The sequence below is a fragment of the Epinephelus lanceolatus genome, chromosome 20 (genome assembly GCF_041903045.1).
Source record: "Epinephelus lanceolatus isolate andai-2023 chromosome 20, ASM4190304v1, whole genome shotgun sequence".
NCBI classification, from domain to species: domain Eukaryota; kingdom Metazoa; phylum Chordata; class Actinopteri; order Perciformes; family Serranidae; genus Epinephelus; species Epinephelus lanceolatus.
This window is the reverse complement of record NC_135753.1, coordinates 13,243,761-13,470,847: the sequence shown is the minus strand read 5'-3', so window position 1 is coordinate 13,470,847 and position 227,087 is coordinate 13,243,761. Positions and strand designations below refer to the sequence as shown.

At 41.0% G+C, this 227,087-nt stretch overlaps 9 protein-coding genes across 17 annotated transcripts; 7 read left to right on the top strand and 2 right to left on the bottom strand.

Moving 5' to 3' along the window:
* Positions 1 to 4,340: 4,340 nt before the first annotated feature.
* LOC117264539 (patched domain-containing protein 3-like) lies at positions 4,341 to 12,409 on the bottom strand. Its single transcript, XM_033638571.2, has 4 exons — positions 11,604 to 12,409; positions 9,315 to 9,436; positions 6,470 to 6,615; positions 4,341 to 6,193 (listed from the first exon to the last, which is right to left on the bottom strand). Exons 1-4 carry the CDS (start codon positions 12,321 to 12,323, stop codon positions 4,620 to 4,622), a joined length of 2,562 nt encoding a protein of 853 aa, XP_033494462.2. The 5' UTR covers positions 12,324 to 12,409; the 3' UTR covers positions 4,341 to 4,619.
* A 17,999-nt stretch (positions 12,410 to 30,408) lies between these two features.
* thnsl1 (threonine synthase like 1) lies at positions 30,409 to 35,463 on the bottom strand. The gene is made up of 3 exons (XM_033638399.2): positions 35,302 to 35,463; positions 33,764 to 35,155; positions 30,409 to 31,973 (listed from the first exon to the last, which is right to left on the bottom strand). Exons 2-3 carry the CDS (start codon positions 35,123 to 35,125, stop codon positions 31,170 to 31,172), a joined length of 2,166 nt encoding a protein of 721 aa, XP_033494290.1. The 5' UTR covers positions 35,126 to 35,155; positions 35,302 to 35,463; the 3' UTR covers positions 30,409 to 31,169.
* Positions 35,464 to 36,157: 694 nt separating this feature from the next.
* Positions 36,158 to 39,364, top strand: enkur (enkurin, TRPC channel interacting protein). The gene is made up of 5 exons (XM_078162725.1): positions 36,158 to 36,293; positions 36,712 to 36,853; positions 36,936 to 37,159; positions 37,337 to 37,483; positions 37,791 to 39,364. The coding sequence occupies exons 1-5, from the start codon at positions 36,210 to 36,212 to the stop codon at positions 37,962 to 37,964; spliced, it is 771 nt and encodes a 256-aa protein (XP_078018851.1). The 5' UTR covers positions 36,158 to 36,209; the 3' UTR covers positions 37,965 to 39,364.
* Positions 39,365 to 39,649: 285 nt separating this feature from the next.
* Positions 39,650 to 53,907, top strand: prtfdc1a (phosphoribosyl transferase domain containing 1a). The gene is made up of 10 exons (XM_033638409.2): positions 39,650 to 39,762; positions 39,890 to 39,988; positions 40,517 to 40,623; positions 40,712 to 40,892; positions 45,004 to 45,069; positions 49,791 to 49,808; positions 50,324 to 50,406; positions 50,804 to 50,850; positions 52,142 to 52,218; positions 53,743 to 53,907. The coding sequence occupies exons 2-10, from the start codon at positions 39,956 to 39,958 to the stop codon at positions 53,788 to 53,790; spliced, it is 660 nt and encodes a 219-aa protein (XP_033494300.1). The 5' UTR covers positions 39,650 to 39,762; positions 39,890 to 39,955; the 3' UTR covers positions 53,791 to 53,907.
* An 8,313-nt stretch (positions 53,908 to 62,220) lies between these two features.
* On the top strand, positions 62,221 to 174,749 carry arhgap21a (Rho GTPase activating protein 21a). 5 transcript variants are annotated; one of them, XM_033638308.2, is made up of 26 exons: positions 62,221 to 62,624; positions 63,444 to 63,695; positions 121,564 to 121,752; positions 126,991 to 127,012; positions 141,694 to 141,786; positions 144,378 to 144,456; positions 144,841 to 144,895; positions 147,573 to 147,596; positions 150,195 to 152,190; positions 159,510 to 159,656; positions 159,762 to 159,864; positions 159,972 to 160,008; positions 162,176 to 162,295; positions 162,640 to 162,939; positions 165,044 to 165,108; positions 165,234 to 165,382; positions 165,531 to 165,673; positions 166,160 to 166,318; positions 166,739 to 166,817; positions 167,099 to 167,172; positions 167,419 to 167,508; positions 167,594 to 167,719; positions 167,818 to 167,859; positions 168,385 to 168,490; positions 170,413 to 170,444; positions 171,873 to 174,749. In XM_033638308.2, the coding sequence occupies exons 2-26, from the start codon at positions 63,618 to 63,620 to the stop codon at positions 173,535 to 173,537; spliced, it is 5,973 nt and encodes a 1,990-aa protein (XP_033494199.2). In that variant the 5' UTR covers positions 62,221 to 62,624; positions 63,444 to 63,617; the 3' UTR covers positions 173,538 to 174,749. The 5 variants fall into 5 exon arrangements, with proteins under 5 accessions (XP_033494199.2, XP_033494198.2, XP_033494194.2 ...); XM_033638307.2 differs by lacking the exons at positions 62,221 to 62,624; positions 63,444 to 63,695 and adding an exon at positions 73,972 to 74,108; XM_033638303.2 differs by lacking the exons at positions 62,221 to 62,624; positions 63,444 to 63,695 and adding an exon at positions 115,015 to 115,457.
* A 1,945-nt stretch (positions 174,750 to 176,694) lies between these two features.
* apodb (apolipoprotein Db) lies at positions 176,695 to 182,590 on the top strand. Of its 4 annotated transcripts, XM_033639178.2 has the most exons (6): positions 176,708 to 176,802; positions 177,094 to 177,162; positions 179,000 to 179,144; positions 179,226 to 179,347; positions 181,134 to 181,219; positions 181,922 to 182,590. In XM_033639178.2, the coding sequence occupies exons 2-6, from the start codon at positions 177,107 to 177,109 to the stop codon at positions 182,152 to 182,154; spliced, it is 642 nt and encodes a 213-aa protein (XP_033495069.1). In that variant the 5' UTR covers positions 176,708 to 176,802; positions 177,094 to 177,106; the 3' UTR covers positions 182,155 to 182,590. The 4 variants fall into 4 exon arrangements, with proteins under 4 accessions (XP_033495070.1, XP_033495071.1, XP_033495069.1 ...); XM_033639179.2 differs by lacking the exon at positions 177,094 to 177,162 and having other exon boundaries at positions 176,695 to 176,802; XM_033639180.2 differs by lacking the exon at positions 177,094 to 177,162 and having other exon boundaries at positions 176,700 to 176,802; positions 179,029 to 179,144.
* Positions 182,591 to 183,127: 537 nt separating this feature from the next.
* On the top strand, positions 183,128 to 186,250 carry otos (otospiralin). Its single transcript, XM_033638652.2, has 4 exons — positions 183,128 to 183,255; positions 183,417 to 183,480; positions 183,915 to 183,938; positions 185,794 to 186,250. Exons 2-4 carry the CDS (start codon positions 183,423 to 183,425, stop codon positions 185,979 to 185,981), a joined length of 270 nt encoding a protein of 89 aa, XP_033494543.2. The 5' UTR covers positions 183,128 to 183,255; positions 183,417 to 183,422; the 3' UTR covers positions 185,982 to 186,250.
* Positions 186,251 to 186,958: 708 nt separating this feature from the next.
* On the top strand, positions 186,959 to 196,883 carry cops9 (COP9 signalosome subunit 9). The gene is made up of 3 exons (XM_033638496.2): positions 186,959 to 187,158; positions 192,136 to 192,208; positions 196,678 to 196,883. Exons 1-3 carry the CDS (start codon positions 187,096 to 187,098, stop codon positions 196,713 to 196,715), a joined length of 174 nt encoding a protein of 57 aa, XP_033494387.1. The 5' UTR covers positions 186,959 to 187,095; the 3' UTR covers positions 196,716 to 196,883.
* Positions 196,884 to 199,769: 2,886 nt separating this feature from the next.
* and1 (actinodin1) lies at positions 199,770 to 209,995 on the top strand. Of its 2 annotated transcripts, none has more exons than XM_033638226.2 (7): positions 199,770 to 199,976; positions 200,505 to 200,596; positions 204,415 to 204,459; positions 204,837 to 204,982; positions 207,250 to 207,663; positions 208,047 to 208,298; positions 208,410 to 209,995. In XM_033638226.2, exons 2-7 carry the CDS (start codon positions 200,524 to 200,526, stop codon positions 209,538 to 209,540), a joined length of 2,061 nt encoding a protein of 686 aa, XP_033494117.1. In that variant the 5' UTR covers positions 199,770 to 199,976; positions 200,505 to 200,523; the 3' UTR covers positions 209,541 to 209,995. The 2 variants fall into 2 exon arrangements, with proteins under 2 accessions (XP_033494117.1, XP_033494116.1); XM_033638225.2 differs by having other exon boundaries at positions 200,493 to 200,596.
* The last annotated feature ends 17,092 nt before the right edge of the window (positions 209,996 to 227,087 follow it).

The following is a 227,087-nucleotide window of genomic DNA, read 5'->3' as shown; positions in this document are numbered from 1 at the left end:
TATTTATTTTTAATTTGTTTTGGTGTTTCTTAAGGTATTTGGGGACAAATAGGTTATCAATGGGATTAATCATGATATGTGTTTTTTCATATATAAATACCTCCATGATAGCTATGGGCGATATTCACATCATCCTATATAAACTTTATGTCATGTATAATTTTTGCATTACACAATTTGGCCAAAAATAGGGGAAACAAACAGGAAATAAAGGTAGGGGTATATTAGGGAACTCTGGGGCTTTTTTGTTGCAAGATATGTGATGGAGGACAGCACATACACAGATCTGGGGACACCCCTGCTAATACATGGGGACCAGACCCCTTAAATTCAATTAAATCCCCTCAAAACTTGGTTTCAAATCTTCTGTGAGATATAGAAAATATATTCATGAGGATAAAAAAGCAGAAACAACATATATAGGTGTTATTGGTTTAGAGTTTAACACACAAACTCAAACTAAGTAAATGTGATTAATTAGGATTGTTTGGTTGTGGTTTGGTCACATTTCATTAACAGTGGTCAAACCACACATCAACTGTCATCAGATTCTAATTTAAATCCTGATTGGTGCATTTAAATACATGACATCACCTTTTTCCAACTGAGCCCCCGCCCACTGCAAGTCAGTGTGGAGAGCCCTGGTATTTAAGACAAAAGTGTGCTGCCTGCTTTGTGGCAACAGTTTGGGCGAGCCTGTCCTGTTTCAGCATACATAGAACAAACACAGTAGCAGTGGAAGTATCACCCTAGGCGCCAGAATGAAATGGTGGCATTGTACGTTTCTGCAAATCCCACATACATTACATTTTGTATGTTTCATACTTATCATATCAACATTTCTAAAGTGATGTAGTTCTGCTTACATGTATATGAGCTGAGTTTGTTATAGGGAGGAGAAGGGGATGGTGGATGTTAGAGAACAACAAACATCAAAACTGGTTGTTTTTGGCAACACATCGCACAATTTCCTGCAGTGGTTATGCCACAAAAAGCATGTTGTTGTTTTAAGATTATTTTTGGGGCATTTTTGCCTTTAATGGATAAGACAGTTTAGTGTGAAAGGGGGACAGAGAGAGGGGATGACATGCAGCAAGGGGCTGCAGGCTGGAATTGAACTTGGGCTGCTGCAGCAAAGACGGAGCTTTTGTACATGGGGTGCCTGCTCTATCCACTAAGCCACCAACACCCTGAAAAGCATGTATTTTAAGTCAACACATGATCTTTTCCTAACCCAAATCACTTGCTTTTATGGCTTAACCTAACCACACGTGACAGCCCCGCCATCTAGCTTCATGTGCTGCTCTGTCCGGTAGTTGCATGAGTCTAGGCAGCTCATCAGAGCAACTACTACACCTGAGAAGTGTGAGGGCCCAAAAGCAAATCCCTGCAGCCAGGCTCCACAATCTTATGAAAAGCCTTCCCAGAAAACAGCAAAATAAACTATAACATACCAAATAGATGATTCTTCGTAATGCCTAACCATACAACTGTTTTCTTTTTAGTCTTAGATAAAACTGGGACTTCATTTCTTAGAACCAACAGGGCCTTTCTGTGGGAATGCAGTCATGCCTCCCCTGAAACCTACACGTTTCTAATCAATAAATTCATTTATGGTTGATGCAAGCTGCTGCTCCTTCACGTGTTAGCCAAGCAACTACACAGAGGGATAAGGGGTTTATTATGCAACAAAAAGGGGGGGTTCTGATCTCTTTCTTTACTTTGTCATCGATCTATCAGTCTTTCTCTTTCTTATTAGTTTAAGCTCCAAGGTTGCTGTCTCTCTCTCTATCTCTCTCCTGGGTGTAGGGGCATGTCACATCACGCTGTGTGGGCCAGAGGCATCTCGTCCTGGATACCAGGGCGAGGAAGACAGGCGTGACGGAGGGTGACAGAGCTGAGAGTCGACCTGCACGATGCATGGGCCACCAGGGATGCTGGGAGCTGGAACCTGAAGGCCTCGTGGATTTCTTGACCAACCTACAGCACGTATAGCTGCATCCAAGAGCCTGCTTGCTTGACTTGTCTTGAAATCCTGATACTGACACTGTACAGAAAATAACTGGGAAAACTTGATCCTGTATAACCTTACGGCCAGTATATAGAGACGCCTCACTGTAGAGCTGTGCATCAGTAGAAACCCCCAAATCAGTGCCTGTTTGTTTGTATCCTTTTAGCATCTGGGTTCATTACTTGCCAAAGATGCCTGCATGAATTCAAGGTACCAACTTCTCTTTCAACTTCAGTCATCCTCAGTCTTTCTCTGACCCTAACAGAAACATTTCTTTCTCTTCTAGTTTTGATGTTCCTGCTACCAAAATGCTTGGTGTTGTAGCGATGATGACAGTGACGAAGGTGTACCTAGCACCTTCTTTTGAGGTGTGAACCATCTGCATAGGCGGTGGGTTCTTGATGTTAATGTGTTGCCAGTTGGAGACGTACGATATGTCCTCAACACCAATTCCTGGAATTGAGAAATTGTGGTGCATCTTAATTACATGCAGTTTTGAATAATGAGACATCTGAAAAGTACGACAACCTCAAGTGAAAATATTTTTTTTCTGCCCCTGATGACAGGTTTGATAGTTTAGACTATGCAGGTGGTGTTTCACGCTGTTATAGTCTAGTTGAGAGTTAGCAGCACATTAATATGCCCTACTTATTACAAATTTTGATCCGAATTGCTTAATGAGAGGCATTGTATTTTAATCACCACAGTAATGGTAATAAAATGTTATTGGCCTTGCTGCATTGAATTTAAATATGCCACATATTCATTTACTGCTAAAATGAGTATATTGGAACAGCTGGTTATAAGTGTCAGTGTCTACTAGGGCTGCTCCCTGAAAGTCAGAGATTGAAATCATCAGTCAGCGATCCCTCAGTCAACTGAGATTCTTTTTTGTTTGTTTGTTTTGTCAGTGTGCACTTCTGGGGATGTTCCCCAGATTTTGCTGCAGAGTAAAAATTTCTCACTTTCATGCTTCTTTCTAGTGCAGGCAGCTGCAAACTCAGACCATCAAGTATAAAAATGACCTGGATGCAGTGTTGGAGGCGGGGCCCTGTTCATTCCTATGAAAGTTGCTAAGTGGTGCATAAAGAAAAAAAGAAAAAAGAAAAAAGAAAAAACATTTGTGCGACTCTTTTAGACTTTCAAAATGTTATCAGGACTAATGGATCAAATCCCGACAGTAAAATGACTGGGTTGTGATGCTCAAAATATGTATTCACTGATCTCCATTATCTTCACATTGTAAGTCTATAGGGAAAAGTCTTTGGGGGCCAATGGCATTACTTGACGGATCCGGAAGTTGTAAGTTTATAGTTTGGCCTTTACAAAAATTGCCTTTAAAGCCTGTCACACCTCGTAGGGGCCTGACCCAGACCCAGGGTGAATCTAAGTGAGAAAGAGGCAGCTACCCAGGGGAAGAGAGGCTTTGCCCAGTCATTGCCATGCCATTGTTCCAATGGCCTAAAATTCTGAAGCCCCATTAGTCCAAAAAATGTCTGCCTGAAAGCTCATTTCCTTGACAGTCCATTATTACAATAACAAATGCCAATTGCTCTAAGGTCCCATTTCTTCAAAAATACAGAGCTGCAGTTAGTTTTGGTTTCCTTGTGGCATTTGAGGCACAGATCCAGGGTGTTTTTCCCTGACCCATCCCTGCTTTTCCAGCAACTTTTGTGCCACCAAATGCAGGTGTTTTAAGCCATATCATGATCCTTTCCTGACCATAACCAAGGGGTTTTGGTGCCTAAACCTAACCACACATTCACCACAGCATTGTTGATAAATGTAACATATCCCTGGTTTCCAGAAATGTACAATCTGAACATTTATTCTGGTTGTGTAACTGCAGGGAGTGTGTGAGAAACAGAACTGCAACTAGCATTGTAACGAGCTGTCGGACATTTGGTCCAGTGGGATGTTTTTCAGACCAACAGGGCTTTGGAATTTTAGTGCTGTTGAAACAATGGTCAGTCCCCACCTGGTCAGGCTCAGAGATATTTTTCTTTCTTCTGCTCAGAAGTGGTGAATTTACAGCAACGTAAACCAACAGAGGAACCTTATACAATTTAGTCTCTGGCATTTGTTTGATATCTAGTATCAGCACAGATGTTGCACAAATCCCAGATTAACTTGGCTTGCTCACTATATTACGTGAATGTCACCGTCACTGTAATTGTCGTGCCGAAACCCACTCAAACCCTCAAACTCTATATGGAAAAAAAGGAACAACTAATTGAATATTCATATTGAACAGCCAAATCTGATGACTGATATAGCTCTGAGCTGGGTACAGTCCATTGTCCTCACAGAAACAACACATAACAAACAATTCAGGGTGAAACAGAAGGCTTTATTGTCACGTATAAAATACAGATTGCTATATGATTAAATTCCATTGCATTGGATGCAAAATTACTATTTACAAAACCAGTGAAAATTGTTAATTGTTAAACTCATCCATTAAAAAAACAACAACAAAACAAATAACTTACAAAATATAACTTATACATGTTCTTTCCAGAAAATGAAAACATTTTTATGAATGGATCTACAAGTAAATGTACCTATCTAATATGTCTAACTACCTACACATGCAGTGTAACTGTGGTCATAGTTTGCTGATACTCAAAATTTTGTCTTTACGTTCATCTTTCTGTGAGTTACTGCATGTTGCTAATGTCAGAACTACCGGAATGAAACTGAGGCCGTGAAGCATCCCGATAAACATGACAAGAAAGAAGATCTTAAAAAATGTTCTGAATGTGTGAAATTCAGACGTTGCCAACACCACCACACCTAAAATGGTGGACAGGGCCCCTTGAAGTATGGGATAGCCTAAACTGGAGAGAGCGTCCACAGCTTTGTCGTCAGGACTCGTTTTCTTGCTGGAGGCGAAGACGTAGGAAACGTGAGCTGAGAAATCAACTGTGAAGCCGATGCAGACGGTAAAAGCGATCATGGATATGGAATCGAGACTGACGTCCCAAAGCGCCATGAAACCAGTAACCCCTACAGTCACTGAGCCAATCGAACAAGTCACCCACAATGCACAGAGGGGGTCTGGAATCAGCAGGAGAGAGACAACCAACATCACAGCTGTGATCACGCCAACGTTTTTAACCGTGCTACTCACTACGACGCCATACTGGTCGTAGAAGATGAATTTCTGATTGTAGACTAACATAGATGCTGTGCTACATTTGCCTGCAGTGGTTTTGAGACCTTTAAGCATGTCAATTTCCATGTTGGCATTAGTGATATCGACGGTCTGAATGAAGAAGCGGGATGCATACACAGCATCTCCAGTGAGGTTCACGTCTTGCTTGAAAAAAGGAAATACATCAAAAAATTGAGATAGATTTTTGAGAAAAACATCTTTATGATTAAGGTTTAAATGTGTTTCTTGTCCATATGACAAATAAGAATCCAGCCAGGATGAATAGACATCCTCATCTACAAACTCGAGCTTCTTAAAGTCCTCTATGCATTCCTGAAGTTGGTGCCTCTTAGTTTTATCCCAGTATGGGTATTCCTCACTTACAATTACCATCACAGATGGACCATAACCTGAAAAATACTCCCTATCCTTCATAATAAACCTGGTAACGTGGGAATTATCAGCTGCCAGATCATAAAGCTCAATCCCCTGTTGTATGTGAAAGCACCCATAAATACTTGCGGCTAAATACACCACATAAAGGAAGATTACAACTCCTTTGACACAGGGTTTGATCAAAAATGGGCCGTAGTAATCCTTAAAGAAATTACTCGTTGCTTGTTTTTTCTCTGCTCCAGTGTTCTTATCATAGTCGCCTCCCACGCAGCAGATGTTATATATCTCAGAATGATGATCAGAATTGTCTGATGGTATTTTCATGCAGGTCAGCCAGTGCCTGTTGCTGGCTTCCCGCTTCCCGTTTAGAGCCAGGAAGGCTCCAAAGAAGGTGATTGTGTAGATGTAGGAAAATATGATGGAGGTGCTGGTGTAGAGGCAGAACGACTGCACGGCTGGGAAGTCCGACATGACGCCGATAGAGAATTTGAGGACATCGGTCAGGGCGGTGATGGTGATGGACATGATGGCTTCTTTGTAAGCGTGAGCCATCCGCTTCGGCACTGAGTCTTTCACGTGGGTGTGCTGCCAGTCGGACACCATTATGAACATGTTGTTAAGACCGATTCCTGGAAAAATGATCATCACTTTAAACATTTTACAGGATTTTACAGTAAAACATAAAATGCTCATTAAACATGATGGAGTGCTGCAGTTTAATCTACCTGAGACCACATGAAGCGGTTCAAATACTGCTCAATTTAATGCCTTGCAAAACACCACAGAGGTATTTTTTACATTCACTTTTATGTAAATGCATTATATTACTTGATGGATGTTGCATGCCAAACTACAAGCTAAAACTACAGTCTGGAACAAAACAGGACAAGGCAGCTTTTCCTCACCGAGTATCAGGAAAGGAGAGTTTGCGACTGTAATAACAAATGGCACTCCGATGTAAAGCAGCAAGCCAAAAGAGGAGAGGACAGCCAGGCCAGAGGAGAAGACGCCAAAGACGGCCACCCACACCTTGTTCCTCACATTGTCCAATCTGTCACGGAGGTAGAGATAGGATGTTATTGGTGTAGAAAGCAAAATCATTTAACTATTCAGTAAAAATATACTGTAAGTGAGGTCCATTTATACAAATGTTATCTTGATAACTTCAACCTGAGCAGCCTCAGAACTAACCTGCTTAATGTCGGAGATTTGTGAAATAAATTCATTAAATAAATTCATTTTTAGCAAGTACTAAAAAGGTTTTGACGAGTAACTTAATACCAAGGTAAGAAGATGGTGTTCCACTGCCCTCTTTGGTTGAAACCTTTGAGTATGTAACACCTTTACCACACCAAACACTGATGTCAGCGGGTACATACGAGGCAATGTTTTATGTGGTGTCCTCATATGGTTTGTTCTCATGCATGTGCACGTTTCACACTATAATGCTGACTGGTAGCAACCAGTGTTTTATGTGAGCTCAAAGTTCAGTTTACACACATTAAAATGAGCTAGTTCACATTCATAGTTAACAATTTGAATTTTGAACTGGATTCACCCTCCCAACAAATGAACTTACACAGCTGTCATCTGTTTTTTCTTTTTCTTTTTCTTTAAATAAAATAGAATCTTGTGATCATCATTCACATATATTTCCAAAGACTGATTGGGTGCCTCAACTCGAAGTCTCGTTTCAAATTTGTTGCAAATATGGCTGACATTCGCACTTTGTTTTTCAGACACATTTTGCGTGAATATGAGAGATTTTTTCCGTTGGAATCTGTAACTTACTAATCTGTTCATAAAAGTCCTTCAAATATTCATACAACTGGCTTCAGTAGGAGGCTACCCGCGTCGTGTCAATGCCATAAATACTCAGGTGCTGTAAAACCAGCATCGTTCACTGTTGTGAGTGTACAATATGAAAATATAATATAACACTGATGCATTCTATTCATCATTCACCAAAAATATAGGCATGTTCAATAAATTCTATCTTTTAGCGCATCCATGCACAACATTAGCAACGCACCAAGACACGCAGCAATGTGTTAGCAAAGGAAGGGAAGGAGAATGCTGTCTCAAACTGCGTACTTCTGTACTTACACTTACTATTTTGAGTGCATAAGTGTGTTCACACTGAGAAATATGGAAAAATGCAGTGCACTATGGGTACCCGGATGGTGCACTCAATGGTCACCATCTTGGCTACATAGTGGAAGGGGAGGGACCACTTTTCAAACAGGATATGGCGGCAGAGGACTGTGCGACCGCGAATGTTGCTGCATTGTACAAATACATGTGTTTTTTGCACTAAGCAGCACTATACTGTTGTCGGGTATAAGCCGGCAGTATGTTTATTGGGTTAATTTAGCAGTCTGTAATGATTAAGTACCGCGAACGATAACGCGAATGCTAATGCTAGTTTGCTAACTAGCTAATTTGCTGTCATCATTTCCGGTGAGTGCACAACGGCTGTGTTTGGTTTGAGACAACACTACCCTGTCGAAATTTGCGCACTACACCAATAAGTACATAGTGAACATAGAATACTACGTGGAAGTGTACTAACAGAAGTATGTGATTTGAGACAGCACTAAACTGCTAGCTAGCAAACATGGACGTCAACAGTGCAGGTTTCAACCTTTCAAGAAAAATCTGATTTTCAAATGTTTTATGAAGAAGTAAATACATTCAACGTATCTATTAGCCCTGAGGGATTCTCACAATTCATTTTTCTGCCTAACATGTAAGGTAAACAGGACCTTAAGTTGCTCTTTAAAGCTGGGCTTTTGCACCTTTAGATAAATAGCTGCCATTGTGAACACATGATAAATATGTTGTAAAGGCCTCTGAGGCAAACTGTAATTTGTAATATGAATAAAATTGAGTTGAACTGAATTAATAAATAGCCCACAGGATAATGCTAAATGCTAACACCTGCAGTAGCACAAGAAAAGAAGAGTCATGAAATTAAAAAAAAAATTAAAAAGTCAATTACAAAGATATATATCCTTATTTTTAAATTTGCTAACATTAGCTAACATTAGCCACTATATGCTACTGGTCATTCCAGACTAATTAAAGCTGTAGCAGCAAAACCTCTGAGTCTGCTGAACTGAGACAGGGTGCATTAATTTGCTGCTGAATTCAACCTTTCATTTGTAATACGATGACTGTGCTATTTCTTCTTTCAAAAGTTACATAGTCTCGCTTTAAAACCAGTGATAAAGTTTTGAAAGTAGGCATACAACAATAACAACAAGACTTCTGGGGAAATTAATATAGTAGGCTAGCCTACGTATACCGGGCCCTCAATCAAGTTTGATGGAGAGAAAAAAAACTACCTTCAGTATATCAAGCTTCATGTTCAGCTCTATAATTTTTGATTATTTTTTAAATTATCAGGTACTTTTTTCCATTTCCTGTACAGTCCCAATCTACTGTAGCTGTTACAGACGTTGCCTGTATAAAATTCCTAACCTGAGCTGTACCTCACAGAAACTAAGCTAAATCTTTAAATACACATTGAAATAACTAAAAAAATATAACTTAATATGAATGAAAACAAAACCTTTTTGAATTGTAGCTTTGGACACAGCGATGCTGAAATTGTTAGGATAACTCCATGTAACCTGCATGTGGCTTTCCTGTACCAGTCACTTTGATAAACACCAGCTCTGTGTGTTTCGGACTTGGCCCGCGGTCAGGAAATCGTTCACTGTGAGACAGTCTCTGATCACTCCTTACCTCAGGCAGGATATCACTGAGAAGGTGATAGCACAGGCATAAGTGATGAGGAATAAAGGAAAGCCATCTGTGGTGTGACTGTCAATCTCCTCCTGCCTGGATTTGGAGGTGTAGTAAGACACCTACAATGGAGTACAGCAGAGAGACGCCAACGTGAAGTCAGACAAAAAGTGTTTACACATGGATGTCACGACAGCAATAAAACCAATGTGACAGCTTGGATTTCAGGACAAAGCAAGTGTGTCTGCAACATTGCCAATAGCATTATCTGAAAAGGAGGTGTAAAGATACAGTGAGAGCAGACAGGCTGTGGCTAATATGTTCAGAAAAAGCATCTATATGCTTATTTTTTCCATATTGACAGAACTTATTTTAGATTAATATCTAAGTGCAGCAGCATGTTCAGCTAAGAGATGAAATCCACCTTTATTACAGTGATGGTTATCCTCCATTTTGTCGTCTTAAATGTGTTCAAGGAGTTATTTTATAATTACGTGTCACAATTTCTGATTGTTTCTGTTTTTTCTAATGCAAATATTTTTAGACTTAACATTTTTGAATCTACATAAAATAAAATGTAATCATTTTTTCTCCACCAGAATTATATGCATGATGGCACAAGAAAGTTTTAAAATCTTTACTCTTGTAAGCAACACAGCCTATTAAATCTAAATATAGCCTATCAACATTACTGATAGGTCTAAATAAGCATTCATTAACATGTTTTATTGTGGCTACTCTGCAGTAGGCTATTTATGATTATTTGGTACTTTAATGTTACAGCGTTGGTGGTGAAAAAACAAATCTGTTCATGCACTATTAATGTATCTATTTTTCACCAAGAATTTTCCTTTTTGGGATTTGGAATTCATAGCAAGCCTCACTGGGAAGACTCAAGACTAGCCACTGCTATTGAGATTCAAAAAAATTACAGGAAAAGGCACTAGGCCATATACGTATGATGCACACATTATAGCTGACAAAATGTTGAAACTTTTTTTTTTTTTTTTTTGGTGTCTAGGCTACATATTTTTACAATTGGAAAAATGTAAGAATAATTTTAGCCTACAACAATGATAACTAAAAATTAAAATGTTTAAAAGTAATTGTTCAGGGCACTCAGTGGCTCAGTGCTGTGAGCCGGCATCACATGTACAAAGGCAGTGTTCTTGCTGCCATGAAACGATTCCAGCCCACGGCCCTTGGCTGCATGTCATTCCTCCCCCCCCCGCCCCCCCCCCCACACCATTTCATGCTTAAGTCTGTCCTATCAAAAAAGCCACAAAAAGTTGTCCATCATTTCCACATTTTTTTAGTCAGTGCCAAAGGGAGCCACTGGAGAGGGGCTAAAGAGCTGCAGGTTCTCTACTCCTGCATTAGACAATCACTTAGGAAGATCAATTTAGCAGAAAATGTAAGTGGACAGTTAAAAGGATAAAGAATCAAAAGAATCAGAACATTTTGATTTTTGAGTTTTTCATATGGGTGCAGAGCATAAAAGTTAGTAGATTAGTTAAAAAAGAAAAGTTTAATTAGGCAGCTAGTTTTCATCTGTAGTCATCCCTGGCAGAGTGCAAAGCTGGCAGCCCAAAATCAGCCTAAAATCAGAGCATTCAGTCAAAACAGCTCTTCAGAAGTCTTGTTTGTGGTCCAGGAAGACAATTTTTCCATTATGATATTAATATACATCACTGTCAAAAAAGAAGCTTTTGATTGAAAAAAATAAAATAAAATCTTTGCACAATGATCTATAAAATATTTTCAAAAAATAAGAGTAGTAACAAAATGCTTTAAAAATTGAATGTACTTTTCATAGATGGTCTTGATTGACCATCTACGACTGACTGAAAAGCTGAAAATACTCAATTGGTACACGTCAAAGCCTCATGGGAGCACGGGTGGATTATGGGACAATGGATCTTGGAGCACAGACATGCAAAAGGCTCCAGCACCTCTCTTACGTAGGAGCAAGATACACAGACTTTGTGGGGGTTTTGTCTCTTGTTGTTGTCATGTCTTTTTGGTCATTTTGTGCCTCTTTGCAGCGATTTTGTGTCCCTTTGAGGTAACTGTGACCTTTATTGTAATTTTGTGTTTCTTTGCAGTTGTTCTATGTCACTTTGAGGTAATTTTGTATCTTTTTTTGATCATTTTATGAGGTAGTTTTGTGTCTCTTCATTAATTCAGTCATTGTTACTTAAAGCAAAAAGGCTCAGCAATTATCACACACAGCAGTGGCAAATACATGAAGTTTTTCAGAAAGACTAATGAAAGCAGTTTGATACTTACGTCAATGTGTTTGCTGCCCGTCTCATCTGATAGCAGTCTCTTAAATCCTCTTAGCCATAACTTTGAGGCATCAGCTGTGCTTTCCTTGTTATCTAAGTAGTAGAAGAGTTTTACAGCCTGAGCACTTACGACTGAGCTGTTGGCATCTGTGATAACCCCACCGAGCACAGAGCCTAGGAACACTGAGCTGGATCTGTGGGTATATACGGGGAAGGTGATGTTGGTTTGATCAGTTTCATTAGAGCTAATAATTTCCAGGACGATGTTTGAGATGCATTCTCCATTGGCTTTTGCGCACACCTCGCTGAATCCAAGGCTCCCATTGTTCACAGTGATATTAAGGATCTTATTGTTGAGTCTGATGATGTCCTCAAAGGCTGGATTTGTTAGTATATTTGAGCCGTTAGTCGACACAGCAATGAGGGATGCAAAGTTGCCCTTGTCGTACAGCCTGTCCTCTGAAAACATGGAGTCATTGTAAGGGAAGTTCTCCCTGACAAAAGCTCTCGTTGCCTTCGAGGGTCCTTTTGTGGGTGTGTACTGCCGTTCAAAGTCATTGTCCTCCCTGTCTTTGAGAAAAGTGAAGCCTCCACCGAGCGCCACTGAGAGTATAAGGGGAATCACAAAAAAATAAAAAGGACAGGAGCCTACAAGTGATCCAAGTTTCTCAAAAACCCCTGACAGAGGCTTTGCCAGGCAGTCAGTGCGTCTGCAGCCCATCTTGCACAGTTGGACAGTGTGCACACATGTAGAGGGATGGCATCCTTTTAAAGGCTGCACACACCTGTTTTGGAAAGTTGGAGGAAGTCTCTTTGGTCAATGAAGCCTTGAAAATACCAGGAAACTAAAACAATGGGGAAAAGTATGTGGTGTTACTGGAAATCTCGTGCCTCTTGGTGATAATCAACTCTTCAAACAGACAAATGATAAGACCTGATAAAAATGTGACTTGCAAAATCACAGGCAAGGAAAATGTATTTTATTACTTTATGATGTAAGTGTGCCATTACTAAGTAACTACATAAGTGCATTCTGCCACATCATTGGTATTCCTTATGAAAACATCAGGCAGCTACATGTGAATACTGAAATAAAAACTAGGTAATAAAGAAGGATCTTGTTGCACGTGCTTGTTTCTTATGTTGGAGATTAAAGTTCAACTATACTGCGTGTTGTAAATGTCAGTAACTGTGCAGCAAAACAGTAGCTGTGTTCGAAATCGCTCCCTATCATGGATATAGTGCACTATATAGTGTGTTCGCCATTTTGTAGTGTTGTTCGAATTCTCCGTGGTTAATTTCATTCACTATCCACCTTATTTTTCACGGAAACACGGAGGCAAAACAGAACGCAGCCAACCAGCTGTGTAAATGGGAATCGCCTTGTTGTTTACCTTGCTGAGTTTAGCTATATATATATATATATATATATATGTATAACATTTTTCACGTCACTATATCACCGTTTAGACTAATCTGATGTTTGTAAAGTCTATAAACACAATGACTGAACAAACAGTATTTTCTCTGTGTGTAATTAATAACATGGTTATCGTAGATTAGCTGGGCTAACCGTTAGCTGTTAGCCGTTAGTCGTGTCTGTAATAACTCACTAAACTCACAAAGTGGCCCGTGAAAAAAATATTTTCTCCAGCGGATGTCTTAACATGATTGAGCTAACTGGAGTAGTTTCATGTCGTATCCGACAACGGGAGGCTTTTAACGGATGACGATCCTGATGTTAGCTTTGCTGCTAGTGTTAACGTTAGCTGTCCCTGTCAGCTGCAGCCACTGATGCTTTCTAGACATCGTGATTTCCCAAAACTGAATAAATACCACACATAGCAACACAAAACTGCTTTGCTAGCTCAATCATGTTGTAACGGCTGGATGGTTGATGCGTACATGCTGATTCAGGTGCTATCAGAGCCGATCCGCGGCATCACTATGGCTTAATGATCAACTCAGTCAATTAAAACAACCCGTCCTGTGTTAGGAGTGTATGTCGCTGACAGAAAGAAAGAAAGAAAAGGGAAAAAAAGATAGAAAAGCAGCGTACACCTCACATATTTATTTCTCACAGGTGTGCACACGTTTGGCTGGCATGCAGAAGCACCGTCTGTGTGTCTGTATGTCGAGGGTACGAGCCGCAGCTTCAGCTGCTCACGTAGAGAGGCTTTGTAGCCCGGTGTGTTTTTTCGCTGATTCGGTTCTGCAGGTTCTCTGCTGGTACACTGGAGACGGGGATCAAGCAGTTTGTCTCACTCGGGATAGATTGTGCTTTTTTGGTTCATAGTTTATGATTGACGTGCGATTTATTCACGTTTAGAGGGAATAAATTTCCGTTATAATGTAAACGTGGGCACAGTTATCTAACGTTATGCAAAATACACAGACTAGCTAACTAACTAACTAACTAACTGATTGACTAACATAAACAACTGAAAATTGAAAAAAAATTAGCTTGCACCGTTAGCTCCGATAAGGGAAAGCATGAGGGAAAGCGGCTGACCGGAAGTCACGCACAAAAAAACGGAAGTTGATCACTATTTACTTCCGTGTTCGAAAATAAGGTGGATATAGTGGACTATAAAATACCCACAATGCACAGCAAATGTAAGTGAACAAACGATGTACCCTATATTTTACTCCCGTATACCACAATGCAATGTGGGCTATTGTTAGCTCACGAGCTAACAATAGCCACTTAGCTCGCACGAGCCAGGTAGCTTGTAGCTCGTGCACTATCGTGGGCTATTACAGCTCGCAATGCAGCCACACAACCGTAGCTGACAAAACCAAACGTCCACGCCATTGACATTTCAACAATTTATTGACAAAAAGTACAACCACCATACAGTTCGATCATCCTCAAAGCGCCCGGTTTGTTTACATGATGCTCGGCGCGTCCATTTGCGTCACAGGAGTATGCGGCGCAGCTACTGACACAACGACGTTCAGAAAATTTCAGTTAGTGTCCGAAATCTCGTTCAGTCTTTCCCCATGTAGTGCACTATATAGTAAACACGAAATAGGGAATAGTGAGTGAGTGAGTGGACGGTTTTGAACACAGCTACTTACCCTCCACAGGGTCTGCCCATTGGTCCGACAGCCCATTGATCCGACCATATTAAACTCATTGTTCCGAAGTCCCGTTGTTCCGAAATCATCATGATGCCCTGTGGTTAAAGTCTGGTTAGGTTTGGGCACAAAAAACACTTGGTTAGGGTTAGGAAAAGATCGTGGTGTGGGTTAAAATGAAAAAGAAAGTGACAAACACATAAGCCGTGAGCCTGCTTCACCTCAAGCCTTTCCCAGCTGACCCAGAGCCGGTCGCGGTGCACCATCAAGGCAGAAATACGCCCGCCATGAGCCATTCAGCACCATGGAGAGCTCCCCACACAACCCCAACCCCAGAGTTAATAACAGGAGGTTATGGTGTTTCACTCTCTTCTCTCTGTGGCACTTATATCTCGACCAGTAGCCTACTTTTGTTGCGTTGCTGATCCTCTATGGTACACAAATACAGTATAGCCTAGTATAATCACATATTGGAACAACAGGTCGTCGGACTAATGAGAGGTCGGAACAATGAGAGGTCGGAACAATGCTATGGCACCCTCTCCACAATGAGAGCTGGAGCTTCCTCGAATTAGGAAATACATTAACAGCTTAATAACTGACCGATAAACCTATTTCCTACACAAACTGTGACTCAGCAGTGAAAAGTAACTATGGCCAGTCTGTCAAGCTTGGATAAAGAGTTTGAGACGAGGTGTATATTTTGAAAAAATAACACTCCATAGATGTAAGTCTGCAGAAATCTTTTCTACCAGTGTAGACTTTCCAAAAACCAAAAAGCACAAGGGCAAAACTGCGAGGAATAAATTAATCAGTGTGGTTATGTGTTGAGATGTAAGCTGCAATCGTTAGCATGTCAGGCTAACGTTCAGATGTAAGCTGCAATCGTTAGCATGTCAGGCTAACTACAGTAACAACTGAGTCTTACTTCCAAGGCCAAAAGAACATCATTGGTTTGCTGGGTTACAAGTTATGTTTTTTTTGTTGTTGTTGTTTTTTACACAACTAGCACATCCACTGTGCAGTATTTCATCATTGTGTACTAGCGATGTCATCTGATAGTTACCCTCTGATAGGAAGCATGACCCTGGCAGAAGGAGTAAATTCAGTGAAAGTGGACCCACGTTACTACACTTTGATTTCACCTAAGTAAATGAAAAATAGTAACATGTGGATTGTTGAATTTAAAATGCCATAATGTTGTTTTGTCAACTAAATTTTTTTGCAAAGCAGCCTAACACATGACTCATTTATCAAAATGCTTTGAAGGTCCAGTTTGTAGGATTTAGGGAGATATATTAGCAGAAATGTAATATTCAATTACGTTTACATCACTTTAGAATCACGTGAAAATAAGAATTGTGTTTTCCTTACCTTAGAATGAACCGCTTATATCCATATGGAGCGAGTCCCTGTCCACAAAGTCTGTCGTGTTGTTTTTACTGTAGCCCAGAATGGACAAACCAGACACTGGCTCCTGTTTTTGCGTCAGCCACCATAGTTCTCCTACACGCTTGGCAAGTTTAAGTTCTGTAATCTCACCACTAGATGCCACTAAATCCTACACACTGGACCTTTAATTCCTCTGTATGTGTTATTGAACCTCATATTATTCATTACACTGAAGTGAAAATGTCTACTGAAAAACCAAGCCAATCATAATTTCTCTCGTAAAGCTAACATTTTTTTTCATGCTATTTTGACAATGTTAAATTTAGTACAGTCAATCGAGTTGATTACTTAGACATCCTATGTTACTGTTTGGAAGCTAGAACCAGCCACGCTGTAATTCCAACTTTTGTAAGGAATTTGTTTGTTCAAATACACAGTTAATACTGTAACGTCAGGATCACTGTAGACTAGTTATTACATTGCTTGCCTTAAACTGAGTTCAGCATCGTTAACAAAATTGTGTCACTCTAATCCAAGTTTCCAATGCTAATCATAGCCTACCTTTGAATATTGTACAAAATGATTCGGGAATTGAACCTCTTTAAATAATTTATAAAGGGCTTTTATAATGCAAATCAATTGTACCAGGCTGGACATGCAGTCTGTCAAAAGATGTAACCCCTCCATACTGCCCTACCATCAAGTATTGTATTTTGTATATACTTCAGATCATGCCTAATAACCTTCTTGAATATGGAGAATTTTCCTCTTCTTTCTGACTAAACTAAAAGGCCAAACTAATTCTAATTAGCCAAAAGTGATGGTTCTACTCTGCAGTACCAGAACAATGCTATTTTTTTATGTTCATGTCACCCACATAGATTACAAACTGACCTTTTGCCCGGGACGTGCACCTTTAGCCACAATCATGAGCACGTCATCATTTATAGCCATCAAGTAGGCCTACATATTTACAGTAAGAGCTCTTTCACAATAGCTTTAAAATGAGTAAGCTGGAGACATTATTAGGTCAGCAGGAGACATTAGCCAGATTCCCATCCAAAGGAGGTTCAAATATTAACCACATTTTCGCTAACTCATTCATTGCACTGATCGATACACCAAGAAGTCCACCTTAGCAATGTGTATAAACCTGTCCGTGATATTTTGAGGGTTTTTTCAGCATTTTTGTTCCGTTTTTTTTTATGTTTTTTTTTGTTGTTGTTGTTTTTTTGAGTTTTCATTTGATGGCATTTTGTATGCAGTACACAATGGCAATGAATATATTGCTGAACATAGGACAGATGCACTATACCAATGAATATAAATGTGAGGATAACCTGCCCTTTCCCCACCCAGCCACCCAGCCCAACCCTCCCAATCGTCCTACTTATACTGTTGACTCCAAATCTTTAGGGGACATAATAAGATAAATGATTATGTGTTTTTAAACTCATTCAGTGGTACTTGTAAACTCTCTAAGAAGGGGGTCCAGGTTTTCTTAATTTTTGCAAGGCGCCTTTTAGAGTGTATCTGATTCTCTGAAATACATAGAGTCTCTAATCCATCTCCTGAAGTTAGGAGGCGCTTGTTCCTACCAAGAGGGAAAAATTAAGCGGGATTCATACTTTTGCGTCTGCGTCAAATTGATGCCGTACCTACAGCGTAGGCTCTGCATCGACTCAGACACCGTACCCTACGCTGTAGCCTGACGTGCACCTCCCCAGAAATGTAACTACACGTCAGTGCAACGCCGATTTCGTGAGAGAATCTAGGCTCTGGTTGATGATCTATCGAACACAGTTAAAGTTGCCCCCTTTTATCAAGTTGTAATTATTATTGCTGGGAATTATAGAGAACAATCTGGCAATAAAGTTACAATCGTCATAATTTTGGGCGTAGACACTGACCAAAGTGACAAGACTGGCAATTAAGTGGGCCGAGACAATGATTAATCTTGGTTTAGCATTGAAACAGGAGTGGTATACCTGATCAACCCAGCTTTTTCAAGGTAGCTGACATCGTCTTTGAGGTGCGTTTCCAGTTAATGTCTGACTGACTTGGCCTTGGAGTACACCGCTGTTTACCTGGCAGCCTCAGGTTACACTCCTTGTTTTGGTAGTGGTGAATCTGCACAATGAATGGCCATGGAGGTTTGTCCTGTCATTTGCAGTTGCTGGTAACTCTATAGGCCCTGTTGACTGAGAATAGGAAAAGCCTCTGCAACGAATACCTCTCTCAGGAATACCTCCATGAAAGCAAATGGCTGCGAACCCTGAATTCTGTCAGATAAGCCAATTATACATATGTTGTTGCACCTCGATCTATTTTCAAGATCATCCATCTTGAGTTTAAGAGCAGCAATTTAATCTGACAGGGATATGCAAGTCGATTCGAGTATTGCCAGTCCAGTCTTGTCCCCATATCGTTGAGGGCTATTTCCATGTGCTAAATTGTCTGGTCGCGTCCGTGATAGTTGCTCGGTCAGCAGAGACTTGGACAGACAGTTTGGCTAGGTTTGGCTTTGGTTAGCGGTGCGTTGCTAGTAGCATTAGCATGTTGCCCACTTTGGTTAGCTTCTGTCCTGTCATCCTAATTATTATATGTAGACTGTTCCTCTGAAGGTTTGTTTTGTCTTTGAGTAGTTTCCTCGTGTTTACCAGCCTTCTGCACAGCTTTGGATGGGTTGTCTTTGGCAATAAGCACTTTGACTCAAAGTTAGGCAGGATTTCAACAGAGCTCTTCCGGTGTGTGACCTACTCTGACATTGGCCTAACTGGAAGACTTGTTTTTTAAAGCAAATAAAAAATGCTCACAAAAAAGGTGGATGAAAATGCACCTTGTTTTCAGCAACCTCATTAAGCTATTGTATTGTAGCTAGTGATGACTGATAAAATCTACCAGCGTCACTTGGCGTCTAAGGAAGATCAGTGATGCCAGCTGCTTTTGTCTACCTGACTGAAAGCAGGGATGTATTGTTTTAACAGCAACTGTGAATTTTGAGCAGCAAATCTGCTACTATTTTAATTGTAAACTACATACATGCTGTAAGAGACAGAAGCTTGACAGGCGTAGCAATAAGGGGTCAGGGCCTTGGCTAACGGTCGATTACAGGAATATCTTGGGGATTCAGCAACATCCGGCCTGCATGTCTCAACCCTGCCCTCAACACAGGGTCTGAGAGGGTCAGTTTTACACCTCCGAGCCAGTCGGCCTTCCCTGGCAGTTAACCTCTGTCAGTCAGCTGTCAATCTGAGCCCCGGCAAGTCCTCAGAGACGGGGCTCATATCTCATTTCACACAGATCCAGCTCGGGGTCATTGATTTCTCATTCTCCGAGTGAGAAATGGATTCTCTTTCCTTCATCACAGAGAGGGGAAGATCCTGGCAGACGGTCGCCAGGAGCTTGATGGAGGCATCAGTTAAATGTAATCTGTTTCAGGACCCTTCAGTTATTTTGTTCACCTTGAAATGAATCACTGCTTTTTGTCTGTGTGCTTATCAAAGACTGTTAACAGCAGATAGGCACCGACGGGTATTGTTCAGCCTCGGAGTTCACATCAAAATGCAAATGACTTCAATCCAATAACAATCATCTTCTGGTGGCAAGCTCCCGTTGACACCTTCATTAGCTCTCTTTTCTCTCCTCCTCTTTCTCACACTTTCACACGGAGGTATGTTGGGTGCGAATCAATGTCTTAGGTAATTAGCAGGGAAGCCTCGGGTGAACATGATGTTGAGATGTGTTGGCTGATTGTTTGGCTCCCGCTTCCAGGAAGAAACCATTGATCACAGAGAAAAACACTTCACTGTGCAGAATAAAAATCTAAAGAGAAGTCACTACACATAAACACATATGACATGCGCACACTGTTTTCACTGTGTGAGATAAGATTACTTTGACTTGGTAAGAAAATGAAGCATCCTCCAGCCATTTCATAGAGAAAGGTCACGTCCCCATGTGTAGGACGTTCTAATGTTTCACAGTCAACCATGTTTAAATATAGGCTACTTTATGTCACATGAATCCGCAACAAATGAGTTCAGATTATTTAAGATGCAGGGAGGAAATGAACACAAAGAATGACAACATTTTTTTTTTTTTTACAGAGGACAATATCCTCGAATTTTTGTGTTTTTAATGACAAAAAAGTCACTTCTTATTTTAGTCCAACCAAAACACACAGCCCACATAGTATATGAGCTAATTTTGTCATCAGGAGTTGGGGGAGATGGTGGATGACATGTCACCTAGGCAAGATATCGGCAAAGCTGCAGACCGCTGTTCGAGACCAACAAACAACAAAACTGGGTGTTTTTGAGCGAGTCATTGCTGTGTTTCCAGCTGCTTTTAGAAACCAGTAGGGAAAATGCCACCAAAAAGTGATTGTTTTTGTATCAAGACATCACTGCATTGCTCCTAACACACATTAACCACAGTATGGTTGAAATGTTAAATTTTGAAGTATCCACCACATAATAACATTCAAATGTTACATATCTGTGGTTTGCAGAAACATATAATACCAAAATTTTGGTTATTGGGTAGAAACATACACACATTTTTCACATTGTGTCGAAATTGCAAGTGTACTCACCTCACATCCTCAAGGGGACATTAGGGGTGGTTTAGTTAGTGACCTACTTTTGGTAGCTCCTCCCACATCTACATCTATATGTCAGGGGCAGCAGGACCACACTTTCTCCTCTCTGTCTTCAAACATTCCATGCTGCCTGAGTGTTTGCCATGTGTCTTTGAGACTTAAGTAACATTTCCTTTTATATTATGATGTGTACACAATTGGACTGAAGTTAAGGATGACATTTGATTAATATGATCAAGTACACGTCCAGCTAATTATTATTCAACATTTATTGTATTTCAATGTGAAACAATTTAAAGACTAGATTTATGATTCAATGATTTATCTGCAAATATTATAATGTATTTCTCTCTTCATTTAGAGCCATGGCAAACATTATGATAAGCATCTAATCAGCATCTGTCATCATTTCTGAACAACAATAAGTGACAATAGAATGCAATAGTTGTCTCCTGATTGTCTGTGGCTCCAGTTAGATACTTCTATCTTAAACAGTGTCCACTTTATGTGCGTAATTATTTAATCTCCTTCTGCATCTAAAAAACACTTTTTGGTCTTTGTTTGTTTATGAATAGAGGATGCAGAGGTTTTTTTTTGTTTTTGTTTTTTTAATCATTAAAATGTCCAAATGGGTTGAAAGTGATATAATCAACAGCTTATCTGATGACAATACAGCAATCTAAGGTGCAATACTTTATCTTTTAATAACACTAAGAATGCATTAATTGCATTATTATATTCAAGGTTATAACATCTTATACCATCAGCTACAAATGTTACACCATTGGAGTTGTTATTGTAATAAACATCATAGCTAAACAGAAATGTAAGTAAATCCATTTTGGACAAACTGAGCATTACACTGCAGCATACTGCTTCATGCACAATGTGTTTGTTCAACCCTTTTGCATTATGACTGAGTGTGTGTATAACTGTATTAATACAGTGACAAATTACATATTTCTCTTTTGTTTGATTTTTCAAAATGTCCCCAACTCAGTTGTTGCAAATTCCCGATACACTGCAGTCCCTGTCATCACAGACCACTCTGCTGCCCTCAGGAGGGTGTACACCAACATCTGAGCTGGTCCAGGACACAATCCCTCACTGGCTTCCCACTTGAATACTCACAATCCCAAGGCAAAGGTGCTGCTGCCAGCAATTTAACTCAGGTTTTTGCAGTGGTGGGCGAGTGTTTTACCTCCACTTCAGAAACGATGTTTGGTGCCAGTGTTTCATGCCAACATTTATAAATGTGACGATTTTTGGTGCCAAGACGAACAAAGATTCTGAGTTTCCCCCACGGGTTTTATTCTTGGCAGGAGGGGGAAAGCCTCTGAAATAGAATTTATTCAAACCATCATGGGACAGAACAATTCCACTGAAACCAATGCTAATGACTCTCTTTAAGGACGAGTTGATCCAATTCACTTCCTCAATGGGGACATTCAGAAAAGTCACTTACAAAACAAATTATTGTGCAATTAAAAAAGTTTAACAAACTCTTTTACATAACTGCAACAAGGTAGGGCCCTCAATCATGCCAACAGAGGATAATATGACCACCTGACTACCTATTTTCTAGCAAAACATGACATCAACCTAATATAACCCACAAGGTTTTTTAGGGATTGACTTTAAAATCTTCTGAATTACTTCCAGATTACATTTACATTCTTCAGGCAGAGGTCTGCTTGTCCCAGGGTCCAGGCTGAAGACCAAAGGGGACAGAGCTTTTGCCACCAGGGCCCCAAGGCTCTGGAATGACCTGCTTGAGGAAATAAGGCTCTCTGAGTCGTTGGCTTATTTTAAGTCTCTCCTAAAAACATACTGCTATCGGAAAACATATCCTGACTTTATCTGAGCTGTCTATTTTATGTGAGCTGTCTTATTGATGCTATTTCCAATTTATTATCTTGATTTTAGTGTTAACCTTTCTTATTTTATCTTTTACTGGATTACATTTTATGGCATATTATTTGTTTTATTCTCCTTGTGTTTTAATTGTGCTTAGTTTAGGTGCTATACAAATAAAGCTTATTACTTTACTGTCGGATCACAGTTGTGGTAAATGCAATCTGCAACCAGTGCAGTACAGATCCATGCGGGCATTGGCTATCATGTCTTCTGTGTTCTTCTGAGAATTTAAGCAACCTGGGGTGTTCTACTGTTCATCAAAATTAAAAATACACATGATGCATCCTGAAATGGGTTATTCCAATTTCCTCAGATTCAGTAGGCCCATATATGAAGGTATATAAAGATACATCATGCGCAATGGTTGGTTACAGTTTGCAGACACATTTAAACTTGGACCTTCCTCCCTACACTGCTTGTACATAGAGTGCAAGTTACTATAGGAACATTACATTTGTTGTAATACAAAAGACGATACTTTAGCAAGCTAACCGCTAACCGCTGGCACCTACCTGTCTGACAGAAAACAGGCCAACTCCACATTGTTCTTCTTCCTCTTCTTCAGTGCTCGCCAGCAAAAGTGAACATGACAGCCAACACCAGATTCACCCTCCTGTTGGAATGAGCTTTGTTTGCTTTGTGTTTTGCCTCACCGTATTCACGCGTTGTGTCCACTAATTTTGTAGCTTTCTCTTGGATGCACGCAACTTATGGTCTGGTTGCTAACTTTTTATAAAGTCCCAACCTCACCCGTGCACTGTTATGGACTGGGAGTTGCACACCACTAAATGTCTTGACCACAGCAAAATAAAATAAGAAAATAAAGGCAGAGGGCAGATAAATACACCACCACACACTTCTAGTGAGTCATAAGTGATGACTGAGGAGGACACATTGTTTTTAGGAAGATCCTACACAAAATCTATTAAATTCACCCCACCCCAGGACGTAGTCTAAGCATTACAGCAAAGATTTAGGAACAACCAAAGCTGAATTTGGGAACCTTGGACTTAGGTCCTAAAATCTTGGCTACACCCCTGCACCCATATACAATGAAATGCAAATCTCTGGACATGCAATTTTTTAAAATTTACAATTTCTATAGACGAAACTTCTTTCGAACACTTGCACTGTATAAGATTGTGGATACAAGCGGACAAATTGAGTTGCCTCAGTAAGGTGGCTGGGCTCAGCCTTAAAGATAGTGTGAGGAGCTCAGATATCCAGAGTGAGCTCGGAGTAGAGCCGCTGCTTCTTTGTGTGGAAAGGGGCCAGTTGAGGTGGTTTGGGCATCTGATCAGGATGCTTCCTTGGCGCATCCCATTAGAGGTTTTCCAGGTTTGTCCAACTGGTAAGGGACCCATAGACCCAGATCACAGCAGAGGGTTTTCATATCTCATCTGGCCTGAGAGCTTCGGGATGACCCAGGAGGAGCTGGAAAGCGTTACTGGAGAGTGGGACGTCTGGAGTACCTTGCTCAGCCTGCTGTCCCGGCCACACAGCCATGGGTAAGCTGATAACAAAGGATAGATGAATGGACAATATTCATTTTTTTAGTGTTGAGGAGTTATTTACTTATGTGTAGCGGTGCTGACGTGAATTGCAATTTACTGAAATTAGTTTCCAACTTTCAGTCAGTACAAGGAGAAGAAAATATGGTGGCTGCAAACCCCTTCAAAATGTTGTAGGAGACCCTGTAATAACCAAGACGACAAAGATAAAAGTAGCTCTTAAGCTGGTGTGCCCATATTTTGTTATTGAGTATATCTTAAACAAATTAAGGCCCGCAAAACTGATATTAAGGCAAACTATTTCAAGTTATAACCCTGTGAAGACAACATTTGTAGACCAAATTCACTGATGCCTGTGCCAAATTCTGTTTATCATAATCTAAGTATTACATTAGGGATTTCAAAAGAAAAGAAACTATAGAGTCAGGGATCTTAGGAGCAGACGCTCAAATCAATCTGGTTCACCGGATCCTCTCTCCAAACTCCTCCAATGCGTTAATTTCCTCCTCTCTCCTTTCTATTTCCCTCCACTGTGAAAGAGCAGTTTCCATTATGCCACAGGTTCACATTAAGGAGATGGGAACAGGCTGGTACCTGCAATTATCCTTGCTCACCCAGCCGTGGGCCTCTAGGTGCTGAGCAACAGCTGGCTCTCTCTTTCCCTTCAACCACTCACACACGCACACACACACACACACACACACACACACACACACACATGCACCTGCACACTACCCTCCTCCCCCTCCAGACACTTTACCCACCCATTCCTCACATTCACCTGCCAAGCAGCTTGATTAATAAGGCCAATGCTCACAGCGGAGCAAAGCACAGACACAGAGGAGAGGAAGGCTGCAAGAACAGAGTCGGTACAAAGAAGCCTCCAGTATATGAGCGTGTGCTGTGTAATATATTCATGCACAGTAAAATAAAAAAAAAGGTGATCCGTCATCCTGTAAGCATGGAAACACACTTAAGTACAGTGTGAGGGGTGACTGTAAAATATTGCACTGATTCAAAAGAATAAGTCGTAATTTATCTTGATGTCCCTCAGCGCCTTTTTCCTTCTGTCTCACCACAACAACACCACAGCTCAGGTCTGTCAAGAGCAATGGATCACTTCAAACCACAGAGACGGGATTCTCCCTGTTGCTCTCTCATTTTCACACAAACACTGTCAGGTAAGCCGACAGGCTGCTGGAGATGGGGCGCTCATTTCTCACACGCACGTCTGTAGTTTTTGACTCTTTGGGAAGAAAGCAATATGCAGCATACTCCTGTTGTGTTTGTTATCTCTACATCAGTGGTTACCAACTGGTCCAGCCACAGGGTCCAGATTTCTCTTTAGTCATTAGTTCAAGGCCCACACAGTTCAATATTCAGCGTCATACTTGCAGTTAGCCATGTCTTTGAGTTTGTTTGCTGTCTCAGTCAAGTAGCTTTCAGTTAATCATTCACCCTACAGCAGGAAACCACACTTGAAAAATGAAAGCTCTGTGCTGGAAATTCACTGAACTTAAAAAAAAAGTGTGTTTCTTACAAACTTAACAAGTTTGCAAGTCACTTGAGGACCATTCAGAATGGATCCGTGACCTACTTTTGGACCACAAGCCACCAGTTGGGAACCACTGCTCTAGATGTCAATGCAGAAATTGTTTACTTTTGTTCTTTTTTGCCTTTTGATATTTCATTTCTTTTTGTGTGTAACTTTTTGTGTGAGTTGTAGGCACCTCTGTTCAGATTCTTGTGTGTGCTTTTGACCTGGCACTTTTTTTCTCATGGTTTGGCCTCTTATTCCAATTAAAGCCTTTTTGGCTTGTGATCCCTTAAAACAGACAAAGTCTAACTCTTCATAATGTCTACTATTTGTGACAAGTTAAACCAAAAGGGAAGTTTATTTACCGTCAATCTACTACACTATATGTGCAATATTAGTTTTTTACCTAGTACACTTATTTATCGTCTGTTATCTAAGTGTGAGGATTGGGTGGTTGAATGTATAGAGGATGTGGTGTTAACTGTCAGCATCGTACAGGAGTAGCACTTCTAATTGTTGTACTTTTTAATAACACTATGACAATAAAAGGCACTCTGATTTTGATTGTGAATATTTTTTTTATCAGTCAAACTTAATTTTTATTGTGTCTTTCATCCAGGTTAGTTTAAAATGCTTTAAAAGATAACTGACAAGCTGATACAAAGACAGTACAGATGTTAACAGTGAAACCTTGCACACAAGAAATAAAAATGCTGGAAATAATAAATAATAATAATAATAAAAGTAGTATGTAGTAGTAATATTTTTAATTTTAATAAAATCAATAAAACCAACAAAACAGAGGAGTAGATTTTTTTTAACTGTTAATTAATAAAAGACAATAACAAATAAAAGCAAAACATTTTAAAGGAAAATAAATGAAACAAAACTACCTGGTATTTCATAAGAAAATTTTAAGTTTTAGATGAACGATACGATACAATACAATATGATGCGATACAATGCCATACCACACCATATGTCCCCGTAGGGATATTGTCTTGACTCAGGAGCTCTTATACATTTTGAATTTTGTGTAGAGAAATATGTATCTTTCTTTTTTCCTGCATATCAGGCAGAATTGTCTCCACACTCCATTTCCATCTTCAGTTTGACATTGTGTCCACTCTAACTGATTCCCGTGTGGAAGAATTTGATATTCCCTAACCAATCATTTTAGACCAACATATCCGCCTGAATCTTACAGCATTTTAACTCAAAACACACCTGTGCAGCCGCCATGCCAAAATACTGGTTTAAGAGTTTGGCGGAATAAAAACAAACTACGATGTTGGGTGATGTCGGCACAGCTTGACAACACTTAACAACAGCTTGACAGTGGCATTGGTCCCCGTGTGGCACTTGTTGGAGTGATCGCTTTTTCAACCGCTGTTTCAACCATGTCATGATGCCAAACAAATCAGTCAACTCCTTGGAGTGGGTGAAGTAAAGGTCTGGACCTAGGCAATGTCTTTTTTATGCCTCTGTGCTGGCGACAGCTGTGGCCCGAGGCAATACCTTTTTTTGGGTTGTCTGTCTGGCCTGCTGTCTGTTCCTTCAAGATTTTGGTGGTCAAAGGTCACTGTGACCTAACAGAGCACATCTTTGGCCATTACTCAAGAATTTATACACTAACTATGACAAAATTTCACAGAAATGTCTAATATAACAAAAATTATGAAGTGATGACATTTTATATCCCAAAGGTCAAACGTCAGCTTCACTGTGACATCATACTGTTCTGCAAAAACACCTTTCTGGCCATTACTCAGTGTCTATAATAACTCAGGAACAGAAGGGGAGACATTTGGTCAGATGCTGAACTGGTGACACTAATCTTGGGTGTCCATTTTGAAACTGTGCTGATGGTATAGATCTTCTGTGCTCCCAGGTTGGGAACCACTGTCTTAGACAATAGTGCACCTCACACAGTGTATCAAACTTTATACATCACGTCTGTTTCTTTTCTGCCACAAAATCCTAAAAGCAAACAGGCCACTTCTTTTACAGTTGAAAAGAAGAAGAAGTGAAGAAAACATTTTTTCTCCCAGTCCTGGCAAAGCCTCGCAGAGACAGTGATCCAGATCAGAGGGCATGCTAGCAAAGTGCTTTGTCAAATCTGGCCTGACTTTCCATCTATTTTAACAACTGCAGTCATAAGCAATCCTGGAGATCTATGAAACTTATCTTCCGCCCTCTTCTCCCCGCTCCTGCTGAGGCAGCACCTGGATTTAAATGACTCGAATGATAGCCACAGAGACCGGAGTCATTTCGGGCTCCTCTGTTATGGATGGTGTGACGTCGGAGGGTGGAAAATTACCCTCGGGCCCACTCCGCCCCTGCTCTATATAACAGGATGTTGCTTCTGACAGATGTCTGGCAAAAAAGAGCAATGTGGTTTTGTTTGACAGTAACAGAAAGCTTGTATCATATTACCAATGTCCATATAACCATTCTCTGATACACCAAAGTCACAAGCTGTAATTTTATTATTTAAATGATTTGGGTTTGTAACTACTTTCCCATTCACTCCTTTCCAAAATGATTGTCTTTATGGAATAATATATATTGTACAAGAGGACATGACCTTGGTGCCCTTAATTCTTGTTAAATCCAGCGCACAAGCTGTTGTATTTAAATAAATAAGAGGAAAATAACTTCAGAAAAGCAGAACATCAACTAATTGGGACATCTCTCAATCAGTCTGTCAAAATATAATATCTTTAACCCTTTGAAATCTGAGCAAATTGCATTGATTTCTTTTAAAAACATGGGAAGAAGGCAATGAACAACAAAAAAATATTAGCAAGAAATTAGTAAAAAGAGACAATTAAAAACAAGAAAATTAGTGAAAAATGAAATTAAAGTTTAAAACAAATAAGGAAATGACCTGGAAAGAGTGCTTAAAATTAGAATATTTCTGAAACATAATTTTAAAATGTAAAAACAATAATTATATAGTTTTCCCCAGCTTTTTTCCCTTTTCCCCCTATTTTTAAATTTTTTTTTTTAAATTAATTTTCTAAATCTACTTACTTTTTTTTGTACTTTACGGGACATGTCTTTCCAAGTTGCTAATTGCTTTTTTTCCCCATGTTTTTGAAAGAAATCGCACCAGGGTTCAAAGGTTTCAATACTCGCAAAAGGCATCTGAAAACAGCACAAAAACTGATGTCACTCCAGGTTTCAAGGGGTAAATATAACACAAAATTATTGTCAGAAAGGTAATATCCATTTATGACATTATAGCGAAAACACGGTTCACTGTGTTGGTCAAACAGTATCAGAAATGAATCAGTCACAGGTGTTACTATGCCCTTCCTTGTTGGTGAAGTCAGAAGGAAACATGAGCTGAGTCAAAAAAAGTTTTTTTTTTGTGGAAGAAAAAAAAAAGTTTTTTTTCTTCTTCCTTTACCTCTGGAGGCACAGCCCGGAATTTTTCGACTAACGGAAGTTCAGGGGCCTCGGCGATCGCTCACGCCCTTCACTTCCGGCGGTGCCCCCAGGAAATCGCTGTGTTGTTTACAAATACTTCGGGTAGAAAACCAGCAGAGTTTAGCTATATATCACATTTTTCACGTCACTATATCACCGTGTAGACTAATCTGATGTTTGTAAAGTCTATAAACACAATGATTGAACAAACGTTGCTATTTCTGTGTGCAAGTTTTGTAATTAGTAACATGGTTATTAGCTGGGCTAACCGTTAGCTGTTAACATTAGCCATTAGCAGTGTTTGTAATAACCATAGACTGTATAAAAATAAGGTAATAACTCAATAAACGGTCCGTGAATAAAATATTTTTGCCAGCGGATATCTTAGTTACAACATGATTGAGCTAGCAAAGCAGTTTTGTGTTGCTATGTGTGGTATTTATTCAGTTATGGGAAATCACGATGTCTAGAAAGCATCAGTGGCTGCGGCCGACAGGGACAGTTAGCAAAGCTAACATCAGGACGTCATCTGTTAAAAGCCTCCCGTTGTCGGATACGACATGAAACTACCCCAGTTAGCTCAATCATGTTGTAACTAAGACATCCACTGGAAAAAATATTTTTTTTCACATTGACGAGACGCCGTTTTGGGTGGAGCAGTCGCTATGGGCGCGGAGCTTGCTGTTTCTGTAGGTACACATTTCCTGGGGACACCTGCATGTGTTGGCCACGCCCCCTCCATTGTGATTGGCTAAAGTGCAGCATCGTTCAAACTCAAAGCCCCCCCCCCTAGTCGTCTTTCACACAGGGCTGCCGACAGATTCTACAATGTAGATTGCAGAATCTGTCTTGAGAGATTAGGTGAAAGGCAACATCAGGCTTGACTTGAACACATGCACGTTCACATCAGACATAGATTTGAACTGAATAGATCGATTCTTAGATTCTAACTAATAATTGAGCCAGCTATTTAAGTCAGTATCGGCCTTAGATCTGATATCAGTATCGGTGCATCTATTGTTTTAATACAGTCTTTTTAAAGACTTTATGGTCCTGAGTGTTAAAGCTAAGAAATGTGAAGGAGAAAGGGACAGATGTGGTTCAAAAGGTTTTATATTAATAAAGCCTTTCTGCCTTCTGTGAAGTGGTTAATGAGACAGTGGACACTGATTGGACGAGAGTACCAGCTCAGGAGCTTCACCTGGCAATTAGTGGACTGTGGAAACCAATTCATTAGCTGCATTTTAATGCCACACTGTGAGATCCACCATGTTGCTTCAGCGCTCCTCACATCAGCCGAAGAAAGTTTAAGTCATAAAAAAAGAAAAGATTAGGTAAATAAAACATTTTAATATAATTAAAAATATTTTTCATGTCCATATTTATTACAGTGTATACAGTAACTGTCCTGAACAAAGACACAACAGAGCTTGACAGATATCATTAAGGAAATATACTGCACATAAGTATTGTCACACTGTAATGCATAAGAATACAATTAACTGGAAGGAGATGATTATCTCGCTGACTGCAGATATTGATTTCACATCACTATTTACTAGTTTACTTGACCTTCTGACTTTGCCAGTGATTAATTCTCCTCACAGTGACAGGGTTACTGCAACACTTGCACCAGTGTTCCCACACAGCCACAGCAGTGGCTAAGAGGTAGACACCCCCATCTAGTGGGCCAGGGCTCTGAGAATGATGTAAAGAAATGTTGCATAATCAATAGGCTTTAAATTGAGCTTAGGGCTCTATTACAGTGTAATCAGAGTGAAATTATTGTTCATTTTTCTCAATCTTGCAGGCTGAAGACTTTTAAATTATGTCTTCTAAAATCAATTTCATGATCACACCTGCTCATAAGTGGTGATTTTTCTTCAATTTTGCGTCATTGATTTTTTTTTTCTGTTTTAATTTCTTTCTTTTTTGCCAGATTTGATCTTTCATGTCCTTTTATTTGTTAAATTTGCTTTAAAAACATTACAAATTAATTGGGAAAAAACAATATACAACCAGGATACGTAAAGACTTTTTGAAAATAATTAATTCTGATTTAAATCAACATTAATTTAAGGTGAAACAATCCTACATAACTTTCAAGAAGGAGTCCTGTATCATGCTCTCCACCTCGTCCACCAACACGCCGTAATCTGCCTGACAAACAGCATGTTTCCTCCTGCCACTCTCCTTCAGGCACTTCATCATGTCTCTGTGGATTTCAGGTCTGGATGCAGTAGATCCGAGCTTCTTCAGCTGCTCGACGGGATCCTCGGGAATATTCTGGATTTGCAAAGCTTTGAACACAGCAGGTGCAAATTTCCCGTAGTGAGCGGTGGAACAAAGCACCACGGGACACGCACCGTCCTGCAGCCTATCAGCCACCACTTTCGCCACGGCGGTGTGTGTGTCCATGAGGTAGCCCGTTTGTGTGTGAACGCTCTGGATGGCGGCCAAGCAGTCGTCTTCAGAGCACCAGCCAGCCAGCACTTCCTGCTGAATCCTGCCAAGAAGAGGCTCAGGAACCTGAAAGTGCCGCTGCCTGTCTAAGCGTGTGAACAGCTCCTTGACCAGACGGCCGTCTCCATCTGAGACGTGGAAGATAAACCTCTCAAGGTTGGAGGACTTGAGGATATCTATAGCCGGGGAGTGGGAGAGCACCAGAGGCCGTCCCCGGAGATCGTACTCGCCTGTGGTGATAAAGTCCGTGATGATGCGGTTGTGGTTGGACGCACAGATGACTTTTCTTATCGGGATGCCCATTTGCTTGGCGTACACGGCTGACATGGCGTTGCCGAAGTTACCAGAAGGGATGCAAACATCAACAGGCTCCCCGAACTTGATAACACCGTCCCTGCACAGATCCAGATAGGCTGAGGAATGATAAACCACCTGCAAGACAGGGAGAAGTTAACAAAACTGTCACACTGCATGTTCCAAATAAAGTGAGCTGCTGCCTCACAAAAAAATTTATAGTGTAACTTTGCAAACTATGTTTAATCTGCACAAATGAGGGAAAATCAAGTGGTAGAAAAAAACACAACAGATGACAAATCAATTAAAAACACCACAATATAAAAGTATATGAGACATTTTTTATCTGCCAGTGTCAAAATATATTAAGTTCTGAAATGTTACAGATGGTGCAATGGTCTAATAAAGCTGTGACATTTTAAAGAGATGCTGTGTCTGACTCAACATGTAAGTTAATTCCCTTGTTGCAGCCTAAATCACTGTTAACTGAAAATCTTTGGGTTTTGGCATTTTGGTCAGAATAAACAAACATTTTGAAGACATCACTGTTACCTCTTGGAAAGTTTGTGCATTATGCCTCGTGCATTTGGACATTTCATAGTCTAACTATTTTTTAGCCCAACTATATTTTTTCATGTCACAGTAGGAAAAACACAGGTGTTAATATTACAATGAATGACGGCAGAATTCCATTTAGCTGTTTCAGTTTCAGGCTCCTGGTATCATGCATGCTGGCACACTGTCACACTTTAATAGAATGCAGCCATAATTAATGTTATTACTAACTACGGTTGCAGTGTGTGTTCCAAACTTAACATGTTTGTGAGTCACTGGTGATCCATTCAGAATGGACCCTCAACCCACTTTTGGACCTCGACCCATCAGCTGGAAACCACTGGATTAGCAAGTGTACAAGGTGTGATAACCATCGATGAAACCAGTATGCAACTCTATAGTGACACCTGAGCTTCCCCTGCCATTAAAGGGTAACTTCCGTATTTTCCAACTTGGACTCTATGTTCCCATGTTTTTGAGTCAAAATGACCAATGGGAACACAATTTTTTTAATTGGTTCAATATTGAGGAAGACTGCTGCAGCCAGCAGCCACGAAACAGGCTGCAATGTAACCACTTGGGGCATTTGGGCACTGTCAACTTATGTTCACTTGAAGTGATTGTTTTTACCACTAACAGGCTCAGATTGTTACTCTAAGTGTCTGATCGCTTATGGAACAGATCCCTAAAGAGATGGACCCTTTGTTAAAGAGTAAGATCCTTTATATTCAACCAGAAACAACCCTGACATCACCATCACCAAACCCACCAGACTCCAATTAAAAAAAAACAGTAATTTTAGCTTGTACAGAGTCAGTGTATTTTTACATCTTAGTGGGCGATTTAAGGGTTTATTTAATCCAAACCAGGATTGGCAATTGTTGGAACAGTGAAAAGAAGAACCAAGATGTTTTTTGTGAGTTTTATTTTATTTCTGTCAGCTTTGAATGAAGTGTGTTTTACTGTGATTAAATGACTGAATGAACTGAATGAATGTTTATTTAAATGGAATCTGGTGAGTTTGGCAATGGCAATTTCGAGCCGTTTCTGGTTAAACAAAATGATCTTACTCTTTAACAAAAAGGTCTGTCTTTGTATAGATGCTTTACATAAGTGGCCAGATACTTAAAATAACAATCTCAACCCTTCAGAGGCAAAAACGAGCACATTTAATGGACGTAAATTGATGGTGTGATACTGAACCAATTTCAGATATTGTTGTTCTAATTAGTCACTTAGACATGAAAACATTGGAAAAAGGGTCCAGGTTGAAACATACCAAACCTACCCTTTAAGTCAAAATCTTTGTTATGGACAAGCCCTATAACAGAAAGTGTTTTTTTTCATGGAGTCGTACTCAGTTATAAACCCACCTGTGGCAACAGCCGGGCCCAGTTGATGGAGTTGGCGGTGCTGAGGACTGTGCCATACTCCACAGCGAGGTGTCCGGTCAGCCCAGACTCTCCAAACATCCTCTTTATGGTTCTCTGACAGAAATCAAAGTCTGTCAGGATGCTCACGGCCCTGGCGTTGCCCTCCCTGAAGCTCGTCATCTGAAGCTTCTGAATCTCACTCACGCCGTCCTCTGGGAAGAACACCAGCACCCCTGTCCTGTGTTTGTCAACGCCACTGAGCCTGCTGAAGCCACTGAGCACTGCACTTCCTGTGTCCCCAGAGGTGGCCACCAGAATGAGGTAGTTGCACATCTGTGGGAGGCAGTAAGCAAAGAGCTGGGGCATCAGCTGCAAGGCGAGGTCCTTAAATGAGGCGGTGGGGCCGTGAAAAAGCTCCTGAACATACTGATTGTGGACAAGAGGTTTCACAGGTGCTACTGCCTCACTAGAAAAGTTAGATCCATATGCTTTGAATATCATCGTTCTGAGATCCAAAGCAGAGACGTCCAACGGGTGTATGCACTTTTCAAGTAAAACTAATGCTCGTTCTGGGTACGACATGTCAACTAGTCTCAGCCATTCACGAGCATCGAGGTTTGGGAAGCCATTTTTGGGAACATAGAGGCCTCCATCTGTGGCCAGACCCTCAACTACCACATCACTGAAGTATGCTTTTTGATTGGACGATGCTACGCTGTCACTCCTGGTTGACACATATGTTTCTGCAGCATGGTTCTGATACCTCTCCAGAGCCTTCAGCACCTTGTCTGCCACTTCCTCCACTGTGTCCCCTTTTCCACACAGCACCCGCACATCAAGCCACTTCTCATAAAACTGTTTCCTGTAACACAGAATGTCTTTCATGGACACCCCTGCCTCCTGGCCCACTATCCTGTTCACCTTCATCCTAGCAAGTCTCTGTATGATGTCCTCGCTGTCCACGTCCAGGTAGATCACCAGCCCGGACTCTCTTATGTGCTGCATCGCTGCAGCGTGAAGAGGGTTAGAGCCTGTCAGGGAGACAACGCACCCAGAGGCAGAGAAGTTACACAAAGCCTGGCCTTCTTCCTCCAGGAAACACTCACCACCAACTGCTGCCAGCTTGGCAGCCACAGGCATCCTCCATGTCGTCTCCAAGACATCATCATCAACGTCAATGACAGGTAGCCCCAGTCTGTGGGCCACTATCCTCCCCACTGTGGTCTTCCCTGCTCCAGGAGCACCCATGAGCAGGATGTTTGTGTCCCCCAGCAGGGAGGCTTTGGTGGAGAGGCATGATTTGGACGTTGGAAAGAGGCTGAGGTAGCATCTGACAGCTCTCAATGCATTCAGGAAACCCATTGAGGAGTCAAATGACAGCAGGCTTTTGTCCTGTGAAAAATAAGGACATTTAAAATAAAGTAACACATTTGTCACCTCATGTTTGGACACTACCCCCTGACACTGCTTTAACTTTGCACGTGTTAGCCAGGACAGTTGATCTGTCATCATATAAGCTGAATGAACACGACACTCACGTGAAATGGCGTCTTTCCGTACTTCAAACCGGATTATTCATGTTTTAATGGACTCTGTGGTATCTATATGGTTTGTTTTAACGGTAAAGCACCATGCAGCTGCACTACAACACACATGACCGGAGGATCACTGCACTGTGAAGTAGTCACAAACAACTACGGCCAGCCTGGAGGGACAAAAGTGATGTATCCTCAATGAGAAGTCGATTTCCTGTTGCAAAAAATATACAGTAATTCAACTATTTTATTTTCTATGAAGTCTAACCGGGGGCTTACAAATTGAACGATATATGAACGTGAATCACTTTAACTACCATAGGTTTTTTGCATCGCGGAACGTGCTAGAAGCTAGAGTCACCTTTGTGCTGCATTCAGATGCTCCTCGGAATGTTGTATTCCGCTGAGCCGAATTCTAAAGTAGACTCACTTTCATGTAAGGAAAATGCAATTTTATGCTAATTATGATAAGGCGAGACATGGAAACAGAATCAGAATCAATTAAAAAAATATTCTGACCCTTTTTTGTGGTTAAGACTGATTTTTTATAAATTTGTAATTCAGCGGCACAGAGATTGTGTGCGCCGTAGCATTTGAAAAAAATAAAGGTTTTAATTGGATAACTAAAAAAAGATGTATACGAATCCTTTATCAAAACCATGACACTGTTCGTGAACTTTAGCTTTACTTACATGTGAATCTAAATTTACAGCTTTACAACTGTCATGTAACGCAACATTTGCTCCCTCCGTTGCCTAGCAACTAGCCGGCTGCGTGTTGTGAAACAAATTACTCTAACCCCAGAATTTAGTCCATGTTAGCTTGGCCAAGTTAGCTAGCCAGTTTTTTAGTTAGTTAGGTGAACTTTCACCGTGTCTTTTTAATCCTTCGCCTGCTTAAAGTCCGTCAAAATGTCGGAAGTTGTGTATCCACCAGAAAGCGTTTACAACCTTCTTACAAAGGAGGAGGTTCATGCTCAAAAGCCGCAAAGGTACCTACTCTACTCTAAACCTTATGTTAAATCAACCTAGCTTCACGTAGCTAAGCTAGTTAGCAGAAACAAGTTAGCTAGACTACAGGCTGTAACTAAGGAGTTGTTCATGTTCAAAGATTAAAAAGACCTGTAGTTGGGTGGAGAAGTTAGGCCCTTAATTTTGACAAACCAGATGGAAATTAGCTAAGATATTTATTGTTACCTGGCTAACATTTGACCTATATCAGAAATAAGCTAAAATGAATGAGTAATAAGAAGCATTTATCATTATGTTTGCCTGTTGCAAAGTTTGTCTTAATTGTATACACATTTTATTTATTTTGGCATGTAAATAAAAGAAAGTATACTAATCTGAATTTTACTGTCAGCCTGTTTTATTGTGTTTAAAGAATGTATTCTTGTGCTGCACCTGAAGGTACATGTCCAAGTACAGGCCAACAGTTATTCTTGAGGAAAAGTCAAACAAGGGTGCAATGAGGACAATGGGACCGGCAAAAGTAGAGGTGCCCTCCCCGGAGAAGTACCTCAAGAAGCACTCAAAGGAGCCTAAATTACCTGAAAGTGGGTTCTCCTACTGACTAATTCACCAGTGAGTGGTTGCATCTTTGATCTGTTGTTCATTCAAATTTATGTGCTGTTTCAGAGACACAGTGTTCGAAAGAGGTCCAAAACACCTGCACTATGAAGAGACCGCCTGTTCCTGCGAGGACAGAGATCCCACCTATGGGTATTCACACCAAGAGAGACTTCATAAAGACAGCTACAGTGGTGCCAATGAAGCCCCAGCCTGTCTGTGTGGACACCAGCAAAGGACATAAGCAGCCTCTTGAGAATTCAGGACTTGTCCCCAAATACATCAAGAAAAAGGTATTTTTCTACAACACTTGACACTTTAATCAGCTATGGCAGTCGGATAAGTTTAGAAAAAAAAAATAGAATATTACATGACAGTTAGCACATAGAAAAAACGTAATTACACTCCCCTTTTTAATCCATCTTGCCACTGTGAAAGTATTATCTAAAGTTTCCAGTTCCTATTTGCAGCATTACGGAGAGGTACCAGAGTACCTGCAGCAGCGCAATGAACAAGAGCGGAGAGCACAGGAAGAGTATGACGAGTTTGTGAAAGAACAGCGGGAGCAGGGAGTCATGAAACACCTGTCTGACGAGGAGCGACGAGCCGTCCTGGAGGTACTTAAACACATGGCTGCATGATGCCACTTCTCTTCAAAAAAACAGCAGGGAATCATACAACTGGAGGAAATTAATCTGATGATTTCATGCCTTTGATGTTTTTAGGAAAATACTTTTTTCAGTCCTAATAAATCAGGATAAAATGGCCTACTGTATGTGTTTCCCCCATGCAGATTTTTGTCACAACTAGCTGAATTAATACCATATGTCTAAGCTACATTAAGTGTTGAATACTAACAGTCACATTATCAGGCTGATTTTATTGTGACAGTTGTGTGTTTGACCATGTGGGTTCACTATGCAGGGCCTGAGGAAGAACTTGCATCAGCTGCACCGTGAGTACCAGGGCCTCTCTCTCGTCACAGACAGCCTGTCCAAAAAGTCCCACAAGGAACGTCTGGAAGTGGCAATAAAGCAGCTGGAGAACGACATCAACCTCTTCGAGAGGTTTAAGACCATCTACATCTCCAATAACTAAGATATTAAAAAACATTAAATTAGATGTACTGTACTGTCTTGAGACCAACACCCTTACTTCACATATCACGTGGGCTTGAGTAAAATAAAATTCTGTATGTGTATATTCTCATGATCTGTCACATGAAACATGGAAAATAGATGAAACTCCACTGCGAGTTAATGAATCATTTAGAATTACCCTCTGGGGAGTGTGTAAATTCACAGCAAATTCAAAAGCAGTCTGGCCAGTCAGTGAGAGAATTCACAATGGACTATTGCCATCGTTACATGTACCACTAACAGGGCAAATCATGTTTTTAAAGTGATGTACTCTTGGTGAAATATAATGTAATTTTGAAGGAAATTTTGTAATTTAAAGCTACAGTTTTTAACTTTATGAATCAAAATGAATCATTGTGATGAAATAAAAATCAAGATTCAGTAAGGAAGTTTACTTCAGCTGGTGGGTGGTGCTCACTTTTCGGCTCAACTGTAGTTTGACATGGCGACCAGGTAGCAAAAATTCTCATTTTACAGCTAAACAGTACCCTAAAAGATGTTTGTGAAGACATTTAAGGCAATAAATGGGCAATGCAGTAACGGAATCTTGATTCATATTTGATCAGCGTTGCCTAGTTTGACAGTTTGTTGGCAGTTCATGACCTGATTGACAGCTGTGTTAGTGCTTGTGTCCACATAATTGTTTTACTTTGGCCGAAAAGCTGTGGCAGAAAGCACTCCCAGTGTCTTGTTTGATGATGTTATGTGAACAGAGGGTTGACTACACAGCTAACAAGCTTATACAAGTACTTGTGCTTTAGATATCACTAAATCAGTGTGGTGTAAAGCACAACACACACCAGCAACATTCAGTGTCTGATCTGCGCCCACAAATGAGCTTTTCTGTTGTAATGGTTTTTGTCCAATATATATAGCTCGAATAAATGCGGCCAGAACTAGCTTCTCCTCCATCTTGGTTTTTAGGGTGATGAGTACTGTCCCAGGTGATTGATTTCCTGAAAGGGAGCATCATAGATGACACCGATGGCATTCTAAAAAGAGACTGCGCAAAAAAAAAGACGCTGGGTGTGGCACTTTTTTTTCTAGTCAGCTGCATGCGGGCGCATAAGTCGGACTTAATTGGGAATAATTGAAAGAAGAGCTTGAAAAAAAAAAAGCTATGTGGACATAGGCCCTTTAAGACTCCTGTGCTCTGATTGGTTGTTTTCATTCAGGCCTTTTCTTTCAGTCTTGCAGATACCATTAAAGGCACTAAGAGGTGCTTCTGAGAGCAGTAATTTAATTTTTTCACATATTTTGTCTTACTGTGTATGACAGTTTCAGCCAATATGACAAAAGTTATTTTCATAAAAGTCACCAACTGTAGCTTTAACGCCTCTTTATATTATAGAAATATTACATTTTGAGCTGCATATAATGGCAAACAGCTGTTTCTTTTAAATGTGATTTCTTGTAGAACAAAAGACTAAATAGTTGGCTGTGTAGTCTGTAAGAGTGTCCTTAAAAATAGTTGAATTCTGACTGAATAAAATGTCCTGCATAGAAACTGAAGCAAATATTTGTTATCAGTTGTTTTCATTGTCCTGCAGCAGCTCGTGAAGCCAGCATCACATGCATCTGATTATCCCTGTAATTCTCTACGACTAAAACAACGCTGTCTTTTTATGCAAATGACTAAAGCGTGATCCCACAGCCCATGAGGCTGGACAGGACAGGACGTCCCCAGATATCTTTTGACACTCTTTTGTTTTCCTCCTTGGTTTGTGAATGGTGGCTGGAAAGAAGGCAACAGAACTGTGAGTATGTTTCTCTTGTTTCTGTTATTGCTTTTTCTTGTACCATATCATTACAAGGAAAGATGGAAAGCCTTCTTTATTTGATCCAGTGTATGTGCAGTGAACTATGTCTGTGTTTCCTCTGAAGGTCACTGCTACCTGTGTCCTATCCTGAGTCTTTGTCCCAGTGAAGACAATTTTCACACCACTACAAATGGACAGCACAGGCATGAAAAGAGGAATTGTGGTATGTTCAACACAAACACATGATTCAGCCAGATTATCTCGTGCTGTATTCAGAAATGTAGGTCACATTATTGTCAACAGAGAGAGATTATTTATGTGTGTAATTATTTGCTCAGCTGCTGTAAGAAGATAACATGTTTGCTTTTCTCTGAATGAATCCCTTGAAGTCATTATTTGATTAATTCAACAGTAAGCAGCTTTTAAAGAGCTTTCAGGGTTTGTGTTCATTCATGAACACAGAAGAATATGATTAAGATAAAGTCAGTAATTGTAGTTATAATGCTTCGCTGTGTGAGCTTAAAGGGTACAGATGCTGAGGGATAACAATGCTTGTTAAACTAGAGTACAAAGCTGTGAAGTTCTGTCGGCAGCTGCTTTGAATTTAAGTTTTTAAGACTCCCGGCTTTTAAAATGCCTCCACATGACTTCCTATTGCGCTATCTCAAAATTATGCAAAGAAATACCATATTTTATTTCTGTTTGACCAAATAATATACTTACACATCTAACAATAAGATGTCTGTCCCAGATTAAAGATGACTGGCCAGGATACAGCCTGGACCTGTTCACCTACCCTGAACACTACCACGAAGACATAGAGAGTGTCTACATACCACATGGTGTCATCATGAACAGGTAAAAATTTGCATAAACATACCTGCAAAGTGACTTTTTAAAAAATAATTTCCTAGTAATTTGTCTTGATGTGATTTTTCTCGTGCAGGGTAGAGCGTCTGGCCGGCTACGTCATGGATGACTTTGGGGACAGCATAATGGTGCTGTGTGTCTTGAAGGGAGGCTACAAGTTCTGTGCAGACCTGGTGGAGTTCATCAAGGTTCTCGGCCGCAACTCCAACAAGTACCTGGAGACCCGGGTGGAGTTTATCCGTCTGAAGAGCTACCAGGTATGTGAACTGCAGTGTACAAAAATACTACTACATTACAGCAAGGTATGTGAGTATGGAAGCCAATAACAGCCATGCTTGCACTTATTTTTGATCTACTTGTATTTTATTTTAGTTTTTTTTATTGGATTGTTATTTAGTTTCACAAAGAAAGACAAATGAAAGTTCAATATACAGTTGTGCAAAGCTTTTTCTGTCCACTCAGCCACCACCCTCTGCAGCCCCCCTGCTCCCCATGTCGCGAGTAAATAAATAAATAATATTTAACGATCGTAAAGGAGTAAAATAATGAATTAATTTTAAAAAATCAAAGAGCGACATGGTTTGATTGACATTAACCAGTAAGGAAGTTGTGTCACATCACATTACAATTTGCGCTGCAAAGCTAAACATTGCCTTATATTTATATAAACAACAAATGCAATAGAGCACTGCATTTTCTTTTCTTTATTTTATTTGACAGGGATTATTCAATTAACATTGTTCCCAGTTAGGCTTTTACATGTAGGCCTACAATGTTAATAAAAATGAACAGTTTTTAACATCATAAAACCACAACACACCAAAAGCACGGAAGGCACAATAAAATACATAACCACAATCCACATACTACAATACTCACACCAGTACATATACCACAATACACATCACATCATTCACAACATATACTACAATACACATACCACTACACTCCATTACAAACAGCACAACATATACCACATTACAGCTACTACTCATGATAACAGGTCATTTTAGGTCAAATAGAAATGCTGAGTTGTCAAGATGACAACATCATTTTTCACGAGAAAACAAAAGGATAGTTGTGGAGAACTTTAAAATTAGTGTCTGGTTCATTTGATCACACCTGATTTTATCATTGTCATGACTGTGGGGGAGGATTCATAACTGAACCTTGATTTAAGTTGAGTCCAATGCATTAATAATAGATACTCCTTGATCTAACATTTTCAGCTAAAATCAATCGCTACAGTTGTCAAGACGCCATCTATGCATGCGGCTATGGCACTCCTGCTCTCTGATAAACATCATAAGTAATAAGAGGAAACGACATTTTGTTTTCTTGTGATAACGACTTGATTATTTCATTATCTCGTGAAAACAAAGCTTGTTTTCTCCTGATAACAAAATAATTAACTCATGATCTCAAGATTATGACATGAAAAAAATAATTGAAGGCACAGCTGTTCTCTGCTTCTTTAATTGAGTGCATTTTCTTTCTTTCTTTTTTTTTCTTAGAGGTTATTGCGGATAGATGTCAAGCACCTGACCTGAGTTATGACTGATCACTTAAACCTTTATTTCAGTGGCACTAGCCATGACCTGCAATGTCCCTTGTTCAAGTCTAGCCAGGAGCCCTTTTTTTCAAGTTATTCCCCATCTTTGTTTTCTCTAATGAAGGCAAAATATTGCCCCCAAAAAGACAATAAAATACAGTTACATAGTGCTGAAATTATGGAATAAATGGAACATTTAGTGAGTTGATTATTTGATTACTCAGTCGACAGAAAATGAACTAACAAAACTGATCATTTTGAGAACTAATTAAAAGCCATTTATTGAGTGAAAATGCCAAATATTTACTGGTTTCGCTTCTCAAGTGAGAGGATCTTCTGCCTTTTATGACTGTTAACATGATAAAGTGAACATCTTTGGGTTTTGGACTGTTGGATGGGCAAAACAAGCCATTTTCAAGCCATTTTAAGAATTATTTTTGTACATTTTAGACAACACAACTGGCAGATAACCTAATAATCGAAATAATCCTTGGTTACAGTCCTTACATGCATGTACCAAAGACACTTTCCCATCTTTACATCTCACATCTGACTAAATATTGCATCTGACTTTGGCTCAGCCACCAGCAGATGTCACTGTTGTTCGTGTTTCATGAGGACAGAGCAACATTAGGGCAGGACACCTCAAGGACGATTGATTGTGGAGCCGCTGCAGAGCTCAGCTCATGAAAATACCACACTGCTAATTGGTGCTGTTGCTGCTGCCAAGAGAAACAGCTTATGACACTGTCTAACACCTGGAATGCATAAACCCTGGAATTAACTCTGGGAGTGATGTAGTAATGTTTACAGTGATGTCGCTTTGCACTTGTCACCACAATCCATTATTATTCTTTAGTGTACTTTGGCACAGAGTGCATCCAAAATGATGTGATTTACATTTCTCTGCATGTGGTTGCATTTTGTCTTTTCTCTCCCTTCAGCACAGGGGAGGATTTTAAGAACTGGCTTTTACAGAGGTTTAAGGAGCTATATGGACAGCATAAACTGAATTATTGTTATTGCCTTGCTGGATCGCTTCAGCCACAGTGAGGTCATATTGTAATGTCACAAATTAGATTTTTTACCACGCAATAGGACAAAAAGAACAAAATATACCTGCAGGGAGTTGACAAGACTAGGTCATAATTCAATTCATTTCAAAACAACGTTAATAAGCCCTGTAAAGACAATTGTATGCAGCAGCATGCCACCCAGATGAACAGATATAAACACAGAACGAAGATAGAATAAGAAAAAAAAAGAAAAAAAATACAAACATGGAAATAATGAAAGGCTATAAGTTTCTTTCTTTCTTTCTTTCTTTCTTTCTTTCTTTCTCGAGATCCCTGTTAGCATCAGCATCCTGTATTCTTCCTGGAGTCCACAAACATACAATGATACACAACTTACACACACTATAACCACATAAAAACAACAAACAAAACAGCTCATTTCATTGAATTAACATTCTAGTATGGAAAACTCAACCAGAAATCCTCAAAAATTCATTTGCTAACTTTATTTTTTTAGTCTTCATACTAAGAAATAGTGACTCTAAATGGGTAAAATCCTTGTCTGAATGGCCTTAAATTACACATTTATCCATCCTGTGCTTTCACACAATTAATTCCAAGAAAATAGGAACTTCTCATTCTCTGCTAAGTGGGATATCTGCTTTCACCCTGGTTTACATTTTATCTCTTACATTGTTTTTTTATAGTTTACACACACAATTCAAGCTTAAAACTATATGTGAAACTGGTAATAAGTACATTACCACAATATAAGATAAGATAAGATAAGATAACTTTATTTGCCATTTGCACACCTGGACACAGTCTGAGTACACAGGAATTCTTGTGCAAAAAACAGTCATGTCAGAAATAGTCAGGTAATAAATAGTAAAAGATAAAGTGCACAAAAAAGGTATAAAAAAGTATGATAAATATAAGAATATAAGCTCCACCTGCAGGGCATTCAGATGTTTGTTTGTTTTTTCAAATTTTAGGTGTTGCACATTTCCAGTTTTTATTGCATGTAACATGAGGTAGATGAGTTTGTGTATTTAGTTAGTCCTTATTTGCTTTTACCATCAGTCTCACTGTGGCAGGGAAAAGTTTTACATAAATCAATAAATCAAAATAAAGTATAAAAGTAATGAGGCTGTACAAAAGAATAAAAACACTAAAATAATCATTAAAACACTAAAACAGTCCCAAAACATAATAATTACATTCTGATGTCAACAAACAACATGGCAGAGTCACCATTACGACACTAGAGGACAGTGTCTGAGTGATGACGCTGTTAGTCAGTCTCACAGGTCATGATGGAGTTATGTGACCTGCCCCCAGGGCCAGGATTTTGTCCATGTCACTGCTCCTCTTATCCAAGTGATGCATCTGTAGCCGACCAAATCTAACTTCAAAGCCTTCAAAGCCATCCTTCAAAGCTTTGCCTCGCTGTGCTTCCCACAGGGATGGAGAGAGCCTGTCTTTGTTTATGTTGAGGGTAATATTTTGCACTCTAAAGTCTTGTAAAATAAATTTTGTGTGGCATTTTTGCTGCAGACAGTTCTTTCTTACGTATTTTGCAGTAGAGCCAAATTATTGAGAAACACTCCAGTTACGTGTCCATGAGAAAACATACAGTGTGCTATTTCATTCCCAGTCTGACAGCATTTATTGTCATTTCTGGCCGCTGGAAAGAATAAATCTTGATTTCAGCACAGAGTGAACAACTTGAGACATACTTTATTTAGAATAACTGCATAATACGAATCATCTTTCCATTTTTGTGTTCTCTGCCCCCAGAATGACCAATCGACAGAGGAGCTGCACATCATAGGAAGCCGAGATCTGTCTTTCCTACGTGGAAAGGTGTGTGTAATCAAGTTTCCTACGTAGCTGTGGATATTATGCGTTCAGTGGGGCAGTGCTCTTTGTCAGTATTTTGATTTCTGTTAAAGGGACAGTTCACGCCCCAAATCAGATCAGCAGTTTTATGTAGGAACTAATTTCTTTCTGCGGAACTACACCCGCCAACCATATCAAAGCATGGAAGGAAGTGTGCATCTACTCACTGACAAGAGGCTTGTGCTCATGACAGTGTGAGATGCAAACATAAATGGCGTCTTCCTCAGCTTAGCTGTAATGTTAGGGTGCCATGCCACAGTTCCGACGACCCAAAACTCCAAAGCCCCATTAACGCGGAAAATGACTTTGGATCGAACGCTCATTACTCCAACGGCCCTTATCCCAAAAACAAAGCCCCATTGCTTCGAGGTCCTGTTTCTCAGAAAAAACACACTCCTGCAGTTAGTGTCAAAAGGATCTTTTCCCAACCATATCCAAGTGGTTTGTGCCTAAACATAACCACACCTTCACCACAGCGTTGCTGACTCATGTAACGTACCTGTTGTTACAGAAACGTACAATGGAACCATTTTTTAACTGTTTTGAGTGTGTATTTTTGTAGTAACAGGAGTTAAAAGCAATGAGCATTCCCAAAAGACCACAAAGAGATGCAAAGGCAATGCAAAGAGACACAAATTAAGAACTAAATCACTACAGACAGGCAAAATGACCAAAAAAGACTTCAAATTACCTCAAAGAAACACAAAATACCTTAATAAACACAAAATGGCCTCAAAGAGTCCCACACGACTACAGAAAGACACAAAACAAACAACAAGGAGAAACAAAATGACCACAGAGACACACAAAACCACAACTACAAAGAGATATGAAATGCAAGAAATGTGCTTTCGTTCAGTGGGACATTTTTAGACCAACAGGGCTGCGGAATTTTGGGCCGTCGGAACATTAGGCAGTCCCCAAGGTTAGCTAGCTCAGTGGTGCTAGGTGAGCTAGCAGTAGATGCACGCTTCCTTCTGTGCGGTGACTCACTTGGCGGGTGTAGTTCAGTAGAAAGAAAATAGTTCCTACAATAAACTGATCACCATGAGCCGAGTGGCAACTAGTCCTGTTATATTGGAGAGAAGGTAGACACACCTCTGCAACATCTCTTCAACATTTGGCAACTCACACCAAAACAATCTAGACTGATATAACCACAGGTATTAGGAAAAATATTCTGATTTTGGGGTGGACTGTTCCTATAAGTGAAACAGCCTCGGCCTCAAGAGGGAGCTGTCAGTCAACTGTCAGGTACACACAGGTGAACAATAGAGACTTTCTTTCTGAGAATACATTGAATCTTTTAGCTAAAATAACAAAACACAATCACATTTCTCATCCTCAATCAATAAGTAACAGTGTTTCAGATATATTGTCATTGCCCCAAACTTGCCCTTGGACCAGGACACACCCCTGCACCTCAGTTTTTTAAGCCTTCTCCTCACAGCCGTCCTCTTCATGCACGCCTCCTGAGTGTCACTTTGTTAAAGTGGTTTGCCCTTCACCAGCCGCACCATGAATCAGACGTTTCAGGAAAACGAATGTTCCCACAAGGCAGATTTACTGACTGTTCATCCCTGTTGAGCTCTGGCACAGAGGACTGACGAGTCTGCAGAGGACAGGGGATCAAGAGGAATGATTCTCTGAGATAGGCATGAGACAGAGATTTCACTTACTCAGCTGAATGAGTGCGCAAATATGCCCAGACATGTTAGCTTTAAAGAGACTGATGCTGAACACTGTTAACTGAGATGTCAGCATGTGCTGTAGCTAAGACGCATTTTCAGCGTGGGTAAAAAGGTCAGTGGGAGTTAAACCAGAAAAGCTGGTCGCCACCTTGCACAGAACACATGAATCACTCCACTTTGTCTGTGCTACAAAAGTCAGTGCTCTTGTTACATCCTTCACCTTGGTGAAAATATTAAACCTCCCACAAAGTCTCTTACAGCATATAATCAAAAACTAATCATGAGTCATCTGTCTTTGTTGCACTGAAACGTTGTTGAGTCACAGCTCCAGGTAGATAATAAGTGTGGTGCTGCTGACACTGCTCCTTCTAAACCTATTAATTTGTGCAATGATCAGGGTAACTTAATGACAGCATATAAAAAGTAAATGTTATGTTGAAGAGTGGGGTGGCATGAGCAAGCTCTCTGGTTTCAGTGAATTGAATCCTGGCCAGCAGCATTGACCGGCACTGCTGAAAGTTTCTCATGCAATTGTTACTCACAGTGGATTCCTAACACTCAGATGTCTTAATCCCAAGTGTTAATATGGTAATCTGAGTAGTTTAAATTTAGCACAGCGTTAAATGGAGCTGTTGGAGCATGGATGAAATACCTGTTTTTGCTGAGGAAGAGATGATTTGTTGCTGCTTGAGGCTGATGGAAGTCATAGCACCCCTTTGTGTTCACAAAGAAATAGAAAACATTTTAAATCATTGTCCAAGATTTATGTTTATGAATGTCAGTCTGTAATATTCCATTCAATCTGTTGTCCAAACTGAAATTTCTCAACAACTATCAAATGCTCATGTCCAGGTAATTTTGTATAGACATTCATAGTCCCCAGATGATGAATCCTAATGCTAACTTTTCATCCAGCACATGGGTGCTCAAAGGTTTGATGCCAATTTATGGAGCCAGCATATTGTCGAGGGATGAATAGTGCAATTGCAAGTTGTCCAGTGAAAACGCTAAATTTAGCTAAGAGCACTAGCCCAGATGACAGAACTTTACTTCGGCACCACTCATGAGTTGCCACAAATGAGCAACAAGTTGTCCTTCCTAATAAAACCTGAAAGACGCTCATTAGGGGGGTGCAGTTTCATGCATTCTCCTAGTAGTGTATTAAATATAAGCTATTGAAAGTGAAAGTATTAAAATGGGCCGCAAATGATTCACATTTAATGAATGCATTTCATGTCATGTATGGACGCCACATAAAATGTTTTTGGGGGCTACCATTGGCGGATTTTGGCAACAATGATCTTGCGCCACCATGAGGTTAACATTTATGTTAGGTTATGAGTAAAATGTCACAACTATTGGATGAATTGCCATGAATTTTCGTTCATGTTCCCAGCCTCAGGATGAACCGTAATAACTTTGATAATCCCCTGACTTTTCCTCTAGTGCCATCATCAGGTTGAAATGATCATTACACTGCTAAATAGTAGCATGCATGACATAAACATAAGCACTTGGTTTGCTGTAGACTCTTAGGGGTGAATTTACAAAGAATATATTGCAGTAGCTGATAGCACCATAAAGTGCACATCACTTGCAACAGCTGTCTGCCCCGTTGTAAGGTCCAGTTCACAAAAGTTACTCCACTTAGATATTGCAGATGACTGTAGTTTGCCCCTTTTCTTTGCGTCTGACTGCAGTTATCCATGTGGAAAATGTTGCTTTTGCACCAAGATCACGATCAGGCAAAACAAAGGCAGAGGGAAAACTGAAATTTTTGGGCCGCTAGCTACACGTCCTGACTGATGGGGTGCAAAGACGTTCCTCATAACTTCAGGCAAGGAATTTAATTGTGAGATTTGGGATTTATCATCCCAGTCTGTCAGTGTGCCTCAGTAAACACCAACTCTCTGAAGAGGGGGCTATGAAGTCTGATCTTTGTGTATTGGATGGCTCATTTGCATAGACAGGGGCCAATTTTGCACCAGAAGCATGGATATTACCTTGTTTAAATACATGCAATAGCACAGGAGCACCAAGACGCCATTTGCTTGGCAGCACAGTTAGGTTTCATCCTTTGCAGTTGCTTTGAGAATTACACGGTGTCTTTTGTCTTTTTTGTGCAGGTTTTGCAGCCGCAAAATTCTTTTGTGAATCTGCCCGTCACTCTTCCAACTAATGAACCATTTACAATCTTAAATTGTTACCTGACCCTGGGAGAAGATAAAGAGAAAATAAACACCGTGGCCAGTGTTTTGAATTGGCCCTCTTCGGCTCTCTGTACTTTTAGAGGTTTTTAGTCAGTGCATACTTTCAGTAGCAATGATTGATTATCAACAAAGTTTTTGCCAGAGTCAGGACTGATCGACTGAGATCCAGGGATCTAAGGAGGACTATAAATTCCCAAACAATGGTGCTAAACACAGTCAAATAACTGCCAGTGCACAGTTATTGTCCACCTGGCTGTATAGTACCTTTACAGATTGCAGCATCCATCAACACAGGTTAGTTATGTTGAAGTTTTCATGTTTGTTAACACTTCCCTGTTGACTTTCTCTGAGTGTTGTATAACAGTGTTCAGGTGTAGACCCAGAGAACATTGGCCAGGCGCCTGCATTCTCTCCGATCACTCTCCCCAAACCATAGATACTCTCCACTGGTCTCACAAAGAGCCCCATACACCCGGCCAAGGGAACAAGGAGTCATTTGAAACCCTGCAGCAGGGAAAGTGTGCAACACCCGGACACTTTAGAAGTGACTTTTGCTCACTGTAGACACAGATGTTCATTACTGTTGAGGAGAGAATGAGTTGTTCTGTGTTTTTGTGGAGGCGCCGATGTTGCTGCCAACATTGTTGCTATAGATACCGTCTGTAAGAAATGTAGATCTCACAGACACAATCTTGCCTTTGTTTTCACTTTGCTTGAACTGTGCTAAAATTCAAAGGTGATGCTTTACTAATGGTTGTCTTCTCTTTTTTTACACGTTACCAAGAGTGTGCTCATTGTCGAGGTGAGTGTCCTCAGTGTTGCCTCTTTAGTAAACTAAATTAATTCTATCAAGCATGACCTTTATATTTACACCTTGTTTGATGCCTTTGTTAATGTCTTGTTGCACCTTATTTGGTGTCTTGTTGTCTTAGAAGCCATTGTGCTTTTTTGTTTTGGTCTACAAAAGGACAAAAAGAAAAAACTCCCCTCTCTTCGAGATCATGTTTCAGTTGTAAATGTTTCTGGACAAAGGCAAAAACACATAAGCACGATATTACAATATGTGTTTACTGCAAGAATCAGTTTTGAATGGGAGGCATCTTAAAATTATGTCACTGAAAATTTCCAATTTCCCAGTAGTAGTACATACCCAGTAGTTCTTTATTCATTGCATAGTTAATCAAGGTAGAAGTTCTTCATCCTAAGATCTGCATATTTGGCTGCCATTTTTTCCCCCTTCAAAGCATTCTGAACTCAAATGTCCCTCATCCCTCCCTCTTCATCTCTCCCTCTTCCTTTGCTCTTCCCTTCCCTCAGGCCATAGTTGACACAGGAAAGACCATGAAGGCCCTTCTGAAGCATGTGGAGACCTTTGAACCCAAGATGGTCAAGGTCGCAGGGTGAGCTAGATTTTCAGTCATCTGTGTTTGTCCTCGCCAGGGGAAATGCCAAGCCTGTGACGAACACAAGAAGAAGATATCGCCTGTCAGCGGTCACTATCTGGTGTCCGTGGGCTGTTTCTATGCACTCCAAGATCACAGACACAAGATAAACATCTTTCCTGGCACATGGTCCATGTTGAAAGTTTATCTCTTCTTGTACTGTATGTGTAACACGTTTGAAGTGTTCGCATGTTGCATGGATGTAAGTTCTGTCTTTGGATTGGGATGCATATTTGTTACAGTGTAAGACTATTATAATTCTTTAAAAAAATACTAGATATACGTCCTAGGTCATGGTAAGTTATTGTAGCACTGAAGCATTTTCAAAATGATGTCTATATTTCATGTGTTCCAGGCTGCTGGTGAAGAGGGTCCCTAACATGGCTGAGAGTCTGACAGACTGTAAGTACCTCTGTTTTTTAGAGTCATCTGTTGCTCTCATATTATTACAGTTCTATGTCTGAGCTCAATAATCATTTATTGTACCCCATCTGATAGGTTTTCCATTCAGTTGCAATTAAACAAATACATATTTCTTTCATTCTTTCTCAGAGCAGTTGCATAGTTAGTGTGGTTCTACACTTTGTAATGTAAGTAGTAGCAGTAATGTGTTCATCATCAAGAATATTGTCTGATCTGATAAGCCTCCTTGATTAAATCCTACTGACAAAAAATAAGATTCATCTGCAAAGTGTCTTTCCTTGTGGATTGTGTTGCGGGCGGTCAGGGAGAAACCATTTGGTGATTTGGACACCCAGTAAGGAGATGTACTAGGCAGAACCAACAGGGACAGCCCAGTCACTAGAGGGAAATGTTGACATTGTATGTTTCTGCAAACCACAGATATGTTACATTTCTGTGTTTCAAATGTATCATTTTAATTGTTTTAAGTAGCTTGGTTCTGATTACATGTATATTTGCTAACAGACGGCTGCCAAGCTACAGACCACTGCAGACTCTTTTTCGAGACCAACAAACAGAACCGTGTTTTTTTAGCAGGACATTTACGGCATTTCCAGTCATGTTTACACCATCACAAGTGCCAAGCTGTGGACCACTGTTTGAGAGCCACAAACAACAAAATCAGGTGTATCTTATCCAGATATCGGCATTGTTCCCAGTCGTGACTGTGTCACCAAAAGCATGTGTTTTAAGCCTAAACCTGATCTTTTCCTAACCATAACCAAGTGTGGTTTTTGTGACTAAACATAACCACAGATTAACACAGCACTGTTGAAACACAAAGAAACAGAGTGTCAATATACCCAATTTGTAATATTAATTATTCTGGCAATTTGGTTGACATAGAAGAGACGTCATGGTGAAAGGCAGCAAGCAGCATCCACCACAGCTGAGTGGTGAAGCTAGAGCAGAAGTGCTTTAAGCTGCAGTTGTTACACTGGTGGCTACACCCTCCTGTAGCTTCAAAAAACCCTCCATTGAACTCCATTTAGAAAGTACCTACTTTAAGGGTGTTCTGATCAACTAATGATTTAGGGACATGAAGCAGTATGTAAACACAGTGCACCTGATTCGATCTCAGCTTGAGACCTTTGTTGCATGTCATGTGAAATTTATGGTCTTAAAAAACACAAAATGTATGTTTTCTTATGTCATTCAACCTCAAATTAATTTCAGAATTTACACACACCATGTTACTCTTTAACATTCATACCTGTGTTTCCTCTGATAGATGTTGGATTTGAAATCCCCAACCGCTTCGTTGTCGGTTATGCCTTGGATTACAATGAATACTTCCGTGACCTGAATGTGAGTCCTGACTCTGCTGACACTGCTGCACATGGCACATGACCTTTTGAAGAGCTAAGAGAAAAAGATGAAAGAGACAGGAGGGGTGGGGGGGTTAAAGTCAGTAAATCAAAGAGATGCGCTTCTCTGCCTGAAACCTAAACTCACCAAACAGGTATCCTTCCTGCCTGAGGAGACTTAACATGTAGGCAAAGCAGCTAAAATCACCTTTCATCAGGTCAAATGCCTAAAATAATACTATTCCCGTCAGCCTCTGCTGTACTTTGTGTTTAGCATTAATAAGCATTTTTTTAAAAACCTTTTATTTAATTCTTAATTTTCAACAGAACAATCCCTGACAGAGGACCTCAGATATACAAAAAATAAAAAATGAAATTAAAAAATTTAAATAATATAATTAAATAACAATAATAACAACAATAAATAAAACAAATAAACAAAAATATATATAAAAAATAAATATGTACATTTTATATTTAATTATGTATAATAATATATAATAAATAAAATATAACAAATAATTTAAAAAAAATAAAAAATACTTGTTAGCAAATGTTAACATGTTAAAACACTTAAAATGCTCAACATTACCTGCTAAACATTAGCATTTTAGCATTGTTGTTAGCATTTAGCTCGAATTTTAGGCCTCATAATTACCTAATTGGACATGGTGACCACCTAATGTAGTCTGAATCTGGCATAGCTATACATCAACTCGTTCTTTTTCCTTTGTTGCTTTTATATTTCTCTGTGCAAAGAAGTTTAACCCCTTTTGCATCTAAAAATCATGTCTGGTATTTCTACTAGTCTTTACTTCTTTCTCCTCTGACCCCTTCACTGCTACATTTGACCCATCTTACACCTCTACCAGCTTTGAGTCAGTTGGTGCAAAGTATCTATGTTTTTGTTGTTGCACCTCCGACATCTTATTTCAAGCCAGATTTCACAGTGTGAAATTAGTAAGTGCAAACTTATGTGAACTTTGTCATTTTGATATTTGTAAAGACTTGGCCTCAAATTTACCTCTGACTCATGTGAAACACTAAGCCAAGGTCGACTCCCAGAGCTTTGTATGCGTGTGTGTATTCACATGGGTGTGTGTCCTGTGTGTACTGTACGTACTGTATGATCATGTGTGTGTGTGTGTGTCTGTTGCACATGTTTGAGGGGGTTGGTTTTCATTACGAAAGAGTTAAAGCTTCCCCCTTCTTATCTGTCCTTATCCTACAGCAGAAATATGAGTTGAACCCCTGGGACGCCCAAAGTTAGATTAATGAATGTGTCATATCTTTGCAGATTACCCTCCTGGCTTTCGCATGATTGCGAGCTTCATCTTTCCGTACTGTATGTGGCATATTGAGGCTCTAAAAACATGCTGGAATTTCCCATAGGGCAGCGTGATCTTAAACAAATATTTTGCCATCACCAGATTTTGGACAAGATTGAAACATACTGAAAAGTAAAAATCTTACATCAAAGTCACACATGCTAATTTTGTCTTTCTGCCACATCTTTCTCTTTCAGCATATCTGTGTCATCAGCAAGACTGGAAAGATGAAGTACAAGGTTTGAGAAGTTATGCACAGTTTTACATTAGCAGCTAAAGTCTGCCTGACTGTAAATTTGTAGACGAATCCTAACTTTTGAGGTCTTTATATAATGTTTTATAAAATAAAAAAAATAATGTGATGTCTGCCTCCTCCTCCCTTTCATATTTTGTTTTGATGCACACGGGAACAAAGAAACAGATAAATAAAAGAATGAAATGCTGACCAACAGGAGAGGACTGTTGGTGACAGATGGAGAGAGCTTATGGACGTTGGCATCCCCGGTGCCCGGATAACGCCCACTCTGACTCATGGAAAACGCTCAGTGGGCGCAGCAGGCAGGCCGAACGGCGTCTCACCATACTGTGTCTATTTGTTCCTAACTTTAATCAAGTCTTACTGGAAATCACAGCCAAATACATGAGTTTAACTGAGCATTTTGGGAAAAAATTAAACTTTGAGTGTCTGTTTATTATGAATAACTACTTCTACATGCAATCTGATGCACATTCCTAGACTTTGGGGCAAACAAACTAAAGGGAGACAAAACTTTTTCAATGTCAGATTTATATGAAACACATTAGTTCTTTCATCTGATCAAAAATGTCTTCATTCAACTGAATTGCACATGAACTGTTGTCTTTGTAACGCTGCAATCAAACTCTGAACCCTTGATCTCAGGGGGGGAATTGCTCGCTCTATAGACTTTAAAAAACCTACACTAACACACACACACACACACACAGAGGTATTTTGTATGTTCTGTTGCCATTGTTGGGGTGACTAAGAGAGTCAATTGTGCATGTCGACAGACAGACCAGAGCATGCTTCACCTCACGCAGCGTGCACTTGACGAGTGTTATCATGTGGCTATGCACTCTTGATTCTTAATTATCTGAAACTCCAAACAGCCGTCACATAACAGGAACGCATGCACACACTCAGGTTTCATGCTAAGTGTAAAGATCTAGTGCAGTAACAGCCCAGTCGCCATAAGAAGATGTTGGCATCTTACATTTCTGCAAACCAAAAATGTTACATTTGTATGTTTTATATGTATCATAACATTTCTGAAGTGATGCAGTGTATGAGCTGACTTTGTCATCAGGAGGTAGAGGGGATAGTGGATAGTGTGACACTAAAGCAAGACCTGCCAAGCTCCAGGCAACTGTTTGAGACCAACCAACAACAAACCTGGTTATTTTTAGCAAGTCATCGCAGCGTTTCTAGCGGCTTTTTAGGCATCAAACGTGGGTGTTCTTAACAACCTGAGGCTCTTTTTCCAGCACTGTTTTAGGCACCATACATAGATTTGTTTTGGGACCCGTTTCTGTTTTTTTGTGGCTTTTTAGCCCCAAAAAATAAGTGCAGGTTTGGCTCCTTTTCCAATGGCTTTTTTAGATACCAAATGTGGGTGCTTTTTAGGGACTTGTTGCTGTTTTTCCTACTGGATAGTGCCACAAAAAATCAGTTGTTAAACCTAATCTCACATCAACCACAATGTTGTTGTCGTCTCATACTTCCACCTGAGATAGCAGCAACCAACTTATGACCAGACCTGGTCCTCTGGTCGAAGTCTTGTCAGTGTGCTTTCTTCATACAGCTAACTGTCCCTTGGGAGAATGCCATTGAGGAGGTGTTTGAACGCAAGAGATTGCGCTGCGCTGACCTCATAACTGAAGCGGCGCCTAGAGGCTGGAAAGCTGAGGTGCGACCGATAGAGGTGGGCTGCAGAGGCTTTGTCGCCAGATCCACCACTAGGCTCCTCAAGGAAATTGGGATTAATGGTCAGGTCCAGAGGGAAGTGGTCAAGGATGTGGCCAATATAGCTGAGAGGTGCAGTCATTGGCTATAGCTGAAGAGAAAGGATCCCGTCTGGGCCCCTGGGTGACCACGGAGGAGCCAACCTTCTGACACACACCCAGGCCTGATCGCAAGTTTTTTTTTCCTAGGATGGCGAAGGCAAGACCCACCCTACTCTGCCTTAGTCTGCCTCCGATTGACTTACCCTGACATTCTTACACTAACCCTAACCAATCTCGTTCCTCATGCCTAAACCTAACCAATCCAGCCAAAAAAGGCAGTTACTACTGGCCAATCAGAGGGAGAGTAGGGTGAGCCATGCCTTCGCCATCCTAGTTAAGAAAATTGCGTGGCCTGATCAGCCTGTGGTGGGCGTGCCTTAACGGAGGGTGTCTTGTGATAAAGGCTGAAACACCCGATGATGTTGAGGTGCACAACTGATGATGTGTCAGGGGTTGGCTTTGCTGGGTGGTCACAGTCAAAACACCTATGCTCTGGCATGTAGCATGCTGAAACTCCAGGGATGGTAACACCAAGTCCTAACTGATGAATCATGCGTTTCAATGTATCAGCTATTCAGTAATGTACAAGTGTAACATATCATGTCTGCTTTTTAGAAACGTGCAATGGCAAAATGTTTTCTGGTGGTTGGTTTGGCAATAATTAGCGTTCATCTCTCCACCCCAAGACCCCTAACTGCTCTATGTACAGGACACCAAGGTTGGCAGTGACTAATGACTGCTAACCTTTAACAAAAAATATTGTCATAACTTTTGTATAATTCAGGTATCAGATTATACAAACTGTTTTTCTCACATTTCCCAAACATGTCTTGAAGCCAAAGGTAATGGTCCAGCTCCAGCGACAAGGCCTGTTCAAGTTAAATGACCTGAGAAATGAGTTGCTATTTGGATAACATGGGTAGCTGCAAACAAAAGAGAGTTCTGGGAGGTTCGGAGCACTTAGATTCTATGTTGTGCTTTCAAAATGCTCTCAGGTTTCACGTCTGTAGTCGTAAACAACACCTTCACTAATTCCTTTGGAGGAACCCTAAATGAAGCCAGGCTTTATTACTTGTCCATGACCCCTGAGGTGCAGAGGAGCGAGATAAGCAAGAGGTAAGAAACTCGACAAATTACACAGTTTTTTGGTTGGGTGCTATCTGTGCAGGCTCGGCCACAAAGACCCCCATTGTACCTCCGGCTGCAACTCTGTGTGTCCTTATCACAAAACATCAGCACTTGGCGGTCGTGGTTAACTTATCCCAGCACTGATGCCCCCCACACAGCCCTGAGAACCCAGAGGCCATTGTCTTTCACCTTGATGCGGGGCTTGGTGAAAGCGAGATGGGACAAAAAGCCCTGCAGGTTTCACATGCTGCGGCTTTGTAGTACTCCGTCAGGGGAACTGAGGATGGGGCCGACCGCAGAAAGTAGGCTACAGGTAAACTGGGCTCAGCACAAAAGAAACAAAACGGGAATTGTACATTTGAATGGCCGCACATTCATGCATTTGACATATGAAGCCTGTGGTTAGAGGCACAGCAATGGGATTTTATTTCACATGACCAGTACAAGAGACAGACCATGTTAACTTCCTAAACTTCCTATTTTATTGTTCTGACTTTCAAGAAATAGGTTGACATATTAGGAAATGAGCTAATATCAATGGCTAAGATATGGGAAGATAAATACCATTCTTTTATGTTAAATATAAAGCTACAGGTAGGAGACAGCTAGCTTAGCTTAGCATGAAGACAGGAGGCAGAGGGAAACTGCTAGCATGGCACAATGACTTCCTGTGGTCCTACACTTTGATTTTTGTACAGATTACACAAACAACGTTATTAAATGAGCTTTAGAGGTGTTCTTAGGTGGATTTTTGTTACATTTGGACAGAGCCAGGTTAGCTGTTTCCCCCTGTTTCCAGTTTTTATGCTTGGGTAAGCTAACGGTCTTCTGGATGTAGCTTCATATTCGAAGGAATTTGGGACATACTTACCCAGGCTATGTCCAAGAGTAACAAACCCCACTCCCCAACACTTGTTTGTTTAATCAGCACAAAAATCAAAGTGTAGAAATTACAATTTGTAATTTTACATGTGACTGTGTGCCAAACTATTTCTTTGCTGGTTGTAGTAGTGACATTAGGCTTTGAAGCCGATTTTTGTAGTGGCCAAACAGTGGAATTACAACTTCCAAGCATGTGACATGATGCCAGTAGGCCCCAAAAGACTTTTTGCCATAGACTTAAAATAAAGAGACGTCTGTTAATCAGTGGATACATTTTTTTGAGCATCATAACCCTCTCGAAATGACTCGTTGCATCATTAGGATTTGATCCATTCAGTCTGATAACATTTAGAAATGGTGCAAGGTGAAAGGGTAAATCATTTTATCCCAACTCAAGTTAGTGGAGTTCTAAACTGGAATTAGCAGGCTCGGGCGCACCTGCTTTAGGGGCCACACAGTGCGGAAGCAATGACGATCATCCGGGTAATTTTATACACGGCATTTGAACTTTTTTGGCTTCATGCGTCACTGAGCAACTTTCGTATGAATCAACACTGTATCCAGTTCTCTCTATACATCTGTGAGTCCTACACTTTGGGTTTTAGAGGTGCTGGTTATATCATGGACAAGATAGCTGTTTCCCCCTGCTTCCAGTCTCTTTCCAGTCAGGCTAAGCTGTTCTGTGGCTCATGTTAAAGACACAAACATGAGACTAATATTTCATGTAGGAACTACCTTCTTTCTACTGGACTACACCTGCCAGCTGTATCACTGCGCAGGAGGAAGTGTCCATCTAATGCTAACTCACCTAGCACCTCTGAGCTAGCAAACATTAGCGCTCAGCTGAAGAGGTCACCATTAATGTTTTGTCTCTATCTCAAACAATCATGACCATGAGCCTCTTGTACATGAGTAGATAGACGTTTCCTTCTGCACTGATATCTCCAACACTGAGCAAATCACACCAAAACAATCTAGATTAATAAGTAGCACTACAGGTAAGAGGTAAAACGTGTATTTTGATTTTAGGTGAACTGTTCCTTTAAGATCAGACTGCTTCAGTGTCAAAGCTGAATACATTTTATGTGTGCTTCTGCTCCAGTTGTAATAAATGACCCAGCCTTAATTTAAGATCTAGAACATTTATTTATTGCACTTTATCTAGCAGATGCTAAATGATTACATTCTCAGTTTGGAACTTAATAAAGACTGCTATTCTGGAGCATCTTAGTACACAAATAGAAAGAACATCCTCTCCAGTGTTCATTGTGTTCCAATTAGGGGCTGGCTGGCTCGAGGGCTTGATAGATTGACTGCTACTGGGTTTCATCCAGTCATCAAACTCAGTGCCAGATCCACTTATACAACCTGGAGTGGGAGAGTGGTCCTCTTAAACTCTCAACTACACTTTAAAGAACTCTATATGAATGAAATGTACGTTGTCATGCCCGACGGGTGTTTTGCATGAAGGAGTGTTTTGAATTAGTTTCACACACGGAGCATGCTGTGCTGCAGAGTCATTTCCACCTGTCCTAATCCTAACGCTGCTGGGCTTTGAACTTGGGCTTCATGTGATGCCTTAATCCAGCCAAACATTTTGCTGCCACGAGAGAGTGTGTAATCTCTCTGCTGCTGAATGTTTGAGTCACTCTGACTTTGCAACTGCACATTTGGCATAACAGAATTAGCAATGAATGTTCATAGAAATACCCAGACAAAATCTAACAGAAATTATTATAGTGGGAAAAAAGTTACAAGCATGCCTCAGGGAGCAGTTGCATACGGAAGGTAACACAACAGCACCGTAAAGGGATAGTATTGATAGTCTGTGCATTATCTTCAGTAGATTTCAGTCATTAGCCCCACAGTTTGGAGAAGCAGGCAGAAGTCCAACACAGAAGCTAAGCAATGTAACAGCTTTAGTTCCCCATCTGTACTCTCACCAAAGCTACCAGACTCCATTGAGAAAAACAGTCAATTTAGCTCAGTGAACAAGGGAGCTGCTGGTCTACTGCTGCTTTGATCAGTTAGTTTGTTTCTGTTCCTGTGTGACTTTGGTGAATCTGAACGTACCCTCTTAAATGCCAAAGTCGCACAATGACACAAACAAACAAACTGATCAAGGCCGTTGTGGCCCAGCAGCTCCTGTGTTCAGTGATGATAAATCATTGTTTTTCTCAGTGGAGTCTGGCTTTGAGGAGCGCAATATAACGGCTTAATCCAGTTGAAATCACTGTCATACATTAAGGTAAAGCAGTGAGAATACCATCAACAGAGTGTACACTTAAACTTAAAGTTTTTGGGTGGTCAAAATACTTTTTTTTTTCCGGACCCCTCCACATCAGATTGCTTAGCTTCCATGTCAGACATCAGCCTGCTTCTCCAAAATGTGGGCGTGCCGACTGACATCTACTGCTTGTAATAAGCCATCTATGGATAAGTAACCCAGACAACCCCACTTAAAAAAATCTGAACTGTCCCTTTAAACTATACAGTAGCCATACATTCAGTCATTAGGGCTCCTCAGTGAGCTTTGTTTACTGCTCATTGATCTGAAATCCTCTCTCCTCCTCTCCCTTGCCATTCATAAAAACAACACTGCACTGCATGTGTGTCTCGGCTGTTCTGCACAGAGGAGAATGCACTGTTGTAGTAACTCGAGTGCTGGGCCAAGTGCTTTTTTGGGAAAGTACCACAATCACTGTTGGCTCTTCTACTGCTGCACCAGTAAAACATTTTTATAGTTTGCTTGTGAATTTTTATACACGTATGTAATCCAGAGAGATTCAGGTTGTGAGTTGTTTTTGTGGGAAAACATACTTACATGTGTTACATTAGCTATTGCTTGCCTGGGAAAACTTAAGTTGTCATAATGACTTTAGTTTCTGATGCACAATCACGCTTTATGACAAATCAATAAGATCTTTTTGCTGCATTAATAATGTAGTATGTTTATTAGACAAATTGCATTAAATTAATAGGAGCCTCATGTCTACATCACATAATGCAGAGTCCCACTTACATCAGTTTAAGTTCTCCATTGTCTCAATGAGGGTGCACCAGCTCTTAGACAATAGCTCCTCTCTGAAAGCAGGGAAACCTCGCCACAGTGTGGGTCAAAAGACTCCTATTGTCCCATCTTCTATTGTGCTGCTGGAGTAGCCTGCAAACAGAACACTGTCAGCCTTTGTCTTTGTGCGGATCAGCTGTGCAGCCCTTTTTTTCATGCACCATGTAGTCCCATGTGGCTGCCATGCCCTACATGTCACCATAATAAAGTTAAGGACACTGCTGTTACAGTTGATAATGGATAGGCAAATATGTTTCGCCAGTTGAACGTTAGGAAATTGGAGAGTTCAGCATATGTGTTGGGCCTCGGGGCTTTTCCTCAGCCCTCACAATGATGTCCCTGTGATTTCATTTGCTCACTTTAAAGGTCTGAAAGGCTCAATGACAGAGTGTGGGAACAAAGTGTTTATCAGCTCATGGCGAGCTGATTATTGAAATGCATTGTGTGGGTGAAAAGTGTGGATTCATGGATAATGATCATGTTGCATTAGTAAGAGGAAGTATTAAGATATTTTAAGATAAATATAAAAATATTCTGTTACAATAGTCCCACATCCAACATTTTATTTACTTTAAGTAAACGTACAGAAGTAATAAATGCTAAATATTCAAAGTATCAAAAGTGAAAGTAGTAATTTGAGGAATGGCCCCTTATAGAGGGTTATATTATTACTGAAAAATAGAAAGTATAATGTCTCCCTCTCGATTGTAGCAGACTAGAAATACAAAACAGCAAGAGGCTACTTTCCAACCTTTTGTAATTTTTTGCTGCAGAGACATTGTAGTTTATTATTTGTGACTATAAAAAATGTATTTCCTCTTATTCTAAAAGGCAAAAATTACATTTAATGGATTATATCACAGCTGTAGCTACAGTTAATACATAATACAAGTTATAGGTGTATTGGATAAAACTGCAACACTAATATGACATGGACTGCACAAAAACTTTCAATCAGAGCTGGAGGAAGTACTTAGATTGCTTACATAAGTAAAAGCACCAATACTACAATTTAAAAATTCTCTATTACAAGAAAAATTCTTGCCTTTAATTGTGTTTACTTGAGTAAAAGTACATAATAGAGCAGGGAAATAGAAGCATCAAAAGAATAATCCATTTCAGAGGTTCATATTGTCATATACTATATAATGTGGTCTATATATTGTAAAATATTGTGTGGAGCTAATTTTTATTACTTTATATAGTGTTGGGCATGTTCATCTTGACCTATAGGTCATTTACAAGATGGTGATGTGCTTCATTTAAAAACTTCTAATTTTAGAAGTAATTATTGCAATGAAAATAATAAATGTAGTTGAGTAGCACCAAATGTAAAAAGCCAAGTAAATGACTGAATATAACATAAAAACAAAGTTCCTTCATAGTGGTATTCAGGCAGGGACCAGAATGGACCAGCTTCCACTCTTTATTGAAATTGTTATGTAACAACGCCTCCAATTGGCCCGCTTCAAAATTCCAAATTTAATCCACCCCTCTGATTGGACAGTGCTTGGAAAAGGGGCAAGCGGAGGGGCGGGGCTTAGCAGAGTCGGGAGATTCGTCAATCTGTGTACAGATTGTCGCGCCGCCAACCGGGGACCACGTAGGAGTACATGTTACTTTTTTTGTTTGCTATTTTGACTATTTTAACATCGAATTAAAGCTCGGAAATGATGGGAAATGAATGAACACCACATGTTTATTTTTCACGGGGTCTCCCTGACGAAGAAATGCACACTGAAGGGCGTTTACCGTGTTTTTTCCAGTGTGTTTTTCCTAACAGGTAGTGAGCCTCAGCGGTCAGTCAGTGTGGCTCTAAACGGAGACTGAATATCCCGCTTTGTAATCTCTTGACAGCCTTTTTAACTCATCTTTGGCTCGACCGAGGCTTTTAACCAACAACCTACACCCCCTACAAACATGGACAATGTGTTGCTTTTGTCATTTCGGAGTAGTTTGCTGAATTTGTAACAGGTAGGTTTTTGGTGTTCACTATTATAACCACAGCAACAACCTGTCGTCTTCCCTTGTTAGCTTGTCCACAGCGACCCGTAGTAACAGCAGTAAGGGTGATTTCTGGCTAAAAACGAGTGGAAAAACGAAGAAAATAGGTCGTTTTGGTGTATGTGTGCCATGTCGTAAGAGAGAGAGTATTTAGCATCCAGTGCTGGCTGTTTATATTTAGCGTATGGCTTAATACATGATGGCTGGTGTGGCGCTTTTAACACCGCAATCCTTATAATGTGCACTTTCCCCCCACAGAGTGCCATGAATTCCGCTTTTATTTGACATGCACGTCTCATTTCTTTTCCTCCATGGGTGCAAATGATATTACAGAGGTGTCAGACATTTTTAATCAAGGCTTGCAGAGAAGCTCGACTATCCACCTGACATTAAACGCCACATTTAAGCAAACGCACGCTCCATTAATTGAATAGGAGTGTTGTGCATGTTTGCCATTAATTGGAATTCATATAAACCCTAAAGTCATGCTGTACTATCTGAAAAATCACAATGATATCCTTCCGTATTGATCTCAGTTTGCTTTATTGTCAAAGCTACTGTGATACCAGCATAGTGACCTTTAGATAAACAGCATTCTTCATTAAGAGTGAGGAAGGTTAAGATGTTAGGCTGTCCTTGGTTGACCAGGCTCATCATAAATTTATGGAGCTTTGATGTGACATTAAATGGCTGTAGTATTTTCAAGAATGCATTCCAGGTTATCTTCTTGGCTGCATGGGACAGTGTGGACATCATTTGCCTAACTAACTTGTGCACTCCTGTGTTCAGATTTCAGCCACTGATGGACATGAAGAAGGAGGACGGTGTGGATTAGGATCTTTTTCCTCTTCCTTTTTCTTTTTTTTTTCTTTCTTCTTGTGTTTTTCTGTTTTTTTGGCTTCATCCTCCTCACCTCAATGTGGTCTCTAAAGGACATCTTCCTCCTCTGTGGTTTGAAATGAAATGATGGCAGCACGTTGGAGTGATTCACCCCAGGACAATGAAGAGCGTAAACACACAGCCGTGACTGCGTCTTGCGAGGTAAGACTTTGGATAGAGATGTGTCTGGGTCCCAGGCTGCTACTGTTCACTGTGCTTGTACAGCTCTTGCATGGTGGCTTTTGATTCGTTAGCTACTGTGGCGTAGTCACAAGTATTTGCAGATGTATCAAATAAGAAGACTGTGTGTGTGTGACCCTTGGCAGTGTGACAGAGATAATTTTTAATCCTGATTTACCAGATTCCTCTTGGAACATCTATTTTTGATACAATGAAAGCTTTATACTACCACTGGAGTGGAAAACAACATGCATGTGGATTCAGTGGATATAACTTTCACCTGAAGTATCCATGAAAACCACCAGACTACTTAGTGGCTGTAACTTCATCAGCGCTGCTTCAAAGGTGTCCTCACTTTTTAGAAACCTTGTGACATGCCACAGAAGTTGCAAAGTGTGTCATGCACTCGGAGGGAAACAGAGCAGAGTGTGAGCTAAGTGTTGCAGCGCGCAGCACATCACATCTGCCAGTGTTCGGGGTGACTAAGTTCATTTCTGTCTCACTCTGACAACTGTTTAAGTGCACAAAGAGACTTGCTGTGCTAATCTTACTGGGTCTTTTGTGGGTCTGCATGCCAAACTCTGGTAAATGGCACACTGTGGGGCTCATCCCTTTTCCCTCGTATGCTCGGTAGCTTCAATGGTTACATCATTCTAATCATCATCATAGTCCAGCTCGGCTTGATGCATGTCATAACAGCATTGCAGCTGTGGCATGTTTTGGATTAATCCATCATCAGAAAATGGCAACAGTCCCCTGTGTGTATGTGTGTGTGTGGCTGTAATCCTCTTACTATGTCGGAACTAGCTGAGGATGGACGACATAAATCGCTGGGAATGGGGTAAAGCAGCAACCTAAAAGTCGGGACAGCTGATGGAGTAAAGGAGGAGCAGATATTTATTTAAAAACGTCTTACAGTGCAGAGCATTTGCTGTATCAGAAGTAGTTTCTGGCAGTTTGGCTTCTTTTTCTTCGTCTAATGTTTTGTGTACTGTCAGACTGAGAAATCTGAGAATCCGTGAGATAAATACACGTAAGTTAGTTATCATAAAAACCGCTTTCTTTCTTCTCCGCTAGCTGCTTCAAGTGTCATTGCGGTGTGGTTTTCCTCATCTTTTTCTGCGATCTAATAAATGTTTCCTGTAACATCACTTAACTCACCCTCGCTGAGTGAAACTACAACCACCGCAGCCTCCCAAATGCCCAGCTGCTGAGCAGAAGCATCAAAAATACATCAATAAACAAGCTGCCTCTCCACTTCATAGTCTCTGATACTCTCAAGCTTTGGTCAGCGTCAATCAATTAATGCCTCTCACACACTTGAAGACTGTGAAAAGACTTTTATAAGATTTGTAAGTCGGACACCTTCTCACATCTAAAGACAATGTGAGTTTTAAGTCACACACTGTAAGAGTTTGCAAAGACTGAGGATCTTGCAGGGTCACTATTTGCAAGACTACATCTTGATTCCTCTTGAAATTTTGTTTTGTGGCTTTAAAGGTTGAAAAACGCACAAGAAAGACGAGGATGCTGTGTGCAGAGGTGTGCTCTGCAGGTGCATGGCTGCTCACTGAATCACCAGGACACCCTGATAAAAGTGAAATTTGACTCCATCAGTTTTTTAATAACCTGAGGACCAGAACGGTTTTTGGCACAAACACTGCACCGCTGCAGAGGAGGTGACTCACCTGTGAGTCAGTACCGGTGTTTATCCTGATTGTTTGCAGCCCGGGGCTTGACACAGGAGCAAGGCAGGTCTTTTTATCTACCTGATGCCTCCTACAACACAAACACAAATCTCACCCAACTTTCAAGCTTCACTGCCTATGAACTGCCTTCCCCCCTGGGGTCTAATGAGAGCTGAGATCCCCAAGGCGGGATGAACCTCCCTCTCCCCTCACCCCCACTCACTCCACTGCATCATCTCGACTCGCTAATGAGGGAGATTGCAAGGGGCGTTTTCTCTAAGACTACCCCCCTAACACACACACACACACACACACACACATACATACAGTCACCCACCCCACCCTGCTACTGCCAAGCGATGGTAGCAACGCTGGGGTAATTTAGGCACAGCTGTCCTGATCATTAGGGGAAAACACCCCACGTGTGTAACGTCTGCTTCTCTCTCTCTTGGCCTCATTCACATTCCCTTCCTTATTTAATCTGCTGACACACTGATACTGGCAGAGTTGTCATGGAGCAGCTGAGGCTCAGCTCTAAACATCCTAGAGCAGTGGCACTCAAACTTTTTTCAGTGATGCACCCGTTTGAAATGTTTTTTTAAGCCAAGTACCTCCTGACCAGCGCAAAACATTTTTGGTAGGAAAAAAAGTGTGTAGAAGAGGTACAATACAGAGCTGCGCCATTAGCGTCTGATCTACGAAACAACCTTGTGACTAAAAATTGTTAGAAGCCATCACTAAATTCATGGCAGACCATTTTTTTTGTTATTATACGGCAAAGCCAAGATGGCTTTGTAGTTTCATTAAACTGCATATTTTTGATAAATTGCACTTCCATTTTAGTGATATCATTATTTTAGGAATCATGTATGACTGATATTTAAATTAACATTTAAAAAAAAACTCACATACCCCCTGCAGTACTCCAAAGTACCCCTTGGGGTATGAGCACCCCCATTTAAGAAACACTTTTGTAGAGGAAGACGACAAAGTGACTTTTTTGTTGTTAGAAACTATGCGAAATAATGAAAATTTATGTAAAGTCCAAGCTGAAACTGGGAATCATATGGCATTTTTGATAGAAAAATTACTTGAACGACTATCAAAATAGCCGCTGATTATTTTTCTGTCAATCGATTGATTGACTAGCCTAATTGTTTCCTGTCTAGCTAGCTCTAGAAATTTTCCAATACCATTTTTTCCTTCCTAAATCTGACTCTGTCACTTTAACTTGTGTATTGGCCGATTCCAGGTTTCCGATCCCATATCATTAGGCTACTTAAAAAAAAAAACAAACCTGTATGTGTTTGAAATGACTACTTTCATTGTATGCTATGGCTCAGGTACCCCATAAACAGAAGGGACTTTCCAGTGTAAAATATTTGCCATATTGCTGCGATTTTGCTAACAGCAAACGTTACAGTTTTTATCGGAAATCAGTCTTTCTTCGCTGTTCTGAAACAGTAGCGGCAAGTGGCTAACTCTTTGTGTAGGCTACTATTTTAAAGTGGCAAAGAAATGATTTCTAGGAAAACTGCTTTTTTCTCTGGGTGTGAAACTATATAATGTAAAGCATTTCTGATACTGGTATCGGTATTAAAACAATTCTAGTTAGCTTAGGGGTTGACTTTATGGCTGCCATGTTTGGACATTTATATTTTGAATATCATAAAGCACCTGCTTCTCCAGTGAGATCTCTCTGCCGCTGTTGTGTTTACTATTACAATGGCATGTTAGCTATTGTGACGTAATGGAAGCTGAAACGAGTAGTCCATTGGTAAATTGAAAAGAAAAAAAAGATTTGACAGCTTATTTTGATCAATGATCAATCATTTAATTCATTTTTTGTTAGTATAAGTGGCAAATTGATCTAATTTCCAGCTCCAATGTGAGGGCTTTCTCGATTTTCTATGAATGTAAACTGGATATCTTCAGATTTTTGACAGTTGGTCAAAAAAAAGAAGACAATTGATAGACCAAACCATTCATAGATTCATCAAACAAAAAAATAATGAGGAGATGAATTGATTAGAAAAATAGTCATTGGTTGTAGCTCTAAATGGTAGTCAGTGTATGCCTGTACAAGCATTTGATACTTTACTTTTGCTGGTTATCTTTCTGTCTCTATCCCTCTCTTTTCACTCAACATCAGTTTTACATTTTCAATTTTAGTTAGCAAAAAGTAATATTATTTTTTGTCGCCAAGGTATATAGAAAATAAGAATGGTGCATAAAGGAAAGTGGAGCAATAAAGCAAAACAAACACAATGGTCAGGCTCTCTCTCCATGTATTGATCACATCCCTCATTCATGTCGGGGTGGATGAGACCAATGGTGGTGCTGCGAGTGCTAGTGATGCTCTCCGCTTTGCTCTAAATATAGCCCCTCCCAACTCCATAAACCCTTGCTCTTTTTTTCCCTCTCCCCCTTCCACATGCTTGTCTTTCACCCGTCCTCTATTCCCGCGTGTTTTTAGTGATGCTATATTTAACCCGTGGAAAGATGAATGCTGGTGAGGGAAAAATGAAATCACTGTACCGGAATCGGCGTTCGTTTTCTCCTCAGTGCTGTTACAAGCAGTGGATATGTGGCTGTTGGTCAGGACAGTGTCATTTTAGGGGTCTGGGAATGCGACAGTGGTCAGTTTTAGCCATGTGAGAGGCTGTTTTTTCTCTGTGGAAACTAGGAAGACTCTCTTTTCCACATACATACCCAGATGGTAACAACTTAAATTTCCAGTGTCACATCCCAGCCCTAATTAAACTCCCTATGATCTCACTTTTTTTGAAAGTCTGATGGGTTTATTTTAGACATTGCAAGGAAAAAAGAAAAGAGAGAGGAGATTACAGTGTCTCCTAAAGGAAATGCCCCATGCTTTCATCAGTGTTTAGAGCTGTGGCAGTTCATCAATCAAAGCAGCGGCAAAACGATTTTGATTTGCATTCATTTGAAAAGCAAATGTGTCTCATGCAGCACATCAGGATTCTTTCCCATTGAGCAAACAAGACACTGACCTGGACATGAACCGGCTTCTGTCTTAGGTCATACACTCACAGAGAGAAAGTGTCCTGGGAATAACCAGGAGCACGCTCTCTGAAGGGTTTCCCCGCAGTTTGGAAACACCAGATCCGTCTTACGGTCACCATCATCATACTGCAACTGGCGTGTTTATTTTGGCGTCTCCTTATCGGAAACAAACTTCCCCAGCTATTGTCGCTATTTTTTCCTGGAAGAGATAAAAAAGGGAAATCTGTACGCGTGCTGTGTCGCACTCAAGGTCATCCAAAGTATGTGTGCATGTGCTGGGCGGCCCCCTTATCTTTTTACCTCTTGTGGAGAGATGACGTTTGTGCTCAGCATGGCTCCTCTTCATGTCATCCTTCAGTGTGCTAAAAGCCCGCACAGTCACACTAGATGCCATTATTCCGCTGACCACAGGCATGGATGGATGATTGATGGATGGAGGGAGGAAGGGAGGGAGCAGAAAGAAGGCAGGGGTCACAAAGCAGATAAAAGTTTACCAATGGGAAGAAATACCCCCCTTTTCAGTTGGGTTGGGTTCACCTTTGAACCCGTATTAGTTTTGGTACCTAGAATTTGTACCGTTACCCACCAGTACCTTTTTTTGCTACCTTGCTTTATCTGTAATAATTATTTTTCATGTCATGCCAATTGGCTCAATATCAGTCTCTCCTGCCAAGATGCCCCCTGTCCGTCTGTAAGACAAAGGAAGGGCAGGAAGAAGATGGTGAGAGTTTGTTAGGGGGAGGGTTGCAGACGCAGGCAGACAGGCAGAACAAAACCAGTCTAATGCTCAGTGAGGCTGAGACGCTATCCATTACACATGCCCAAGGCATCTCCGTCAAAACACTCGCCCCCCTATCTGGCTCTATCACTGGCTCCAAGACATGACATACACTAGTCAGGAGCGTGTGTGTGAAGAGCATTTAGAGCTCACTTTATCTGCGGAGCTCATTTCTTAAGGCGGTGTCATATTTTACACCGTAGGCTCTATAAACCACAGAATTATGCAATGCACTGTGTAGCTGGTGGTAGATAATAGATGTATAGAGTAGACTGCCGCCATGAAGCTTTTTCACACAAGACAGACCATAGATTTCACATGACAGTGCAAGTACACTGAGATTTAAGTGTCTTTCATCCATTTCCAGTAAGAAATTTTTTCCTAGGACTCTTGGCGGCACTTTTACTTTTTTGTTTTGTATGTAAAACCGCATATAACCACGTGTGTATGAGCAGTATTTGTTTTTAATCGACTCTTATGTAACAGGGTGTTATCAGGACATATCTTAACGCGCTTGTATTAGTGTGGGCTTTTGAGGTCTTGGCAGGAAACCACATTATTTCCTGTCAGCGTCAGCAGTGGAAATGAACAAGGGCACCCTGATGAAGGAATGATTTCATGAATGGATGACAGAGAAGCCACCGAATGGCAGAGCCACTCTGGCTCTGGGGGCTCTCTGATTGGCTGGGGAAGCTTCTGGAGCTCAAGACTGAACAAGTCGTCTGTGACAGTAAATATAATTCCCCCAAATTGACCGCAACGGCCTAATTGTAGGCTAGCAGTTATTGCTAGAGAAACCACTGGTTTATGTCATATAAGAAAAGGCCAACATGCTGTCAGTTAAAATGGGCGAATATTGAAAACATTATTTTAGACAGATTTGGGGGTTAGAAATGTAATATTTTCAGACCTAACAAGACGAAATGAAACAATGAAACAGTGATTTTCCACAACAATTTAATGTCTTTGAATTTTGGACTGTTAGTTGGACACAACAAGCTATTTAAAGACATACCATTTTTGAATTTTTATAGACTAAACAATTATTCAAAGAGGAATTAATCAGCAGATTACTCAGTAGTGATCTTTCGTTTAAGTTCTAAAAATCGCAGGTTGGACCCCATCAACGGCTGATGGACACTAAACTCCACCTGCAGTCTTAATAAATTGGACGAGACTGCAGTGGAAAAAACTGCTGACTAAAAAGTAATAACTCTCTTTCATCTATATTTAATAACTCATCTGTCAACCATCTCAGTAAGCCTCAGGTCCCCACATGACTGTCATGAAGTTATATTCCTGACGTCCACGTCTGTTTTCTGTCAGTGAAATGACCTCAGCATCCTTAAAGCATGCATGCACTCCCTGTTGTTTTGAACACCAGGAAGGGTTTGGGACTGTGTGTGTGTGTATCCAGAGAGCGCCACAAGATCCATAACTCACAATTGATTGGATTATATTAGCTTCAGCGTGGGGGTAGGGCACATGCTTTTACTCTTTGCTGTCCTCCTGCTGCTGGCTTTTGATTGGGGGGTGGGGGGGAGTTGCAGCTCATACACGTGTTGCTGCATGATGTCACAGCGGTTTGCTGCTGAGATGTTGTTCACTGACAGTTGTACGATATTAGATTTGTAATTATTCCAAAACAAACTGTAGCTTTTTTTTTTATCTTTAATAAAGATGCAAGTCCTCTTCCACTGCATCCATGGGCGGATTATGGGACAACGGGTCCCTGGGCAGAAATATGCAAAAGGCCCCACCACCTCTCGTACATTGGAGCAATACACAAGCTTTGTAATGATTTTGCCTCTCTTTTTTTTGTAGTTGTTATGCATCTTTTTTGGTTTTGTGTCTCTTTGTAGTTGTTTTGTGTCTCTCTAAATCTGTTTTGTGTCTCTTTGAGGTACTTTTGTGTCTTTTTGGAGTTGTTTTTTCGTCTGTGAGGTGTCTAGTTGAGTTAATTTTATGTCTGTTTGAGGTAATCTTGTGTCTTTTTGTGGTTGTTTCGTGTCTCTCTGAGGTTATTTTGCGTCTCTTTGAGGTAATTTTGTGTCATTTTGTGGTTGCTGTATGTCTCTTTGAGGCGATTGTGTCTCTTTGAGGTAATTTTGTGTCTCTTGGCAGTTTTTTTGCATCTCCTTGCGGTCTTTTTGTGTCTTTTATGTCATTTTTAGTCTCTTCCTGGTTGCTTTGGTCTCTCTGGGGTAATTCTGTGTCTTTGAGGTAATTTTATGTCTCTGTGGCTGTTTTGTGTCTCTTTAAGGTAATGGTGTCTCTTTGAGGTTATTTTGTGTCTCTTTCTGGTTGTTTTGCCCCCTTAGTAGTTTTTTGTGTCTCTATGCAGTTCCTTTGCATCTCCTTGTGGTCGTTTGAGTCTCTTCCTGGTCAGTACATGTTAATTTGAGTGGCATTTTGCAGGTGAAGGCCAAGGGTGAGTCCTGACATTTTGAGCCCCTGGGCTTGTGCCTGGTAGGCCTGTTCAGTGATCCATCCATGCCTGCATTGTTAATATCTAAAAGATTTACTCAAAACATTTTTGTAAGCTTTTCCATCTAATTCAAAAGGTAGTTTATTATTTTGGAACGTTTCCCTGCATTAAGGCGACTTGTTAGATTCGCCTGACCTAGATAATTTTGTGAAGAAGATTTGCTTGTATTAATCCCTTTGACTTCTTACGCATGTGCAATGTTTTGTTTTAAGTGTAAGATGGAAAACAGGGACTCTGATGTGTTTCACTATGCCAAGAGGAAGCTGGCAATCTGGAGACAGCTGGGCGGTTTGGGCTGACATCACATTTTAATTTTAGTCTTGGATTGCAGAGAATTTGTTTTGGTCGTGTCTTACATGTTTTACCCCCTATGTGATGAAAGCAAAAACAAGTTTTTGGTTTGTTCTGCTGAGTTTGCCTCATTTTTTATTTTCGGTTTGATAATAAGCATCTTCTTCCAGTGAATCATTCGCACTGGGGGTCTGGCCTCCCAAGTTAAGCAAAGCAAAGAGGTTGTGTGTTGATCATTGTGAACGCTAGGCGGGTTAAGAGTTATGGGGGGCAAACAGAGGAGAGCAGTGAGTGATCACCTCCCCAACCGGTCTGTTGATGGTGTGCAGTGGGGCCCAGGGTTGCCATGTCTGGTCACTGAGTGTGGCCTGTGGGACTTGGCTGACCTTTCTGACCAGACTGTGTGTGTAGCCTCATGACCTAACACACAGTCTTGTGTCTCTATTATCACTCAAGTTGTCTTTACCCTTGTATTTGTGATATATCTATCTCTGAATGAAAGCATGTTGCTGCACCTGTGCAATTACCAAAGTTGTCACAGTGGTGTCTTGTGTTTTAGACTTCCTCTTCCACAATAGATATTGAGCTTTTGTGGTCAGTTGATATCCTGAGGGCCGTGTAAATGAGGAAAAGAGAAAAAAAAGTCTGAGACTGGGTCGACACTTAGTTCTAAAGGATTATTAAAAATGTATGAATATCTTAAACCCCACCTCAGGCTTCTCCTTGCTCCTAAGTGGTTGTGGCGTTTTTCATTTGAAGTGAGCTTTAGAGTATCTCACTGATGAAGCCGCCTCACAGCTAATGTCACAATCACAACCATCTGGACGTCATACAGCATCAAAGGGTGGAAGGAACATAAACAACCCCAGACAGCTATTTACTGGCATCCAGTAGTTTTCTTAATTTTCTCTTCGTGCATTTCCGGCATATTTTCCTCCCTCAAAAGCACGATTTCTTTGACATCCCACAGTGACAGGAAGTATTTAACTTAAGTTAATTTGCTTAAGAGAGCCGACTTGAGTTTTTGCTTTGCAGTGGTGGTGGGGGCTGCGGCACTCCTCTTGCCTTTTGTCAGGGAGTCTACCCCCTGCAAAGTATTTTTTTTTTTTTTTGCAGAGTAATGAAATAAATAACTCAGGTGGGATAGAGTCCCGCATTGCTGGCAAAGTGCAGAATCAGTCAGGTTTGCAACGGTTGCATAGTCACCTTCTCTGTGGGTTTTAACAGGATCACACAGACAACTTAAACCCTCTTGAGGTGTTATGAGCCTTAGGTGTATTTTCACTTTAATGAGAGACAGCAGGGGAAGGTGCACGCTGAGTCAATGACAGAGACCTTTCCTTAGCTGTGGCCAGAGAGAAGAGAAGGAAATGATTTTGTCCCTGGTCGTGTCCTGCATTGCGGCCTGACGTTTGATGAATTAGAGAGAGCCTCTGTTGCTCTGATTCTCAGGCTGCCTCAGCCTGGTACGACTGCAGAGACGAGCACAGGGAGGCACAGCCAGCTGGGAAGAGACACCATCACAGGAAGAGAGTCAAAAAGAGGGAGGGTTACCAAAATGCAGTGGCTGATGACAAGAAAAAGTGCAGCCTGCTCCGTCGTCTTTTAGGCTTCTCCTCCACTGGTCAGTCTGCATTCTGCTGCATAACCATGGTGATGCCTCTCCTGCACGGCGATACTCAGGTGGACTTCTTTGCTCCGGACTGCTGATAACTCCTTCCTGCTGCGTCCCTCTCTCAGACACATCTATAATAATCCCCTGAGTTTTTGGCATGACTCATTAACATATTGCTAATGAAGCGCGGAGGTGGCGTCGGCCACGGCGGATAGGATGCCTGCTGGGTTTGCAGATGGGCACGGAGATGCACCCTTCGCCTTCTGCTGGTGATTCCCTCCCGCCTCCTTGCACCCTCCTCTCCGTCAAGGTGGCATCGAGGAGCGTTGCAGCCAGCAGGGTGCCGCTGGGAACAGCAGGGTTCGGTACACACAGCTGAGGGGCAGGTGTCTGGGCAGCTTGGGTATTGTCCGTAAAACGTAAAATGGCTCATCTGAAAGTTCTTGACTGTATGCTTAACAACAACTGGAGCCTGATCTGCAATCTTTACTGCGCCTGGAGCAATCAGGTCAGTTTTGTTTTTGTTTTGTAGGCATTTGACTTGTAGGATCGACAAGGCCAAGATGGAATTTATTCTTTCTTTTTTAATATAAATCTTTGTCTTTTTTATTGATAGTGACAGTAGAGCTAGATGGGTAACATGGCGAGAGGGATAAGGGGGTGATATGCAACAAAGACCCTGGCCGAAATCATACTGGGGACTTTGGGATTGCTTTATATAGTACACATCCTAACTACTAGGCCGCCGCAACGCCCCATTAGTTTCTAATGATATGGCAAACTGGCAGCTATTTAGGCATCACACTAGTAACCCTCTGGCTGCAAGACAGTGTCTTCCGCAATGGTGTGTCCCACAACATTGGAACTAGCTGGCCCTTGTCCGCTGTTTTTCAGCTGGTTCAGCATGTTTAATCAGCGTCAGAGACAGTGGAGCCCATTGGTGATAGAAGTCACTGATTGGTAGCTCAGCTCAGTGCAAGAGAAAAGAAACAGAAGTGAGGAAAGCACACAAATGACCAAGGCCAAGAGTGTGAGAGATGGAAACAAACTTGTTAGGTAAGCTCTTAAGCAGAAATGCTTCATAATCGTTTGTGTTATTGTTGATTAGTGTGCGGTAAATATCCTTTGCTCTTTTTAATTTTAACATTGGGTTTTGTCGTTAATTTTGACAGCAGGGCTGGAAATTGGCACCAGAAACCAGCAAAATGCTGGTAGAATATACAAGTGGCCAGTAGATTTGCTTCACTCACCAGCCAAAAAAACAATGGCTATCTATTGAGTGGCTGGTGAGTTTTGGAATCAACCAGCCATCGTGACAGGTGGACAAAAAAGTTAATATCCAACTCTGGCTGACAGGCTAACTAGCATCTTGATTCCATACTGTCCATCTTCTGGTTTCCATTTTTGAATGATGAATGCAGACTACTGCCCCCTGCTGCTATGGAGAATGCAGAATGTGTGTGCTATGTCGCTGTTGGCTGTATTCTTTGAGGTGTGTTCAGGTGCAACTCTTTGGCAATGCAACAGTTGGCCTTCATTGCTGCCAGTTCGTTGGTGTTGGTTTGGTGTGTCTGTGCCTTTGTGATATGGCCAAAAATTTCTATCACGGTATATCATGGCAAAGGTTCGTATCATGATACAGTAAATGTTCTGTAAATTCAATTGAGAAATGGTTTGAAATAACCATACCATCCGTAATCACATTTATTATTTTTTTAATAATTATTTTCCTCTTTTATTTGGAACTTCCATACAAATGAAAAAAACAAAACAACTGCCCCACCGGTGGACACATTTCAACTGTAATATACCGTCATATCGCCCAAACCCAGTCACCCTTCCTTTTAATGAGCTTGTCTTCCTCGCTTTCCACTGTTGCTCTCTGGAGTCCTCCAGGAAAGGCATCCCTGACATCCCGTGTATTAATAGCCAGAATTCATTCAGGAGTGCAGCGTGGAACTGGAGACTCAGGAGTGCTTGGCATGGTGACCCCTGGGTGTCCCAGCTCTTGCATAGAGAGTGCCTCGTGCAGCTGCAGGTGGCTCAATACTACACTTGATTTTATCTTAACAAGTTATTTAACAAGTCATTCTTGCACTTGTATCAGTCTTTCTCTTAGCTTTGCATTTTTTGTAGTAAATGACATGAAGACATTTCACACTCTTTTGCAATTAAAACATCTCGCAATAAGTGGAACAGCATTAACATTTTTCCTCCCATTGGCAGTTGAGAAACTGCAAATTTTGGATGCAGTCTCAGATCAAAGGCTGGCTGTTAAAGTCCAGTAGAAGATGCTCTCTTCTAAGAGGATGGGATGTTAAGTGCAAGGGTGCAAAGGTTGTCTATGTTCAGAGGATGATGTGTTTGCCTGTGAATCTGAGTATATGAATGTGGACGTTCTCTCTATCATACAGTGCTCTTTGTGGTGCTATCATGTATGTGTCCATTTGTCTCTATATGCTCAGAAGTCAACTTGGCCCCCTTACTAACACTTCATGTCTCATGTACATGCCTTTTCGGCTGTTTCACTGGAAACTCACACAGACAGCTCATTGTGTCATGCATTTTTGTCCCTCTCTCCCCTTTTTCATTTTGCTGTGGAATGCCTGATGTGAGGAGTAAAGAAGTCTTGCCGTGTCAAGCAATGCAGCCGAGCTGCTCTCTGGTATGCCCCTTCCCCTAATTTAATTTTAGCAGTGCTGAAAATTGTTTGCGTCCCAAGCCGAACTGATAGGCCTCTGTTTCCAGAGAGCCTCTGCTGTCCGAGGCGCTGAAAACGGCCTTTGTGCGCCAGTAGCACAGCACAGAGGCCTCATGAAATATTTACAGGCTAACACCTGGTGTGAGACCGAGAGGGAGAGCGGCCAGGGAACCGACAACACTGCCACCAATAACAGCAAGGCCTCGGCTCTATTAATATGTTGGTCTGCCAAAAATATTTGGATTGTTATCATTTGATCTTCAGCATACTAATGAACAATAGCATGCATTTAAGTCTCAGTGAAAAAAAAGAATGAAAAACAGTCACAAAACTATTTAGAGCTGAAACAGTTTGTCAGTTAATGGGTTTGTTGCTCAATAGAAATATAATCAATCAATCTTTCTTTTTTGTTTTTTCAGAAAGAAAACATTCTCTGGTTCTAACTTGTCAAATGAGAGGACTTTTTTAAATTGGGTATCTTTAGGTGTCAGACTTTTGGTAGTTGTGATGGTCAGTCTTTGACATGTCAGACCTATCGATAATGAAAATAATTGTTAGAGGTTGTTATATTTTGCGCCGACAGGTGTTATAAAAACACATCCAGATTTTGGACCAATGCATCCCTCACTGCCAATCCCATCAAATCAAACTATTGGATTACACCAGCCCATTTTACGCAGAGATCCCGCAATACTGTTGCAATGAAGACCCTTCATTACCCCGACTCTGCATTTTTACACAGAACCAAGCAACACCTGTATAATGCTGCCGCAGTGTGTAATTTTTGATAGCATGCTGTATTTGGGAAGCAAAAGAGGCATGATGGGCACGACATGAAACACAAAAGCCATGGCTAGTGTGACACACAGTGTAACTAGAGTTGTTCCGGTATTGATACCAGTGTCGATACAGACACTGCTTAAATTGCTGGATCGGGTATCTACACGGTGTTCCAAATGTCAGCAATGTGGCGATATTTTACATTGGGAAGTCCGACCAGTAAATGCAATGTGTGTAGTATGCAAATCTTTAGTTTCGAGGGGTGGCACTAGTGTTGCCAATTTCAACACTGACATCATGTTTTACAAAGCTGTCAAACTTTTTGTGGCATTGGCTGATACCAAAGTTCAGCAGTCCGACAGTACTTTCTAAACAGTGACAATGGAATGGAATAACATTGTAATAATAATTATTTACTGTTTCTGTTATATGGCAGTTGATCTCGTCCTCTGCTCAGAGGGTAAGGAGCTCCTGAACCTCTTTATCAACCCAATTTCAGGACATTTTTGGTTGCTATTCTTCTTCTTTGTGTTAGCTGCTAACTGCTGCTAGCTGCTTTTTTAATATCCCGGCGGTGGGTGGCACGCATAAGATGTCGTCAAAATGTCACACCCACCCTGTTCTGCCAGCTCACACTTCTTACACAGACGTTTATTCAGCTGTGTTACTACCTCTGCTGCTGGCTAAAAGGCGAGTCAACTCTGTCCCCCCATCCTGTGTTTGTACATTTTATACAGAACATCAGGGTGTAATAACGGTGCAAAATTCTAGCCTTGAACAGGCTGTTAAAAAGGGCTGCTGTAAAATGTTGCTTTCTGCATTACTTCCTGCTCAGATTATATCTGAAAATATGATAGTACATGTAAGATGTAAGATAATGTTCCATTAGACTTTTAAATGGTTGCATACTCAAGCTACATCATTTCAAAGCGCCCATTATGGCAGATGTTCTTCTAAAACAAACAAACAAAGATAGCAGTAATCCATTGCTGGTTGTTGTGAGAGCCCTTGGACATGTCTGAGTCTCCTCACTTTGTTCTGAGGACTAGTTTTAACATGGCACTGGGGGGTTAAACAGGAGAGTCTGTGTGTCAGAGGGCGCACTGTCACGACCATACTCTGTCAAAAACCTCAAAGAGCAACCAGGATTAATAATTCATAGATGAGGAAACCAATTATACAGGGCTTTGCTCGCATCTAGTTGGGGGGGACCCTGGGGACCATAATTGGCCCACCTGCTCTCTAGCTCTGAAGGGCTGGGCTGAGGTTGCTGGCTGGATGTGAGGGTGACATGCGTGTCCTCTCTTTGTTTGGGTGCTCCCTGCTCTGAGCTCTTTATGTGGGGGGATGGCTTCCTCAGCGGTGCATTGGAAGCAACCTCAAACTGACATCCCTGAAGTGATGGACCACACCCAACTCAGCAGACGGGGCTTCCCATGTGCCCCACTATGCTGTTTGTGGACAAAGAGACAAGGCCAACAAGATATAACAAAAATTCAGATGATTTAATAGGAGGGCAATATCTGGTAATTATTTTTCTTGTATTTTATTATATTGAATTATGTATCCTTTGATCAGTTTGGAAGTTTTGATGGGCATTTTTTCACTATTTTCTAACAATCCAGAGGCTAAACGACGAATAAATTAATCGTAAAAGTAATTCAGAGATTGATCAATAAATAAGTTAATCCTTACTTTCAACCCCAATGGTTTTGTCTATAAAAAGTCAGAGAATAGTAAAAATATTTGGTTCTTAACGACTAATTTTCCTGATGTTTGAACAGATGGATAAACTTGGATGAGTCAACTATTCTAAAAGTAAGGAAACACTCAAAAAACTCAAGATTTTGCACAGTTTAAACAATAAGTTTGAAAAGTGTCCAGAAAAATTTTGTGTTTAGCAGCCATTGACAGTTCTAAAAGTGGGATAATGGGAAGCAAAACAAGTGCTAAAATATCTTGTCGATAAATAGAAAAAAAAACAGAATAAAAGCAGAAAACTGATCTGCAACAAATTTGATAAGCAATTAATTGTCTTTTTTGCAATAATGCCAAAACATTCACGAGTTTTGGACTCACAACAAGTAATATGAATATGTCCTTTTAGGCTCTGGGAAATTGTGATAAATAGGTTTTATACTATGTCATTGTCCAGACTGGATAATAGTCTATTTTCTAGCTGTGAATTTGATCAGTAAGTAAAATAAATATTTGTTGCAGCCCTAAGCCAAACTAAACTAGTAAACTAACAAATGCTAAAAACACACTCGCGTAAAAAGCCACCCCTGGACTCTTTGTACTGTTGTATCCAACCTTTCTTTGGACGCTGATTTGGGTCTCTGATGTGCATCAGCCCACTTTTTTTCTAGTCTCTGTCTGTCCCTTTCTCTCCTCTCTCCTTCCATCTCCATTTCTTTTTTGTGGAGAGGAATTCCAGGCTGTTGGCCCGCACAATCGCCCTCCTATTAGCATATGAAAGCAGCCGAGGGGGCAGTGAGTGAGGCGGGAAAAAGGGAGGGAAGGGTAGTCATAAAACTTCCAAATCAGTCCCAAGAAGACAACTTTTAACCAGTCTCATGGTAGCACATGTGCCTATGTGGCACATATTTCCCTCAGGGAAGTCCTTTATACTGTAATGCTAAAAGAACAGAGTTAATTTGCTCATTCTCTTTCACCCCCATGGTTTTATTCATGGACATTGTTCTGTGTTGAACTGTTCCGCCTGACAGTTGCAGCATGTCAATGATAACTGACAAGCTTATCTTTTCAGCCACGGGCAACAACTCTTGTCTTCAACCTAAGATGTGATATTGCCTGCTCCTTATACACTTGTCTCAGGCATAAAATCAATCAATCTGAAGGATTTGCCTCGCTCCTTTGAGATCTTAATGTGGTCCCAAATGAAGCCGCATGGCATTGTAAGGTGGGTAAATGTGAGAATGCGGTCTATATTTGAAAATGACAAATGTTTGCCGGTCGTATTTTGGTGCATTACTTCCATCAGTTGGAAAGAAGACTGACCTGGTTATTCTGCTGAGTTTCAGCAGTTCATACTCAGCTCTGTCCTATTCTGTGTGGTCAGTGTTGTATTTTATTGTAGCAGAACACACAATCTAGAGGCACTTTATCAGACAAGTTTTCATAGCAGGCATATCATGATACCAGAAATGTAGTAGTTGATACCAATACCACCAAATTCCATGCCCAATTTGATATTGTGGTTAAAAAACAAATAAAAAGCAAGAAATCCCATGCGCTTAAACATACAATCCATTATTAAAAACATTTAAATCAAAATCAATTTAAATTTTATTCTTAATCCTTGATGATCCGCCTCGAACGCAAAGTACTCGTCTTTGTGGATCCATGAGATTTTGTGGGCCAGGAAACATGTATTAATATACAGCCTGCACTGCAGTATATTAACATATTTCTCCTCCACTGTTGTTCTGCACTTGTACATATAATATGTTAAAGTTGGTCTTTGTGGTAAACTGTTTGTCCCCCCTCCACTGGGGTTGGATGACTTGGTAAAAAGTGACAGTGATGAGCACAGCCTTTTACCCTAAGTTGAACATTTTTTAACTCTCAGCATGTGCAGCACTGAGCTCAGAGCAGATGCTTCAGGCTTCTTTTCTTTTTGACAAGTCGAGGTGGAGCTGTCACTGTAGCTGTAGTTGTCACTATCTTCCACATGCTGTCATTGTTTTTCTGTGCTAGTCGGCCTTCTTCTTCTTCCTTTGGCATGTAACGGCGGACTAGAACACTTGTGGCAGTAAGTGCTGCCCATCAGGTCTGAAAAATATTGCTTTCTCGTTACCTGTGGTACCTACAAGTGGCAACTTCCGGGGCTGAAAATAGAAGCCAACAAAAAACTGCAGTTCCTTGAATGGCCAGTTGAGGCTGTCTCAAAAAGTCAGCCCCCACAGACCCCTATGTTAAAATGCTCAACTTAACGGCAAAAATAAACATGTTTACAGCCTGGTACGAAAAACAGTTTTGGTCTCTATAGCTAATCTCCCCCTTATGACAACTGAGTGTTTATACAAGTCACCAGTTTACATTTTATTAAGGCTTGGCAACGGCTGAAATGCTGAACTTGAGGCTTCAAAACGGGAGTCCACAAACCAATGGGTGACGTCACGGTAGCTACATCCATGATATTTACAGTCTATGGGTAGCTACAGTGCTGGAGAAAAATGAGTACCCTAAAGTTTTCAAAGTTTGGCATTGACTTGGCAGAGATAGTTCAGAATAGATTGCTGCTACACTGCACCTGATCATTTCTGTAGAAGCATCACTGTTTTGAAAAAGCTTTGTTTCCTCTATCCTCATTGCAATGCTTCTTCAGTTTTATTTGTTGTAGAGAACCATTAAGGCATTGCTTTCAAGTGTGAAGCCTCCCTCTAGAGGAGGAGATGCATTTTGAAATATGTGCAGCTAACTGGTGGACAAACTGTACGGCATGTGTGTTGTGTTAGGATGCACTGAGGCATTAAACTATGAAGCAATACCTCCCACTGAGCCAGGCTAATGTTTACACACACAGAGGACAGTTTTAAGCCCCGTGACAAAGATTATCTTGTGATACCTGAACCTCTGATTTGCACCTCTTAGCATCGTGATGGGATCATGTTGCAAGCACCAATAAGGCATACGCTTTGATTTTGTAATTTATGCTTTTACAATGATTTCGAGCAGCTGAGTTATGGAAGATGTGTGTGGCATCAAGAGTGCTAACATAAACATGTTAATCCAAAATAAAACTAAATTAATGTCAAGTGTGAAGTAGAAAAACGTCAAAAAGAGTCACAGTGAATTATTAAAATTGTCAGAATGCCAAAGATTGTGCTAAATCAACTTGTAGTTTTTACTCCACTTCAAAAGTAGGTCACATTTGATACCCCAGCATCAAGAAATGTAAGATATCCCTCCCGTGGCTACTCTTGCTGTGTCATTGTCCCTCTGTGCAGCTGCAGACTATGGGGTTTTCTTCAGTGTAGACTCGGGGCATGTCTGCCTGTGGTCGTAAATTTGAGCCGTACTGTAGTCCTCAGCAGTTTGGCTGAGTTTGTAGTGAAAAGCGGCGTGAACAGAATGCTGATTCACCTCATGCTGCCACAGTAACCCCCCTCACTTCCCCTCCCCACGCCTGCACACAGACACATAATCCCTGCGACATATGTGCACAGAGCTGCAGTAAACATACAGGGATGCTGTTTGTAAAGGTGTGTGTGGCAGAATTGCAGAACAGAATAGAAAGTGTCTCTAGAGGCTTGGCTCAGCAATACTAAGAAACACTGTCAGTGTAACCTTGGTAACACAGATAAGGATGGCGCTTTTCTGCTGTAATAATTCAAGTGTTCTTCTCAGCCGGAGGAGAGAAAAGGAGAGAAGACAGCGGAAGACGTGAATAAGAAGTAGCTGGATGCTGCTGAGTCTGCTTGGCCCGGATGATTAAAAACCGGCTTGGAGAAGATGCAGCTCTCTTTGGTGCAATGCAGACAGGGCTGGGAGGAGCCTCGCCAGTGGGTGGAGCTCTCCGTGCATGCATGTGTGCGTGCAGGAGGGCGTGTGTGAGTGTGTTTATTCAAAGGTGTTGTTTGTTTTCATCTATAAGTGATTAAACATTTTGCCCAACCCCCCCCCCCCCAGGCTCCCTCTCCCTCTTGAGGTGAGGTTGTAAATATTGCCGGCACGCTTGAAGAGAATGGGGTTGCTATGGTGATTTTTTTTTTCCTTTACATGTGTGTGTTTTGAATGCCAGAACCTGCCACTGTGGTGCATGGTACATCTAAACTTGATCAGCCTACTAAGAGCAGTTGCGTCATGTAAGACAGTTGGAGGGTGGAGCAGGGGGGATGAATAATCCCTCTGCAGAGCTCTGACAGAGAATCCATAGATCACTGGTGTGTGTCGGTCACCCTCTCTATACTCTTCTCTGCTACTGCTATCACAGCTTGTCCTTCATAGTGTCATTGAGCTAACACGGACTGATAACTAACTTCAGGAGAGTAGTTTGCAGGCAATATGGTGTTAAATATTTAAAAAAACTCAAATCAGGCATCATGCCCTTCCAGCTCTTCTATAAAATGGTGAGCCCGGCATATTTTTCTGTTTTCCTCACACAGCCCTGAGGCATCCCAGCAAAAGAGGCGTTAATTGGCTGCCTGCTCAGTGCCAGAGCACGCTATTGGCCAGGCGATACAGGCTTTACAGCGATCCAGACAGCAATAATGATGCCCTCTGTCCAGTGTCAGTCAGTGTGCGCCGTCCGCTTTGTTCCGATGCCGACGAGACAGCGCTGCATTAGCATTCAGATCACCTCCACACCTATGGTCCTCCGACAGAGATAGGCTGAGCCCTGATTTACTAATCAACAGTGATGAATTGCAAGCAAAACCAATCTGACAGTGTCACAGCAGAGGTCACCAGAGGAAGATGGTGCCAAATTTGCTATTTTGTGCAAATCTGAATACCTCTCCGCCCGCTCTAGGAAAGCTATTTCGCTGCCATTGTCTGTCTTTATTACACAAATGACATCCATCTGTTTCTGCCTCGCTGTTTTCCTTTGGCTTTCTATTTTTTAAAGGGGCCTGTGTGTGCATGCCAGAGAGAATGGCTCACTCAGTCGACTTGAGTGTTTACTGTGGTGATGGAGAATGCAATGGACACTCCCTCTCCTCTCCTGTTAAATGGGGCCTGAGGATGATTAGAAAACAGTCTGATAAAGGCAGAAAAAAAGAAAGAGCGGTGCCAAGGAAAAGAGACACGGGGCTAAAGCTTGAGATCCTAAAGTTGAGGTTTTAATGTGCTGTGAGGTGCAGTGAGAAGGAGCAACAATAAAGGATAGGAGATGGAGGAAAAGAGGAAGAGATGAGGAGTATGAGGTTTTTATTGTTTCCAGCTGGGCCTGGGTGTGGTCATCATGGCCTGGAGACCTGCTGTGTTCAGTTCTGCTCCGAGTCCTTCTTCACAGTCTCCAACCCATCTGCCAAATGGCTTCTCTGTGTGTTGTTTTGTGTCTGCATATGGTCCTGCACGTGTTTGAGTTAATGGTGATTTAATCGTGTTGTTGTGTGATATTATTATTTCGAGCCGAAGTATTTACACCTCGGGGATTTATGTGCAAATTGGAGCAGGTTGATGTGGTGTAGGATACAAATCAGCTGCTGCAGGAACCAAACTAGTGCTGTTTCCATTGCAGGGTGAAATATTGAAATAGTAGGAAACCCTGCAAGTGGAGTATGTGCGTCCAGGCCGTAAATCTAATTGGACGGCTGCTCTGTTTTTTTATTGTTTGCTGTGACTACCATCAGTTTTTGACATGTTTTATTCTCTGTTGAGGGTCAGCCGAGGTAGTGACAGTGGTGTGACTTTGTCAGCACTTCCTGTCCAGGCTGGCATACATCCACATTGTCAGCGCTTTCTCCTCTTTCTATGATTGGGAGACAAACTGCTAATACATCTTTTTGTCTTGTTGATTATGAGAGAGCTTCCATGCCAGGAAAAAATGCCTCTTTTTTTGTGTGTTTCAGTCCCCCCCCCCCCCCCCCAAAGCACCAAACACCTGCAAATTAATCAGTGCTTAAAAGTTAATTTGCGAGGAGACATTCCCTGTTATTTTGTTGCGCCACAGTTTGAATATGATTCAACACAGTGTACAAATGGGATGGAAAAAGCAACAAATACGTGCAGAACAGCCAAACATCCAAACAGTTACGGGAAGAAAACAGGCTGCCAGATGGACTTTGAAAAGGCTCCATTAGTGAAAATGCCAGTTAACATGGATTGAATTGGCTTATATTAGCCAAACTAAATTATGAAGCATGGATCTAATTACATAACATGATGCTACACTTAAAACAGTTGCTTTTGTGATCACATTGATGGATAGAGTGTAACAAAGGGGGGTGGGGGTGGTCATTTTTTTTCTCCTCCTGACAGGATTTAGTTTTGGCATGTATGAAAGATAATGAAAGTGTCACTGACAGACATGTTGCCACAGCGCTTATAAAAAAGGCCGCTTTAAAACCAAAGTATTCGGCCTTCACCGCACAATCCTCCCCTGGCAGCCTGTCGGTGTAGTCCTCGGCCGTGTGGTTTTTCCTCCTCTCTCATCGCTTCATTATTCAATTAAGCAGTAAAACACATGTTAAGCTTAACATTAACCGCATAGAGGATCCCCTAGTGGGACCAGAGCAGTTAAGATCAACCGTGGGCTCTTGTATCATGCTCCATCGGCAGCCATGAGATTCTCTGCCTGGTTTTCATTTGGATAAAGGTGATGCTGCACGACAGGCGCACCTAGTAAATACCTTCTGGTTTGGAGGGTGAGACTGCGGAGAGCCAGGTTGCCAGGTCTGGGGTGGATGAGGCGCAGATGGGTTGGTAGACGAGCCAGTAAGAGACATTTTAGCATAAGTGGAGGAGACGTTTGGTTTCTACTAGCTGTGATTATTGCAGAGCAGGCCTATTCAACTGGCGGCCCACTGGTTGATCAAGCCAGACTGGCCGGCCCACTGGTTCTGTTTCCAAATAAATTAAATTTATAATCTGAAGAAGAAAGAATCATGCAAATATAGGACATTTTGCCAGAATAAATCCCTCAAAGCAGCGGAGTGCTTCTGCACACTTGGCCTAATTGCCCTTGAACACAGCAACCCGCCAGCAGGGTTGAAAGACGTGTTCTTTAAAATATTGCCAAAATTACATCATTTGTCAAAGTCAGAAACTGTAATAACAAAAGTGTGTGACAAGCACTTCCTTCAGTAAATGTGACCAAATCTACGCTTGAAATTATTTCATGCAAATAGTGCTGTCACGCAATATTGCAATTTCTTGATGTTGACAAATCAACCACAGTTACAGACATTTTAACTTCCATGGATATTCTGTATCATAGCAACCAGATGCAACCAAAGAGTTTCAGCTGATAAAATGCTGCGCCCCTTATTGCACCTCATTGCCCCTTTGTGTTCCACATTTAACAAGAACAAGTTTTTAATTTGTTTTAAAACTGTTTCGTCTTAAAGCAGCAATAATAGCCTAAAAATAAAGCTTATTGAAAAGTCACAAAAATCAGGAGAAATGAAATAATTTGCAAAAACCACAAAAAAATGGCAGTTTTACGGCGTATCATGCTGTTGACCCTTAATCACCATGGGGGAAATTCCATCATTGTGACAGGCCTACATCAAAATCATTTTATTCTACACGTCCCATTTAAGATTCAGCCATAAATAAACCATTTGCACTAACCAGATCCTGTAAAAAACATTAAATTCTGCGCTTCTCAGCACAGCTGGGAAACCATGAATGACTCGGCTGAGACCAGAAAGACGAAACAAAAAATTCAGTGAATCTTCGCCTGAACTGCAGGCTGTTTACAAAGACGAGGTCAAGAGAGGTTTATGTGGAGGCTGCAAACATGTGAATGAACAGTAAATGTAAGTTGCAATGCAAGTTTTAAAAACTTGGTTCAGTTTCAGTTTATTCACATAGCGGCGATGTGAAATGCAACACCCTAATAAGCTATCTAAAGCTTGAGAATAGGGGCCCAGACACGAAGCAGATGGTTTTAAAAATGTTTACCAACATGTCTAGATCTAAGAAGTGAAAGTGCATGTATTATACAGTACCATTTACAACCTATAAAACTCTTAAGACTAACCAAGAACCTAAAAACTAAACTACCCTAACGCTAACTACTAAATGGTCCCAAGACATTTATTCCATCAGTCTGAACATCATTTATATAAGATACAGTGTGGTGGCGTGTTGTGTTAAGTGTTCATACATAATAAGAATAATAGTTCAGGGAAATGTCCGGGCCCCCTGGCCCTTAGCTTTCTGTAAATGTGGCCCCCTGAGCAATATAGAATAGTCCTGCTGTAGAGGTTGATGGCTACAATCCTTAACACTATATCTATATTAACCTGTGTGTGTGTGTGTGTGTGTGTGTGTGTGTGTGTGTGTGTGTGTGTAGAGGTTAATAGGGTCAAGAAACAGCAGGATGTAGAGCTGTGATTCAGGTGCAGAGATGCTCTCATGCAGCCATCCTGTCAGTCCCAGTGGGGGCATCCATCACCCCAGCTCCAGGGCTTTTTTTTCTCTGATTTGATTGATTGCTAACGACTGGCAGTAATGGACATGTGGCTGCACACACATGTGATGCAGTACACACGAATGCGTGCATGCAAACACATGAGTGTACATGAGTATCATGCACATTGTAGAAATTCACACTTCTCTTAGACACACTTATTCCGGGCCTTTCCACAGTCTCCACATTCCACTGGCCGTATCTCACCGAAAGGCCCCAACTGCTTTTAATCAGCCGGGTCACGAGGCGCTCCAGATGGGCCTCAGCGTTGGGTGGGACTGCTGCAGACGTGGTGGTGGAGGAGGAGGAGGAGGAGGAGGGGGGGCCCTGAGCTCGTAATAGTCAACATATTTGTGCCCCCCTCTCCTCAATCCTCAACATCCCCTCCCCTCCCGTCCTGTATTGCATCACCCTCCTCAGAGACCCGTGCTGGACAGCTTGAGCTGCCGCATTGAGTGCATGCATTTCCAAGGGCTCTCACTTTTCCAGCGTTTTTACTAGCTAACATTTTCCATCGTCGGACTGCATGCTCTGAGTGTTTTGAAAAGAGCACTGTGTGCTTTTGGAGAGCGCCATCGCAGGATGTGCTTTTACAGTCTGAGGAAAGATGTAGGTGTACATTGCAGTTTGTTTTTTTCCCCTCAGATGTCTGTAATACTGAGTTCATTGAGTACAGAATGTCTTGATCGTGGACATGTGGGCCATAAGACAAAGCTCCATAAGACAAATTATGTTCAGAATGTGCATGGAGTCTTGTAGCCCAGTGTGTATCCGCCTAATCAGGGCAGAAAAAAGGCCTCATAGATGTGCCAGCATCATTTTTGGCCAGCACACGCTGTATATAGTTAACACAGGGACAGAGGGGGAAGTTGAAGAAGAGGAAGGAGATATTCTCAAGGATTCCTTAACGTGAAAGTGCATCCAGTCGAAAAGATCAGCAGTTCAAAGCTGGTCTATGATGGCATGAATCCTGTTGGCAGGTGTAATATTCACTTTCTTTGCCAAAACACCACACAGCATGCACATAAACACGCAGAGTAATTTAATCCCTCTAGTTGTTTAACTGCCACAATAGCTGGTCTTTGTCAGCATGTCATTATACAGTCTCGTGCTTTGATTCGCTCCGTGTTCAGTCTTGCTTTGACAGTGTTTACGACCGTTACCTGGATACTGTAGTACTAATCTCCCCTTTCCTCCTCTCCCCTTGTCACCTCTCCCACTTACTGCCGAGGTCTCGCGTTACAGGGGCTGACGTCGCCTCGTTCCCAGCTCCGGCCTGTTGGGTTACTACTCACAGGGGCGCACGCCCTGGTTGAAGGTCACAACACATCCGCACTGCAGGAAACGTCTGGGATAGTCTCGCATATTCTGAGTGGAACGGGATCTAACATAGCACTAAGCTGTTCCTCAAAGTTCATCCTCAGCAGAGTGGTTCCTGTCCCCATACTGAGATTGGGGTTTGGTGCCAAAATGTGACACGACCACTTGACCCGTGTTGCTCAATTGGCAGGCAGAGGGACATGAGAGAAAGAAGTGGCTACAAGAACAAGGGAGGGACTTGCCAATTTTATAGGCAAAGAGAAAGAATCTGTCAGATCTTTGAGACTGTCCCCCCAGGAAAAATAACAGAATCAATTGTCTTAGCAAGTGCCCCGAAACAACATATGTTAACAATCGAATAACAAAGTTCTCGAGCAGATTAAATAACAAGAAAGAAGCAAAGGAGGAAATCAAGTGAGGTTATTATAGAGTGTCAAAGTCTGCATAGGGAGGAGGTCTGGGTGAATGGATAGGTCAACAAAACGGCGGACTAAAATTTAGGAGGCTACCATTTGTGTCTTGTTTGTTGAAAATGAAATGCAAAAATAACCATTTGCTAAAATAGTGACTCCTATTGAAATTGTCTGTCAAAAATGTATCGCAGTATGATTTTTTTCTGCATATCATGCAGCCCTTGTTACCATGATAATGGATGTCCCCTAATGTTAACAAAGTAGTTAATTTAACCCAAACCATGATAGATGCTCAAGTCACTTTTGTGCCTGATCCGAAAATCAAATTCTAACCATGGGTTTGTCACATCATACATTTAAGGGCTGCACAATATGAGAAAAATATGCAATATGTGATAACATTGTTGAATATTGCAATAACGATCTTACCTGCGATGAAAATACAGATATAATACCTGGCTCAGACTTGCACAGTATCTTTACATGTGCCACATTGTCTCTCCTGTATCCAAAATATTGCCAGACTCATGGCCAACATGCTACTGTATTTTTAGGCTCTGACATTCACACTTAAGTCTGCATTTATTGTGTCACACTTTCCTCTTTCAACCATGGAGAGTAGAACGGCAGCACTAGTCTAATAACCCTCACTCACATGCGGCAGACCAATCGGATGATGTAGAACAGCGAAGGCTCTGTCTGACTGGCCAGAGAGTTAACAGCATGGCACGTATCAGACAATAATTAGACATAGCGCCTACAGACAAAATGTAATTTTACACATTGTTACTTTATTCAGAGTGCTGTATCGCAGTCTTTGGCAAAGTGTTTATCACACAAGTTGATATCAATATATAGAACAATATATTGTGCAGCTCTAATGCGTTATATACCCTCATTTGTAATGGTTTTGGAAGGCACTGACAAAGAATGTCATCCGGCTGTCACATCAGAAAACTAATTTTGTGGTGTTCTAAAGATCATGGACAAACAACATGTTTTGCTTTGTAATTTTTGAGGACTTGTTTTTTGCCTTTTGGTTGCAAACCTCTCAGCAGCATTAGGTTTTGCAGGCAGTTCAGAGCAGTGAAGGCCTCATGCAGCAGAGCGTGGATAGAGAGATACAGAGTGACCTCTGCCACTATTCCTGACTCGATGGTGGAACATTCCTGTCAATGGGATTGACTGAGTGAGGTTTGCTTAGTTTAGCTGCTGATCTCAGCTCTCCTAAAAGGATTAGTGTTGTTGCGCCTACAGGGTAGACGTTGGGCATCCCTTTGACGGCTGCTACTGTAGCTTAAAGTTGTCTGTGGCTGCCAGGCTGTCCTGCACTCACCTGTACTCTTGTACACATAGTCAATTTGTCCTTGCCAATTTAGACTGCAAAGGTGCTAAACTAATGAGCTCTGGATTTAACTAACCCTCCCTGCTGCTATCTATCTCCTCACACTTTGTCTCTGCTAGCCTTTTAATCATGATTTGTTGCCCTGTCAACAATCCCCAGCCCTCTTGGCAGGTTGATGGCCACTTCAGAGATGTTTCACCTACCACTGATAGGACATAAACAACCTGTTTGAATGCTTCAGTTGATTTTCTTCACGGCTAACATTGCCTTTTCATCGGCAGGGGAGTCACACAGGTTGAAGGCAGGAAGCTCTTTGCTGTGATGTAATGCTGGTTTTTATGGGAGGATACATTTATAGCTGGACAGAAAAAGTCCTGTCTCTTTGATGTTCGGGATAGACCCAGTGAGTCTTCAAAGTCATTGGAAAGCAGGCATGATATAAAAAACATATTTCTGGTTTGAGTTTGTTACAAATTTATAGCATTTCTTTTTTTTCTTTTTGCCAAATGGCCTAAGTAGTAGCAGAAATACTGCAGGTTTCTAAAATAAAAAGGGTGTTTGTTGAGCCTGTGGACTCACACACATACACACACACCTGGTCTGAGACAGTACAACATTCACTTAAAGAGGCAGTGGCTTCATCTGTTCAAGTGTCCATTAAGGGAAAGTGTCTTGTCTGGTGTCACTCACACGTAACCTCTCACCTTTGGCCCTGACCTTGAAACCTAATTCCATTTTACTTGCCCATGAAAGCTCAGTGTTTGTGTGTGTGTGTGCATGTGCATTTGATTGTTTTCCTAGCACTGTTTTGTGGTTCCCATTACTATGTAGAGCAGCAATTCTTAGTCTGTTAGTCAGTTATCCGATCAGCTAAAACTTAATCAGCAACTGTTTTTGTAATTAGTTAATCGTTTGTCATTTTTCAAGCAAAAGTGCCAAAATTTCAGATTGATAGATAACCTTTTGCAATGTTGCTTTAAGTTTTACAATAAAAACAAATATAACACAAACACAAGATAACATGAACAGTAAAACAAGTAAATTTCACATCGACAAAACCGACACATTAAGAAAAGCAGGAGTGTTAATTATATAAAGCGCCGTTCAGTGAAAGCTTAAATTGTTTTGGGGTCAGAAATTTGTCCACTTTAAGGGAATCCTGAAGTTTATTCCACCTCTGCGGGGCACAATAGGTGAAAGTAGTTTTCCCCAGCCCTGTGTTCACATACAGGATCTCCAAAGTAATACAATCTTAAGAACAAATATGGTATCTCATATTTTTAAGTCTTAAAAACGGCGATAAAGAAGATGGTAGCTTATCAAGATAGCTTTGTAGATAATACCAAAAAAAGACAGTGTTGTTCTCTTCAAGTGGTCAGTGATGGCAACCTTACCTTCTCATAGAGGAACAATGATGGGTCCTAGAAATTTCACCTGTAGTTAGTCTACAAGAACTATGATAGATGGCATTAGGGGCTTGAGGATATGGGCGTGCATGTATATTACATTCGCATAGTCGAAACGTTGCCTGAACAACCAAATTTGACATTTACAGATTTGCAAATGAGAGGCTTTGCTGCTTTTCTTGGCCTTACAGTATAGTAAATTTGATGTTTTTAGACATTTGATGAAGTCACTTTAGGCTCTAGGATACTGTAACAGCATTTTCTCTGTGTTTACTAATGTTTTGCAAACCGAAGGATTAATCAAGAAAATAAGATAATTCTTTCTTAGTCCCACAGTAGGGCTGCACGGTATATGCGGTAGACGGTAGAAATGATATAAATTTGGCCCACGGTAGAGATTTGCGCTCTATCGTCCTATCGTCGATGACGTCATCGCACCTGCCTCAGTGTGAAAATGGCTGCGAGCACAGAGACAGCGGAGCAAGAGGAGCTGGTTCACGTCCGTGATTTAGCGTAGCACGTGCAACATGTGTTGCTGGAGAACTTGTGAGTGAGTGAGTTAATGTCTTATGAACAGCCCCGGACTTCTCAGACTCTTTTAGCGACTTACCGCTCAGAGTGAACTCATTCAGTGTCTCCCCTGGCAGCAGCACAGCGTCTCTCCCTCTCGTCTCTCGCCGTGCGCACACGGGAGTTGGTTTTCGGCAAGAGAGTTTGTCATAAACCTTTGGTAATGTAAACCTGTGTGACGCTAGGGGCTCCACAAAAAACTCCATATGTGAATGTGTGATAGTTGTGGTATCATAGCAGCCTGTCACAGGTCACAGCGTGATGATTAGAGGAGAAATGGCAGAGCATAAAAGTCCAGGTGGAAAAAACACAACTCAGTCATTTAGGATTTTGCTAAAAGAAGGAAATTACCTTTTGATATAGATCCCAGGGGACATTTTGCACCATAGAGTACTGGGTTTTAATTTTGAGTTTTGAGATCTGCATTCTGCACAATAAATGCTCTAAAAAATACATTATATCTTTGCTTTTGTTGTTGTTGTTGGTTTTTTTAATCAATTTAGCTTTGCTAAGGGACTACAAAACCCATTCAGAAACACTTCTATTATAACTTTTACACTTAAATTTATACCGCGATATATACCGTTACTGTGAAGGGATTCGATTTATACCGTGATATAAATTTTAGGTCATACCGCCCAGCCCTATCCCACAGTGGGTAAATTTGCATCATTACAGCAGCGGGGGTCGTGCAAAACAAAAAGCATGGGTAAAAATCACAAAGCAATATAATAAGTAAACAGTAATATAGCAAAATATAATAAATTGACAGGCTGAATGCACATTATTGCACGTGGGAAGTATAGATATTGCCCAGTTTAGTATGTACTGTTTAACTAAGTGGTAACAAACATGGTTAATTGCGTCTCCATAGTATGTTTTGGTGCCATACACAAGTCCTCTCTCTGTCCCCAGAAGAAACCGTCGTCTCCCTGCCAACAGATTAGAAACAGATTTATTGCTTAATCAGTTGCTGTAGCTCAGCACCACCACCACTGACGACTTCTCCTGCATAACACACACACATACAAGAGGATGTCAGTGGTGTTTGCTCCACCAACACTTGTAGTATAAAAAAACAACTGTATTGTCAGACTAGCACATTTCTGCTTTGGGCCTTCATCTGCGTCATCATTAAACATATAACAAAGAACATTTAAGTAAGGTGGGTATGATACAAAGAAAAATATATAGAAGACAAGCAGTAATACATGAGCCAGTGGATGTATGGCCATAGAGACACGGTTGTTTGGTCATGTGGCTTCAGGCCGGTCACTGTACCAAACTGGCAGAGAGGCAAGGGGTGTGCCCAATAATTTTGTTTGCTGGTGAAGCCATCTGGCCCTCAATCTGGGCTCGCAGTACCACCAGCAGCCTTTTTCTCTTTCCCTCTTACAGTAAGACATAAGCTCACACATGTGCTACATCCCAGCACAAACAGTCACTGCTGAGTCACTGTTGTAAGCGTGTGATCATTCTGTAATGTGAGGAAGTTATTTTTTTTATTCTTGTTAATAAGGATTTAAATATGACGTTTTGGCCTCCTGCCTCCAGGTCTGCAGTTTGTGTTTGATAGTAGCTGATTCTTCAGGGGACTGACTGTGTTTATTTATATATATTATACATCATATGCAGGTACTGCATGTGGTGTGCTTTATTCTTAATGGCTGCTGCAAGGCGAGTTTACCTTCAAGAGATAAAGCAACGTAAAAATAATTAATGACCATAGAGTATTTAACACTTTGGTGCCTGCAGTGCTTCAAATTATTTAGGATGTTGATATAAGAAATTTTGTTCCCAGCACTGCTGAGATAATAATTCTCAGCACAGTTGTGCAGCAGTGCGTGCAATGTTTCCCCCCTTGACACTGTTCATCTCCAGCTGTTTTGCTGTCAAGTGTCTGTGTGATTGGTTGACACAGCCTCATACATTTTTCATATTTAGACTTTGCACAATAACCTAAAGTCATTTCAGAGTCTCTATATATACAAACCATGCAAATACACCAGCATGACAACATGAATACACAAAACAAGAACTCATTCATTTCAGATGAGTTCTGGAAGATGAAGCGTGACAGAGAACGTCTGGTGGAGGGACGTCAGCGACTTGCCAACAGGAGAAAGTTAAACGGTGGTTTTCTTATTGCAAAGGTCAGCCATGTGGTGTAACAACGTTTTATTTAAGGGCATCTTATTTTCTTCTGCTGTAAAATACCATATAAGCGTACTCTGACAGTCTATAACAAAATGCAGTTACCAGTTGCTGGAAGTCTCGACTATTAGGAATATACAGTACGATCTAACCAATACAAATGTACTGTATCAAAGGCCAGAACTGAAGTCCACCTGTTTTTACTACTGTGTAATTTTTGGCTGCCCTCGATGTCAGACAACTACCTGATGTAACTGCACCCAGCTGAGCAACAGTCTGCGCTGGTTGAGTGAGAAGAAGTTTTTTACATTTACATAACTGTACATACCGTGCCTTTCATACAGACCACAGGGTTTAGAACATCATCTACTGGTGTTAAGCTGCAGGATGTACCCGAGGGCAGCACATGATGAAATTTTAAAATCCTTTACAGTCACACTCTGGCATTTAGCTGCTGAGTTAATCCAAAGTGACTAACAGTAAGCTAGTAAGTAAGAGTTGGCTAAATGTCATGTTTAAGGACACATGACAATTTATGGACTTGTTGACGCAAGGATTTAACTAAAGGTGTGGTTTCTTTGGAGTTTGTTGTGCTTTTTGACATATTTGTGGGGGTTTTGTAATTATGAAAGTATAAAAACTCATATTAACGTAGATGAAAATATAAAGCCCTGACTACCTACTTAGAAAAAGCAACAGGGTTTGTATGAATGCTGGAAATCCTTGAAAATACTTGTATTTTGTGGTGTTCTCAAGGTTTTGTTTTTGGCTTTAGAAGGCCTAAAATGCTTGTAATTGCACTACTTTCATAATAAGTAACTATCTAACTGAATAGTTTACTTTTTAAATAAATAAAATAAGTTAGAGAGAGCCACATTGTGTTTGCCTTTACATAAAATGAAGACGAGTCCACTTGAACCTTGCCTGCGACTCCACATATGTGTGATCTGTCTTCTTTGATGAGTGCCCTTTGATGGAACATTGGGAGGCAAACAGACAATAACATAATGGGCTAGAAAACAAAAAATAAATGGTTGAAACAAGAACCAAATCCTTGAGCAGCCTTCCGTAAAATATGCGAAAAGGACCTGCAGCTTTTCACTATGGGGCGGTCTGCGCTTTCCTAAATAAATCGTAGTGGGGAATTCTTAATTAGGCTAATGTCACACTGAAGATGGCTACAAGTTTCTTTAGCTGGCACATTCACAGGCTAATAAATAATAGTTGACTTTCATGAGGAAAAGAGGTCAATAGAGGGCAGAAGATTAGAAACACCATTTGCACAACAACCCTATGACCTCAGTGCTAAACATATCAAGCATTCCTATATTAATTTATTTGTGGTCCACTGCCACATCAGTATCCACCTCCACATTTAGATATTCTAGTTTGGGAGCTGCATCTCTGGCTTTCTCTCATGGCAGAGCATACTCTGGGCACAGACAGAGCCACAGAGCACCGCAGTGAACGTCAAACTTAACTGTTAGTTAATTTTATAGTTAAAGTGTTGTCTATCATTTTTCCAACTTACTTTAGATGAAGCAGGCTGCATTTCCATGGAAAGCGTGCACTCCGAATGTGTTAATCAAACACTTTGTTTCTCAGATATCCACCCTGCGACTCAAACTTCTGTTGAAAACCAACTGTTGAAAAAATAAAGTCATGAAAAGTTTGCCTGCGCTGCGTTTACAGACCTGCAAAAACCTCTGAATTCAGAGAGGAGACAAAGAATGACCACAAAGGTACAAACAACTCTGCGACAGTGTCAAAAAACGATGATCATTATAGGCATCATAAGTGTAAACTTGGCTGAACAGATGTATTGGATTGTTCTAGACTGTACAGGTGTACCTAATGAAGTGGCCACTGAGTGTACGTACTGTATATAAGTATGCAATTTACCACAGCTGTAAGGGGCTTGAAAAGCTTGCAAATGCACTGTGAAAAGTGCTTGAATTTTACTTTGGAAAACATGTAGGAATGTTGAGGCGAGATAAGATGTCCCCTTGATGCAACTCTGATGTTGTGTCAGCTCTCGTGCGGTTAAGTGAAGGGTGCGTTTGACGGTAAAATTAATGAGTAAAAAACACTTATTATTCAGTTCCTATAAACGCTTACTCATCAGTCAACATGGAATAATTTAACCTAGATTAAAACATACAGTCAGACAGTTAAACACACACACACTCACACAGAGCACTGATTCCTCAGCCCTGAGGCTTCAGGGTCTCAGCCCCCCTGGACAAACATGGGAGGAAAACATTCCAGTGAATAATGGCTGAGCTGCTCCACTCTGCGGGGAGAGAGGTGGAGAGCTAAATAGTCTTTTCTTCAGCTCATCTGGCCCAGGTCCTCATTACATAACTAGGTTTTGTTGGACAGACACGCAGAGAACAGGCTTAAGAAAAGCAGGGACCGTTGTAGCTGCAAAGAGCCTCTGATGTCAACTGTTAAAGGAGATGCTGCTTGGGTAAACAGTCAGCACTGAAAGAATGCTTTGATCCAATTTGATATTTGTGCGATCAGCTCTATTGAATGAAACAAGACTGGCTGTAGGATGTCTGTCTATACATCACATGTGTCTGGCTACTTGTTAACAGGCAGACAGACATCAAACAGCAGGCAGCCCATGAACTATTCACCACCAAGTGACGTTAGCGCTCAGCTGAAAGACGACATTCTTCTCTGCTCAGCTAATACAGAACATTACTGTTCGGTCACACCTGCCCCGCCCTGTATAAATCCCATGTCTGTCTGTATGTCTGCAGCAGGTCACATGAACTCTCTTGAACCCCGCTGTGAACGGCAGTCCTGGCTGAGGTTAGCAGCAGCTACGCATCATCCAAACCATTTTTCAACTGAGTCAAGCATCTCTTGGGGCTATCACATCGTCTGTATTCCGTTTATTTCACCCTGATTCTACGACCTTATCTCACTCACTAGTCCTGGCGCCCCTTCATTTCTGAGGAAACTGACCCTCAGCTTCCAATTCTTGATTCACGTCAGTTTTCCCAGCATCTTATGTCAAGTTCTTATCCCCATCTTTGTTCCCACTGGTAAGCCCAGTCCTGTAACCCCAGGCTGCAGCCCCAGGCCCTGCACTGACTTCACTGAGAAGTACCAGCTGACATTAGACAGCAGCTCAGACAGCTCAGATATAAAAAAACCCTCTCTGATTACAGTCGTGCTGATCCACAGAATTACTTGGGCCATAAATCAGACCTGCGTCCTCTCTGAGATGCTGCCAAATGAACTCAGAAGGAACGCCTTGCCCCGCAGCAGCACGAAAGCTGCTGACTGACATCTCAGTAAGTGTTTTTTTCCATATAGCAGAAATTAAACCATGTGATCCTATGTTGGGAAGCTTGTCAGGTTTTCCTAGGTTGTGACATTTAAGTTTTTAACCCTTAAAAAATGGACGTCCCATAGATGGCCGCAGGAGTTCGTTGTTTGCGTGACCCTGTTCTAATCGATCTAAAAGACGAACCATTATAACTAGAGCATTCATTCTTTTTGCAACAGAAAACTAAGGCTTCTGTGTTCTGTGTCGTAATGTTGTATGCTCATGATGACGTTATTATGCAGCATTACATGTGGTGTGATACAGTGTGAAAATGTGCGGTGGCTCCAAAGGAATGTATGATAAATCTGCCACAGTGCCTTTGCACTCTGCTCATAAACATGATCATTTCTCCATGATTAAATAGTGCATATAGTTCAAATAAGTTTTGTAATTTTAAGGAATATTTTGTTTATGTTTGTACATGTAGAAATCTTTTGGATCAGTATGTTTTGAGTGCGTATTTTGTAAAATCTGATGAAAAAAATTTTTTTAAGACGTAATTTAAATACTTTTAGCAGGTATTATGGTTTATTGACTTGCGTAACCTTTTAGCTTTGGTTGTTAAGATTTTAAGATATTAAGCATTCGAAGATACTCCAGGAAATGACATCACAATAAGCAAAACTACCAATTTAGGCACTGGCAGACTGTTTCTATGGGAACGTTCAAAGGGTTAAGTAAGTAAGTAGAGCTGATTATTTCTATTATAATTTCCATTAGAGGTAGATTATTTGATCATTTAGCCAATGGCAATATCAGAGAACAGTTAAAATTATGCCCATCCAAATTTCCTAGGGTTGAAATCGATGTCTTCAACAGTCAAAACCTGAAGACATGTAGCACACAACAATATAGAATAAAGTAAAGCAGCAAATTTTTAGACTGGAGAAGCTTCAACTGACTAATTGTTTCAGTTGTACTGCTTTTTATTTTTTCCTGTAACACTTTGGCTCATCAGTTGAACTGGATCTTATCCATACACCGACTGCGGTTTTGCACCAGTGTGGTCCATTTGATGAGATGCAACATGATGTCACTAAGTGAGTTTCTGGGCGTGCATGTCAGCGTCTTAATTGATGAAGCCGCTGCGGCTAAGCCTGGAGGTTTGATGAAGTGCTGCAAAGGGTGTCTGCAAAAGGGGGCGAGCTCAGAAGACACACCCACAAAGTGAAGGATGGAAGGAAGCGGAGAGGGGAGGAGGGTAGATCTACAGTACTGTATGTGCTCCAGCTCAGTCCATGTGTAGGAAAGCACCATGGTGTTTTCCAAGGACCATCATTCCTTTCTCAGACACTACAGGCATCCACAGCGACTCTTGAACTCTTCCTCTCACTTTTTCTGTCTGTTTCTCTCATTTTCTCTCTCCCCATTCTCCCTCACACTCCTCCTCTTGCTTGAATCATAATAATAGCGGTGTAATTTACAGCTCTTGGTCAGCCCGGGGCTCTGTGTGTGTGTGTGTGTGTGTGTGTGTGTGTTGTTTAAAGGGCGTGTCCCACAGCCCTCATCAGTGTTGGCTCCAGTGTAGAGTGCCTCTCTTCATAACCAATACCAGATCTGTCTCATACCAAAACTGTTACAGTCCACTGAATGCCTTTACAAAAACGCATTGGCATCAGTATTTATGATAATTTAAATGTGCTCTAGCATATGAATATAGCATATGAATGTCTTTAGTGGACAGAATGAGGGCTGGACTATATAACAATATTATATTGATAGTGAGATTTGATATTGGATATCATCTTAGATTTAAGACATTGTTAATGTTGTCTTTTCCTGGTTTTAAAGGCTGCATTACAGTAAAGTGATGTAATTTTCTGAACTCACTGGACTGTTCTAGCTCTATTGTTAGTCGTTATATCCACAATACTGATGCTATTGTGAAAATCTCGTTGTGTAGGCCCATATATTTTGTGAAAGCACCTACTGTATAGTCAGCTGTACAATATTGTTGCAATATCGATATAGAGGTATTTGATCAAAAATATGGTGATATTTGACTTTCTCCATATCACCCTAGACAGAATATTAGCAACGTTTCCATTAAAACTGGAGCGCTAAAATCCCATGGCATCTGTAGGAGAACTGTAGGGTCAGAAAACAGTAACAAATGACATTATATTATCCCAGAATCAAAAGTGATGCCTTCATAATGCTCATTGTGTCAAGCAAATGGTGAACAACCCAAATATTTGCAATAATACATGCATGTAAAACACAGCAAATCCTCATACTTGAGAAGATGTAGTAAGCAAAGCAAAACATTTAAGCTTCAGAAAAATTTAAACATCAGGTTTTAAACTTGACCTGTGCATCTATGTATTATGTGTTAACGCAGTATTTCTCACAGTGGTAGATAAAGATTAGACTACATTAATATTAAAAGGGCTGTACACACCAAGAATGATAATTGTAAAGACCTCAAAGCTCGTTTGTTTAGTCAGACGGGGCAATCTTTTGAACCTCAATGATGAGTCCCTCCTCAATGTCTTCAACATGGCAGAAGACATTGATGAGTCCCTCCTCAATGTCTTCTGCCATGTTGAACTTGATGCTCTGTTAGTTCGCATGGATTTTGATTGGCTGTCAGTGTCGTGTGATCAAAACCTTTCCAATAACTCTAGCATTGTAAAGTCCAAAAGTCAAAATTTGTTGAAAAAAGTTTTCATGACGTAGCCTGGTAAGACCATCCTGATTACAAGAGCTCAGCATTCTGTTTAGTTCTCTGTATCAGTCTGACTCCCAACACTTTCAGTGGGCAAGAATACTCACCTTGACAGACAAACTCCTTTAGCCAATCAGCATAACAAAACACCGGGGAACATCTTCTCAATCACCAATGAAGCCAACTGATAAATAAAGCTTTTACCAAATGCAGTCGGACTACAACGTAGTCCCTGATTGGCGTCTTACATTGTGAACTCTGGTGAATCTCTTTATCCAAATTGAGGATTTTGTTCAAGGATTTTGTCCTTCCATTAGAGTGATGACATCAGAAGATTTGACAACAGACTTTCCAAGCTTCTTTTGAAAACCTCAGTAGAAGACTGAGAAGATGAAAAGTCACATTAAAGATCCAAAAGCCTGAAAAGTGTTGACACAATCTTGCATGCAGACCCATCCCTCCTCTGTAGAGCTGTGTCAGTGCTCTTTCATGTGGGATGAGTATCTACAGTAATAATCACAATCAAGAGAATAGCAGCTGCTGTTTTGGCTGCAGTGTTCAACAGCAGCAGGAACACATGTCAGAGCCGCTGCACGTGAGCAAGGTAAACACCACATTGCCAGACGCTGCAAAAGAGTTCATATCAAGATGAATATTTCATATTCCATCACGCTGTAAGGAGTATTTTTAGAGTTTGGGAGCATCTCTGCAGTTGCTTATGAATTTTAAATGGCAGTTGTGAATATTTCACCAGGCGACCAGGAGAGCCGGGCTGGATGCAAGAGATGACGTGTTTGGTATTCTTTGGGTGGATGCAGTCAGAGATGTTCACACTTCTCTGTACTCGCTTTTGCATGTCCGTAGGGCTTATGATTATTTTTATGATTGATTAATCTGTAGATTAATGGAATAAGAATATACTGTATAAAATTTTTAAAATAGTTTGTCATCCTTCGCAACGTGACATCATCAAAAGTGCTTGTTTTATCGGACAGCTATTCAGTTTGTAATATTATAAACTGAGAAATTAAGGCTTCCTGGTGGTTGAGTGGTTTTAGATACATACCATGTACAGTAATCGCAACATTCCAGGTTTGCTTTCAGCCATGGACCTTTGCAGCTTGTTATTTTCTGGCTTCTTTCCTTGTTTTAGTTGTCATTCTATACTTTCATTAGCTATATCAAAAGCAAAACAACGTCTATTTCGTGCCATTAAAATGACAGGAAGCCAGCTGGAATTGGCAAATCTTTGCTATCTTTACTTGATAAGTGACTTAAACAATTAATCAATTACCTTAATTGGTGCAAATTTAGTCTTTGCCATTCGTGCACTTCATTAATTCATTGATCATTCCAACACTTCATGTGTGTCAGGGACTTACATAAACATTTGTCAGTAGTGGTGGGGGAAGAAGATCGATTCGTGTTCTTATTTTCAACAATTATTATCTTCTATGACAAAAATATTTGTACATAGATTACATTTTATTTTTTACTATTCTTATTCAGGCACAGGACTGTTGCAGGTTTCCTTCCTTCTCACACATGCTCAATCATGAATCAATTATGAATCTAATCATGACACCAAGAATCTGAATCTAAACATGAGATTCCCAAAGATTTCCTCCCCTATTAGTTAAATCAATACATTGTATTTTGTATTGAGTAAATATGCTTCGGGTAAAGGCAAAATCAAAATCACTGTCAGCTTCCCCCAGCATTAATACAGTTTTAAATGTGTGTAATCACAGTAGAGGACCCTACCCAATGTTAGCCTCACGTGTTTTCATACCATGTGGCATTCGAGTACTCGTCACCGCATTCCAGCCTAGTTTACTTTTCATCCCATGTCTGATCCAGCAGTTAAACTATAAAGAAAACCATGAGTATTTTTAATGAATAAACACCTTAATAAATGGGATTTCATTATGATGAGAGCAGTTCTCCTTCCATGTGTGTTGTCACCCATTACACTGAAATATTATGCATCCGTCAGGCATGCGTCTGGAATGAGTGGACCCTCCACCCTTTTGAGTCTATAGCAGTTCAACCTCAAACCTCAGCCGAGGGAATTCCAAGATCAGCTTACACCGCTGCTATATGGGCTCTTTATGAAGCACACGTTGGCCAACGGTCACAGTTTCTTAATGGAGCCCTTTCAGACCTGAGTGACTTAGTTTACATTCAGGGCGGACAGGTTAGTCCATACATCCTATTCTTGCATTTTGGTAGCCTCACGTCTTGAATCAGGGGTTTGTCTGCGTGTCTCAGTGTCTGATGGATGATGGAGTTTCCAGACGTGGGCGGTTAATGGTGTTGGGTGGGTTCAGGGTAGAATAGAGGTGTCTTATGTTGGGTGAATCCTGTTTTACTTAGGGCTTTTTTTCTTTCAGGCGACTCTCTAGAATCACTTTAGCACACAAGCTAAGGGTATGGGGAAAAACTGATTCTTAGATGGATCATGATTCTCTTGAAAGATTATGTTTTGATGCGGGAATTGGCTTTAACAATTTTGTAAGACTGGATTGGACAATCCTTGCCAATACAAAGTCCTGCCCTCCTTAGTTACTGTTGCTAGGTCGGACAAGCCTGACAAAAAGACACATGGTGACCCCATGGCCATTTGGCTGGATGCACCAGGTTATTTTTCCAAGGATGGCATAGGCGTGACCTTTACTACTCTCCTTCTTGTTGGCTTGTACTCATTGCCTTCTTTGGTTGGATTGGTTAGATTTAGGCGAAGCCAATCAGAGGCGGAGTGAGGCAGAGTACGGTGGGTCATGCCTACACCATCCTAGGGGAAAATAAACCTTGGCCGGTTGCAGCATTGTGTACTAGATAGTTTTAGGCTGTCTTTGTTGCTTTGATTACAAACACTACCTCGACAGCGCAATGTGGCATCCCAGTAATTAACTGCTAGCTTGTTGAATGAGCCAGCCTTTTGCATCTGTGCCATCTGGGCCTCATATGGAAAAGGCAGTTTAGATTGTGATTGATAATTGATGTGGCAACTTATTCTTGCAAGACGAGCTTAGCATATGGCTTATCTAAGTATAACAGGAAAGGGGAAAGTTGATCGAGGTTCTGCCGGACACCAAGCTTGCTCAACTGTTTTTGGAGCACTGAGCGACAAGCAGCGGGACTTAGGAAGGGCTCTGCATCATGTTGTAAAGTTCAACCTTCCAGTTGGCATACATTTGTTACAACTATTGTTTTACTAAAAGACAATAGAACTAAATGTATCTGTTGTATTTTAGTTATTGTAATTATTCCTACTGGACAAAAAAACAAACAGCTAACATCTAGCTTTTTGTCTTAAGTGGGAAAGGTCACAATTGCCATTTATTCCTGGGAAAATGACTCTGTAGTAGTAGGGTATTTATCTGCTCCAGCTCCAACGGCTCCAATCAGCAGTGATGAAAACATGACACCTGGGATGACACACTCATTTATGCCCCTTTTTTGGCACAATGCAATGACGGGCCACCATAAATACATCCATCTGTATCCGCACAGCACTCAAACAACGTGACAGAGAGACTGAATAAGTAACAGTTATAAAAAGAAGTAACCACCACAACATTTTCACTGGTCTCTGTGCTGTTTTCTACTGTTTACTAACCCTAATGTGGCACACCAGATAAAAGAAACGGTCACACATTAAGAAAAAATAATTCCTATACAGAAATCAAAAAAAATTGATGCATCAAGACACATCTATAACTCTTTTATATAGCATCATAGCCCTCTGAATCAAATCAAGAGGTGCCTAGAGATTCCCACCACTGACTTAAACCCTGTGTCTGACGTGTTAAATTGGACCCATTGATAAAGACGGCTCTCACAGGTTAATCCCTGGTCACTCACGCAACACCTGCCACTGCTACTGCAGTTCAGGCCTGGTATAAACAGATCTACTAAACAGATTTGTCAACCTTAAGTTTATTAAAAGTGGTTGCTGTGGTGCTGGCACTGGAAATAACACATGGCTGGCAGTTATTTTATATGTTTTCCTCTCAGTCACGAACACCAGTTCACTTATAGGAATTATGTTGTATAATTTTGTAGCAAGGGTATGTTTTTAATTGACTTATATCCATATATTTAAAAATAACGGGTGAGCTTTACTCCCGTCTGATGCCAACTGTTCTTCTAAATATTTCAGCAAAGCTACAGTATAGTATAAAGAGCGTAATAATAATCGTAGAGTTACTACAAAAGGCACATTCACTCCTTCAAACTTAAGCCAAGCAATGTTAAAAAAAAACAACACATAAGCAGGGTTTAAAGGTGGGTCAGATAATGCATGTGGACCTACTGATCTTTGCCTTTAAACACAAGCTTATCTCACATCACTGTGTCAGTCTGACAGGAGTATAACTGTGTCTTCATTAGTGCTTTCTGATAATCTGAGGCTCTTTCTTGCTTCACTTCTTTTTAACCATGTGGTATCTCCCGAGGGAAACTGTCTGAGCGATGAGGAGAGATGCAATAATTAAACAATGACGAGAGGACTTTTTTTTTTACATTTATTTATTCAAGAGGTGTTTGAAACGGGGTGGGGTACGGCTGTCATCACAAACATATTTGCTCCTTTTTTTCACTGTCTGAGAGCAGCTGCCGAGGAGTGAATGAGCGGTCTGCTGAATGCTTGATTGGCAGAGGCATTTGTGTGGAAGTGTCGAGGGACCCTCTGGAGACAATTGTCCAGATCAAGCAGGGCTCCTTCACTGGGGGAGCTCGCTAATACGCTGAGCTCATGTGAACCCCCCCTGGGCTCTGAGGCTTTTGTCTTCCCTGTTAGTTTTTGGGTGAGTGTCCAACCCACAACCTCTCCTCGCTGCAGCCACAGCTCCTTCACAATCTTGAAGGAAATCCCCTGTATTTTTTTCCTTTCTCCTGGACGTTTTTTGCTGCCGCGTGTTCCTTCTCTGCTCCACACAGATGGTCTCCATAGCAAACTGTGAATTTTGATAGTTGTTTTTGCCAGTGGAAGAGAAGAGATGCAGTGGCTCATAAATATGCCGTGGGCATGACTCACAGGGAGTTAAACTGGTAGCTTTTGGAGCTGTTGCGTCATGACTTATGTTTTGGTTGGATACTTTCTTGAAATGAAAGGAAAGCTGTTGCCAACTTCCTCCTCACAACAAAAGCATGCATGAGAAAAGGCAGTCATTGTGTTGCTAGTGGGTTTTAATATGAAGACTTCTAATGGGAGCTTTGACAGTTGTTGCAACATGATCATTTCTTGAGGGAAACATTGGCTCCTACTTGAAATTAAAATGTGAGTTATACATGTGGACATACTCATTCTAGTTCCTACATATTTGATGACCCAGTGCTGCAACAATACCAATGTTCTACAATACTACTGCATGTTTAAGGCAGGATAACTGAATGACAGTGGCAGCTAGTGTACTCATTACACTTTCTATGTGACCTCCAGCAGTCTCGCATGGCCAGACCCATCCCCTTGGTGCTGTGGCAGCGCTAGAGAAAGGTGTGGAAGCACATGTCATTCTGCTATATGGGAAAATGCTCTGGCTTGTTTGTATCTTTATAGACCAATCACAATCTTCTTTGGCGACAGTAAGCCCAGGATGCAGCGGCGGTGCTCTTGCAAAATAGTGTCTAAGGTGAACTTGTTTTGGTAGAACATTTTCACGTGGGGAGGCAAGCACTGACATTAAAATGGCTAATTCTTTACAAAAAAGAAACACCACAAAAACAGTAGGCCTAACAGATGTGTGTCGACTGTGTGATTCAACTTTTAGTGATTAAAATAATCTAAATTATATGATAATTGGTGCTCTGGAGGTGAAGCATGACTGTGCTTTTGCTTTGTAGGAGCTCACTGAACCCATTAAAATTACAGACAGTTCTCTCACTGTATGTGGCTTTTGCAGAACAATATAACGATGATATCACAGAAGCTCGTTGGGAGTGGAACAAATCAGTAAATTGTTGAAGTCAGTGTCACTGGTGCGTGCTGCTGCCAGGGTAAAAACATGTGGCGAATCAACTCTGACTGGCCATGTTAGAAAACAGATCAACATCAGGCATGAGAGTCTTGCGAGATGGATTCTGAGCTTTTACGGGGTGCGTTCACACATTGTTTTATTCGTTTTAGGTCTTTATAACAATTCACCAATAGAACAAAGAGGGCAAACCTAATGGCATGATCCAAATATTCATCAAAACTTGCCAATTTCAGTGTATAGTTGTTAGCTCAGAGGTTGTTGTTGGTTGTTCTAGTGGAGGGGATTTTGAAAATGGTAACAGCCAGATAGTGGAAGATAGGGAGAATGCAGGCCTTAATAGTCGGCCAACAGCGGGCTTAAAGCCACAGTCCGCATCCAGTGTGCCAGACAAGACCACCAGTGCATTAAACACAAATATACACAGAACATGAAGCTGGGGCTACAACAAAGGATTACTTGCATGACCAATTGATTGACCCAGGGCTGCAACTAATGATTATTTTATTCGTGTCCATTAATCTGCTGATTATTTTTATTATTTGTTGCTGAAACTTTATTTTCTCCTCCAACAGAACAAAAGAAAAAGCCATGCTGCACTGCCTGTTTCAGATTGTATATTTCTTTCATTGCTTTAAAGGGCCAGTGTGTAAAATGGGTTGAAAACAGTGACTTCAGTGGTCAAATTCTAGATTGCAGGGCTCACTCGCTCACCCCTCCCGTCGGGTAAATGACGGTGGCCTCATAGAGACAAAAAGCCTTGCGCACGAGTTTTTCAGGAGTAGGTCTATCTAGTGACGAGGTGAATATTTATTTAGAAATCTTAACCATGTTACGATATTGTAATGAATCCCTCACGAGCAGGAGACCAGAGAGTGTTCGGGAAAAAGGCCAGTTTGTTTGAGCACTCCAAAAACTCCGGTAACACTCCAGGGGGTAAAAGACTCCGTCCCAAACTCTGACTCTTCAAGCGTAACACACACACATACACACATACTCATTTACCATACTGAGTGGGGACCCCCTTCCCTCTCTGCTCTGCCAATCTCCAGCCCGCACACTGACTGACAGCGTAGCCGGTAAACAGAGCTCAGCTGTTTATTTAGCCTAGCAATATCTCTGGACTATAGTAGCTGCAATGGACGACTTTGAACGCGATTTTGAAGAGTTTCTTGTAGCGGACACAGACCCAGAGCCATACCTGTTTGAGCCGGAGCACACAGATGAGGAACTCGTTTGATGCTGAGCGGGCGAGAAGAGAGGCTGAATGCACAGAATGGGATTCGGTGCTACTGCTACCATTGTTGGGGAGATATATCATCAGGAGGAAAAGCGCCGCAGAGAGTGCATCACAAGGAATGAAGTTGTGTCTTCTTTTCCTCGCAGATGACGGTTCTGGTTCATTCTCTCCTGTTGCGTGGTAAGTGTGGTCCATTCGCAAACTTTATAACTAAAAAAACTTTTCACTACTCTCTATCGACGAACTACTAACACTCTCTGCTGTTTCCTCCTCCTCCTTCCTTCCTTCCGCTGTCTTCGTTGGTTCATTTATACACGCGAAACGCGTTCTCTGGCTGGCTGGATTGTCCGCTCGGTCTGCCGTACGTACATGGTGGTGCAAGATGGCGACCTCTCTAAAGCAAGGCCCTTGCTATATATATATATATATATATATAAAAGCATAATTATAAGGCTACGAAAACCAAACGAATTTTATTTTATAGTGATTATACACTTGTATAAACATATTAATGAGTAGAATATTCAGATTCAGATTGACAATAAACCATGCCAAATATTACACACTGGCCCTTTAAGCAGACTGTTTATGATATTCCCAACTGCAAACAGCTTCTCTTGCTCACTTTCTTTGACCTCATTTACTCTCTCAGTTTCGTCATCTTCCCTTCAGGAGAGAAAGTCTGGCTTTGTGTGTGTACTCCCTCTTCTCCTCCAAGCACATTGGCATATGAGAATGCAGTAAAATTATATTATACGCCCTCATATGCAGTACCTGACTCTGTTATTGCCTCCTACACTGAGATTGGGTTACTTATCTGAAGCTGAAACGCGATCAATCTGCTCCAGTATCCGCCTAATCAACCGCGGGCAGCCTGCTACCTCCCCTGGGTAGTCAATTGTAGGGTTCATACCCCTCGGTACCCCCTGAGGGTTGTATGAAGAAGGGCATTATGGGTGTGCAGTGGTGTGGGCGCATAGAGGGAGCAGTCTGTTCCCTGGCCCTCATTAGCCAGTCCTTTGTTACAGTAAGCCATACCTCGCGGAGCCCAGATGCAGCATGTCCAGATTAGATCTTACACCCGCCAGGAGTCCTGAAAAGCCACCCCGACTCGAGCCTAATCCTCCCGCAAGACTTTCTCTTTTCTTCTCGCTCTCTGTACCACACACAGACGCACACACACAGACACACACACAGCCGCAGATATATAAAGTTGGTCACACACGAGCACCAATTGGAGACTTCAAAATTACTTATTGTAGTTTTCAGAGGCCTGTCGGTGCCTTGTGTCTTTAATCCCCGTCCAGAGATCCTGTCAGCTGCTTACAGACCACAGGCCTTTTTTTTCCTCCTTTGTTACACAAATCAGAGCTGCAGATAATCATCTAATAAATCCGCGACTCCAAGATTTGAGTGGATTAAAATGAAACGGCATCATGAAACAACCTGGTTTTCATTGTGTTGTGTTCTCCAGAAATGTAAACATCTGAAACAAGTTTCACAACTCAAGGAACACAACTTTGGCTGTTAGGGGTTTGGATTTTAAGGATTTTTCTGTGGTGAGTGTTGACATACTGCTTTACATGTAAATATCAAAGAAAAAAGTTTAGCTTCTTTAGCCTTTTCATATGCACAGACTGGACTTATCTGCCCTGGAGTTTCTGCACACCACTAATGTAATTTCATCTTAAATACAACACACCAAAAAGCTTGTCGATTTCTCCATCCTTGTCTTTATTTCACCACAGCTGCAGTCTGGATGTTGTCTTTGGCCCTGCATGTCATGTTGTGTGAAGCCACAAGGCCATTTGCAGAATTATCAGCAGGGGGACTCCAAGACCAAATTGCTCTGTGTTGGGTCCAGCAGCCTTGAGCGGTAAAGGCGCAACACATACATCAGTTAACCCTCCATCTGTTGGTCAGTTATTCATAGTACCGCTTTCCACACCTGCTGGTAGAATTTCATAGGTGTCTGTGGCCACGCTCGCTGGCCTTCATTGGTATTATTATTATTATTGTTGGATGGACAGCGTTGCTTACAATTTACACCTCTGTGTGACCTCCATAAATTTTTTCAAAGCATTTTCCGGACTGGTGTTAAATAGCTGCGGCCGATTTATTGTGCGTTTGAACATGGTCATCATCCCATTAACCTGTTGCTGCTTTTGTCTTTTTTATATCAAAGTCAACAGAATACATTGTCGCGCAGCCAAATAAGCATTTTGAGGACGTGACTTCAGGCTCTGAGAGTTGTTTCTGGCCATTTTTTCCATTATCTGACACAGACACACACACACACACACACACACACATTTCAAGCACTTTAGTACACTCATATCACATCAAGGCATCCCTGTTGACCAGCTCATAGATCTCATTCCAACCTGTCTTGGTTTTCTTGGGCTGTATGCACATCAGGGTCACTCCCTTCTAGTTCAGAGAGTAGTGTTTGGTAACTCCCATACGCACCAGAAGAAGAATAACCTCTGCTCTTTAACAGTTAAGTTGTAACAATAAACAATTAGCAATAACACAGTTGATTCTGATTTATAGACTGCGAGGAAGACAAAAGTTTTAGCATCTTCACTGGCTCTAAGTGAAATTCTGTGTAGCTTCAGCTGCCTTTATCACAGGGGTAGAAATGGATATGATAGAACACCGGAAGTGACTATTTCCACAGACCGCTTACCAGGCTTGGTCAAGATGTTTAGCCTTACAGCTATTACAAACTGATTACATACTTGCCCATCGCCCCCACCTTTGTTTTCTATACCAGTGTCCATGTTGATCAAATGAAAAAAAAACTCTGATTTGTAAAATACTAAGCGTGTTATTAATACCATGGACACTACAATCATAAACTAGAAGTGTCTGCGCCATACAGCAGTAGCAGAGTCACAGCACAGAGCTTCGACCACAGTATGATGACGTGATCGCAGTGAATTCTGCCAGAAGCAAGCAGGGACCTTATTACCTATTACTTATCTTTATTACTACTGGGGTGACTGCAGCCTGAATGTTGAGGAGACCAAGGGGATGATAGAGGAAGAAGCATTCATTCTTGGGTGGAGAGTCCATTCTGTAAGAGAAGACGGAAATGAATAGGAAGAGGGAGCCACCGCTGAGCCCGAGCCGCAGCTGCAGCCCAAAAGAAATAAACCTTTGCAAGTTTATTGAAATGAAAAGCAGGCACTGCCACACCGATTTTGTTTTGTTCAAAGTAAGCGGAAGATCTAAAGAACTTATGTTAAAGATCAGAGTAAGAGCTCTTCAGATATTGAGCGTTGTTGATGAACTTTTCTAGCACCTGTTTTTTAACTGGTGGGAAAGTTTTCTTAGCAGGGTCTTCCTATCTCTTACTGATGTAGTTACAACTGGTAGGAGTAAAGACCACATACACTATACACTCATTTTTATGAGTGCATTGACAACTTGTCAACCTCTGTCAACATCTAGTTGTATTCTAATCCCTCTAGAATGCCTCTTGATGGGATAGCTGTCCGATCTGCCCAATATGTATGAGGTGTAAATAGGCTCATCGTTTCTGCTACCTGAGAATGTTAAAGTGTTGAGGCTACACCGTCGTATTCAGTGTAATGCGTTTAGGCAGTCAACAATATTCACATTTTTCTTTTGTATTCAGGTAAGCCTCTGATGAAAATTGCCACAGCACGTCTCTGAAGTAACACTGTTTACCGTGATTCATTGATATGCCGGGACATGATTCCTCCACTTACCTAACTCTGCAGCTACAATATCTGAGATGACCTGAATTATCCTCGCTGTATCAGTCCTGCCCAGACATTAAGTCATGATCCAGCTTACCCACTAGTAAACAGAGCAAAACTAAATCCAAAACACACATAAATCCTTTCCTTTACTTCAGCCTGTTTGCTGTAGAAAGCATCCTCAACGCTAATAATGTTTGGCAAGTCTCAAATCACCTCCTCTGCACTATTTGCTCTCACCCTTAGTCACACCGATCTATACATAAACATGGAGACGCACACAAACCTTGAAATCACATGAGCGCCCACGGAGAACACCCCGGTTCAGCGGCCGACATTGTTGTGGTGTGGTTCGTTGCCACGACAACAGCACAATATTTCTGGGGCAGCATGTCTAGTTTTTGTGTCTGCATGGCACCAAATCCACTTCCTGGCCAACAGGAATTCCATTCAAGGATCTTTTTTTTCCCCTCCTTTATCATGTGTTTTAGATTTCCAGGAATTTAGAGACGTATATGATGTGTGTTGAAACCCTTTAACAGTCTGAAATTTATTAGTGGAGGTAAGAAGCACTGTATGACAGGAAATTTTTACCTCTAATGGGCTTGTAATGATCATGTAAATTCACTTATATATATGCAGTAGACTGTATGGTTCCCATATATAACCATTCTTATGAGACATAATCCTTGTTTTGGCTTCCACAGGTCCAGTGTCTCAACTGGCTGTGTTTGGCGACGTCTATTTCTGCCATCTTTTCCATACAGAATACCACATGCTATATTGAGCCGAGTGAATGTGGTAACAAGATGCTCATAACAAAACGCTGAGAGGGAACATTCCACCACTGGGTTCCTGATGTTGTTTTCACGGTCGCCACCGTCTCGGATGGCAAATATTCCTCAGAATCAAAATAGACTGGTATTTACGTTTTCGCCATTTAGCAGACGCTCTCATCCAGAGCGACTTTACAAACCACAGCGCCTGTTGACAGACAGACATTGGAAGTGAACCAGTAAATGCCCAATTATTAACTAATAACTCACCCTGGAGATGCAGTGAGGTATTGAAATTCAAAATAGACGAAAGGCAGACCCATTGTCCTCAAGCAACGTTACACAGACTTATTCAACATTTAGTAACAGGCCATCTCACAGCACGTAGTCCTGATGTTGCTGTTGGAGCAGCACGAAAGCTCCTGAGAGCCCTGAGATGAAAATGTGATTAAATATTAAATTGATGTTTTGGCCCTGCTCTCTACCAGAGAGATTTACTAAAAGGTATCAGGGCTGAGTCCATCCTGCTCCCAACTCTCTCACTGCTCCTGAAATAAAGGCAGCTGCCAAGCCTCTGCAGGGTTTTGTTTACCTGGAAGGATTGAGGAGGTATTCCCCTGTGGCATGGCCGGCCCTCTTATGTAATACTGCGAGGCGAGTGTGAAGGGAGATTTGGTGGTTGCAGGTGGTGGAGTTTAGATTCACATGAGGCTCTAATTCAGAGGTGGGGATTCACTGTCACAGTCAAGATGATTTTAGCCATTATGGGACAGTTTTAGGGATTGAACATGTAATCTTTGGGTTTGTGACAGTTGTCTAGATTTGCTCCATTGTTCCACTCAGTCAGCACAGTTTAAGAAATTGCTTGTAACAGAACCTTCTTGTAAAATAACATCAGCAAACTAGATACTCCTTGGTGCTAATGAAACCTCAAATTGGGTTTAACAAGGGGATAATTTTACTATTTTACTTTTCTTAAAAGCTCTGCACTCCCACAGAGGAGTTTTCAACCAGTCTTACTAATAAAACCAAGTCAGGTTGAAGTTAGTTGGACCTGGGCTGGGAAATGAGTGATGTCACTACAGGGCACGAAGGAGGTCTGCGCACTGTTGGGTTCCAATTAAACAGTTTATTTCTCATTTTTCTCCTTTTAAGGCAACGTTTCAATCCACAGGATCTCCCTCAGGCCACCAAACTCTGTTAACTAATAAGAATGCAGCCCAGTTGGCAGGAAAAAATGTTGGCATTGTGCATTTCTGTAAACCATTGATACGTTACATCTGTAGGTTTCATATGTATCATCAACATCCCTAAAGTGACATAGTCTACATTACATGTTTATAAGCTGAGTTTCTCATGAAGGGAGGGGGTGGTGGATGGTGTGACACCTAGGCAAGACATCTGCCAAGGAGCAGACCACTTTTCAAGACCAGTTTTGTTTTTAACAAGACAATGTGGCATTTCCAGGAGTGGTTGTGGCAACAAAAAACAAGTCGTTTACAAAGAGATGTCGACACATTTCCAGTGGTGGTTGTGGCGACAAAACCTGGTACTTTAAGCCAAAACAGGATTTTTTCCTAACCATAACCAAGTGTTTTTCGTGCCTAAACATAACCACACATAAACCATGGCGAGGTCAGAACATACAATTTAAAATTTAAACGTGAAGAAACACAAGATAGTATGGAAGCTGTCAATCAAAAGTTCTGTAATCTTGACAATCTTTAGAAAAAGTAAATTTGGCAACATAAAATACCTGGACCTGGGTGGATTGTAGGTGTGTTGGTCTGATAAATCTGATTGATTAACGAGAAGTTATGTAATGCAGTCTATTGTTATATCACCAAATCCTGCTTAAGACTAATTTCATACTACAGCAAGCATTATGGTACGTTTTGTTTTATTATCAATCACCTGGCACAGAAAGGAGGCCATGTTCCCTGTTCCCACTTTATCAACTTTACTCCAGCATCTGTCTTTTTATTTGGCATGTCTGTTGATATTGTAAAACAGTTAAAAGCTTAACCAGGGCTGTGGCTGCAAATTCGCTTTTAACTACATGCTCTATATACATTATTCTGTTGCATTGCTTATCCTAACCTAACAATGTTTATCTGTATGGACCCTGTTAAATAGACAAATAAATAAATATACAGGAGTTACTGTGTGTTTATGCAACTCCTGGAAGTCTCTCTGACCACAGCGCCTGCCACCCAGGCGTCAGGTCTTTGTAGTTTCCAGATGAGCTGCAGGCATGTGAAGGTGGGTGGGTCGGCTCGACATTTTTGTGCCTTATAGATTTCACAGAACCCATATGCTTCCTTATCTGTATTAGCCCCACTTGACTTCTTCCACCGGCTGTGAAAACAATCCAAGTTATTCCCGTCTCCTGGCAGATAGCAGCTTTGCTCTGCTTGTGCTTCCTGCCCGAAAAAAAACCTTTTTTGAATGTTCCTCATATTTAACTTACCTTCGACTTGTGTGTGTGCGTCTCGTCTTCTCTTTTCATTTGTTCTTATGATTTATTGATTAACACAACACGTGAGTCTGTTGGTGAGCTCACAGCAGCTAAAACTTTTAAAGGCTGGCGGTAGAGGAGGAGAGTTAGAGAGAGATGGAGGAGACAGGAAAGGAAGAGAATTCACTTCAGGCCGCCTGGTGTGTGTATGGGAATATGTGTGTGCGTGCATACTTCAGAGAGAGTTTTGTGTGGTGAGTGGGTGGGTGCGTCAGTCAGTCGGCCCGGGCTCTCTGCAGTGCACTCAGCCGCTGTGCTCTCCTCTCGGCTGAGTGGAAACATCATGTGTGTGTGGGACGCCCAGAAGAACTGCTCTGTTTCTCCAAAACCAGAATAGACAGTTGAGGACGGAGCGAGGAGGGAAGAGGACGCAGAATGGACTTGACCAGAAACTTGGAATAGAGGACGTAGAAAAGAGGAACCAAAAGACACCGAAAGTGGAGCATTGTTGAGGACGGTTTTTATCTATTTGATCCTACCACCTCAAACCTGGCTATGCCATGCTGGCCCAGAGGAACGGGCTCCCTCCAGGCTGTAAGCCTGTTCCTCTGAAGGATCACCCAGACCTGCGGGATGTGGACGTGAACGCTGAAGGATGCTGCTCCCTCTCTCCTTCCCCATCATCCGGAGGGTGTCCCTGGGCTCGGTTGGCCGGGGTGGACGGCTGCCTGTCGGAGCCGTACTGCCTCTGGTTCCAGCTTTTGGCCAGAGCTTACTGGGGAGAGGTGGAATTGGGGCTCACCAGTCCTAATCGCAACGTGTCATGGGCTCGGCTCAGAGAAGCCTCCAGGAAGAACTGTGTCCGATCTCGGGTAAGGACAGTCATGCATGAGAAAGATGGAGAGCATCCTTGTGGAGTGACATTTTGAGGAGGCAAGCTGTGATGTAGCTTTGAGGCATTTAGGATTACCCTGATCTGCTTAAATATGTGTTGAGGTGATATCAGTGTTTGGCAGATGTATATAGGTTTAGATAGGAAGCATTTGATATGGGAGGAGAATTTAGGGGCGGCTACACTTTGTTGTGCTGTCTAAGGAATTTAGCGTGCGTCATCCTGCTCTCCAGTGGCAGGGTAGTCCTGTTTCACTGACCGATATCTTTTGTAATGCGAGTGTGTGTTTGGGTTTTAGGTTTCATTTATTGTTGGTAGTTACACAGCGACACTTTGCTGCTGTCAGAGGAAGAGATTGTTTACTTTCCAGCTGTGTGCATTTTAGAATTTCATCCTCTGCCATTTCTTTTTCACAAAGCATGGACTGAAGCTTAATGGAATGAAGTCATTGTGCAGTGATGGAGCGCATAGAGAACTGGAGGCATATTTTCCTTTAAGTATAGTGAATAAGGGTGACTAATGTTAAAGTCTATGGTCAGAAAGGGAGCGAAGTTTGGAAAGAAAAGGCGAGAGGGAGTGGAAGAGGTAGATCCATGAGGTCAGATGACCCAGGAGTGACTCACGCACTTAAAAAAGCAATAGTGTGGAGAAGAGCTGAGTCCACAAGTAATGCCATTCAAATCCATCTCATATACATAAAGAAGCAGGAATAGGCATGCAAATGCACCATCCTGCAGGCTGCGACACCATATGGCAGCACACAGATCAAACCCTCAGTGGCACATAATGGTGACTGTATTGAACAGATTGCATGCATAATTGAGTGTCAGGTAATTGTGTGAGCTTGTTTGGAGCAGATTTACAGTATTGTACCTTTTCGAATGTCTTTCACTGAAGAACGATGCAGCTGTAGTTTCCCTTCACTTTGTGCCTTGCTGCTGCCTCTCTTCCTGTATAATTCAACATGTTATATATAGAAAGGGATGGAAAATGTGTGTGTGTGTCCGTGTGTGTGTCCCTCTTCCATGGGGCATTTGAGCCAAACGGCTTAGCTATTGCATAATACAGCATTAAATTTTAAGCGTGAAATCAAAACAAACAGCTGAGCTGGACTGTCAGCTCTCCCCTCCTCTCTCTGTTACATTGTGGACTGTGGCTCTCTGCCAGCTCCACACCACTGAGTATTGGTGGTGATTTCACCAGTCATACCATTAAGCCCACACCCATCCCGCTCTCTGGAGGCTCCTACATCTGCTGCTCCCAGACAGGCCGAGGAGAGGTGCGGATAGAGAAGCCAGAGGGGTGGTGGGGAGAATGTCTTTGTTTTGGATCCACACCTAAGATGTATTTTGGTAGGAGAAGAGCCTGCAGAGAGCTCTGGGTTGAGGCTCAAACTCTTGGCAGGCTCGACTAGCCCCGAGTCACTATGGTGGTGTTAGCAATAACCGCTAACGCACGCCCTGTGGTGCAGCGGTTCAGCTCCATCATTACTTTGATGATGGATGTGACAGAAGTCTCACTGCTCAGACAGCTCGCAGCAGCAGGAGAGGTCAGAATGTTTCATAGTGATGACGCAATGTAGAGACATCGTGATTAAGTGTTAGAGAATATTCCTGATGAATCTTTAAGGTAATGATTAATCTGTGTTGTTAGGAATTTGAAAAGGCTTTGTAAAATAGATGCAAAATGGAGTTGAAGTCCTGGATGTTTTCAGAGAGTGGTATTGTTGTTTTGTGTGTTTGGACTATTGCAACACATAACATTTTTGACTTCTTTGTACTTTTTGAGTGAAAATAAAACAGCACTGCTCTGAATTTATGATTCATACACCAACATAACCATTCTCCATGCATGTTTAATCTGACTCGCCTTGCTTGTGTCAGCAAGTGCAATAGATGTGGATGCAACAGCCTCTGTCATGGTGATTTATATCGTCTGTTGTCCACGTGTTTCAGTCATTCTCCAGATGTGTTTTGCAACAGAAAAGTGTTTATCAATGGATATTGTTTGTGTTCCACTACAAAGCTGAACATGCTGCAAAAATGTCTACCCATGCCTTCATGCAGAACAATGGGGTATTGCCTTGCACATTCTTTAGCAGTACATTTTGTTGGTAAATGTGAGACGGTCATGCCACACATGTTTGAATCTTAACAACAACAATAACAACAGAACTCAAGTGCGATGATTGGTCAAATTAGCGGTAAAGTGGCAGTAATTGGGCAAAATTTCAAGGTTGTGCAGAATTCACAAGGATTGATATAATTCGTTTTAATTGTGATCACAACATCCTGGATGGCTGATTAATAGTTTGGTTTTTAAATGGTCACAAAATAGTAATAAAAAATGCCTTGCACAATTTTGCAGAGCCCAGTGCTCCTTCAAATTGATTGATTCTTCTAACCAACAGTCCAAAACTTAACTTAATCCTTGTGTTCAGTATTACAGCTCGCCATTTTGTTTTTTTTGCCAGAAGTGACCATATTTTGGTGAGATGTTAGATGATGGCGTTGTGGAGGAGCAAGGGGTGGATCTGACTGAGGACACAATCAGCAGACAGCCTGTCACTCAAAGCAGCCCAGGCTTAATTATGCATACTTTAACCTTGATAAAATGTAAATAGTTTAGAGTTAGAGTTAGATAAAAATTCCCCCGCCCGTACAGTTGTCATGAATGTTGAAATTGGCTATAGACACCAAAACCTTTTTTTGTACTAGGCTGTAAACATGTTTATTATTGCTGTTAAGTTGGGCATTTTAACATGGGTGTCTAAAGGGATTGACTGTCTTCTGGAGCCAGCCTCCAGTGGCAATTTGAAGAACTGCAGTTTTTGCTACTTGGTGTTGGCTTTATTGTTCAGCCCCTAAGGTTGCTGCTTGGTCCACTTTGTCCAGTTTCCATGGGATGGGGGATTTGATTTTCCTTAACCAATCACAGGAGACCAACATGTCCGGCTACAATGTTTGACAATATTAGGAAGATCTTTGGATTTAGAACAGCCTTCATAGCAGCGTCTAGTTTGACTATAGTGCTTGCCATTGTTGCTGTTACTCTTATTGGATCCGTTGCACCGCATGACAACTCTTGATGACTATTGACAACGGCACTAGTCCCATCCATGGTGCTGATTGGCTAATCACTAGTCCCCCTGTGGCTGCGTCATTGGTTGTTTTTTTTATTTTAACCGAAGCTGTTTCATGTCATGATGCCAGACCAGTCAAGTAACTCGAACTTGGTTGAGTGAGAGGATTCAAAGGTCTGGACCCAGGCAAGCTTTTGTTGTATTTTAGTTGGATATATAAACATACGTGAGTTCCTTATACATGTTTTGGGAAAAGGTTCAACCAATAGAAAAGTGTTTCGATAATTTCGATAATCAATTAATCATTACAATCATTTTTTTAAACTAAAAATGTGACAGCAGCCTCTGTTCTGGTTCCAAATGTGAATACTTGCTTGTTTTCTTCTTCTATGATATTAAACTGAACATATTTGGTCCGCTTGTCAGACAAAATAAGATATTTAAAGCTGTCAACTGGGACCCTGGGAAACACTGATTAATATTTTTTAGACCAAAATGATAAGTCAGTCAATCTACTGAATATTTTGTTCCTGAACCAACAATGAAGTTGCAGCTCTACATCATAGTATTAAGCGAATGACGCAATCTTTATGTTTAAATCTAACATGTGACCACCCATACTCCCTCTGTGTGTATGAGTGTGTGTGTGTGTGTGTGTGTTTGTGTTACTGTGTGTTTTGTAACATCATATTCAGGAAGAGAGTCATGAACGTAAACTGCGGTGACTCACTGTATTTTCAGCTTAGCTACAGTTGCCACTTGACACCAAGTCAACGCAAACAACTTTTTGTTACAGAACATTAAAAGTCTGAGTTTTGCTGCTGATGTGAAGCACGCGTTGTGTGATGTAGGCATAAATGTGATATTACGCAAGGGAGAGCTGCCAGCATTTAATGGTTGTTTTTATCCCTTGTGTTAGTCACAGAAGAAATGTAGAAGATAAGTCTGTCATCATGCAAACACGCCAAATAGCCCTGCAAAGCCCCAAATGTGCAATAACTAAAGCCATATGTATAGCTGTGTGGAGCTCGGGGCAGTACAAATGTGGCTTATATGACAGTCCCTATTATTTTGACAGATATTGTGAACACTGACATTAACCACCAACTTAGAAACAAAATTATTTGACTGCATTTTTGGCCTCTGTCACCAACCGTTTTTATCTGAGGATACCAGCTGTGCTGACTGAAATGACTTTTTTTCCCCGTGTTTGCAAGCTGAAACTCATTTTGGTGTCTTAATCAACAGCTTGTAGTGAATGTGATATATTATATATCTATATACCCACCGTTTAGACAGAGCGCAGTAGCAGAGGAGATCAGTTTGCTGGTACTTGAGACCAGTTTTATTTAACTGGTGATGACAGTAAGAGTCAGGAAGTATTTTGAGCTCTATGACACTTACTGTATGTGGACTAAAATTATAGAGAAGTCCAGAAAATGACACAGTTAATCAGCAGAGTAATCCCATTACAAACTAATGATGTGGTAGTGATGGGGGATTTTGTTTAGACATTTGATTTTAGGTATATAAAATATGTTTATGTGGTTTGAGGAGGGTAACTATGTCTTACAATTCTTATATTACCTACATTTAACATCCAAATCAGCCACTGTGATGTTATCAATCTGCCATAGTGTTTATAATGATAGACAGCAGAAAGATTGCTGGTCAAACATGTTTCATATACTCAAAAACAGCCTTTTGTAGCAGGTTATAGTCGACAACCAATGTGCTATAATCTATTTATACAGCAGAAACACCCTACAGCATATCTTTTATTAATAAACCCTCTTCTTTTCCTCTTTTTCTCATTCCCACAAGCGCAAACCTTGACCACAAATGATACCTCGGCAGAAACAACAGCCTGATAACTGTGAGAAATCACTGTCAGAGGATTTCTTGTGTTTTTAAATCAAGTTGATTAATAAGACGTATGCTTAGCTCTGGGCTGTTTCATTTGTGAAAACACACTTGTCTTTGTTGTAGCAAACCCACTTTTCTTTACACAGTTTCCAGGGATGAAGTGACTATACTTTTTTTGTGGCTGTGAGTTTATTCTCAACAGTGAACATGTGGAAATGGCAGTATTACTATTAGTGCGTCATTGTTTTCACAACCACGTTTGATTTCTTTGTTGTGGAGTGGTGCATCATCTACAGCAGTGGTTTCCAAACTGGGTGGTCAAGACTGCCCGAGGGGATGTAAGATAAATTTCCCGGGAGGCGGTGAGGATATGAGGGGGAACAAAGAGAAAAACATTTGTTACACAAAGTTATGATTATTTTCTCATGACTTTTAGCTTTTTTTTTAATTTATTTATTTTTTTTGTTAAAAGGGGTGTATGTAACTATGAAGAAAAAAAGTTGATTGTTGAGTCGCATTCCCAGGGCGTCAAACCAACACTTTGGATGATTCGTGCTGACTACCAACCCGAAATGCCTGTATTTAACAGGGTACTTTAATGTGCTGGGCCTGTCAAAGTTTAAATTGACAAAAATTATGAGAAATAAAAAAAAAAAACGAGTGGCAATGCCTAATTTTAAGTACAAAAGTCACAAGAAAACAAGGTTGAGATCCACTGATCTACACTTTATTTCCCCTGTTTTTTTGTTTTTTTTTGCATTCATCAGCATGGTTAAGAGTTAGATGAGAAGATCAATACCACACTTGTGTCTGTATGCTAAATATGAAGCTACAGTTAGCCAGTTAGCTTAGCTTAGCATAATGTAGGCAGATTGTTTCATTTGGACTGAACCAGGCTAGCTGATTCCCCCTGTTTACTGTCTTTATGCTAAGCTAAGCTAACTTGCCTTCTATAACTGATAGCTTCTCATCTTCTCATCTAGATCTCAAGCAAATAAGTGTATTTCGCTAAATGAATTATGATTAAAATAAGTCTCTTAAAATCCTTCCTCTTCTTTCATGTTCTGTCCATATCAACACCACAGTTTATGTCCTGATGATCAGCACTGATATACCTGCTTTTTGTTCCTTCTCTCAGGCCAAGCAGAAGGATGGGCGCGATCAGAGCGAGGCGTCGGCTTTGGCTTCTCCCGGGCCCGAGGAGGAGCCTTTTTCCTGGCCGGGGCCCAAGACGCTTCACCTGCACCGAACCTCCCAGGGCTTCGGCTTCACACTGCGACACTTCATCGTCTACCCGCCTGAGTCTGCTGTCCACAACTCTCTGAAGGTGATATAACGTCATCTGTTACCAAAACAAGCATCATACCATCTAATGCAATTTAGAGCTCAGTAATAGTTTAAAACAAGCAATAAATTCTGACAGTTGAAGTAAGAAAATACACAAAGTAAATAACCTTTTGTTGAAACAAGTGATGTCAGCCTCAGGCCAGTAGGAGGATCTGACTTAATGTAAAACACTGTCATAAAAACAAACTTTGTATCAGAAGCAGATGAAATAATCTCAGACAACAGGCAGGATAATGAAATTAAAGGGACTAAAACTTGATTTTGACTTGTATAGCTTCAGGAAAAAACATATTTTCAGACTGAAATTACCCAAGTAGCAACTGTGCAATATGCATTTGATTGGACATAGTAAATCAGTGTTCTATACTCTTGAAAGATGCAACCCATTTCAACAATATTAAAAAGTATACGCATTTGTTTACAACTTCGATTGAATCATTCTCCAAATTCCAGTCACTTTGTTTATTTTGTCCCCTGTGCTAACTCTGGCCTTGCTGACACAGTTTTGAAAATTATAACTACTGGTCAGTGTTCCAGATTATAATCATAAAATGTGACTTTATTTAGCTTTTTAGTGTCTGCAGTGATTAAAAGACACCTGATTTGTGTGACACGAGGGGGAAAACACAGTCAGAATCATGACTTTCAGTTGCTGTTTGAACTCAGTCCTAAACAAACACCTCAGTATTTAGTGCTGTTGGGACAGGAGAGATGTGTCCCAGTTCCACACTACTTATTAATTACATACAGTATGAACTATTCATCATATTTATCATGTTTTTGCTGTTCTGAGATCTTCCTGAAGGTGTTTTACCACCATCCGCCACTTGTTGTAATTCCTTCCAGCTGTGAGGAGCTCCTCAATTTCCTTTGTGCAGTAGAGTTGTGAAGAGGGAGGAAGTGTTTTCTCCCTGCTCTGCATTCCCGTTTCAAATGTTTCTATTAACAATGTCCACAATGTGAATGGACACAGAAACAAGTAACGATTGTGTAAGTTTATTGTATCTTAATAAACACCTGTTTTAATTATTTTAACTTGGCAAATGGCACCAAATACTACAATACCCACACGTTTTGGTTGTTGTTGCCATGGAGAAGAAGCCATTTAACATTGCAAATCAGAGCTGTAGCAAATTCGAAATGCTTCATCACAAAATATGGTTGCACAGTTGCTGAATTCATCCAAAACTGGCCCAGAATTTAAAAGTAAAGCTAAAAATTGTCAGCTTCTTCCTGCTGTAAGCAGCATTTTCAGCTTGGCAATTGGATGTTGTTGTTGAAATGCGCCTTTGGGGTCATAGTTAAGATCTCACCTTATATTTTTGTGTACGCAAACTGGTACCTTTGACTTTTTTATTTAAAAAACAGTGTTCCTGCTGTGAGTCATGTAATATCGTCGACAGAACAAATTAATGAGGCTACCACTTGCTAAACTGGGGTGGCTCCACACACTGTAGCTTCTCCCACTTTACATTTCTATAGATTCTGGAAGAGCTGCATTGATTAGTTGAGTAGTTTATCGACAGAAAGTGAAACTATCTTAATATTAGTTTTATATTTATTTGGCTTATCTGACATTTTATAAACTTAAAGGTATTCTAATCAGGAATTGTCGGGTACAGTTTGTAGACCCACTCTCTAAACTGCTTGTACGTACACTGAATGATACTGCACTATTGTAGAAATATTACATTTGTTGTAATGGAAAAGCCAATACCATGGCAAGCGAACTAAGCTGACCACCGGCATCTACCTGTCCAACAAAAACAGGCCAACACCGCCTCACTTTTCCTCCTCATCATTTCCTTCAGTGCTCACCAGTGAAAGTGAAAGCCGACCCTGGATTCACTCTGATTTTGGAACGAGCTTTGTCCGCTTGGCGTTCTGCCTCATTATATTTGCATTTTTTGGTGCTGTATCTGCGATTTTTGTAGCTTCCTCTTGGTCTGGCACCTGGTCCTTACCTTATCTGCGTACTGTTATTGGCTGGAGGCGCATGCTTCGAAATGTCCTGAACACAGCAAAGTAAGAAGTAAATAGGAAAATACAAACAGAGAGTCGCTGCAAGAAAATACACCTCCCAAGTGATGAGTGAGAGGGATTACTTTTGTATTAGTTAGTACATCTTTTTGGAGGGAGAATCCTGCGTAGTTATTTTTAACGATAAACTATTCGATTAAAGGAACAGATTTTGTTTGCATACTAATGTATTTGATTATTGTTTTTTTAAAATTTAGCCACTTTGCCAATATGGACATACGACACACCTGTTTGAAAATACAATGAGCTGTCGTGTCCTGTCACTGATGCAGAAATGCAGAAAGGTTTTTTTTTTTTTTTTGTTTTTAAGAGCCGCTCCGACTCGTATCATCCCACCTGGGAAGCCTGCCAGCCGTCCTCTGGATAACATCAGCACCAATCTGCCCTTTGGTATTAATCCTGACGTTACAGCATTTCCGGCTCCTAATGCACAGACGAGCACAGACTAACACACACTAAAGGGCTTTGGGTAAATACGACAGGCTTTCTTTAATGGGAAAATGTGCCGGTGTTTCGAGTCAGCTTTCCCAAAGCTTATCGCCGCCTCCTGACTGTTCGTTTTTTTAAAGTGATAATTCAGGATAAATTGGGTTTACTTTTCTCTGAAGTGTATTTTGACAGCCTCTTCAGTTTGCACAGAAGGATTTCCTACAAAGTTAGCATAGTGCTTTCTGTTTATAGCTTTTGGCTTCGGTTCGGCATGTTGTAAGAGAAACTGTGGCACGACAGTTCTTCAGACATTTCTGTAACCAAAAAGAGAGACAGTATCTCCCAGAGGCCTTCTTGGGTATCACAGTGTTTTTTCGGACACTTTCAAGTTCATCTTGCTGTTACTTAATAAAAGGATATGAAGTGTTTGTGGGCTTGAATTGAACTGACATTAGCAAGTTTGTTCTCTTTAAAAGCCCGGCAGTCTTAGATGCATACCATGCAAAATGAAGGCAGTGAATTCATCTTGAAACACTGGCAGCTCCTGACAAAGCAGAATTTAGCTTTTAGTCTCCTATAAGAGGTTGCCATTATTCTTATTTATGTATGCAATAATTCTGAGACACTGATATATAGTATTACACAACTGAAGCTATAGTTTGTCTGCCTTTCAGCTGACTGTCTGGAGTCTGCTGTGGGTTTCTTATCATAAGACGTGATTCTGGGAAATATTCAAAGTAAAGCTTTAAATTTTCAATCCGTCAGGTCACACTCACTGTAAACCCAAACCAGTTCCCCCATTACGTAACCCAAACCAACAAGGGGAGGGTAAAAAAAAATCCTCATCTTGTACATTCATCACATTTCAGTGTAATTACTTTCAGGTCTTGGATTGGAGATCTTGATTAATCGCAGTTTGGGGATATTGGGGTTAGTTTGAAGAGGGTCAGAGCGTCTTAAGGAAAGCCCTGGGAGAGCAGGGAGTCTTTAAAGATACAGTGGAGAACATATGTGTCACTGAGGGGAGGTGGATTAAAGCAGGAGCGTGTGGATTTTAACTGATGCTCGGAGGGAAATTAAAGTTTTATGTGTTGAGGAACAGGAAAAAACACAAATGTGGCTATGAAGTGGCTTGTGGAGGAGTCTTGTCCCCTCTTGTGTCTAGATTGCCACAACAATTTAAATGTAGCAATTCTAAATGATAATTAATGCTTCTGTTTTTCTCTATGGCTCATCTCATCCATCACTCAGTGCTGGGAGAGTCCCTCTATGGCAGCAGTTAACTATTATTTGGAGTAACAATTGATTTCTCTTTAAAATGCCAGACAACACTGTTATGCTCATTTCAGGCACATAATTGTATTTTGGGGCTTCTACTAGAATATTTTTACATGCTTTAATGTTAAAAAAACACTTAATTTTCCTCATACTGTCTGTGCTGGAACACCTGTATTGACCCTCTGTCTGATATAGTCTATTTTAGCCCCGTCTCTTTAAGCCTCCCCTACAAAAAAGCCCAGTCTACTATCATGGAATCTCTGCACCACCATAATGGTAACAGAGAATAGTGACACTTTGTTCCATGGAAAAACACCAATAAAACTTCTAAACACAACCAGACATGCCCCAGCAGGAATATGATCCAAAATCAGAGAGAAATTTGCAACATTGTCGACCAAGATTGCATTCTTCTCTGACGTTAGCATGTTGCTACATGTAGCAGTGTAGGCTATATAATGTAAACTCCTTTGTAGTTTGCCTGCAGCAGATGACCACATAAAGAAATCCGTCACAAGCTGACATCAGCTCGTCTCAAAAGTAGTAAAATTATACTATTCATGTCCATGTGGTGACTGTAAGTCCAATATTCACTCTCTTTTAGCTCTGTTTTGGTCTGTACTGAGGGAAATATCTGGTACTTTAACTGCCTAATGCTCCGCTATGTTCACAAACTGTATCTAGACTGAACCAAAATGGTAACTTTGAGGGCTGGACAGCTAAACAAAGACTGAAACTCATTAAAAAGCTCAAACGCTTAAAAAGACCCTTTTCATGTTGTTTACACATTGTGATTTGATATTGTTGTTATAGAAATATGAATTATAGCTGCTTTAAAAGTTTTGTTTTTGTTTTGAATGATGAGGAATGTTTTTATAGGTGGTTCTAAATGGATTGTTGTTTTATAGTATAATGATGATTGGGTTAGGGTTAGGGTTAGGATGATTATGGTCCTTCCTCCTTGTACGGTTATTTAAGTACAGAAATTGGCCTGAATTTGGCAACTATTTATGTATTTTCTCTTTCTTTTAACTTCTGTAATTTGGTCAGCAGACCCTTTTTTGTTTTGTGGTTTGTTTTGTTTTCATGAAGCAAATAAAAAATAATTGGAAATCACTGAGTCCAATTTGACATCTTTAATATGCTTGTTTTGTCCAAACAATAGTCAAACCTAAATATGTTAGATACACAGAAATAAGAAAGAGAAAAACTGGAAATTGCCTCTTTTTCAGCAGATATTTAGCAGTTTTCTTTATTAGTGTCTCAAATTATTAATAGATTAGGAAACCTGTTACCATTCTTGTTTGGAATGGGATGGGAAAAATTACATGTATTTTTTTATGTAACATATGATGTAAAATGTCTTTCATCATTTATATGCATAACATTGATAAGGAATCTAAAACCGGAAGCTCTTGAATGACATTAAATTACATATCTGACATTGAATTTCTGTCTTCTTCTCTTGCAGGATGAAGAGAATGGCAGCCGAGGTAAGTGTTGAAATGAACCTTTTTTTTAATCACTGTATGCATTAGAGATGCACTCTGTGATCTAGGACCTCAGGTGTGACAATAAGAGCAGTACAGAAACCATTTACTCCTTGCTATTCTTCAGTAACTCCCCAGAATAGGGCTCAAATTAGGATTGACAGTCCATTATTCTAATGTATTCTCACTTCATATAGATTGAAATAGATGCATGTTGATGATTCTTAGTGACTCAGTCAGAAAATTGCATTAGCATTGACAATTCAGTCCCATCATTAGCTCTTGAAATGCACAAATTGACCCTGTGATGGTGCTGGAGCCAGTGTAAACAACATGTTGCAGCTTAAGCTTTCTTTTCTGCAGAGAGGCGGTGTTGTGCTGCACTTGGGTGCTTAAAGCTTTGCTGTTCAGAGTGGCAGTCAGAGCTTTGCTGTTAGCCTGGCAAGGCCTCGGCATTCCTCAGAGCATCCAGCTTGTCATTCCGGTCCCTCAGTATTCTGCTCACGTCTGCAGCCCAGCATGAATGCAGGAGAATTGCTCTGCTGCACTTCTTAAACAGCCCTGCTTCTCACGTCTGTGTGGCATGCAGAAACACAAAGCACGTGTATGTGAGCCCCTATAAACATACTCAAAGACCGAACAGCAACAGTATGGTCTTAAAGGATTAATCCATTGCATTTTTATGTAAATAAATATCCACTTTTTGGAAAAGAGGGATGTTCCCTTTACCCCAGTTTCATGTAAGCCTTTGTGTTTTCTCATCTAAGCTCAGTGTTTGATAGATCTGATACCTCTCTGGCAGCAGCAGCAGTTTCTCTGTCTGTAATAAGAATGAAAACAGGAGAAGATAATCATCATTATCTGTTTGTTTGACTTGTAATGAACCCAAAACCCTACCAGGTGTGATTCAGTGAATTGTTATGGCATGAGTGGGCAGTCAAAGTTAAGAGTCCAGGGTTAGAGGAGGGTGAGCACAGCGCTTTGTGATAATTCTGACTCTTAAACGCCTCTCAACGGGAAATTGAGAGATTCCTGTAAGTGTCCCTCATCATCCCTCTTGGCCCTCGGTGTCACATTCCTTACACTACCCCCCCTCTCCACCTATTTTAACTCCTCTGTGTCCACCCGCCTTATTCAACACAGGCCTCAAAACATTAAACGACTCACACATGAGGGCCCTGCTGTGGCAAGAGGAAACCCTACAGGGAATTTGTGTGGCTCCACATTCTTGAACTTAAATTCCTTTTTGTGACTCTACCTGAAAGAAGTCATGTATGTGTGATTGTGTGCGTGCCTGTGTCATTAAATAGTATGTGGTAAGTGCATGAGAACCATTCACTGCAGCGCTCAATAGATGGTGAATAATGATCCTCGCCTGGAGAATCCCCCCTGCTGCCACAGGAAGTCTCTTGGCTCACTTCCAGTCTCTCATAAGTCTGTCTTTGCCTCTCAGCAGGCTCAGAGACCTGGTGGTGATGACGCTGACAGGTAATAGGGTCAGAGCTGATAGCAACAAGGGCAGCTAAATTAATCAAGACTAAACATTTGTAATAGGAATAACAATTAAGTGATACCATTCTCATGAAGGTCGTAACATGGTCGCTGTTCTGTGAAAGCCCTGTATCTCCAAATCTAGTGATTTTTCAGGTATCCTGAAGGACTGGAAATAATTTAATGTCTGAAAGGAGAACTTCCCCCCCCCTCCATATGACCATTTGTGTATCAGTGACTCAGCCTGTCTTACATGGAATTTGTGAGGAAAACTCAAAGACAAAGTATCCAAAGATGGAGAAAATTTTTGATGAATTGAAGTCATAACAATCCATGTTCAACAACAGCAAAACAATATCAAAACTTCTATTTAAAAACTCTCCCACAAGTCGGCAGTATAATCCAAGTCTCATTTATCCACTCGTATGTTCAGTGCTTCCCAAACAGACAGCCCGTTTCGACAGAGAACTAAACTAAAAGTGAAATTTATCTATGCCCTCCTTAAAGCCAGACTCCATTCACAAAAACAACAATTTTACCTAGCTGAACACGGGAGCTGCTGGTCTACCACGACCTTGATCGCTTTGTGTTATTTTGTGACTTTGATGTTTTAAATGGTAGTTCAGATTCACCAAAATCACACAAAATCACTAACACACCACAGACTGAGGCAGCAGTAGACCAACAGCTCCTGTGTTCAGCGAGGTAAAATTACTGTTTTGTCAGTGGGGTTTCGCTTTGAAGAGACCATAGGTAAGTTTCACTTTCCATGTAGTGTCCCACTGGAAAGGGATATCTGTTTGGGAAGTACTTTAAAACATTTCTCCAGTGCTTTGAGAACTTCACATCCATGTTGACTCAAAGGTTTAGATTGAAAGGTCATTCCTGACCTATCTGTCATGGATCAACATGTAGCCACGGAGAGACGGAGGGCATCAAAAAGAGATTTGGTATATCTTTTAACTCCCAGACATGTAGCTTTGGTGGTTGCTATCACAGCAAACTGACAACACCCTGAAACACCATAACATCATTGAAAAACTGCTTTCTTCAAGCCTTTTTTTTTTTTCCTTTAATCCTTACTCGGAATGCTGAGTTTCTATTTTATCTGGAGCATCAACTTTTTAAAGTTTTAGGATTATCCGCCATACTTGCCTACATACCGTTAGTCAGTTTGATTTCCTTTTCTCCTTCTACCCCCTCTGGCTGTTGATGTACAACACATCACATCCAGGTTGCCTGTGCAGGAAAGTTGCCAGACACCACAACTCTGGCTTACTGGTAAATACAGAGAGCTTTCCCAGGCAGCAGTAGGCTTAATTAGCATAGTGTGAACCTGTTTGGCAGAGGCTTCAATGCAACAGATGTTCATTTATTTGTTAAAGGCCCGCACTTTAGCTTTAAAGAGAAAAGCTGCATTCTGCAGATTTCTCTAGTTTTCTGTGCCTGAGTCAGGTCTGTGATGTTCGCTGCAGCCTCCCGGCCTCCTCAGCGCTCTGCAGTGCAGTTTATTTGCTTGACTCTGGGCCAGTGTGTGATGAGGCTGTTGGTGTTTGGAGACAGAGAGAAAGCGAGGGGGGGCGCCTGCTGACCGCATGTTGACTAGCTGGGTGTTGCCGCTGGAAACACTTCAAACCTCCAGAAAACACACACACAGACAGACCCACAGAGACTGACGTAGATAACATAGATAAACAAACGTAAACATTGATGAACAGTGTGTAGGTGCATAGTGGAAACATGGGAACAGAGTGTGTGTCAAGTATGGATCTGTTTATTTCCTTTCACAGCGGTTGTCTACATACCAAATCTTCCTCTCTATCTCACTTCCTCCCTTCTTCCCTCCCTCCTGTCTCTGTCTCTCCCTTTCCTGTATCTCTTTCTCTTCAGCTGTGTATTTTAGCAAGCTGTTGAAGGGTAAAATCCGAATGAGGCGTTTGGTGCTATGCTTATGAAGCTGTGGTGCCTCCGCAACATAAAAAAATTTCCTCCATCTGTTCAAATATTTGTTTTTCATTCAACGAGAAACACTTTTCTCTGCAGATACCAGATTTATTTCCCCACATTTTTTTGTGTGTGTCAGATTTTGCTTCTTTCCCATAAAGTCTGCAGAGGGAATGTAATGCAGCACAAGCAAACAGAATTCCCCAGTATTCTCCAGTGTGCTTTTCAATGCCCCACCTTCTTTAACAAAGCTGTGTCCAAAGTTTTGTCTTTCTCTTCTTTTTTCCTTCTCTCTACTCCTTATTCTATCCTCTAACCTTCCTGTCTTCCTTTCTCTTTCTGTTTCTTTCCATGTCTGTTTTCTTACTGCCCTCGTTGACTTTTTGACTTTTCCGGTGTGAGTTTTGTTACCATTAGGCCTTATGCTGAACTCCCCAAATCTAGATTCATTGAAGTGTTGTTTTTTTTTTTCTTTTTTCTTTTTCTTTTTTAATTCTGGCTATGAGTAGTTTTCCCCACCGGTTTTTTGTCTTGAGTGTGAGTAGTTGTAAAGCTGACAACTTGTTTATTTATAATGACATGCACCCACATAGAAGTTGTTAAGATCAAGACTTGAGTCAAAGCTTTTTTTAAGGCAAATATGCAAATACAATTGACCATATGCCCCCTTTACTAAGTAATGCTATGCTTATATTCCCCCAACTATTTTCTTGGCATTTTCATCAGATGACAGTGTAGAGGCATAGACTATATGAAATAATGGACATAGCTATGGTGACATCACCCATGGGTTTGAAGCCACTTTGTTTTTTGGAGCCATATTTTGGCAAGAAGCTGGGGCTATCAAGATACGAGGGGTGGATCTGACTGAGAAGCCATGGACACTGTCAGCAGACAGGCTATCACTCAGAGCGGCCCACCCTTAATTATGTGTTATTTTAAGCCTTAACAAAAGTTAAATGGGTGAGTTATATAAAAATTCAACCACTGTACAGTTGTCATGAAGGGGGAAATTAGCTATAGAGACCAAAACCTTCTTGTACCAGGCTGTAAACATGTTAATTTCTGCTGTAAAGTTGGGCATTTTAACATGGGGGTCTATGGGGATTGACTCACTTTTGGAGCCAGTGTCAAGCGGTCATTCAAAGAACTGCAGGTTTTGGCTAGCCTGAGTGTCAGACTGAAGCTCCCAGAACCTTCAGTCTGACATGGCTTCCATTGAAGGTGATTTACAAGGGGGAGGGAATTTGATTTTTCCCTAACCAATCAGTAGAGATCAACGACTCACCCAGAATCTGACGTCATTAGTATCCATGCCTCAGGGGTGCCGAAAACAAGCGAGCATTGCCCGTTTAAAATGTCTCTGTCGTCGTGCACGCCCAGCTGCATTGCCATTAAATCCAGTTTAGCAGCTTCCCTAATTTGGTCCTCCATTAACGCGAGTAGTGGCGAATTACCTCGATAGCATCGTTAATGTGGTCTGTAGGATCTGTAGCAGTCGCCATTGTTGCTATCCTCACCAGTTACCCACCGGCGTACAGCTTGACATCAGCGTGGCGCTGATTGGCTAATCGCTAGACCCCCGGCGTTCATTGGTCCGTCCAGCGTTTGGACGAGATAAATCGCAAATTCATTGAAGTATGCCAGACCAGAGATGCAAGCCTGCTCAGTTGAGTGGGTGGGGTCTATGGTCTGGAACCAGGCTAGGTTTTGGCACTTGCGTGTTAGCTTCATTTTTAGCCCGGGAGACTGCGGTTTGTGTCCCGGCAGCCTGGAAATGGTGGACAAGCAAGAGAAGGGGATGACATGCAACAAAGGTCCAAAGGCTGGAGACGAACCTGGGACGCTGTGGTTATGTAGCATGTACTGTAACCATGTGGCTTCCAAGATGCTCTGCTGCTAAGGTTTTTATTCTCATATGTGCAGTTTAAAGTTATGATAATGGTAAATTTAAAACTAATAATCCAGGCCAATTTTACGAACATTTAGTTCTAGATTTCACAGCTAGATAAAAGCAGGCTTTTCATTTCTAGCTAACAAACATACATTTTGCTAAAAGTCTGCTTGTCTTAGGCAAAAAGTTAGCATCAGTTGATGATCTATGTAAAAAACAGGATTGTTCTTGTGTAGAGCTAGTCAGTTCTTGTATTATAAGTAGGATAAGGGAAACTGCCAGATTGATAATATCATTATGATAGTGTGTGCGGGTAATAAAAGAAGCGGCTTTCAGGAAGAGGACAAACAGATGTGTTTTGCCAGTGTAACACTATCTCTCTAATGTTGGCTGGGGTTGCTGGGCTGAAACTTGGCCAAATCTGCTAACCTTAGCCTAAACTCTGATAGAGTAGCAATCAGGACCAGCTCCCACACTGTGAGGAAATCCTACAGAGTGAATGTGCTGTTGTTAATGCAGCTTTTTAACCTGTAATCCCACAAATGTATGTAATTAGTGCTACTGTAGGTAGCCTGCTTGTTAGCTGAAATGCTAACGACTGCAACTGACAGATAAACACACAGTTTAATCCTTTCTTTACACGTTTGCTCTTGTGTTTATGTATATTGGAAAGACTAGAAAAAACAGACACCACCCACTACATTCACGGCCAGTTGGCTCATTTCACACATTTCTTAAGGCAAGAGCCAGAATTTAGGATAAAATCACCCCATCTGTCTCCAGATGTTTGTCACTTGTTCCCTCAGTTGAACTCAAACTCCCTTGGTGGATAATTTGGCTTGTTTTACAGAAAGAAAACAAAACACTGGATCCACTTTTTTTTTGCTGTGTGGTCAGTGCATATCCTCTCTCCCCTGGGTGGATTTTGGTATTTGGAGTTCCTAGAAAAAAAAAGTGATGGAAAGTACTCAACCACCTTCCTGTCTGTGGTGGAAAAAACACCAGGTGTGTGTGTGTGTGTGTGTGTGTCTGTGTCTGTGTCTGTGTGTTTATGCGAGAATCTGTTGTGATGTAGTGGTGCTGTCAGGCATGTGTTTCTACATCAGCATGTTTCTCCTAGGTTAGTGTTACAGTCATGGAAGTGACTCACTGTGAAGCTCTCCATGAAGTTATCCCTGCTGATACATGTACATGTACATGTACAGTTGCATGTTACTCTTTATTTGGTTTGTGCACCTTGTGTTTATGATATTTTATCAGATATAGATTTATTGGTAGTGGTGTATATGGCAGCCAACATACACTTTATGGTATTGAAAGTTTATTGTAGGAAATATGCTTTGCAGAAATGCCATAGTTATTTCTGAGGTAATTAACAGTTTAACAAAAACATCTTTTCTTAATGTCCTTGCCTTAGTGTTTCTTTCAGAACCTTCCACCACATCTCTTCCTTAGCTGACAGCATTTGCTCCGTTGTCATGGAAATAGCGCAGTTGTCTCTGTCCTTGGTCACTAGTCTTTGCAAGGACACTATAAAAGAAGAATAGAGGAGCCAGACTTTGGTGTCTAGTTTGATTGGAGTCAATGGGGCAGGCACTATAACCAAATCACACTATAACCCATCATATCTTTGTTGCTTCAAGTCTGACTGAAAAATTCCACCAATTAAAAACACACATTACATGATGCTTTGTGACATTTTTTTTTAAATCTAATTATGCACATTTGTCTTCCTTGTTATTGGTCTCCAAACAGATCATGTCTCAGTCTAGCAGCTACATCTGAAGCTGCTGTTGGATCCAAGATTTCTAAGGATACCTGCTATTAGCGGGTATATGTATGCAATGATCAATAAGTAATTAAACTTGGACCAAACAGGGGCTTAAGAGACGTCTGTGATTTGTTTGGAGCCCAATTGGAGCATCATGTAATGTGTGTTTTTTTAATTTGGTGCAAGGATTTTTCAGTCAAAGGTGTAACTGCACAGACAGACATGATAGGTTAGAGTGTGATGTGACTGCTGAGTGATGTGATTGCTGTGCCTTCCCCATTAACTTCAATAGAACTGGCACCAAAGTCTGGCTCCTTGAACGCTGTCGCTGACATCATGTCCTTTCCCTCTTTAATAGTTTCCTTGGGTCTCTGGTGTAGAATATGAATGAAGTATACTTAGCTGAGTCATGTAATGACAACTAAGCTGTCTTGGTGACAGCTGAGATAAACCAGGGGTCGCATGTAAAAGTTCTGGAAAAAGCTAGTAAGTGGACCTTGAGTTTTTTTGTCAGTAGTGAACTTTTAATGCCCAATGTTTATGTTCGAAACTGTTGAATAACCAAATCGATATATAGGCTTTGCCATTTAAAACAAATTTAATAAAGTCAAATATGATATAGGAAATAGGGTAAAATTTAATAGAAAAGTTTTGGAAAGTTTTTGGAAATTCATTCATAAAAATGTGTCGGAACCCTGAATCATTTTGTAGATGCATTACAACCACATCTTTATCTATCAGCTGTTACGCTCACTTTGCCTGAGCTGTTGTCACTTGCCATTGCTGTCATTTTTGTTACAGTGTAGCCCGGATGCTTGCTGAGTAACTGAGCCACACTGTAACAAAAATAATATAATGACATGTCAAACAGTGAGCATAATGGGCTACAAATTAAAAATGTGCAAGCTAGCTAAGGTTACATTGATAACTTACTGTAAATTTTTGGTGTAGATTGTCCACTTTGGATAGAGATAAAAAGCTGCTGGATTGGGAGCAGAAATGACAAATATTTTTCCAGTGACTCAGCAGGACACAGTGGGTTCCTTGGCCACTCAAACATAAATCCCAGTAGGCTCTCTTTGTTTCTTTTGCGTCATCTGTTAAGTTTATTGTGCATACATTGAATTACAGCGTTGCGCACTTCTGACTGTTTTTGTCCTGGTGGATGATAAGTGTTTCAGGATTCAGTTGCCCTCTTTAGCTCTGTGTCCCTGTGTGTTTATATAGTATTTTACAATGGCTTCGAACGTGGCTAAACCAAACTGTCCAAAATGGAAATTTTAGTATTTGACTCAAAAATAAAGTATCAGTCGGGCTATATTTCTTATATTCTTTGTGTAACTGCTGTTTAGAAATGCGCTAAATAAATCAAGTAAGCCTACTTATTTACATACATGCAAAGACAAACAGTGGACTTAATGGTGTCTGCGATGTTGGGGACTTTAAAGGGAAAGTTCAGATTTTTTGAAGTGGGGTTGTATGAGGTACTTATCCATAGTCTATTCTGTTGCCTGTAGTAGATGGCTGTTGACACTGAGAGTATTTTCACCACTTCACCTTTCCGTCTGACAGTGATTTCCGGCGAGGAACTAAAGCCATTATATCACCACGCTCCACTGAGAAAAACAGTGCGTTAAGGTTGCTGAACACAGGAGCTGCTGGTCTACCATTGCCTCAATCAGTTATTATTTTGTATTACTGTGTGACTTTGGCATCTAAAGTGGTTAGTTCACTTAAGTCACACAATAGCACAAACAAATTAACTGATTAAAGCGGTGGTAGACCAGCAGCTCTTACGTTCAGTGAGCCAAAATGACTGTTTTTGTCAGTGGAGTCTGGTGGCTTTGTAGAGAACAAAGATGTGAAACTGAAGCCGTTAATGGCTTTCCTGTTGGAACGGGCTGTCTTATGGGAAGGTAAAACTGAAAATACTCTCAGCATAGTGTACATTTAATCTGTGATAGATTTTATCTTTTAGGTGGGACTTTTTTAGGTGGCTAAAATACGTTTTATTGTTGTCCCTTTTCACAGTACTACATCGCTTAGCTTCCCTGTCAGACTCCAGCCTGCTTCTCCAAACTGTGGCTGTGCTGTGGCTGTTTACAAAGTGCAGCCATCACTGAAATAAAACATGTCCATCTGAGACTGGCACCTACATTTGTTTTGCCATCCGTCTATTGACACAGTTTGTGAGGATGTGGGTTTATTGCATATTCCAAGGAGGTCAGGACTGGGCTACGCAGGTGTTTTAGCAGAGTTTAAGCTTTCAAAGTGAAGTTGTGTTTGGACTAGTTCTATGTGTGAACTGCGCAGAGTATTTCTTCGTGGGAATGGGAGAAAGAAAGACAGAATTACAGTATTTATTTTCACGATGGCTTCATCTGCTGTCTTAAAGCAGTCTTTGAGAGTTTGACGATGAAAAAAAGCAGGTCTTTTGAAGGAAGTTGGAGTTTATGGATTTATGTAAAGTGTACTTGTGCTTTGACCTTCCCACACTGTGGGGGGATACGCTATGCCAGGATTATGTGCCTCCCATTTTCATATTTTTCTGCTGAAAGAGATCCGACACAGATAGCCATCTAAACACATACACAGTCCTCCTCCGCCTGTGTGTTTGGAAAAAAATTACTCCTTCTCTCAGTGTCAGAGCGAAGAACAAGCAACACATCTGCATAGGCTTTTGTATATTTTTGTATACTGGTACATTTGTATGTGGGTGTGGTGTTTGTAAATGTGAGAGTGACACAAATGGTAAAGAACAGCGAGTTGGAGGGAGAGGTATTAGACGAGGGTTAATGCAGTGAGCGGGCAGCGGGCCCAGCCCTCTGAAGAATAACATTATCTAACCCAAAACAACGGGGGAGCGGGGAGCTGGCCGACACAACTGGGCCCAGCTGTGCAGCCAGGGACGACAGCCAAACCAGAGCTTGTTGAGGCCAGAGAGCAGACATCCAGCCAGTGGATGGCCGGTGACTGCTAGATCGGACCAGATAGGGTTGTATTAAACTTACAGTAAGGAAAAGAAATATTTTTTTGCTTCATATAATTGACACGAGTTGTGGTTCACATAGAGACATTATTTTGTTTTCCTGCGCTTTAAAACAAGAATGTGGAAGACGCAATAAAAGAGGTCAGTTTGTGGCTTTTTAAAGTCAGAGAATACAATCAGGGCTGCTACTTAAATTATATTGATATAGTCTAAGAGCCTGTTTATACCTGGTATTAACATGAGTTTCAGTGATCCAAAAAAATGATGGACAGTTCCAACACTCAGTTCAACTTGTTGTAAAGTGGGCAACTTACAGAGTGTTAGTGCTCCCTCATCAAAACAACTACCACATCCTGCATCATGGATGGGTATATCTTGTATGCCCTTGTCGGGGATGCATCAGGACATATTAGCGTTTACACTGAAAAAGATATGTGGACGAATTTGTCCCACATCACCTTGGCAGGTGGATCTTAACCCCCAATTTCCACATACTCCGTTGCCGCGCCACGCACTGCGTAGCATATACCCTCCCATTCTAGTGAATAGCTTCATTTCCACAGCGTGCACCACACAGTGTCTCTGGAGTGTCCCAGAAACGCCACAGCGTTTCGCTTTGTCGGAGATACGCGCCAGGTCTATTTTTCAGCGACTGCGCACCCATAGCACATCAAGCCACATAGCTCAGATCGCACCAAACCAGAAACGGAACGCACACAGCATCCGGTAAATTTCAAAATAAAACACAATGCACGGACTACGGATTGTAAACTCTCAATTTTTAAAAAATAAATGGAGTAAATGGTGCTTATTATCACGTGATTTCGCAGTTCCCACGTGTGAGCTTGTGGCTCCGCTATGCAGCACGGCGCTCCAGAAAGTACGCGCTGTTGGTCGCTCCAGATCTGTGGTGCTGCGCAGACGGAGTATGTGGACACTGGGAGTCATGAATCTTGGTGGTTTGCATTTCTTTCTTCAGCATTTCTTTCTTCAGCAATGTCCACTTGTTGTCTGATCACCCTCGACACATGTTAATACCAGGTGTAAACAGGCTCTTAGATTTTGGATATCGTAACATCATATGCGTGGTTCTAGCTGTTCCATTGTTTGCCATTACCCACTTCGTCTTCATATCCACATTACTGATGATTATTTATCAAAAATCTTACTGCATGAATGTTTTGTGAACGCACCAATATTCAATCCTACAATATTGTCACGATATCAACATCAAGGTATTTGGTCAAAAATAATGTGATATATGATTTTCTCCATATTGCTCAGCCCTTTTTACAATTAACAACTTTAGTAAGGGACAGTTTTAAGGTGCTAAATTAAGCTTAAAGTGTTTTCACACTTGCTTTGACTTATGTTGGTCATTTAGATGCCAAATGATAAAGACTTTGTCACATAAAACTAAAGGAGGTGTGTAATAAAATAAAAAGTTAATTTATTTGGTTTACTACACTGGCATTTTACGTAATGCCACACTGAATGGCATTGATGTGGTTAACTTCACTTATGTGTCATCTACTGCAGTTTAGGGAAAATAACCTAATTATTTAAACCTACTTTTAAGCGAAGTTCTGCTACAAGCCTGCACCTGCTTACTAGAGTGTAAAATGATGTAATGGCATGTAAATGTAGTGCCTTGTCCAATGGTGAAACATTTGCCCCAAGTACCACCCAAGAGTAGCTGAGGTTACTCAACACTCATTCTGTGTTTTGGAACAGACAAAGTCATTTTGAGGCAGGCTGATGTATTTCATTAATCCACACAGTAGTTTATGCTCTGGTAAGACAGTTTGGAGCATTAAAAATATCCAAAGCTTTAGATTTCCACATTTAATCCCGCTCATCCAGCTGCGTGGCATGGAAACTTCCAGAAATCCAATTTGTGCAACAGAGTTGGAGCTCGGTGAGATTGGCTCGGGATTGGGAATTTGCAGAGTACACGGAGAGTGGAGGAGGAGGGAAGAGGTAGAGCGAGCATTTGTTAACATCTGTACCTTCACCTCGGGTCAGTCCTGTCCTACATTGTGTCAGAGGTGCTGCACATAAATGCATCAGTGCAGTCATGCTCTGTAAAGGGGCTGCAAGTTATTTCTATAGGTGAAGCTATTGTCATGTAATCAGCTACCAGGTCGTCCAGTAAGAGCATGAATGGAAATACAGTGTTGTCTTTAACAATTCTACTCGGTTCCTCACTATGATGAGTCATTTTATGCGCTGCACTGCCTTCTACTGGATCAAAAACAAGCCTGCAACTGAAAAACATCTCCGTCAAACTTTGAGTGTATTCAGTAATTCACAGTGAATGAACAGGGTAGGAATACAGTGGCACTTCAGAAGGGGTACATTGGCTACCTGTGATCTTTTATTTTGTAGAAATGTCTTTCAAGCAAAGGTTGTGCTGATGATTACAGTGTTTTTATAAGGTGTAAAAGGGCCAGAGTGTCAGTTTAAACTCACTTTGATGATGTTGTTGCTCTTACATGCTTTTGGAAAGTTGAAATCTGAATCAAAACACGGGATGTCACAAATTTAAATAGTTTGCAGTAACTTTTTCTGCCACAGGAGGGAGGCAGCAGCGTGCATTAGCAAATGCATTGTACATCTTTTCATGCCATTATCACAAAGGGACATCTAAGGTGATCTGCTTACATTACACCAGCTCATACTTTAAACATTGTCAAGTTTAGGAACCCAAAAATATCTAAATGCAAGCTGGCCATAGTCAGGATTTTAAGGGAAGGGGTTACAGGTTTGGATTCCTGAACCAAGTTGAGCAATCTCATGATTAGCTCCTCATCTTTGAAGTTACTCCTCAGCAACACTTTGAACCCACATCTGCTGCAGTCCAGCTGTTCAGGGCTCCACATAGGACTGGGTCATAAATGCACATACCTGCTGCCGCTGTGTAAATGTTGAGGCAGGGCGTTCATGAAAAGAGCATGCATACTCAGTCAGCATTCCCTGAGGAAAGAACAGTGGGATGCTCTGATGTTGCACTTCCTCAAAGCCTGTGGCCTCTAAGAGGCAGCTGAGGCCAACTGAGATTGAGGCTTACGGCTCAGGGAAAGACGATTTGGCTGTTTTTAATCAGACACACAAACAGTCCCTCCCTGTTTATTGCATGCACATAACTGCTATAAATAGATGTGAATCTTAAAGAAGTTAGTTGTGATTTTTTTTTAGTCTTGATTAGCTGGATTCCATCAGCTAGTTTGCCAAATGCACATCACACGACATGCCATGCTGTTCCTTCCCCTGTCATATGAGACCAAACTCCCCTGTGGTCTGTTTGCTTGTAGCCTTGTCAGCACACTCTGACCTCTCCTCACTGTCCTGTTCTGCAGCTCAGGACACATCTGACAGCAGAGTAGATTCAGTGGGTGGGACAGTGATGTTTGGGATGTTAAGGAATACTTTGAGAAGAGGAAGAATTAGTTCCCCTGTTTGCTGTTTCATAAAACCCTGAAACTTATTTGTCTTAAATTACCAATTTCACTGAGAAAGAGCTCGTGTGTTTTGATTTAGAAATCTGAAAGTAGTTTTGATCAGAATTGAGAATAAGGCGATCTGCAGGGCTGTTAAATGTATCAATAAATCCCCCACACACTTTTTTACTATTATTACTATTTTTTACATATTTAAATTGCATTGTTGGAGGGAGTCTGTGTTTTTCAGTGCCAACAACTGCTGTATAATTGATGTTCATTTGACAATAACCCTGAAAATTGTGTAGCAAAAGCCAGTTAAGATGATTGAGAAGCTGTTCCCCTAATCCTCAGACTGTAGACATATTTTTATTTACTCAAAGAACAAATAAGTCTTGTGTCACATAAATAAAGGTTCTCCACATTTTGTCAGACAGGCATAATTCTGCATTCAGATATCTACTTCTTAATATTGACAACTCAGCTGTTGTCTTTCTATACAGAATGTCAAAAGAGCTTCACATTTTGCCCTCAAGTTGCATCTTTTGGAGAAACAATACTTGCACTGTTCCAACATAACTACTCAATTCATGCTTTTATAAGTGCCTCTAGCAGTCATTTTTTGTTAGCGATTAATCTGCTGACGATTTACTGAATGAATCGGATAATATTTTGGTCTAAAATGCCAGCACAATGTCTTTGAATGTTTTTCTGTGTGACCTACAGTCCAAAACCCCAAAAATGTCTTATTTATAATGACATAAGACAAAGAAAAGTTAAAAAACCTCACCGCTGAGGAGCTGTAAAGTAGTGTTTGTCATTTTTGTTTTCAAAAGAAATTAAACTAATAGTTAAGATTAATTTTCTGTTGATTAATTGAATAATTGTTTCAGCTTTACTGACAACTCAGCCATTTCCTTTAGATTAATTTTACTCTGAAGTTACCTGCTTACTTGACTTTACAACCAAGACATCCTTCAAGTTTGTATCATTTGAGTGAGTGAGAAAATGTGGAGAAACATGTGCACTGCTGTCACTCTTTCTGCAGTTAAATTTCCAGTTCTAGTGCAACATGGCCTAGTTCTGATTGTACTGCTGCTTCTCTTCCTCACTATGTGACCAATCGCCTCGCTGCATGTGCTCTCTTGTTGCCAGGGAGACAGCGGAACCGTCTGGAGCCAATGGACACCATTTTCGTCAAGCAAGTGAAGGAGGGAGGCCCCGCCCACGGAGCTGGACTCTGTACAGGTACACACACACATGTAACTCACACACACAGTCTCTATGGAGATCGCCACACTGCTTCTGATAACCGGCTGATCTTATGATTAACTCTGCCTGTCTCACATCTGACCTCAAAGCGCCGTTTGATGCCAAGATTTCTTCACGTTTGTACTGTAGGTAATTCCACCTCCTTGTAACCTGCCAGGGAAAACAGATACAAGTTACAAAATAACAGATGGCTCCTTCGTGGGAGGTTGAACAAAGTGTAATATGCACACTGTTATTCCAACCTTCCCCTGATTCTGTTTTTTTTTTTTCTACGACTTTGTTTTCTCTCTTATTGATTTGTGAATCACTTCTAATTTTAAGCAGCAGGGATAAAAATACTTACACTACCCCCCCTCGAGTGAAAAAGTGAATCAGCTCCTTCCAGTTTCTAGTGAAATGGAGGTGATAGCTGAAGCTCTGTCAGCGTTACTGCCAGATTAGCACTCTGTATTACAGGAAATGTTAAGTGGGCTGGACAAGCCCTCTAAACTGTCTGCTTTTATCTGTTTGCTCTCCTCTCCTGGGATAAGGGAGTGCAGTGTTTTCCCACAATTATCCAGTTGCTCTCCTAAACTCACCTTGCCTCACTTCCTGTAAGATGGCCATCTTCAGAAAACTTGAATGGGGATGAATCCTTCGCATGGGGGGGGCCTTCAAATAAACACATATTGGTATTCTCCTTTTGATCTAAACACAGATGTGTGTTTGTGCTGGAAGCAGCAACTCCAGAGTGGTTTCTGTGGTCAATAACCATATTGACTGGATTCCAGATCTTTTTTTTTTTTTTTTTTGGCTGAGCAGCTGGGTGAAGAAGTAAAGACATGTAGAGTAAGGATGGGCCAATCTGGATTTTTGGGGTCGATCATGAATTGATGGAAGCAGTTTTAGCCATTAACAGGTCTATTTGAAGTCTTTTATTTATTGTGAAGCATTATTTATTTAACTATTCTTAACAACAATGTATATTAGGTATTACAATTATGGCGTATTCCACATGGACACGGATGTGTTTTGAAAATGGGGTTTTTACCTCCTTCGTTCCAAAAATCGCCATCCAAATGAAAACACAGACACAATTCAGGTGCTGTCAAGAGCAGCCAAACCAACAGGCGGCGATATAACATAAACCCTAAAGCCACATAAAGAAAAAGAAAAAGATGCAGATATTGACCGATCAGCACCCTGATAAAAACTGTGACCTCATTCTGACGGCCAACTGTTCGTCAGTATAGTGGAAGTTACTATACATACATGTGTAAACACGTAAAATGTCCTATTAGCAACCTTAGCGCAAGCACTAGTTTTGACACATCCACCATTGCACGAAATTTTGCCTCATTTGTGATGCCACATAAAGGAGATAACAGCACACTCACAAGCCTAAAAGTCAGTTCCCCCTGTCTACACATCAACACTGAAAACAGAGTTCATGAAAATCTTCATTCTGGACAAAAGGTCTGTTTTCAGTTATCAACGAAAGGCCAAAAAACATAGAAAAAGCTACGTTTTAAATATAACTGTGTATGTGTCAACTAAGCCTAAGAGATGAGACCATGTCATAAACTGAGAACTTTATTTATTGGCAAACAACATGCACAACATTTTCCACTTTTTGGTTGCATTCCTCCCATAGTAATGTAAAAATAATGGACGTAGCTACTGTGATGTCACCCCCTGGTTTGTGGACTCCTGTTTTGAAGCCCCGAGCTTGGTATTATGGTCGTTGCCATCTTGGGTTTTTGGAACCAGAAGTGGTGGTATTTGGATGAGAGGCTGGCGTTGTAGAGGAGCGAGGGGTGGATCTGACTGAGAAGCCAAGGACAGTATCGGCAGACAGCCTGCCATTCAAAGCAACCCGCACTTAATTATGCGAAACTTTAAGCCTCGATAAAATGTTAAAATGTGGGTTATATGAAAAAAAAATATCATCCCCTGTACAGGGAGAAATTAGCTTTAGAGACCAAAACCGTTTTTTGTTCCAGGCTGTAAACACATTTATTTCTGCTGTAAAGTTGGGGATTTTATCACAAGGGTCTATGACGATTGACTGGCTTCCTGAGCCAGCCTCTAGTGGACATTCAAAGAACTGCAGTTTTTGGCACTTACATTTTGGCTTCATTTTTCAGCCCAGGAGGTTGCTGCTTTGTTCCTTCACGATGGATTTCAGTGGAACACACCTTGCAAATTTATTGTCTTTTTAGACACCTGGGGTGCGTTCAGCCCTGCCAAAACGTAGCAACTCTTGTTTAAACGTGAAAGATGGAGTGATGAACACCCTGTTGTGTTCAACCCAGAAACTGAAGCAAAACAGTGCACACCATTTTCTACCTCTGGTAGAGCTGCTGGAGCAGTGAAGCCATTGTAGATGCTCACAGAGATATTGTCTGGCATGTTTTGTGTCATCTGATCAGCTTCATAGAGATCACTATCAAACTGTTAAGAACAAATGTTGGCTGATAACGATTGTTGGCTGATCGATCAGAGCACCCTCAGTGCAGAGCTCATTTGTCATGTTCCTGTTAGCAGTAAACAGCAGGTTTGTGATGCATTACTCTAATTCTATCCAGGGGACCGGATAGTGAAGGTGAATGGAGAGAGCATCATTGGGAAGACCTACTCGCAAGTCATAGCCTTGATCCAGAACAGGTAAGAATGCTGTCATATAATTTTATGGTTTATATACACAGAGTGAAAGAGCCTGACTGACTCAGACCACTGCCAACACTCCCCTGCATGTTTGTGGACTAACACAGAAAATGAGACGGAGCCGTTGTGAAACTTCCCAGAAAAAAAAAACACATTCACTTTTCCAGAGAGAATTACGTCCTTATCACAGACAAGCACGCTTATAACATTAACACTTCATTAAACTGCAGCTATTAAAGTTTAGATTTTACAAGTTGAACTTATCCTTTTGAGAAGTGCCATGACTTTCCACAGTCTGTGCCCCGTGGTATAACAGTTTCTCTCTCCTTTTCTCTCACTTTCACTCCCATTCTCTCTCGTCCTGCACACTCTTGCCTCCATCAGCGATGCCTCACTGGAACTCTGTGTGATGCCAAAGGATGAGGACATTTTGCAGCTGGTAAGCATTTATTCATCAGTAAATATTGCAAGTGTGCTTGAAAATGCTTCTTTTTTGTTTACACAACAGAAAACCATGAATAAAAGATTTGTGATTGTGAGGAGTTTTAACACCAGACCAGTGCTCTGTGGTTTTATTTATTTAACTGTTTATTTGTGAAGTTTAGTCTAATTGCAATTAAAATGCAGTTTTATCTGGTGATGAAGGGCGTATCTTGGCTTTATATTGTTTGTTTAACCTGTATGTGCACAGAAATTTAAAAATGGGGTGGATGTAGTGTAACTAATTCTCTGTGGAAAATCAATTTGTCCATCCACCCAGTACTTCCATTATAGGGCATGTTGTCAGATACGGTCAGTGAACGCAGGTTTTTGTCCCGTGCAGGATTAGTGCAACCTGGCAACCCATCACTCCATGCAGCTGTTATCACCAAGAAATAGTTCCTGCATGAGCTGTGTTAGCCGATTTCCCCATGTTTTCATGCTTTATGCTAAGCTAGCTAAACAATTCCTGACTCCAGTTTTGTTTGTGATGCACAGAGAGATTGATTTTTATCTTAGTCCTCAAAACCGTAAATCTAGTCCGTCAAGCAAAGCCCAGAAATCTTTGTATGAAGCAATACTCAACTCTGACATGGGCTAACAATTATTTTCATCATTGATTTATCGTCTGAGGTTTTCTTGATAAAAGGCTTCTCTGTAAAATGGCAGAAATTTGGGAGAATTGTCTAGGCCAGTTCTCAGAGTCCAAGTCGATGTATTTAAATGTGTTAATTTGTCAATTTAAAACCCAAAGATATTCAGTTTAATATGGTGTAAAACAGAGAAACGCAGAAAAAGTAGCAGTTAATTGATTATCAAAATAGATGGCAATTATTTTTCTGTCAATTGACTAATCGAAGTCGACTTATCGTTGCAGCTTTACTTCTGATTTATGTCAGATTGATGTCTGACTCCATCAAAGAAAATTAAGACAAAGTGTTGACAAGCCACCCACGCCACAGCAGATAAACTTCTAATGGTTACAAGCCTAAGTGAACCATAAACATTTTATTGGACTCAGATTACCAGACAGAGTGGGCGAATATTTAATCATAAAGATTTCAAACATGCCCAAAATACAGCCAAATATTTAGAGAGTCACGGGGTTGGTCCATGCAGGAATGTGGATAATGATCAAATCCTGTGGGGACACAAGGTGTGTCTTTCTGACTACCTGCTCATCCTGTCATTGAACTTGATCTTCAAGAATAACACTGCCTGACTCATGTCAGGTTGATATGGATAAATGTGTGGATCAGTTTCCATAAATGTGAGCGTACATTTTCATTGAGAAAAGGCTAATGACAAAAGGAGCAGATCGAGACTTCATGCCACAGCTCCACAGCCCCTCTGCTTCTAACGCTGATGAGCTCAGTAGTGCAAACAGCTAGCCCACGCCATCAGTCAGGGTCCAGAGCCCCACAGACGATAAAACAGCGCCAGGCCACGTCAAACCAGTTGCCACACGTTTTTCACCTCCGTTTGGGAAATTCTCTCTGGGAGCGGAGGACTGAGTCAGATCCCACTGTGTTGCTAAATTCCACACATAGCTTGTTAGCTTGGCCGCAGCTCACCAAAAGCCACAGAAACTTGCTTTTGGCGTTTTGGAATGAGTCTGAGCACTCACAAGGCTGAGGGATCCGAATGGAGCAATTAGCTTCTTTCTCCCCATTGAGGAAAACAAATATTAAACTCAGTGTTTGATGTGTCAGCTAGGGATTGTTTTTTACTTTCCCGACACAAGACGTGATTTAAATGTTTCTGTTTGTATGCTATTGAGTTCCCTGTGGACATCACAATGAAGTCATTCCTTTAAATTGTCTGTATACACACTTTGTCTTTTGTCCTGAAAGCTGCTTCATGTGACCTTTTTATCCTGTTTTTACAAGGGGGGAAAAAACTACTTTGGAATGAATGAAGTATGCACATGGTGGTTCCTGTAGATGTATTTGTGTCTGTGTTTTTAAATGTGTTCATGTTTTTCTGTTTTGTGTTTTGGGAGACATTGAGCCCACTCACTACCAGGGGGAGTGCAGCTGCAGTCAGCTGACTCCTCTCAGCTACAGGAGTGAGTGAGGGAAGGAAGCCAGCACAGATCAGGCAAGCGTGCTGTTATGCTTACCCAAAAGTGAACATGTTATAGATAGAGCAGCGTCTTACAGATGAGCGAGAGGATGAAAGAGGGCGCGTAGAGAGTGTGTGTAGTGCAGGAGCCACTGAGAAACCAGAGAGGGGGAGGGGAGGTACGACAGTGAGCAGGTGAGAGTGACAGAGCAAAGGAAAGAAATGCTGAGTACGTTGAGAGTGAGGAGGCTAGCAGAAAACATTTGTCAGTGTGTTTTAGCAGCAGCTTTGTTGTGGTTGGAGGAAGATGTGGGATGAGAGGAGGAAATAATGGGGATGAAGAACAACTCAGAAGATGTTCAGGTCTGAGAAGGACATCAACACCTCCATTCTCCGTCTTTCTTCCTTCCACTACCTCCGATTATGATGCTGCTGCTCAGGGAATGTATTTTTAGCCTGTCTCACCTCCATCGATGGCGTTGTAACTCTCATTTCTTCATGCTCACCTGTATACTTCTCTTTATTCCCCTTGTTTTCTCTCTGCTTGCCTTTCTCTAACCTGTGGACTGCAGTTTTCCAGGGATATCACTGCACTGGTAAGAAGGGAAACCATACTAACTAATCACTTTCTTTTTAAAGGGACGGTTCAGCCCAAAATCAAAATTATATATATCTTGCCTGTAGTGCTGATTATCAATCTAGATTGTTTCATTTAGCGTGAGTTGCCGAGTGTTGATATTGCCCATAGAGATGTCTGCCTTCTCTCCAATACAATGGAGCTAGATGGCACTCTTTCCAGACTCTGGTTACTCAAGATAATCCACAGACCTTGTTGTGAACAGTTTCATGTAGGAACTATTTTCTTTCTACCAAACTACACCCACCAACCGCATTACAGTGCAGAAGAAATCGTGTATCTAGTGCTGGTTCACCCAGTAGCCCTGAGCTAGCTAACATTACAGCTCAGCCAAGATATCATACATGTTTATATCATACGCTGTGGTGAGCACGAGCCTCTTGTCTATGAGCTGATGCATGTTTCTCAGCTGGCCACCAACCATGTTAGATGTGATGTTTGGTTGCGTTTAGGTTGTGGCAGAAGGTGAAAGAAATTCACTGTCAGGACAATGACTAATGCTGTCTATGTCAGTTTGACAGAATACGAAGGATAGATGATATTTGGTGATTTTTTTGTTGGTTTTAAGTTGTGTTGTTGAGTGGCCAAAATCTAAAGTCACCTTGATATAGAGTAACAACATCAAAATAACGCAAGGTATGGAGAACAAAACCCAACGTTTGCAAAACGTCATGTTCACATTCACACAACATGAAATTCTAGGATCGTTAGACTTTAAAAACATTGTCAAACCAATTCATTCCAATGATATCACAGTGACGTCTGGTGCCAGCTGGGTTCTGTCTGTTTAGTGATATGGTTGACGGGTGTAGTTCAGTAGAAAGAAAATAGTTTTGCACATTATCATTCGTAACCAGGTCATGATTTCTGGAAAGAAACATTGCTGTCGAGTTCTTCAAATGTATTTTTTGGTACTTTGAGCACCACAAGCCGAGTGCCATCTAGTAGGAGATACAACAAACATCTCTATGGCCGATATCTCCAACACTCTGCAACTCACACCAAAACTAGACTGATAAATAGCATTACAGGTAAGAGGGAAAAAAATATTTTTGATTTTGGGATGAACTGTCCCTTTAAGTTGTCTTTCCAGATGATTCATAGCTCCTATGACATGTGGCACCACCTTTAGAGCTCATATTTGCACAAGTAGAAGCTGGCAAACCCCTAAAACCCCAAATATGCTTCCCTTCTTTGCAGGATATATATTGTGGTTTAGTACAGGTTAAGTTTTGGGAATTTTCCTGGAATAGCAAGTTGAGAGAAAGATGTGTGTACCGAAAAAACAAATGATGTGAGTTCAAATGTCAGCAGACCTCAGACACTTTGCTCTGTACTTTCCACAACAAGGAAATTGGTTTCTGATAAACCATATGACTTATGCAAATCTAGAGGGAGGCACCTCTCTGCTGCTGCTGTTCGTAGTGCAATTGTAACCTGACACCCTAGGTAGAGTGCTATCGATTAAAGTCCAACACCACAACTCTCTCCCTTTCATTTTCTCAAGAGCTCGTGCACTGAATGGATGGGGGAATAAAGCGTGTTCAATATGCTGCCAGGCGTTTTCTCTGAAGCCATCTGTCATTCACTGGAGAGAGTAAAGGACTAAAGCTAGCAGGATTTTAGTGTTTTTCTTCAAGTTTTAATCAAGGAAAGTACCCTAGTAGCTACAGTGACAGTACAGTTGTGGAGCCATGCTGACAGAAGTAGCGTTAGCTGCCAGAGGCAGACAGAGGCATCCCCCGTTCACCCTCTCCTCATGCCTCAGGGCACACTCTCCGGTTCGAAAGGTGGGTAAGCCCCTGCCAGCTTTATCCTCTCTCCTGGCTCCATTTATTCTGGACTTTCTAGCCTTCTTTCTCGACTTATTTGCCTTTCTGGATATCCTCCCCCCCCCCCCCCTTCCACATCTGTTACTTCTCAGGGCAGTTAATTTGTATCATGGCATGCTGTAATTTGTTTGCCATCTCCAAGGAAAAGATTGAGAAACTGTAACTGAAACGGAGTGTGTTTGATTTAGAGAAGTAATGCTGGAGCACTGTGTCTACTTTTAGTATGCTGTTGTTTTATTGTTATAGACGGACTGGATCCAGCTGTCTATCTGTCACTTACAGTTCTCTTGAGGGAATGCTCTAACAGTGTTTGTCTTGCTGATAATCTCATCAGCTCTCATAGAGAGTCTTGTCAGTAAATGACACCAGTGAATTAACAACCTTTTCTATGCTTTAAATATGTGAGCAGCCACATTGCTGTGGTGCAGTTGAGATATTTTAGAAAAAAGATCAGTTCTGTTGCTGTGAGGGCAGAGGGAGATGAAGTCATAGGTGAGATGTGGCAGTAATTTCGTCATCTAGTGATAGAGGAGGTTGCCCCAGTGTTAAGCTGTAGATTCACAAACGGGTCCACAGCCCTTCCTGTTCTGTACATGTCTTTAGTAAAGTCTAATGAATATTGTCCCTGGTTGGGTGTGATGTTCTCCCAGGGTTTAATGTAATCTATTTTAGCTTTCCAACCTCTCAGCAACCGAAGTGACATAATGTCTTATAATCTCTTGCAGGCGTATTCCCAGGATGCATACCTCAAAGGAAATGATGCGTACAGCGGAAATGCCCAGAACATCCCGGAGCCCCCTCCCATATGCTACCCTCGGATAGAAGTTAAGACTGCAGGCATGGCTCAGACGTCAGAGCCAGCCAAAGTAACTGAGACCCCCCGAGGGCCGGCTCAGGGACCAGGAAGACGAGGGGGTGCCACGGAAAAGAGCTACCGGGTTGAAATCCCTGTTCCACCATCGCCTCCGCCCCAACAGACGTCAAAGTCTCAGACAGTGGTATGTGTCTGTAATGAGAATGTGAGGACAGTGGCCATGCTGCCTGATCCAGTTGACAGGGGGTCCCGGGTGGCTCGGGCCGGACCCAGCCACAGGACAGAGGAAAACCGGTATAGCCCTTCAGCAGATTCTGGCTCAGCTAGACCGAGACCCCTTATTCCCTCCGTACCTGGGGGTGCACAGTTGCAGTACCCCTTGTCTCGTTCCACAGAAAGCCCACTCTACCCCGCTTCATCAAGACCTGACCCAATCTATCCTGACACATTAGCTCCACCAGTACGGGCCACCACTGCCTCACCGGACACATTCTCCACTGCCATCTCGCCCAGCGCCAACCACTACTCACCCTCTCCCACAGCCCCTTCCACCTCTCCACACCAGAACATTGACTGGAAAAACTACACCACCTATAAGGACTATATTGATGCCAAGAGGCTGCACACATACGGCTGCCGCACCATCCAGGAACGCTTGGACAGCTTGCGTGCAGCTGCAAATTCCAGTTCTGCCTACGCCCAGCAACGTACACCACCTCCTCCAAGCGCTAGTCAAAGAGGGGCACTGGGCTCCCAGGTCAGAAGAAGAAGCACCTCCAATGACCGTGGTGTGGATAAAGGTAGCCAGGGTACTGTGGTGACTCCTTTACGTAGCGTCTCACAAGAGAGGCTTGGAAGTGGAGCAGAGAGGACAGCGCCGATCAGGAATTGGCCTCGGAGTGTTTCAGAGGATGCTCTGCCTTTCTCCACCCCCACTGGAGTCCCCAAACCTCGGGCGCGGTCTTGTGACTACCTGGGGCAGCAACCTGCAGAGCCAGGTGGGTTGGCTGTCTTTGGAGATAGAGTGGCGTTGGAGGACAGGCTGCTGCTGTGTCGGGGAGAGGAAGCCAGAGCGAGCAGGCAGGGGACAGGCCTGAGAGCGCTACCTCATCTGAACAGGAGTCTCACTGGACAGGAAGATGAAGGACGAGGAGGTGGATTATCTAATTCGCCTTTAGCTGCTCCTGTGTTTACTAAAGGTACGACAGATTCTGTACTAACCCCAAGGGCAGACAGTGTCATATTGAGACCATCACGTTTGCCTGTCAAAAACTCCATCTCAGAACCTTCACCTGCCTTATCCTCCACTAAAACCACAGACCCTCTTAAAGACCAAAGAGCTAACATCGTGGGCAACCACCTGGGCTACTCCTCGCCTCTGCACCTGCAGCTCAGGGGCAGGGCAGATAGTCTGAAAATGGAGAGCAGGTCAGAGGCTGGGTTGGCAGTCAGGTCCTCCTCCTGCTCTGGTTCCTCCTCCAGACTGCCCCTGCAGAAACAACTACAAAGTGTGGTCACTGCCTCTTCCTCTGGTTCCTCCACCACCAATGGAGCTGTCACCCAAAAGCCAAAAGTCAGAGAAATCTCCAGCACCCTTGTACGGACTAATGGCGGGCTTGCAGAGAGCGTGGAAGGACCAGATGCAACAGTCGTTGTCCTAAGAAGGGACAAAAACTCTGCACCTCCCCACATCCGCCCTCCATCCTATGTACTAGCTGTTAATGACAACCAGGGAGGAGTGACTCACAAGTCACCAACATTAGTGAAGGCAGGCTCTGCAGATGGAGCTATGTGCTGGACATCTAATGACAGCTTTAGGGAGATGCATCTAAGAAGGCTCGGAGACACACGACACAAGTCTGGCTCCAACAATTTGGACGACTCCCTGGATTCAATCCCCTTCATAGGTAAGACTGCACCCGTCTCTATCCCACCTTCCTGTTAAACTCTCCCTGTTTCTATAGCAACAGCAGTGACAGGGTGAGAAAATATGACACAGCATGGTGTTTGTGTGAGTGGAAAAGTATGTTTATGCATGAAAGCTTGGCAGCTGATTTGAATCTGTACCAAATTCTCACCGTGCTTTTAATGATCTGACAGCATATTATATGCATGTTCTGACATATCCAGTCAGGGCTGGGCTTTGAACATGAACCAAAATCTGTTTATGGCATCAAGTAGAAAGTTGGCATCATATACTTGGACAGATCTAAATCTTGTTTATGTGTTGATGTGATATTTCCTTATCGAAATCAGGCAGTGATGTACACTAGATACAGATCAGGAAATGTCAGACTGCATTGTTTTTGGGGAAAGTCCCTGTACTGCTGCTTGTGCTGAGAAGTTTGGCTCATTTTGTTAAAGGACAGCAATGGTTTTGTACAAAAAAATGTTTTGTTTTGGCATCTGTACAGCAACTTGGGTGTTGTGTTGGCACCAGTATGGAAAAACTAAAATGATACCCCAGCCTCTTTATACAGTAAATGAAAAGTGGGAATATTTTTATAGACTAGATCCTTTATCCGCTGTGAAATTCTAACAGGGGTTTAACATACTGCGATACCTGTGGCAGTCTAGAGAATAACACATAAGCTGCAAAGGAGAAGGTGTGTGTGTCTGTATACTGTGTATATATAGCATGTTGGAGGCAGAGAGCAGGGTATGCTATTTCCTGCTTGCAAGGTGTAACTGGTGGGAGTGAACAGCGTACTGTACACTCTAAAGCCCTATTCGCAGAGGATCAGTATTACCAGTGAACCTCATGTGATATATTATTCACACAGGATAAGCAAAGTCTTTACTCAAATTTACTCCCAGTTATGATGCTACACAACACAGAAACACTACACAGCATCACTAGCATCGATGTACAGTGTTAACCTCCTTATTTATTTATTCATTATTGTGGGTTAAAAAAACAGAGCCATTTATTCCACACATTATCACGAGAGAAGATGTTACAAAACTGTTTTTCCCCTCCAAGTACTAATGCCAATGCCGTAACTTGCACGTCAACTTATACCAAGTATCGATCCAATACCTTTGTGTTGAAAAAATGTAATTGTTATTTTAATCGTATACTACTAACCCTGTATGGATGTGAAATGATTGCTGTCATCGTTGCATGGCATTGCTCTGGTTAAATCCTTTGTAAGACATGGACAAATACATTCTTTTAACCAGTGTAAAATATTGCCACATCGCTGACATTTTGCTAACGTTTCACTATTCATTGAAAGTCAGAGTTTTAGAGCAGTTTTAGAGCAGAAAATTGACTGCTAGGAAAATGTTGTTTGTGCGGATGTGTTATCTAGTATCGGATCGGTACATAGACTCATGTACTGGCCAATACCCAATTCAACATTTAGAGCAGTAACTGTCGTTACAAGTCGTCTATCACATCTTTGGACATTTTGCTCCTGTGATGGATTTAAACTTGCTCTACGGGGCTCCATGCTGTGTAACGGGATAAGCATTCTGCTCCCAAAATGCTGTCCAAACTTTTATTTATAATTGCCAATGCAACCTCCATAATTTCAAATGGGAAACAAAAGAAGCAGAAGAGAGGTGCAGAGAAAACAAAAAAACCTAATGAAGACCCCAGATCACAATATTAATAATATTATCTCATGACGTCTGTGTTTGGCGAAATATGGTAGGTAATTTGCAGTGGAATTTTTTACTTTACAATTTATGGACATGGCAGATTCGCTCAAGAAAATCACAAACGACCACTGCAGGTATTACAAATCCCCATCCCCAGGTAATACTAGTCCTGTGCAAATGGGGCATTGGTTGCATTAATATCCCATCTTAAAATCCAGTTTAAGTTGGCCTATCTGATATCCCTGTCCAGTTTTAGAGGGGACATAAATATGGTTGCATTTTCAATGTCTCAAAATTTTACAGTAAACATTCCTCTCTCCATGGGAACTAAATTACAAATAAACAAAACATCCTGGGGCTCCCTTCTGCTTCAGGGGTTCATGCATTAAATCACAAAAAACGCATTGAAAATCAAGTGTAAGCCTTCGCAATTTGGCCTTATTTATCATACTACAAGGACATCTATTGTGTCCAAATGTCATCATGAATATACTGCGAGTCTTATGTCTCTCAGGAAATACCCCGGGAATTATGTTGCCTATATAAGAATAATGTTGGATTGAATAAAAAAACAACCACTTGTCCCAGGTCATGAAGGTGGTGTCATACTGCTGTACTTATGTTACAGTCACAGCAGAACCTGTTATATAGGTATTTAAATGCTAAAATAAACTCGTCCCTTTTGGCGTTTTGAACTCAGGGTGACATAGAGTCAGGTGTGTGATTATGTGACAGCATGACACTGTACTGCAGGCAACCATGACGTATTCAAACCACCCTTTGGCATCTGAGTAGGGCAGCACACACACACACACACACACACACACACACACACACACACAGACACACACACACACCCTCCACCCACTCCCTGAATTGTCTCATATTTCCCCCCGGTGTTGTCCAGCAAGAGAAACCCAAGAACATCGTCCTAATGGACTGTGACATAACAGAGAAATAAGAGCATTCCTGCAGCTTCAATTAGATTTCATAGTACAGTTCCAAACAATAACTTGAACAACTGCTGTACATTAGGTGTCTGCTAGACATTTTGTACTGGGAACAGGACACAACTGGTGCTACTTAAGTACATGCAAAATATCACGTCCCACCGATGTTTAGAAATCTTTGCTTTTTCGTGTTTTTGCTCAGAAACTGAATGTATTTATGACAGATCTAATGCATCGCAGTGGAACTGAGCTCTTTATTTACTTGTACAAGAAATACAAAATTAAGTTCTTTAGTTTTGTCCCTTCTGTGTCTTTTGTGACATCCCTGGCAAATTACCAGCTGACATAACTGAACAAGCTTGAACTTGACCTTGCATCCTCAGTTGTGTCATCATTGATGACTCATCAACAGCCAATGAGAGCAGCTGTGGTGTGTCTTCGTGCCCCAGTAACCTGCAGAGGTTAATCATTTCCTCCTCTAGCAGCATCTCTCGCTGTTTACACAACCACACCTGAACTGTCACTTTTCAGTTCTCTATATTAAGATCTACATTAGATGACAATTACAGTACTTCCCAATGTTCTGGGTTTAACGCTGATGTGCTGTGAAAGAAAATATTGAAGCAATATTTCCTTTTACTCTGATCATGTCAGATGGTTGAAGTTTTATATTTTGGCAGACCTTAATGGGATAGTTTAACATTTTGGGTAACAGTGTGTATAATTTAGGGTGATTTAGTGTCATCAAGCAGTGCAGACTGCAGATTGCAACCCACTAAAACTTCTCCTGGTTAGAATTCCTTCAATGTCCATTGTTAGCCGAATTATCCACAGAGGTCTACTCCTTTCCAAAACATTGATTTAAACTGATAAAAACAATAAAGCAGTTTCACGTTACAAATCAGTGTTTCTTAGGTGCTGTTTGGCTCATTGCAGAAGGATTGCTCGTCCTGCATGTGCTGATGTGTGCTCTCCTTTTTCTCTAATAACTTAAGATCCAGACATCATTGAGGTTTTTACCGGGTGACGAATTATCCACAGAGGGTGCTTCCTCTCCAAAACAAACGGACCCAGTGATTTAAACTGGTAAAAACATTGAAAAAAGCAGTTTCACATTCAAAAATCTGTGTTTTTACAACGCTGCTTGTCATGGAGAGGCTGTTAACTACAGTAGAAACATAGCGGTACAACGTGCCGATCTCTGTGGACAAGGATCCTCTTCCTATGTAGATATAAACTGTTCATTCCAAGGTAAAAAAAAACATGAAGATTCTTTTATTCAGGTGTTTATACATTAAAGAACACATACTTATTATATTAGATTCTATTCTTCCAGGATATCCCCCTAAATCCTACACACTGGACCTTTAAGATTAAAATGTCTCTCTTGTCTGAATGCTAAATATAAAACGACAGCCAGCTGCTGCTCAACTTAACTTTGCATAAAGACTGGAAGCAAGAGGAAACCACAAGTCTAGCTCTGTCCAAAGGTTAAAAAAAAAAAAAAAAAAAAAAAAATACACCTACTAGCACCTCTGTGGCTCACTTATTAACGTGTTACATAGTGTTTGTTTTGTACAAAAGCTGAGGTGTAAAAATGACATGTTACACTTATATGGGCGGTTATATGCTGGACTCTTTCTTGGCACAGTGACCTCTTGGACAAGATGTTGAAAAGTTGGGTAACTGCTTCCCTGTGTTTCCAGTCTTTAAATGAAGCTAAGCGAACCATCTCCTGACTCTAGGATATGAGACCTATAAGTAAATAAGCTTACTTCCCAAAAAGTGTTTTTCTAATGATCTTCATCCTCTGTTTAATGCTTAGTCATTCTTGATGTTCACAAATTGACATTCTCTGAAAAAGTAAACTGTTACTGTACGTGTCAGACGTCACTGACTGCCACAACTTTCCCAGAAACAGGACTGAAGGTATACAAACAAGTGATTAAACAAAATGGGCTTCTCTGCCAGGCCGGGAAGAAATGAGGTTTGCGGTGTCATGGGAGATGTGTTTGAGGTTTGAGGGGAAAGGGATTTCACAGCAGTAATCTGTACACAACTTGTTCTATTGAAAGTTAAACATTGGCATTAGTGCATTAGGGGGAATTTAATCATTTAGATCTTTTTAGGGTCCGGGGAGCTAAGCTGCCAGGACACTATTGCAATCCTAGGTATTCTTCTTCTTCTTTCTTCTTCCAAGGAAATCATACTTCCCATGGGTGAAAACTCACCAAACTTTGCACAAAGGTCCAGTCTCATGCCAGATATCCTCAGCTGTAAACTCAAGCCAATAGTCCTGATGGTACAACTTCACAACTTTCATCAAACTGTAGCCCCAATATTGACAAAACTTTTGTACACTTAAACCTATTAAAAATTATGAAGTTCAGCACTCTATTTTTTTCAAAAACTGTAAAACTTCTTAAACCTATCTCCTCCCACAATTTTTGCTCAATTGACACCAGACTTGCTACAGAGCATCTTCAGACTGTCCTGCAAAAACCATGTTTCTCAGATTTTTGATTTATCAAAAATTGAGCCTACAGTGCATCAAAATGTTTGACTGTAAACATATACATGCTAATTCTTGCTAAATAAATCTTCAATGAGAGAATGACAAAATTCTAGAGTCATGGTAGATGATGTGTGGCAAATTTCAGAATTTTATCTCAAAAACTGAATTTTTGACAGCATTTTGAATTTTGCTCTAATGTGAACAATTGGAGTCAATGTAAAAATGGCATTTTTAAAATTGCCTGAGCGTGACTGATCACAGTGCAGCATTTTCAAGTCTTTTTTCTGCTAGAAAATCTGCCTTCTCATGCTTGAAAATAAACCAAACTTTGCACAAAGATCCAGTGTCAATACTTCAGTGTGAAACCATCTGAGGCTTCTCACTTTGCACATAGCTCAACTAGTTAAACATCGGTTTTTCACTTATGGAGCAAATCAATCATTGTTACAAACAAATTACCAAAATCTCCATGCTGTCTAGATGCAATATATGTATTTTCAGATTTTGTCAGAATTGTCACTGACTAATTAGCTCAGTGAGATAGAAATTGATTCTTAGTCTCAGAGGTTGTGAGTTCAAGCCCCAGCTGATGCAAAAGGCAGGTTGTGTTGCTAAATCCCTAAATGTCTTCCAATTCTTGTCCTTGTTACTCAGAATTGCCTAAAAATGCCCGGACCCGACTCATCGCTGCACAGCAGCTATAATTTACTCTTATTCTTTCTTAATTGTAATGATTATTTTATAATAGAGGCAGTGTGGGGTTTCATAAATATGACGTGCTCTACTTAGCTCTAAAAAGAGTGCTAATGTTGGTAGTTCTTCATTAGGTTTCACCTGCCCTCCTGCATCACTACAATTACAGATATGATTCATGGAACAGGTCTCTTCATTTGTTTTTAGGGCTTGCCATCCTGCTGATATTGCATATCAGATGCTCTGACACAGCGGTGTGTCTGTGATGATGTAATGTTAGCTGACTATCCTGCATGTGTGTATTTAAAAGGAAAGGTGTGTACGTGCTTATCGGAACAGAAATGCGTATACGCTGTCTGACTGCGTCTCTGTCTGCATCACTTAGCTTTTAGCCCCATGCACCCTTATCACAGCACTTTATGGCTGTCTGCTGAAATGTTTATTCAAGTAGAGATAGCAGAGGTGAATTAGACTTTGTCTTTAGATGATTTAATTTACAGGATGATGTTTTCTGTTGCAAAATGCAGCTGATTATATGCCAAAGTTATAGAAAGATATAGTTATAGAAAGACTGAACTTCTGTATTATAGAAGTTCAGCTTCAGGTGACCACACAGCGGATCTGGTATTTGTGACCACCACAAACTAATGTAGTTAGCCAGGTAATGATCTGTCAATGGCTTCAGAAGTAACGCTCGCTTGCTAATGTTGGTGGGAAGCTAGTAAGCGAATATGCTAACCCTTGCAGCTTATAAACATGCAACACACAGTTTAATCTTTTGCTTACACTTCTGCGCTTGTGTTTTTGGTTTCAAAATATTCTCAAAGAGATGCCCTTCAAACTCTTTAAATTGGATTGGATTAATTGGGCAGTCACTGTTTGGAGGAGGAGTTTAACTAACAGTTCCAACCTGAAGTGCTCAGGGGCAAAATCACAAAAGGAGCGTGGCTTTTGCAGCCGCTAAACCTGCACAAATAAGGCAAAAATAAACGGTGTAGTTCTCAAAGTAACCACAAAGGGTGAAATGTGCCCCTAACTGCGCTGCCACACAAATAGCATCTCGGTTCTCCTGTGGTATTTGCGCTTATGTAAATGAGGTACTTTGCATAACTTCGGTGCGAAATTGGCCCCTTTCTATGCCAATTAGCGTCATTGCCAAAACGCTAACTGTCACATGCAACAGTGAAATTATTAGCGTCTTCGGAGAGTTGGTGGTAACTGAAATGCATTCATAACGAGTGTCACACCCAGACTCTGTCACATTAAAATTCCTTGTTGGTATGTTTGCGCTGCAGTTACATCAGCACAATATCTTTTGTGAACTGGACCTTGAGACGGGGCAGATAGTGGTTGCAAGTGATGAGTAATTCATGGTGCTATCAGCGGTGGCAATCTATTCATTGTGAATTTGGCCATGTGATTTCTTTGCTCTCTGACTAAATACGTTTGTCTTTGTCCTCAGATGAACCATCTAGTCCCAGTACTGATCAGGACAGCACACACATTCCTGCCTCAGCTGTTATATCTACAACGCCCATCATCACCACCATCCCACCCAGCCCCACCTCTCCGTCCCCTCTCATTCGACGCCAGTTGTCACATGACCAAGGTATGTTCATGTCAAAGCAGCAAAATTGGGCCTGTGACTTTCACTGAACTTGCCAGTTCAGGTTATGAGCTGTTACAAATAATTATTTTAACCCTCTCTTAATAGATTCTCTCCGTCTCACAATTATTGAGTCAGATTCTGGTTCTAAAACAGAGCGGTCCAAGTCATATGATGAAGGCCTGGATAACTACCGGGAAGAAAGCAGAGGGTAAGTTATACCCAAAACAGTGTATTTACTAGCTGCTAGTGGGTTTGATAGTAGCAAAAAAGTACCCCTTGTGTAAATTTATAAACAACCTCTTCTCTTCCATGTAGGAGGTCCTTAATACCTGGTCTGAAAAGTCTGCGGAAGGTGAGTTCAGTCATATTTTATCAAGCATGAGTTGTCTAGTGCCAAATGAGCTCACCCACTACGACGGGTTTATCAGCATTTCCTGTTTGAACGTTTATCAGCTCATTAGTTCACACCCTGAAGATAAAACTTCTCCAAGTGAATTGTGAATATATAATGAAAAATAGGGATGGCTGTAAAAGCAGCATTAGGTAATCAAAGTCTATTTGTATCTGTATTTACGTCAGCTTGTATATATCCTTGAATTATTAACTGATGAACTTTGAAGTTGGCCAGTGCAACCATTGTCTTACAATCGATAGCAACCAAGATTACATGTTTTCCTGGTGCTAGCAAATGACTGTGTGTAGTAGCAATTTTTCCCATTAAAAATCACCAATGAAAGCTTCTAAATACAACTGGACATGTCCCTGCAGGAATATGATCTGAAATTAACAACATTTGTAACCAAGATTACTTGTTTCCCTGCTGTTATAGCATGTTGCTACATGTAGCATTGTAGGCTACATAATTCGTACACTTGCAGTAGCATACCTAGAGAAGATGACCATAAAGAAAGCTGTCAAAAGTTGATGTCAGCTTGTCTCAAAATTTAAAAAAAAAAAAAACTTTGACCATGTTAAATATGAACATCCAGGGCTCAACAATAAGGATTGCCCGATTGCCCGGGGCAAGTAAAACTCACGGTCGGGCATGTAAACTAACAACTCACTTGCCCGATCGGGCAAGTTGCTAAAAATAGTAAAAGTTAATAACTAATTGATAAATTAAATGTATTTTAAAAAGTACTCTTCTGCTCTGATGCAGCGGTCTCTCTGCCTGAAGTCATAGGCACAGCTGTGTAACAATGTCCTGCCCACAGCCCCCATTGATATTATTTTGCGCGACGGACGCGTCATATAATAACATAACAATATACTATTTATGGTGTTACGCCATCATGTCATTTCTGTCTCTACATGGTCACGCGTTAACAATTCTCCTCTGCTCTCTGTATCGCGCATGGCGGAGTTCCGCCACACACACAGGTGATCACGCTAGAGCGGCTCGGGCCGCATTTTCCTGACCAAACCTGACCCCGAGCCCGGTGCAGTTTGTCAGCTGACAAAGTTATTGTTATGGACAGTGTGTAAATAACCAATAGACTGCTGTTACACACAGACAAACACGCTGCTCGCACAGCAGCTCAGTACGGCAATCATGCAGAGCTTGTGTTGCGTTCAGGCGTTGTCACGTAAATAACAACTTCCAGCACTTAAATAGGTCATAGCACAAAACAGCAGCATGTCGAGTGACTTTTTACTTTTATTATATTCAATAAAATTGTATGTTCCTAAATCTTGAGACAGCTCATATGTAAGCTAGACAGACATTTGACCTGCTCATTACTGTGCACACATGTACTGTATGTACTTAGTCCTAAAGAGCCCTTCTGGTGCCAGTAGATACATAGAAACATCCCAGCAGGCTGTGCTTTGCAAGCATACAAAAAAGTTTCACGCATTTGAAAATTATTTTTCATGCGTGTGCTTCACCTCCGCTGCTACAACTCCATCCTAGGGGAAACAGTGCTGTGTGCGTTTTGTGCAACAGGTGGATGTGGTAGTCTACTGGTAGAGTAGAGAGAGAGCTAAGTAGCGTTGAAGTAGAGTAGAGTAGAGCAGAGAGATGGAAGCAAAATATATTAAACCCAGTGTTAATACAGCAGAACTGGAGAGAGGGGTGAAAAATAAATAGAGGTGGGCATGGCTCAAGTAGAGAGCAAAATTATAGACAGAGAACGATTGACAAATTTTTCACTTTAAGCCCTAACACTGTCATTTTTGTGTAGGAATTAAGCTACAATACATGACATATGTTGTTTTAATTAATAAATACAGTGTGAATAAAGATTACATAACATAAAAATAACTGCAGTCTTTGTTATTTGATAGCCGCTTAAATTAAACAGTTTTTATAGGGCAAGTAAAAACTGACTTCGGGCAAGTAGATCTCTGACCAACTTGCCCAACCGGGCAAGTGAAAAAAACCTTAGCGTTGAACCCTGAACATCCAACATGTATGACAGAAAATAAGGATAAGTATAATAGGTTTCCATTAACAGAAACACTTTTGGCTTAATGTTTTGTTTTTTTTGTTTTTTTTTTTTTTTTGTTATCCGTCACAGGGGGTGGACAGATCATCAGATGATTCAGGGTCCAGGAGGGATTCTACATCCGACGTCTTCTGCGACGCCACCAAGGAGGGTTTGCTGCATTTCAAGCAGCTCAGCACAGACAAGGGCAAGGTGTGGACCGTCTCTACATACAAAGCCATCATATAACTCACACACTAACACGGAAAGCACATCATGACCTACTGAACCACTCGGTTTGTAAACAGAAGCAGGGCTGCCCTTGTTTCCAGAGTATAGCTTTGTCTGGCTGTGTTATGCTGTGCTGTATGTTTCACCTGTTGGACCAGTTTCAACTCACAGCTGCCTTTGACCTCTTTGTATGAGGTCTCACTGCCCCCAAGGCAGCGATTAGAGTTATGATGCCAACAATAGGAACATTTACAGAAAGCTTACAGTTTAATTCCCTCCATTTTGCTTTGTAAAACTCGTCTCCTTCTCATGACCTATTTCTGCAGCGTGTCGGAGGAGGTATGCGACCGTGGAAACAGATGTACGCCGTGTTGAGAGGCCACTACCTCTGCCTATATAAAGACAAAAAGGAGGGACAGGCTCATGCCAACTGCCAAGCAGTGGACGAGCCCCTGCCTATCAGCATCAAGGCCTGTCTGATTGACATCTCATACAGCGACACAAAGCGTAAAAACGTGCTGCGGCTGACCACGTCGGACTGCGAGTACCTGTTCCAGGCTGAGGACCGCGAGGACATGCTGGCCTGGATCAGAGTCATACAGGAGAGCAGCAACCTGGATGAGGAGGTAAGAATCAGTGGTTCTTGCATGATGCATGCTCCATTAATTCCTAAGTGGCACCTGCAAGTGATATAAGAGTACAACTACATACAGATTTAATTCAGTGTATGAGTCGCCACAGGGGAAAATAATTGCAATACCTCAATCTGAATGACTAATTAACGTAATTTCATTATGAAAATGGCTAAAATAAACTTCACCATATTACGGGTTAACAATTTACTGAGCGGTACGGCAGCATCTTTTTCTTTCTGGATTTCATGATTTTTCTGGCATTTACACCTCAGTAGTTCACACTAGGACAGCTGCCTTGGGGTCTCCATGTACTGCGCTGTCCAGGTGTACATCCTCTGTTACAACACACCTAACAGTGTGACATCACCTTCTGAATACATGTCCTATTGCCCTACAATGACTGTCACATCCTCTTCGCCTCCTACCAAGTCATCATGACCTACTTTTTTTAAGCACCAGTCCTTCTTTGTGTCTGTAACTGTCACAGAACAGTCAGTGGCCGCTGTAATATTCTCTATTGTTTGGAGTCCTGATATAGCACGACTGATGTTGCTAAATTTGTTATGTGTTCATCGGCTGATATCCAACAGGGGGACCTGAAGTTCCACAGTGTGAAATCCTTTTTTTGTGAATGAAACTTGCCCACTAACTGAGTGGAACAGGAAGACTTTAATAGCAATTTTTGATCAATCAACCTCTCAAATATGAATATTATTTTCTTTGTCAAACAGCCAAAATACATGGGCTACAGACGCGGCACGACACGCCTGCCGCAGCATGCCCACAGCAGAGCGCATCTATTAAAATCATTTGAAGCTGTTACCCTGACCACAGAAGTCATGCTTGCCCAGGTGGGCACTGCACTGTTTAATGCTGTCTGGCTGATCTATTGTTTTTTTCTCTGTGCACGGCTCTTCGGCCCTATAAAAGGTAAAAAAGTACAATAGTACAAAAGTACGGTCTGTTAAAAAACATTTGAAATACTCCATGGGGTGCCCTGGGCAGCTCACCTGGTATGACCTGAGCCCCTCCTCTCCCCTCTTTTCTGTCCTTCAGCTGTCTATTGAAACAAAGGCAAAAAATGTCCCCCTAAAATATAAAAAATAAAAATAAAATACATACTTTCCTGTACCAGATGCAGCAGAGCAACCTTGTGGGTGTTTTTACATTCACATTAACATAAATCAATTCAATCAATGCATCCTGTTGTTATAACGACCCACTTAAGTATTCCAGTAACAGTTAATAAAGTCAGTACACTTCCAAAACCAGCATAACAAGCTGCATTATCACCTGGCAAAAATAAATATGCACAAAGTGAAGCTGGCAGCAACCACAAGCCACAAAGACAGCATCTGTGTAGCAGGTAAAAACCCCGCTCGGCCCCGCCTATGTGACGCGTCACGCCCTTGCATATCTTTGTGGTTTGGAAAAAACTAATAAATAAGTCAACTTGGGCTTTTGTGAAATTGTGTTCAGCATTTTTCCACTGTTTCTCAACGTTTTATAGACCTAAGGTAATTGGCAGATTCGTCAGTAATAAAAATAATTGTTAGTTGCAGCCCGAAGAATGATTAAATCTCACAAACACACACATCCTCATGAACAGGTGGCGCACCTCAGGTTAAAACAAGCGATTTATATGAGTAAACCTCATCGGAAAAAGGAGATTTAGGATGAGGAAATGTTCTTGTATGAGGCCCTTTGTTTTAATTTGATACATTGCATAGCCTTTCCTGTTGACATTCACAATATCACAAATGTGATATCATATAGCATATAATGAGAGGATACAGTGTATATTTCTTGCTATATGCCCCACTGTGTCTTAAAATAGGCACATCTCCCCCAATTAGAAATTTAAGCCGCTCCTTCCCCCTCTTTTTACAACCTAACCACACTATCCATACTATGACGTCCAATAGTCTTACCTGTGTCACCTGATAGCAGCAGGTTCTATGGAGATCCATTATGGCCTGTTAGGGGTGTGGGGGTGTGAAGGGAACAGTTGCACCTGATGCCTTAACTATCAACTATTGTGTCCTCTGCTCTGCTCCCCTTTCCTTCCTTCCTTCCTTTTTCTTTCTTTTTTTAGAACGCGGCCTTCACGAGCCATGACCTCATCAGCAGGAAGATCAAGGAGTACAACACCTTGATGAGGTAAGTGGGGAGGGGAGGGGAGAGTAGGTGGGGAGAGGAAGGAGGTCCTCACACTTTAGGAGAACTTGACACAGTGCTGGATAAGTTACTGACAGGGAAGTTGAATTTGTGATTTATGTTCCCAGTCCGACAGGCAGCAAGACGGAGCCATCACCCAAACCTTCACGCCAGTCACTGAGCATCAGACAGACGCTGCTGGGAGGTAAAGGAGAGACCAAAGCAACAAGTCCACTCACACCCAAACCTGAGCAGGAGAAGAAGAACATGCACAAAGGTAGGAAAAGAAACAATTTCAATTTAATGTAAGTTTGTTTATTCTTAGCATTTTATGGCTTTTGCAAGAAAAGAAATTACATACTAAACGTAAAAAAATAAAATAAAACGTCATTCTCACTGTACTCTATGTTGCACTGTGTTTGCAGATGACACCAGCCCTCCCAAGGATAAAGGGACATGGAGGAAAGGCATCCCGGGGCTGATGAGGAAACCTTTCGAGAAGAAGCCGTCTCCTGGAGTCACGTTTGGAGTGAGGCTGGACGACTGTCCTCCTGCACAGACCAACAAGGTTTGTACTGATTTTATTTGTAGTAAAACATAAAAACACTTTGTGGAGAAAAACTGAATAATTTTGGTCATGGAAAACCTGGAACAGTCATGGAAATCTCAGTCACATTGTCCTGGCCTGGAGAAGTCATGGAATTTTGTTGTGTGTTTTAAAATTGTTACAGTAATTTTAAATGATAACCTCCCACGTAATGTAACATAACATTTTATTTACCATTACGTATGTTTCTTCATTTTCTTCCCATGTCCATGTATGCCCGCTAGCTGAAATTATGTTTGAATAGAGTTTGAGTCTGATGTGTTAGAAAATACTGGGCAAGTGGGGGTATGGGTCCTTGAAAAGTCATTGAAAAAGTTTTTAAATTTCTTTCTTATATGTTTTGTAATGCATTTCTTTAATAAGTTCATCTGTTTCTGATCTTGAACAGACCGTAATAGCATCCCTGCACGTCCAATGAGCTAATCGTTATCTGCATTTGTCCTCTAGTTTGTGCCTCTGATCGTGGAGGTGTGCTGTAAGCTGGTGGAGGAGAGGGGGTTGGAGTACACAGGCATCTACAGAGTCCCAGGAAACAACGCAGCCATCTCCAACATGCAGGAGGAGCTCAATAACAAGGGCATGAACGATATCGATATCCAGGATGATGTGAGTGGCACTTTATCGATCGGTGTTGCTTTAATTAAACTCACCTTGGAGTTTCACGTTCCACTGTGCTGTCCTTAATGTGTTTGGATAGCTGCAAGGCTGAGATATTTTTAAGGCTGCAGTTTTATGTAGATGTTTGCACACAGAACAGATCTCCACACCGAATACCTGCCAGTGATGTGTCATTTCGCAGCCTTTAAAACTATTTTTTTGGGCATCCAAAGCAACAGACAGGAAAAGCCAACATTAAATCCTACATTTCTGGATTGTCAAGATCACAACCTGCTAATGGTGGTGCAGTAGTCAAAGCTACAGCACCGTGATAGTGGATGTGACACATTTATGTGACCTTTAAATCATCCTGCATGTTGAATAAACATGTCTTGCATCATTATCATACCATATTATCATGTTTTACAGAAATGGAGGGACCTCAATGTGATCAGCAGTTTACTCAAGTCCTTCTTCCGAAAACTTCCAGAGCCATTGTTCACCAATGGTAAGTTGCTTTTTTCTCAGGCTTTGCATGCCATCTAGTGGCCAAAATAGAGAACTACAGGTCAGTAAAATAAAATGTTGACCGTTGGGGCTTCTCAAAGTCAAAGATGCTTCCTCAGTTTGACAGGTCCTTCTTAGATGGGTCCTACAGAGGCAAGACTCCTTCGTAGCATTCAGGGAACACATAATTTAATTTTTTTTAGGATTTTAGGATCCTTCCTTGACTTTGAGTAGCACCTCAAATTTCCTGTCCTTAATCTGATTTTTTATTTCTGCCTACAGAAAAGTATGCAGATTTTATAGACGCCAACAGAACAGAGGACCCAGTGGAGCGACTCAAAGTGCTCAAGAGGCTGGTGAGTTTCTTTGACAATTAATTACCTTTTCCTTTTGTGTTCTATAAATTCCCATTTTTCTTGTATATTATCTTTATTACTTAAATTGTTTTTTTTTCTTTCTTTTTTTAACGTGTTCACACCATGCTAATGAAATCTGTATGAAATGCAACAAAAAATATTTAGAAAAAAATCCAATGAGAATTCAGTTTTGTGTTTCTTTGTGTCTCCACCTAACATCTCTGTTTCCCCTCCATCTACTCACAGCTTCATGAGTTGCCAGATCATCATTACGAGACCCTCAAGTTCCTCTCGGCTCATCTCAAAACTGTGGCAGAAAACTCAGAGAAGAATAAGGTGTGTAACTTCGAGAACTCTTCATGAACTTTTAAGTTTTGATCATAGAAATTACAAATTAAAACTCGGTCACTCGTTTGTTAAGATGGAACCAAGGAACCTGGCCATCGTGTTCGGTCCCACTCTGGTGCGCACCACAGAGGACAACATGACCCACATGGTGACACACATGCCAGATCAGTACAGGATAGTGGAGGCCCTCATTCAAAATGTGAGCATCAGAGCTTTAACTTCTATTAAAGATAGTAAACCAATTTTTTCACATGTTAAACACAAAAACTAAACTTTAAATATTTTTCTTTCCTCTAGTACGACTGGTTTTTCACTGAAGATGGAAACGAAGATCCAGTGGTGGGTACAGGCATCACTGCCATTCAATTATTTCCTCCCGGCTCTGTCCTCGCAATTAATTCAGACATAAAAAATCAACCAAAAAACAGTGTTTAAGGCCAATCTAGAGGTGGTCCGCAATCTCCAGCACTACAGTGAACTGACCATCTTGTTTAAAAGACTTTGGCTTTGTGTATATTTTGGATTTGCACCTTATTTGCATTTAATTGTTAATGTTATCTAAGACTTTTATATTTGTATTCTGCCCACTTTGTATTGCAGCTGCTGCACAGCAATTTCCCTCGGGATCAATCAAGTTTTATCTTATCTCATGTACTGCAGCCGTTCAGTTCTTTCTGTTGCTGAAATACAAAGAAAACTTTTATTGGTTTAATATTCAGGCGATGTTAGACACATTTCACAATGGAGGATTAGTAGAACAGCTTGTTGAAAAACTTGTACTGTGTTTTACCTCTTAGTGCTGCACATTTCTCTAAAATGTCCTCATGAATCTGCTCCTAACTGAGCTACATCTGCTCCTTTCAGACTGTGTCCCACGAGGAGAGCGCGGTGGAGTCTCAACCCGTCCCCAACATCGACCACCTGCTCACCAATATCGGCCGTACGGGCACATCACAGGGTGAAGTATCAGGTAACACGCTGCCTTTGGCAGACCAACTCTTTGGTGGGTTAACCTTTCTCTACCCTTTCTCTGCTGAGCGCTGTGGTCAAAGAGGGACCGGTGTGTAATCTAGTAACTGTTGATGATAACGCTGCTTCTTCCTGAGGCCAAGCTTCCCCTTTTTGCTTCTTTGGCTGTTGCCACTAGATAGAAATGTCTATGGCTAACCATGAGTCCAAATGCCTGTGTGGGTTTCAGTAGGCAATTTATTTGCATGACTGAAGTTGAAAGGATGCAATAAATTGTCTCGCTTCTTCATTTGCTGTAAGAGATTTATCCCCCCTCTTAGGTATTTATTCGTCCTTTAAAGGGTGACTTTGGTGTTTTTCAACTCAGATCCTATTTTCCCATGTTTTTGTGTCTAATAAACAGTTTCAAAAATTGTTGTTTCCACTTGTCACTTAGACACAAAAACATGGGAAAATAAGGTCCAGGTTGAAAAATACTTAAGTTACCTTTTTAATACTTAGACGTCCTTTTTCGTTTTTGATCACCCCTCTGCCCCTTACTACCTCGTTATAATCAAACTCCACACCTGGGCTGTGTTTCCTCCCTCCCTTTATCCTCCCTACTGTTGCACTAATAAGGCATGTTCTTTCCCACGTCAGAAATAGATGTTTTTACAGTGAAAGGCGACCTCTGATTCCTCTGTCTCTAGTGAGGCTCTGTCGGGTGTCCTAAAGGCTTTCCCAGCATTCACACATACTGATCTTGACACAGGCCAAGTGGGAGGCGTCTATCACACCATGATGACACTGATGGACTCTATAATGTCCGTGATGGACAGCTGGAACTGTAGGAAGAAGGAGGATTGTTGCCCCCAGTGTAGCTGCCTAGTCTGCAGGAACCCGCAGTTATTTTAAGTGCCAGAAAATGCCAAAGAGAGAAAAAACACAAAAGAATTCAGGAAAGAAACTGTGACTAAAAAAGGGGAAGCGAAGCGGCTACACGGTACTGTGCAGTGTCCGGGTTTTCTATCAGAGTATACCTAACACAGGCCGGTGCTACTGTCTGAAAGGCTCTCCGCTGTCTCTCCTCACTGTCTCGCAAGCTTGCCAACAGGAGAGATAGCATGGTATGGTTTCTACGTCACCAGTCAGTGTGCACTTGCATATTGTGCCATCATCTGTATTGCAAGGGGTGTATAGGGGGGCTTGGCTATGTCACCCAAACAAACAAATTTTAAGCTAGATGGATGATATGAGTAGATGTGATTACAGAGCAGGTGAGGACTGATTATAGGTTTTCCTTGCTGACACTCTCTTTCTCATGTAGTGTCCCCTCTTCTCATATAGCTAGCCCCTCTGTGACCCCCCTGTCACTTGTGTCATTATTTTGGTTTCTTCCATAGCCGTCTCTGTCATCACCGTGTCACTTGTGTCACTGTCACCTCACATTGCTTCATCAGCTCAGCTTAAGAGCATCATCATTGATATCGTCTGTAAATATCACAATATCTTTTTGGTTTTAGCCGGCATTAAATGTCCAGTCACATTAAATCAGGTTCATGTCTGCATCCCTGGATATCCCTCACCATCCTGTGTTGCATGGAGCATCATCCGCCTTGCTGTTCAGCTGCTGTTAAATGTACTCGTTGTACACGATGTTCTGGTGTGTTGGGGAAGAACGTCACATGCCATGTAGATGTGGACCTGAGTGTAACGTAGAGCTCATCTGTCCCTGTGTGAAGCATGGCCCGTTGTCTGCTCGTGTGTTTGCTCACTTGTCTTGTCAGTTCTGTGTTTTTACTCCATGTGATCCTTCTCATCAACATTGTTCTCTTCTCCTTTTTTTCTCCCTGATTCATTTTCCCATGTTGCACCTCATACATGTGTTGATCTGTGCTGTAAAATCATCTAACGTGTCTCTCTCTTCTTTCTCTTTACCCACAGATTCACCGACTAGTGACTCAGCTAAATCAAAGGTGAGTGTGAGTGCGCCCAGTGTTTACCCTCCCAGGCCACTGGTAGTGTAGGATGACAGGAGGTAGGTGCCGAGCAGGAAAGATCGCCTCCACCTCCAGTCAAGATGAGCGCCAAATAAATGTTTCAAAGCCTGCATTTAAATACTTGTTTCCCTCAAATCAGAAAAAAACACCTCTTGTGGTATGTCTTGTTGCAAATGGTTTCACTGCCCAGCTTGGATAGATATCCCATTTTTCTGTATCCACCCTGATAGAGAGGGATAAAAGTTAATTTGTGCTGCACACAAACAATAGAAGAAATGCATTTAAGAAAGTCAGCAGCAACATCTCTTCACTATCTAAAACAGTAGACCAAAATTGTCCTCATCCTTACTGAAATTTTGCATGAAATGAACATGATATTGTAAATGTTTTTTCATTTTTAAGTCATGACAGGGATGCAGATAATTGCAGCAAGCTGATGCTTTGTGTGTGTTTTTCTATTTATATCATAGTGCTGTAGTTCACTAGGCATTCATCATACAATGTAACATGCCTAAAATGTGATACTATACAGTTCACAACAGATATCAGCTAAGATTTTATTAAAACTCATCTGGCAGTGTGGCATGCAATGAGCTCTCAAGACTGTTGGAAATAGTCCCAATAAAAGCTGTTGACAGAAACCAGGGTGTTGTTTCTTGGGAAAAATGTTTCTGTTGAATATTTGAAATGTAATATCTCAAAGGTGTGAGCACCACAAATCATACTTAGTTCAAATCCTTAGTATCAGGGTGGAGGCAGACATGGGTATCTCCAAACTCAGATGAATAAAACCAAAACTATCTGCAGTGGTAGATACCACAAGAGCTATGTAAGAAAGTATGTTCTTTTTAATTTGGGTGAACCGACCGTTTAAGTTCATGAGTAGTCTGTCAGGTCTAACCAGACAAAGCCGATTGTACATCCAGTGAGCCACAGCCTCTTTTTCTGCATCATGACACATCAAACTAGAGGCTGAGAAGTTGAGGATTATGCAGTTCCTCGCTATGAGAAAGAAAAGTAATACTTGAGATTGTGTCATCAGCAGAAGCAGGTCCCTTTCATCACTGCGCTGCTGTTGTGTGGCTGCTTTCCTCCATCTTATAAGCCAGTCATGTCAGAGCTCAGGCTCATGCAGGGATGCTTCAGTTTATGCTGTGCTGCTGCTTCTTCTTCTGCTTCTGCTTTAAGGCTGGCATGACAATAAAACTGTGCTCCCTGTTTGTGACGCCTGTTAATGTTCCTCTCTCTGTCCACTTCTTCTGGTTTGTGGTGCTTCACGGGAGCAGGTGAAGTACAGGTTTAAGTGTCCAGGCAGTGGTGAAGGGTTTTTGTTCTCTTGTTCCGTTTTGTTCATCAGCGTCAGAAATACTCATTGTCCTCCTCCCTGTCTCTCCCTCTCTGCAGGGTTCCTGGGGCTCAGGGAAGGACCAGTGCAGCCGAGAGCTCCTGGTCTCCTCCATCTTTGCTGCAGCCAGTCGCAAAAGAAAGAAGTCAAAGGAGAAGCCGCAGCCTAGCAGCTCAGATGACGATCTGGATGCTGTGTTCCCCAAGAAGGAAATCCCCAGCCAGAAGCCGAACCACCACGGCCTCCAGACTGAGGTGCAGAGAGAGACTCGCCCCAGCCCCAATGCAAAACCCAACGCAAAGCAACCAGCGCAAGCAGAGGAGAGGAAAGAGAACGGGAGGAATGTGGAGCTCACACCTAAAGTCAAGAGAGAACATAGAAACTCCTTATTCCTGAAGGACAAGACTCCACCCAGACACCCCTCACCTGTCCCCTCCCCATCCCCAAATATCCCTGGCTACCAAACTGCTCCTCAGGCGAAGTCCTCCCTGTCGGATCCCCCGTCCCAGCTGGATGAAAACACCTCAGACCTTGGGACCATGAGCTCTGGAGCATCTGTGTCCCGATCAAGACCGAAGAAGTGGACCGGAGCAGCCCCTGATCTTCCTGCAGGAGCAATTGTCGGACTGGCAGCAGGTCCAGGGGCATCTGCCGGTGCAGAAGTGAGCTCCATCACCTCTGACTACTCCACCACTTCTTCCATCACCTTCTTGACCGGAGCGGAGTCCAGCGCACTCAGTCCGGAGCTGCAGGGTGGGGAGGAGGCAGATGACGAACGCAGCGAGCTCATTAGTGAGGGACGACCCATGGAGACGGACAGTGAGAGCGACTTCCCTGTTTTTGCCCCGGGCGGTGGCAGCAGCCAGTCTACACCCTGCCCAGAGCAGAGTCTGGAAAAGGCTGAACAAAGAGGAGGTGGAGGAGCTGAGGGGAGCACCACACCAAAAATGGAAGCGCGGCGGCTTTTTCCGACACACAGGATGATTGAGTGTGACACCCTCTCCAGAAGGTGGTCCCTCAGACAGAAAACAGACAGTGAGTCATCAGTGGAGGGTGTTGCCGGCAGTGGGGAGCGTGGAGAAGGGAGAGCGGAGTCCTCAACGCGTCTCTCTCGAGTGCTGGAAGTGATGAAGAAAGGGCGGTCCACGAGCAGCCTCAGCTCATCCTCACGCAGCGAGTCGGAGCGTCCTGAACCAGCCTGGCACCTTAAGATCACAGAGCGGCTCAAATTCAGGTTACGCACATCTGCCGACGACATGTTCACCCAAAAGAACCGAGGTTCAGACGCTCGTGGGAAGAAGAAGAACATCCGCCGAAGGCACACCATGGGCGGACAGAGAGACTTCGCAGAGCTGGCGGTCATCAACGACTGGAGGGAGCAGGGCGGGGTGGACCAGGCGGCTGAACTGTCAGCTCTGGACCGCCTCAAGCCCAGGTGTTCCTCTCAGGACTTCTCCATCCGGGACTGGATCGCTAGAGAGCGGAGCAGGGGCTCCGATTCAAGCGTTGAGGTCGCACCCAAAGCAGTTCCCGAGGACGATCGTCCAGAAGCCCAGGACGCAGCTCCGACATCTGCATCACCGGCCGTGCAGCCGCTAGCGGGGGAGCACGTTAATGGTAGCGGGCTGCAGGGCAAAAACAAATCCAGCCTCGGGGCGGACGCTCACCCACACAAACTGTCTGGGGCGCAAGTCGTCCGCTCACGGTTCTACCAGTATCTGTGACGACGGCAAGAGCGGGCTTGTCTGGTGTGTTTGTGAGGAATAAAAAAAAACTGAATGAATGCGTAAATGTACGAATGTGGGTATTTTAGCTAAGGTTACTGCACAATATTTTTTCTACAAAGTATACTTTATGTATCTACTGTACATACTGTGTATAGGCTTATGTGATTGTTACTGGAATAATGCTGAAGAGATGTTTATGTGTGTAATTCCACTGACTTTTTGGCCATACTGGAACAGACACAGACAAAACTTGGACTTCCTCCTGCAACATCGAACCCTGCAAACGCAAGAATGTGACTTTGCTGTCGATAGGTTGTGTCAGTGGGACAGGAAACAGACTCTGGAATGTTTTACAGCACTAATGAAAAGTAACAGGGTCAACGTGACTGTTACTGAATGCAGGAGGAGGATTTATTTTAAGGAATCATGGATCAGTTCTTCCTATTATAAGCGGTATGAAGAATGTATTACTCTCTCTGGACTAACACTAGTTGCTTGTGACAATATTGTCAATTCAAAACAATATGTATGTTTTTATTTTGCCTGTACTTGAAGTATGTGGATGTAACTGAGGGCTGCTTTCTGAGCTGCGTGCTGTGGGAAGTTTCTTTTTTCACAGCACAAGTCACAACAGCCAGATATTAGCTTGATGGACTGGAAGATTATTATAGTTTTATCAAATAAAGACTGAAAAAAAAACAGTAATAAAATGCTGATACTATAGTATGTAATGCTTGGTACAGTAGTTTATTTCCAAACTTTGTCCAGTTATAGTCCAAAAAAAGTATGTTTTTACACATTGTTTTTATCTCGAAAAGAAAAAGTGCCTCTTTTTTTTCCTTTTTTTAAAAACTGTTTTTACCGACAGTTGACAAAACATTTTTAGGAGAAAAGAATCTCACAGGCATTCCAGAGATGTTTTTTGTTGTTGTGGGGTCTTTTCCTGTTTTTAGTTCAAACTCACGTCAACATCAGAGCATTCAAATGTATGTTAGTGTCTGTGTTACATTTATAGGTTGACTTCATTTTTTTCCCTCCTCTGTATTTTTCGAGTGCATGGGCGCTTAAACCCTGGGAGAAGAAAAAAACAACAGTTATAACTGCATGAGACAATGTTTTCTGAACAGTGAACATCTCACCTGTGTACAAATAAACATGGGTGCAATGCCCTCCCTCAACAAACACTGGAAATAAATAATCTTTATTAGACTCTTGTGTGTGTTTGGTCTTATTGTTTTATATCCTACAAACATCTGGAGGGAATAAAAGACATTGTGTTCTTAATCTTTGCCAAATTGTACACGTATTTGGAACTTAGCTTATCTGTTCAAGCTTTACTGGAAAGTCAACATTGATTAAGTGCAAACACTAACAAAAATAAGTAAGCCACATGACATTTAAAAAAATTATGGCACACTATACTATGATTTTTTAATGGAAAACTACACTATGGCATCGTTATAACATACTTCATGATCAATTGACACTGTACTAGCATATTACATACAGTACAATGTCTTTTTATGACTATTATATGCGATAACATTTTTATGAAAAATCGTGCATGATATACTAAACTATACTACATTTTTATATTTTTATGGCTTAATTAACTGACTTAATTTTTATGGCATTCTTTTTTAATGATTTTTTAGTGGCATACTAAAAAAAATGACACTTATGATATACTGTACTCTCTACAGTACTATGACTGATTTTTTTATGCTAGAAAATTCGATAACATTTTTGATTATATTTTCATGGCCCTCAGCACTATCACGTTTTTCTGTTTTTGGCATAATGTACTATGACATTTTAATCATCTTTAATGCCATATAATATATACAATAAGATTTTAATGATTTTTTATGGCATCCTATAATATGAGCTTTTTAGGATTTTTCTGGCATGACATGGTATGACATTTTTCTAAATTTTTATAGCATAATATACTATGACATTTTTAAATAATTTGTTATACCAAACTAAACTATGGCATTTTATTTTTTTTAGGTCATAATAAACTATGGTAATTTCATGACATTCCTATGATACACTATGCTATTTATTTCTCATTACTTTTTTATTGGCTATACTATACTTTCATTAATTTTATGACATAGTATATTATGCAATTTTATGATTTTTCATGGCATACTAAATTATGCGCTTACATTTTTGCTATGAATTCTTTTGGCATAATATACTATGACATTTGAATAAATTTTTATGGCATACTATATTATAACTCAATGATTTTTTTAGGGTAAACTTTAATATGACATGTTTTAATATCTTTTATGTCACACTAGCTTTTATGGCATATTTATGACTTTGTTTTATGACATACTATATATTTCTTTTGTGTTTTTTTCAATGGGTTAGGGTTAGGGTTAGACTGACATTTTAATGGCATACTATACTGTTACATTTTTATTGGCATAGGATACTATGACAATGACATGACAATTTTTAAATCGCATAATATACTATGCCTTTTTATGGCATTTAAATGGTATTTGGTACTTTAGCCTTTCAGCCTTTTGGTATGGTACTTTACTGACTCTTTTTAAGAATTTTTTATGCTTGACTTTGTACTGTGCTATGAGTTTATAATTTTTTATGGCACCATGACTTTTTAATGATTTTTATGTACAGTACTATGACCTTTTTATGACGTTTTTAACAGCATACAATACTATGATATGTTTTTATTGCATACTATATAATTATTTTTAAAATGACATACCATATCATGACATTTTTTGTCTTTTTTTTTACACATTGTGTGGCAATTTTTGTGACATCTCATGCTATCACTTTACAGTATAATAATAATTTTTAATGGCATACTATACGGGTTTTTGAAATCTAAGTTTTGATGAGTAATCTCAGAGTTGCTCTAAACACATTAAATCACACCTATGGTAACTCTGACACAAACAAATAAATAAATATGTACATTATAAAACATTTAGAATTCATGTTCATTATAATAATGAAGCAGTAAACAAGAGTGTTCTTAAAAATAAAAGCGTGCTGGGAACTACACCAATCAACTTTTAACCCTTCTCACACTGTCTGCATTCTCACAACGTGGGAATGTGCGCATGATGACAATTATGTTAACAAGCTGCCTCGTGCTGTGAGAGTGACGTTACTTGAACGTGAACACACTCTCAGTCTGTGTTTGCACAGAAAGCTCAGATAGTTTCAGCAGCTGCAGCCTCCACCTGACATCTTTAACCCTCGTACACCTGAGGTAAGAAAGCTTCATGTCATGGCTGAATTATGCTCAAATGTAGAATTTACAGGATACATTTTTGTTTTTTAAAAATATGGTAACGTTTTCAAATAACTCATTTTTTCTGCATTATAGAAGAGCTTGTTCTCCACTTGGTTTTATCCTCTGTGTTCCGAAGTTAGCATTTAATTTTAACTACGGCTTTTCCTTTTACATCAAGATTAAATCCATTGAGAAACTATTAAATATAATGTTTGTTATTAATACACAGTAGTTTCTCCTACTGAAAAGACGCCTATTGCTCTGTAGGTGTAGCTGTTACATGAAAACCAGAAGAACAGGTGATGCAACATGTGATGTAAAGGCACAAAAGAAAAGGTGACACTCAGCTGCAGCAATAACAGAGAGAGAAAGATAAAGAGAGTCTTCTGGCATGTTTTTCACCGCTATCTTATTTCACAAAACCATGAACTGCCATTCAACCACTTTACATCTCTATAGGGAACAACAGAAGAAGAAATGTAGCATGCCAACACCCTCCACAGACTGCAGTTAGACTGTAACCAAGAGGGCTGTACGGTTCAGTTACCTCTGGTGTTTAACACTTAACCATGAAATAATTACGACCTGCAGAGAAAGCAAATACACATCCAGGCCTATTCACACACAGCTAGCTACGACCTGACAACATATGAAAAAACTCAGTCATTTGTCTCTGATTGCTTGGTTGAAATCTATATTATTATTGTTATATAAGTGTTGGAAATATTTTTGCGCTGGACCCTATTTCCCCATGTTTTTATTCTATTTCATTACTGAGTGACAGGGCTGCAGCGTAATCGCTCAGGTCATGTTCACATTGTCAGTTTATGTCCACTAAAAGGACTTGTTTCGCTCTGACAGACTCATATTGTTAGTACAATATGAAAATATGCTGCCTTTGTGACATGCTGCAGTGCTGTTTTTCTGTAGGCCAGTATGGAAGTTAGCATCGCCCTGGTTCCCTTGTCAAAAAGCCAGTGGCATTTTTCACTGGATTTTGTTCAGCAAGATAATCTTCACAAATAAACACCACCTTTATTATTTCTGAAGCCTAAATTCAATCACCAAAATTAAAAGCTAACGTTAGGCTATAAATGAACTTCACCATGGTTGCATGGCTTTCACCTCCCCATCATAACGAGACTGTAAAGCCGTGTTCAGTGTGATGACGTGTTATAGGCACATGTAGTCTTTGGTTAGCAACTGTCTTTTTTAAGACACACAAAAGCTTCATAATAAACAAGTGGAGTATTCACTGATGTTTTGTTGTAGAACAAAACATGAACATCTCTTAAGCTTGAGTTAACCACAGGCATAATTTCAGGCATCTAACCAAAACCCATTAAAAACAGGCTCAATGACTTAAAGACAAGAAAACTGGAAGGGCAGAAATGCTAACTCCTTTCTAGGTTTAGGATTCATTCCTGCAACACTCTAAATTACTGACAATTTCAATGGAGTCTGGTGGGTTTGGCGATTGTGATTTCAAGGCTGTTTCTGGTTAAACAAAAAGGATTTTACTCTTTAACTAAAGGGTCTTTCTCAGTCGGGATCCTTTCCATAATGTTGTCAGACACTTAGAATAACACTCTGAGCCTGTCAGTGGCAAAAACAATCACTTTTAGTGGACACCCACTGACGGTGTGAGCATGCTCTGAGTAACTACATTACAACCTGTTTCGCTGCTGCTAGCTGCAGCAGTCTTTCAATTTCAGAAATTGTTGTTTCCATGAGTCACTTAGACACAGAAACAAGGGAAAATAGAGTCCAGGTTGAAAAATACTTAACTTACCATTTAATCCAAAATAACATGCAAATAATACAAATTAGACCATTAAAAAAAGACTCAATCTATCAGCAGATCACAGCAGACTACATTTTTGCATCAACCCATATGTTCCTATACAAAAAAGCAGTTAAATCAAGCTCATCATTAAACCCAACAACTCAAAGTTTACTCAAACCCTACATTACTTTCTAGGTAAAATATTTACTCTACTAACTATGCCCTACTTTATACTGAGCTACATTTATTGAATAACTTGATTTGCTTTTCAGACTGACATTATGATATTAACAATGCTTTATTTACTAAAATTTTAAATGCAGGATTTCCTCTTGTAACAAAGTACTGAAAGACCTGGGTACCTCTTCCACTGCTTGATAATTTCAGCCTCTGTAGCCTTCCTTCCTCTCCTGAAGGAACCATGTCCGCAGTCTACCTCCTCTTCCTGCTGCTCCCTCTGGTGTCAGCACAGACCTATCACTGGGGTCCCTGTCCCACTCCCAAGGTGCAGCCCAACTTCAACCTCCAGCAGGTAAACACACATAGAAACATTCATTCATACACTTAATATGAACTGAACTACACAGAGCTAATGAAACCTGTCTGTTAACAGTATCTGGGCAGGTGGTATGAGATCGAGAAGCTGCCCGCTTCCTTCGAGAGAGGAAAGTGCATTGAGGCCAACTATGCTGTAAGGAGAGACGGAACCATCCGGGTGCTGAACTCTCAGTTCTAGTGAGTACTGAGGGATATTTATTATTGATTTTGGCTTGTGTGATCATTTGTTCAGTGTCAGCAAATCTGTCTGGAAAACAAACCCAGTAGTCTAGTACATCTTTTCCATCTGACTTCAGTTTTTCTCTCTATCTGCTCTGTTAAAGGTACAGTTTGATATTTTGGGAAACACTCTTGTAAAATAGTTGAAAACTGCCATAAATAAAACAAGATTAACTCAAAGTAACACAGTTTTTCTTAAACCAAACCTTGTCACAAGCATTTTATTGATGTCATCGGGGTCAAGGGTCAACAGCCTCCTCATCAGAGAGGATAGGAAACACCCAGACTTTGATGCTCATGTGTCGATTAGATCACCTTAATAACACACAATGGGTACTAATTATGTTATGTAATTAATTATTAGTTATATGGACTCTGAGCAGATGACTGAGGGCCTGATGGTGACACAACTCAGGGTGGAGTATGCTTATTATCAAACAGAGGAAAGACTCTACACACTGTAGACAAAACCCTCTGTATGCTGGGAGATGGTGGACGATAATTCTGTCTGATTGCTGTGATAGCGCGTTATTGGCTGACTTGAATTGTTATTGTCATTTTTTGCTAACCTATGTGCAGCACAGTGTGCAGTGGTTAGCACTGTTGCCTCAGTGGGTTCATACCCACTGGCCGGCTTGGGCCCATATGTGTGGAGTTTGCATGTTCTTCCCTTGTTAGCATGGGTTGTTTCCAGCTTCCTCTCACAGTCAAAAGACACATGATTTAGGCTAATTTTGCCATTATCCTGCCTTGCTGTTCTGTTTAACACTTACGATCATGAAATGGGGGGACAGAGTGGTCTCGCTTTTAAGCCAGCAGTGGAAGTTGTAACAGTGCCAAAGCGGTCTCTGTAGAAACGGTACAGCTTGCAGATTGGGAACAAGGGCGTGACGGATGTGATGTTTTGATGACATGCTATGTATGCAGCCCACTGCAGGAGATTTAAAAAGCAGCTAGCAGCAGTTAGCAGCTAACTCAAAGAAGAAAGGACTAAAGCCCTGATCATACAGAAAGCATTTTAGCTGCTGGAGGCAACTTTTTGTAATTGTTCTTAATGAAAATGAACCTTTTCACTTCCTGTTTTTTTGTGTTGTGACATGCCTCGCGTTACTGTGCTCAATGCGCCTGGTGTTTTTGCCGGAGAACTCTGAACTCCTCAGGTTGAAAAAACTTCAACTCAAAGCGGAAAAACACTCCACGTCATCTCCTTTTTTGTCATCTTTTTACCATTGTCCAATCGGATGATTTAGAGGCGGGCCTTCTGTGGTGGTCACGACAACAAGTTTACAGTTAGTAAACAACGGAGGAGAAACTGGTGGTAGCTGTTGCTGGATACCCAGAATTATACGGCCTGATGACAGACAGCAGGTTCTCAAACTGCGTCCGAGTCATCCTAAAATATGTCTGGAAATGGCCATTATCAAGGTGAAGCTCCTGGACCAACTGGTGGTACTCCCTGTGATCCACCCTCTTTATAGTGGCTCATGTACCCACACAGATCTGTTTTAGTCTGGAGGCCTGTCTAGAGTGTACCCAACCTCTCGTTCAATGTCTGCTGGGATCGGCTCCAGCCCCTCCTTGACCCTGAACAGGCGGTTACAAAAATTTTTTTTTTTTGCTAATCTTGTTTTTCTAATCTTTTCATTTTCACTAATCCTCACTTGAACATTTAGCGTGCACTTTTGCTGACTTAGTGTATCCCTCATATTAGTTTAATAAAGTCAACTGTTTCTCTGTCTCTCAGTAAAGACAAGGTGAGGGTCGCAGAAGGGACAGCAGTGATTCCCGACATGAGAGAACCTGCCAAACTCGGAGTCAGCTTCTCATATTGTAAGTGCTCTTCTTCATCTTCTCCCTCTTGATATGTTTTGTTTCTGTCATTTTTGCTGTTGTCTTCCTCTTTCTATCATTCTTCTTTCTCATTGTTTTGTCTTGTTTTTTTTATTGTAAAAAAGGAGTCAAGTGTTTAAGATAATTCTAATAATAAAACCATTATATAGTTCTTTAATTTTTGTACAAGAAGACAGAAAATCAAACAGAAATAGAGCTACTTTTTTGCACTTTCCATTCGTCACTGAGCTTACTTGAGCTCATCCTGCTGAAAGAGCTCACATACCTCATGAATGATGATATATCGGCTGACACATGATGCAGCAGCCTTGGTACATTTGTAATTTCAACAACAATGAGCCTGTCTCTCCATCTGTGAAATCTCATCGTCTATTCCAGTCAATCTTATTAGCAGGAGATGTTTATGTTCTTTTTCAGCTAACTTTAGAATGACATCACTACTGCAGCTGTTAAGCTGACAGAGTTCACATAGCAGTTAGCCCAAGGCACCCCTGTGCCTACGTGCAGCCTTACAGAGGTATTAACATGGCTATGGACTCCTGTGTAGTTACATGCTGTTCTCTTTCATCTGTATGCAGATGATACTGTCATTTAGTTATGCTGTATTCTGAAAGGGAATGTTCTGAAACAGTTAAAACCTTAATCCAAAAAAAAAAAAGTAAATGTGACTTTCTCTCCCAGTTACTCCCTACAGCCCTTACTGGATTCTGACCACTGACTACACCAGCCTGTCCGTCGTGTACTCCTGCGTGAACATCCTCTACATTTTCCACGTCGACTACGCCTGGATCCTCGGGCGGTCGCGCTTCCTGCCTTACGAGACCGTGAGTTACGCCAAAGACCTGATGGTGAAGGAAGGGATCGACCTGTATAGGATGAAGCCCACAGATCAGAAGGGCTGCAAGGATAACTAGGGATCATGGAGACTCCTTCAGCACTCAGATGAGGCAGGGCTGAATACTGGATTAACAAATTTTTACTCCTGATTTCCTGTGTTTATCCATCATTATCCGGGTCTGGTGTTGTAACTGTTCCACATAACCCTGACAAAAAAAATAGTTTAATCTGCTGTGTTACAGATATGAAAACATTTAAGATCTTTTAAAATATATTTTTATATTTTAAAATCGCTTTAAAGAGGAAGGAAATGGAATTTGTAAAACCCACAAAACTCCATTATTCAATGAAGTTACTCATTATTTCTTGTATTGTGATATTCTAGTAGGACGTGTTACATTATGAGAAATAATGTTTTACATAGTGTTGCAATAAAACAAGCACATTTGTGGTGATGGCAATAAAACAAGTGGGTGAGTTATGTGTATATTAAAGCTGTATTCATTAAGCAGATCATTTGGTTGTGCTTTATTTTTTGTTTATCTGGTGAGCACTGTACTGATTATAACTGAGCAACAATGTGAAGATAAGAGGTACATATAATTTTCTGACCCAAGTGAGATATCCAAAAGTTCCACAGCTACTGTGGGGAAGAAAAAAGTTACAGTGGAATATCCTTTAAGCAGTTTTTGTCCACTGACAGAGAGTTTCAACATGATTATTGAGCGAGGCACTCAGACAATGACAGCTTATTGATTAAGGGTAGAAATTTACACTGTGTAGATCCCTGCTCTGATGCTTATGCAATGTGTGCTCAGCAATCTATAGTCAAAAAGTCAGCCTTAAAACTGGTATGTCTGTTTTTTAAATATGCACTAATAAGTTAATTCTCAGTTTAGGGTGCGAATTCATGTGGCATTATTACAGTGGGAGGGCAACATGTGCACCTACGGGGAGAAAAAGAATGTGTGGAAAGATCAACTGGAAATATCAAGGAAGGACTTCGCTGTGTAAATAAAGCATAATCTGGGTATGTGTGTGTGTGTGTGTGTGTGTGTGTGTGTGTGGTGGAGGTCCACTGGCTCTTCCTCCACTGAGCTCCACACACACCACAGACCACAGTTGACCAGCAGCTGAACAGCAGCATCTCTCTGCACGGCTTCACAAACCATTTACAGGTAATTATCTTAATGTCATTTTACTCTTGAAAAATGTTGGTTAACTATAGGAAAGATTTGTTTTTATTTGGAATTAAGAATCATTATAATGCAGAAACCTGGAGACTGTACTGATAGACTTGACACTGGATTAAAACTAAGAGGCATTCTTGTGTTCTTAGGGCAATATGAAGCTGTTGGTCTGGCTCAGTGTTCTCCTCTGCCTCTTTGCCTGTCATCTCAGTGGTGAGTGTCTTTTTTTAATCTGTATATTATATTCTGAGTTTAATCTCATGAAGGCAAAAGTTTTCATACTGGAACTGAAGTTTAGTTTGTTACAGTAAAAGCATGTAGTGGTGAGGTGATACAGCTGGTATATAAATAATACTGTTTTAGAATCATGTATGATCCCAGATGTGATTGCATCATCCATAGGAGAGCATTTGTATTTGCATGGGCAACAAAGAGGACTCTGTCCGAGGATGAATTCTTTGTGCTGTGTGTGTGTGTGAAATGGTCAGCAATAATATTTGAAGAGGGACCAGGTATCCTGGAGTCCTCTGGGAGGAAGCTCAGTTTTCAGTTTTCTGCACTTGAATCCCGTCTTTGTGCACGGGAAGCTTTGGAATGCTGAGGAATGTTAATTTTTTTCTCTAACTCTCTCTCTCTCCTGCTCACAGAGGCCAGAGTCATCCCAGAAGGAGGTACAGTATATAAATAACATGTCGTCTTTTAGATGCCTTAATATTTTGCAACAAACAAAATGCCTCCAATGTTATAGTGTTCCATCTTTTGCACTTCCAAAAATGAATAAGCTTTGCCTCTGTTCTCTACTGTAATCAACACATTTACACACAGAAAATATGTTTATACTGAAGACATCGACTGAAAAGCACACATAAAAGTCCGAAGTAACTGTATTTGTAAATTCAGTTTAGATTATGTCCATTTTTTAAATTATGGTACAAAATCAAAATAGTTTCCAAAGCTCATTTAAAAGGTTATTATTTTAGTATAATGTCTTAAAAACAAAGAGCACCCTTGCACATTTTCTTGACTGATGGTATAATTTTTCTTAATGAGATATGGCTGGGAAAAAAAAAAAAAAAAGCCTCAGCCATAGAAGTAAAATATAGTACTGATGTCAGTTTATCGGGATCGTATAAAATTAAATTAAATGTATTCACAATTCACAAATTCACAATTAACAGAAATAATGGAGATGTGAAATGGAACAGTCTGATAAGCATCCAAAGCTTGAGAATAGGGGTCCAGACATGAAGCAAATTGCATTTTAAAATGTGTTCATATACACATTGTCTAGATTTAGGAAAAGAAACTGCATGTAATATATAGTAATATTTATATTGTACAAAACCGAGAACCCTGCAGACTAAACTAACTAATGCTGACTACTAAATTTGTACCAAGACCAGATATGCCATCATTTCCTAAAAACATTTTCAAAGCTTGATCAATTATTGTAAAATTCATCATATATATATACTTCAACAACTGAAGCCTCAGAAGGCCAGAATGCATTGCAGTCACCACCAGTGGTGGAGAAAGTACTCCGATTTAAAGTAAAAAAAAGCAAGACCACAATGTAGAAATACTTTGTTATGAGTAAAATCCAAATATTCAAATTTTTACCCTATATATTACCTCATAATTAATGATGCATTAATGTGCTCATCACTTAAGCTGGTGAAGGTTGAATTAATTCTAGTTACTTTTATACACTAATAGGTAGCCTAATCTTTAATAATGCATCCTATTAATGAGTTGATTTGTATTTTTCATTGATAATCTAAATCTGCAGTACCTCAAGTTGTCAGTTAAATGTAGTGGAGCAAAAAAGTACAATATTTGCCTTCAAAATGTAATGGAGTTTAAAGTAAGTACAGTACTTTAGTAGGTGTTGTTAAACTGCTCACAACACGTGTACCACTTTTAAATCACCTGTGACTCACGTTTTGGAGTGGAAAAACTCGCTCTTCATCTCTTTTCATAATATGTTCACACCTTTCTCTTCTCTGCACGTTGTGTGAAAGCATCCCGGGAATTTTTCTGTCTCTCTGTGTTACGATTACGCACACCCTTTGGACTTTTGTCTCTGTACATTGTATATATTCTATCTAGACTCAATACTGTGAACCTTTGCACATTTCTGCACAGCATTACTACTTACAATACGGTTTATCTCTTTCATTTTAAAGCAGATATATTGTACTTATTGTGTGTTTTTAAGTGTTTTTATATGTACTTATATTGTTTACTATTCTATATCTATGTTTTTTTGACTTGTGTAGTATTTCCTGTTCTTCTAATTTTCTCTTGCATGATTATTGTATTGCATGAAACACCAAGGTAAATTCCTAGTATGTAAAAAAAATAGACCTACTTGGCAATAAGCTGGATTCTGAATCTGATTTCAATATTTTGACTGATCAGGCAGATAAAACGAATAACTATAGAATTTGATATATACCAGTACACAATGAGAGTGAATTGAATAAGTTGTCTCCTGTCCTTCTCTTACCTGCTGTGTGTCTTCAGTTCCATATGACGAACCACCAGCTGTTCCTTACTGGCCCTACTCCACCTCCGACTTCTGGAACTACATTGAATACTTCAGATCCATTGGCGCCTACAACCACATCAATGAGATGGCCCGGGCCTTCTTCGCCCACCAGCACCTTGGAGACACCCTGGGATATGAGACCAATGCAGGACATGAACACTGAAAGGGGGCTGAAGGGAGCCTGGATTTATTGAGATAGCCAAAGTGAATAAAATGGAAAACATATGAGGACATAAGGGATTTAATATAGAGTAAAAATAAATTAAATGAGGTGAATACTGCATTTTTTTCCCCTTTCCAAAGTATATCACCGTTTGTAGCATATCCACACATATAGAACACAAATGTAGAGTATGTAGCCCTTTTGTAGGATTGTATAATATCCTTATGTAATGTGCCAAAAATAAATAAAATATTTCCCAGATATGTTAAGATTTTCCTCCTCTTTTTACTTCTGCATCTTCTAAAAATGTATCGTTGTCTTATTTTGTTCCTTCTTTTCTCTTATTTTATATTTTCGTTCATTAACTAGTTACCAATATTAAGCAAGCCTTGTGTTAAGTGAGTAAATGCTAGTGTCTAAAATAAATAAATAAATAAAATAAAATAAAAATGAAATAAAACAGAATAAAATGAAATAACATAAAATAAAATGAAATGAAATAAATAAAAATAAAATAAAAAAATATATACAAATAAAGTAAGATAGAATAAAATAAAATAAAGCAGTTCAAAATCCACACTTACAGAACAAGTTTCCTTGTAAAGCTATTATTTTCCAATATATTTATTTTGTTGTAAGCCATGCTCTTTTACATATAATGTATTCTATTATCACCTTTATCTTGGTCTTTGGTAATAGAATAGTAATAGTATAGTTTTATCTTTAAAAAGCTGACATTGCATCATTTATTTATGAATTTGTTACCAATTTTCTGCATTCATTCCCAAATAAATCGAACAGAAACCATCTCTGACTTGAGAGAAGAGATTTAATAGACATGAGCAGTTGATAAGTTAATAGGTTAATCTAATTAAAATTAATTTCCTTCACTGTTGCGGAACAAAACTCCTCACACTGCCCTTTACACACTCTGTGCTGTGTTACAGTGAATAGCGGAATTATTGAAGCAAGCTGTTGGAGTCAGCCGAGCACAATTTTAGTGTTGCACGCGTTTGTTTTCTTTCCGTGTGCCGCAGCTAGCATTGCTAGCAACAAACTGAAAACTGCAACACCTTTCAAACCATACGTGCTGTTGAACTGATACTAAAACACAATGAAACCCGCAGTGGACGAGATGTTTCCTGAAGGAGCTGGGCCCTATGTGGATCTGGACGAGGTGGGTTCAAAGATTTGAAGCAAAAATCGCAACATACTAGTCCGAAACACTGGCTAATGCTAACTAACTTAGAGTGGTACTGCTAGCTACATCCTGAAAACAATGCTCCGAGAAACACTCAGTTTGCTGCCTTTTGGTGACAGTTTTGCGAGGTTCTTAAACAGCTTAATATTGTTAAGTTTATATTAATTTGTCCATATCGTAATATATATATACCAGGTGTTGTGTCGGGGACTTTACCTTTCGGTGTTTCCCCCTCATCTTACCAATGAAACACTGTCTGAAGGGGGTAACGTTAACGTTAGGACACACCTGATTCCTTTGGTGCAATTTATTTTAACACTTTATAGAGCGTAGCGTATACACGATATTGTAAGGGCTACTTTTGCATATTAATCTGATGTCTAGCGTTTCTGCTCTGTAGAAAAAGTACAGGACAAACTGTTCTTTCAATACACTGCAGTGTTTTTCAGATAAGTATCTCTTAACGAAAGTCACAACCCTTATACAATCTGTGGCCAGGTAATCTCAATCATACAGGTTCATCTGTGTTGAAAGCAGATTAGAGTTATATGCTCTAGATATGCAATCAGTGGTATGTGCCGGTGTTATGTCCCTACTGGTTTCCAGTTTAACTGGTTTCCTTACCGAACAGCTGCAGATGTGCTGCGCCTCCGTCAGCAGATTTGCCACAAATTCACAAACATACACAACATATTGCTGGCGATTTTAAAGTCGCAGCCCACATCTACCACAGCGAATATGCTTCTGTAAGTGAGCACTACATACCAGTGACATTTAAAAAAAGAAAGTAAAGAAAATATGATATACACAAATTTGCGTCAAGCTAGACTCGATTTCACGTCAACAAAAAGACACAATTATAATATAACACAAACCGCATGTCTACCTGTGTGAGCCACTGAGACTCACAGAGAGCAAGGCTTTCCTCAGGTATTAGTAAATTACGTCAGCATCCAGGTAACATTTTGATTTGGGCTGACCTGAGACAACTGGTTACCCTCGGCTTGCCTTGAAAATACCTACACATATTTATCAATTAGGGCTGGGTATCGATTCAGATTTTCCAGATCGATTCGATTCAATTTTCAAGGACTCAGTTCAATTCGATTCACGATTCGATTCGATTTGATTTATTTCAGTTCAATATCAATTCAGTCAAGTATATTTCAATTATGATACAAAATTTGCTTGGATATTAAGATATTTTCTGAGAACTAACGAAGTATGTTTAACAAGGAACCCTCTGACCTGGTGCATTACTATTAAAAATACTGTTTACATTAAGAATTGACCCCAAAGCAGTACATTAGTCATCATGTATTTTTATTTAACATTACCTGACCAACACATTTTAAATTAAATCTAATCACAAGGCAGACAATTTAAATGAAGTGGCTACAAAAAATGTAAACAAAGGACATCCACAAGCTTGTAAAGCTTTAACATAGTTAGTTAACGCATTTATTATCGGCCCATGTGTTTACTGCTACAGAAAATTAATAAATCATTGGTTTATTTGCACAATGTCGCCTCTCTGCTGTCTTTTATCACGCTTGCTAATGCTAAGTTAACTTTACCAGCAGATCTGTATGAGGCACAAACTGAGGCTACATTTAGCAGTGTGCTGATGCTTAGTGGTATTTCTTAATCTTTTCTGTGAAACTAATGTGCATTTAATAAACATGCGTACATTATTAGCATTATATTTTTAGGGGAAAATGCGAGTGAGAAAAATGCACCGTAGACTCATGCTTTCAGCTCCCACTATTGTTTGCTGCTCTGTCTTCATTCAGTGTCCAGCTGTTTTGCGAGATCTCTCGCCATGACCACAGGTGCTAAATGCTGATCTCGCGAGATTTTTTTTTTTTGTTTTATATACTTTATTAATCCCCGAGGGGAAATTCAATTTTTCACTCTGTTTATCAGTTACACACAGGTCCGAACACACATCCACAAAATGGACCTATACATGCACTAAGTGGAGAGATGTCAGAGTGGGCTGCCCATGACAGGCGCTCTGAGCGGTTGGGGGGGTTCAGTGCCTTGCTCAGGGGCACCTCAGCAGTGCCCAGGAGGTGAACTGGCATCTCTCCAGCTACCAGTCCATGCTCCATATTTTGGTCCGGACGGGAACTGGAACAGGCGACCCTACGGTTCCCAACCCAAGTCTCTATCGACTCAGCTACTGCCGCCCCATCTGGATTGATAGCACTGCTGCTGCAGTGTGCTACCAGCTGTACAACACGTCCACAGAGGAAAATAAATAGTTATAGTAAAAGATCGATTTTTTAATTAATGAATCGATATTGTGCCATTTAAAGGAAAATCGATTTGAATCGATTAAATCGATTTTTTCAACCCAGCTCTATTATCAATGTTTCTTGTTCTTTTTCCACGAGTCTACAAACATATTCAGTGCCACATTACAGTCTGCACAACACTGCACACTATGACAAAGCCTGTCATGTTTAAAAAGTGACGATCTAACTCGGAAAATGCTCTCAAAATACGCTAAATAATATGTAAATAAAAACCAAGCACTTATAGCCACTGGATCATTACAGCATGACGTCACCTCTCTCGGACCATGGCGACATTTCTTTTAGTGTGCGTCCCATAAATGTGAGTTTGTTCTTAGAGCTCATATGTCTCCATCAGAGCTAGCTGCCAGGTTGTCATAGAGTGTAATACTATTATTATTGTGTCGTGGTAGTTAACGCTTATACAATTCCGTTTGCTTTTTTAAAATTTCGGCCAACCTTTTTTTTTTTTTCGGTCACGGAAGTCATTTAAAATGCAGCGAAGCATAGGCTAATGCTTAAATTAAAACATAGGCTACTGATGTAACACTCAAATTAGATTTTTAAAAAGTGCAAGTACACTAAAAACTACTAAATTACAGTGACGTGAGTAAATGTAAGTCCTTACTTTTCACCTCTGTAATGATCCAGTGGCTATAAGTGCTTGGTTTTTATTTACATATTATTTAGCGTATTTTGAGAGCATTTTCCGAGTTAGATCGTCACTTTTTAAACATGACAGGCTTTGTCATAGTGTGCAGTGTTGTGTAGACTGTAATGTGGCACTGAATATCTTTGTAGACTCGTGGAAAAAGAACAAGAAACATTGATAAATATGTTTGGGTATTTTCAAGGCAAGCCGAGGGTAACCAGTTGTCTCAGGTCAGCCCAAATCAAAATGTTACCTGGATGCTGACGTAATTTACTAATACCTGAGGAAAGCCTTAATCTCTGTGAGTCTCAGTGGCTCACACAGGTAGACACGCGGTTTGTGTTATATTGTCTTTTTGTTGACGTGAAATCGAGTCCAGCTTGACGCAAATTTGTGTATATCATATTTTCTTTAGTTTCTGTTTTTTAATGTCGCTGGTACGTATTGCTCACTTACAGAAGCATATTCGCTGTGGTAGATGTGGGCTGCGACTTTAAAATCGCCAGTAATATGTTGTGTATATTTGTGAATTTGTGACGAATCTGCTGACGGAGGCGCAGCACATCTGCAGCTGTTGGGTAAGGAAACCAGTTAAATTGGAAACCAGTAGGGATATAACACCGGATCAAGTTAAGGCTGGTCTCATTCAATATTTTCAATGCAGTTCAACAGGCTTTATTGGCTTGATATTTAACGTGTTGTCAAAGCACCAGTACATTTATAAAGCACTGAATAAAATTAACTGATTACACAAATGACAGTAGTCAACAGAGCAAACAGGTGATTAAATTAGTGAGCAAAATAGAAAAATATAAATACACTACATGCATAGACATACATATATACATACATATCTCATATGCCTTATATGATTACCTATAAACACGTTATGTGTTTGTTTGTAAATATTGAATAAATGCAGACTATGAGCTGTAAGGAGATGGCTTTTATGTGTTGTTGTGTGAGTGTGTGCGTGTGTGTGGGGGGGAGGGGTGTTAGTGGGTTCAACAGCAAATCGCATTGCTGATTTATCGCATCACGTGCTCTTGATATTGTAACGTGGAACCAGAATAGACTCTGCAGATATAAAGTTTGGTGTAGCCATAGCAATGCCCTTTATAAACAACAAGCCTGTCAATACAAGCAAGTGCTAGCGGATAGTGGGTTAATTTTAGTGATGTGATGTTCGCGAACGAGCCGAGTCTTTGAACCGGCTCTTTGAAGTGAGCGAGTGAGCAGCTGCGCTGTCTTTCTCCCTCACAAACTAGACTCTCTCAACTTGTTATGGATCAAATAATCTGAAATTAATGGATACAGAGTAAATTAAAGCAAAAAACAAAGAAATTAGGAACTGGCTCATTCACTCTAAAGAGCCAGTTCACTCGTTCACTTCAAAGAGCCGGTTCAAAGACTCGGCTCATCACGAACGTCACATCACTACTGAGTAGATGTTGCATTTTAGTCTGGTTCTCTATCTCAAATGTTTAACAGTAACAATCAAGTATCCCACTCCAAATGTTCAAGAAAAGTCTATATGTGCTAAAGAATATAAATAGATCTTGAAGTAATCAACATGCCCTCTGAAACTTTTTGTATTTTGATGTTTCAGATGTTATATATTTACTCTGTATGATTGAGGCTCCAGCATCTAAAGGTCATTTACTACTGTTCTGTATTGTTCAACAACTACCTCTGCATGGTGAAGATAATTGTACCAACTTCCTCTACACAAAAGTTTATGCATCTATATCTCCCTGCAATAATGTGTTACTGAATTCAAACACACTCTTCCCTCCAGTTACATTGTTCATTGTGGGATACCATGAATGAGAAATTAATTACCATGTTACACAAGTTCCATTTCTGTTCTCACATTGTCCCCTAGTAGCTTCTCTATGCCTACTGTTTACATGTGATGTAATGTTGTGTGCTTGAATGTGTGTGAGAGAGTATGTGTTTTGTTAATGCCGTAAATCTGGTTGTACTGCTGTGTGTTAACAGGCAGGAGGCAGCAGCGGTCTGCTCATGGACCTGGCAGCCAATGAAAAAGCAGTGCACTCTGATTTCTTTAATGGTAAGCCGCAGTTTTCTCTTTGTCTTTTCCCCCCAAATCATCAAATTTGCACACAATGGAAAGAATATGTTTATCACTTGAGTTATCTGTTCTTTAGATATAGAAACATGATATATCAGCAGGACAGCGTACAGTGAGGAAGACGCTTGCAGAGTTAAATGTGGAACTTCTCAGTCTCAGTAATAAGCTTAAAGTCATTGATAAGTATCATGACTAAAATGAAATGATGATTAGTGGTGGTGTGATATCTATAACAACATATAAATGAGAAACTCAGAACCCTTTAAATGATCAAGGGCTTTAGGGAGACCTGGTTAACGTATAAAGAGAAATCTGATCATCTGTAAAGCTTTGTTTTAGCGTCCAACTCAAACTGTAAGCTGAAACACATGACTAAACTGTTCACACATATGTGCACAGTTAAGTAAAAAAAAAAGCTCTACGTTTTTAATATGGCAGCATCAGACCACCTGCCAGGTTTCTTTCCCGTAAATGCACTTAATCTATGTATTTTTTTGGTAATATGAACATGTAAAGGGGAAAAAAGAGATTACTGACAAACTGCTGGAGTGTTAGTGTAAGCACATTATCTAGTGACTTGCCAAACCACTTTGTCTTCTCAAATTAACCCTCAAAAACCCCGTCATTCCCCTGTAAACACAAGTTTCACACATAAACACATGCACAGAGGACGCACAGAAACCCCCAAGCTAATCTTTTTTCCGTCTTGCAGCGTCGGCTGCAGGCAAAACAATTTTGGCTCAGCAACACATGACCTAGAAAGAAAAGAGCTGATTGTTAAAAAGGAGGGAATGAAAGAAAAAAAAGAGAGGAGCAGAGAGGAGGATGGTAAAATGAGTTTTATGGCTGCTGTCAGACTGAAGCTCAGCGGGACACCTCGCCAGTCAGCTGCTTTAAACACACACATTCATACACGCTCCTTTGCATCACTTTGGTTGTTAGCGCTGCTAAAAGTACCGTTCAGTGAATTTGCATGTATGGCACATCTTAGCTTGTGGCGGTACCAGGGATTAGAGTCCCATAAGGGCCCTTTACGCTAATAATGCGAGCACTTAAAGTACTTACAATGACAGTAACAGTGTCATGTTATGTTCGGAAATAGACACGGCTGGTACACATGATTAGACTGACATACAGTGGCCAAACTGATGCATCTTAATGGCATGTAATTTATTGTAATGCATTTGTAGTGACCACAGATAGAGCACTAATGGGACTTTTAAGTCATTCATCTTTTCATATGTGCACACCAAACACTGCTGATCACATCAGGATTTAACCAGAGGACAGTGAGGAATGGGAAAGCAGGGCTTGTTAAATAGTTGTGATCATAGAGCTCGGGTGGTAATTTAAAACCACTGTGCGATTTCAAAGAGACTTTGCCCTCTGTACGCCCACATTGGCATGGCAATATCATGTTAATCCATGTTACAAGGTCACCTGAGCAGCAATTTTTAAAACCATGTTTTGAAAACATGCTATCTAAAGGAAGACATAGTTCCTGGTGCTGCTGTGTGGCTTGTGTTTTAAGTTGTATACGTAGCCAAAGGGCAAGCTGTTTGACTCGTTGCCTGTCCCTTATTAGGCAAAACATAGGAATGTCCTGTTCCTGGAAACCACAGAGACATGAAAGAAAGAGTTTCTCAAGCCTGCTGTGCTGAATCGGCTTTAGCCTTTGGACAGTCTCTCTAATGTAGTTAAACATGTCAGATTTTACTATACAGCCATTATAAATGGCTGCAAACTACTTTCAGCTCATTCTGCAAAAAAACATTGCAGCATACACAGCCCCTCAAAGGAGATCTGTGATAACGGGCTATGTGTTTAAAATTGACTTGACTCAAAAGGTCAGAGTAAAATTTATCAACTGCAGACTCACAGCTTTTGTTCCAAGGATGTCAGTGGTTAAAGTAATGTGTGTGTGGCAGGAAGAAGTACTTAACAAAATGATTAAAGCTGGTGTAGGCTGAAATCTGAAAAAAAAGAAGAAGAAAAAACAGCAAAATTTGAAAATCACACCTTCCTCCTGTAGCACTCGGTCTCTGTCATAACCCCCCCCCCCCAAAATTTGCCATGGCAGAAGAGAGCAGAGAGCAGTAGCGTCAGACAGCCAAACTTCTCCCAGGAGGAAACTGATGTTTTGGTCCAGGAGGTCCAAGCTCGCAGCGTCCGAATATACAGAACTGTGAGCACACCTCCACGGGCTGATGATGCAAAGGTAGCCTGGGAGGAGGTCACCACAATTGTAAATCAATGATGCGTTTCTCTCGTGCGCGCGCGCTCTCTCTCTTTCTCTCTCGCAGTCTCACTCTGTTTCTTTTCTTTTGACTTTTCTAAGATGACAGATGCTGAATATATACTCCCTATCTGATGTTGAGGCTGTTTGTGGTTGGCTGAGAGGGATGTGAACTCATAAGTTTGCAGCTGTGTTAATCAAATCAGGTTGGGTTTCCATTACGTGTGCCAAACGTGCCAAACGGTGCCAATCCCCTTTGATCTGACATCAGATGTGACGGGACAGTCGATATAGAGATACATTTATGTGCTGATTGCAGATAGTTGCATTGAATAGTGGTTTTGTGGCTATTTATTGCATCGTTAATGTGCCTGATGTTCTGGAGCCCTGCCTGTGAGGTTTTGGTGACGTGTGCGCACTGTCCGCCGGTCAGCCAAACTTCGGCTTACACCGGCTGCGCTCCCCCTGCGCTGACAGTAGACCTGGTTTCACCTTCGGTGAAGCCTTTTGGCACGAAACTGTCACTGCGCCAAGCTGGATCTGTCGACACCTCCCCCTGCTGCGCCGCCAAACCCATCTCAGCGCACCTCGGTCTGCCAAACTACCAAACTGAGCACGCCTCAGGTTGCGCTGCTCGAAACTAGCTCTGCGCGAGATTCACCACCCTGCGCTGCCCCGGGAAACTAGAGCCCTTTGACTTATTTCCACCCAGCCGACAGTGGGACTTATATTCATTGTGCCGACAGTGGCTTGGAAAACCGCCCATAACCGTGTCACACGGGGAAAAGGGTAGGCGGCTGGAGTTCCTCCAACATTTGCGGTTAGATTATCATATATTTTTATTGACAAAAATATAGGCTGCTTCGGCTGATTTTTTTTATGCGCACATGTGCCCCTAAATATTTTTTACAGTTCACACACACGCATTTTTAGTCGAGTGAGACGCTCGCACTGATCTGACAGCCTGAGCACATCGGCACAAAACGCTACGGTGTTCGAGATATTATTTATATCATGAGAAGTCAATACTTTCGGCAGCCTAAATCTTTTATTTAGAAATTATGGCAGGTCAAATTAAACTATGGCGGGCCGCCATAGTTTCGTTAATTAATGGGAAACACTGGGCATATGCACACACTTCATACAGTTACCCAGTGTTTCCCATACAGTGATTTATTTATCTCCTGCTGTCTCTCTATGTCTGTTTACACAAATGGGACAAAATTTAGCTAGCTAGCCAACTTGGCCGTCACTGACCATTTTAAGCATTTTTCTGTTGTTATAGCGCCACCCAGGTGCCAATTAGAGTTAAATTTCTCCAGTCACCTTGAGGCGTCCTGTTCTACATATCTACCAAGTTTAGTAAAAATCGATATGGCGGTTCGGCCTAGATAAGAAATTAGCTCTCTAGCGCCCCCATTTTGTTTGATGGGGTCAATAATGGAGGGGTCCCCTCAGATTATGTGTGGTCATATGCCTACAAAGTTGCGTGGTGATCGGTGAAACCCTTGAGATGTTATACACCTTTATGTGATGAGCCATGCCCTCCGCAATATTCATTGCCTTATAGAAGCTCAGTTTTAGTAAGTTTTTCAAAAAATTCAAAATGGAAGAAAATCTATATAACCGGAAGTTATGGGTTCTTGAGGCAAATTTGTTCCTCATGAGGAGAGGCATCTCTTTGCAAAGTTTCATGTCTCTACGACATACGGGGCATGAGATATGCCCATTCAAAGTTTGCAATTTCAGTCATTTGCTATAGCGCCCATCTTTGGCCAAGTGATGTAATATTGCTTCATTCGCATCCTCCCATGACCCTCTACCACTGTGCCAAATTTCACATGGATTGACCAAGTCAGTGAGGAGAAAAACGTGGAACAGACACACGCACAGACAGACAGACAGACAGTTTTCGTCATTATATAGATAAGATAAGATAAGATAAGATGTATGTGGATGGCATGTATGCAGTTCCTATGCATTTGGCCATAACAAAGTAAAAGACACCCTGAATAAAAGTGCCCACCAAACAGCAAATGAAGCTTTAGCTCTTAAACTGAGTAGCTAGATTAAAAAAAAAAATGCCATAATTGGCATAATTAGCTGAGAATGTAGGAGTTCTGGCAACAGCTGGACTAATTCTAACCCTGTCGTGTCTTCTTTGTCTGTCTTTCTCTCCATCTTGTATTCTTGCTTCCTTTTACACCCACAGACTTTGAGGATCTGTTCGATGACGATGACCTTCAATGATGACGGCATCTGAGCACTTGCGTGTTGCTGTGAACGTGTGCATAAGAAAAATCGTGATATTGGGCTTTTGCTGACTACAAGTTCTCTCTTATTTGTACAGCCCTCTCCTCCTTTATGTCTGTCATCACTGTACTGAAATAAAGACTTTTTGTTTTTACTAAAAGAAAAGCTGTCGTGGTGAACCAGGTGTCTGTGAATTCTGAGAATCTCTTACATTCCAGCTTTAGAGAAAATTATGAGTATGGTTTTGGCGTCGTCGTGTTTGAATCTGCTCCTGGCTGGATTGCAGGTTTGTGGGCTCTGCGAAACACCTGTTAGCAAACTTAATTACACACAAGATACAGTGTTAACATGAGCACTAAATGTTCAGTTGGGGCACGATGGGACAGGAAAGGGGCTGCAAAAAATGTGGAAATGCTAAAAAATACAGAGCAAATAAAGTGTGCAGGTGTAGACTCTACAGGGATCATAAATAGGAAAAACGGAAAAACTGTGACTTTCAGATTAGAATCACTTCTTATGCTCCTTCAGCTATTTGAATTGACTGTTGCGTGAACTTTGGAGTTCAAATGACATTTTAATGTATTTATTTATGACTTTCCCCGAGGTGATGCAGCACATAAACCAGCTGCATGTGCAGGCTTAAAAGATAAGACTAGGGAAAATAGTTTAATGTGTATTTACACCACACATGCACATTAGACTTGTAAATGTATTGCTGAGTTTACCACAATGACAGACAGAGAGAGGGCTGATCAAAGCAGGTGATAACAGAAGAAGCTACAGTCCAGAGCCAAAAGTATGTTTGCCTCATTATTGTAATTATTATCCTCTGATGATTTTCCGCAAGATTTAGGAGCCTGGCTGAAGAGATTTGCACCCATTCAGCGATGAGAGTATTAGTGAGTTCATCCCAAGGTTGTTGGACATGGTTGAGGTGCAGACCAGTCAAGTTCCACCACACCTAACTGGGAAAACTTACTTTATGAAGCTGGCTACGTGCACCAAGTTATTGTAACGTTAATCCTGGAAACAGCCTTCCTCAAACTAGTGCCTCAAAGTTGGAAACACATTGTGTCCTGTAGCACTCATAGAACTTGTCGGGCCTTAAAACATTTTCTCAGCCAGCTTCTTTCTATGAGCAACAGATACCCACATGAACACAAATGATAACTTTTGTTTTTGCCTATGCTCCTCTTACTGGTTTAGAGTGGCTGTGGATTGGTTGGTAAAACTGGTGATATCTGTGCACCAGTCAGAATCTAGCTATATTCGAATCAAGATGAGATTACACACCTGCGTACTCCTGAAGTACTTGAGATATAATAAACTTTTCAAAACTGGTAACTGTTGCTTTTTTAGTCATAAATATTTAATGGCATAGACAAAAACACAAACAATTGCAATTAAGGGGACAAGCCATACACTGTATGAGGGTGGAGCTGATAGAGACTTGTCAATCACAAGGTAGCCTCGCCCTAAAGAATACCCTGCTTTATCCTCTATTTTACTTACAATGGGACCATAATGTGGTGCAGTGGTAGCATTGTTGCCGCACAGTAAGAGGGTTCCTGGTTTGAACCTGGATTGGGGGGCTTAAACCCAGGGTGGGGGAGCCTCTAAATTGTCCGTAGGTGTGAATGTAAGTGTGAATGGTTGTCTGTCTCTATGTGTCAGCCCTGTGATAGTCTGGTGACCTGTCCAGGGTGTACCCTGCCTCTCACCCAATGTCAGCTGGGATAGGCTCCAGCCCCCCATGACCCCCAACAGGATAAGCGGTAAGGAAAATTAATGAATGAATGAAATTAATAGGACCATAACGTACAAAATGAATATTATGTTGTATTAAAAAGACTAAAAACTAGTGATTGAAGCCATAAAGGTCATAAATCAAGTGAGAAGTAGGCTCATTTTCTCATCGACTCATAAACATCAGATTTCTTTTTGCAACCACTGGAGTCGCCCCTGGCTGACCATTAGGAAGAATGCATGTTTATGGCACTTTGCATTGGCTTCCCTTTAAAAACCCAGGGATGACCTCTTGGACCAAGCTCAACCTTTAAAGAGCAGCTCCAATATTACACCAAATAGTTTGACTGTCACACAGAAATGTAGTCTCAATGTCTTCCCTATAAGAGCCATTGCTCACATAGTGGCCATTCTCCAAATAAAGTATGTCCAAAAATAATAGAAAAGTGTATCCTCTCTCTAAACTGTACCAAGATAAACTTTAAATCTAATTTTGTCCTCAACAAACATGATTGACTTTGGGTTAAAATCACTTTTGGTGTGGAAAAAGCAGATCTCAATATCTCCATAAATGTAATAAAACCTCTTCAGAAGCCGCCTGGGCAAAAGCCTCATAAGACCACTGAGTGTTATAAAGAAATTATAGGCTTATCCAAGTCAGATGTGCTGATATTGCATCACACATCACAGCTATATGGCTCCTTCAGAGTACCACTAGACTGTATGTGTACGCGTGTGTGTGTGTGTGTGTGTTACAAGGCTGGCATGCCTGAACACAGTTAAACTGAGGAGGAAACTGTAGATTATCAAATTCCTCATGTGTAGACCAGCTGTCCCTGTGTGTGTGTGTGTTCAGGTTTAGACAGAAGCTGTGGTTTGGCCCTCACTAAGGGTCTCTGAGAAGTGCTTATGTGGCACCTCAGCTCCCCTTCATTATTTCCTGATGTTTACTTCTGTCTCTGTTTGTTTTTCTTGCTTTGGAGTGATTGTTGCATCCAAAAGAAGAAGATCCGGAGTTTAGTGTCTGATCTCCAACCCTAAATATGACTCACAGAATTAATTAACAATCATGTTAAATTAAAAAACACCACAGGATACATCTTCTCATACCCCATCTCTCCACGTCTCCATCTCCGCTTCCAGCCCTCCCACCTTCCCTCTTTTCCTGTCTTTAATTACGGTGCCTCCAATTGGCTGAAACTTTCTGAAACATCTAACCAATCGGGCGTCTTGTTGAGGTGGCCCTTGACCCCCTCAGGTGGTCCCTTGCATGTGTTTTTCTGTGCGAGTGCTAATGAACGGGCTTGGTTTAAAACCTTGCCAGACTCGTTCATGAGGGCAGTCTGTCAGAGGGGCCACAGGGACAGGGTGCACCAGGAGCCTTTATCATACGCCCAACACACACACAAACACACACGTTGTGTTTGAGCCCAGGTGGACTGAGTCATCGGGTCCTCAGCTTCGAGTCCGCATCTGGATCTGCAGACAGGCACGCCGATAGGATAACTACAGGTAAGACACTGTGGTGATTCTGCTCTTCTGCACTTTTAGGTACTTAACAGAGACCCAAGTTCAGGTTGAAGTCCAGTTTGAGTGCTGGGCCACACCTGATTCTGTTTTACGATGACAAAACCAGTAGCTTCAGGAAACCTTGTGGCAACATGTTAGTTTAAAGCCTCCAGATCAGAGTTCACTTCCAAGCTGCAGGGGTCACTTCACCAGCTCTGCAGGTGGAAACTAGCACAGGTCTGGGGTCTCATGTTGTGATTGGGGTAAAAGTTTAACACTGACAGACAACCAAACATCTTTTGGACCCTTGGTCTGAGAAGTTCTGCTTTGAAAATGCAGCCATATATTGAATCAGTGAGAATAGCCTTGGCTGGGTGAACCCTAACCTAAAATGTCTGAACATACACAGCTGTTTATGGAATATGTATGAAATGAAAACCCCCCATTGTGTTAATATTTTAAGATACAAAAATGATGGACCAGGAAGTTTGGGGTCTAAAGCATCCTTTTGAATGTCAGTGTCTTCGGCAGGAGAGGAGGAGGTGAAGCCATGTCTGGAAGGAGGAGAACCAGTTTCTTGGGTGTGTCTGTCACAGCTCTGTTGGCTGTGATTATATTACCTGGTGAGTACACAGTGGGGATCTGACCTAACAAGGTCAGTATGTGAAATATCTGTCACCATCTAGACAGTTACTATGGCAGCATATAGTATCTAGGCTATACATGGTGAGCCAGGGCTGTCTAAATGTTATATAATCACCAGCATTGGAAGAAGCACTCAGATCATTTACTTAAGGAAAAGAAGCAATACCACACTACAAATATCCTCTGTTCCAAGTAAAGTTTTGAAAGTGTTACTAAGTAAAAGCTTGTAAGTTTTATCAGCAAAATTTAATTTGAGCATCAAAAGTAAAAGTTCTCAGTGCAGAAAATGGTAAAGTATTTAATATAATGTCGGGTGGATTAATTTAGGCTGCAGCTAATAATATAAAATGCCCTCAGCAAGTCCAAGATGCCCAAATGTCTTGTTTTGTTCGACCAACACTCCAGCCACCGCCACCCCAAAATCTTTTTTCACATTAGTGAAGCTGAGAGTGGTTGACATTCTTCTTCACGTTAATTAAACAATTACCAGAGTTGTTGCAGATTCATTTTCTGCTGATCGCCTAATTGGTTAATTAATTACTTGTTTCTGTTTAATTTATTTATTTTAAAGATATTTTTTGCCTTTAATTGATAGGACAGTGAAGTGTGAAAGGGGGAGAGAGAGAGGGAGAGACATGCAACAAAGGGCCACAGGCTGGAGTCGAACCCGGGCCACTGCGTCAACAGCCTTATACATGGGGCGCCTGCTCTACCACTAAGCCACCGACACCCCAGTTTAATTTATAACAATGGATAATAATGACTAGGAACAGAGACAACACTAAGTTGTTGCAAACATTTCTCGCCTCTAATATCAACAAAAAAATTAGAAAAATACAGAAAAACATCTTTCAGATTTTAACTCAGCTCAACTCAAACTTTATTTATAGAGGACATTTAAAACAACCAGGGTTGACCAAAGTGCTGTACAGATTAAAAGCAGCACGGATGTTAAAAGTAACCCATACAATGCCGTAACTAAAATAAATACTAAAATACATAAACACAGTGCAATAAAATAGAATAGAATAAAATAGAATAAAACAAATTAAAATTTAATTAAGATTTTGCCAGATGTCCACTTAAGCTCGATTAAAAGCCAGGGAGAAGAGGTGAGTTTTTAAGGAGGATTTAAAAACCTCAATCAATCCTGCAGAGCGGATGTGCCAGGGCAGGTTGTTCCAGAGCCTAGGGGCCGCCACCACAAAGGCTCGGTCACCTTTGGTTTTTAGCCTCATTTTGGGGGTGACCAGTAGCTGCCGATTTGAGGATCTCAGTGTTCTGGCAGGGGCATGAATACGAATGAGCTCCGTCAAGTACTGGGGGTCTAGGCCATTAAGCGCTTTACAAACAAACAATAAAATTTTAAAATCTATTCTGAAAGCAACCGGGAGCCAGTGCAGCTAAACTAGGACAGGGGATATGTGGTCACGTTTACATTGGCCAGTGAGGAGACGGGCAGCTGCATTTTGTACCAGCTGCAGGCGGTGCAAGTGTGAGTGGTCCAGGCCAAAATACAGTGAGTTACAGTAATCCAGTCGTGTGTTAATAAAGGCATGGATTACAGAGATCTTGAGATCTCTACGTGGCAGGTATTTTACTGATTATAATACTAAATGAATGATTAATCAGGTGAGGAATATTCCAAATAACCAGCTGAATCATTTGAGTCCTGATGATCACAGGGATACACTGATGAAAAACATCAGCTATTATCTCCAAATGTTAGCAGAGACACAGCAGTAACTGGTCCTAATTTAGAGCTTTTTTCTTTAAGACAACAAACCACAATCTGATAAAATCCCCAAATTATGGTACTTCATTTTAAAAGCTTCTTATGTTATGTGTTTTTTTAAATTAAAAACTCCATTTTGATACATCCAAAAGAATACTTTCACATTATTCAAAAATGATAAGTGATTGGTGATGATAATGGTGCTGATGAAACTCGTCATACCATAAGATGCATGGTGACAAAATCTGTCTGATTATGTGTCATTATTTTAAGTTTTCTTGGACTCAAATCTCAAATCTGTACAGCTCTGAAAACCCAACTGATTGAAAAGCAGAAGAGTACTGGCAGCAAAATGTACTTGAAGTAAAGTACTCATAGGGCAGCATGCAGGCAGTGTAGGCATCATGCTGTAGGTAGTTGATTTAAAGTAAATGTTTACTTTACATCATGCTAATCTATAACAATGCAGGATATTTTACAGGCAGATCATGTTATTTTGTATATAAAACTTTGATCCTCAAACTAACCAGAGGTCTCAAATAAAAAAAGCACAATATTTGCCTTGGGAAATGTACTGGAGTCGAAATATTACGTAGCATAAAATGACAATACTGAAGTCAAATCTCTGCTTGAATAAATTAACTTTGTTACTTTCCTTTAATGGTTTTAGCCAATTTTATTTCTTTATGGTCACCCATAAAATGATTCGCTTAATATTCATGTTTTACAGACTGTATTTTGTTCCTCTGCCTCTTTAAAACTCTTCAGACATAAATTTTATTTGAGTTATAGCTTCACAATCTACATTTCAAGGCTAAAGGGTTAGTTGGACTGCATATAGGGTTCCTGCCCTTCACCAGTTCATGGACACGGACACATGTCACCGCCACACTCACAAAGAGCGACTGTAACTCAACTGTGCTTCATGTATATCATAATGTAGCTCTGTAACATAGCCTGTGGTGTTCATACATCATCTGTAATGTATTGACATTAAGAGAGAGGTTGCTCCTCCACCACCTGTTTCCAGTTTGCTCTCGACGTGACTGGCAGATTTACACCAGGGCAAGTCTCATCTTTCCTTTAAAAATGGTTTTTAAAACGGCAGCGTTTGATGGTTAAAAGGTGGAAAAAGGGAGTAGTAGGAGGAGGAGTTTCTTTCATCAGTCCTGGTCCTGTAAAAAATTAGTACCTGTCAGCATCACCTCCTCCGTCCTCTTAAAGCTCTGCTGTTTCCAGATGTGCCAGACAGTTTTTTACAGGCTCATAAAAAACAATACAGCGGATACACTGAGACAGCATCATTTAGCCCACCCTCCTCCTCCTCCTCCTCCTCCTCCTCCACATCGCTTCATCACCTCGGGTCACCTTCACCTTCTTTTCCTTAGTCAGTTTCTCTCTGCAAATTCATACCTTTACATGTTCCCCTTCATGTGTCATCTTCCACGCTACAGTGCGCATCCCATCTTCCTGATTACTCCCATCAAAGCTTATCAAAACTCTTTTTTATAAAATCAGGAGATTAATGTTTTTCCTCTGCCGACACGCGTCGCATAACCCTGAATTATCCCCACTGGATCTCTCTTTTAAACCTGTCATCTGTTACCCTCTCTTGTTCTTCCTCCCTCTCCTCTTCCTCTCCTTCTGTGATGCATTAACACCTTTTCCCCGTGGAGATGAAAGCAACCCGGAGCAGAGCTGAATCTGCTGTTCCCTCAGCTGCATGGGGTCAACAATGCACATACGCACACATATATGTGCACACACAGCTCTTTGAAAACACAGCGTGAGGTTTGATGTTACAGGCTCACCTATAAAATCTACAAAGGGCCGCAGTTGCCTCGGGCACAGCCAATTACCCCTGCCCTATTTAATGAATAATATCTGCCTGTAAGTGTTTGAGGTTTAATATCATATACTGTATCATCACTTATATATTGCAGACACATTAAAGGTCAGCATAGACCTTTAAACATATAATAAGCAATTTCCAGGATTTAATCTTGACTCCAGCAGCTTCTCAAATTTTCCACCTGTTTCTGCTTTTCTGTGTGTTTGTAGCATTCTTGTCTGCAGGACCAATTGTGCAAAAGCCAAAAGGAGATGGTAAATATGTGAATTTCTTTACCTTGGTACATATTTGCACATTGCTGTTTGTTCCTAAAAAGTACACAGTAGCAATTTGCAGAGGCTGTAAAGCCATAAAGTTGAAAAATGCATCTGTTTAAGTACTTTCTGATTACAGAGTGACACCCAAATTTATCACTTCACCTTGCTTTAATGTAGTAGCAACACTTAACCCTGAGATATCTAATGTGATGTATCGGCAAGTAAAAACAAACAAGGGCTAAGTGACCCCCAAAATATAGTCTTAAGCCTTGAATATCATGTTATAAACTTTAAAAGTCACTAGAACATCCTTGAACTTGATGTCCAAGTGAGTACAGAAGCCTCAGGGATCAGCTGTGTCTTTCTGCCCTCAGTGGGAGAAAGTATCCGCGAGACGGCGGCTGCTGCAGAGTCACACAGGAGGCTGATCCGCAACCGCAGGAACATCAGCTGGTACAAGCAGCACTCTGACTTCTGGAACTGGTACAAGTACTTCACTGACAACGGCAACCAGGAGGCAGTGAGTGCACACATATCCACAAAAAAGTTTTAAAGTGACAGTAAACCTTATCTTAGTATGAATCATAAACTCTGGTGATTTCCCCTTTCAGCAATGCTACAATGGATTCCAATAAAAACATTTCACAAGTTTTAAAGCTGCTAATCAATATTTATATATTAACAGTAAGTAAGATAATTATATGTAATGTGAAGGATGTCACTTTTACTGATTAAAGTTACAGAGATTTATCATTCTTCTGTTTTAGCATCTTTAAGCTCATTGTTTTGGTTTTTACGGCCCACAACTCTGCTGTTTTGGTTCAGCCTCACTGCTCTCATACCCCTGCCCACCAAACTAGCTCTGGTTCTTGAAACACTTCTATTTAGGACTCTTGGAGCCTGGTGCTAACTAGCATATTGCATGACCCACAATGGAAGTAAACAGTAATAGCAACAGATTGCACTGATCACCTGTGAGCTTTTGTTCTGTTATGACAGATAATTGTTTTTATCCCAAAAAAAGCATGGACCAACTGTTAATGATAAGAAGATGTAGAAAACTATTACATGCAGGACTCTTTTCAACCTGTAGAACATGACACGCCCACTGATGTTGTCACAGCTTGCACATCAGGTCAAGAAAAAAATGTTATTTTTTTGTTCCTGCAGGAAAACAATTTTCTAGGTTCCAAACCAGTTTATTTTAGGTGGAAGTGCTGTAAACAGTTCAAAATTAGGTGCTGCTAGCCTGGTTAGTATGCTGCATTTAAAGGCAATGATTAACCATGATAATGCTAATGCTAATTTTTGCTAGCAAAAGAAGGCCTAAAAACATTTTAAAAAAAAGTATATGTACTGGAATAACTGAATATTTGACACATCAGAGGGTCTTTTATTACAACCAAATGCTGAACAAGACTTTTTTAGGCAACCAATACACTACAGTTAACTTTCACAAACTGAAAACACACTTAAATAGCAACAGCTACGGCTATGCTCTGTAAATCTGGGATTTCGCCATGGTTGGATGACCTAACCAGTGGTAGCGACAAGTGGTAAAGGATGGCACCCACCTGTCACTCAGCAACACCATTAGTTATGCATAACTGTAATCCTTAACAACATTACAAGGGAATAAAATCACTCCTCCATACAGTTGTCATGAATGTTGAAGTTATGCTATAGTAGGCTGACCAAACGTCCTCTTTTGCCCGGACATGTCCACTTTTCACGTCCTGTCCGGGGCGTCTGGGGGGTTTTTATAAACTGTTGATAATGTCCGGTTTTCCGTGTGTTTGTGTGTGTGTTAGAGTGCGGCACGGGCCGCATATTTCTGTCCGAACCCGAACCGAGCCCGACATTATTTAATGACCAATGCACTGAGTTGTTACGGTTACAGGCTATTTAACAGGCCGGGCGTGCTCAGCGGAGAGGGAGACCTCCGTGTTTGAGACGGGAGCAGGAGGCGGGAGGTCCGACGCTTGTAGCGAGAGGAGAGGGAGAAATAAAACAAAATAAGATAAAATAGGAAAAACCTGTCTCCCTCTTTTATTTTATTTTCAGCGTTTAATCAAGGCGGAGGCGGGCGGCTGGAGGTCCGAGACTTCCAGCAAGGAGAGAGGTAGAAACAAACAGCCAATGTGTCTGTGTGTGTGTTATGTTCAGGTGTTGTCACGTAAATAACAGCGCCCAAGCAACAAACAGGACAGACAATAGGATTTTATTTATTTTTACACTATATTTTCACTGAAAGCTGACCGAATCCGACCCGAGCCCGAATACAGTTTATAGCTAAATTTTTGACAAACCCGGCCCGACCTGTCGGGTACCGTCAGGCTTGGGTCGCCACACTCTAGTGTGTGTATGTGTCCCCTATTGGGGCCTATCTGAATTTCTGTCTTTGAGAGATATTATTTTGTAATATAACTGAATTTTCTATCCATACATATAAATTTTAAATACATTAAAATGATAAGGCATCTTTGAGTAAACTGCGAGTATCATTTAAGTAGGCTATGTCGTGGCCGGCTGAGTGTCCTCTTTTTTGGAAATCAAAATATGGTCACCCTAAGCTATAGAGACCAAAACTGTTTTTTGTACCAGGCTGTAAACATGTTAATTTCTGTTGTAACATGGGGGTCTATTGGGATTGACTTGCTCCTGGAGCCAGCCTCAAGTGGCCATTAAAGGAAGTGCAGTTTTTGGCACTTTCTTGTTGGCTTCATTTTTCAGCTGCAGAGGTTGTCTCATAAACAGCTCACCTCTGAACTCCTTCTCCCCTCACAGATTCAGGAGATGGACCGCATCTACCTGGCCTACCTCCAGAACAAGAACCGTGCTGAGGGACGTCGCTCCTACAAGGCCTACTTGCGACACCTGGGGGAGATCTACAAGTCCTGTGCTGATTCTGATGACCCTAACTGCGTGTCTTCCTCCACCAGCAGGCCCAAACCTAAGCCAGAGGCTCCCAAACCTGCACCAGTGAAAACCTGTGATCCCACCAAGGACCCCTACTGCCTGTATGCTGCTTTGGTCCAAGGCAAGAGCCCCTACCTGCCCCTGGTGCTCCCGGCTGCCGCCCCTGCCCCGGCACCAGTGAAGGCCCCAGCCCCTCTTTACGTCCGCTCTGCTGCTCCAGCAAAGGACCCACAATCTGGATATTACTACTATGCTCCATCTGCAGTGCCTTTCCTTTCCAAGGTATGCTTTCAGATATTTTATGTATTTTCATATATTTAATATACAAAATTCTGCAATTTACTTAACCTTATGCTGTTGCAGTTTTGTACCTGTACCAGAGACTTGATATCTAAAAACCATCATGTATCGGATTTGCAAATTTTTAACTTTGGTTCCCCCCTGTGGTAAAGAGGACACTGTTGCAGCGTCTCTCCTCCAGTTGAAACAATATGGCAATACTGATAATGAAAGGCAGGAAACAACCTTAACTGCACAGTTTTCAACCTTACTTGTCTTAAAGTTTCTACAAAATCCAAAACATATCCTATCAAAATAAACTCAAACATTATATATCACATAAAAACATCATGCTTCCATCTCTGCCTCTGTTTTTTATACTTTAGGAGCAGAAGGCCGAGCTGTTGCGTATCTGCTCCTCTGATGACGTGGAGTGTCTGCAGTACCACCTGAGAGCAGCCTATGGGTATGCACCCTCTGCTGGACCCCTGCCTTCCTACGCCCACCTGGGCTGTGACCCCAAAAAGGACCCCAGCTGCAAACCTAAACTGGTGCAGAAAGCCCCCTCTGGTCTCTACCTGCAGTACCCCAACTGTGATCCACGGGATCCCCTTTGTGCTCATGCTGCCTCCCTTGTGGTATGCTTTATTTTATTGTAGTTTTAACAGCCTCCCATTGTTTATATTTAATCTGTGTCTGTGCCGTGATTATCATGTTCATGGTGTTTCTAATGTGATGTGTTCCTCCAGGCGCCTCGTGCCCCTAACCCCCCTGCAGCTGCTGGCCCTGGATCCTGCAACCCTCTTTTTGAGGAAGGCTGCAACCCTCTTACTGCCACCAGATTTGCTACTCCCCCAGAGGCGTACAAAAGTGAGGAAAAAGAGGAGGCTGCTGCCATTCGTGCCGCCCCTCCTGCTGCGCAGAATAACGACCCCTATGCCATGTTCAGGGATGCTTATGCTAATGCTAACAGAGTTACTGACCCCTATGCTATGTATCGCCAGGCTAGCGCTCCATCTGCCCCTCCAGCTAATGACCCCTATGCTATGTATCGCCAGGCTAGCGCTCCATCTGCCCCTCAAGCTAATGACCCCTATGCTATGTATCGCCAGGCTAGCGCTCCATCTGCCCCTCCAGCTAATGACCCATATGCCATGCTGCGCCAATTCATGGCCCAAGCTCAAGGTAATGACCCATATGCTCCACGCATGGGGGCTGCTCCACGCATGGAGGCTGCTCCAGAGTTCAACCCCAATGATCCGTTCTCTGCAATCCATGAGGCAGCGTCTGCTATGCATCGCCATGGTCCTCCCACCCCCAGGCAGCAGTTCCCTTTTTCCAATCCCAGTTATGAAGAGCCAGCTCAGGAGGAGCACCACCCTCTGGGCCCCCCAGGAAAAACCAAGGAGGGCTATGACTGCTTCATTGGCTACGATCGTGAATGCTACCCCGTGAAACCCACTGAGCCTCGCTCTGGAGTTCACCGCCGCATCCCCTACTCTGCAGAGGCCTACGAGCCCCACCTGAATGCTGATGGCACCCGAAATGGAGTCTTGGAGCCTTCCAACCCACACTGTGACCCTGAGTACGACCGAGACTGCCGCCTTCGCCGCTACGAGCCTCAGCCCGAGGCTCAGCCTGAGCATCATGCAGAGGAGGACCACAACCAGGGGGCAGCAGAGAGTGAGCACCATGCAGAGCAGGAACAGGAGCAGTACGAGGCAGAGCCCTACCAGAGCGGGCAGGAGGAGCCTCACATGTCCTATCAGCCACTCTCGCAGGGTATGCCCAGCCTGCAGGACATACTGAGGCGCTACGGAGACCAGTACCCTGACCAGGATGATCACAGAGCCTATGCAGATGACTACCGCAAGAAATAAACATGACAACACACACACATGCATGCAGATGGACATGAATACACAGTCCCGTGTGTTCCTGTAGCTTAGCCATTGACCGCCTCATGCAGCGCACAGAAAGTCCTTCCTGGACCTGATATGGGACATAAGAGAAGTCTATGGACCCAATGAGCAAGTACATGCACGTACATCCACACATAGCTTGCAGCTGTAGGAGCAAGCTCAGAGAGCCGAGGGTCTTCCAGCAATGTTTTCATTTCTTTAGCTAATTTAGACCTGTTGCTCTGGCCTGTTGCTTTCCAGTTTCCACCTCCTCAAACCACTCGAATGTGTAATACCTTCTCAATGCTCAGCTTTGCTTCTGTATCTATGCATCTCACGTTTTTTATTGTTTTGTTGCTTTTTGTCAGTGATGGATTGTGTAAAGTTTTTTTTTTTCATTTTGAATGTTCTAATAAAGAGCTCTAGAAAGCTGTTTTTGCATTTCATTTACTGAATCTTGACATTTTACTCCCACAGATGCAAAGTGAAAACTGACTACTGTATTCTATGCGTGTTTAGATATTAGACTTTTCTGACATATAAAGAAGTTAAAGGGTATTCCAGTTATTTGATATTTCACTTCAATGAAATCTGAGGACTCACAAGTGACAGACTGAAGAGTACAAAGAGTCGACAACCTCAGTGAGCCTGTACTTAGGCACCATACACTGTATATAAAGATGGATGAGGTGACAGCTTCCCAAAAGTAAAGCCAAAACATTTTGATTGTCTCCTCTATGAGCTGATGGGACATGGGCCAACCTAAAAAATTAAGGTAGGCCACACATCAAATAACTTTTTCCTGAAGATGGCCTCTGTCATTTAGGCTGTTCATACCATGTCGATGTATGTCCAAGTGTTCATGCTTCTGATAAGTTTGGTTATAACTAGTTATTTGATGGTATAAAAAGGGGCTAATCGCGGATGGTCGAACAGCGGGAACTCGATACTATGAAGATAGCTTCGCAGACTCTGGCTCCAAATGATGTCACCATTGCAAGATGGCAGCGGCCGTATTTGGGGTATTTTGGCTTCATTTTTGTACGGTGGGAAAGACATGTTATCTGTCTTTATATACAGTCATTGTTGACCACAGCAGCACTTTAAGCTAAATGCGAACATCACAATGACATTGCTAACACTTTGACCCCAAGTAGGCGAAATGTTTACCATGATCACTATCTTAATTAAGCTTGTTAACATGCTCATAATTACATTATAAGGAATGTGGAGTTGATGTGAGGCTGTATTAAATTAGAGGCACGGGCACCTTGTCATTGACCGGCTCTGTAACCTGCCCCTGCTACAGTGGTCAAGCAATGTCATTTGGACAAACTTAAACAACATACACCCATAATGGCAGTCCAAGGTTGGAGTTGTCATTTCTGCATACACTTTGCATGAGTGTAAAAAATAGAAATCCCCAGAAGCTCATGAACAGTTTTGCAGTGGCTGGGTGCAACATCTGCTAATACACAAGGCTGCAATCCATGAAAGTAAAGTCATACTCGCAAAGGTGCACTCCTCTTTTAACTGAATTAGCCATTTATACTAAACAAAATACAAAAGATAAGTAGGTAACCACTGTAGCAAGCACAGGTAACAGTACATTACTCATAGAATGGTGCCCCTTTCCCAACCATAGATGTATAAAGAGAACTGGATGCAACGTTGATGGTGGGACCCTGTTTACTCCTATGAAGTGGCGCATAAAGCTAAAACTGATTATAAAATCTGCATTTTTTACGCATTGCATGGCCCATAAAGCACATGCACTTGAGACTTTTGCCAGCTGAAGAGGCTACTTCCAGTTTAGCACTTTGCTAACTTGAATAAATTAAATTATTCAATTAAGAGGCTTTCCCAGACTTTCCAAATTTTATTGGACTAAATGGATCAAATTCTGATTGTGAAACGAGTCATTTTGTAGGGCTTGTGATGCTCAAAAAAGTGCATCCACTGATATAGTCTCTTGCACTATGTAATTCAATGGGAAAAAGTGTTATGGAGCCACTGGGCATCATGTGACGGATGCAATTGCACTGTCTGGCCAAAAGCAATATTGGCTTCAAAGCATGGCGTACTTCCTGGGGGCCTGGTCCCATCAGCATGACGTACTTTCACATTCCTTATTAGCAATAAACAAAGTAGAGTCTTACTCTTCTAGCTTCATCTTTTACTGAGCTGGTTTTCCCCAGCTCCAAATACACACAGCATGAGGAGCGTCACAGGGAGCAGAGGCTGGACTTTATTGATCCGAGCTCTCAGACACATCAACAGCAGCAGCTATTCAGTGGTCCAGAGGGAAGCTCTCAATGCTTAGATGGTTACAGAAAACTTTTGCTACCTTTAAAAGAATTTTCAGTTGCTGTGGCTTCTTCTCGCAGAAATGTTACTGAAACAAAAACAAGACGTGGTGAAAGGGTGAGGATTTGGTTTGGAGGGTTAAGAAAGATTATGCTTTTTGTTTTTACTGGTGTTACAGTGAGAGGTAAGAAGCACCCAGAAGATGAAATAGTCACTGACGATTGATTAATTGCTAAGGTAGCTTTACATGTATACAGGTTTGGTGCGTTTTACAATACAGCAGGATGTAGAGTTGGAAGCATTTATAAATAAGATATACATTTGTCGGTATTTACCCGATCAGCTTCACTAGAATTGTACTGCAATGTTAGGGGCAAGGAGCATCTGTAGATAGGAGGACTATAACTGAAAGAAATTCAGGCTCAAATGGATTTTAAAAGGTTTTTTGTTCATAAACCTATTACATTAAGTTTAAATAGAAAAAAACTATAAAATAAACACAAAGACAAGTAAGAGGAAGTAGAGTAAGTTAAGTTAAGATTAATATAAGTTTTTTGACGGGGAGTCTTCCACTCCATTATCTGAGCTAAAGGTTGTGCAGTCCCAAAAATGCCAACCCAACCTTTTAGGCGGTTGAGATATAGATGTTTAAAAAAGTCAAATCTGACAACTTATGACCTTCTAAACAACGAAAGATAAAAAGTTTGAAAATACTTCAAGATTCTGGGGGGCAACTTTTGTTCAGCTCCTCAAAAAGCTGAACCAGTATGTGCCTCTAGCAGGATGGAAAAAATGCTCCGAAATAGCTGATGAATATGAATAAAATGGTTAATGCATCAATAATTATAATCCAAAAATAAAAGACACATTATTCTGTAATTGGCCATTTCTGATGCATGAGTGCTTTTACTTTTCATCTGTCCTCCAAGCAAATAACCATGTTACTCTCAAATCAGTTTATCATGTTTAATGTTGCAATTGTATAAAATGAGTCCAATGCATCAAACCTGTGTCAGTGTATAATCACCATTTTCCCTTATGAAAAACATTGAGTTGGAATAATATGTTTAAATTGTAACAAATCCTTTTCAATCATGTGCACTCAAATCATACGAGTTCCTCGGGACAGGACAGCCAAAGCAAACCGTTCAGCAACACTATGTCACTTCTGTCCCTCCTGTCTCCCTCAACATTGCCCTGGCTTGCACCAAAACTAGGCCAGCATGATGCTTACTACTTACTTTTTGTGAAAAATTTTATTTACTTTACTACTTTACTCATTTATTTACTGTAACTTGTGTACCTCCTGTGGACTTCCCAGCAAGGTCTGTGTTGCAACCATCCCCTACTTATTTTTCCACCCCTGGTTGAAAGGTTTATGTTCGGTGGTTCGGTAATAGGTGTGGCTGCTCCATGAGATGTGGAGTCATTGTTGATACTGTACCATCCTGCCCCTCCCTCACTCTTGCGCTAAGCATAAATGTGCTTACAGACTAAACATGAGCTTTGTAATTACAGTATGTCGTACTCCATTTTCATCCTGAATTTTTTGCCGTCATGTTTTGATTTCTGTTTTTTGTTGTTGTTGTTTTTTTCCCTTGGTTGCCTGCAGAAAACCCCCTCTGAGTTACTGTTTGTTTACTCTGACAAAATTTCCACTGGGAGTGATGTCATGACTACACATTATTGATATCTCCTTTCTGTTCACAGTTCTGGTTATTGTTTGGTTTTTCTCCTTTTTTTTAATCAGATTTCTATCTTGCTCTAGGAGACATTCTGTCTTTATGAAATTAACTGTCTGATAATATCTGAAAATGCACGAATGCCTGCAGTTTATCTTCAAAATATAAAAAGCCTGTGTTCAGTCAGTTTTATTCGAGCAGATTAAATTGCTCCAACTTAACCTCCACTGGAGATCCTCAGTGCCAAACACTGAAGACAGAGTTTCATCTTGACCCTTTTCATGATTCTGTGACTAATGTTGTAACATAATTGACCTATAATTACGTTATTAATCTAATGTCCCTTGTAATATTTTTGTCTTGGTTAAATGGCAATCTGATGCGACCTTATATGTCAAAATGAATCCAATAACAGGGCAGCTGGAGACATACTTGCTTTTCAACCACGTTGCATCGAAAACAGAATTTTTCAGACTGTACTTCATGTACTACCAGAGGATTTCCACTAGAGGGCATACACGAGAGCTCAGACTGTTTAAAACTTTCAGATTTGCACGATGTAAACAAATATGACAACACCTGAGGAGTAGGGATTATCTATATCTGGTCAACCAGCTTAATGATCTGTATCTGTAAATCAACAAAGCAACAAAAAGTTAAGTTAAACATAGAGTAAATACAAGTTACTGGGGACCCAAAAGAAACACACCAGGGAACAAGCACTAGACAGTTTAGAGTGGGACAAAGGTCATTTTGAAAAGATGGGTCTTCAGTTGTTTTTAAAAAATTTCCACACCGTGTTGGAGCCACTGTGTCAAAGGTACAATCACCTTTTGTTTTGGGTCTGGAGCGGAGGACAGTCAGTACTTCCTGTTCAGGAGACCGAAGGGACCGAAGAAAATACTTTGTATTCAGGTGCCTGACCATGGAGGGCTCTATACGTGAGACTGAATATCTTGAAGTGAATCCTTAACCTGATGGCAAGCCAAGGTAAAGAAACTAAAATGGGAGTGATGTGGGTTGACCTGCTGGACCTGGTTAACAGCCTAGCAGCAGCATTCTGGATTATTTGAAGATGGTTCAGGGAGGACACTAAAGCATGGATAATCATCTTTAATTACGATATTTAGTAGTTATTGGAAAACTAATGACAGAACAATCTCAGGATTAAGCTTCAAATAAAAGGCCCCATTTGATCACAAGAGATTCTGTATGGATATTGACACATTTTACCCGGATGATACTCATAAAAAGTACATTATCTGTACCGGATACTCATTTCATCTGAGTGTTCCGCTCAACTCTATTGAGGAGGTTATTATATTGTCAATCTTGATATCACTGTGGATCACGGCATGAAAAGCAACAGCGGTATCATGGTATGGTATCTGTCAAGCACGTGTTGACAATGCCAAGTATGTTACTCCTCAAGCACATAATTGATAGCAAGTATATCTCAGGCCCACAGCTTTCTATGCAGCCCCAGTCACTGAAATTATTTGTGTAGTTTAAAATAAGAACTGTTTTGCTTTCTTGCCAAATTCTAGTAAAAAAGATTGCTACTGCTTTCCTACCAAAAAAAACGAAAGTTGTAAAAATGACGTGTTTAAACTGTGCAAAAAAATAAATTGCACAGAAAGGGAATGATGCTATTACCAAAATATGTAGATTTATTCATACATATTTGTTTTTAAATCAAAATATGTTAACTAAAAGATGCCTTCCACATTATCATCTATCATTTATATCTACATCACAGTGTCTTGTTTTGCTATAATGTAGTTAGACACACTGCAAAAAGGTCAGGATCAAATAATTTGAATTTTTAAAAAAATTATACATCACTGCTGCTGCACTCAATGGTGTGAGCAAACAAAATAACACAAAATGACTTGCACTAAGGTGACAAATTATAATTCAGAGGCAGATAGCTACAGCATACCAAGCTCCTGTGACTCCCTTTGGAAATATAATATAAACACAAATTCAGTGACACTGATGGTAGTTATAACATTAAATAGACCAAGTCTGGGAAAGGTTGGTGGAGCATGTGCTTCCTTTAAAGAGAGCGAATGAGAGATAACAAAGCATATAAAGAGAAAAAGTACGAGGGTCTCCATCTTTACATCTGTGTTTAACTCCTGAGAGAATAAATAGACACAGATCAAAGAGAAGACAGCATGAGACAAACTCCATCCGAGTGCATGAAGATGTAAAAGACGGCATGTGGTCTCATCTGTGTGTGTGTGTGTGACATAGATATATTTAGGTGCGACACTCTCTGTGAGTCAGTCTGCCTCCAGCTGCTGACAAAGTCATACCCCCTGCATGGCTGGGATCACACACACACACACACACACACACACACACACACTGTAAGTCAGGACTCCCTCTTGTGGAGAAGGCAAGGTGGTCGTCAATGCTGTCAAGACTGATTATCTGCTGAAGACTAACAATAGATCGCACTGTCAAACTAATTACTGCACATCCTTTACACTTCATTACTCCTTTATTTACGCCATTTATTAATTTATTTAATTTATCGTCACCTTAAATCTAAAAAATAGTGGCATTACCTCAAATGCAGACAGGAGAAAGCCGACTATCAGGCTGTTTTACAAGTATATTTTATCATATTTTCATGGGTGGATTATGAGACAATGGGCCCCTGGGCACAGATATGCAAAGGGCCCCATAGTCTCTCCTATAAGAGCAAGACACACAGGCTTTTTGAAGGTTTTGTGTCTCTTTGTGGCCATTTTGCAGTTGAAGGCCAGGGGAAGCCCTGACACTGACACATATTCTCACTCTGACCTCGTCACATATCCACCTTTTGGTCATGGACTTTCCACGTCCACATACGACATGAAAGGTACCCTGGGCATGTTGGTTGTTGACCTTCTGGGTCACCGTTTCAAGTTCTTCCTGTTACATGCATTATCTTCTTTCAAAATACACTTTAATTTTCACAGGAAATTTACCAGTTACATACAGACCCTTTGGTACAACACTGCAAATAGACTTTTCAAGAACTTGCGCACGTGGTTAGGTTTAGGAAAAAATAACAGGGTTTGGCTTTGTAATCTTAGGGGACACAAACACTGCTCTCCTGGGTGAAAGTTGGGGTTTGTTGGACCCATCCACCACCCCTCCAACCCACCCTGACGCCACCAAGCTAAACTAGACGGTGACCAGCCGCGGATCATGCTGACGTTAAAAGATGACTTTTTTCGTCAAGGTCCGATGTCACAAGTCACTGCCCAACCGTCGGATTTCGACGGCTTCGAAGTGAGACCAGGTTGCACACTGGGCCCCTGTGCCTGGTAGACCCATTCAGTAATCCATCCATGCATATTTTAATGATATGTCTACCTGTTATCTGATTTTATTTGCTTATGATGGTATTTACTGTCAATGAAAAGTCCCTCAACACTTCCTTACATTCAGATCGGTGTATATTCCAGCATAACTTCCATCAGAACAACAATGTAGTCATGCCATTTCTTTGTTTTAACACAAAATGCTGCTCACTAATTAGCATGACTTGAATGCTGGGTTTTATTTGGCACCCTTTGGTGTCTCTATGAGACGCACTGGGCTTTTAACTAACTCCAATATAAACCCATCCATGGCAATATTTGATGCATAAAGCAACTGATGTAGTATAAATAGTGAGAATGTCCGCACAGGGTTGGGGGGACGAGTCAAACAAACACAGACTTTCACCCAGGGGGGTACTCCATCAACTCTGCTAAGGGGATTTGCACTTAATTGAAAAAGGGCAGGTGGACTTAACGTCAACTGCCACTTAAGGTAGGGTGACCATATTTTGATTTCCAAAAAAGAGGACACTCGGCCCGGCCACGACATATCCTACTTAAATGATACTCGCAGTTTACTTTACGCAGATGCCTTATAATTTTAATATATTTAAAATGTATATGTATGGATAGAAAATTCAGTTATATTACAAAATAATATCTCTCAAAGACAGAAATTCAGATAGGCCCCAATAGGGGACGCATACACACACTAGAGTGTGGTGATCTGAGCCCGACGGTACCCGACGGGTCGGCCGGGTTTGGTCAGAAATATAGCTATAAATTGTATTCAGGCTCGGGTCGGATTCGGTCAGCTTTCAGTGAAAATATAGTGTAAAAATAAATAAAATCCTATTGTCTGTCCTGTTTATTGCTTGGGCGCTGTTATTTACGTGACAACACCTGAACATAACACACACAGACACACATTGGCTGTTTGTTTCTACCTCTCCCCTCGCTGGAAGCCTCGGACCTCCAGCCGCCCGCCTCCGCCTTGATTAAACTCTGAAAATAAAATAAAAGAGGGAGTCAGGTTTTTCCTATTTTATCTTATTTTGTTTTATTTCTCCCTCTCCTCTCGCTAGAAGCGTCGGACCTCCCGCCTCCTGCTCCCGTCTCAAACATGGAGGTCTCCCTCTCCGCTGAGTACGCCCGGCCTGTTAAATAGCCTGTAACCACTGTGTGACACAAACTCAGTGCTTTGGTCATTAAATAATGTCGGGCTCGGTTCGGGTTCGGACAGAAATATGCTGCCCGTGCCGCACTCTAACACACACACACACAAACACACAGAAAACCGGACATTATCATAAGTTTATAAAACCCCCCCGGACGCCCCGGACGGGACGTGAAAAGTGGACGTGTCCGGGCAAAAGAGGACGTTTGGTCAGCCTACTTAAGGCACAAACCGTTCCACTAACACAGTTCGACATTAACTCAAGCTTGGCTTGATTAAGCTTCCATTGCGTACACGTATGGGGTATATAAGCAGCCCTGTTCAGTCGATCTCTTTGAAAAATAGAAATCATGTCACAAAAGGATGGAAAAGCTAAGTCAACATTCATCACTCCGGAAGTCCATTCATTCCTATTGGAATCTCAATGATATCCAATTTGCCTCCGTAATATTTTGGTATGGATATTTGCCTGGAGTACATAAAAAAACAAACAAAAAAAAAAACAAACTTTGCGGTGGATTTCAGAAAGACTGTATGAAAATGTGTTAGCTTCACTTACAAGCTGCTAACTGGCTATTTCACAAAACGTGTCACCTACCTGGCAGGTCCTGTTTCTACTACTGGAAGGTTAACAATGGGACAAAATTAGCCTCTCCCCCATGGCTATGGTTAGTGTCTATCAGGTTTCTATCTATCCGTAAAGAAATGCACTTCCTTGTGCTGGAGGCATCATCCATATATTTACAGATCTATATACAGATCACATACGTAAGTGGAAACAAAGTGTAGAGGGGGCCATTGGCATCTGTATCACATGCTGAGGGACATGAGAAACGTTGGTATTTCACAGCCTGGGATGAGAACATGCTGGATTGGTTGTTGTCTGCAGTGATTGTCCTGTGAGGTGTAACCAAACCACCAAAATTTGTACAAATCCTTTGTAATCACGAGTCAGTAATTTGTGCATAACCCATGTACTTTAAAAGTCACATGACTAATGCACTGATGGGAGAAAAAACGGAAGAGATCACTTTAGGAAGGCAGGTTGGTGCAGTGGATAGGGGGTTTGGAACTGTGTCAACTTTGAGTTAACTTTGAGTCATTTTGAGGTACGGCCTCACTGTGTGTATTTTCTTAAACCTTCCTCACACTGCAGTCCATTTGTGCAGCCACACCGATCAGTTGCTGTGCTGAGAAATTAAATAGAGTGCGTTGTTCTGTCTTGCTTTGTTTTGGAATTCATTGATTTTTAACCTTATCAGAATGCAGCAACACAGAGGGCAACAAAACCATTTGAAGTGAAGGAGTTTTGGGGTCAAGGCTTCTTCAAACAATTAAAGCTGAATGGATGATATTCTTGAAAAAGACAGTCAAGTTTCTAACATGCACAGCTTGTCAAAAACTTTTCTGTCCATCAAACTGGTCAACAGACTTGTTACTTTAAAACACACAGTGGATCAGAGAGGCTAGATTGTATTATATGTCTTCATTCCTTAAGATATAAAAATGGGGAATAGTATTCTGACAGCATAAAATGTTGTTACATTATCTCAGTTATCTGACTCTTCACTTACTGGAAATCTCATTGCACAATCTCTACCCACTGATGAAATCTCCAGTAAGTGAATTTCAAGCTTACACTTTGTCAGTCTTGTTAAAGAAGAAAGGGGGGCAAGAAAGCATTCATAATAATAATAATTGTACTTATATGGCACTTTTTGGAGCAGACAGCATATTAAGGCAGTCATGCATTCAAAAACAGCATGGAACAGAGTCTCAACAGAGAGTGTCTACTTGCACCTGGCTGAGAATAGTCACACTGCAGCTATTCGGCTATATACACCAGTACTCACTAGAACTTGTCACACTGAGGCGTCGAGATCAGAAGCAGTTTGGATTAGGGCCATGGGGTCATGGTTAAAGATAGTGCTGGCCAGTCTCAGATATTCTTTGAGATTAAAGTGGCAAATTTATGAGGAAAAACTCACAAATGTACTGCCAGAAAGTCTAGTGAGCGACATACTCCATGGGGTTAGAAGGATGTAGTGAGGACTGGACAGGGGACTGGGGTTCGATTTCTGTGTGAATCAATGTGGGCTTATTTTTAGACTTAGTTGTCTTATTATTTTCAGTTTTTATGATAAATATAGCTGCTGAATGCACACTGTGTTCACTGTGAACATTCACTTTAGCAGAATAGCTGAATGAATATATATTTCCATAATGGTTGGATGCCCATGAGTACACACCAGGATGTCAATGGCACTGCTGGCCACAGACACCTGGGTGCTAATAGCATCTGCCTAAAAATAAGCATGACGTCTGGTGGTTGACATGACAGCTATATGAAACTTTAATTTCATTCATCACTTGAAAGGCAGGAAGAGAGAAATTGAGTGAAAATCTGTTGACTACATTGTCACATAATCAGAGAAACATTAGATCCTCTGCATGATGGACAGCTAGAAATGACTCACAAGCTGTAATGGTATGGCAGCGTGACGCATCACCTAAAATAAAAAGGTGTTACTTCTATCACCTTGTGTTCAGAGCTGAAAACTGGTCCTGGGGGGTATAAAGCCTCAGGGGGCATTTCACCTCTGCTCCTGTTTCCATTAACTGATCTTGCAAAAGTGAAACGAGTCCATATGAGTAAAAATAAGTGAGAGGAACAGAGACAGAAGGTAAGAAGGCAGCGAGAGTGAATGTGCTGATGAGGATACAGGTAAGGTGAGGGGAGACACACAGCAGGCGTCCTGCTAAAAGGCTGTGTTCACAGAGTATCTCGATGTTCAGATATATTCTAACACATGTCACTGGTTATGAGGTAACATGATGAGAAGGACAAGTGTTTCAGTAGCCTATTAAATTATCGCCCACTCCTTTTCTTCTTTTGTCTACGTATATTCGTCACACAGAATCATATCTGTGCTTATTAGCAGTGAGTTGGTTGGTGAGTTAAAAATAGTTCTGCACCTGTAATATGTATTCATCCACTTTTTTTATTTCTTACTTACTTCATTCACCTGTTTGATGTGATAAGAATATTGGGTAACACTTTACTTGAAGGTATCTACATAAGAGTGACATGACACGGTCATGAACTTGTCATGAACATTATGTACATGTCATAAATGTTTATGACTACTGTCATTAAGTGTCATTCGGTTTTTGTAATAAGTTGACATTGTTTGGGTTGTCTTGATTATGACAACTTGACATTAACCAAAGTGACATTACCAGAAGTTGTCTTTTAGGGCTGTAGTCAACAAAAGAAAATCACACATAATCGTCAACTAATCAATTCTTCTTGGGAGAAAAAAAAAATCTGCACGTTATTTTTACTTGTGCGGTGGTGTGTCTGTCACTCTGCAGTGACACCTCCAAAACACTAGTCGGCGGTGGAGGACTGTGTTAAGTGCTGTAAAGTTTAGTTCAAATCAAACTTTATTTATATAGTTGATTCAAAACACATTAAATGGCTTACTAGAGACCATTTCAAACACAAGTACGCAAATTGGCTTCACTATAAATCGCAGAACTGACAGACAAACACTTGTCTTTATCTGGACACATTTCCCCCACCAATACAACATGCTAACGTTATTAGCACAAGCCTATGGCATTTTACACTGTATAAATTAGCCCAGCGTCTAGCGATCTTTTCCTCTTCTCATATGAAACCAGGGACAACAGCAACATTTAACAAAGGTAACGGCACTCAATGTGTAAATCACACACGACTTAAAATGCTATTTTAGTGGACGCTTTACTGTCTTCACAATTTATTGTTTCTTATCTGTGAAATACAAGTATATACATGCTTCATTTGCAATGCCGCAGGAAATTAATTAATCCTGGAAAGCTGTTGATGTAGCACTTTTTTCCTTGTGAAAGTCACGCGGCGATTATTTGACTAATGAGAATTTGGTCGGACGAGAGCATATCGACCAAATAATCGATTAGTCGACCAGGAGACTACAGCCCTATTGTCTTTGTCATGACAAGTTGTCATTAAATTTGTTTGGGATGTCCTTGTAATGACAACTTGACATTAACCAGGATGACATTACCAGAAGATGTCTTTATGTCAGTGTCAAGTTGTCATTATAAGGACATCCCAAACAAATGTAATGTCAACTTGTCATGACAAAGACAACTTCAGGTAATGTCACTTTGATTAATGTCAACTTGTCATAATCAAGGCAACCCAAACAATGTCAATTTGTCATTACAAGGACTGAATGACACTTAATGACAGCAGTCATATACGTCTATGACATATATATAATGTTTATGACAAGTTCATGACAATGTCATGTCATAGTTATGACAGTGTCATGTCACTCTTATGTAGATACCTTCAAGTAAAGTGTTACCGAATATTGTGATTAAAAAACAAAGACTGATTGATTGATGTGCCCCAAGTGTGTGGTCTCAGGTGAGGACATCATTCATAGATAAAGCAGATAAAGCGACCACAACGGGCTGCAGCACATTTCCTGTGAACAAGGAAACCTGGGTCCTATTGTCCACACAACCCACTACAGAGAAAGGCACATTATCTGACCACACAATGGTGCTGCCTATTTCAGTGATCATGACAAGAAAGTTCTTTTAAATGTTAGACTTTTCACAGTGAAGATGGAAAATATCTTAAGCACACAGAGTTCATGCTCAGGCCCCAGCAATGACGTCATTAGCAGTGATGGTGTATTACTTAAGCATTAATGGAGATGTGAGAGCCCTATGCTTCATCACGGTACGTAGATTCATCTGTGCTCACAATCGGTGAAAGAGAGGTCACAGGAACACGAAGTCAGCAGATTCACACAGGCTCTATATCTGCAGGATTACACCAAAGAAGAGTCCACAATATTAATATGACGGGATTTAAGGGAAACTTACCTCCATATTAGTCTTACTCTCTTCTTGTCCCCCCCTGTCGCCAACTTTCCAGCAGCCTGGCTTTACTTTTGATCTTGATCAAGGACATCAGAGACCTGCACTCTCCAAGAGTTCGACTCATTTTAAACAGTCCACCGCTGCATTTTATTTTTTCAACTTTGAGGAAAGTTGAAGTTAAATTGTTAATGCTGAATTCGAGCTGTGTTTGAGCTTCTTTCCTCAAAATCTTATTTTAGGTTGATAAATAAATCATTTTAACATCCAAGAGCTTCAATTTATTTTTCAGCTAGAGCTCACCAAAACAAAACAAAAAAATCTAATAAGTGGATAGTACTGTTGACACAAGACATTCTGCTGTCCCTACAAAGGGGTACAATACAATCTCCTGGTGAAGCCCCTTGCCGTCAAATGTAAATAATCCCAAGACTTCATGTCTTATTTACTCCTGAATTCAGAGAACTGAAAAGTTTCATTGCTTATATCTAATATCTTTGAAGTAAGGCAGTGCTGCGGAGTCATCTAATAATACTAAAAATGTGTTTATTCCCTATCTTACACTAAGGTGGAGGCATGTATCACAGGTAGTCCGACAATTTTTGGACAGATACCAACTAAAGTTCAGCTTGGGCAAGATGAGATTGTGTCCCTTCAAGGGGGTTTGCTTGACGAGTCCGTTCCCCGTGTTAAAAATTAAATCACTTACTGGGGAGAGACATGTCTACTCCAAGACCTTTGCATCAACACTTACAACACTGTGATGATGCCAACTCTGACAGCAAGAAACCTGCATGTTACCCTCTAACTGAGAGACTGAAATTACATTTTTTACCTTGCAAACAGTGGATGTTAGATAATGTAAATCAAAGTCAAAAATGAATTTTCAGTCTCAATTTTAAAAAAACATGGACAAAAAGAAGAAAAAGGTACATTTGGACATTTACAAGGAAAGCTCCATGCGACATGTCTGCAAACATGTTTGCAATGGCTACAACGTCACCAGCCACGGGCAGCTGTGCAGTGTCGGACTGGGAACAAATATGCGGTCCTGGAAATTTTCCTTATGTTTGATTTAAAAACTATTTTATTGCTTGCTGCCAAGCATCTACGATCAGAACTGCGTCAAGAGCTGCAGTCTGTCATTCATAGCAGCGGTTTGCTATCCAGAAATAACAATGGATTTAGAACAGGATATACAGCGCAGATACACTCTGTTAAAGCCTACTAAGTGATAAGTTCAAGCCACCTGAGTGGTACAGCTTTAGCACTGGCAGTACTCTTGTAACACACTGGCGCAAATGACATGGGTCAAAAAATATGCCCATATTATTTTCAATGTACAACCCTACACTGGTGGTGGCAAGACATGCATTGGTGGTGCTGGATGCACCGCCCCACGGCACTTCATGCTGCTGTCCTATTTCTAGCCTTGCCACCCTTGGAATTCAATGCGTATTTCCCCCACTCGCTTTCTGCTTGTAAATACCTTGTAAATAATTGATAATTTTGGGTCCATGTGGCCTCTAATCAGATGGGCTGTTCCAACATCAAGCCAGCCGCAGCTGGCCAGTATTTTTTTTTTTTGTTCCCCACAATCTTTTTCTAACATTGTTTGTGGTGGTCTTGGCGGCCCACAAATCTGGCATTTGCCAGAATTGCCCGAGCCTGGCTGTGGCTCAGGAGGTAGATCATATGATTGTTCATTCCCGAACTCCTTCAGTCTGCATGTCAAAGTATCTTGGGCAAGACACTAAACCCCAAATAACCCCTATGCAGGTGGTACCTTGTACAGTAGCCTTGGCCACCAGCGTATTAATGTGTGTGAATGGCTAAATGTGGCATGTAGTGTTAAAACGCTTTGATTGATTTGGAGACTAGGAGGTGCTATTCAAATGCAAGTCATCTACCATTTATCATAACTCCCTTTGTGCAGCATGATTTCTAGAAGAGGAGGGACCAACACTGAATACGCTGCCTGAATGCATCCTGTGTACAGATTACCGCTGCTGTCCTAATGTGCTGCTTTTGCTATGCAGGTGACAGTTACACACTGTTGTAACCCTTTCACACAAAGCACCATGCGGTCACTCATCCTGGTCAAAGCTCTTCTCTGTGCTGGCTCCAAAGTGGTGTATTAAAGAAAGGACAGCAACATCACTCACAACTCATCTGTAGGCTGAAAACCCACCTTATTAAACTATGTTTCCTAAAAGGAAGCATACTCATTGAACACTGTTAGTTCTATGAAGGGGTGCACTTAAAACTCTCTATTGCACTCAAACACACCACTTATAAGTTACCGTGAAGATCTATTGAATTAATATAATACCGTATTTCTTGACATTATAGAATATTTGACTTCTACTGTATAAACAGGGGGATTTTTTGCAGAGTGGGCTTTTCTTTCAAACGACATAGGATCCTTTCTGTTTCTAGTTCAGTCATTGTGGTTCTTGTTCCTCGAGGAAACAGAGAAACTGTTCCAACAAGGACGAGTGAGAGAAAACTGCAGCGAAAGAGGGACAGAAAGAGAGGTGGAGTTGTGTTGTCTTATCATTGTGAAGCAGGGTTGCCCAGAGACAAAAACCCATGAACTAATTTCATACCAAATTTACATGAAAATTACTAATAATTACTCAGAGATATTAGGTATGTTGGAAACAATTATATGATCCATATGCAGACATTTATTATGTAAATGTAATTCGTTTCTGTGCCTTATGTGGCACGCATGCTTCATCTTGTTGGGGTTTGAAAAACAAAACAAAGAAAGAGTTTAAAGTTTTTGAAGGCCAGATCTCACACACACACACACACACACACACACTGTCCTCATTCAAAAGTTCCTACTTATTGTTTCCACCTCTTGTCGTTGTATTAACTTGGTGATTAGGTGTTCTGTGCTGCTTGAGGGCCACGGCTTTCTAAGACGAGTGGCGGGGAGCGGTCGCCAGGCGACAACCGGTGACAGGTTGTCGTGGCAACCTTGGGGTGATAGATGTCCCCGCCTCCCGCTGTCATCTTGGCGATGCTCTGGTGTTTATCTTGCCATCCTTCGCCTGGAGCACCCATTCATCATCCAACTGCTCAAAGGGGCACTAACAACACGTCTGATTAAATATTAATCACTTTTTAAAACACTGCCAAACGTGTGTGTTCATGTACAAAAGAGTTTTTTGTCCTGCTAGTCCAGACTGGTAATTTTCCAAACTTTCTTCATCTCACAGTGAACAGAAGCAGCATTTGCTCTGCCTCCCTCTCAGTAGGCCTGTGTCTCCCTTCCACATTTAATTAAAACAAAGTAATGGAATGCTCTGAAAATTAAATCTGAAGGGCCATGAAAGTGGAGCAGCCATTTGCTCGCCGTGACAAAGTCCACTCTAATAAAATTTGTCTGAATATGTAAGCATGTGTGCGTCTGAATTATGTCGGCGTCTCTCTCTGTGTACATTCTCCAAACTTTCCATGTTTGGCTGTGAAGCGTTGCCATCTGGAGCAACGATGCCTCCAGTTTATATATGTGTGTGCACATCTGAGTAGCAGCTGTTTAAAACAGCAACAGATGGTTCCTCCTCTCTCCTGGGGCCCCTCACATTTAACCCTTGTCAGAAAGACAAAAAGGAAGAGCGCAAAGCAAAAATAGTTACTTGAACCTTTACATAAAAACACTATTAAACACTAATGACGTTGGTGTTTTTTTGTGGAGCATTTTAAAATTAATCAGCTTAAGTATTAAAACAGCTTTCAGGCTTTAATTAATATGTTGATTTAATTCAGTTATTAAATCAGACCCTCTTTGAAATATGCTGACAGCAGCTTTGTCACACCAGTATTTCAAAGTAGTAAAAAAGTGGCCCAATATGACTTCAATAAAATTGTCACTGCATTCTCTTGCAGAGGGAAGGTCTTTTTTTGGTGGTACTTTGGCACAGAGTTTGTCTCTTGTCCAATGTCCAATTAAAAATAAAGGATAACGTCATACTGGCTTCTTTTACCATCGAGTTTTGTATAAGTTGCAATGTAAACGTACCTTTCTTCTTTATGTTGATTTGACCACAAACAAACCCACAGGCAGTTTTAGGTGCCCTTGACAACTGCCAAGATTTGTAAATCAGATTTGCTTCACCTTTTTCCA

What these genes read in the sequence shown, in the direction of transcription:
- LOC117264539 (XM_033638571.2), bottom strand. Translation starts at nt 12,323, where the DNA reads ATGGGCTGCAGACGCACTGACTGCCTGGCAAAGCCTCTGTCAGGGGTT. An exon ending in CGGGCAGCAAACACATTGAC is followed by an intron (nt 9,437 to 11,603) that starts GTAAGTATCAAA and finishes ACTCCATTGTAG; the next exon opens with GTGTCTTACTACACCTCCAA. An exon ending in CTCTCCTTTCCTGATACTCG is followed by an intron (nt 6,194 to 6,469) that starts GTGAGGAAAAGC and finishes TCATTTTTCCAG; the next exon opens with GAATCGGTCTTAACAACATG.
- thnsl1 (XM_033638399.2), bottom strand. Translation starts at nt 35,125, where the DNA reads ATGGGTTTCCTGAATGCATTGAGAGCTGTCAGATGCTACCTCAGCCTC. An exon ending in GGGCCCGGCTGTTGCCACAG is followed by an intron (nt 31,974 to 33,763) that starts GTGGGTTTATAA and finishes CCTGTCTTGCAG; the next exon opens with GTGGTTTATCATTCCTCAGC.
- enkur (XM_078162725.1), top strand. Translation starts at nt 36,210, where the DNA reads ATGTCGGAAGTTGTGTATCCACCAGAAAGCGTTTACAACCTTCTTACA. An exon ending in CTCAAAAGCCGCAAAGGTAC is followed by an intron (nt 36,294 to 36,711) that starts CTACTCTACTCT and finishes ACCTGAAGGTAC; the next exon opens with ATGTCCAAGTACAGGCCAAC. An exon ending in CCAAATACATCAAGAAAAAG is followed by an intron (nt 37,160 to 37,336) that starts GTATTTTTCTAC and finishes TCCTATTTGCAG; the next exon opens with CATTACGGAGAGGTACCAGA.
- prtfdc1a (XM_033638409.2), top strand. Translation starts at nt 39,956, where the DNA reads ATGGACAGCACAGGCATGAAAAGAGGAATTGTG. An exon ending in GCATGAAAAGAGGAATTGTG is followed by an intron (nt 39,989 to 40,516) that starts GTATGTTCAACA and finishes TGTCTGTCCCAG; the next exon opens with ATTAAAGATGACTGGCCAGG. An exon ending in AAGATGGTCAAGGTCGCAGG is followed by an intron (nt 50,407 to 50,803) that starts GTGAGCTAGATT and finishes CATGTGTTCCAG; the next exon opens with GCTGCTGGTGAAGAGGGTCC.
- arhgap21a (XM_033638303.2), top strand. Translation starts at nt 115,146, where the DNA reads ATGCTGGCCCAGAGGAACGGGCTCCCTCCAGGCTGTAAGCCTGTTCCT. An exon ending in CGGAGCTGGACTCTGTACAG is followed by an intron (nt 141,787 to 144,377) that starts GTACACACACAC and finishes AATTCTATCCAG; the next exon opens with GGGACCGGATAGTGAAGGTG. An exon ending in ATCACAGGGTGAAGTATCAG is followed by an intron (nt 168,491 to 170,412) that starts GTAACACGCTGC and finishes CTTTACCCACAG; the next exon opens with ATTCACCGACTAGTGACTCA.
- apodb (XM_033639178.2), top strand. Translation starts at nt 177,107, where the DNA reads ATGAAAACCAGAAGAACAGGTGATGCAACATGTGATGTAAAGGCACAA. An exon ending in GTAAAGGCACAAAAGAAAAG is followed by an intron (nt 177,163 to 178,999) that starts GTGACACTCAGC and finishes TGATAATTTCAG; the next exon opens with CCTCTGTAGCCTTCCTTCCT. An exon ending in CCAACTTCAACCTCCAGCAG is followed by an intron (nt 179,145 to 179,225) that starts GTAAACACACAT and finishes GTCTGTTAACAG; the next exon opens with TATCTGGGCAGGTGGTATGA.
- otos (XM_033638652.2), top strand. Translation starts at nt 183,423, where the DNA reads ATGAAGCTGTTGGTCTGGCTCAGTGTTCTCCTCTGCCTCTTTGCCTGT. An exon ending in CTTTGCCTGTCATCTCAGTG is followed by an intron (nt 183,481 to 183,914) that starts GTGAGTGTCTTT and finishes TCCTGCTCACAG; the next exon opens with AGGCCAGAGTCATCCCAGAA. An exon ending in CAGAGTCATCCCAGAAGGAG is followed by an intron (nt 183,939 to 185,793) that starts GTACAGTATATA and finishes GTGTGTCTTCAG; the next exon opens with TTCCATATGACGAACCACCA.
- cops9 (XM_033638496.2), top strand. Translation starts at nt 187,096, where the DNA reads ATGAAACCCGCAGTGGACGAGATGTTTCCTGAAGGAGCTGGGCCCTAT. An exon ending in CCTATGTGGATCTGGACGAG is followed by an intron (nt 187,159 to 192,135) that starts GTGGGTTCAAAG and finishes GTGTGTTAACAG; the next exon opens with GCAGGAGGCAGCAGCGGTCT. An exon ending in GCACTCTGATTTCTTTAATG is followed by an intron (nt 192,209 to 196,677) that starts GTAAGCCGCAGT and finishes TTACACCCACAG; the next exon opens with ACTTTGAGGATCTGTTCGAT.
- and1 (XM_033638226.2), top strand. Translation starts at nt 200,524, where the DNA reads ATGTCTGGAAGGAGGAGAACCAGTTTCTTGGGTGTGTCTGTCACAGCT. An exon ending in GGCTGTGATTATATTACCTG is followed by an intron (nt 200,597 to 204,414) that starts GTGAGTACACAG and finishes GTGTGTTTGTAG; the next exon opens with CATTCTTGTCTGCAGGACCA. An exon ending in CTCATGCTGCCTCCCTTGTG is followed by an intron (nt 208,299 to 208,409) that starts GTATGCTTTATT and finishes GTGTTCCTCCAG; the next exon opens with GCGCCTCGTGCCCCTAACCC.